Genomic DNA, 288,358 nt, shown 5'->3' with positions numbered 1-288,358 from the left:
CGCCGACTGTTTGCTTGATGACAGGAGTTATTTCGTCTTGTCCTCATTCACCTCCAGACCCATTCGCTTCGCCTCCTTGCCCATGCGGGAAAAAGCAGAACAAACGGCGCGGTTGTTGCTTCCGATGATATCAATATGATCGGCGTACGCCAGGAGCTGTACACTCTTGTAGAAGATTGTACCTTCTCGGTTTAGCTCTGCAGCTCTTATAATTTTTTCCAGCATCAGGTTAAAGAAGTCGCACGATAGTGAGTCACCTTGTCTGAAACCTCGTTTGGTATCGAACGGCTCGGAGAGGTCCTTCCCAATCATGACGGAGCTTTTGGTGTTGCTCAACGTCAATTTACACAGCCGTATTAGTTTTGCGGGGATACCAAATTCAGACATCGCGGCATAAAGGCAGCTCCTTTTCGTGCTGTCGAAAGCAGCTTTAAAATCGACAAAAACGTGGTGTGTGTCGATCCTCTTTTCACGGGTCTTCTCCAAGATTTGGCGCATGGTGAATGTCTGGTCAGTTGTCGATTTTCCAGGTCTAAAGCCACACTGATAAGGTCCAATCAGTTTGTTGACGGTGGGCTTTAGTCTTTCACACAGTACGCTCGATAGAACCTTGTATGCGATATTTAGGAGGCTGATCCCACGGTAATTGGCGCAGATTGTGGGGTCACCCTTTTTATGGATTGGGCAGAGCACACTGAGATTCCAATCGTCAGGCATGCTTTCTTCCGACCATATTCTGCAAAGAAGCTGATGCGTGCACCTTATCAGTTCTTCGCCACCGTATTTGAATAGTTCTGCCGGTAATCTATCGGCCCCCGCTGCTTTGTTGTTCTTCAAGCGGGTAATTGCTATTCGAATTTCTTCATGGTCGGGTAATGGAACATCTGTTACATCGTCATCGATTGGGGGATCGGGTTCGCCATCTCCTGGTGTTGTACTCTCACTGCCATTCAGCAGGTCGGAGAAGTGTTCCCTCCATAATCCCAGTATGCCCTGGACATCGGTTACCAGATTACCACCTTGGTCTCTACATGGGGATGCTCCGGTCTTGAAACCTTCGTTAAGTCGCTTCATTTTTTCATAAAATTTTCGAGCATTCCCTCTGTCTGCCAGCTTCTCAAGCTCTTCGTACTCACGCATTTCGGCCTCTTTCTTTTTTTGTCCGCAGATGCGTCTCGCTTCCCTCTTCAGCTCTCGGTATCTATCCCATCCCGCACGTGTTGTGGTCGTTTACTACGTTGCGAGGTAGGCAGTCTCTTTTCTCTCCTCATCGTACCAGCTTGTTTTTTGTCGATGCCGATAACCAATTGTTTCGGCTGCAGCGGTACACAGTGAGTTTGAGATGCCGTTCCACAGTTCCCTTATACCGAGATGCTGATGAGTGCTCTCAGAGAGCAGGAGTGCAAGTCGAGTAGAGTATTTCGTGGCTGTCTGTTGCGATTGCAGCTTTTCGACGTCGAACCTTCCTTGTGTTTCTTGACGGGCATTCTTTGCTGCACAGAGGCGGGCGCGTATCTTCGCTGCGACCAGATAATGGTCCGAGTCTATATTTGGTCCTCGGAGCGTACGCACGTCTAAAACACAGGAGACATGTCTTCCGTCTATCACAACGTGATTGATTTGGTTCCGCGTGTTTCGATCAGGAGACAGCCAAGTAGCTTGATGTATTTTCTTATGCTGGAATCTGTTACTACAGACGACCATATTTCGGGCCCCAGCGAAGTCAATCAGCATCAGGCCGTTTGGCGATGTTTCGTCATGGAGGCTGAATTTTCCGACTGTTGTGCCAAAGACACCTTCTTTACCCACCCTGGCGTTAAAATCGCCAAGCACGACTTTTACATCGTGGCGGGGGCATCGCTCATAGGTTCGTTCTAGGCGCTCATAGAAAGCATCTTTGGTCACATCGTCCTTCTCTTCCGTTGGGGCGTGGGCGCAAATCAGCGATATGTTGAAGAACCTCGCTTTGATGCGGATTGTGGCAAGACGTTCATCCACCGGGGTGAATGCCAGGAGTCTGCCACGGAATGAAGTAAATGTGGTACTAAATGCCGATTAGGTGTGAAAATATTTTTCAAAGGACTTTTAGTGTTCTTTTTATTTTCACTGTGTATTGTTCTCTCTCCATCTTCCACACCAGAGAACATTACTGTACTGGATAAATAATATTTACTTGCTATTGTCGTTGTGCCGTCTAATAGAAATAACCAATCAAATTTGGGCGATTTCATATTCCACCATAAGACCAAACATTGACTTAATGCTTTAAAATTCTTCAGGCACCAAATTAATTTTTTTTTTATAAATCAATACTAATTGCATATTTTCAGCTCAGCTTTGACTATCACCATAACACTATCTCGTCATCCAGCTTGAACGCTTAATTGCGGAGAGATTTTAAATATGGTGTTTCAGTATTTCTTTTCTTTTCTGCTAATACGAGTAGTACTCGTATAGGAGCAGCGTTGTGCTCTAATTCCATCGTATTCAAATGAAAATTTAATGGTTAGCTTAACCTCAAGTGCTTGTATCCTAGAAACCGATACCATAACGGAACAATACATTCCCACTACTGGAACATAATAAAGCTATAATTGCTATGGTAAAACTTGGCGCTGACAATCTGCTAAGACTCAGTAAATCAGTGTCCTACCCATTTACGGTGTGGCCAGGTTTACCAGCCTGCTCTCTCAATTTCTAATTGCCAATTAGTGGACCTACTCGGTCAATCGGCAATGCCCGCAATACTCGTATCGTAAAAATCAATCGAAGTGGTAAATTATTTTAAGAGTATTTGATAGAACATTTCCTCTTAATGACCGCCAAAGCTGAAAATAAACTTTCATAATAAACTCCATGATTGACAAGCGAAAGCCTTTCAATAGCTTCATAAGTCGAAAGTAGGAAGAGGCAAAGAGGCAATGCGCTACTAAAGCAACCCTCTGTTAGGGCATACCGCAGAGACAACGCAGTGGCATAAACCTCCAGCTGTTCGCCGAGTGCGAGTGTGGGTGTGAGCGCACGTGTGGGCGTTGCATTCCGAATGTGCGGTGAAGTGTGCCAGTTAATGTCGTCAAGAGTAAGGAAGCGAAAAACATAAAATAGAAATAAATAATTATACATGTGTATCGAGGTGGGTTTACATGCTCGCCAAACAGTTAAGCGCCACAATTGAGTGCCTACACTTGCACTCCTCACCGTACCGTTCTCCGTTGGCCCACACCGCTGCTTGCAGTGCTTCGCTCTTAACGCTTCAATGCACGTACTACAGTTGGAAATATTTTATTAGCTTGAGCATGTCGTAAACGTAAAATGCTTTGATGCACTCACACACACACACACCCTCACACACATTAACTAGCCAGCAACACAAACAGCAGCAGAACGACACAGCTGCATTCACTTAAGCACTTAAGTGCGTATGTAGGAGTGTAGTTGAAACAATCGCATGGAGTTAATTACGACCGGTCGAAGCAATTGAATCGGAAAGCACACCAGCACCAGGCAGACATACCGAACTGGCCATCAATGGGCGCATCCGCTCATCCCTACACCCGCTGCCAGGGCTGCGGCGCAGTTGTTAACTGTACTTCGGTTTCTTTTAAATGTTTTTCGCTTGAGTGTGTGGGTGTGTATGTGTGGGTAGCCATTGTATTGCGAACTTGAGCGTCAGCTCGTCGCAACCAAAGTCACAAAGTCGCAACTGTGCTTCAATCTGCTCTTACTTTGCGAGTGTATGTGCATACATGTGCCTGTTGGCAAGTGGTTGGTTGAGTGGTTCTTTTGTGTGGGTCCACGACAATTTTCAGTCTTCAGGTGATAGTGCCATAATTGTTGTTGCTAGTTGTATTGGCATTGCTGTTGTTGTCGTGGGCAACAGCTTATTGCTTGAGCAGTCAACTAAAACCGTAAACTCCTGGCCACAGTTAAATGAAAATGGCTATGGCCGGCGTTGACGTTTCCATTCGCCAAACCACTTAAAATGAAAACATTTCAATTGCGGCAGATCCTATGGTCAAATGCTATGCTTTGTGTCTGTTTCGCTTTATGTATCGTTAACTTGATTGCATCTCAGCTCTTTTTGGCAACGCTTCAGTTGCAGACAAATTGTCTTACTGCTTGAAGGAGCTGCCGCAGCCTTAGCGTCTGCATGTATGTGGTTTCTAACAGCCAACTTGTAATGAAATCTCGAAGTTGGTAGTTGCCATTTTTTTTTTTGAGACTAGAACAAATTCAACAAACATTAAATTACCTAGGAAGTTGTGATTTTAAAATATAATTTTGTTATAGAGGCATTAAACAGACGACCGCGGTTCCTTATATGAACTGCACTTATTTTGTCGTGGCTCATTCACTTCATTAGTTTGTTCAATGGTAAATAATCTATCAACGAAGTATGAATTTATAGGGTTCTACTATGAATTTATTCATAATTACAGATACTTTTAGATTTACTATAAACATACTGATGACATAAGTGCAGCCAATTAGGGTGAGACGCCTAATTAACCCGCTTCTTCAATCCCGCAAGGTGCAGCTTACTTCAGTTCCCTTTCGATCGTTCTGATATTACCGTGCCGAATATTATACATTTTTACTACATTTGTGAAAAAGTTCACTAAAATAACTATAATCATGAAGTGTACCATATGGAAATGGGATATTTCGTGGAGCGAGATCATCAATTTAAACCACCAAACCTCATTATCACCATAAGAATATTGTACATTCGCTTAATGTCAATAAAATATCTTGTATGTAAGAGATATGTGGTAAAATGGTATAATAGTAAGTCATTAAAAGTAAGCTATTAGCAACATTTTTAGAAACATTTCTTAATATCATTAAAATACTTATGACTATAAATGATATCAAGTATCATGGAGCAGTTTTCTGGTGGTACATATTTCGCTGAATTTCATCGCTGACCAATCTAAGATCTGAGATATGAATATGAAGCGATAATTTGAGATATTTTAATGAAACTTGGTACACACCCTGAGGATGTTGGCACTATAAGAAGGTTGGTTTTGTAGATGGACGAAATCGAAACTTTACCACAACTACAAAATGTCGATAACCGAAAGACTATGAACTTCTTTAATAAGCCATAAACAAGCTAGGGAGGGGTTCTAATAACTTGTTTGTTTATATCTCTTAAACTGCCGGAACCATATAAACCAAACTTTCTATAGTACACCAACATACTTTATGAAAATTGGAAAAATTGGATAATAACCACGTCCACCCCCCATACAAAGATACGTTGAAAACTAATAAAAGAGCTTTACATAAGTCATTAACGGAAAACCGAAAAGGAACTAAATTTTGTAAAAGAGATGTTACAGAAGGTGCACTTAGTATGGTTTAAAAGAAATGGGTGTAGCGTCGAGCACTATTGGGCCAAGAACTATATCTTATGAACTACTTGGTCAGTTTCAAAAATATTTTGTTCATAAGAATCTCTTGACACGATCGATTTGCAACCAATCCCACTTCCTATGTAACACAATTTTATTAGCCGTCTGATTTGTTCCCTTTGTAATAAATAAATCAAGCACCATTGAAGATATCGGAATAAAACATTGCTCAAATACGGGGTTGGAGGTCAAAGAGGGAATATTTGTCCTACAATAGTAAGTCTCGGTATCAAAAAATCGGGCTCTATATCGTAGATAACAGTTAATATGTATGATATCTTAAGATATATTAAGTGAATGGATTATCTGGGATACAATTTAACTTGGTGGCGAAAATTATTAACTTCATTGAGCAATTAGCCCAACCCTATTATACTTTATATGATTATTTTTGTTATTTTAGTCGATTTTATGCTAAATATATGAGTCAAATTGTATATTATCTTAATAAAATTAAATAAATAAATTACGAGAGTTTAAAATCTTCGATTAAACCTGAACTGAGCCCTTGCTTACTTGTACATTATTTCACTTGATTGCGCTCTTGCCGCTTACTATCCAATTTGCACATTTAAGGAAAATAATCCGTTTATATTAAATTTTAGCACACAAGTAAAGAAGCGGGCAAAAACTTTTGTATACATACATTTTTATTAATTTACACCAACAAAAATATTAACAAATATGTACTGTTGAAGTAGTTCGCGATGGTGCCAAGCATCCGTTTAAGCCTGCCACTCAGCCATAACTACACACTCACCCGCAATGTTCGTCGTGTTTGCTATTTCGCGTTTTTCGCAGTCACGATTTTTTAATTTTATTACATTTTATATATTTCTTACTCTACTTTATTCCTGTGCCAATTACAAGTCCTGTTTCCTGCATTATTTGCTTCCTTTCAATTGCGCGATTTTGCCCTTCTTAGCGTCACCTACCTCAGCTGAACTGCACTGCCGTCTCAGGCTTCATTGGAGCCACTAGCGGAGTTGTCTGTCTTCATACCCTTCCGCTCTTCCACCACTTTCACTGTTCACCTTTATTCATTTGCTGCCGTCGCCGCCGAGCTGGCTGCTTAATCCCCTGCTCACCACTCACCGCACTTCACTTGGCCCATTCACTTGCACCGCTTAGCGTGCTCACGAACGTCTTACACACTCTTCCTGAGCGAAATTTTAAATGATTTGTGTTTTTTAATTAGCTGCAAAATCCACTTTTGTGTGATGTGCATTTCAACGTGTTACTGCTGCAATCCAATGTTGGTTTTGCCACTACCTCCAACGTTCGCATTGCCCTGGTCGCCAACGCCGTACGAAGTGTGCTGTTACATTTACAACTTAATTCTAGTGCGCTTTTTTTGTTGTTTTATTTGTTTTTTGCCATGACTTTTTTCGATTGCTCTTTCTTTGCACTTTATATTTCATGTTTCACTTTCTCCTTCAGCGACGGCGCTAACTTGCCGCACCACAGTTGCTTCGTCTATTTGCTTATCTTTCAACTTTAGTGCTGTTTGCGCTCACATCCACTTCCACTTCCACCTTTACCGTTACTAGCGCTACTGAGCAGGTGTTTTTTAAGCTCTAAAGTGTAGCTGTTTAACTTCACTCTTGCTGAGATCGTAATTTCTGCATGTTACATTGAGCTTTGCGATTTCAACCGCAATTCTCCACAATCCCCCATTGCGACCCCTGCACACAGGCGCACACACTCGAAGAAAATTGGCGAGAAAAAGTATGTTGCAATAAAATAAAGTGTTACTAATTAGTCGTAATCGCATTACACCATATGTTAAGAAATTTGTTGTGGTTAAGAAGAATTCTTGCTCAACGCTGACGCTGATTTGAGTGCTTCCACATTTCTGTGTGGGATTCTCCGTTTGCTTCCAGAGCAACAGCAGCTGAGCGGATTAAAAGTGATTTTTGCGTAATTAGCTTGGGCAACTCTGCGAAGATGCCAGAGCAATTTGAAGAGGCACAACTTGAAGTAAGAATCACTTACGTAGACTTAGCATTATAGTCCAATTAAATGTTTGGAAACTAGAATAGTCTTTCAAAAAGTGGTCACACTTGATTAGATAAATGTTTGATAGGGATGATAATCGGCTTTATCGCCTAATTAGAAATTGCAAAACTATTAGAACAGGCGAAGTTCCTTATGTTAACACTAATTACACTGGTCTACATCAAAATTGCCTTCTACATGAAATTATACTATATTGATTGTATTTCACTCGTTGAACATAAATATACAAGTTAAAATTCATAATTAGCTCTTGTTGTGCATTTATGCCTTATAAATATAATAGAGGGTAGCGCGACAGATTTATCACATTAATGATGATAACTCAAAATATTTAGTGATTACCCGCGGAAATTTTATTATTTCACATTCGTTTGTTGTGTTTAACGTTGACTGTGTTTTGTTCAACAGTTAAAACGTGAAATTTTTTTTTTGTCATTTTTAGTGAAAAATCTACAGTTTACGTAATGTCGCGTAAATGTGTTAATAGTGCAGGCAATTTATGGTACATTTGTGGTAAGGTGACCCTTACTAACCAAAGATGCTCAATAACACAACATTTAGAAACTGCTTACTTCCATTATTTTGGAATTTAAATTAAAAACCAAGACAAATCGTGAGTACCACAATTTGGTTGCACAACTTGCTCCACAAATCTGATTAAGAATGACTGTTACTTTTGCTTGACTCCACCCATCCAGCACGGTATATCACGAAAAAAGAAACGAAGCGTAGTATACCCTGACGTAGCCTCTGTACGCGACCTGTACTACATGAAATCGATTTACCTGTTCCTCGACCTTCCGAAGAATACCAGCAAGATTCTGAAGAAGGGATTAATTCAATGGAAGTTGACTTCAATGAGCCTACAACCTCACAATCCCCACAATATTTTTTGTGACGAACCTCATAGAATTTCGCAAGATGAACTCAGCGACCTTATACGAGATTTAAATTTGCCAAAAATAAAGTGGAATTACTAGGATCGAGACTTAAGCAATGGAATTTGCTTCAACCGGATGTCAAAATCAGTTTATACAGATATCGTTAGAAGAACTTTATGCTCTATTTCAAATCCGAAAACCAGCTTGCATTCTGTAATAACATAAATAGCTTGATGAACGCTTTGAACATTGAATACCATCCACAGGAATAGCGGCTGTTCATAACCTCCTCAAAATTAAGTTTAAAAGCTGTTCTTCTCCATAATGGTAACACACAACCATCGATTCCGTTATGCCACGCTGTGCATACTAAAGAAACATACGAAAATAGGAATAGAATAATAGAGCACTAATGGCAGATTAGACTAGACTAAGCCTGAATCCTGGAGAAAAGAACGTCGAGCACCTTCCTCTAGTTAATTCCCAAAAAATTCTTCTACCACCTTTACATATCAAATTGGGACTAATGAAAAACTTTGTGAAGGCTCTCAAAAAGGATAGACCAGCATTCAAATACCTGCGAAGTAAATTTCCACGTATAAGCGACGCCAAAATTAATGAGGGAATCTTTATCGGACCTCAAATAAGAGACATTCTAAAGGACCAAAACTTTGATTCAGTTTTACAGGCCTTTGAAAAAGAAGCATGGGAATCTTTTAGAGTAGTCGTTCATGGTTTTTTGGGCAATAAGAGAAATGAAAATTATGTTGAACTTGTGAACAATCTCCTTCAAAAGTATCAACAGTTGGGTTGCAATATGTCCCTAAAAATTCATTTTCTTCACTCTCATCTTGATTTTTTTCCTTCTAACTGCGGTGATGTAAGTGACGAACATGGTGAACGATTCCACCAAGATATCTCGACAATGGAAAAGAGATACCAGGGCCGATGGGATGCGTCAATGTTAGCGGACTACTGCTGGAATTTGAAAAGAGATACCCCCAACAGTGTGACAAACGAAAAAGAAGAGAAAATCTTAATCAAATACGTTATTTCTTTTAAATTGTGATATTTCCAATTTTATATAAATAAAAAGCAAAAATTAATTAGGTATATTTCCAAAATAAGAGCTAATTCAAAAAACATAATATTGTTTTCCCATTCAGTAACCTCAAAGCAATATAAAAACAAGTAAGGAAGGGCTAAGTTCGGGTGTAACCGAACATTTTATACTCTCGCAATTTATTTATTTAACTTTATCTATATTATATAATACACAATTTGACCCACATAGTCGTCATATATATTGTATAAAGTCCATTGAAAGTTGGAAACCCTAATATTAGGTTAGAAGCACCGAGGTCCTCGTGTTCGATATATGGGGCCTTAAAAACCTATGGACCGATTTCGGCGATTTTTAGAATCGGACTGCCACACTATTAACATAGAATTTGTGCAAAGTTCTACACCGATATCTTCACTAGTACTTAGTTTATATATTGTAAAGTAAACGATTCAGATTGTCTTCAAAGTTCTGGTATATAGGAAGTAGGCGTGGCTGTGAAGCGATTTGGTCTACTTTCACAACATATCATTGGGATGTAAGGAAACTATTACAAACCAAATTTCATTGAAATCGGAAGAGTAGTTCCTGAGATATGGTTTTTGACCCATAAGTGGGCGACGCCACGCTTATTTTACATTTTGTGAAAAAATCTGGGTGCAGCTTCCATCTGCCATTTCTTTTGTGAAATTTAGTGTTTCTGACGTTTTTCGTTAGTGAGTTAACTCACTTTTAGTAATATTCAACCTAACTTTTGAATGGGAGGTGGGCGTGGTTATGATCCGATTTCTTTCATTTTTGGACTGTATTGAGAAGTTGCTAAAAAAACGACTGCAGAAAGTTTGGTTTATATAGCTCTATTAGTTTGCGAGATATGTACAAAAAACTTTGTAGGGGGCGGGGCCACGCCCACTTCCCCAAAAAAAATTACATCCAAATATGACCCTTCATAGTGCGATCCTTCATACCAAATTTTATTTCTATGGCTTTATTTATGGTTTAGTTATGGCACTTTATGTGTTTTCGGTTTTCGCTATTTTGTGGGCGTGGCAGTGGTCCGATTACGTCCATCTTCGAACTTAAACTCTTCAGGGTCAATCAGGGTTTCATCAAGATATCTCAATTTTTATTTAAGTTACAGCTTGCACAGACGGACGGACGGACAGACAGACATTCGGATTTGAACTCCACTCTTCACCCTGATCACTTTGGTATATATAACCCTATATCTAACTCGTTTAGTTTTGGGTGTTACAAACAACCGTTATGTGAACAAAACTATAATACTCTCTTTAGCAACATTTGTTGCGAGAGTATAATAAAGTATTCAATTGAAAGGCACACAAAAAGTTACATTTTGTAGACCAGTGTTAGTGCACGCGGTTAGATAGCCAAGTTTGAAGAGTATTATTGCGAATCAAAATCCAACACGCGTGTCTTCTTGAGTGATGCAAATATGTGCAAACTTATTTTGGTATTACTGGCAGATCTTCAATCCAGAAGTGACTCTCCCTAACATAAGTTAGATTTATTTTTTCTGATTAAGCGTTGTAGTTATAACTCAAAAATGGGAATTTGTATATTCCTATCTATTCTTCGGTCCAGATATGACGCATCTACAATTTGAATTATACATAAAAGCAAAAAACACTGACCACTATGTTTAATGTTGACAAATAATAACGGAAAAAACGTGTTTCAAAAATGACCTTGGGTAAGCACTTTTTGTTTAAGACCAGACTTGGAATATTTCAATAATAGGTAAACCTTCTTTGGGATCTTCAATTTATACAACAGAGTTATTTTTTACTCTCGCAACAAAAGTTGCTAAGAGAGTATTATAGTTTTGTTCACATAACGGTTGTTTGGAACACCCAAAACTAGTTAGATATAAGGTTATATATACCAAAGTGATCAGGGCGAAGAGTGCAGTTCAAATCCGGATCTCTGTCTGTCCGTCCGATGATTGAGATATCTTGATGAAACTTGGTACACATATTTCTTGGTACCATAAGGAGCTTATGTTCGAAGATGGACGAAGTCGGACCACAGCCACTCCCACAAAATGGCGATAACCGAAAACCTATACTAAGCCTTAAATTAAGCTATGAAAGTGAAATTTGGTATAAAGTATCGTTCTGGGAAGGGTTATATTTGCATGTAATTTTTATAGGAAAGTGGGCGCGACCAAGTTATATGTACATATGTCGTAAACTACTAAAGCTATATCAACGAAAATCGCAGGAGTCGTTTTTTTCAGGTACAGTAGAATCCGGATATAACGACCATCAAGGGACCGGCGATATTATTTCGTACTAACCGGATGACGTATAAAACGGATATTTACATATGTATGTCATTATGTATTATAAGTGCGAAAGTTTGGTTTTCCTATTTAGGTAAATAAAACATGTTGTAGGAATCAGTTACATATGTTTATTTTAATTATTCTTATATGTACACAAATAAGAGGTACATACCAAATTACAAACATAGGTACGTAATGTACTGTAATACTGTCACTAACGTAGGAAATCTGTTATTTGGGTTTGTTTTTGACAGACTTTTGTTCGGCAGTAAGAACTTCGGACAACATTGTGAATTCGTGACATCACTGTTTTCATATGGTCATCATCAAAGTTAGTCTGAACAAATACATTAAGCGTTTCCGCAGCCATCAGAGCTTCAGATACACTCAAGGTTGTATAAAATTCTGGTTCGTTATCATCACCGTCGCTATCTTTACTATTCACAATGTTTTCATCAGACGGGTCTTCACAAGTGGCGACAGCATCATCGACATGCCCGTATTGTTCAAAGTCCTCGTTTGTTATGGGTAACTGAGGCTTATCAATAGCCTTATCCCAAATGCTCAGCGGCACGTCGTCTTCTTCGTTAAAATTATCTGAAGTTATGGTACATTCTACATTGCTTCGGGAAAAACCAGCATGTTTGTAACAGTTAAAAATTGTTCCTTGCTTGAGTTGAGTCCAGGCATCTTGAATCATTAGAATAGCGTCAAGAACAGTGATCTTCGGACACTCAACACTACTGCACGTAGAGTAGGCCAAACTTTTTCTAACCAATCGTGTACATCACTCTGTTGTACTGACAAAGACTCATTTTATGGCGCTTTATGAACTTGTCATAACAGGTGACAAACACGAACTGTGATTTACGCTCACCAATAAGGAGAATTAAACGGTGACGCGCGTCGTTTTAAACGGACGAATTATCGTAAAAAATGTCGCTATAAACGGTTTGTCGCTCAAACTAGAGTAGCACTAAACGGTTACATTTTCTCAGTATCTAACTATTAAACCGAACTTGAGTAAATAATATCGATGCTAAAAACGGTTAGTCGTTATAAGCGACGTTATAAATGAATTCTACTGTAGCCCAAAAATGGAGGAAATCGGATTATAACACCGCCCACCTCCCATGCAAAGGTTATGTTTAAAACTACTAAAAATGCTTTAATTCGGTAAGCAAAAACACCAGAAACCTTAAATTTCATTATAAAGACGGTACAGAAAGGCTGCACTCAAATTGGTATACACAATTGGCGTGGCTCCGCCCATTTATGGGTCAAAAACTATATCTCCGAAACTACTCGACCACATTCAATGAAATTTGGTTCGTAATATTTTCCTGTCATCCCAATGATATGTTGTGAAAATAGGCTAAATCGGTTCACAACCACGTTTACTTCCCATATAGAAAAACTTTGAAGTCAATCTGAATCGTTTACCTTACCATATATAAAGTAAATACTGCATTTATAGTGTGGCATCGCTCTTCTGAATATCAACACCGGACATCGGATTATAAGTATTCAGGGCCCCATATATCGAACATGAGGACCTCAGAGCTCGAATAAATTTTTACCCGAACTTAGCCCTTTCTTACTTGTTTTTTCATGGAGTGCAACTGCATGTCATATGACAATAACGTCCGCATTTTTTTAGACGCACCTAAATATGTAGCCTAAAAGAGACCATGAAGACAGAGAAAATAATGAATAAACGTTCATGTTAGTTTCTGATTTACGCCATAATCGCATAAGAAGTGCCTACGCCAAATACAGTTGAACTTCCATAGCATGAACTCTTAAATTGGCAATAGAAGTCAAATTTCTCGGAAGTCTCTCTAAGTCGATATTGTTTTGTAGAGTATGGTGATTAGAATTAGGGAAGTCCACTGTATATGTATACGAGGTGTAGGTCAGGTAATTTTTTCAAATTTCGCGAGCTTCGTACATTCGACATCGATTTCGGCAATTTCTTGCTGTCGAAAAAATGTATCAAAAGCATTAAATTTTGGGTGAAAAATGCAATTGAGCGCTCAAAAATAATAGGTGCCTCATGCCATGCAATTTTGGTCATAAAGCATGTGGCAGAGAAGTTCGTTCCAAAATTTCTGAAGAATAGCGGTTTAAAGTTTTCAATTGTTTCTTATTTAGAAAATATAGAAAAACGCCATAAGTTCATTGATTAAATAAAATACTGAGCATAGTGTTCTAAAGCTTTTTCCTGGGCGTAAACGTGACCCTCTTTGAATTATGTCGTTATTTGTGAAAAATATAAATTAATTTCGATATCATAAGTAAAATGTGTAGTTATTCTTGAAAAAAGCAACATCAAAAATTTAATTACCTTTTCACAAATATCGTTTTAACACAAACTATGTCGTTCTTTCTTTAAAAAATACGACTGGCGCAACTGAGTCCTGTCGTTGTGGTGGTTAAAAAATAATGCAACATAACAATTTAAATAACGTCACATTCTTATTTCATGGTTTATTTTTCTACGAAACAGAATGCAATTTTTATACAATATGAACGATGAAATAGCGCACATTTCTGCAAACTCAACCGAATAATCAATCGTGTTTTTTGAGTTATGACAATATTTATGAAAATGAGCGATATGTGCGAGACGAGGGTAACAACATTTTTTGAACAGGCCTCGTAAATATTTTTACTATCAATAATCGTGCTCACCTGAAGAAAAATCTCTCTCTCTCTCAGCTGGTTTCAACTAATCTTCAAACTTCGAAAACGCACTCTACCCAGACGACTATATTTTTTTTTTTTTTAATTTATCGTTATTCACTTTTTTATGCTATTATATAATTTTCAACAAACTTTAAAAATAATTAAGCTTTCGACTGAAGGTTCACATTTTTAATGTAAAATCAAATTAACAAAGCTAATGAAATCAAGAAGAACAACTCATTCATTTTTTTCAAATACTTAATTATGAGGTTATATTCTCAAGATCATAAATCTGTTCCATATGAAGCACCATGTCAAGCACCACACTAAATAATTTAGATTTATAATACCAACACTGTTTTGTATCCAATGAATGAAACAACGCTACCCAAATAATATGAAAATAAGAGAATTAGCATTGAAATTCGAAATGTAGTATTTGCATAAAATACAAATTAGCAAGAAATCGTGTGCAAATAATGACATGTAAATTATAAATTCAATGAACATTGTTAACACAATTAATCATTACCACGTTTCGAATAATATGCTGGTGGTAAGAGTTTAGCCACATATATAATTAGGTATGCAATAGTGAATGTAAAAAATACGGGATCTCATATAATTAATTATATACTACATTGAAGTCATTAAAGAAAATATTATCACGGTTAGAAAGTTTCAGGAATAACCATGGCGTTGTGCCCTATCATTAATTGTTGGATAGGTGAAATAGAAGATCTCATCTTGTTCCTTTCTTGGAGACTGGATTTGTGGGAGAACGAATCATGATAATTACATCGCAATAACGCTTCGACATTTAACAAAACTGATTATAGTAAATTTTTATTTTCGAAAATTGGATCAAGCGAATAGCGCTTTACAATCAGTAAATTTGATCTTATGAATAATTTCCTAAAAACTTCCCGTTCACAGTATCATGCTGTCGGAACAGTATCTTGTTGATCAGGTTATACATGTTTATTGATTTTCGGAGGTATGTAATATCCTATTTCCTAAATTACACTCCTAACGAACAGTTTGCATACATCAACGGATGTAAGGGAATGGCTCTACGCTCCCTTATTTTAAGTAAAAGTTAAAGTCTTCAAATATACCTACATTTCGAGGATTGTATTTTCCAGTTTATTTTTCGAGATCATTATAGAAATATAAAATACAAGCATTAACTAGTCCGCAAAAATATCATATCAAACAATGGAAGTATCACTTTCATAAAGAGGATGAAAATATCTGTTAGTCCATACCATTGCCACTGTCTATCTATGATGCTGAAAATAATAAACTCATAAACAGTGAATTTACACCAGTACAGAGTATACCCATTCAGGACACACATCTCTAGCATGCAGAATTATAGCAAAATTAAATTAATTATAATAAAATAATATGCAAATTTAATGAATTATAGGCAATGAACGGAATTCAACTCGTGATTAGTGAGCAAAATTAATTAGATATACACACACCCACTCTAACCAGTCTAAGTTCATTGGTGGGTTGTTAGCACCACCACAAGTATGCGATGCCTGGGATGCATATGAATAAATATGTGTTTACATGTCGTTATTATTTACGAAATGTTGATTTGTTTACTCATTAAATTACGTAAAATCATTTAATTAAAATGCGAATTTCATATACGTAGCTGTTAATTGGAAACAGAAACACGATGGAGGTGCAAAAGGAAAACGAGTGTGTGTGGGTTGTTTTTCGGCGATTGAATTGTGCTAAATTGAAATGCCAAATTGTGTAATTCAAATGCAAAGCATGAGCAGGATACGTAAATAAAACAAATACACACTCACACATATGCAAACACAAATGGAAATTTCAAAGTCATAACACATACAGTTAGGTATACTCAACCCATAGAATAACACTTCTATATTACATGTAGACATAAATGGTTGATCTTGATATTAGAACTTTAATTTTAATGAAATCAAATTAGATCAGGATCACATTCTGATCTCGTAAGATCAGATGACATCACTCAATACCGAATAAGATCACATTGTTACATCAGAAGTGGTCACATCAGATCATCCAACCAGAACGATCCCGATGAGATCAATTCAGATCCGTTCGCATTGGATCATATCTAGATAAATCGTTATATAAGAAGTAATCATGCCATAACACTACTAAACAAGATCATTTCAGATCAGTTCGCATCGCATCATGGTGCAGAAAACACGTCACATGGCATCACATCAAATAATATCACAGCATATCAAAAGAAGGCCAGGCCGTACCTAAATAGATCGCAACGTTATGTAAGACGTCGACACTCCAGTTTACACTAACAGAACGATCGGTCCACATCGCATTACAACAAATCAAATTCATAGGACCCCTCTGTAGTGATATTCAATGTTAAGGATTAATCTCTAATTCAATTGTTTGTGGCAATTGTGGTTCATACATCTACTTACTGCTATTTATACGCAGGTTTATGTAATTATGTACCTTGTTGTCAAAGGCAAAAACCGCAATGTGGTCCGACAAATGTCAACCGTTGCGGTCGCACTAAGTGCACATATGTATGTAAAGAGTAAGAACACTGCCTTAGTACACACATATCTACCTATGCACTCACATACAGAACTATGTGCATCGAGAAAATATACCCCCAAAATACACATATGTGCGTACACCAGCAAAGTCGTTTCTACGAAATCACGTGTGCAATGTTCAGTTGCATTTGTCACCTGCTCGTACGTGCCTTGTTTGCAAATGCATTACACGCAATCGGATAAGTGTAATTGATCTGATATTGATTAAAATATGTAACGGCTGTGAATAAATTACTTTATTTAAATTACTTATTTTATTTAATTATTTTTTTATTTACTAACCTAACCTTTGTAAGGGAGGTGGGCGTGGTTATTATCCGATGTCAACTATTTTCATGGTGTGTGGTGGGGTACGTAAGGGAACCGACTGCAGAAAGTTTGGTTTATATAGCTTTATTGGTTTGCGAAATATCTTGACGAAGTGACTTTGTACACATGTTCCTTGGGACCGTCAGAGGGTTGCTTTCTAAGGTGGGCAAACTCGGACCACTGCCACGCCCACAAATTGGCGAAAACCGAAAATATATAAAGTGACATAACTAAGGCATAAATAAAGTTATAAAAGTAAAAGTTTGTAAAAGGATCACCCAGTGCCCCTTATATTTTGATGTAATTTTTTTGGGAAAGTGGGCGTGACCCCGCCCCTACTAAGTTTTATATACATATCTCGTAAACTACTTAAACTATATCAACCAAACTTTCAGGAATCATTTTCTTCAGGCATTTCCTCATACAGTCCAAAAACGGAGGAAATCGGATTATAACCATGCCCACCTTCCATACAAAGGTTATGTTGAAAATTATTAAAAGTGCGTTAACTCACTAGCGAAAACATCAGAAACACTAAAGTTTACAGAAGAAATAGCAGAAGGAAGCTGCACCCAGATTTATTTATAAACTTGAAAATGGGCGTGGCATTGTCCACTTATCGGTCAAAAACCATATCTCAGGAACTACTCGACCAATTACAATGAATTCGGTTTATAATATCTTCTTAGCTTCGCATTGATATGTTATGAAAATAGTCCAAATCGGTTCACAACCACGCCTACAATGGGCTTTATACCATATATATGCCGAATATGTGAGTCAAATTGTTTGCTATAAAATAAACTTAAATAAATAAATTGCGAGAGTATAAAATGTTCGGTTACACCCGAACTTAGCCCTTTCTTACTTGTTTATGTAGATTTCAGTCTTTTGGATCTTAAACGTGTTTAAAAAGCTTTACTATGAGCGTGATGTTTTTGTCATTTATTAACTGTAAAATTTCAGCTGGAACCTCATCCAGACTTGTTGCTTTGTAATACTTCATTGATTGTATAGCTATCTCTATTTCGTCTTTCGTAATATAATTGCCAGTAGGTCTATGGCATTCAGTGTTTATCCAATTTGTTGTAGCATGTCTTTTGCTGAATTTGTACTACAATTGCCTCTGTTTAGTCGTTCCTGATACTTTCTGTACTTTCTGATGGGATATCAGATTAAATAAATAAATTGCGAGACTATCGATTGCCCTCGAACTTAGCTTGTTTTAAGTAGTCCATTTATATTCAAAGGAAATTTGAAGATAGGTGGAATCAATTAACTATGCAATACTACTGTAAAATTTAGAAATTTAGAAACCAATCCCGTTTTGGAAATATGATTTAACGAGTAAGTACTCTCACTACGAACCAAGCCAGCCATTTTAATTTGAGAATATTCTAAGGACCACCGTGTATATGTACGACTCTAACAAAATCCACTGGAGATTAAGCACTTTATAACTAGTTGCCCTTCTTTGCAAATATCACCCTACAATTCATGTTTATTTTTAGTAGATCTACGACAAGCAAATACATTACACCCCTGAGAGGTCACTACATGACACACACACAAACTCACTTGTACATAGATGCCATTAAAATTGGACATACATACATACAAATATGTATAAATTACTTCCATCATATAAGAATGTATGGATGTGTGTAATGTGTGTACGCTGTCTCACTTTATAGCCTGCTGACTTTGCCGCATTCCTTAGCAAATAAATTGCCACCTTACAACAACAACAGTCCGCACGGTTGTCAACAATGTTGTCAATGTGCTATTTACCTTGTTGCCATTACAGACATTATAGTTGCTGTTGCCTCGGCTATTGCTTGTTGATTTTGTTGCTATTGTTGGTCCAGCAGCTAGTCGATAATGCTAGTTGTATGCTCCTCAGCGAACAATGGCTACGACTACGGCAGCAGCATTTATTTGTGTTGATATTGTTAATGCATGTGGAATATCACGATTACATATATACACAAGCTTGCGGGTAAATAACGGTTTGTTTATGGATGAGTGTGTGCATGTGTGTTAGTGGTTAGTAACAAGCTTTGCCGCAACTTAATGCTTGAAAATTAGCGCAATAAGTCAACATTATGACGCGCTGAAATAAAATGCATGACTGAAAGGTTGCAATGAAGTTTAAATGAAGACATATGCTTATAAAACGAATACAACGACAAGAACAGTGTTAGCTAAATTCTAGCAATTCTGCTAAATAAATATGAACAAATTCGTTTGCTTTCATTCCTTTTCTTTTCAGTTTTAGTTTTTCTAACAAGCATATCTACAATAAAGGACACACAGCGTTCCCTCGCGTGCAATCACTGAATGTGTGTGCTGTGCAGCGCCTGAAATGCTGCTACAACTGAAACAATTGGTTCTAGCACATCAGCAAGTGCTCTTACTCTTATTTTTTAATAGTACCTTAAAATGTTATATGGATTCACAAATATTTTTTAAAATAATATTTATTTTTAAAAAGACTTTTTCCGAACTTCGAATCTAAATATTTCGGTGGCTAACTTCGAAAATTTTGGAATACAGTTTTTTTTACATATGACTGAATCACAGAAAAAAAGTCAAATTTTCTATATAGTGTAATCATTGAAATTTCATTAACAAATTACTATACTTTTGTCCTGAACTGTAAATATGTTCCATACATTCACCTGTGTTTATCTGCTTGTAGAAATATCTACAAATCTCGCTCGATTTAAATTTTCCTTTCCCATCATCACTCGGTCATTTGCACATTTCCTTCTGCACGAATATCGCTTTATACTTGCAACGTATCTCTCTGCTCAGCGCTTGCTCTAGTTCTTCCGTTTGTTGGCTGGTTGAGTCCGCTGTCTGTTGCTGCAACAACACTTAACCCCTGAAGACACAAATCCCATCAAAGCTTTTTAACACGAAACGTGTAAAACGTCCAAGGCACAAAGGCGTACGGACAACTGCATGTGCAGCACAGTGGTGCCACAAATTTGTATGTGGATTCAGGCCCAAGTGTTTTGGTCACCAGTGTAACAGTGGGGGTAAAGTCGACAATATGTTGACAGAAACAGAAATCTCCGGAAGCAAACTATTCAATTTTGTCCCCTTATACTTTCAATCGTTACACTGATTAGTTGTGTACTGTACTCATTGTCAACAAATACCTTAATATAATCAAACTTACTTTCGATTTTATTAGATCTCCCTAACTTAACAGGTGCATATAATTTAATTATTATACTCTCGCAACAAATGTTGCTAAAGAGAGTATTATAGTTTTGTTCACATAACGGTTGTTTGTAACACCCAAAACTAAACGAGTTAGATATAGGGTTATATATACCAAAGTGATCAGGGTGAAGAGTGGAGTTCAAATCCGAATGTCTGTCTGTCCGTCCGTCCGTCCGTCCGTCTGTGCAAGCTGTAACTTGAGTAAAAATTAAGATATTTTGATGAAACTTGGCACACTTATTTCTTGGCACCATAGGAAGGTTGCTTTCGAAAATGAGCAAAATCGGACCACTGCCACGCCCACAAAATGGCGAAAACCGAAAACACATAAAGTGCCATAACTAAGCCATAAATAAAGCTATGGAAATAAAATTTGGTATGAAGTATCGCACTATGATGGGGTATATTTGGATGTAATTTTTTTGGGGAAGTGGGCGTGGCCCCGCCCCCTACTAAGTTTTTTGTACATATCTCGCAAACCAATAGAGCTATATAAACCAAACTTTCTGCAGTCGTTTTTTTTCCTTATACAGTGCAAAAAACACTAAATTTCACATAAGAAATAGCAGATGAAAGCTGCACTCAGATTTTTTTACAAAATGGAAAATGGGCGTGGCGTCGCCCACTTATGGGTCAAAAACCATATCTCAGGAACTACTCTACCGATTTCAATGAAACTTGGTTTGTATTAGTTTCCTTACCAATTACCCAATAATATGTTGTGAAAATAGGCCAAATCGCTTCATAACCACGCCTACTTCCTATATACCAGAACTTTGAAGACGATCTGAATCGTTATATAAAGTAAGTACTAGTAAAGATATCGGTGCAGAACTTTGCACAAATACTATGTTAATAGTGTGGCAGCCCCATTTTAAAAATTGTCGAAATCGGACCATAGGTTTTTAAGGCCCCATATATCGAACACGAGGACCTCGGTGCCTCTAACCTAATATTATGGTTTCCAACTTTCAATGGATTTTATACAATATATGTATATGACAAATATGTGGGTCAAATTGTGTATTATATAATATAAATAAAGTTAAATAAATAAATTGCGAGAGTATAAAATGTTCGGTTACACCCGAACTTAGCCCTTCCTTACTTGTTATTCTTATTCTCGTCTTGGCTGGCGTAGACACCGCTTACGCGGTTATAGCCGAGTCCACAACAGCGCGCCACGTATCCCTCCTTCTGGCAGTTTGGCGCCAATTGGTTATACCAAGCGAAGCCAGGTCTCTCTCCACCTGGTCCTTCCATCGGAGCGGAGGTCTCCCTCTTCCTCGGCTTCCACCAGTGGTTCTGCATCGAATACGTTCAGAGCTGGTGCACTTTCATCCATTCGAACGGCTCGGAGAAGTCCTTCCCGTTCCTGACGGAGCTTTTGGAGATGCTCAACGTCAGCTAAGGCTGTGTAGTATTAGTTTCGCGGGGATACCAAATTCCGAGATCGCGGCATAAAGGCAGCTCCTTTTCGTGTTGTCGAAAGCAGCTTTAAGGCGACAAAGAGATGGTGTGTGTCGATCCTATTTTCACGGGTCTTCTCCAAAATTTGGCGCATGGTGAATATCTGGTCTGTTGTAGATTTTCCAGGTCTAAAGCCACAGTTTGTTGACGGTAGGCTTTAGTCTTTCACACAGTACGCTCGACAGAACCTTATACGCGATGTAGAGGAGGCTTATCCCACGGTAATTGGCGCAAATTGTGGGGTCTCCCTTTTTGTGTGTTGGGCAGAGTACACTGAGATTCCAATCGTCAGGCATGCTTTCTTCCGACCATATTCTGCAAAGAAGCTGATGCATGTACCTTATCAGCTCTTCGCCGCCGTATTTGAATAGCTCGGCCGGTAATCCATCGGCCCCCGCCGCCTTAGTGTTCTTCAAGCGGGTAATTGCTATTCGAATTTCTTCACGGTCGGGCAATGGAACATCTGCTCCATCGTCGTCGATTGGGGAATCGGGTTCGCAATCTCCTGGTGTTGTACTTTCACTGCCATTCAACAGGCTGGAGAAGTGTTCCCTCCACAAACTCAGTATAGTCTGGTCATCAATAACAAGATCACATTAAAACCCTCTAAGTTAGAGATTACCTTCCAAGTTATCTCTTAATTAGAACTAATACTGTTCAAAACAACATTTATGAAATATTACAATACTTTATAAATACAAATATTCCAGTTGTTCTGTATTCATCTTACATTTTAAATATTTCTTTATTTTTAATATAAATATCCTGAAAAAGATTGTTCGTAGTTTGTGTTAAAACCGCAAATTTAAAATAATCATGATGTAACGTTATAGTCTAAGCATAATATTTATTATTCCCATTGTCGTATTTGGTAAAAGAGATGGATTATGCAAGACAAAGCTAATCAAGATCCCAACTTTAGCACGAAACTCTATTAGTCGTTTTATTTTGCCATAAGGTAATTCATCCAATTCTTTTCCTTCTATATGGCATAAAACTGTTTGAGTGAATCTCAATTTTTTATTCTCGCAACAGAGTCGCTAAGAGAGTATAATAGTTTTTATCAGATAACTATAACATCAGATAAATATAACACCTAAAACTAATCGAGTTAGATAAGGAATTATATACATATAATAAAGTGGTGTGGGTAACCAGTAGATTTGTAGTCCGGAAGTCTGACTGTCCGTCCGTCTGTCCGTCTGTGCGAGCGATAACTTGAGGAAAAATTTATATTTTTATATGATATATTTTGATGAAACTTGGTACACATGTTTGATACCATAAGAAGGTTGGTATTGAAAACGGGCGCCCACAAACTGGCGAAACCGAAAACACGTAAAGTGTCATAACTACGCCATAAATAAAGTTATAAAAATAGCATTTGTTACAGAGATCACACTATGAAGGGGCATATTTGGATGTACTTTTTTTGAAAAGTGGGCGTGACCCCGCCCCCAAATAAACTTTACACAATTACTGTATTTGAGGTGTGACATCACGTGCGTTATCAAAATCGGACTATAACTTTTCAACACCCCGGTGTTGAACATGAAGATCTCAGTAATTTTTTACCGAAAATATCGGTAAATCTCTCCGATATTTTAATTTAATTCAGCGGGAAACTTTTTCTTCTATTAGTGTGTCTCTGTTCCAAAAATAGTTAATATAGGGTCATAACCTCCAAAACCTCCCATATACCTAATTAGAGGTTTTTCAAAACTACGGTGGGCTTTATTCCGCATAAGTTGGTTAATATGTGGCAAATCTTATCTAAATTTCTTAATAAAGGAGAGCGTATAGTCTTGGATATAGTATACCTTGGTGATGGAAATAATTTAAAACATTCATGAATTACCTAATCCACTTATATGATGATTTTCGTTATCCTACTGCCGAATATATGGGTCAAGTTGTGTGTTATCTTAATAAAACTATATCAATAAATTGCGAGAGTATAACATGTTCGGTTGCACCCGAACTTAGCCTTTCCATATTTGTTATAATACTTTTTGATTATTTTACATTATGTGCATTTGAATTATAGCAAACTTATAAGGAATCTTTCTCAATGCTAACTTAATTACAAACATAATTAAACCGCAATGCTTCGTAATAATTGTCTTGAATCTGTTATTTTAATCAGTGCCTACTAATGGTTGACGTAAGAGAGATTATGATTTCTCATTGTCATCACCGTCTTCAAAACTAATATTGTTTAATATTAAAACATAGCTTAATATTTTAAGAAATCAAATATTATATACGACTAGTTCTCACATTCATTTGACTGCTCCTGTTGGCATTATTTCTAATAAAGTTGTATAATAGAGTGCTACTAATTTAAAACGTGCTACTAAAAAACCTTCAAATATTGTTAAATATTTCCATAAAAATCTTCAAAATCTTCATCAAATTATGAGAGATTATTACGTCGCCTCAAAAGCTTTCAAAGTCGATTAAGAATATTTAGAATTTTGTTCAATTGAACTGCAATCCTTTTCTATTCCACAATCTCGGTTTGCCAAATAATACACTTAGTCAAATCAAATATACTTAGTTTCTAAAACAAAATACAAGTTTTAAAGTAAAATCGCTCCTAAAAGTGAAGTCCACCACTTCGGTGTGCCAGTACGTATGAGTGATATTAATTTGACATTTATTTAAAGTTAAGGAACACAAAGAGGAGCAACAAAGGCGTGAACAGAATATTATAAGCGAAAAATTTGATTTCGTGCAGCACTTCTACACACACGTAAGAGCGCATGAAATAAACAATTGGCGTGGTAAAGGAGGAGCGCAATGATGAAGTGCTGCAAAGGGTTAAAACTTTTTAAATTAAGCCAGGCAAAAGCCGGCGTGGAAACGTAAAGTGTGCTCAGGACAATCAAAGCACAAAAAACAAGAAAAAAACGAAGAAAAGCGCCACAAAAAAAAGAAACAGGAAGGAAGAAAAAGCACTACATGTTTATCACTTCCTAAGCTGCTGCTGAACGAAAGGCGGAAGAGTGAGCGCATAAAAAGCGTACGCCGGCTAGTCGGGTTAGTGAGAAAGCCGAGCGTTGTATTGTTGGTGAATGGCGTTGCCGTTGCCATAGCTGTTGTTCGTTTTGTTGTCATATTGTTTCCTTCCGATGTGTTGTTAAATGCCAATAACTCCAGTTGCAAAGCAAAACCAGAACACAGCCACAACAACGGCCGGCGTCGAGCGGTGTAGCGACGACTACCACGACACAAGCGGGCAGGCATATGTACGAGTAAATGTGAGCCAGACGACTGGGCAGGAGCAGCAACGGCGGCAGCAGCAGTAATACGTGTAGTAACAGGATGAAAGCTGCATATGTCGCACCAGCACATGTCTAAGCCGTGCCACAAAAGCGTGCCGTGCCATGCCATGCAAGGCCAAAGTTTTTTGCTAACACCGAGAAAACTTTTGCAAAGCAAATGTGTGGTTGCACGGAAGTTTTTTGTTGCGCGCCAACCAAGCCAACAAAGGCGATCGCAATGAAATGCTCGTATTTTATATAACCGGCTTGGCTGGGGTGAAAGATGCATGCGGCACAATGCACTCACACACCCAGACATTGGCTGCAAGCATGTATGTATGTATATGAGTATTTGTTTGTTGTTGTAAAAGTAAGTGAGGAAAAACTTTCGACAAAAGGCGACACTTTTAAGTTGAAACTTTTCAGTTTAAAATACTACAATATGGCAACACCGGCACAACACCCCGACCAAGCGGAAGTGTACTTTCGATTATAAATAAAATTTGTAACGCCTTTTAATAAAACTCATAAATGCAAATTAGACACGAACCAAAGGCCAAGCAAAGTTGCATGCTACAATAAAAGTAAGCAAAGCTGAAGGGCAGACAAAAAACTAAGCTACTACAAAAACGCCTGCAGCACAAGGCAACAATAAACTACTGTTTTATTACTTTCCCGAGTCGCACTTTGTTGCATGCATAAGGAGAGCGTGTGAATTGGCCAATGCCAGCTAAGCTCGAAAGCAGCCAGCGTACGCTAAACAAAGCGACGAAATGCAAGGCAAGTGTACTCGATGGTACACCAGTGTTGTTGCCATTGTTGAGTGCTTAGTGCATGGCATTTATTGCTGCATATACCATTTGTGAGGAAGAGTTATAAGAACTCATTCGGCGTCAATCTTTTCTCATTCAAATTTCGAGTTGCTTCTAGCATTGAAGCTTATACGACGCTTTCCGTTATGTATACGCTGATTTTGGCGATAACTTCAACTTACTATGCATGGTGGAGTTATTGGAACTGTCATGCAAAAGAACTTGATGGTCAATACATGCGGTGGATTCGTCTTTTGTTTCGTGTATATACAACAATATTTGAAGACAGAAAATAAACATTTTAACATTCTGTCTTATTTAAAAAACAAATTTAAAAAAATACGTTAGTCCTCCCAATATGCAAAGTCATGGTCAATCCTGGAACTCTTGGAACTCTTATCCTTTTAACACTTGGACAAATAAAGCCATTTATGCCGGAATGCTGCTTGTCACGATTGTCTCATGTATCTAATTCTCACAATTGTGAATTAGTGACTCTGTTAGTCAGGATGTATCATTTTTGTATTCAGTCATATGCAGTCTCAAAAATGTTCTACGAATTTATGTATGTGATTGGCGTTGCAACCGTTTAGCCGGTTATAGCCGAATCGATGATAGCGCGCCTCTTTCCTTCGCAGTTCGGCGCCAGTTGGAGATCCTAAGTGCAGCCAGGTCGCTCTCCGCCTGGTCCCTCCAACGGAGTGGAGGCCTTCCCCTTCCTCGGCTTCCTCCGGCGGGTACTGCATCGAACACTTTCAGAGCTGGGGTGTTTTCTTCCAGTCGGACAACATGACCTAGTCAGCATAGCCGCTGTCCTTTTATTCGCTGAACTATGTCAATATCGTCGTATAACTCGCACAGCTCATCGTTCCATCGTCTGCGGTATTCGCCAATGTTCTGAGGATCGTAAATTTTGCGTAAAATTTTCCTCTCGAAGACTCCTAGTGTCGTTTCATCTGATGTTGACATCGTCCAAGCTTCTGCGCCATAAAGCAGGACAGGATTGATAAGCGACTTGTAGAGTTTGATTATGGTTCGTCGAGAGAGGACTTTACTTTTCAATTGCCTCCTCAGTCCAAAGTAGCACCTGTTGGCAAGAGCGATTCTGTGCTGGATTTCGAGGCTGACATTGTTGGTATTGCTGATGCTGGTCCCCAGGTATATGAAATTATCTACGTCTTCGAAGTTATGACTGTCAACAGTGACGTGAGTGCCAAGACGCGAATGCGCTGACTGTTTTTTTGATGCCAGGAGATATTTCGTCTTGTCCTCATTCACCTTCAGACCCATTCTTTTCGCTTCCTTATCCATGCGGGAAAAAGCAGAACAAACGGCGCGGTTGTTGCTTCCGATGATATCAATATCATCGGCGTACGCCAGCAGCTGTACACTCTTGTAGAAGATTGTACCTTCTCTATTTAGCTCTGCAGCTCGTATTATTTTTTCCAACATCAAGTTAAAGAAGTCGCACTATAGTGAGTCACCTTGTCTGAAACCTCGTTTGGTATCGAACTTACACAGCCGTATTAGTTTTGCGCGGATACCAAATTCAGACATGGCAGCATAAAGGCAGCTCCTTTTCGTGCTGTCGAAAGTAGCTTTAAAATCGACAAAAAGGTGGTGTGTGTTGATCCTATTTTCATGGGTCTTCCCCAAGATTTGGCGCATGGTGAACATCTGATCCGTGGTGGACTTTCCAGGTCTAAAGTCCCACTGATAAGGTCCAATCAGTTTGTTGACGGTGGGCTTTAGTCTTTCACACAGTACGCTCGATAGAACTTTATATGCGATATTTAGGAGGCTTATGTGCCAATACTGTTGCGGGATGGGATAGATACCGAGAGCTGAAGAGGGAAGCGAGACGCATTTGCAGACAAAAAAAGAAAGAGGCCGAAATGCGTGAGTACGAAGAGCTTGAGAAGCTGGCAGACAGAGGGAATGCTCGAAAATTTTATGAAAAAATGAAGCGACTTAACGAAGGTTTCAAGACCGGAGCATCCTCATGTAGAGACCAAGGTGGTAATCTGGTAACCGATGTCCAGGGCATACTGGGATTATGGAGGGAACACTTCTCCGACCTGCTGAATGGCAGTGAGAGTACAACACCAGGAGATGGCGAACCCGATCCCCCAATCGATGACGATGGAACAGATGTTCCATTACCCGACCATGAAGAAATTCGAATAGCAATTACCCGCTTGAAGAACAACAAAGCAGCGGGGGCCGATAGATTACCGGCAGAACTATTCAAATACGGCGGCGAAGAACTGATAAGGCGCATGCATCAGCTTCTTTGCAGAATATGGTCGGAAGAAAGCATGCCTGACGATTGGAATCTCAGTGTGCTCTGCCCAATCCATAAAAAGGGAGATCCCACAATCTGCGCCAATTACCGTGGGATCAGCCTCCTAAATATCGCATACAAGGTTCTATCGAGCGTATTGTGTGAAAGACTAAAGCCCACCGTCAACAAACTGATTGGACCTTATCAGTGTGGCTTTAGACCTGGAAAATCGACAACTGACCAGATATTCACCATGCGCCAAATCTTGGAAAAGACCCGAGAAAAGAGGATCGACACACACCACCTTTTTGTCGATTTTAAAGCTGCTTTCGACAGCACGAAAAGGAGTTGCCTTTACGCCGCGATGTCTGAATTTGGTATCCCCGCAAAACTAATACGGCTGTGTAAATTGACGTTGAGCAACACCAAAAGCTCCGTCATGATTGGGAAGGACCTCTCCGAGCCGTTCGATACCAAACGAGGTTTCAGACAAGGTGACTCACTATCGTGCGACTTCTTTAACCTGATGCTGGAAAAATTGTAAGAGTTGCAGAGCTAAACCGAGAAGGTACAATCTTCTACAAGAGTGTACAGCTCCTGGCGTACGCCGATGATATTGATATCATCGGAAGCAACAACCGCGCCGTTTGTTCTGCTTTTTCCCGCATGGATAAGGAGGCGAAGCGAATGGGTCTGGAGGTGAATGAGGACAAGACGAAATATCTCCTGTCATCAAACAAACAGTCGGCGCATTCGCGTCTTGGCTCCCACGTCACTGTTGACAGTCATAACTTCGAGGTCGTAGATAATTTCGTATACCTGGGAACCAGCATCAACAACACGAACAATGTCAGCCTCGAAATCCAGAGCAGAATAACTCTTGCCAACAGGTGCTACTTTGGACTGAGTAGGCAATTGAACAGTAAAGTCCTCTCTCGACGAACCAAAATCAAGCTCTACAAGTCGCTTATCATTCCCGTCCTGCTTTACGGTGCAGAAGCTTGGACGATGTCAACATCAGATGAGACGACACTAGGAGTTTTCGAGAGGAAAATTTTGCGCAAGATTTATGGTCCTCAGAACATTGGCAACGGCGAATACCGCAGACGATGGAACGATGAGCTGTACGAGTTATACGACGACATTGACATAGTTCAGCGAATAAAAAGACAGCGGCTACGCTGGCTAGGTCATGTTGTCCGAATGGACGAAAACACTCCAGCCCTGAAAGTGTTCGATGCAGTACCCGCCGGAGGAAGCCGAGGAAGGGGAAGGCCTCCACTCCGTTGGAGGGACCAGGTGGAGAGCGACCTGGTTACACTTGGGATCTCCAACTGGCGCCGAACTGCGAAGGAGAGAGACAGGTGGCGCACTATCGTCGATTCGGCTATAACCGGCTAAACGGTTGCAACGCCAATCACATACATACATATGTGCCAATTACGTTGCTTTGTTGTTCTTCAAGCGGATAATTGCTATTTGAATTTCTTCATGGTCGGGTTATGGAACATCTGTTCCATCGTCATCGATTGGGGAATCGGGTTCGCCATCTCCTGAGGATGTACTTTCACTGCCATTCAGCAGGTCGGAGAAGTGTTCCCTCCATAATCCCAGTATGCCCTGGACATCGGTTACCAGATTACCACCTTGGTCTCTACATGCAGATGCTCCGGTCTTGAAACCTTCGTTAAGTCGCTTCATTTTTTCATAAAATTTTCAAGCATTACCTCTGTCTGCCAGCTTCTCAAGCTCTTCGTACTCACGCATTTCGGCCTCTTCATTTTTTGTCTGCAAATGCGTCTCGCTTCCCTCTTCAGCTCTAATTTACTTAAAACAAATTTGAAGTGCTCGATCATTCTTCTTCGAAAGCATATTCGTGATGATGATTAAAGTACATCACGTGATCAGGCCTGTTTGATGCGTACTGCGAGTTCTTCGTCTAACTCCAAATTATGGACACATGAATGCATTTAAAGTAAACTAGGAGAAAACTTATAGTACGGCAGTATTAAAAATGACGAACACAGAAGAAAAAACAACCTTTGCCCAATAAAAATGTTGTTTACTCAAAAAGACAACTATAATTCGTAGTTATGAAAAGGGAGTTTACTTCTATTACGCAATAAAAACAAGTATAAGCTAACTATAACTAAGTAAAACAAACCATTGCCGGCATAAAAACTTCCAAAGTGGTCATAAATATTTTCGCCAATGAGAAGAAGTGACAAGCATTTAAGCGCCAAAGCAACCGCAACAAATTTCCTTATACCATACCGTCATTTATTAACTCCACCGAAAGGCAGGCGGACACTGAAAATAAAAAAAAAAACTTCAAGAAAAATGTATCTCTGCGGAAATGTTTAGCTACAGAATGAGCCCGAAAACAATGCAATAATAATAAAATCTCAGCAAATAGCTAACGGAAAAGGAACAACAAGTTTGAGTGATAATAAATTCTGTTTACCTCCCATATGATTGATTAAATATGCAAAAAGTGCCTAATAGCGAATAGCAAAACGGCGAGAACGCAGCGCGCAGCACGCACAACTCAGCACTAAAGTCCGTTAGCGGGGGGAAAAGGCGCAGTTACAAGAACCCTCTAAAAATATGAAAAATATCCGCATACATCGTACACAACAACAACAACAAAAGTAGGCTCGCACCACCACTCGTTCCAGCAGCTGAGCACAACCTGGCGTATGAGTAACATAAAAAATGCCACTTCACTTGCAAAACACACAGGCACACACACCCGCATTATAAACCGAAACTGTTAATGCGTCGGTGGGGACGTGCATGCAAGTGAGCGGAAAGCTTGTTGTCGTGCAGAAGACACGGCAGCGACATAACAAATTGTCAATTTACAAATAACAAAGGCACAACAGAACTTTTCCCAACATACAGTAACCCATTACCCCCACTGCTGCAGCTTCTTTGCTTCCTATTGCCACGCTAGGAGCTGTTTTGAACGCCATAAAATCTGTGAAAGCTATAAGGCGGCAGCGAAATGTACGCTTTGTGCTCTTCTATGAAAATTTACTTTAATAAATAATAAATTAAATAGGTGAATTATGCGCTGTGTTGCGTTGTGTGCTTTTTTACTGAGCGCCACGACGCGAGCGCTTGGCGCAGATTGTGTGCTAAGCACTCAATTGTTTTACTCGCCAGACATCGAGTTGACTCTTTGACAAACTGCCCTCGGGACAGCGGTATGCCCTGAGGCCGGAAAGTAGGCAATTGCGTGACTTTATTTATTCAGTTTATTTATGTGTTTTGCAAAAATAATGTTTGTTGCCATAATTTAGCGGCAAAAAAGTCCGTTCAAGTTTTATACCCTGTAGTATACGCCTTAGTTGAGAAAGGTAAAAGAGTGAATTAATGACAACCACTAGTTCAATAGGTTGGAAAAAGTAAACAAAAAAGGTTGGCAGCCTCTAGTTTTGGGAAAGCCAATAGGGCTTAACGTAGCTACAATTTTGAAGAATAGAAAAAACATAAAATAATGTTTTATATTGATTTTTATGATTTTCTTCACAGTTAATGATTAATTTTGAGTAATTTGTAAAAAATCATAAATAATCATTATTTTTGAGCAAAAAAATAAAAATCATAAATAATCATTATATTTGATTTTTATATTTTTTGCTCAAAATAAAACTCATTTTTGGATTACATGTTTGTTATTAAGTTTTTTGGTACTAATTCTTCATGTCCTTTTAGAACATAGCTGAAATCATAAAAATCTGTATTTAAAAAATCATTGTGGAAATTGATAGATCGTCCAAAAAGGATTACAATGACATTATCCTTTTGTTTGTGTGGCGATTCTAAGTGATTGATTTTTTTACTTAAAAATGTGAACGATAATCATTATTTACGGTCCCTGCTTTCAAGGTTAAGGCAGTCTGCTTTACAGGCTTCAAAAAATCGATTTTTTTGTTTTGTTTTAAATCTCTTCCAAAACTATCCAAGAATATGTCTTTAAAAATCCAGAGGCCAATTCGACATATTTTCGAAAAAAATACTTATAACTTTGAAAAAATTTCAATATTTTTTTATAATAAAAATTGTTTTTTTTTTTAAGCCTTAAATATAGTACACTATCGTCTTAAAATTCCTATTACAGAAATCTTTCCTTCCTTCCCTTCCCTTTCAAAAAAAAATTGCTAAAAAACGTTTTTTTCGGCTTCTAAAGCAGACCTTAATAAAAAAAAAAGTAATGAAAGGCTAAGTTCGGGTGCAACCGAAAATTTTATACTCTCGCAATTTAGTTATATAGTTATATAAGGATAACACACAATTCCACCCATATATTCGGCTGAGGGCTGAAGTAATTCATAAAATGATTTCACTCATTTTCCGCACTAAACTACACTATATCCAAGACTATACGCTTACTTAATTTTGCTGATATATCTCATATATTAACCAATATATGTGGAATAAAGCCGATCTCCGTATTTTTGAAAAATCAATAATTAGGTATATCTATAATTAGGTACTTCCCCTAGAGTTATGACCCGATTTTAATAATTTTTGGAACAGAGACACACTGTTAGAAGAAAAAAATCCCCTGAATTAATTTAAAATATCTGAAAGATTTTCTGATATTTACGGTGAAAAATTACCCTTATGCACTGAATTCTTCATATTCGATATCCGGGGCCTTGAAAAATTATAGTCCGATTTCGACAAATTTTCCATAAGTGAAGCCACAAATCATATATAGTATTTGTGTAAAGTTTTATTTCGCTATCTTCATCGGTTTCTTATGTATACATTATAAAGTGAAGGAATCAGATGTATTATGTACCGAATTTTATTGAAATCGGTCGAGTAGTTCCTGAGATAGGTGTTTTGACCCATAAGTGGGCGACGCCACGCCCATTTTACATTTTGTAAAAAAAATCTGAGTGCAGCTTCTTTCTGCCATTTCTGCTGTAAAATTTAGTGTTTCTCACGTTTTTCGTTAGAGAGTTAACTCACTATCAGGAATATTTAACATAACCATAGTTTCGTCAAGATATCGTATTGTTTACACAAATTATCGGACGTACCACTAGACATCCGGATTTCAACTCGTCTCGTCATCCTTATCATTTTGATATATATAACCCTATATCTAACTCGTTTAGTTTTGGATGATACAAACAACCGTTATGTGAACAAAACTATAATACTCTCCATCCATCCCGAATGCAATCTCATTCTATATCACTTCAGTTAATAGAGCTGACATCCCCAATGGTTTTTGAAGACAAATTGAAAAATTGAATTAGTTCCATACCATCGGCTCATATCACATTCATTACTCTCGTATTCGTACCACGTACTCCAAGCCCGTAGCTATTCTTCTTCTCTACTAGCGTAGATACGGCTTACGCGATTATAGCCGAATGAACAACAGCAACGCTGTTTGGCTCCAACGGGTGATACCAAGTGTTGCCAGGTCCTTCTCCACCTTGTCCTTCCAACGGAGTGGAGGTCTTCCTCTGTTCCTCTTGACAACAAGATCTAGCCAGCGTACAGCGGCTACGCTTTTTATTCGCTGAGCTATGTCAATGCCGTCGTATAACTCGTACAGCTTATCGTTCCACTGTCTGCGGTATTTGCCATTGCAAATGTTTAAAGGGCCATAAATGTTGCACAAGACCTGTCTCTCACCGTCTCATAAGGATGTTGAGATCATCAACGCTTCTGCGCCATACATGAGGACGGGAATAATGTGCGCCTAATAGTCTACTCAGTTCAAAGTAGCATCTTTTGGGATTGCGTTGGATTTCAATGCTGACATGGTTATTGGTGTTAATGCTCGTTCCCAGATAGACGAAATTATCTGTAACTTCAAAGTTATGACTGTCAATAGTGACGTGAAAAGCCCATAGCTAGTATAGTATATTTCGTGGCACCATATGGATGTCAGTGAACACATACATATCTAGTAAAACTCATTGTACCATCTCATATGATATTTGTCGTCATAAAACTATTTTATAAAACTTTTTAATTAATCAGAAGTACCAAAATATCCCTAAAACCTAATTAGTTATTAAATGGCTCCGATAAGTCCTTCCCATTTCTAACTAATCTATACTGGTGTCGATTGATTTTTATAAAGAGACATAGCGATCCCTCAGAAAAGGAAACCAATACTAAAATTTTCGATTCGTAAATCGTTTGTGAATATCAGGTTCCTAGGTCTAAGACAAACTTGGTACATATGTTCGATACAGTCTTATACTACATTACCTATAAAATTAATAGCGGGAATATGGATCAACTCGCAAAGTAGGACTACAATTATTACAACAAAGAACTTAATTTCAAACATGTTTTCAGCTCTTGCTTGAAAGCTCTGGACAGACCTTTTTTATGTATTCAAGAGGGTTCTACTAACACTAGTGGTTCCTATAATAATCATCTGAACTATAAAATTAATAAATTTGGAATGGATATCACATATTTCCTTCTAATTTCACTCCTTTACGCACGTCAAAGTTTCAGCTATAAAATTTCCTCATTCAATGGTTAATATCTTTGGTTTTCAGTTTTTTCACTTTATTCTAAAGAAAATTATATATTTACACAGAGGAGTCATAGCTTAGCCGCTGTTTTTATATGTCAACCGCAACAATAACAAAATTGCGAACACACCAAACGCCAACAACGCACAATTGCATCAACACAGGTAAGTAAATTGAAAGAAGCTGCAATATGTAACCAAAGTAAGCTTAAATGGCCCGTGGCAGCACGGCTGGCGATTGCTGGCAACATTGGCTTTGGCATAACTGTGCAACCACTAAATTGGCTATAAGCAAAATTGCTGTAAAATGGCTTAAACGAATGAGCTGCTGGTAACAAACAAGCGAATGAGCGCAAAGCAGCAAGGGAATTTATCTAGGAAAAAATAAAAGGCAAAAAAATAAATTAACCGAAAAAGTAAATCTGCTGCTACGAGCATCCGCAGGACGTCGAAACTGAAGCAATGAAAATGGCACAAAGCGCAGAAATAAAGGAGCGAAGAAGCAGAGTAGCAGAGAAGACAACGGCGAAGGGACAAGAAAACTGCCAACCGGTAGATGCTTAAGCAGCAGCTATAGCTGCCGGCCATGCTGGGGGCAAATGATGCGCGCAAAGAAAATATGGTGATGCGGCTGCGGCGGTGGCGCTGCTGGTGATGGAACGCCTGTGCTGCTGTTGCTGCTGCTGTACAGGAAGATGAAAACATATTTTATGAGCTTCTTGTTGATGATAAAACTTTGTATTAAAAGGAAAAAATCCCGCTGGGAGAATAATTGAGACTTTTACATTTTATGCGTTTATATATGTACATATGTATGTATGTATGTATGTATGTATATAAGTATGAGCTTCACATGTGTGTGCATGTAGCTATAGCAAATAGAAACAATGAATGAATGAGTGTGTACGTGCGGGTGGCACTATCGCTTGAACAGCATGACTTTTAGAAGCAAACGCGTGCCCCAACGCGGAGGGAGTCGCTAGGCGAGCAGCGACCAAAATGTTGAAAGACTAATGCAAGTAAATATACGAAATATAAAAAAATAGCAACAACATGCAGCGGAAGAAAACTAAATCAACAGAATGGTCTCGCATGCAAGGGAGTGGCAGCAATAAAAGTGGCAGCGCTTTGCTATTTCTTTGGTTTATGCTCAATCTTTTGTCAATGCCTTGTTGTTGTTGTTAGTCTTCTCAATTCCGTTGCTGCTTTTCAGCAACTCATCCACTCAACTGCAATCCTTTCGCAACACTCGCGCCGCTTGCACTCGCATCCGTGCCAAGGGAATCGAATTGTGAGTGCCCGCGCAAAGTGCATTCACGCATTGTGTGTTGCTGTTGTTGCCGCTTCGCACTTCATGCTACATCACACCATTGCATTTGAAGTGAAACCGCTTGAGAAGTTTGCGTATACTCCCGCTGGGATTGCAATGGAAACGCTTGTATACAATATTTACGCTTAGTTAGTTTGCTTAAACAATATTGGCGGCGATAAGTAGCATAATCCGACCCTTTAGTGGGTTTTGGAAAATTTCGTATTTATAAATAGATTTTTGGAAATTTATTATGTTTTTTGGTTTTTGGTTTTGGTTAAGCTGACTGTAAATATATTGTATTATTCGCTTTTCTTTAAAATTTCTCCCATTTCGATTCCTCCGGCGCGCTGCTCTATCAAGAATATATGCATATAAGTAACTCATTTTAATACAATTCCCCAATTCGTCCTGTGCATTAGTAGGAGAATATTCTTCCATCATTTGGCAAATCTTTTTCGATTTTATTAACGCGCTTTGAAAATAGACCACCAAGTAGTTGGACCGGAGCTTATTTTTCAAAACTTTCTGCCAAATATCTTATTTTAAACCTCTGATAATCTTTAAAAAGACGCAATCTCAACAGTTGACTGTGAAAAAAACGTGTGAGAATATATATATATATTTGGCGTAGGAACCGCTTTAAGCGATTATAGCCGAATCCACCAGAGCGCGCCACTCATTCCTCCTTTTTTCTTTTTGGCGCCAACTGGAAACACCAAGTGAAGCCAGGTCACTTTGCACTTGGTCTTTCCACCGGAGTGGAGGTCGTCCTCTTCCGCGGCTTCCTCCAGCGGGTACTGCATCGAATACTTTCAGAGCTGGAGTGTTTTCTTCCATCCGTACAACATGACCTAGCCAGCGTAGCCGCTGTCTTTTTATTCGCTGAACTATGTCAATGTCGTCGTATAAATCGTACAGCTCATCGTTCCATCGTCTGCGGTATTCGCCGTTGCCAATGTTTAGAGGACCATAAATCTTGCGCAAAACCTTTCTCTCGAAATCCCCAAGAGTCGTCTCATCGGATGTTGTCATCGTCCACGCTTCAGCGCCATACATCAGGACGGGAATAATGAGCGACTTATAGAGTTTGATTTTGGTTCGTCGAGAGAGGACTTTACTTTTCAATTGCCTACTCAGTCCAAAGTAGCACCTGTTGGCAAGAGTGATTATGCGTTGGATTTCAAGGCTGACATTGTTGGTGTTGTTAATGCTGGTTCCCAGATAAACGAAATTATCTACAACTTCAAAGTTATGACTGTCAACAGTGACGTGGGAGCCAAGACGCGAGTGCGCTGACTGTTTGTTTGATGACAGGAGATATTTCGTCTTGTCCTCATTCACCACCAAACCCATATGCTTCGCTTCTTTATCTAGTCTGGAAAACGCAGAACAAACGGCGCGGTTGTTGCTTCCGATGATATCAATATCATCGGCATACGCCAGTAGCTCTACACTCTTGTAGAAGATTGTACCCTCTCTATTTAGTTCTGCAGCTCGTATTATCACCCTGTCACCCTGTCTGAAGCCTCGTTTGGTATCGAACGGCTCGGAGAGGTCCTTCCCGATCCTGACGGAGCTTTTGGTGTTGCTCAACGTCAGCTTACATAGCCGTATTAGTTTTGCTGGGATACCAAATTCAGACATCGCGGCATAAAGGCAGCTCCTTTTCGTGCTATCGAAGGCAGCTTTAAAATCGATAAAAAGATGGTGAGTATCGATTCTTCTCTCTCGGGTCTTTTCCAAGATTTGGCGCATGGTGAATATCTGGTCCATTGTGGATTTTCCAGGTCTAAAGCCACACTGATAAGGTCCAATCAGTTCGTTGACGGTGGGCTTTAGTCTTTCACACAATACGCTCGACAAAACCTTATATGAGATATTGAGGAGACTTATACCACGGTAGTTGGCGCAGATTGTAGGGTCTCCCTTCTTATGGATTGGGCAGAGCACACTAAGATTCCAATCGTCAGGCATGCTTTCTTCCGACCATATTCTACAAAGAAGCTGATGCATGCACCTTATCAGTTCTTCGCCGCCGTATTTGAATAGCTCGGCCGGTAATCCATCGGCCCCCGCCGCTTTGTTGTTCTTCAAGCGGGTAATTGCTATTCGAATTTCTTCATGGTCGGGTAATGGAACATCTATTCCATCGTCATCGATTGGGGAATCGGGTTCGCCATCTCCTGGTGTTGTACTTTCACTGCCATTGAGCAGGTCGGAGAAGTGTTCCCTCCATAATCCCAGTGTGCTCTGGACATCCGTTACCAGATTACCTTCTCGGTCCCTACATGATAATGCTCCGGTCTTGAAACCTTCTGTTAATCGCCTCATCTTTTCATAAAATTTTCGAGCATTACCCATGTCGGCCAGCTTTTCAAGCTTTTCATACTCACGCATTTCGGCCTCTTTCTTTTTACGTCTGCAAATGCGTCTCGCTTCCCTCTTCAGTTCTCGATATCTATCCCACCCCGAACGTGTTGTGGTCGATCGCAACGTTGCGAGGTAGGCAGTCTGTTTTCTCTCCACTGCGGAACGACAATTCTCATCGTACTAACTGGTTTTTTGGCGTTGCCGGAGACCAATTGTTTCGGCTGCAGCGGTATGCAATGAGTTTGAGATGCCGTTCCACAGCTCCCTTATATCGAGATGCTGATGAGTGCTCTCAGAGAGCAGAAGTGCAAGTCGAGTAGAAAATCGTTCGGCTGTCGGTTGTGATTGCAGCTTTTCGACGTCGAACCTTCCTTGTGTTTGTTGACGGGCGTTCTTTGCTGCACAGAGGCGAGTGCGTATCTTTGCTGCTACTAGATAATGGTCCGAGTCAATGTTTGGTCCTCGGAGCGTACGCACGTCTAAAACACTGGAGACATGTCTTCCGTCTATCACAACGTGATCGATTTGATTGCGCGTGTTTCGATCAGGGGACAGCCACGTTGCTTGATCAATTTTTTTATGCTGGAATCTGGTACTACAGACAACCATATTTCGGGCCCCAGCGAAGTCGATCAGCCTCAGGCCGTTTGGCGATGTTTCGTCATGGAGGCTGAATTTTCCGACTGTTGCGGAGGCAGCGCTCATAGGTGCGTTCTAGGCGCTCATAGAAAGCATCTTTGGTCACATCGTCCTTCTCTTCCGTTGGGGCGTGGGCGCAAATCAGCGATATGTTGAAGAACCTCGCTTTGATGCGGATTGTGGCAAGACGTTCATCCACCGGGGTGAATGCCAGGACTCGGCGACGTAGTCTCTCTCCCACCACAAATCCAACACCGAATTTGCGCTCCTTTATATGGCCGCTGTAGTAGATGTCACAAGGACCCACCTTCTTCCGTCCTTGTCCCGTCCATCGCACTTCTTGGACGGCGGTGATGTCAGCCTTTAGTTGTATGAGGACATCAACCAGCTGGGCAGAGGCACCTTCCCAATTAAGAGTCCGGACATTCCAGGTGCATGTCCTCAAATCATGATCCTTAGTACGTTTGCAGGGGTCGTCATCAAAAGGGGGGTTTCTCATCCGAGGCTCGGTGTTTGTTTTCATTGGGGAGATTTTTTTATGTGGTGGGTCCCAAGCCCTACGCACAACCGCACAAGCGGGCTTCGCCTTTTCACTTTAGCTCGCCTCCAAACGGATGTCTGTTAGCTACCCAGGGGATACTTGGTCTAAAACCGGAAGTCGTGAGCTGCTTGAGTCATATGCAAAAGAATCGTTCCTGGCCACTCCCAAGTGAATGGCAATCAGAAACTTTCCTCACTTGCGTGAACTTCTACATATGACCCCATCCCCCTAATTCAATTATAGTAATAATTTATTACACTGTACAACACTCAGCAGAGTATAGAACCAAACTAATTTAAGACTGAGTATTAAGTAAAAAATTACATTCTCCGATTTTCGAGTTGGCCTGCAAAATCGAAATATTTGGTTTCGAAGGCTTTTTAGAATATTATTATTAATTACAGGATATACATATTCCATAACTCGAACTCATGAATTGGCAATAGAAGTCAAATTTCATACAAATCCATAAATCCATCCTTCCATAAATCGAACTTTTCGACCAGGTCATAATACAAAATTTATAATTATACTATCGAGGCACAATTTGAAAAGAGTGCCTCTATATCGTATGGAGGAGAACAAAAAATATGATATTACTCTAATGGATTTCATAAATCATGAAAAAAATCATGGGATACAGACGTCGAGAGCCAGACAATAGCAAAGTGCAACAAACAAAATTAAAGAATACATGTTTTAACGTATTTAAATAATACGTTATGCGAAGTAAATAATTAAAACTGTCTATAAATCTATATTTTACAGCTTTTTGAAAAATTTATATTTTAATGAAAATTTCTATAACTCGAATTTTGTTTTTGTGGATTACGGTGATTCGAGTTAGAGAAGTTCCACTGTAGTTACTAAACAATCCAAAAATATGGATATAATCTATATTTTCCTCTTAATTTAATTGTGTCTAAAATTTGAACTCAAGCTTATATAACAGATAATATGAAGGGTCAAAGTTAGATCTTCGAAAAAAAAATAAAAAAATTATATATCGAAAAATACTGTATATCTTATAGCATCTATAATAAAAGCTCGGTAGAAAAGTTGTATACACCACTGAATTGAAAGTCGATTCTGCCGTATAGTGTAATTATAGGTTAGCACAAATGAGCTTAAACTAATAAGAATAAATGATTTTGTTTTGTAATGAAGAACGAAGCATTTGTTTAAACAAAATATTCAAGGAAAGATCACGAAAGAACGCTAGCTTTCTTATTTATACAAAGCACACACATATCAAACAATAAGATTAAACTAATAAGACAGTGTAATAATATACTTTACATTCTTACTGCTATAAAACATCTTCTGGGGAAAGGTAGGGGCAGCCGTAATTACTTAATTTCTATCACACTTATACTATTAACCATATGGTAGCACTTGGTATTCCACACATGAGGACTAAAACACCGTATGTGTTGATTTCTACTATTTTAGATGTAAATTGCACCTTGTCAAAGGCAATGCCTGAATCGTAAGTGTTGTTACGATGTATTTACTACAGTGTTTCTGCTAAACAGCAACTTGAAAACGGAAAAAATATGCTTTTCAAAACTTTCCCCTTGTTCTTAACGTATTTCTACTGTCCGTTTCGTTAATGAAGGCATCAAGTAATGTTTACTACTTCGCCTGCTCTAGACATTGACTTATTGTGTACCATTGATATTGTAGGTAATCATCTCACTCATATCTGCTGGGGACAAATAATACATATATTTTTATAGATCTCCATTTCCTGGATCTAATCTGAGTTCTGGAAAATATCCATTAGATCCTGCGAGCTGTATCTGTTTCAGTGGTTCAATAACGCACATTTCCATTATGAGCTTAAACTAATAAGAATAAATGATTTTGTTTTGTAATGAAGAACGAAGCATTTGTTTAAACAAAATATTCAAGGAAAGATCACGAAAGAACGCTAGCTTTCTTATTTATACAAAGCACACACATATCAAACAATAAGATTAAACTAATAAGACAGTGTAATAATATACTTTACATTCTTACTGCTATAAAACATCTTCTGGGGAAAGGTAGGGGCAGCCGTAATTACTTAATTTCTATCACACTTATACTATTAACCATATGGTAGCACTTGGTATTCCACACATGAGGACTAAAACACCGTATGTGTTGATTTCTACTATTTTAGATGTAAATTGCACCTTGTCAAAGGCAATGCCTGAATCGTAAGTGTTGTTACGATGTATTTACTACAGTGTTTCTGCTAAACAGCAACTTGAAAACGGAAAAAATATGCTTTTCAAAACTTTCCCCTTGTTCTTAACGTATTTCTACTGTCCGTTTCGTTAATGAAGGCATCAAGTAATGTTTACTACTTCGCCTGCTCTAGACATTGACTTATTGTGTACCATTGATATTGTAGGTAATCATCTCACTCATATCTGCTGGGGACAAATAATACATATATTTTTATAGATCTCCATTTCCTGGATCTAATCTGAGTTCTGGAAAATATCCATTAGATCCTGCGAGCTGTATCTGTTTCAGTGGTTCAATAACGCACATTTCCATTAGCTGCAATCCGCTGTAATGTCTACTCTTTTACAGAACTACTAAATTTGAAGTCTTGCATCCCGATATATTAGGTTGGAAAATTTCTCCCTTCCGCCTTTTTGTCTTTTGAATTTCACGGCTATATATAAAGCGCTACTATACTATACTATACATCTTTGAAAGGTATTGACATAACCTACAAAACGACACTATGCATGATTAGTTTGGATATTGCGTTCAACAGTTATAGACGTGTAAACATGGAGTTCACTAACGCCGAAATTCGCGATATTAATGGTGTTTTGGGGGATGGTACTCTATCGCTTCGAACTGAGGAGGAATGGTTTCGATGATTCAGAGCGGGTGAAAACGAAACCATGGCTAAGCCAGTCGGCGGAAGACCTGTGACGACGAATACCGATCAAAGATGGGAGTTAGTCACCAAACCATTTTAAACCATTTGCAGAAGGATGGATACACAAAAAAGCTTGATGTTTGGGTGCCGCATGATTTGACGCAAATAAACCTTCTGGACCGAATCAACGCCTGCGATATGCTGCTGAAACGGAACGAACCCGACCCATTTTTGACGAAAAATGGAACACATACGACAGTATCAAGCGAAAACGGTCGTGATCCAAGGCCGGTGAATCGTCCCAAACAGTGGCCAGGCCGGGATTGGTGGACAGGAAGGTTTTGCTGTGTGTTTGGAGGGATTGGAAGGGAATCATCCACTATGAGCTGCTCCCATATGGTCAGACGCTTAATTCTACCATCTACTGCGAACAACTGGATCAACAGGAAGGGTGTAATGTTCCACCAGAACAACGCCACACCAAACACTTCGTTGATGACTAGTCAGAAACTACGGAAGCTTGGATGGGAGGTTTTATCGCATCCACCATATAGCCCGGACCTAGCGCCAAGTGATTACCACCTGTTCCTTGTGAAAAGTAGCTGCCCGAATTCTTCGCAAATAAGGAGCGGGGTTTCTCGAGGGGCTATTATGAAATTGCCGTCTAGATGGAAACATATTGTCGAACGAAACAGGGCATATTTGATCACTATAACACTTTTTATAAAGCATTAAATAAAAACCAAAAAACGGAAGGGAGATATTTGTCAACCATATATTCTCTCTGCCTTATTTTTTAACTAGAATAAGAAACTAGAAATGTAATAGTTTCTAATATTATAGCAAATCAGGTGATGTAATAAAAGATAAACTTTTTCATCATTGTCTAACTCATATGACTGAGGAGGCCGAGCTTTCAACTCAATTATCTTCATAAGTCTTGGCTGTATAACTCTTTTTGATTCCTTATCCTATATAAGGGATATTTTCTATTCCAAATACAAAATCCTATTTAATGGAAAGGATAATAATCTGTATTAAATTTCAAGTGTTAGTAAAAAATCACTGTGAATTTTATATTTCAAACTAAACACAAAAAATGTCAGTAAATGCGTCAAACTATTTGCTTTCGTTAGCAATCACTGCATTGATGAAACAAAGGAAAAATCAATTTAATAAGACAATAAAGCAAAGAGAAAACACACACATGCATTCACATGGAAACACATCGGCTATGTTAAATTGATAACGCACAAAATAAAACTTAAACAAAAACTGGAACAACAACAATGGCAACACTTTTAGCCCCAGAGCAACAGCAATAACACCACCGGCAGCAGGTGATGGTACAACAGCATATGCTCCTTAGTTGCTTACAAGCTTGCAAATAATATATAGTATGGTACGCAGCAACATCGCTTGCATTGCTCTAGAAGATTAGAAACATTTCAGTGCAGCCACTGAGTGATGGATGCGTTGCTCCTAGAAGGACATTCAATCAAAATCAAGCACAAGCAATAGCAAAGAGGAGAAAAAACTAACGCAGCAAATAAATTTTATGAGAAAACTGAAAAGTTGTAAATTTACCTGAGGATATACACGTACATATGTGCATATGGATGCATACGAACGAAAGGACGAAGGCACCAAGCAAACACCAAGCACAGCACGCAACAAATAAATAAGTGTCGTTGCTATTGTTGTTGTGCATGCATAGGTGAAATACTTGGAGATCTGTCGATTTAAAGAAAAGTACATGGTACATAACATAATATGCAACAACTGTGTGTGAGTGCGTACAATGAACAAACGCTGCAATGTATAGAATTGCAAATGCAATTTCCATTTACTTCAGTTGTCTATAAGCATATTTTCCCCAGAAACTAAAACAATCTCGTATTTTTGTATGTGCCCAGCATGAATGAATTGTTGCATATTATAGTAGAAAGAAATCGATCTTGTAGTCTCTGATCTGTTTGATCGCAAAACTGAACACAATTGCTTCAATTTAAGGAAAGGTTAGGCGAGGGCGAAGTTTTGAACAATATTACGCTCCGAAATTTCCGATATTATTGAAAACGGTCTATTAAATAACCATATCCTATACTCTTCCTGATGATACCATGATTTGATTGTATTTGTATATTTCTTTTACTAAATTACAGTTTCTTACTTCCAAAAACTGGCAAAACATAGGTATGCTCAAAAACGAAAACTCCCGTTATTTTCTTAGCACATCTCGTAGTCATCATTTATACAGACAGATATACATACATAAAACAATTAATTCTTTCATCAAATGTATCAAACAATCAATAAGTACACCCCGAAATATTCCTCCCTTACTTATCTTTGTTATCACATACCTCAGATCTAGTAAATATGTTCATATATACAAACATATATCTACCGCATTAATATTAGCTTGCCCCTGAAAATACTCTCCACACATATGTATATGTATTATATTTATACTTCCCAATTTGTGTAATTTTCTCCTCCTTTTTGAAGTAAAATATCTCATCCTATATCTATTTTTATATTCTCCAGCATCAGGTTAAAGAAGTCACACGATAGTGAGCCACCTTGTCTGAAACCTCGTTTGGTATCAAACAGCTCGGAGGTCCTTCCCAATCCTGACGGAGCTTTTGGTGTTGCTCAACGTCTGCCGTATTAGTTTTGCAGGGATACCCAATTCAGACATAGCGGCATAAGGGCAACTACTTTCCGTACTGTCGAAAGCTGCTTTAAAATCGACAAAGAGATGGTGTGTATCTTTACACGGGTCTTTTCCAAGATTTGGCGCATGGTGAAGATCTTGTTAGTTGTAGTTTTTCCAGGTCTAAAGCCACACTGATAAGGTCCAATCAGTTTGTTAAAGGTGGGCTTTAGTCTTTCACACAGTAAAAGTGTGAAACGCGATGTTGAAGAGGCTTATTCCACGGTACTTGGCGCAGATTGTAGGAACTTCCTTTTTGTGAATTGCAAAGAAGCTGATGCAAGCACCTTATCAGTTCTTCGCCGGTCGGGAATCCATCGGTCTGCGCCACTTTGTTGTTCTTCAAGCGGGTAAATGAGGAATTCGATCCTTTATGATCGGACAATGAAACATCTGTTCATTCTGTTCACTGTGTTACACTTTCACTGCTTTTCAGCATGTGGAGAAGTATTTCCTCCACACACGCAGTATCCTCTGGGCATCAGCCAATAGATCACTTCGGGAGGTCCTACAGGAGTGTGCTCCGGTCTTGAAACCTTCGTTGATTCGCTTCATTTTTTCGTAAAATTTTCGAGCATTACCTCTGTCTGCCAGTTTCTCAAGCTCTTCGTACTCACGCATTTCGGCCTCTTTTTCTTTTGTTGTGAAGATGCGTCTCGCTTCCCTCTTCAGCTCTCGGTATCTATCCCAACCCGCTCGTTTTGGGGTCGATCGCAACATTGCGAGGTAGGCAGTCTGTTTTCTCTACAGTGCGAGACGGCAATCCTCATTAAACTGTACGTAAATAGCTTGATTTTCCGTCCCACAGCTCCTTTATACCGAGTTGCTGATGAGTGCTCTCAGAGAGCAGGAGTGCAAATCGAGTAGAAAATCCTTCGGCTGTCGGTTGTGATTGCAGCTTCCTTGTGTTTGTTGACGTGTACGCTTTGCCGCGCAGAGGCGGGTGCGTATCTTCGCTGCTACCAGATAATGGTCCGAGTCTATATTTGGTCCTTAGAGCGTATGAACGTCTAGAACACTGGAGACATGTCGTCATTCTATCACAACACGATCGATTTGGTTGTGCGTGATTCGATCAGCCAAGTAGCTTGATGTGTTTTCTTATGCTGCAATCTAGTACCACAGACGACCATATTTCGGACCCCAGTGCCAAGGACATATTCTTTACCCACCCTAGCGTTAAAATCGCTAAGCACGATTTTTATATAGTGGCCGTGAAAGCGCTCATAGGTACGTCTTAGGCACATAGAAGGTATCTTTGATCACATCGTCCTTATCTTCCTTCGGGGCGCAAATAAGCGATATATTGAAGAGCCTCGGTTTGATCCGGATTGTGGCTAAACATTCATCCACCGGAGTGAATCACAGGACTCGACGACGGAGTCTCTCTCCCACCACAAATCCCACACTGAATTTGCGCTCCTTTATATGGCTGCTGTAGTAGATGTGGCAAGAACCCACCTTCCCGTCCATCGCATTTCTGGGATGGCGGTGATGCTAGCCTTTACTCTTAGGAGGATATCAACCAGCTGGGCAGAAGCACCTTCCTAATTAAGGGTCCGGACATTCCAGGCGCATGCTCTTAAATCGTAGTCCTTAATACGTTTGCACTGGTCGTAATCAAAATTGGGGTCTTTCCTCCGAGGCTGTTGTTTCATTTTCATTGGGAGGTTTTTTATGTGGTGGGTGACAAATCCTACGCACAACCACGTGGGATTCACCTTCTCAATTTAGCTCGCCTCTAAACGAATGTCTGTTGACTACCCAGAGGATACTTGGTCTAAGACCGGAAGTCGTGACCTGCTTGAACTATATGCAAAGGACGTTCCTGGTCACTCCCAAGTCAATGAAAGCCAGAAAATTTCCTCATTTACGTGAATTTTTACGATGTGGTCATGTGTTCTCCAGTACTAGAGAAAATAATACGAGCCGCAGAGCTAAACAAAGAAGGTACAATCTTCTATAAGAGTGTACAGCTGCTGGCGTACGCCGATGATATCAATATCATTGGAAACAACACCCGCGCCGTTAGTTCTGCTTTCTCCAGACTGGATAAGGAAGCGAGGTGTATGGGTCTAGTGAACTGAGGACAAGACGAAATATCTCCTGTCATCAAACAAACAGTAAGCGCATTCGCGTCTTAGCTCTCACGTCACTGTTGACAGTCATATTGTCAAAAAGTCGGAAATTTGTAAAAAAAAAAATAATTTGTCCACAGATTCGATATTAAAAATGAAGTAAATGTTTTCAAAAATATGAGCTACAGCTACAAAAAAGAAACATTCCGCAGTGGTGAAAGAGTAACTGTCCTTTTATGCAACTATGCACAAAAAGCCTAAGAACAGCAAAGAAGAAAAATATTTTTATGAATAACAATGTAAGCACAAATTGAAGGTAAATCTATTTCTATTGCAGAAAAAAATTTGACTCAAATGTTCCTACAGGGCGTATCTATATAACTATATACATACATACATACTATAGACAGTCTGTCGATTGTGCGTTCACCTGCTTGTTAGCCAGTGGATATCAAAGCGTAATTTGCCCTGTCGCCAGCACACTCAACAACAATAACTGAGTGAGTGAGCAGCAACATGACACATAATATCTGAGAAACTATGTGAGTCGTTATAAAAAGCCCGATTTAATATACATATGTTGATATGCGTTTTGCTCGCATAGTCACTTATTGATACGTACATTTCTTTGGCGAATTTCAGCTACTTCGGTTCATGTTGATGTTCAACTTTTCTCTGCTTTTCTAATAATATCAGTTTCTTTTCCGTTTTGTAAGTAAACTTGGAATTATTTATGATTGCAAATGGGCTGTGCCATCAAAGCTAAACATATACTTACATGAAAGCACTATACTTTTACATTATACATATATGTAAAAAAAATATAAATAAAGAAAATATATTCGCTTCTGATCACAGGTTGTTAGTTGCAGGATAGCCTTGCTCAAACCTATCAAACATTGTTGGATTGTATGTATGTGTGTGCACTACACAGTGACCTTACTTTACCTGTTGATCGCTTGATTTCGTTACATTATTTTTGAAATGTTTTATTCTTAAAATGTTCTTTCAATTTCAAGGATTCAGTTTCTTGTTACTGGCAATTTTCTCTCAAAGGAACTCACGCAAATGGCTTTCATTTGCATATTTTAATTTTTAATATTTGCTTCAAAGAAGAATGCTTGGCCTGCAATTTTCTTCAATCTACTAATATGAAGCAACAAGTTCCGTTAAAGCATTTCACTTTTATTATAGCAGTGCTGATAAGTGAACACCATATGTATGTCTACATAATATGAAACAAAAATTCATGCCAATTTAAAGTTCGTAGCGTTAAAGTACAACACTAAGTAGGATTGTTGCGACTACCTGAGTAATCAAACGGTATTAGTAATATTCCAAAATTGTTAGGAAGGAAGTTAAACATAATGTTACAGATAAATTACAAACCACTTCCATGGATGGAAGACGGTGGAACATATTTTTTCAATTAAATATTGTATTATTTGTACCATTTTTGTAAATTCGTAAAGAACACTTAATGTAATTTATGCCTTACTCCAACAGAATGGCATACCGCAATGAGACGAAGAAGAATTTGCGGAATCGCGCTATGTTGAACAAAGAGAGGGTACTGCAAATGAAAATTTTAAAATATAACTAGATTCGTGGAAAGCTTTCTGTGAAATGGTAGAGTCCTCTAGATTCATAACATTAATTCCCTGGGTTATCTTAAAAATGATACTGGTCAACCGAAAAGTGAGACTTTCTGAATAGCTTCAGCCCCCATCTTCGCAAACTGTGTTAGATTGGGTCACGACTGGATGCTTGAAGGCAGGTAAGAGTGTTGCTTATCCCGAAGACCACTAAAACCTCTGCTATTAATGCAAATGATGGGTCTGAACCATTAGACTATAGTCTTTAAAGTGGAAAACGTTGGGTAGGGTAATGGATCTGTTAGAGGCAGAATTCCCAAGGGTAAGTTGTTGAGAACTCAGCATTCCAACAACAATAGTAGGTGGGTAGACACTACTCTACCTGCGGTAGTATCAAAGTTAAAAGGATAACCTTATGTACATGGAATATGAGTACCTTTCTCGAAATCAATGGCGCCTTTAACAATGTGCGGCCGGAACCGGTCGCTAGAGCTGTCGACGAGTTTGAGTTTGAAGCGAAGCTAATGAACTCGCTCTTATGGTTATTGGACATTTTCTAGATGCCATATATGAATTAACCCCAGGGCCGTTTATGTCAGTCCAGTTGGATACTATAGTAGGGAATCCAGCACTCGCTAAGAAGTTGGAACGAGTGCAAATAGCGCATCTCATTAACAGCAGTGTGACACTACGGACTACACCAACATTGGCAGCCAACGTCATCCTACTTATAGCCCCCATTGATATAGCGGGTAGGTGTATTGCTGCGAAGGTAGTCATCCGACTCAGAGAGGCTGGGTATATGAATGGTTCCAGAGTGGGATTCTTGGCTGCTTCGACTGCATCGTTTCAATCTTCAATCACTTGTGCGCTCAAAGCTAATCAAAAGATGCCTGACATCACTAGCGATAGCATCGGACTACTTTAGTATTAGACTCGTTTGTGTGCCGGGTCACTAGGAACAGCAGAGCTAATGAGCTCACACGTAAGGGCGCTCATAAGAAATCTCATCAGTCAGCACTGGATCAGTGAACTTCTCACATACTCGGCAGGCGATTGTTAAAAACCTCAACCTTGCAAGATCCTGCGATCGGTCTCAGCAAAGTTCAACCAGCCGCAGTGGTAGAGGTCCTTACTGGACACTGTCCAATTCGCTTACTTGCCGTGAGGCTGAACATCCTTTAGGAGGCAATTTTCCGATGTTGCACGGAGAAAGATGAGATTGAAACATCTAGACACTTTCTCCTTCACTGTTTAGCTTTAGCTTATTTATGTTATTAAGGCTGAAACATCTCAGCAGCACCAGCATCAGCGAACCAGATGAACTAGCTCGTTTAGATATAGGCACCAAGTTCACTGTCGAATGCCTGAAGGTCTGTGGTATTAATATTTAGGAGTTCGCGGCATCACAAAGGACTGGTGAATTTAACTGTCTAAGTGGGATCCATTGGATCAGCCCATTAACCTAATCTAAACTAGTTTAAGCCAAAAGCTGCTGTTCAATCCTTCCTGATTTTGCAGATCCCACTTTACAAAGTTTTGAGTGTCAGACCTTATAGGTACGTACCCTGTGATGACCCTATATCAAACAAAATGTATCTCCTTATAAATTTATATGCGTAATAACATTTTTTTCGTACTAACTTGTCATTTGAAAATTTCCCTCGAGCCTCAAATAAGTTATAGCTGTAAAGCATGACCATGATACATAATATAATTTTTTATAGTAAAACTCGTTGTATTGTACTACGTTCAAAGGTAGGAAATCTACATAAAATATTTTTGCAATTATCTTTGTAAACGCCTGGCAATGCGCAATTCAAAGGGACTCGTTGTAAATAGAAGCCAACCCACCTACACTAAGGACTTAACACGCTGCAACTTGGGGTAAAGCACACATAAATCATCGCAGCAAAAAGCCAATTTCAGTTATTAATAAGCATGTGAGCGTGATAATACTTTTAAATAAAATTAATAGATAAAACAATGTACAAGGCGATGATCAAACGAGCACATCGAAAGTGCAACAAATGGAACTTCACTCATAAAATATGTTAAGCACATACAAACATATTTAATTATACGGCACGTACACTTATCCTAGCCCTCCTTCACGATTCCTTCCTTGTATGCGTGAGTGTTTCACTGCATCTATCGAGCATCAGTGGCAGCTATATTCTTCCACATGCTCCTCCTTCTCATACTCCCCAGCACGACTGCTTTACTTTCTCTTTCCTCAAACCTGTAAATAGCGGCTTGATCCTTTCCCCAAACGCTCACATTTTAATTAATCGCATGTAAGTCAGGCGAGCTTTTTCATGTCGGTGATGCAGAGTCACCAAGAACCGTCAAAGTGGCCCAAGAACAAAAGTAATTATATAACGGGAAACAGTGCAAGGGCAGCTAGAAGGCCATAGCTGCAAAGCCTCCATGTGTGTGGGTGTGTTAAAGAAAATTAAGAAATAAAATACAACAAAGTACCTCAAAGGAATAAAAATGAGAGCGTAGTACAATGTCGCCCGAAATTCAATTTAAGACCGCATTTCAGTTTTTTACAAAGCCGCACCGCTTGACGTACAGAAAAGATAAAGCGCCGCTTGAAGACATTCCCAGTTGGTTTTTTTCTCTTTATTTGAACCTCAAACAATTTTCGCCAATTTAAAGTTTGAGGCTACATTTGTAGTGAAGAACAAATTTACGCGCATATAAAGGCATAAAATATATCTTTGCATGGCATTCCGAACATAAAATGGCTCTGAAAAGCAATATATGAAGTTATGTAAATCTTCGGAACAATTTCAGGTTAAAATATACGATGAACAGCAACGCAATCAATGTCCACTCTCTCTCTCTCTCTATCTCTCAATGTCTTTATGTCTCTTCAACACTCGTGTGAATAAAATATTATCCTCTATTAAAATTGTATCTGGGAGTGAAGCATGACAGCCCTATGGGATACTCTACAAAGATCTGTTATACTCAATAAGGAAATGCCTTAAAAAGAAAGGTGTCAGATTTCTCGGGATTGAGCTCAAACTACGAAAAAACACCGCCTACCACTACAAGGAAATATCAACTTAATAATAGTATATATATTTGTTAATCTATCAGCCGTATAGACTTTGTCTCTCTACGTTTTTGAAACCAGGCCCAGAAACGAACTGTCAGCAATATTAAGGTTAAGATCTCCGCATTAGCAGACAGTCTCTTTTAGACAGCTTCGACTGTCCTTTGTGACACCCAAATACTCCTAACGAATCACCAAGACTCTTATAATTATACAAAGCGCTTGGACTCTATTATAAAGTTCTTTAGTCGGCTAATGTCAATTCTAGCCAATTCGCTAGGTTCGACGAAGCTGAGTCTTTCAAAATGTTTCAGCCTCAGTCTGGCGAATGTAGACATTGAAAGAAGAAGTGCTTGGATGATGATTCCTCTTCGCCTTTTTCCAAGCAGCTTTGGCAACTAGCAGCTGGCTTGATCCAGCAGCGGGAACGACCGTTTTCGGTCCTCCGCGGATAAGAAGAGCCTCGGAAATGCATAGATGCTTATTGTTGTCCAGCGTTTGGCGAACTCACGCGATATCAGTGTGTCCAGCACTCTAACGCAACGTACTAACAACCGCTTCCAATCCGACGTCAATGTCAACTGCTGCTCCGCTTTGGAGCTTCCAGCAATTTTGAAATAATAGAAAGAAATACAGAGTAAAATACTAAAGATATTCAAGATTAAATATTTGAAGATTTTAAAGCTATATTACAATTATAAATATACAAAGGGAGTATCAAACTAAGGAGATTTTAGCGATCTAACCGTAAACAATTTGTCGAGGGTTGACACATTATTAAACAATGTTTTGCAAGCGGAGTTTAATTAAAATAATCATTGCAGTGTCATTGTCAAAACGAACTACATAGTTTGAGGTATATGCACACACATCTGCCGAATGTATTTTGGATAAGGGTTGGCATCGCGTATAAATAAAATAACTTCAGTATCATATAATATGGTATTTTACAAATTTTTAATGTACATAGACATATTTTTATTACAATCACTAGGTTCGAAAGACCCATCTCTAGCCATATTTCAGAATACAACGGCATTGATAACTCGTTTGCAATGAACTCATACGTGAATATACAAAGGTTTTAAAATGCCCTCAAACTGCAATTAAGAATATTTTTCAAAAACTCACACACAAAGAAAATTAATTTACGCCTAAAATTCTTACCGCTCAATGCAAACACTTCCATTACTACAATGAAGCGTGCGGCATGAAAATTATGCAAAGTTGAGGTTCTTCAACGCACAAGTTTCCCGACTCGCTCACCACACCTCTACGTCCTGGGTTGTAAAGTTGCACACATGCATTGTCTACTTTTTCGGCAGCGCGCAAAATTCATAAATACTTCAAAGTTTTTTTTCCACCAGCAAACGCGCCAAAAACTTGCAACTTACCTTTTAAGCGTCCTCCAAACTGGCAATCACAGCTCACGCATTGCCACAAGCAAGCACGCACCCCTCGATTCACTCCCTCGTTATGCGGTGCCTTAGGTTTTCAACGCAAACACTAAAAAACTTTGCCGAATTGGCTTGCCAACGGATCTCACCACGTCTTACGCTTTTCATATTATTTCGCATTTTGCATTAATGTACCACGCAGACTTTCCTTACACACACACACATACATATACGAGTAGATGTGGAGTAATTAGTTACCTGCCGCGAATGAATTTCTTGCAACGAAGTGCAAGCAGAAAGACAGAGTGCTGTATGCATTTGTAATTAGCTGTAGGTCAGCGGTGCATATTTTCTTGCAGTTAATTTCATAATCGACTGGGGAAAGCGCCACTAAATTTCGTCTTATTCTTAATGTATGAGAAGGGAGATGTGAAGAAGTGGAGATGTGGTGATGCAGAATTCTTAAATTTGTTTAGCAATAACTTTTCAAAAGTTTAAACATACAAACATGCATGCTTCTTCTTGGTTATCATGATAATATTTGACTTAACTATAAAATTTTCACAAATTGACGTCAATACGAGACTCTATGTAAATATAAGATATTTCCCACACTGTCCTTAAATTTTATAAGATACCCGCGACTTCATCAGAATATTAGTCTCTCATGTCAGTTACCTTCAGGCTGTAATCTGACAAGGTTAAAGAGACGTTGAAAACGATTTAAAATGGGGACATTAAATTCAGACTTTCGTCTAAGAACTTTAGCAATATGTTTTACAGAGTGTAATAGTTTTGTATGCCTAACGGAGGTTATGTGGGTCAAATTGTAAATAATAGATTGAAAAGAACATGCGTTTTCTTAATGAAACGTATTTCATGTATTCTTTTCTAAATATATTTATATACCCTTTGTGGATTCCAGTCGATAGCGTTCCGTGTGATTGTATCTTTATCTCCTCTTAGAACTTAACTGATTCAGCCCCATTTGTGATGATTTCCGAATGCCGAAAGCTTGCTTGGACTTTTTAATCGGTTGGTGATGTCTTCCTTTGGCCCTCCATTTGCACAACTAAAAGATTACATATATTCCTCTCTCTCATCTCAAATAGGTTGGTATTATTGATCCCTTATTTAGCAATTTTCGGTTTAAAAAAAATCGTAAAAAATTGCTGTTGGAAAATAAATTTTTATTCAAACCCAGATTAAACGATTTATTTGCTCGCAATAAAACAACTTATACTTGTAAGAAACTATTTGTATTTTAAAAATTTAAAATTCACACAAGAAAATCTTACTAAAATTAAAAGTGCATATTTTCTTATGAACTTCTAACAAATGTTGGCTTAAAGCTGACTTGATACTTTAATTATGATATGCATGCAACATAACCGCAAACCAAAAATTCGCATGTCTGTGCATATACATAGCTATTTAAATGTGAGTGTATCGGAAAAGTAACTTTTGAAAGTTATAAAAACTGCACATGTGTATAAACACATTCACAGATTCCTACACTTTCTTCATAGAAACTAAGAAATGTTTGAGCTTATGCATATTCGAATATGTACCTATACATTGTATTAGAATATATAAAGTAAATATATAAATGTTTGAACTAATGTTACAACAAGTAAGGAAGGGCTAAGTTCGGGTGTAACCGAACATTTTATATTCTCGCAATTTATTGATGTAATTTTATAAAGATAACATAAAGTTCAATAGAATAACGAAAATCATCATAAATAGTATATGGGGACTGAGGTAATTCCTAAACCGATTTCACTCGTTTTCACCACCAAGATACAATGTATCGAAGACTATACGCTCACTTAATTTAATATTACTTATAATTAGGTATATGGGATCTGGGGGAAGTTATGACCCGATTTTTACCATTTCAGGTACAGAGAGAAACTGTTATGAGAAAAAAATTCAGAGGGAATGAATTACATAAAAATTTCTGAGGGATTTACCTATATTTTCGGTGAAAAATTAACCTTAGACACTGAGTTCTTCATGTTCGATATCAGGGGCCTTGAAAAGTCATGGTTCGATTTTGACAATTTTTCCACAAGTGATGTCACAGCTCAAATACAGTATTTGTGTAATGTTTTATTCCGCTGTCTTCATTTGTTCTTAATGTATATATGTATTATAAAGTGAACGAATAAAAAGAATTCAAAATTGAGTTATATGGGTCGTAGACGTAGTTGTGAACCGACTTCGCCCATATTCCACCCGTGTAATCAGGGTGTCAAGAAAGTGTTATATACCGAATTTCATTGAAATCAGTTGAGTAGTTCTTAAGATATGGTTTTTGACCCATAAGTCAATTTTCCATTTTGTAAAAAATTCTGCCATTTCTTATGTAAAATTTGGTGTTTCTGACGTTTTTCGTTAGTGAGTTAACGCACTTTTAGTAATTTTCAACCTAACCTTTGTATGGGAAGTGGGCGTGGTTATTATCTGATTTCTTTCATTTTTGGACTGTATAAGGAAATGGCTAAAATAAACGACTGCAGAAAGTTTGGTTTATATAGCTTTATTGGTTTGCGAGTTATATACAAATAACCTATTTGGGGGCGGGGTCACGCCCACTTTTCCAAAAAAATTACATTCAAATGTGCCCCTCCCTAACGGGATCCTATGTTCCAAATTTCATAACTTTATTTATGGCTTAGTTATGACACTGTATAGGTTTTCGGTTTCCACCATTTTGTGGGCGTGGCAGTGGACCTATTTTGCCCATTTTCGAAAGCAACCTCCTCAGGGTGCCAAGGAACATATGTTTCAAGTTTCATTAAGATATTTTAATTTTTACTCAAGTTAACGCTTGCACGGACAGACGGACAGACGGACGGACAGACATCCGGATTTCAAATCCACTCGTCATCCTGATCATTTATGTATATATAACCCCATATCTAACTCTTATATTTCTTGGTGACACAAACAAACATTATGTGAACAAAACTATTATACTCTGTGCAACAGGTTGCGAGAGTATAATTAATGAAAACTCAAATATAAATAAAGTATTAAAAGAAGACTTTATACCTAAATTTCTGCAAGCTGTATATAGGTTTTAGATTAAAGCTTACCAATGCCTGCTAAGCTAAATAGATAATAATAATAATTCTCCTGTATCTCTTCGTGCGATTCTTTAACCTGATGCTGGAGAAAATAATACGAGCCGCAGAGCTAAACAGAGAAGGTACAATCTTCTATTAGAGTGTACAGCTTCTGGCGTACGCCGATGATATAGATATCATTGGAAACAACACCCCGACGTTAGCTCTGCCTTTTCCAGACTATTTGCGGTCATCAAACAAACAGTCAGTGGCTCCCACGTCACTGTTGACAGTCATAACTTTGAAGTTGTCTATCTTGGAACCAGTATTAACACCAATAACAATGTCAGCTTAGAAATCCACCGCAGAATCACTCTTGCCAATAAGGTTGGCAACGGCGAATACCCCAGAAGATGGAATGATGACCTGTATGTGTTGTTCGACGACATAGACATAGTCCAGCAATTAAAAGGACAGCGGCTACGCTGGCTGGGTCATGTTGTTCGAATGGACGAATGTGCTCCAATTCTGAAAGTGTTCGGTGCAGTACCCGCTGGTGGAAGCCGAAGAAGAGGGAGACCCCACTCCGATGGAAAGACCAGGTGGAGAAGGACCTTGGTATTGGCGCCAAACTGCCAAAAGAAAGAATGAATGGCGCGCTATTGTGGACTCGGCTATAACCGCGTAATCGTTTTCTACGTCAGTTAATAAGAAGATATGTCGCTCATTATATTACCGCCCTCTCCCCAGCCTTGAAACTTGTTTAAACAAATTATTGGGTGGCATTTCTGTCTTTAGACGCTCTGATTTTTATTTCTTTCAGTTGCAACTCTACTCTTACTCACAACAGTCTTAATGCTATATTCAATTCGGTCGTTGCTGACTTCTTCTAGAGTATAGACCAACTCTATCTGTTCAAGTTCGATGACATTCCTCTTCCTCTTCTTCTTTGCAACTACACCGTGGGTCGGTCGGAGCCGAAAACTTAAAACTTCGCCAGTTTTCTCTACCCGTTGCGAAGTCACGCTAGTTGTACATCTCAAGTGCAGACAAATCCTTATGCTCTTAGTCCTTCTATTGGATGCATTGTCGTCCTTTCTTCCGTTCTCCACCCATGAGTCTGAAAACGAAGGAGCTTTTCACATGAGCAACGTCTTCCATATGTACGACATGGTCCAACCAGCGCATTCGTTCGTTTCTTATGCTTAAATATATCCATGTCGCCATAGACCTCAAACAGTTCATGGTTCCATCTTTTTCGGTACTCCTCGCTCACGCGGACGACTCCGAAGGTCTTACGGAGAACAGTTATCTCGAATGCTCCATATACCTTCTTATATCGGGAATGAAGAGACCAATAGAGCATAATTTTTGTTCGTCGAGAGAGGGAACTGTTTTTCAAATGTCTACCGATCTCAAAGTAGCATTTATTTGTAAGAGCTATTCTGCACTTGATCACCAGGTTTAGATTGTTTGTGATATTTATGCCGGTTCCGAGATAACCGAAGTCTATATTCAATGTCATTATAAAGAAAATATACACGTATAATACAGGTATTAAGAGCCGAACAACTGTCTGTGATAACTCTAAATTGATAAAGAGGAGATCAATTATCCCCTTTCACTTTTATTGCGTATGACCGTACTTACATAATCAGTGCATTTAAATGATAATTATAGCGCATTTGCTTTAAACTACTTTGAACCAGTATAGCAAGCACTCCCCCATCGCGCTAATGCATTTGTGCTGGACTTAGAAAAGAGTCTCTTAATCTGTATATTAAAGCTTTTAAAAGCGTCAAGAGAGTTTAAATGCTCGAGGGTCTAGAGCAAAAATGCATATGTACATATGACTGTTTGGTTATGTAGAGCTGAATTTAAAATAGGCTATGCTATTATTGCTACTTACCAATAGGCACTAAAAGCGGTCGTGCCATGCATCAAAAGTAATCCCGGGCCATCTTCCAACTCACGCTCCCCTGTCTTCGTGCAACAAACTCACTTAATGCACCGAACGCATGCTAATGTGCACAACATATGTACTGGGTTGTGTAGAAACGACTGCATAAAGGCGGGGCGCACTTTCTTCCCACACTTGCAGCCGTATAATTGCTATTTAAGCGCGAACATCAGCTTTTTATACACTCAACTTGACTTTTCATGCCTCTTTTAGTTTTGCATCTTCTGTTAGTCTTTGCATTATATACAAGCGCACTGTTGTTGTTGTTGTTTTTGTTGTTATTTTATAACTTGCGTATGCATATGCGCTCCGTGTTTGCCGCTTGCGTAATTTCGTTATAAACACTAGCATACTTTCATGCGATATGCGTTGCTTTTGTGCATTTGCAATGCGAGCAAAGTTTTTCTTTGTACGCCGCTTAGTTGCTTTGGCTTCGCTATGCTCTGCTCCCTAACTTGATTTAGCACTTATCCATTTCTTCAAACATTTATTACCACTTGCGAATCTTGTTGTCTTTACTTTTGCATAATTTAACATTTTTAGTGGCGTTTTTTACCCACAACCAACCAGGCAGCGCAGCATATCTTTGACGGTGTGCCTCGTGTTTTTTTTCCTTTTGTTTTTGTTTAAAATATACTTGTATATGTTTTTGCACACATTCCATCGAGGCAATTACAGTTGAGACTTTTTGTATATGAATTGCAGGCTTCCACAAGTACTCCATGCAACTTATTCAACTTCCGGTCGCTACACACACCCTGCTCTACACACGGCTCGCACTAACGCCGTACAGTGGGTTAACTTCATGCATTTCATGAAAAAAATATTTAATATGAATTCTGTTCTCTTTAAAAAAGCTTATACCATTTTCAGGTTTAGAATTAAAATAGTTGGGAACTCTGTAGGTAGATCTACACGACTGCAGAGAATCTCACTTAAATAGCTTCGACTGTCCTTTGTGGCACCCATCCATTCCTAATGGATCATCAAGACCCTCATAATTCGACAAAAACCCTGGATTCTATTACAAAGTACTTAAATCGGCTAATTTTGATTCCACCCACTTCGTTGGGTTTGCCGACGGTGTGCCCACCGAGGTGTTTTAACCTTAGTCTGGCGAATGTTGGAGATTTAAGGAAGAAGTGCTTGGATGATGATTCCTATCCGCCTTTCTCCAAGCAATTTTGGCAACTTGCATCTGGATTGGTCCCTAATCTCAGCTCATGTGTACCTATGGGACAATGATCAGTAAGCCACCAATGGTTGTGGCGAGATGAACCTAAAGGCAGCAGCTGGAAGACCGAAGGAAGACCTGGAAATTGCATAGATACTAATTGTTGTCTAGCGTTTGGCAAACTCAAGCGAAATCACCCGCTTCCACTCCGACGTCAATGTTGCTAGGGTAGCCTCTCTGACAAGCTGGTCCACTCTGCGGTTTCCAGCGATTCCACAGTGACCCGGTATCCACACAAGTCGGATTGCAAAGTAGTTTGAAGCTATTGATAAGGATGTTAGACACTCCCTAACTAGCTTAGTGCGTACCGTCGTCGAATCCAAGGCCAGTATTGAGCGCGCTTCTGAGCAGTATGCAGCAGTATCGGAAATCAACTGTGGCATTCATACTTTGTCGAACAATTTTATTTAAAACTATGTCAATCGATCTCTATATTCGATAAGCAAAAACTGTTTTTTTTTTCATCGCTAATTTCCCCCTATTTTTTCGCAGTTCACTTTATTTTCTCAAAGTTTACAGCGCTCGCATACCAAAACGTAGCCCTACATGTTGTATACGTAACTGTTTGCACGTAGACATTTTATGCTTGTAACTAACAGCCTCGTACCAATGCAAATGCATATTTTGCAGTTTGCATGCCTACACACAAGTCGTTGTAGCATTTGGTCGTTTACTCTTGCTTTTTCATTTGTGTTGTTGAGCTGCTTGTAAGCTTCAGATTATCAAGTTACCGTTACTCTTGCACACTCTGAAGTGTTTTCGAAATAATTTCCAAGTGTTTCACATAACACGATTTACAAGAGTAGCTTCTTCCATCGCACGCACACACTCTCCCGCGTACATGAGTCTGCATGTAAATTCAGTTATGAATGCTTACAAGTGCCACTTGACTCGCTGTTAACGATAGTTTGTTATCCACTTTTGCATCGGCATATTCCTTGAGCCCATTCAAATTTATTTTTTCCTTACGCCAGTCTGTTTTCATTTTGTATTCAATTTGAGTTTTATTGCATTCGCACCAGCCGCTTCTTGATTCTTGTTTCCCATTTATTCAAGATTTCTGGATAACAACAAGTTGCTGCATTTTAGAGGGGTTCGTATTTAAATTGATTTTTAAATCCTTTGGTAGATACTTGACCGAGTTTTTAATATCAGGCTCTTCAGGTTGTGCACTTTCGACAAAGTGAATTCATTGCATACTATAGTATATGTTTGAGTTTACTTTACAGGGAATCAGGTCCCATATGAGTCCCATAAAAGCCAACAATTTGGTAAATCTTTTATGCACGAACAGTCACAATCTGGATATATTCAAGTTTCAGATATGTGGACTGTTAATCTATTATTGGAAAACAGTCTAACTGTAAATCAAAGCCTTTCATGCACATTAGTTTGTAAAAGCTTAAAACGTGTGGGCACGCTGTGAACATTGCATAAAACTTTCCGCTCGTTTTGTCTTATTTGTCTTAAAATGTTGAAACGATTCAACACTATAACTAGGGGTTTATCCGAGTAAGTGCTTCTTGGGTGAGTTTGAGTGTGCGAAGTTTTAGGAATGTTTGTGATTCGTCGTTGATCATCAAATAAGGTAAACTGGTGAGCTCCGTAAGGAGTTAGCTGGGTTTCACAATTTCATAACTAAAATAAAATGTCTTATTAAAAAGTACAATTGGTGACTCACTATCGTGCGACTTTTTCAATCTAATGCTGCAAAAAATAATACGAGCTTACCGAGCTAAATAGAGAAGGAACAATCTTCTATAGAAGTGTACAGCTCCTGGCGTACGCCGATGATATTGATATAATCGGAAGCAACAACCACCCCGTTAGTTCTGCTTTTTCCCGCCTGGATAAGGAAGCGAAGCGTATGGTTATGGTGGTGAATGAGGACAAGACGAAATATCTCCTGTCGTCAAACAAACAGTCAACGCATTCGCGTCTTGGCTCCCACGTCACTGTTGACAGTCATAACTTTGAAGTAGTAGATAGTTTCGTCTACTTGGGAACCAGCATTAACAACACCAACAATCTCAGCCTCAAAATCCAACGCATAATCACTCTTGCCAACAGATGCTACTTTGGACTGAGTAGGCAATTGAAAAGAAAAGTCCTCTTTCGTGACATAGTTCAGCGAATAAAAAGACAGCGGCTACGCTGGCTAGGTCAAGTTTTACGAATGGATGAAAACACTCCAGCTCTGAAAGTGTTCTTTAGGAGCATTTATCTCAAAATTCAAATTTTTAAGTCGGTGAACATGATTTCTTGAAAAGTCATGAAGTTAAAATTTGCGCACATCTTTGAAATGACGTTATTAACTAGATAAACGAAAGAGTTTTTATTTTTATATGCTGAAAACTTTGGCGAAAAAACTGAGTTTTATAGTTAAAATTCTAATATTATGCTCACACAGACACTCATCCGCGAGGTTTAGGTTGTTGAGTAGCTCAACTTACTAAACCGCTGGATTTAATAAGATTTCGCAATATTCTACTTCGACCATTCCTTGGTACGATGTGTAGCCGATATTGACAGTTGCCAAATGATGCAGAAGCTCCTTCGAATACTGCTAAACAGCGTCAAACATTGCTGTGCAATGGTCTCAATGTTGCAGCTTTGTTCTGAAAAATTTTTCATGCGGGATTAACTCTAGTGATCTTTTGAGATGTCTAATGTCTCAGCTATCTCGCGCGTCTTCAATCTTCTTCTTCTGATCCGTGAGATCGTGAATTTTTGTCAGGTATCCACAGTGATAGCAGTTTTCGAAGCACTTGGGCATGACTATGTACTACGTGATAGCAAATTTATTATTGAGGCAACGGGCTTTGAAGCCATAAATTTTTTTGGAAGATTGATTGAAGCGTTGTGTTCGGCGGGCAGACTAAAGGCTCTCCTTAAGGCAAGTCTTTCAGCACATTTAAAGTAGACGTCCTGTAGCCTTACTTTTCGGTATCGATTTGTCCAAATTGCAAAGGTTTTTTCAGAGAATATGTATGATTCATATATTAGAATGCGCATCGCCTATAACGTTGTGTTAATTTATCCAATATCCAGTTTCTTGGCTCAAATACAACAGATTTCTTAAATATTTGGAAATCAATCAACAAGGGCTCCCAATTGCTTAAATACTTAGACAAATTTTACAAGAATAATTAAGTGAGAACGCTTTAGCAAAACCTCGTGAAACCATCTGCTTAAAGAACTAAAATGTCAACCGTCGGCATTCTAAATTAGCTTAGACGCATACATATGTACTTATTTTCCTACGTGCATGCAGATTTGAAGCCACACTAAAGACTCTCCTTAAGCCATTTATGCGCTGTCAAGGGGGAGTAGTTATAGGAATCATACATGCAGCCTGGGGTTATTGGTTGTACGCAGTTGTTCTGTTGCACACATACTTGTACACCTGCATGTCATATGTATGCGTATATGTCACAATAAGAAAACACGCTGTCAAATATTAACATGTCCACCGGATGTACGCGTATTTGCTTTCAGCCTTCACTGAAACCGGTTGGTACAAGGATTTCAAGCTGTTGTTGTTGCTCTTCGACTACAGCTAAAACAAATACCAGCAAATATTTATGCAATTCCACAGAAACTGTATTGGAGTGTTTGTAGCAAACTGAAAAAATATGTATACGATACATAAGTATATATGTATAACATGGTACATAAGTATATTACAACAACCTCACTTATTTCTACAGACCGATATGCATATGTGTACGTACAATATGTACATAATCACAGAGCATACTTTTGTTTTGCTACCCAGTTGCTCGACTATTGTCGTTGTAAAGCTTCTGTAATACATTTCTTGGGTATTTATTTATAAGGATATTGCTAAAAGCTATAAGCAGCCGTTGCAACTTACTACTAATATTTTATGACCATCATTTTTTTCCATTTACTCTAATGCTTTTGGTACTTAAATTCATGTATGTATGTATGGACATACGCACGAACACAAAGGAGGTACTTGTACTGCTCCAAATGAGTAACGAGTTACAAGTCTTGTTTTACTCTATCAGACTTGCGGCCATACAAGTTTCGACATTTCACCGATAATTTGTCACTCATTAACTTCAGTTTATTCCACATCTTATGCGCTTCAATTTCTATTCTCTTTTTGCTTTAGCGTCTTACATTTATTTGCACAAATCTTTAACACAGACTAGTAAATTCGTAAACTCATTTCATGTACCAGCTTTTGAAGATTTCAGATACAGACATGTCATCCTCTATTTAGAAGTAGTTTAAACGCTGCGTGTTTTAATGATCAATTATAAAATTGAGCTATGCCATCAACGATTCAGTGAATACAGCTAGCTAATTTTTATACTCTCGCAACAAAGTTGCTTAAGAGAATATTATAGTTTTGTTCACATAACGATTAGTTGTAAGTCCTAAAACTTAACGAGTTAGATATAGGGTTATGTATATCAAAATGATCAGGATGACGGTTAAAGTTCAAATCCGGATGTTTGTCCGTCCGTCCGTCTACCCGTCAGTGCAAGCTGTAACTTAAATAAAAATTGAGATATCTTGATGAAACCCTGATTGACCCTGAAGAGTTTAAGTTCGAAGATGGGCGTAATCGGACCATTGCCACGCCCACAAAATGGCAATAAACGAAAACATATAAAGAGCTATAACTAAGCCATAAATAAAGCAAAATTTGGTATAAAGGATCGCACTATGAAAGGGCTTATGTGGATATAATTTTTTTGGGGAAGTGGGCGTTGTACGTATGTCGTAAACTACTGAAGCTATATCAAGGAAACTTTCTAGAGTAATTTTTAAGGTACTACCTTATACAGCTCAAAAATGGAGGAGATCGAATTATAAACTCGCCCACCTCTCATACAAAGGTTATGTTGAACACTTCTAAAAATGCTTTAATTCAGTGAAGAAAATCACCAAAAACCTTAAATTTCATTATAAAGAAGAGCTGCACTCAAAAAGGTATGTAAAATTTTGAATGGGCGTGGTACCGCCCACTTATGGGTCAAAAACCATAACTATTCGACCAATTTCAATGAAATTCGGTTCATAATATCTTCTTAGCTTCCCAATGCTATGTTGTAAAAATAGTCCAAATCAGTTCACAACCACAAGTCGATCAGAATCGTTTACTTTACAATATATAAAGTAAGCACTAGTGAAGATATGAACAGAACTTTGCAAAAATACTGCATTTAAAGAGTGGCATTGCCCTTCTAAAACTCGCCGACATCGGTCCATAAGTTTTCAAGACCCTATATATCGAATATGAGGACCTCAGTGCTTCTAACAAATTTTTTACCGAAAATATACGTAAGTCCTGAGATATTTTGAAGAAATTCAGAGGCAATATGTTTCTTCTAATAATATGTCTTTGCCCCGTAGCGTCCATAATATAATTAATTCAGATTTCGTGTATGTAGTGGATTCTTACCCCGTACAATCACGTCATATTCGAAGAACAGATGCACCTTAGAAAACCATGGCTAAATGACGAACTGAGAATTCTATGAAATTATCGCATAATCTAAAATAATACTTGACAGTTCAATAATAACCATTGTTATGCTGAGTATTAGGTGCATTTAGACGAGAAAAAGACGAGCTATATTGGTATCAGCTTAGGCGGACTAACTACCATATTCGCCACCAGTGTCAGGCTAAAGTACACTCCAAATAGATGGCATGAGACCAATGTTATTTTAATCTACTTTGAATCAAAATGGTTCAGATCGATCATCCTAACCAACTTTCTTACTAAAAATTCGTGGATATTATAAGAAGTCCGTTAATATTTTCCCACTTAAAGAATACGGGACAATCGAAATATCCTTAATAAAAATAGAGTAATAGTACAGTAGAGAGATACGGAAATGTACAAAATACCCATCAAATGACCTACGACACCCAGTAAATGGTCGATCTGATCAATGAACCAATCCTTTTACCTGACACTAAGGATTGTTGTATGTGATCTTTATTCAGATAAGAACGTCAATCATATCTATACCAGCGACTAGTTCCTGAAATCTTCGTTTCTATTGCTACGATCAAGACGTGAAATCAAAGCAAACTGACACTTAAAATAATACAAGATATATTGGCTTTATATTAAGGTAACCCATCCCATAATAATATAAGGAGCCTTAGTATGATTGAAAGGAAGCTCTAATGGGGAAGTGATACATTTATTCTCTGTAACAAGCACACCACTTCACTCTTCTTCGGTAACTTTTAGTAGATATAACAAGTTGATTCGACCCAGATGAAAGGCATAGAGTATTAGCTATTAGGGATATTAGCTATCAATTTACAGAATTCTACTCAATTATATGTATATTTACTGAACATTGCGAGTATTACAGTTCTTACCCAGTTTCTTATGCATAAAAGCAATAAATATGGCTAGTAAAAAAATAATAAAAATATCACAGATAACAAAATCTAAATATACATATATACAACATGAATGATGGACTGCAACAGTTAGAAAATCTTCAACATCTCCTTGCTTTTCCGTGAAAAGCACCAGTCAAATACTCAAGACAGCTAGGAGGATTGGAAAATAATATCTTTGAAGGGAATAGCTCAATATTTAGTCCGTGAAATAACAAAAGTAAGTGGTTAAGGAAGATATTTATGGCAAAGCTGGTGCTGATCATTGCTGCTGATGAAGTACCAGGTAGTAATATGAAAAGGCGTAAAGAAGGAGGCTAAGACTGTGAGCATTAAGCTGAAGTGCTGCTACGAGTTCCTTGCTGCTTACAATAATTTTATTTTCTTCCAATATGATAAATATGTTGAAGTAATAGACGAGCAACAGCAAATCAGTGCATACTGTCAGTATCGTACCGGCTTTCATTTGATAGTACTTATTCATGAGCAGACTTTCTAAAAGCCAGCATCAACGGAAGTGTTCGAGCCAATAGCTTCACTGGACAAGACATGCAAATATCTTAGCACAACTATTCAACGAGTGCATACATGAATTTACTATAATAAATATTAAAATACTATTAAATTACTTTTGTACTTTCTATGATCAGCTTTTCTGTCTGTACATAGCTTTGGCTTAAGGTTTGCTACACTTGCAATACACTGCTCGAAAATTGCTGCAGTAGCTCGTTTTTATTCTCTTACTTAACGTTAAGAAACAACTCACCTGGTCTTACAGTAGTCGCTACGGAAACCTCTCAACCAGGCGGTTAAAATGAAGGAAGGAAATGAATTCATGTTCGCATATCCTTCGTGCAGTAATATCTGATTCTAACATGCCACACATCTGTCGTAGAATTCATTGCCGCAATCAGTACACAGTTGACTATTATCACAATAATACTTGGAAATTCATCCTGTGCTATGCTGCACTGCACTTATTCTACATGAATTCACATCATCAATCCAAGGGTGTTGCTCAGTTGATAATAGGATCTTTTTAACTTATCTGCTTTGTGTTTCTAAATGTGCTTCGCTGGTAGTAAAATGCAATTAATTGCGAAATTGTATCAGTGGAGTAACATTTCAATTAAATTACCCTACATTTATTACTGTTAAAAATTATTATATATTGAATGTTTAATATAAAAAGAACCTATTTAACTTTCATTTAGAGATGTAATGGGATATTAAAATACCCGCTTTTCGAACTTTCAGGTCAATTATTACGTGTCAACTGATAGTTAATCAATTTTTTTTAATTTTCGATGAAAAATTAGTTTCTTGATGCTGCAAATCACAAACATTTTAAAATTTCGCGTTCGCATTTAATATTTATTGTTTTAAGTTATTACGAGGGCTGCTATATATATTTCTGGCCTAATAATGAAAATAGGAATATTTATCAACGAAAATGGTTTTATTGTTTTTCAAAATATTCTCCATCAAGATTTATACACTTTTGCATGCGCTCAAACCAATTTTCGAAGCACTTTTTTTGAGCCTTTTTTTGAGCGATTGTCAAATTGTGCGGGATCCATCGAGACAAACCTTTTTTACGGCCAGGTGTTCATACAATATCGAATGTATGCTGGTGGGAGAAATGCATAGGCATGCCTCTATCTGAAGGTATGTTACATGACGGTCTTGCATTATCAGTTCACGTACGGCATCGATGTTTTCTGGCACAACGGCTGTTTTTGGACGACCTTCACGGAATTCGTCTTTGACCGAGCGTCGGCCACGATTGAATTCGTTGTACCAGTTTTTCACAGTGCTATAGGATGGTGCTTCATAGCCATACAAAGATTTTAGTTCATCGATGCACTCTTGTCGCGATAATCCACGTCGAAAGTTGTGAAAAATGATCGCACGAAAATGTTCACGAGTAAATTCCATTTTTTGGCCGAGATGAATTTTTTAATTCCCTGTAAATAAAACAATTCACGATTAAATGACAAAACGTTCTGAGTGATGTTATGCTAAAAAATGTCAAACTCCAAACTGTCCAATGGAAATGTCAGATTGCACCTGGCAACACTTAGTGTTGCCTAGGCCAGAAATATATATAGCAGCCCTCATATAAGTGATCTTGCACAGCAGTAATAATAATATAAATATCTGCGTCGCATTTTTTTTTGCAACATTTCAATCTGGCCTTTCCAGTTTCCCAATTTCGAAACGTCAAAACCTCCTCCATCCAGTTCAGTCCATTTCCAGTGAGATGGAAGTTGTACATCTCTTTATCTATGCTGGTAATGCTAATCATGTCAATCTCTAGCTAGCTCTTTTAATATAGCCTCTTTTAATATCTAATCAGGGTTAATTGGGGTTTCTAAATTCACAAAGGACTGTCCTTATAGTTTATGTGTATTAAGCCTCTTGTGGCAAACACCCATAAAACCTAACCTATGGTCAGTGGCGGATCCAAAAAAATTTTTTGGGGGGCATTTTACGAAAAGTTTTATTACTACGTATTTTTAATATAGCAGTTCCCTCGCGAAAATTCAGTTATTATAGGACACGTTCTGTTTTTTTTTTTTGTTAATTTTTCCCAAAGTACGAATTTGACCTTAAAAAAGATCGAGAAATATTTTCTTTTTATGAAAGGGTGATCAACTGTTCAGAACAAAACTTTCTTGCGGAGGTGAAAATGTGGAAACAGCGAACTTCAGGCATGTATTTTCGGAATGCTCTCGAAGCTTTAGAAGCAGTGAATAAAACGTCTTTTGGGAATGTTTCCAAGATTTTACACATATTGGCGATATTGCCTGTTTCAATAGCATCACCGGAAAGAAGTTTTTCAAGTTTAAAGAGAACTAAAACCTAGAGGATGGAGTCATATGTAGAAAGAAGTTCACGTAAGTGAGGAAAGTTTCCGACTGCCATTCACTTGGGAGCGGCCAGGAACTATTCTTTTGCATGTGGTTCAAGCACCTCACGACTTCCGGTCTTAGACCAAGTATCCTCTGGGTAGCCAACAGACATCCGTCTGGAAGCGAGCTAGAGTGAGAAGGCGAATCCAGCTTATGCGGTTGTGCGTAAGGTTTGGGACCCACCACATATAAACGAATAACCAATGAATAAGAAGCAAGAGCCTCGGATGAGCTCCGTCAGGATCGGGAAGGACCTTTCCGAGCCGTTCGATACCAAACGAGGTTTCAGACAAAGTGACTCGCTATTGTTTGACTTCTTTAACCTGACGCTGGAAAAAATAGTTCTAGCCGCAGAGCTAAACCGAGAAGGTACAATTTTTTATAAAAGTGTACACCTACTGATATGATATCGATATCATTGGAAACAACACCCGCGCCGTTAGTTCTGCTTTTTCCCGCCTGAATAAGGAAGCGAAGTGAATGACAACACGAACAATGTCAGCCTCGAAATCCAGCGCAGAATAACTCTTGCCAACAGGTGCCACTTTGGACTGAGTAGGCAATTGAACAGTAAAGTCCTCTCTCGACGAACCAAAATCAAGCTCTACAAGTCGCTTATCATTCCCGTCCTGCTTTACGGTGCAGAAGCGTGGACGGTGTCAACATCCGATGAGACGGCTCTAGGAGTTTTCGAGAGAAAGGTTTTGCATAAGATTTATGGTCACTTAAACATTGGCAACGGCGAATACCGCAGAAGATGAAATGATGAGCTGTATGTGTTGTTCGACGACATAGTCCAGCAAATAAAAGGACAGCGGCTACTCTGGCTAGGTCATGTTGTTCGAATGGATGAAAGTGCCCCAGCTCTGAAAGTTTTCGATGCAGTACCCGCTGGAGGAAGCCGAAGAAGAGGGAGACCTCCACTCTGATGGAAGGACCAGGTGGAGAAGGACCTGTCTTCACTTGGTATTACCAATTGGCGGCAAACTGCCAAACGGAGGTATGCGTGGAGCGCTGTTGTGGACTCGGCTATAACCGCGTAAGCGGTGTCTACGCCAGTCAAAAAGAAGAGAAGATCAACTGTTCAGAACAAAACTTTCTTGCGGAGGTGAAAATGTGGAAACAGCGAACTTCTGGCAATCATTTTCGGAATGCTCTCGAAGCTTTAGAAGCAGTGAACAAAACGTCTTTTGGGAATGTTTCCAAGATTTTACTCATATGGGCGTTATTGCCTGTTTCAATAGCATCACAGGAAAGGAGTTTTTCAAGTTTAAAGAGAATTAAAACCTATTTACGAAATACGACGGGTCAAGATAGGCTTAATGGTCTAGCATCAATGAATATTCATAGGGATATTGATCTGTCAGTTGATGAAATACCAGAAGAATTCTTTCAAAAACCAAGGAAAATATAACATGGAATGTGAGATCCCGTGTAATCCTCAATTAATTACCGAGCTTTAGCGATACTGCTTGTACAAATGTAGAGAAAATTCGAATTAAATGAATAACAACAAAAATCTTGTAACTTATTATAATTGTTTATAATTTGATGTGATTTTTTTTTGATCAATAACCTCATTCCAAACCCATATCAACAACATATATTTTTCTTCGAGTTTAGGGGGTGTTTTAACACCAAAAACCCCCTCACCCCGTGGATCCGCCACTGCCAATAGTCTAATAACAAAACGCAGTTGAAGGTTTTGGTAAAAAATACTGATATCGTCCTTAGTCTTGAGCGCAACTGAATTGCTAAAAGTTGTTAAAAATACCTTTTTCTTGCTTTCCATATGTTCATTTAAAGAAAAAGTTTGTTCAAGGACATAAAGCATATCAAGGGTCTAAAAAAAGAACATAAATTGACGACTGACCACAAACTGTCAAAAAACACCTTTTTCTAACAAACAGCATATTCACTGAAATGTTCAGCTAGTTTCTATAACAACAACAGTGCTATCAATTTATTTGGTTTTCTATCGGGCCATGTGTTTGCTCCTTGCTATATAAAAAAGTCCAATCATGGGAAGCAAAAACAAAGTTATTCAATCTACTGGATTCAGTTTGGCTTTTATGTACTGTTTCAGACTCGTATTACCTAAAAAGGAGTAATTTGATAATGGATGCTGCATTTATTTGGGTTAGAAATCAATTTACAAATTTTTGGACAAAACTTCAACTTGTTACTTTTCAACTTAAAAAGGCTATCTCTGGGAATTGGTAGAACTTAACTTTATTTGAGGACGGTAAAACAAGCGCGTCTGCGAAGTTTCATGCACCGCCTCAATATGAGCTACAAGCAGATTTCTCTTCATCTAAAGATTATGTCGTTATCTGCTTTTCTAAGACGTTATCATATTCTCCTTCCAAGTCTTTTTCATCATCGGACATGGTTGTTGCTTCCGATGATATCGTACGCCAGCCGCTGCACACTCTGATAGAAGATTGTACCTTCTCTAATTAGCTCTGCAGCTCGTATTATTTTTTCCAGCAATAGATTGAAGAAGTCGCACGATAGTGAGTCACCTTGTCTGAAACCTCGTTTGGTATCGAACGGCTCGAGGCCCTTCCCGATCCTTACGGAGCTTTTGGTGTTGCTCAACGTCAGTTTACATAGCCGTATTAGTTTTGAGTGGATACCAAATTCAGACATCGCGGCATAAAGGCAGCTCCTATTAGTGCTGTCGAAGGCTACTTTAAAATCGATGAAAAGGTGGTGAGTGTCGATTCTTCTCTCTCGGGTCTTTTCCAAGATTTGGCGCATGGTGACTATCTGGTCCATGGTGGATTTTCCAGGTCTGAAGCCACACTGATAAGGCCCAATCAGTTCGTTGACGGTGGGCTTTAGTTTTTCACACAATACGCTCGACAGGACCTTGTATGCAATATTGAGGAGGCTTATCCCACGGTAATTGGCGCAGATTGTGGGGTCTCCCTTTTTATGGATTGGGCAGAGCACACTGAGATTCCAATCGTCAGGCATGCTTTCTTCCGAACATATTCCGCAAAGAAGCTGATGCATCCACCTTATCAGCTCTTCGCCGCCACATTTGAATAGCGCGGCCCCGCCGCTTTGTTGTTCTTCAGGCGGGTAATTGCTATGCGAATTTCTTCATGGTCGGGTAATGGAACATCTATTCCATCGTCATCGATTGGGGAATCGGGTTCGCCATCTCCTTGTGTTGTACTTTCACTGCCATTCAGCAGGTCGGAGCAGTATTCCCTCCATAATCCCAGTATGCTCTGACCTCCGTTACCAGATTACCTCCTGGGTCCCTACATGATAATGCTCCGGTCTTGAAATCTTCTGTAAATCGCCTAAACTTTTCGTAAAATTTTCGAGCAGTACCCATTTCGGCCAGCTTTTCATACTCACGCATTTCGGCCTCTTTCTTTTTACGTCTGCAAATGCGCCCCGCTCCCCTTTTCAGTTCTCGATATCTATCCCACCCCGAACGTGTTGTGGTCGATCGCAACGTTGCGAGGTAGGCAGTCTGTTTTCTCTCCACTGCGGAACGACAATTCTATCGTACCAACTGGTTTTTCGTTTGGATGCAGCGGTATGCAATGAGTTTGAGATGCCGTTCCACAGTTCCCTTATATCGAGATGCTGATGAGTGCTCTCAGAGAGCAGGAGTGCAAGTCGAGTAGAAAATCGTTCGACTGTCGGTTGTGATTGCAACTTTTCGACGTCGAACCTTCCTTGTGTTTGTTGACGGGCGTTCTTTGCTGCACAGAGGCGAATGCGTATCTTTGCTGCTACTAGATAATGGTCCGAGTCAATGTTTGGTCCTCGGAGCGTACGCACGTCTAAAACACTGGAGACATGTCTTCCGTCTATCACAACGTGGTCGATTTGATTGCGCGTGTTTCGATCAGGAGACAGCCACGTTGCTTGATGAATTTTCTTGTGCTGGAATCTGGTACTACAGAAAAGCATATTTCGGGCCCCAGCGAAGTCGATCAGCCTCAGGCCGTTTGGCGATGTTTCGTCATGGAGGCTGAATTTTCCTGTTGTGCCAAAAACACCTTCTCCCACCCTAGCGTTAAAATCGCCAAGCAGGGGCTTCGACATCGTGACGGGGGCAGCGCTCATAGGTGCGTTTTAGGCGCTCATAGAAAGTATATTTGGTCACATCGCCCTTCTCTTCCGTTGGGGCGTGGATATGTTGAATCACCTCGCTTTGATGCGGATTGTGGCGACGAGGTCTCTCCCACCACAAATACAACACCAAATTTGCGCTACTTTATATGGCCGCTGTAGTAGATGCCACAAGGACCCTCCTTCTTCCGTCCATGTCCCATCCATCGCACTTCTTGGATGGCGGTGATGTCAGCCTTTAGTTGTATGAGGTCATCAACCAGGGTCCGGACATTCTAGGTGCATGCCCTCAAATCGCGATCCTTAAAACGTTTGCAGGGGTCGTCATCAAAAGTGGGGTTTCTCATCCGAGGCTCTGATCGGTCTTTCAGTGGGGAGGTTTTTTTAAGGTGGTGGGTCCCAAACCCCTATGCACAACTGCAGAAGCGAGCTTCGCCTTCTCACTTTAGCTCGCCTTCAAACGGGTGTCTGTTGGCTTCCCAGATGATACTTAGTCTAAAACCGGAAGTCGAGAGCTGCTTGAGTCATATGCAAAAGAATCGTTCCTGGCCACTCCCAAGTGAATGGCAATCAGAGACTTTCCTCACTTGCGTGAACTTCTACATATGTATTTATGTATATGCCATTATATTATTGTACTAATACATTACAAATATCCAGCGGGCGGGACATTTGAAAAATGTCAGTATAAACTGTATTAGAATAAACTTATTGGCAAAATGTTTGCACTAGTTTGTTAATTATAATATATATAATATATATATATATAACATAACAAAACATACATTCCAAGTTTTTCGGTGCACTGCATGTAAAATTGAAGTATATTTCCACCTGCACTTCACAAACCTGGGTTTTCACTCTGATGACCAAACATATTGCGCTTTATTTCACAGTATTCCCGGAATAAAATAAAATCATCTTCATTTTTAGTACAAATAAAATGTACAGCTGGCTGGTTAAAATGCCAATCATCAGAAAATCAAAACAACAACATGTTGTCACACATTCCGAAATTCGAATTTAACCCTTCTGCTATGTTAGGAAAAAATTACACATATAGTGTTTTGGGTCAATTTGACCCACTTATAAAAACTCCACTAATAACACTATTTTATTGAAAGAGTTCATATTTTTTTATTCGAATCAAGTTAAGTGTATGTTAATTGTAGAAAATAGTTGAGTTGATGTATGTTTTAACGGCAATTTTCACAAACTAATCTACTGTCTTCCTTGCAAACACATTTTTGGCGTAGTACAAACAATTTTTTTTATGATGTCAGAAAAAAATCGCTGTCGTTTTTTGGTGGATTCATTTCTGGCAGAGCATAGAGCTATGCAAAATATACTCCATTTCCGATAACTAGCTTTATTTGTCGGCGTTTTTGATCGAGTGATGTAATAATAAAGGGCAAAATGTTTCAAAATACTAGGTGTGTCAAATTGACCCAACAACGTAATAAGTGTAATGAAATTACATTTGGCATCCTCCAGCAACATAAAAAACAGATATTATTTTAATTTTCATATTTATCTATTCCTTTTACTGCAGTTAACAAATAGAAGAAAAATCAATACAATACGGCTAGACTAACACGCGAATTTCGACGAGTTTTACTGAAAATTGTGTCAAATTGACCCAAACATAGCAGAAGGGTTAAGTTTTCATTCACACAAAATTCATGATACGATTTTTTCTTTCGTGAATATTCCAAAGCATAATAAGTTCCGAGGAGGAGAATCGAAACTTGGCTCAAATTTTCTAGGACTCGAACTTTTGAATAGTCATACAGCAAAGACCCATGAAAATTATAGTTTTAGATAATTGGGTCATATTGAGTTTTTTTTGTTAATCATTCTTCGGTATTTCTGCAATAAATATAGTTTGTATTGATATATGTATGTATGCCTGTAGTATGTGAAAATATGCTGATATCTTAACAAGCTTCGTCGAACACCCAACAGGAATGCAATGCTGTGAAGCCCCAAACTAAAACACCTAACGAAATATTACCGCAGCAAACTCAACATGACCCATAAATATCTTGAAATAGGTAAATTAACTGGTACACAGTTTTCCTAAATCAATACATTTGATAATGATGTTACCATACATCTATAGCTGTACTCTTCTCCTTCTTCGTCTTCATCTTCTTATTATATCACAATGAAATGTATATCACAATGAAACTGTATCAAACTAACTTAACCCAACTCCCTTTTGCTCATTTGCCATTGTATCTTCCATCACACGAAATCGTATTTGCAATCACTTTATGTGCAGAGAAAATACACCTGACTACCGACCTTGCACACGTATTATACATATGTGCACTCGGTTCGAAATGTCTTTTGTTGCCTCCAACCTGCACTCACTCTCTACCCACAAGCATTCAAATCACTACAATTACTGGTTTTTAGAGAATCAGAATCGGCTCAGAACAGTGACATTACTGCTTTCATTTGCTTTAAATGCTTCCGACAGCAATCATTCAAAACTAGGTGCCTTGCTGCCTCTGCAGGCTAAGCAACTTTGCTACTACGCAGTACATCATTGTTGCAGGTTATGTGTTGGCACTTTTGTTTTGGCATACCCAGAGCTCAATGAATTGTCAGCAATATAGTGAGATATATTCACATGTGAATGTATGTATTAATGTGCTTGCAATTGCAGTTATTTGAAAGAGTTGCCATGCCGACTTTAGAACAAAACAAAACGAAGCTTTAATTCAGTCATCATTTTGCAAATGCTTTTTGATAGTAAAAGTTAAAGTTAACTGAGAAAATTTAGAATTTGAAATACACGCCACATATATGAAATTATATTACAATTCAATTTTGAGAAGCCTTTATGACCAGTCTCTGCAACACTCTCTGTGTGTGTTTTTGTGTAAATTAGAGCTAATCATAACGTCCAAATGTCCATTCCCCCGCATACTAATTATTGCCATGGCAACAAACCATGATGGTTATGCAACGGTCTAACTCTACCCTGGACACCCCCAGCCAATTTGCATACAAAGTAAACCTTTCCACCTCCCTCACTGTCTCCCTCACTGTGTACCTAACTGTAAACCTATCTGCACATTGCAATTATTGCCAACGATGTTGCTGCTGTTGCAGCTCCTTTCAAGTGCTGAACAAAGGCGATCGGCAACAGCAGCATAAGTGTTGTAGATGGAAACGAAAATCTTGTAATTGCCGTCAGACATTTCCATGCAAATTGGATTTAATGGGAGACTTGGCGAAATTCGGTTCAGTGTATTGTTAGTAGCCGTTGTAGCGGCAGCAGAGAGCCGATGAGCCGAGCAGTTAGTGCACCAATTGTGTCTGGCAACATTGGAAATCATCGCATTATTACGAGTATGCGGCAGCTTTGTCTCAACCTAGTTGACATTCCGAGCACCACTGGAGATATTTGCGGGAAGCATGGTTTTTTGAGTAGCAAATACATATATAGATTTCAAGCAAAGTAGGTTTCTAATTCTCAATGAAATATCCTTGTAGCATTGTTCTCAGAGGCAGCTTTATCATATTTCATCACAAAGCAACAAACATATTTTCTTATCCCGCTGTTTCACATTCGTAGAATAAAGAATACGTCCACAAACTACCTGTTAATGGTACAATTATGACCTACTTACATTTTGTGAAGTTCAAAATCTCATGTTGAATTAGAGAGCAAATTATTGTTTTGTGACTGTGAATAGTATAAAAGAGCGTTCGACTAGAAAACAACGAATGAAAGAAACTCTCTATTGTTAAGGGTCCATGAATACAGGTTTAAATATGTATGTAATGGTATTTGTTGCTCCAGTCTCAATTGTTCTAGAGTCTACAAAAATTCTTTACCCTGTAGTATATATATCTTAGCTGGGCAAGAAATGAAATCGAACTATTAAATAATAAGAGGTATCAATTACAGTAAAATAGAGAAAGTGATGGTCTGAAATTTCTTACTTATTTAAAATTTTTTCAAAATAAAAATCTCAACTACCAAGGGCTACGTTTCTTAGGTACCAATTATGATAAATTTATTTCAAACAGTGTTCGCAATTGCTTTTTGAAGATTTTCTTGTTCTTCAACAGAGAGGTGAGAGTTATATAAGTAATCGCTGTAAAAAATTCCTAATTGATCAGCAGTTAATTAACGTCGATACGAGTTTCCTCTATATACCGATTCCCTTGGTATCTCATCAGGAAGTGGTTTGATAATAAAACGTTGCACAGATAATGCATTGGAGGTGTGGTCATTTAGAAATGGTCGGAATTGGTCCTAAATTCTCAAAGCCTCAAATACGGAAAATGAATATATGAAAATATCGATAAACCTATAAAACACGTTAAGAAACTCAGAGGATCTCTCTTTCCTACAAATAATGTGCTCTGGTGCTGAAAATTGATCATCAAGTCAATACGGCATTGATCATCAATAATTAAGGGCAGAATATTTCTCCGAGTATTGTTTCATATAGTAAAAACAAATTATGGTTATTTGTATGTACCCTAAGATTACACTAATGTGTGTCTATATCTAAAAGTGCAAGATTATAAGTCCATTCACAGTTCCGTCGAATAACGACTATAGGAACAGAGACTCAGTATTACTCAGAGTGAACCACTTGAATGTACAGACAAATTCAATTTCCATACAATTCCACTACACTTTCTTGATAATTAATTTTGCACCAATCAACTACAAACAACAAGTCAGATTAAAATGCATTCTTTAAACGAAAAAGCGAAATCGAAAAACAACCTTTTTGACCTACGACCCATTTCACATGTTCAATATTGATTTTTATACGCCAACCTTAATAAATATACAACACAGAGTAAGGTTTCGGGAAATATTCCCTATTGAAAGGAACTCACTATCACACTCAATATTCAGAATTATCACGTACAGAAACGGACGTGTCGAACATGTGCAACACCCAGTGAATGCATGCCACAAACATACAAATTAAATAACAACTTGTGTAGCAGTTCGCCATTCAGCTTTTCAGCAACTTTAAAAAATTAAGTATCGAACGAGAAAAATGCAGCGGAGTCATCCGCTTAGAGATGAGTTGAGAAAGTGATAAATCGATTATAATCGGAGATATCGATTGCTCGTTAATCTGGCGATTTATATGGGTACCGAAATAGATTAACCAATGCAAAGAAAATCAAGAATTCGTAACGATGATGGTGAATGCTTTTTATCCAAAGCCTCGACTACACTTCTCATAACTCATATCGCTTCTACTTTCAAAAGTTTTCGATCGTCAACAGGATATGTGAATTGATTATTTTAGGTCAATAAGAATTGTCAGCGATCACTTGGATCCAACACTAAAGACTGAAAAGTATTAAAAGTGTCCTAATATATTTTGTTTCTATCCAGCTTTTCTAAAATTCTATTTTTTACTTTTATTAAGAATTTAATGAAAGAAATACATTAAAATAAAGTATTCACTCTGTAATAACTTTGATATAGTGGTATGCTAGTATAGATATATATATCTATCTATATCTATATAAAGTATCCCACTGTGTTCTCTATACTAGTATACCACTCTATCTAACTAAAGTTAAGGGCCCAGTGATATACAATTATATCTTCTATAAGTAAAATACTGATTTTCCAATGTAAGAAAGTATCCGTCAAAGACGAACGTTACCGCGCCATGATAACCGACTATTTGATACCTGAAATTGAAGCTCGTGATCCCGGCGATAATGGATTTATTGAGATAGCACTTCGGTGAGCAGTTAATTTCACGTTTTGGTCCGCTCCAAGATCGTGTGATATCACACCGAAAAACTTTTTTCTATGAGGATATGTAAAGTCTAAAGTCTGTGCAATTCAATCCAGCTTCGATTCCGGCCTTGGAACAAAACAATACGTGTATCAATCGCCTGATACAAGTCGAAATGCTCGAACGAATCACCGAAAATGGACTCAACGGATGGACCATTTAAGACGTAGCCGTGCCAACATTTGAAAGAGATAATCTTTAAAAACTATATGCCAAAGAATGTTCTTTCGAATGATAATAAACATTACCCATTAAATTGTCTATGTTTTTTTTTAAGTAAGGAACCTTGAAATTGATCATAAAGGCGGAAGCTATAACTAATAGTAATAAGAAGAGTCTCAAAAATAGGCCTCACTCAAAACGATTAGACGATTTCAGGATACAAGGGGCAGTAAAGCAGAAATAGTGGTAAAGCTCGAAAAATAATATTTCATACAAATTTACAAATCATCCAATGGGCTTTTAAAGAATAATTTGACTATGATCTATAGCAAAAGACGGAGTACACATCTCCTGTGAAAGTTGTCCGAAGGGTCCGAAAACATGACAATTCGGTCGCCAAGATTTTAGTACCTTTTGGAATCCTCATGAAATATTTTTCATCGTCTACCTCCAACAAGGTAAAACAGTCAATAAACAATATTACGGTGCGTCATTAGTCCCACGAATTTTCAAACCAATCAAGGTATTATACATACTGTTCCAAGTTTGGCACTAAAGAAAAGGTTAGGGTATAGTTCTGAAACAATGATGATTTTATATTAGAAGCAGTTTACACTATGGTATTTCTTTTGAATGGATCTAAATTGCACTCTATCTCCGACGCTAACTATAACGCTTCTACAATTCTATAATATTTGCGAATCTCGATTAACAGCCTAGATTCATGCCGACAATCGTTGTGCACATCTCTAGCCTGAATGTGTGCTCACTCATATACACATACAGCGAATATTTACATACATATTTGTGTGTTTGACTGCCAGTTAAATGAATTGTTTTTAAAAATGCACAGAGCGCAACAGAGAATGGCGAACTTTATTAATGAAATCCCCGCACGGGGAACAACAACGAACTGAGAGTAAGTACGAGACCGTTACGTGGAGCAAAACAGAATGTGAAAGGTGAAGCAGAAGTGGAACTATAGCGAAGTTTGACCGGTGCATCATTGGAAAGGTGATGAGCGAAACAATTGGCGGCTATACAAGAGGCCATAGCATACACTCATACACACACACACACTCACACTCACAAGCAAGTAAAAACATTGTTGCGCGGAAAGGGAACGTGGATGTCTTTTTCCTGAAATGCATTTTTCCACATTTTCCTTATTGCCATCGCACACAGCTAAGGACTTTAACATTTGTTTGAGAACGAAACGAAAGCAAAAAAAAAATAGCGAAACAGTTTGCAAATTATAAAGCGCCACCAAGTAGTAGTACCCACCAGCAAGCCAAAAACAACAACAACGTCGGTCGCTACTTGCAGAACCAGCAAGTATTTACTTTTAATTAATTAAATTTGTTGGGTGAATGGTGGAGAACACAAACGTTGGTAGATAGGTATGTGTGCATGTTCGCCACAGGCAATACCGTTAGCAGCCAACGGCGCGGAGCAGAGCAACGTGCGCGTATCCTGCAGGATACAACGGCACAATTTCTTGGAATTGTTCGTAAAAATTTCATAATTTCAGCGCCTGCTGGGAGATGTGTGGCGCAAAAACTGCACAGCATCGAGATGTACTATGAAAGCAAAATATTCACAACATACCAGCGTGCATGTGTGTGTGTGTGGCAGGCAAACACTAACCAAATGTTTGTGTGTGCGTGTTGTATGTGTGCATGTATGAAGGAAGTGTTGCGCTGAAAGATGGCCACCGGAGAATTACATTCATTGTTTGCTCATATACGTTTTCCCGCTGATGAATGTAGCGGAATAAGTACAACAAGTTACACACATACACACACACACACACACAAACACATTCGCGCACTTGCTCGCTTGCTTGTGCTTGTATGTAAATATGACAGCTTTTAATATGCGCCTGTATGCCCTTTGTCTTGACGCCTGTACGAGTATATGGTGCCCGCAGTCAGCTTGAGTTCGCAGTCCCGGCGGCGCAGTGCACTGCAGCAATCTGCCGACAGCGTGGCGTTGCGCCGTGCAGTTCGTTCACGTCGACAATAACGGTAAATAAATTCGTACATTCGCTGTTTTGACACGGAGTTGATGTGCGGCGACGCTGCAAAAGGCACAAACACTCACACACACAGACACTTGTCAAGTATGTATGTGTATGTGTGTGCGTGTTTGTGTTTGCTCGCGAATTATTACTTGGTTGGTAAATTAACTTTTTAACGTTGTGTTATTTGCACTTTGATGCGGCTGCTTGCCGTTAATTAAGCACTTTAAATGGTTTTTCTGCGAATCTCATTGCCTTCGTCCGCATTCGCCTTCTCCTCATCTTCGGCAACTGCAAATGATTTTTCATGTGCCTCTAGGCATAATAAAGTGCATACTTTGAGGCGTTCACACCGGTAGCACACTGCGCGCTGTCATTTGAGGAAGTCAAGCAATTGCGAATTATAATGTGGTTTCATGCATAATACATAAAGGAATTACGCTTCCGCATTCCGAACGTTGCACAATGCCAATTATTTATTAGTTTTTATTCGACGGAAGTTTAAATCGAGTAAAGTTACGTGTGTGACTATTTCTCAGCACATTGTTCGTTTTGAGGCACAAAGGTGAAAATCTCAAATCATAATTTTTTTTTACTCCGTTCACCTTGGAAATTATGCCCGATGCGTAATATTTTTTTGCAAATTGATTTAAAAGATTGATTTTCATATATGTAAGTGCGCTGTGCGCAATCTTAAGAAAGATCTCACTTAAGCATATGGACACGTAAGAAATTGTAAACAACTGTATGCTTTAAGCAAATGAAAGAGATGGCAATATAACCTCATTACCTTTCAAAACCTTATACTACATGAGAACCTAAAAAGCCCATAAATAAATAAATATTTGGCAGCGTAAGAAAGGACAATCTCACCCGGATTGAAAATTATATTACTTCACAACTAACCTCCCAAATTGAGTTTAATATTGTTCTGCCTGATGCCCTTATATAACACAACATATTGTGGATTATTGCTTAACCATCGAACAGTATTTTGAATTATAACTATAAGTTTTAATCACTTTCCAAGTTTAAAGCACCTATACATTCAATCCGGCCGAGCTATTCAAATACGACGAATGGTATCTAAATATGATCTGCCCAATCCACAAAAAGATAAGCCTACTCAATGTCACATACAAGGGCCATCGAGCGTATTGTATAAAAGTCTAAAACCCACAATCAACAAGCTAATTGGACCTTAACAGTGTGGCTTTCAACCTGGAAAATCTACAACAGACCTGATATTCACCATGCTCCAATTCTTGAAAAAGACACGAGGGATGCCTCTATGTCCGAAATTGGTATTCCTGCAAAACTACTACGGCTCTGTAAGCTACCGATAAGCATACCAAAAGCACCGTCAGGATCGGGGAGGACTTCTCCAAGCCGTTCGATATCAAACTCTCTGACTCACTATCGTGCGAATATATTGCTGGAAAAAATTATACGAGCTGCATAGCTAAATAGAGAACTACTGGGGTACGCAGATGACATTGATATCATTGGAAGCTTTAGTCCTACTTTCCCCAGATTGGATAATGAAGCTAAGCGAATGGGACTGGAAGATTAAATATCTCCTGTCATCAAACAAACAGTCAGTTTTGGCTCCCACGTTACTGTTGACAGTCATAACTTTGAAGTTGTAGATATTTATATCTAGCAATAACACCAATAACAATGTCTGCCTCGAAATCCAGCGCAGAATCACTCTTGCCAACAGGTGCTACCATGGACTGAGTTGGCAATTGAAAAGTTAAGTCCTCTCTCGATGAAGAACGACCAAATTCTACAAGTCCCTCATCATTCCTGTCTTTCTTTTTGGTGCAGAAGTATGGATTATGTCAACATGCGATGAAACGACTCTTGGAGTTTTCGGGAGAAAGGTTTGAAGTGTTCGCACCCACTGGTGAAAGCAGTGGAAAAAGAAGTCCTCCACTCCATTGGAAAGACCAGTTGAAAATAGACCTGGTTTATCTTGATATCTTGAATTGGTGCCAAAAAACTTTTTAACCAAACCAAATTTAATGGAAATTTAACGAGTAGTTGCAGGCATTTAACCTAAAATAATAAATAATACGTAATATTTACTATAAATTTCGGTGCTTCTGGCGCTTTTCATTAATGAATTAACGCACTTTAAGTACTTCTCAAGATAACCTTTGCAAAGGGGATGTGGATAATCCGATTTATTTTATCTTCGGAGCAATTTCGCTAAACTAGACAACTCGCTTTGCGCAATTATCAGATTTTGACATATTTGTGTGTAGGTTTAGACTAATAATATTGACTAGCTACTTATTTGTTCAACATATTATTGCTATACATAATGCAAAGTTTGATGTGCGTTTGTCAGGCGACTACTAAACTCGCGCTAGTTTCTTTACAAAAAGGGTGTTTTATTTTAATTCTAATAGCTTTCTAAAAGTGTCTCTCTACAACAACGCGATTTAATCTAATAAAAAGTATAGTCATCTAACTTTAAAAATATCTTTAATGAAAACAAAATAAAACTAAACACATTTCCAGAAAATTGACATCACTTACTACAATATTGTCGTATCCTCCACCAATCCAACCGTTTAATTATGCATAACTTGCAATCGAAATGCCACAGACATCGCTGCTTGCGCGTCATCTACACCACTTGCAAAACTTTTGTTGGATTTTCTTAATTAAGTTTGTTATATAAGTATTATTGCATACTTGCTACTTACTCATTCTACCTATTTTGTTCAAATGTCAGCTGCAGTCGTTTCTTGATGTTTTCTTTTGATTTCGCTTAATTGCAATCGCTATGGTTCGAATAAGCATAGCGGTCTGAAAGGAATTCACAATCGACAAACATCTAATAAAAATATTTTTTATTTATATGTACATATGTGTGAAACTTTCTTCTTTAATGTACTGGTGATTTAAAACAAATCAGCTCAACTCCCCTGAAAACTTCATTACAATATAGATATTGGTGACCCCAATATGCTTACCAAGAAGGTCCAATATAAATAAGAGAAGATACTACTGTTTTCCACTTCATATTTCCCTTTTAAAACTGGTATTTTTCGTTGAATGAAAGACTAAAGACTAATAAAGTTGATTTAAGTTTATCTTGATTTACAACTTATACTTATAAATCTCTAGAATATGGTAGAAACATGGTCTATAACTTCTAAGAAGGTTGAAGTAAAAAAATTGGTGAATATTACTCATACGACCTGTATGACCTCCCAAAGTATGTGAGTTTTTGTTGTGCACTGCAATTGACTTCATTGACAAACCCCTCAAAAAAAATAGGAAACTGTCCTATCGGTAAAAAAGTGATGACCACCGTTTTCTGGAATTCATGATTCAAGGTCTGATCAACACATCTCCGCCGCCGCCACGACAAAATTGGTCGAATCAAGCTTCAAATGTGGCCTCGATTTTTTATATAGGTAATGTAATAATTATACTCTCGTATTATAGTTTTGTTCACATAACGGTTGTTTGTAAGTCATAAAACTAAAAGAATTAGATATAGGGTTATGTACATCAAAATGATCAGGATGACGAGTCGAGTCAAAATCCGAATGTCTGTCTGTCCGAAACTTGGTACACATGTTCCTTGGGACACACCATACAAATTGATATAATCGGATAATAACCACGCCCACCTCCCATACAAAGGTTAGGTTGAAAATTACTTAAAGTGGGTTAACTCACTAACGAAAAACGCCAGAAACACTAAATTTTACATAAGAAATGGCAGATGGAAGCTGCACTCAGATTTTTTTACAAAATTGAAAATGGGCTTGGCGTCGCCCACTTATGGGTCAAAAACCATGTCTCAAAACTTGGTTTGTAATAGTTTACTTACATGCCAATGATATGTTGTGAAAATATGCCAAATCGCTTCACAACCACGCCTACTTCCTATATACCAGAACTTTGAAGACAATCTGAATCGTTTTGCACAAATCTTTGCACAAATACTATGTTTATAGTGTGGCAGCCCCATTCTAAAAATCGCCGAAATCGGACCATAGGTTTTTAAGGCTCCATATATCGAACACGAGGACCTCGGTGCTTCTAACCTAATATTAGGGTTTCCAACTTTCAATGGACTTTATACAATATATATGACGACTATGTGGGTCAAATTGTGTATTATATAATATAGATAAAGTTAAATAAATAAATTGCGAGAGTATAAAATGTTCGGTTACACCCGAACTTAGCCCTTCCTTACTTGTTTATATAGGTAATGTAATAATTATACTCTCGTATTATAGTTTTGTTCACATAACGGTTGTTTGTAAGTCATAAAACTAAAAGAATTAGATATAGGGTTATGTACATCAAAATGATCAGGATGACGAGTCGAGTCAAAATCCGAATGTCTGTCTGTCCGTCCGCCCGTCTGTCCATCTGTCCGAAAGTTGGTACACATGTTCCTTGGGACACACCATACAAATTGATATAATCGGATAATAACCTCGCCCACCTCCCATACAAAGTTTAGGTTAAAAATTACTAAAAATGAGTTAATTCACTAACGAAAAAACGTCAGAAACACTAAATTCTACAGAAGAAATGGAAGAGGAGAGTTACACTCAGATTAAAAAAAAAAAATGGGAAGTGGGCGTGGCGTCGGAATAAAACTTTACACAAATGTATATCCTGTGGCTTCACTTATGGAAAAATTATTCAAATCGGACAATAACTTTTCAAAGCCCGGGTATCGAACATGAAGAACTTAGTGCCTAGGGATAATTTTTCACCGAAAATATCGGTAAATCTCTCAGACATTTTAAAGTAATTCAGTGGATTTTTTTTCTTCTAAAAGTATGTCTCTGTTCAAAAAATTATTAAAATCGGGTCATAACTTCCCTAGCTCCCATATACCTAATTATAGGTTTTGCAAAAATACGGTGGTATTTATACCAAATATATAGGTAATTAATAACCACAACCACTTCAACGACATCAATCTTTTCTGGAAACTGTTTTGATAAGAGGTCACTTAAAACTGTTCTTCGCATTTCTGCTCCAAGTGATACAACGCTTGCTCGAACGATAAGTGCTCATCCGATTTGGCAAACCTATTCACAATCAGTGAAATCAATCAATTTGAGAGCAATATAATATACTCGTAATCACTTTTTGTGCTAAACTCCAAAATGATTATGTTTGTGATGGACAGTGGTAGTTAGTCCTTCTCTCCCTTTACGATTCTCCAAGTGGTCAAAAGTTATATTTCATTTGTTTATAAAAAGCATTTAATAATTTCACTTTCACTAAAGTGCTTTAACTTTAATTAGTTTTCTTAAAAGTTTCCAAACTTGGTACCCACTTTATTCTATGAATAACTCAAGGTCTCTTCAGCATGACCTCAAAGGTCACTAACTGTCAATGGCGAAAGTTTAACAGAATATTTTAGTGGTTAAATATCACTTTAATTTGAGTAAACACTTCATCAACCATTCAGATAATTGTAAACAAGTGCCTAACGTTGTAGCTATACACTGTAAACTACTTGCTATATATACATATATAAAACAGTTGATTGTATGTGTGAGCTCGCTGCTGGAAGGTACATCCTTCGTATCAAAATATTGATGAATGCTGAAACTAAGGTGGACAGTAACATAAATATATACATATACATATATAGGTGTATATATAGATGCATATTTGTTTGTGTTGTTATTTTTGATGTTCGGTAGAAGAAAAAACAAACAGAAAATCATGCTCTCTGAAATGAAAATTTATTTTAAAACAGAGTAAACTGCCGTTTTTGACGTTTTTAACGGACGAAAATAATTAAAGTTAAAAAAATTGTTGTTAAAAGTTGCTAACGTTACGCACCCAACACATCGATCGGAAAAAAACACACCCGCTGATATCTCACCATCCCAGCAAGAGAAAATAGAATGGAAAACTGTACGAGCTAATAAAAGTTTGCAATTGAAGTAAAAGCAAATTGGATTTCATGGAAAATGTAGAGGCATGATAACTGAAGATAAAGATATTTAAGTTTAATTAAATTAATTCCGAGTTCATGGCAAAACCAGTTGAACTTTTTGATATTATATACCGTTACCCCCCTACTTTACCTTATTTATTAATTGAAGTTAATATATTCAACACATTAGCGTTGATAGAAGGAATTTTAGAATCAATCAGCCTTAAATGATGTGATCAAGTTCGGTAAATTAGTATCGATAACATTGCCGACTGAAAGATTTATTGATATATCTCTCCCACTGAACTTCACCTACCTATAATGCTAATATCTAAAGCGTGCCGAATAACACGTGAACTATCTTTACTAATGATTTTGGTAATATGCTAATACCTTGGCTCGTATCACTTTAACGGGTCATTGGACTACATATTAGACGGTGTAAAATTGATATATTTATCGATATATCATCCACATGATATATTGTCACAAATCGCAACAGAAACTCGTTCTTATTGCGTTTGAACAGTGCCAAATTTGAACGATTGTCTTATAAATTTTCTGATATTCATATACATATGCCTTTGAGATATAATACTAACAAAAATTATTTCATCTTAAGGTCATCCAACACAAGTTCACTAATGCTTGGGATGTTTTCTGGCGTTACAGTCACTTGTAAGCAGCGTGCAGCGTTTATGGGTATCGTCACTTTGAGACCAATGACTTGAAAAAGTCTGGATGGAATAATATTGCTCCAAAACAAGGATGCAGATTTTTAATTTGTGGTGATTTCTCGGTCAGAACACAGGCTTTTCAGCCCATGTAGCAAAACCTTATTAGGGTATCAGTCCCTAAAATGAAAGCACCTTTTCCTACAGTCACACTTTATATTATATGTTATAGAAATCTATTAAAGGGTATTTTTTTAGACCTGTGGTTTTCAAGAAGAAAATAAAACTAATATAATTTCCGTTATCTGTGTTCAATTCATAACTTATTTCCCATATAACACAATTTTGAATTCCATCTGATTCGATCATTTTATAATATTGATGTATATATAGAAGAAATTAAGTTATCGGACTGAGACTGTTACCAACGCTCTTCTAAAAATTCGAAACAGGGCTATAACTTTTCAAGGCCCTATATAACATTTTTACCGAAAACTATAGAAATTCAAACGGAATCATTTTCTTCATATAATGAGTCCCTGTGCCAAAAATCTTACCAAAATTAAGTGAGCATATAGTCTTGGATATAATGTTGCTTGGTGGTGCAAATAAATGAAATCGGTTCAGAAATTATCTCAGCTCTTATATACTATATCAGTTTCCTTATTGATATGCTTAATAACGAATATGTGGGTCAAATTGTGTGTTCTCATAATAAAATTACATAAATAAATTGCGAGAGTATAAAATGTGTGTACCATACTAATACAGAAATGTAGTGAAGTTATTGAATGGTTAGCAATGGTCAAATAATTTTGTATCCTTAACGTTTAGGGAATTCGGCACAAAATTTAACGTCTAACCATTATTGAATAAGCAAAGTGTCTCTTGGAACAATTCTTATGAAAAAACGGAAAAAAATCTGTTGATATCAAGAGAATCGCATATCAAATATCGGCACCCGGTTCTCTGGAATAAGAAAGGGCTACATCGACTGTTGCTATCTATTACGAATGACCTTAAACTGTCGAACTATTTCAGTCGGCGGGGGCCAGCGAATTACCGTTTTATCACTTGCACGGTAAAAAAAAATAATTCGATCGATAAGAGCGACAATTATATGAACAACAATTACTGAAACATAAGGGATTGGTGTAACAAGTGAGGAAACATTAATAATAGCCGACTACAACAACAATGGCTCCCGTGACAAGGCAACAAGGAGATAAAATAAAATGAAGACGAATAAAGTAAACGTGAACAATGTTGCTACAACCGCTGCTTTGGCTGCTGTTAATGACCACACCGATGTTGCTGTTGACGACGGACGTTAGTCAACAACAACAACAAAAACAATAATAATAATAACAATGTGACGACGCTGATACTGCTGCTGTTAATGATGATAGCGACAATGATGAAAGCGGCTACAAAATGTGTGATAACAACAACCGTGCGCTTGTATGACAATGTCGCTGAATATCGATGCCGGAACTTTTGCGGCTCCCACGCTGCGACCATTTCCGCTACTTATGCGTGTCTTTAAGTCACGAAGGCAGCGGCTGCTCTTGCTGACATTGCAGATAAGGCGAACTTTTTACACTATTGTTACGTTTTTTCCTCATTTTTTTTTGTTTTTTGGTTTTTGCTTATTTCCGTAACTTTTTAATACTGCTTATATACTTGTTATTGTTTTTGTTGTTGTAGCAATTTAAGTTTTCTGATTTGTCGGTTGCAGTGTCCACTGCGGTTGGGGTGTGTCCGCTCCACCCCTCCCTTAAGGCTATTTTTTAGTTTTGTTGCACACTTTTGAATCACAAAAACCAAAAAAAAAAAGAAAAACATATAGCAACAACAACAACATCAATTATTTAACTGCTATCAACAACAAGCACAAACCGTTGTAATAGCGGAGTTTGTTCACCACACAGGGGAGCCGCCATGCAGCAGTGGCCTCGTCTGTTTTGAACTGTGTTTGCATTTAGCCCGCTTTGTTCGTGTTGTTTTTGCTTGGTTGACTTCAGCGGTCGTTGGCTGACCGTTAACTGTGGCGACTACAGCTGCAGAGTTGATGGTTGCGTTGATTAAAAATTTGTCAAGCACTTTATGATCATTTGCATTTACCATATAACGCCCCCCATTTACACCCAACCACCCCTCACTCACCTCATCTACTACCGACTCCTATCAATTTGCCGTTCGCCATTGTTGAATTCGCCGTTTTTCATTCTTTCGCTTCACTTCCAACACTGTGCGGTTTGCCTTCTATTATGCTGAATTATTGTTTTTATGCCGCTGGCATTTGCTGTTTATCGACAGTGTATAAATAATTGCCGTAACACGAATCACAAACAACAACAAACGCACTTGCAACAAACAGAGAATGGCAAGGGAGTATGGCGTCCGCGGCACACTTTTTCCTTACTGTTTTGATTACAACACACACACACGCACACTCTCAGTTGACGATGTTTTATTTCATCTATTTTTTATGAAAACTTTTGCGGTTGCAGGAGACTACATACATACATATGTATATATAATACAAACTATTGTTTTATTTGGACGCAACGTAAACGTCGATATTAAATGCATACAATTTATTCAATTGCCGAGAGGGCGCTTGCAGTTTTTGTGATTACTCGTGAGCGCATCGAAGCACCGGGATGATATAAGTTTTACACCTCGCAAATTCGGTAAATACAACTAGTTATATGCATACATATGTACATCTACACTTATGCAGAATAGCCAACATATATATATATATATATATTTGGCGTAGAAACCGCTTAAGCGATTATTGCCGAATCCACCAGAGCGCGCCACTCGTTCCTCCTTTTTGCTTTTTGGCGCCAACTGAAAACACCAAGTGAAGCCAGGTCACTTTGCACTTGGTCTTTCCACCGGACTGGAGGTCGTCCTCTTCCGCGGCTTCCTTCAGCGGGTACTGCATCGAACACTTTCAGACCTGGAGTGTTTTCTTCCATCCGTACAACATGACCTAGCCAGCGTAGCCGCTGTCTTTTTATTCGCTGAACTATGTCAATGTCGTCGTATAAATCGTTCCATCGTCTGCGGTATTCGCCGTTGCCAATGTTTAGAGGACCATACATCTTGCGCAAAACCTTTCTCTCGAAAACCCCAAGAGTCGTCTCATCGGATGTTGCCATCGTCCACGCTTCGGCGCCATACATCAGGACGGGAATAATGAGCGACTTGTAGAGTTTGATTTTGTTCGTCGAGAGAGGACTTTACTGTTCAATTGCCTACTCAGTCCAAGGTAACACCTGTTGGCAAGAGTGATTCTGCGTTGGATTTCAAGGCTGACATTGATGGTGTTATTAACGCTGGTTCCCAAGTAGACGAAACTATCTACTACTTCAAAGGTATGTCAACAGTGACGTGGAAGCCAAGACACGAGTGCGCTGACTGTTTGTTTGATGACAGGAGATATTTCGTCTTGTCCTCATTCACCACCAGCCCCATACGCTTCGCTTCTTTATCTAGTCTGGAAAAAGCAGAACAAATGGCGCAGTTGTTGCTTCCGATGATATCAATATCATCGGCATACGCCAGCAGCTGTACACTCTTGTAGAAGATTCTACCTTCTCTATTTAGCTCTGCAGCTCGTATTATTTTCTCCAGTACTAGATTGAAGAAGTCGCACGATAGTGAGTCACCCTGTCTGAAGGCTCGTTTGGTATCGAACGGCTAGGAGAGGTCCTTCCCGATTCTGACGGAGTTTTTGGTGTTGCTCAACGTTGAAATATATTAAGAGTAATTATGCAATTCAAATACCTTCAGAGTGTATCAAGCATTTTCGAACAGAAAACACAGAAAGTAACCTCAAAGTAAACGACTACAATTTAGGCTTTCTGGCCAAAACTGTTGGACTAGAAGATGACAAGTGGACTTTTCTTCTAACCAATTGTCTATTAATTTTCGGTCTCGTCTGGGACCCATTTTCTCTTGAGGATATCGACTCACTGGGTTGTTTGGTTTGTGCGTGACCATAAGTCTGTTAGAGACAGTGACGGACCAGATTATTCGCTATATAACGAATCGGTTTGTGAAAAATTTTGAGACTGTGAGAAATTGAAGATTTTTATACTTTCGCAACATGTTGCAAAGAGAGTAATATAGTTTTGTTAACATAACGGTTGTATGTAACACCCAAAACTAAGCGAGTTAGATATAAAGTTATATATACCAAAGTGATCAAGGTAACGAGTGTCAAATCCAGATTTCTGTATGTCCGTCCGTATGTATGACACGCCCATAAAATGGCGAAAACCGAAAACATATTACATAAAGTACCATATCTATGTCATAAATAAAGTTATAAAAATAAAATTTCGAAAAGGATCACACTATCATTAAACATATGTCTTCTGCATAGTCTAGGTCTTTGAACCGTCTATTTAGACACAAACTTATTATTTTCGTTTCGCGTGTAGCTTTTTCTATTACGGTATATTATATTATATATAAGCGATGACGGAACGCAGCCTTGACGCACGCCCACCTCTTCTTTTATACGATTACTAACCTCTTTGTAAAAAATGCGGCAACCCGCATCAGAATATAATGAGTGGGGCCGATCCGACGAACTCGTTCGGGTGAGACGTCATCTAGTCCAGATGCTTTATTGTTTTTTTTTTATAATTCTTTAAGTGCGGCTATAATTTCTTCCTCGCTTGAACAGTCAGTTGAGATTTTCTATGTCTGTTGGTACTGACGAGAGCATGCGGGTGTAATATTCTTCTCAAACCCTTTTTATCAGTAGTTTTTACATATTTCCCCAAACAGCTTTTAAGTGTTCTGTCAGCTGTGTGATTGTTGCTGCTGTTGATTAGTTTGGATTCGGTAAACATATTCTCAATACCGAGGGAATGTAATACAAACAAAGTATGCAACACCGGAAGGCGAAATCTCTTTGATCTTAACAATATCTTACTGAATGGGCTTACACCAAACATTTTTATAGCGTATTTTAATATTTACATGATTTGTTTAAATTCGGCCAAACTGTTCGACATCCGTAGAACCATAGGTCAACGTTGATGTCTCCCTGAACCCCTAAAAAACGGTCGCAATTACATTTTCGGTTTCATCAACATCAACTATCTTGAAAATCGATCAAGATAACGATCACCATGACTTTTTCGACAGTTTCAGTTCTTTTCTCATGCATGTTCGCCTTAAGTCCATTGTTTTGGATGTTCTTTGGTATTCGGCTAAAGTCAACGCAGAAACCCTTTCCCATAAAGTAAACTCCCGGTAGTTAGTACTCACAGTTTTCTCATGCCCAATATTTCATGCAGAATATGACCCACGCGGTCTTTTGTGATGTCTATTGTCTCAGTTATCTTGCACATCATCAATCGTGATAGTCTGGGCATGCCTCACCAACGTTGCAACTCGTTTGACGATCGGTATTGAAGTTTAAGAGACACTGGATTTAACATCCCAGCGTTTTTGGAGATAGTACATCCTCTTCCCTTGCCGTTGGGATAGCCATCATACATGCAATCATCGCAAACTAAATGTTGATCCCTTAAAATTAAGTAGTTATGTATTATAAATCACTCATTGTTGCATAAATCCTAGTTGTTTTTACATGAAAGCTCAGAGCTTTAACTATTCAACTGACGCATTTACACATTTCACAGTCATATTTACAATTGTGTACACGCACTATACTCGTATGATAGTTATTTTTATGCGAGTTACACCATCGCCGCCACGTGGTGTACTCAATGTAAGTATGTTTATTTCCAAGGCTCTTTTAATTTAAGAAAAAGAAAAGAACGTAAAACGCAATGCCAGACAATCTGCATGGAATCACGCATAAAAGAGGAGCGCAGTGCATTAAATGTGGGCGCTGCCACAGAAAAGGAGCTCAACGACAACCGAAAGTAGTGGTGAAGTAGCATAAAAAATAGTCGAGCAAAATGCGCATGCAAATTTGCAAAGTGCCGTGGCGCGAAGATGTGCGCTGTGTTCATAAAGTGAGCTCAGCAAGACGGTAGGTAGCAGCAGCAACAGCACTGTGGCATCTTAGTTGTTGGCAATGAAAATACGGGCATTTTGCACTTAAAAGTGCTTTGCCTGATGCAACACTTTCCCAACTATCTACTACTTATATTCTTACTTTGCGCTTAGCACCCCATCTGCTGCAGAAGTAGCTTCTTACGTTTCAACCTAGTACAAACTGGCAACTAAATGAGCGATTGGCTGCAGACACCGCCGTGTAACGCGCTCGCTCGTTCACCGCACTAAAATGAACTTTGCTTGCCTGGTGGCTGGCTTCACCTGAAACCTGCACTTTACATGGCTTGCACTTCAGCACCTAGCCGCGTTAATTTCCCCACTCTTTACTCCATAGTTGTTGTTGTTGTTCTCTAGCTTGCCAACCAGCGCAGTTCTCTGTGCCAAGTGAGGCATATCGTCTGATTCGTAACTTTGCTGTTGCTTTCCTTTAGGTGGCGACGATATTTGTGGAAAATTCGTGTGCATTTTTAATGAGTTGAAATTTATTTGCGTCGGAATTTTCGAAGCTCATCAGCGAAATTTTGGCTATAATAAAAGACAGCAACAGAGGTAAAGGTGGCTAAAGTATATCAACGAAAATCTATATTGGCATATACACTTCGTGAAAGCTGATTTAAAGCGAATGTTTTAATAACAACTAGAGGGGTGTGTTGGTTGGAATTTAATAACCAGGATAAAGTTCAATGAAATATAAGTTCAAATTTCAAAAAAATACGAATTCTTTAAAAATCGAAGGAAACAAATTGCAGTATTATACATTTGAACCCTATCGGGGGCAAAAATTGCAAACATTGTTCTGTCGAAGACTAATTTCAAGCAGGGCTGACGTGACATTGACATTGACGAATCTTCAGACAATCGAATTGACTAATATATCTTAGCTGAATTCGCCCCTTTGGAAAAAGCCTTCCGAAACATTTAATAACATCATAAGCGCACCAAAGTGAAAGATATAAACTACTAATATATTTTTCTAACAAATTTTCTGCAGAAACGTTAAACTTAACCCCGAAAATTATACGGTAGTTACCCAGATGATGACGTGAGCCCCAGGGTTGGACCATAGGTAAAGAGATTTTAAATGAACCCGACATGAAATGGTTGATATGTCGGGTTCAAAATGGATAAATAGGAGTTTAATCTGCTAGAGTATTATGAACAAAGTTGCGAAAAGTTGGCGCGATATCACTGGAACACATCGTCCAGAATAGGTCAATATGCGAAATATTTTGATAAATGAAAGGGATATTGTTTTCTTACACTTTATATAAATTAATAAATATCGGTTAAAATCGGACAAATAAATGTCTCTCTTGGCTGAATCTTACTACTTATTTCTGGTGCTAGACATATTGTATAGATTGCATTCAGTTAAACCTGAAAAAACGTCATTTACTGATATTCGTACCTTCAGTTAACTTGTTGTAAGTAGTCATCAATCATTACGAAAGCCCGCTTAGAATCTTACTACCACTACTTGCTTATTATAATTATTAATTATTGCAACATAAATACGAATACTTCACTTTTTTTCGTTCGAAACATCGGCAAAGGTTAATAATAAAAACCTACACAAGAGAACTGAAGTTAGACACCAAGAGTGATCATCCAATACCGAAATACCGCAATACGAATAAAAAACGGGTCTTTATGGAGTTCGTAAAAAGGGGGAACATATGCGACAAAGATCTTTTCAGAAAGCTAAGGCATATATAATATTGACATCTCAAAACAAATAGAATTTGGCAGCAATTTCTGCAACGAAAGAGAGAACTCGTAACTTGACTACGACTGAAGCTGGAATGAAGAACATTAATAGAACGAATATATCCTATAAATAACGGATAAGTATCAGAGAAAGTCACAAAGACAAGCATGCTGCACGGAAAGGTCCCCTTCAGTTGTGGCATGGAAAATATTGTAGGAGCAGTCAGTCACGTCCTCTTTAGGGCAGACAAACAACTATTCTCAATATAAAATATCGGTGACGTAAAATAATATCCCAACTGGGTCTCAGGAAAAATTCTATCGAAGTGGCATACGGTGTACACTACAAACAACGCAAACTTGTTTAATATTATTCTAAGTTCAAAAATGTATACCCGTAATTCCAACCGATTGACTGCCACAAATAATATTCGATACACTTACCATTGCTCAGCAGAGAGATTCTGCCGTTCAAAAGAGATTTTAAAATTCATGAAAACATAGATTTGGTTTAACAAAGGCAATAAAAAGTAATAAAAGAGATATTATCAATTTCTTTTTTACGGTCAGAAGAAACGAAAGCACATATAAATAAATGTCAAATCAACAGCAATTTCACAATGTCGTTAAAGTCATAAACACACTTAACTCAAAAAAACACATAACGGCGTGAAAATGACCACACACAGAAGAGAAGCAGGCTACATACATATATACTCTCGAGCGGAGCTGCGAGTTTTCAGTCAGCAAAAAAGTTTAATAAAACATTGGTTTGATGGGCAGAAAACTAAATAGTGCACCAAAGTGTGGGAATAACTTTCGAAAGTACAAACATTGATTTTACCAAGTTTGCAAATAAAAGTCGGCAATCAAATGGCTACACAGAGATTAAGCATTTACCCCCTTCGCATCCATCCGTCCCAGCAGTGGACGAAACGAACAGCACAAGCACCACTAGCTTGAACAGTCATAAATGGTACAAGGGTTTTTTGCGCCATTATTATTTTCCGCCGGCGTTTTTCGACCATTTTTGTTTTATTTTTATTTATTTATTATTATTTTCTCTTTTGCTTCGCTCTTTGTTACTGTTACCCACCACAAATTTCGCCCATTTAAAAATTCCATTTTATTCTATTTCAATATCCTGCAAGTTATCAAAGTCGCAATTTGCTGTTCTCTGCCGCCCAAAAGCCTGGCAGCGTATGCGTCCGTTGCGCACGCCCGCGCCCGCGCCCGCGCCCCGCCCGCGTCTGTGACTGTGTACCACATGTTGTTATAAACGAAATTTGCTTAACCAGCCATAAATATTTCCATTTATTGAGTGCCATAAAGATTGGGATGCACACCAACACCAACGCGCTATGTACACAGCGTCAGTCGTGGGTACACAGTGCGAAGGCACTCAACAACGGCACGTAGTTCGACCTCGCCTTGCTTGTACGCCCCATTCTTGCATTCTCTTATATACAGTGTAATCATTGCTTTTGACCCACATCATATTCCTACTGCATACAACAAACCAAAGATGAGTTTGGTAACCGAAAAAAGAGTATACAAATTTGTTCCAAAAAAACAGAAACCGTAGAAAAAACATGAAAGTGGTGCAGAGATCTCGATTGTTATACCACATGCATGTTGTCCATCGAATCATTTTTTATTTTTAAAAACCTGTGATTAAATCTCTAAGCAAAATTCGATATGCCAATGAATGGATTTATTTTATCATGTTGCGATCCAACAACGAGTCAATTTTTCAAAGTTTACTACTGAAATTCGGAGTCAGTGGCCTCAACCGCTACGTCCAATTATTATTCGCTCATTTCTGACTGAATGCGTTATTGGTCAGGCAGGAATCTGCACGTACATGAGTCACCATTGCATCCCGCAATAAAATACGGTTTCGTGCAGTTTATGGGCCGGCGGCGTAATTGGACCGTACTTCTTCCGTGACGTTACTGTGAATGGGAATCGCTACCGCGGATGATATGGATGGTTGGATGGAATATATGGTTCCAATAGGACACCTCCACAAGCCACACAGCGAATGTCATGATCAATTCATTGAAACCGATATTGAGTGGATGTGTTATCTCACGAAATGGCCCAGTCAATTGGCCACCTCGGTCGTGCGATTTGACGTCGTTACACTATACTATTTCCTGTGAGGCTACGTCAAGTTTATGGTCTATGTCAACAAACCAGTCACGATTGATGAGCTTCGTACGAATATCGAACATAAAATTGCAAGCAGTGTAAGCCGATTTATGTTTGAAATCCGTCGGAAATTGGATTCAGCGTTTGGGCTTCTGCAAGAGTGCCGGTGGTGGCCATGCAAAAAAAATCGCGCCTCATACATAATGGCATCGAATGTACTTTCACAAGAATAATGAATTTTATTGATATCCCAAACCGTTTTTGTTTTATATAAAAACCCTTTAGTTGGTGTAACCAAGCGTAAATATCTTCCAAACTCATAACTCATGACTTAGGCAGTAATGTTTAAGTAATTTTCGAGCATGATTTCAAAAGTTCTTTGTGGATACTAGAGGATATCCAGTCAGCAGTTATCCAGTCTGCAACTAAAAACATACAAAAGGTTCATATGATCTATCAACCGTTCGGAATCTGGTCAAAACTATTAACATCCCTTTATTTGTCTCTGAAATAGCTTGACCAAGCATCTAAGAAAAACCACGAAATAAGCAATCGAAACCTTGAAAAAGTCGTCAAATTACCCTTGCAAATTCAAGCGTTGGGAACAAAAACGTTAAAGGCCATGCGAAGGATGGCACACACCAGCGTTACATGGAAATTGCAAATTGAGCGAATGGATGACAATTTCGTATCGTTGTAAAAATTGCAATGCATATACATTACATATAATACATACATATATATGTATACCCTCACAATGTCAACAATGGTGCATGGATGCGTGTACATTTGGATGTGTTACCATGAATTCGTATATCTTTTATTCACTACGCAAAATAATGGCATCAAAGTGGGCAACCAAGGAAGCGTAGCTATTCGACCAAAAACCATAGCTGAATGTTGAAAATTGGCTAAGATGAAAAAGGGCAATATTTTCGTAAGAGCAAAAATCACAAAATATAAATACCAAAACAAATATAAACAAATGAACAACAAATGAAAATAAACAGTATGAGTGAATGAGTCCTCTGGGGTGTGTGTGAGTGTACGCTTATTTGAACATGAAGGGATGGAACATTTACGATTGTACGACTACATGGGTATAACAAACGGAGTCGTGTATATAAAGAGATTTCTAATATTGTAAAAACTGAAATATGAAACTAAAAGTACGGTTTTGAATACAAACCAACTTAAATTATCATTTAAACATTGTCTGTACATTAGACTGAGGTTTTCTATTTTTGTTTGCTGTTGAGGAACATTTGCTCCTGATTCTGGTTAAACTATTGATCCTAGTGGTCGATTCAGAGTGAATCCCCAAATAAAGTATCGCAGCACAAAAGTCTCGTGAGTAATTAGTAAATTTTAAATGAACGAAGGAACGAATTGTTCTTACTTCGAAAAGCAGAAGAGAACGACGCATCAGGTGTGTTTGTTAACAAATTTGTTACACTAAATTAAAATAAAAAAGACAACTGCAATAAAACAAAAAGAAGTAGAACCAAAATAAATTATTAATATGTTGTTGGAACTCTTCATAATGTAAAGCATTTAAAGAATAATATTTCTGAATTCCGTAATGTTTAATTTGTGCTAGCTGTTAAGTTTAAGTATTGAAATCACATTTGGTGTTAATCAAATCACCAGTCTTCAATATAGGACATATCCGCTAATAAATAAATGTTTGAAGTATTTCCTTGGAATACACTAAGAATAGGTGAAAGTGAATATAACGAGAAACAAGTAAGGAAGGGCTAAGTTCGGGTGAAACCGAACATTTTATACTCTCGCAATTTATATACTTAAATTTATTTATATTATATAATACACAATTTGACCCACATATTCGTCATATATATTGTATAAAGTCCATTGAAAGTTGGAAACCATAATATTAGGTTAGAAGCACCGAGGTCCTCGTGTTCGATATATGGGGCCTTAAAACCTATGGTCCAATTTCGGCGATTTTTAGAATGGGTCTGCCACACTATTAACATAGTATTTGTGCAAAGTTCTGCACCGATATCTTCACTGGTACTTACTTTATATATTGTAAAGTAAACGATTCAGATTATCTTCAAAGTTCTGGTATATAGGAAGTAGGCGTGGTTGTGAAGCGATTTGACCTATTTTCACAACATATCATTGTGGGCGACGCTACGCCGATTTTCCATTTTGTAAAAAAATCTGAGTGCAGCTTCCATCTGCCATTTCTTATGTGAAATTTAGTGTTTTAGACAGACGGACGGACGGACAGACATCCGGATTTCAAATCTACTCGTCACCCTGATCACTTTGGTATACATAACCCTATATCTAACTCGTTTAGTTTTGGGTGTTACAAACAGCCGTTATGTGAACAAAACTATAATACTCTCTTTAGCAACATTTGTTGCGAGAGTATAAAAAGTTTTCTAATTGAAAACAAACGTTGGTTAAAAAATATTTAACTCAGCAGTTCCCACAACCCCAAAAAAGTCAACTCAAAATTTGTGTCTGAACTAATAAACTAAACAATTTAACCATATAATTCTCAATTTTCACTGTTCCAAAAATTCAAAATCGATTGTCGTTTATCAGGTTACAGAATAAAGCTCAAATTATGCACACTTGACTTGGCCACACACGTGAGAACTGTCACATAAAGAATATCTTCATAGCCTTTGCATAAACATACTTGATTACCGAACGCATGATTCAACTTGGAAGACAGCTGAATTTAAAGTTCTAAGTTACTTTGACATTTGAACTGCAATAAACAAACCAAAAGTTATGAAACAGGTACGATATGAGGGTAATTTTTGTTGCAGAAGCATAACTATTGCAAATCTCTGCAAGAATTCGTGGCGATCCGCTCAGAAAAAAACTTATTTATCGAATTTATGTAATATTAAACTGATTCTAAATTCTCAAAAACAATTTGAATAAAAGCTTTATTCACCTATCATTTATGTGCTTGGCTGGCTCCAATTTTTATATCTTCTAACAATTCTAAATTTACAAAAACTGCAGCATCTTAAAGGAGCTAGTCTGGATGTGGGGAAAAAACTTACATGGTTATCAGAGCAAGTATATTTTAGAATTTTGTTAAATAATGCATTCCTTTTGTACTATTCTGAACAAAGTATTCTTTCAAACAAAAAATCTTCAAGTGCTGTCATATTTCTTGATAGTGAAGATTTTAATTATATATGAAATTTTAAGAAACATAATAGTTTTAAAATCTTAAATTTTGGTGATATTTTAATTTCAAAAACATAATTTTGAAGATAAATCTGCACTTCTGACAACTCTACCGACAAACCATAGAGCTGAAGTTAAAGCCTCCTAGGCGTTGTGTGAAGTAAACTGCAGTTTTCCTAGTCAAATTTTTCGAAGCTGTTCTGAGTCAAGTATGCATAATTGAAGCTTTAGAGATATATGTATGTACACTGGCGATATCACACTGTAAATGCATTATTTGTATCAGATGGACTTCAAAATTGTAGTGTAGGGGTTGTAAACCTATTTCACCCATTTTCAAACTGTAGCATTCGGGGACGCAATATTCATGAGACCACTTGGAAATTCTCCCTTTAGTTGTGAAGTATTCGCTGCACTTTGAAAATTAACATGTGCTCACGTCTTTGATTCTATTTAAAGAAAGTCCAGTTAGATTTCCAGATATAGTTTTTATTTTAAAATTTAAAATTTTGGTAATTTTATAGACAATTCGCCTACATTTTGTTAAAATATGATTTTTGTGATTGATTTTGGGCCTAAGGACGTAACCACTTTTTTCCAGATTTTTCTTTTTTCTTTTGTAGGCTAGCAACTTATCTGGCCTCCCTAGTACATTTAAGTGCGGGTTCTATCAAGAGCAGCAAGTCTTCCAAAGCACCTAGCTTGGGTGCCTAATCTTATATGAATTCTTGAATTATTTTTATTTTCAGTTACTAACTACTTTTTTGAAACTATTTTTTTGTTAAAATTTTGAAGAAAGCATAAAAAAATTCCTTCTTAGGTCACATCTTCAACAGATATTGCATACGCACATACTCACATATCTTCGTATGTCCACATATGCTGTAATAACCTTTAATGGTATCCTACAACGTCCTTGTTTGCACAAACTGAGTCCTTCCCTCACAGGCGCTCCAAAGAGCGAATACCAAATATGTATGCATGGGTATGTTTCTCTACTGATAGCATCGACACCAGCTGGCTAGTTGACTGACTGTTTGCTTTTTGTGCGATGGCAAAAGACAATCATAGTACAGTTACTGCGAGTTTGTGTGACCTTTCTTTTGTTCGTCAATTGCTTTGCTCGTTCGTTATCTTGTACGCTCAACTGCGTGGAAATCATTTTTTCTTCAATTCTTTTACATTTACTCATATAGACATTTGTATGTGTACATGAGTAGTAGAAACTTAATTTTATTGGATCTCAACACTTTGTTGGACAATTTTGAAATTTTGAGTGGATGCCTATAAATGCCGAGCATCCATGACATTTTAAGTTGTGGTTGCACGGTTGATACCCACTGATATGTATAAATAAAGAACAACAATTGATTCTGCTCACATGGTCAGTAAAGCAACTTGCATGCTTGAACGCCGCAAAGTCTGCTATAAAATGTCAAGTATCTAAAAAAAGGAAGATACAAGATCTTTTGTGGTTTTGCAAGATTTCGTGAAAATTGTGTGCATAAACACATATTTTGTGGGTATTTGCTTAACCACCAAATGACTAAACGACTTCTGAGATTTCTTGTATTTTATATCAACCCGCTTTGTGTAAATCTTTCATCATTTATTGTTATGATTGTAGTTGTTGTTGGACATTCAGGCAACACAAATTATGTTGACTTTACATTTACATTCCAACCGAAGTCATTAAATTGAAAACGAAGACATCGTGTACTCGTAAGCAGGGAAAAGGGACGACACAATCAATTTGTGTTCAAACAATATAAAAGAAACTATTACCACTGACAGCTACTTGTCTTCCACGGAGAAGAAAATATGTACATAATGCTATACTTTTGGTGAAGATAAATTATTGCAATTTCTCCTTTAAGCGCTTCCTAAGCTAAAAACTTCAAATTACTAGTCGACATACTGCCGTGCAAGACTCTTAGTTGAGATCAAAATCGCCAACACATAATTGCATGAAAGCAAGGTAACCACCGAAGTAATGCTTTCATAGCATAACGGCAGTAGATTGTGAAAGATAAAAGCTTGAAAATAATGCCGTATTTATATCATATTTCCATTTTTTGTGTTTACCGGCTGTTCAACGTAATTGCAATGGCGCATCAGTGAGCAGTCAAGTGAAAAAGCTATTTGACGCAGCAGAATTGAATAAAGCATAAATATTTCATTTTTATTTTATTTTTATATCATTTTCTTCCTTTTACTTCATAATACCAAATAAAGAAGAGTAAGTAGAATTTGCGGATAATATCGTTTACAATTGAAATTGAAAACGCGCTACAAAAGTGTACACATTGGTTAGACAGAATCACAAAAAGAATACAAAATATTAATAAACCGAAAAATAAAGTGAAATAACGCTAAGCGTGAAGGAAACTTTACTGGCGTTTTTTGTTCTCCCTCACCCCCATAATTCATACTGCTCTTGTCGCATCCCCAAGCAAAGCTGGACAGACTTCTCTTCGTTATACGCTGCCATGCTACGCCTGATGATGTATTACATATTTTGGGGATAAGTCATACTGGGATTATATCATTGTTGTTGCTGCCTAATCACGACAAACGCGCTTCGTTGGCGGTTCCGCATCGTTGGGTGCAATCGATTGCAGCAAACTGCATTTTGTGTAGTTTCCGAAGAGCGTTAGTAGCAATGCTACGCCATAGCCAGTGGCACGTTCGCCCTGCAACGAAAAAATAACGGAATGTTAGCATAAAATTAAAAAAATAAGTTTGTATTAGCAAGTATAAAAAGCGGATAATGTTCAAAAACGTAATAAGATGACTTTTATAAGCTACTGTTAAACAATTATTTTATGCCGCCTTTCAATTAACACTTTGAAAATTGAAAACCGACATTGAAATTCAAATTTAAGCTTATTTTTTAATAATATAAATAAATATTTATTACTTAAATCCCCCCACCCCCTCCTGTTTTTTGGTGATTTTTTTTTTAATTTTGCTACGACCAGTAAATTGATAGAACTTTATGTTTATTATAATTTATTAACATATGTATATTTCAACAGTATATGTATACATTTTAAGCCAAAAATATTGTGTAGAACATGAGTTACAGCGTTCTGCACACCCCCGCCTCATAAAATGGGCTCGCACTTCCTCCATAATTCCGGCTGATTGGCTTATCGGAAAAAAAAATTAGCGGCGTTTTAATCTGTAAGATTAAATGCATGGAACACACCACGATCAAGTAAATATATCAAAAATTGGACTTTTGGTAGATATTTGAAAAAAAAATTGCGAAATTTGTCTTTTTTAGTTTTTTATATAAAAACCTCGAAATTTTATGAATTTTTGATTGATAATACATCGTTCCATGATTTGATTCGATCCGATCACTTATGATGACCCCCTTAGTAACCCATGATTCGTAAAAACTTGTTGGTACGAAATGCGATAGCATGAGTTATAATATATTCAAACTGATCAATTAGTATGTTTCACTATAGGAAACTCAAACCAAATCCACTTTTAAAGTAATAGTCGCTGTTCTATATTAATTTGTCATACATACCGTCGAAACTGGAGTAGCCATATCTACATGCATCCAAACACCTGGATAATCGAAACCAAGATGAGCACCAACAAACAGACCAGCACAAGACGGTTGAGCGTTGTTACGATCCTGAAAAAAAATAAAAAAAACAATTAAGTATACTCTCTCAATTTATTTACCTTTATTGAGCTAACAAATAATATGGCTTGTGTAAAAGGGATAATCCCTTAACAGATTTCAACTATTTTATATCAGATAAATGAGGACTAGAGGTAGTATTAATCCTATTTTGACTATTTCGCCCCAATATTATAAGGAAAACAACTATTCGTGCCTTGAAGCCTATTTCGACGATAGACGTGCGATGACACACTATAAATGGAGTATTGGTGAAAAGTTCTGTTACGATTTCTTTACTACTGCTTAATTTATACATTATAAAGTAAACGATTCAGATGTAATTCATAATTTTAGCATGTGGGAATTAAGTATGGTTGTAAGCCGATTTCGCCCATTTTCAAACTAAATTTTCATTTAGTCTAACTGAGTGCACCGCTTCTATACCATCTTTAACATAATATATTTTTGGGCTTCTGCAGTTTTTCATTAGTGAGTTAAAACACCTAGAATGTCCGGACCCTCAATTAGGAAGGTGCCTCTGCCCAGCTGGTTGATGTCCTCATACAAATATGCAGTACCCGCTGGAGGAAGCAGAGGAAGAGGACGACCTCCACTCCGATGGAAAGACCAAGTGGAAAGTGAGCTGGATTCAGTTGGTGTTTCCAGTTGGCGCCAAAAAGCAAACAGGAGGAATGAGTGGCGCTCCTAAGATCTGGACAGAAACAATAATCTTCCATAAACCTATTTAAGACTTGCTTGAAGAAGAAGTATACGATTTAGGTTGAATAAAAAATATAAAAAAAATTGGTCAAACATTCTAACAGTTAAATTATAAATGATTTATTATTGAATTATCCAAGAATCCAAAAATTTAATACTGCAATACATAAAACATGCAAAAATAACAAAACAATTGCAATGGAACACTGCATTTGATATGGGATAATCACATCCAAAAAGGACGACAACGGAAAATATTTGCATGAAGTTTTGTCATAACAAAAAGCAAATGAAAACTATTTGCTCTCAATGCAAGCGTCCTCGATACTCGTGCGTCAGCCACAGACAATGCAAACTAAACACTAAAGCATTTAGTACCAGCGTCGCTTTTGTTAACTTGATTTGACACGAAATGAGCGAAGAATGCAATCACACACACAGGAGTTTGAGTGTGTGTGTGTTGGACGGGTGATGGCTTTGACAGAAATCAAATGTCAAAAGCAAAAGTGGCTATTGTCAATATAATTGACATTCATTTGACATATCGCAATGGCAACCAGGCAATAAAACCGTTATTTAAGTGGGCAGAGTGTACATGAATGTGCGTGGCAAATCAATCAGTGCGCGTAATTGGAGGGGTTGCATGCATTTTCAATTAGTATTTATTTGCTAGATTGTAGACAGATATGTATACAAAACCATAGAGACAAGCACACTTTGGCATTACAAAGATAATGTTACAAAATATCCCTATGCAGCATGTACTTTTACATGCATTTGTACTATGTTTTTGTTGGAATTGTTTTGATGCGGTCACGTCTATTATTATTCAATTGAATTCGGTGAAATTTTAAAATTAAATGCTTAGTTTATTTATGAAGAGTTCAGTTATGTACATATGGCTTTGACATTTGAACTATTTAGTTTTTTGTTAGAGCTGTGTTTAAAGCGTGGGTGCGGCAATTTATTACACTGTATACATCTTATATAGAAATAATCTATAAGCTATCTGGTTACAGTTGTTCTAGAACGTCCCATACGGAGCTAGTTTCAAAACTTCAAAATGAAAAAAATATATTAAATATCGTATTAAATAGTTCAATATGTCTAAAATATTTGCCGAATCAAATCAATTCGAGTAATATTCTAAGAGATATAACCAAATTTTGCACACAATTTGAAAAAACATTATCTAGTTAAAAAACGACGAGTTTTTTTATTAGAATTATTTTTGTTAAGCCAATATATGGTAAAAATGTCAGCAAAAAAGTGAGTTTTTTCGTTAAAACTGTCAAAAATTCAAATTTTAATATATTATTTTTTCCTTTGTTCATTAACTAGATTTATCCATGTACTATAGAAATATTTTTGGTTTATCGTTTTTAGATGAACCAATAATTAGTTATGCTGTCCACGGCAAGAGTTTTTTTTTTGGACACATCATGGGAGATGAGACAGCAACCGCTGAGTTTTCGGAATTTGTAGATAACAATTTCACAAACGACTGTTTGAATATATATCTCTAATGTACTGTTCAGTATGTTCTATTAAAAAGATCATACCTTTAGGCGGCAACATTTTAACTAATCACTTTAAAGACCATGATTGTTGAAGAAAATCCGGTGCGAATGACATATGGTAGGAATGTTCTGGGAATATGAAAAAGCCGTTCCTTCGATTCAGAGAAACATTCTGTTGTAAATTCTAATAACTTTATGTGTAATTTATAAAATATTTGAGATAATAAAAAAATATGAAATATAAAATGCATTAAAGGGAAATTCAAAGTACAACAAATAAAGAAATATACACTCATTTTAAAAATATCATGAGGTAAAACAATGATTCGGTGTGAAAGTCGCTAACTTAGAATGCAATGAGGGGCCCATAAAAGCCACGATAAAGCCACGTTACACATTTCGTATTATAAACACCCGCTGTGGCGTTATGTCAATTACGATTGCATGGTAAATATTAAATTACTCAGATTTGCGATCAAAACCGGAAGAATATTCAAAAATTGTACATGAATGCTTGTTTTGAGCACAAGATTATTCCACTCAGAAAGGATATTTCCAAGCAAATATAGCGCTTAGAGAAGCAGAATAGATATAGAAACAGACAGGTATATATTTGAAAGAGCCATAGGCATTTGGAGAACACATTGAAGTGGAAAAAGAAGACGAATAAAAATCGCTATCATTAATTATTCAATTTAAGACTTAAAATGTAATAGCGTTTTTAGACAGCCAAATTAATTGATACATTATTTGCCTTTTATACCATGTACTCGACAACCGAACAGCTGTGTTACATTTTTGTTTTTGCTTTTCATAAGAAGTTGGTAAGTTTCATCAGCCAATCGCAGACAAATAACGTATGTATATCGTACGCCTTTGTCGCAGGGTTGCATTTGATTTTCCAAGTCGATTAAAATTCAATTAAAAATAAATGTAGATTTTATTTGGTATAGTAAATCGATCTCAATAAGCGTTTTAATTGAGCATAGGCCGGTTAATATACCAATCAGCTTCTGTCTAAAAACGCTATTATAATATTTAATAACATTCATAAAAATTACTTCTTGCAAAACAACACACTGTGCGAAACAGCAGAAAGTCAAACTCTTCAAGTTGTTTAAAAGTTTTATAAGCCACTCATCGATGTAACACGGCATTTGTATCAATGAAACAATATTCAAATCGTATCACAAGCACATCATAACAACCAGATTTCACAGACAACAGCCCAGCTGTTTCCCGCATGCTAAACTGTGTGGAAGGCTTTGCTCGACTGCCAAAAGCAGCAAAACAAAATAAAATTTCGAAAGTCGCATAAGGATACAAAAAAAAAAAAAAGAAAAGTATAGACAAACCGCAAAGCCGAACATTTGCGAGCAACAAACAGTTTCAAGCAGCAAACGCAACTTTGACGTGTTGTCAGCGATTAAACTTTTCAATATTGTTTACACGCCTTGATGTATGCTTGCTTTTTGGGTTCTTTAACTTTTCCGCTTTCGCCAAGCAAGCAAGCAAGGCAGACATGTAGTGAAGGCTTATTTGCCTTTAATATGCGTTCGGTGCTTTTTTCTCTCCTTCGATTCAATTTTCCTACGATAAACTTTTGCATATAAAAAGTTTTCAAGGTTATTATGTAGTTTGTGTGCAATATGCGAGCGCCTTGTTTTCTTACATTTAGTTAGCGCTTTTATGGCGTTGCGCATTTTTAACATTGGCACTATGTAATAAAAATAAAAATAAAACAAATATATTTATATAACGCGTTCTTCGCTCTTGGCAAGCAACTAATAGCACTTTTGCACTAAGTTCAAACAGAAACAAATAAAATCGAAACCACAGACAAAAAATGTTCGTGGATGTGTGAAGTAATCATATCAGATTGTTTGAGATTCGACTGTCGAAGCTGCTGGAGTCTCGCAGCGATACGGCACGCGCAGAGTTTTCAATGGCGGAGCGAACATCGCGGAAATGTAGCATCTACACACCCCTTTAACAAATGCGCCATTTTAGGGTTGTGTAAGTGCATATGAAGAATTGTCTTTTTATGAAGTTATCTCCTTCAGCACCGGAGGATCTATGTAACAACGGTACTTTTTAAAAGAAATATTTAACAAGGCTAATAATAATAGCTTTAGCACATCATTGATGACACCAAATGACAACTCCTTTACCTGAATATGTAGGTAAAGGTAAATTGACCTTACGAAAGGCGAAGAGTTCCCTAGCTTCTAACGTCTGTATTAATTTTGTACGCCACCTTTCGTGAGAGATATCACCTTCACGTCTGAATTAATTTTGTACGCCACCTTTCGTGAGAGATATCACCTTAATCTACAACCCAATCTGTCCCTCGAAAGTTTTAGCGCCCACAAATTGTGGTTAATCGATAAATCGCCGATACTGCTGCAATCACATAGACTTGACCTAGCCACACAAAAAATAGTCTAACGGCGTCAAATCGCACGACCGAGGCGGCCAATTGACTGAGCAATATCGTGAGATAACACGTTTACCAAACTTGGTTTTCAATGAATCGATTATGACATTCGTTGTGTGGCTTGTGTCGCCGTCCTGTTGGACCCTTTTTGTCCACGACCATATCATCCAATTCGGGCAAAAAGCATTCGGTTATCTTTGAGCGGTAGCGCTTCCCATTCACAGTAACGTGACGGTCTTGATCATCACGGAAGAAGTACGGACCAACCGCACCAAATCGTAATTTTTTCGGGATGCAATGATGACTCATGGAGTACGTGTGGATTGCTGTCTGACTAATAACGCATATTTTGCTTATTGACGCAGCCATTGAGCCAGAAATTACCCTCAAAATGTAACAAATCGGAGAATACTATTCCCTCATAAACTTAATATAAAGACTTCTGACTTTCAGATTGATTCTAGTCGGTTCACAAGTCAGTTTAATAACGAATCTCGAATTTATTTACACAATTTTTCTTGTAAAGTTTTTAAAAACAAACTAATAATTATTGCTTTCAAATTTAAAAGACAACAAAAAATTCACAAACACAGCCTTTGGGGAGCATAAAAGCGAGGCTTAATAAAAAATATAAAAACAATATCACAAAAAGTGCAAGGCATGAACAAAAATAACCATATGATGTTCGTGGCTTCCTCCTTTCCACACAAAGTAAAGGTTATGTGTGAGTAGACGAACTAGTTAGTTGTGCAGTAAAAATTGGTTGGTACACCAGAGAGCAATTTCCAATATTTGAACAATAAAAAATAACCGACGTACAAATAAACGGCGGTGTATGTATTTTATGAAAGCGCCCCATGGTTAAGAAGTCTGTGCGAAAAGCACAAATAAATAATTATTGTAAAATATTCGCCCGAATTGCGGTTTGTATTCCGCTGTATTGACGCTTGTTGCTCCACTGATGCCGCTGATATCGCCACCGCTGCAACTAGCTAAACAATTGTTGATTTATGACATTATCCGGTGCGATTTTAAAAATTACAAACCTAACACAAGCGCACCGCATAACGAAAGGAAAATATCAGCAATGCCAAGAGGAAGTGCAAAATGGGGGGAAGTGAAAGAAGAATGCGTTTATTTTAAAAAATGAACTGGAAAACCCAACGTACATAGTGCGTTTAAAAGTATTATACCAGCAAAAAATGCTTAAATAAATGCTAGTGCAGGAGGTGTGTTTGGTGCAGCAAAGCACGCTATATGAAAATGAAATCTAAATAGTGTCGGATTGCAGTCGGAGTCGAACAAACAAAAACTATAAAAGTATTACACAAAGGAATGTGAAGTAATAAATTCAGCCACATCTCGATGGAGTCACTATTGGCACTTTCTGCTTATACTGGACGACTGGGTTGTTTTGGATTGGTTCCTGCACTGCTGACTGAATGGGCGGTTAGTTGAAGAATAGATTTATTGCAATGGCAACAACAACACACTCAATACGGCATTACGTCGGAGGTTGCACTATTCGCTTCGCCGAATTTTACACTCTCTTTATTTACAATAAATGCCCTTAACCGCTTTCCGTAAAACAAAGGGTTCTACATAGCAAATATGCAGCCGAAGTATACAATATATGTAAATAATTTGTATATAGTTTATATTAGTAGACTTTTACAAACTCATTAATATGTAGAGCAGAATTATTTTTATAATCCCATTTATTGGGAGTAATACATCAAAAGTTAATGAAAATCACATTTCGCCCGACATAAACATACTTTATAGCATTCCACAAAATATAAGCAGCTTCGTCCTTTCAGTTATATCGCATATATTCAAATATACACCTGGGTTCGAAATAATAGCAGTGGTTTATGAAATGTTTACACTTAAAAACTTCTAGCCATTTGCATTTATGCAATAACGTAGACCCAAATATTGGGAATCTGCATTTGAATTAATTTTTCATACAGTCATCACATATATGGTAAACCGTTATGTTTTATGCAACCTAGTTGTTTTTTGCTGTGATTTAAAATAGCAGTACAAGCGAAATAGTCATATTGTTTTAAATAAATTGATTGAAATGCGAAAATTTAAATTTTAGTTAATTGATACAATGGTTCTTTAGTAAATACATAACTCATTAAATTTGAAAACATATTTCTTTTGCGAAAATGGGGCGTAGCAAACTAAAAACTAAAGAAGAACGAAGTGTAATTAAAAAAGAGTTGGCGGAAGGAAAATCTTACAAGTGTTCAGTCAAAACGCATGAGAATGCAAAAAAAAGAAACCAAATCCTGAAACAAGGCGACAAAATGGGGCTTCAGCTGAGGACAGTTGTGGGTTTATCCCGAGAAAAGTGAATTTATACCAAAAAAAAAACTCAAGACTAATTAAATCTTAGTATTATTGCGTCCACAATAAGAAAAAGAGTTAAATACTGCTACCATTTTTCGACAGAAGCCCAAGAAAAGTACCGTTACTAGAACTGCGACATGTGCAGGCCAGAGTTCAAAATGCGCACCTTCATTGGCCAGTCGGAAAATGGCGTAAGATATTGTAGTCCGAAACGAAAATTGTTACATTTTGTTCCCGAGGACACCAACTGTATGTTGAAAACTTCATTTCATCACAGATTTGTTTCCCGGACTGTAAAATACCGATGTGCTAAAATCAACGTATTGGGGTACTTCTCTTACTACGGTGCAGGTCCGTTATATTTAAATAATTAAACACCTGGGGTTACTTTAAATGGATTTGAGGTTATGGGCTGGTCGGCTCAATCATCTGTCCTTAATCCAGGTGAGAATCTTTGGGTAGAGATTAAGGAAGCTATAGGGAAAGAGGATCCAAATACGAAGCAGTTATGGAGTGTGGTGAAGAAGGCATGCAAAGCCGTTCCTCTCGAGAAATGCCAGCAATTGGTTGGATCCATATCTTTGTTTTATTATATTAAATAAATTGGTTTTTGAAGTAAAATACTCAATACTGTTATTATTAATCACATACTCCATACTAAGTAATACACCAACATGTTTTGGAAAATTGCTCTCTAATGAAATAACATATTTTATATGGAATAGCTTTGCCTTGGATACATGATAAAAATCTATGCTGCAATCAATCAAATCTAACAAGAAGGATTAAAAACCCAAACTTGGTTAAAAGCGCACAATAAATAAACTGTAATCACGATAAGACTCGAGTCACTTTGACTAAACTACATACGACCTGTTTATATATATGTGTATGTTGTAAATGATTAAAAATTGCTCAAAGACGCGATAACGCTTTATTATTCCCACAAATCAATCATATTCCAACCAATCAATGGAATTGAAAATAACAACCGAAACACTTTTGACAGATCTTCAAGCGCCATATTTGGAGTGCTTATCAGTGTATTATAATGCGAGTACATTTGGCAACATGAGTTTCATTGTATGTATTCCGATTTACTCCACCACAAACTATTCGTAAGCCAAAGGTCACGTAATAGTAACGAGGAGTCATAAATACAGAGGAAAATAAAATCGAAAACGGAAATGACTATTTCAACTTTGACTTTACAGAGTCACTTGCCAAAATGTAAGTAGATTGTCGCTGCCATAGCATCCATATGTGTACATACATAAATACATATGTATGTATGTGTAAGTATGTATATGTGAATAAATAAATGCATTTCTGTATGACAACTTGTTCAACCGGCAACTTGTAATTAACTGTCAAAATTATGATAGATGGGAGTAAAAAGTTGACTTTTACATGCATTTCAAAAACTACTAGAGACTGTGCACTAAAAAAGAGCAACCCAGATTTTATAGTCGAACAACGAAATAACGTTCAATCAAAAGTTAGATTTACTAGATGCCTTGTACAGATATGTTACCCTTCGGGCTATAGGGTGGTTCGAGCAGTGTTGTTTTCAGTTAATTTATTCATTGAGATCAACGGCACTTACACCAAAGTAAGAATTTTCCGCACTTCCAACGGTTATATTTTCAGAAAGTCTTTAAGAATTTTCTCGCTACAATTTAATTTTCGTCTCAGTGACTACGTTACTAGTCTACGTATCCAGCAAAACTACCGCAACGTTAAATAGATCGATTCTCGCATTCTAGTTGTGAAAAAATCAATGTATCCTCAGGGAAAGTCAGATGTCGGAATGGTAGCACCAATTATTATTTTAATAATAGTTTAAGATGTCTTCGATAGAATATCTGGTACGTCGACGAGTTCTTGGTAACTGGTTTAATAATATGAGATGTCACTATGTACATCACCCTGTATGTGCACATGAATGCACGCTCGTCCATGCGAATGGCTTGTAGTGCTTTTTCTTACTTACCGCAACAGAATTCTTCATATCGGCTATAGCTGACGCAAATTCCGAAAAATGGAATTCCGGTAAGTAAATTATTGGCGCTAATAAATCACCAGATCTGCGACCAGCTTCCAAAGCTTTTGTTTCCCATTCTTCGGTGTTGGTGAGTATGGCTCCGTGCAATTTGCCCGTTGCTATGCCCTGCAATGAAAAATATACGTATTTGCATTTAATAAGCGCATAAGAAATTAATGCGAATAATTTATTATAATGAACTAATTAAATTCATGTAAATAGCTAGCATGTATTTGACAACTATAATTACTTTATTTATTTTAGCATTGTCTATACACTATACAACAAAATCGGGTATTAACTAAATTTCTTTTTTTCAGGAGATTGAGTCATAAGTAAAACATTTTTATTCTCCGATTTTTGAAGTTAGCCTCAAAGCCAAACAATAGCAAGGTGCAACAAACAAATTACCAAAAATTTAAATAAAACTTTTTGCGAAGTAAATAACTAAAACTGTGGGTAAATCTATTAGGTCTACAACTTTGCTTCCCCCGTTTTTTTTTTTAATTTAAGTTTTTTTTGTATAAAAATGGTTACAAATGTCGATGAGCCTCACACGCACTTTTCTTGGAATTAAAAAAGAAAAGCAAAATTTACCTCAAATGTCGAGAATTCAGCTCAAAAAGTGACATTTTCAGTTAAGAATAAGTTTGGGATGAAAACAGATCTCTACAAATATGTTGTTGGGTTAATGTTGACACAAATATCCAAGATCGATATAAAAAAAATCGTTTTAATCGACCAATGCTTGACCCTAGAGACATCTATTGGAAAACGGCGGAAGCAAAGTTGTAGACCAATATATTTTACAGCTTTTTGAAACATTTTAAATTTTAAATTTAACTTTAAGTTTTTTTTTGTGGATTATGGTGATTAGAGTTAGAGAAGTTCCACTCTATTTAGATTCGAAGTTCGAAAAAAGGACTTTTCACAATAATTATTATTAATTACTAAAAAAATATAAAATCTAAATTTTTCTCTTAATTCAAAAACTTTTCGGTGAAGCTTACATGGCAGATGCTATGTCACAGATCTTCGAAAAATATAAAATAATTTTAAATCGAAAAATACTGGATACGAAAAAGCTTTATATACCATTGAATTAAGCATCAAATTTTGATTATATATAGATTTTGAAATTTTTAGTAGCTATATCCTGTAGTTCAAAATTGTTTTAAAAAGTGTTTTTTCGAATATCGAATTCAAATAATTCGATTTTGGAGGCAAACTTCGGAATTCGAAGAATACACTGATATGATGATATGGAATCAAGTATCATTATAGCGAGGGCGGATAGTTAAGTTGTGTCATTCAAGCCAACACAACAGTAAAAAGCACTGAACGTGCTGAAAGGACGTGAAAGGACTCAAAAGTCTGCCATACACTTAATTTGGGTACCTTGACACAGATTAATAACAGGAAATGAGCTCATCAAGGCGATAGAACCAGACTTTCGCTTCGTAGTAGATCCTTATATTTATAATAAAGGACGGGTCCCGCAATGATGAAAAGGTGGAAAGAGGGAATAAATAAAGGATAGGTAGTATACGCAAGCCACAGCAATTTGACCAATATGGACTTAATCTCATCTGTATAATGTTGCTTATGCAACATGTAGGCAGAGAGATCGAATACCCCGATATTCCCTTCCACAAATTCGAAACTTAATTATTAGAAATACCACTTTCAGAATAAGTTTTTAAAATAATATATGATCATAAAACAGACCATATCACTATAATATAAAGTCGCATATATAATAAATAGAAGGCGTCATGATGATATATTCAAACAAACCTACAAAATAACTGTATGTCTAGTGTAGATTTAATTCCACACGCAGTGCCACTAAACTGATATGACTCAAACAACTCACTCTCTCTGTTGCGTCGCATATTATTAGCTATGCACTAAAGGATATGTGTGAAAGTGAAGTGAGTTTTTCCTATGGCAACGAACATCAATGTACTTTGTTACGTTTGTTGCATGCAACTCTAACATTCAAATTGAATTAAGACAAATTGAAAGTGCAAAACAAAAAACATAAAAGTGGGCAAATAAAATAAATGTCGGTGAATGCAAAACCAACGAACGTCGAAAGGAAAACATGAATGAAGAGGAAACAGGAATTATACAACCGGTTGGTTCCACTTATCAAAAGGAAGGCAAATGCATTTAGTTGCGAGCAGAGAAAGGAACAATTAATGAAATTGTAAGTGTCTTAACTTTTCAACGAAAATGAAATTAAGTATTTATGTCTAATCAACTAATTCAGAAAATATAATAAATTTTTCGTTTAACTGTTTCAACACAAGGGGAAATATATGGTATATAAGTAATGTATGTAAGTCAATAAATTGGTTAAAATGAATCTCACTCTATTACCATAACTCGAATAATTTTATATTCTGATATGCAAAAGATAAATATTTAAATTTTCAAAACTATCGAAGTACTAAGGAAATGAAATTTTCTAAAAAATAGGCGCGAATTGAAGCCTTACTAGTATACAAGCAACGAGGGATTCCCCGAAATGAACTGATGTTATCCGACTAATACACCATGCCTCGCAAACAGAACCGATCTCATGACAGTCGATCATATGTAACCGGAACGGACCCGGATTCTTATCTGCCCAAGGACTATCATAGAGCAAGGTTTTAAGACGAGTATCCAATAGCGGCGAAAATAATAAAAAGGTTAAATGTGACCAAGGAGAACTTGTGAAAGCTCAAAATGGATTGAGCGCAGACAAATGAGTTAAGTTTTTATTTTTAAAAATATTTACAGACAATCACAGGATGGCTTTTGATGTCTCCTGAAGACTACTTACACTACTACTTACATAATAAGGATGCTTTCACTGGAAGCAGAATCTCCTCCCATGTGCACCAAGAGGTCACTCCTACAGTATGTCGATTAAATCGAACAATATGCCGACTTGACTTCAGACGTGACTTAAACACCCTCAACAGTGGAGCAATTGACTCCCTCCCACTGTCTATTTGAGACGACGAGTTGTCTTGTAAAACAAGATTTATCGTCGCGAAACTTCAGTCTGGGTATTGTAATAGGTTAAACTCCTATTTATCCAAAATAGACCCCGACATATCGAATATATGTCCTGGATACAACTCGCATTATATTAACTTTATCTTTCAATACCCCACAAACCCTACTCAACTAACATTATTTTCCCTATGGACCGACCCGTCGAAACATCTCGTTTCCTGGCCCGTTAGATGACCTCGATGACAACAAAATTTAGGCTTACTATTTCAACCTGGGTCTGGATAATCGCTATAACAACAATAACAGCCATTCATTTTAATACCGATAGAGATAGTTTGCACTGCAAAATAAACGCTACCAAAGGAACGAAATTTAATATTTATGTATGAAGAAAAAGTCAAAAATGGCAAAAGTCGAATGGGTTGAAATTTTCATAAATTGCCAATTCATATTTAAAGCAAAAAATGACACCTAAAATTAATTAATATATATGTAGTACATTGACCTATATAAACGGTATAAAATTAACCAAAAAGTCGAAAGTCACTATATTGCGTATATTTGGACTATTGGAATGTCTGGACTGATAACAATATTAATGTCCATGTCAAACTAAAGTATGCTTGATAAGATATTTCTGTGCAATTTTATTAAAATAATTCACACATGGACCAATATTCGGCATAAAGTCCATTATAATAACGGATATCACTATGTAACCGGGTAATGCCTCTCAACTGGACAGCATGTATACATTACAGTCAACAGCAAGAGTAAAGTTATAGTAGTATTTCGATAATTTCACTCCTTGAAGGCATTATTTTTTAGTATTGTTTCGATGTTTTCATTGATGTTTGCTTTACATATTGCAAAATGAAAGAATCTTAAGGAATCTTATACAAGAAGTATTTGTGGAAAATGGGATAAAACCGCTAACATATGTTAACCAAATAGGACTCTGGAAAATGAAAATTTAGTAGGGATTTATTCACATACATATATATATATATATATATATATATATATATATGTAGGTACAGTAGTGATGTAACAGTGTTAATGATGTAGTGGAAGGAGGGAAAGATTTGAAGATTTTTTTTGCAATTGCTATGAATGTTTAACAATTTGTTACGTTTATCAATATGGTGATTATTTTCATGGCCTTAAGGAGTCTGCGAAATTTATAAAATCGCATTTGATTAATGAAAAATATATGTAATGTATTGTATAATGATATACATACTAGATATATAAAGGGGTTATTAAAAAATTTAACTTCCTGCATGATTTCATCAATATTGAAGTTCATAATACAGTTTTAAGTCAGGAAATACAGTTGCGACATGGCAGCGCTTGTTCTACTCCTGTAATGTATACCCGATAAGTGTGTGAACGGTCGACCTATTATTTCTCTGTAATTCGCCTTTGCAGACACAGGCCATCCATAACTACATCCTTTTAAGCTGTACATTTATAAATCATGATTTACAATGGGGTGTACTCACCTGAGCACCAGTTAAAGTAGCCATATCGAGAATAATATTTGCTTTTAGATCTTTGTGAGCGTAACTAACACCATCAGCCAATACGAGGCGGCCCTCAGCATCAGTGTTGTTAATTTCAACAGTACGGCCAGAATACAAAGTGTGCACATCATCAGGACTGTGCATCATGAAAGAAACATCATTGATAGTCAATATTATTTAAAATAATTATTATATAATTAAATAATTTACCGAGTTGCGTTCGGGCCCACCGCATTCTCCGCCAAACATAAGACTGCATGTAAATTTTCTTTGAAGCCACACTTTATGGCCGCATAAAAGGCACCCAAAATAGCCGCAGCACCGCCACAATCACGCTTCATGCCCGGCATAGCTGTCTTGCCTTTGATGCTTAAGCCGCCAGTATCATAAACAATACCCTTGCCCACCAAAGCAATAGTATCATGAGCGCCTTTTGGCTCATAAGAAAGTACAACCAATGCCGGTGGTACAGCGGCTGCCTTGCCAACACCATAAATTCCACCAAATCCTCGTTCACGCAACTCTTCACCACGTATAACAGTAGGCTTTATACATAATTCTTTCGCAATGATTTCAGCTTCTTTCACAAAATGACTAACGTTCATCTCATTACAGGGCATATCTACGATACGTGCCGCTAAACGTATGGCGCGCGCCGCCTCTTCAATGCATAAAATATCCGTTGACTCCAATGACGCTTCACAAACTTGTCCATCCTTCTCGATGATAATGAATTCGACATTTATAATGGGCCTGACACTGTCATAGCTTTCATCGTTGTCCATAACCTCATCTTGGGAATAATTTTCAGATTTACTTTGCCCACCACAAGTTTTTCGGGAATACAATGGAAAAGCGCGTGCTACAGCGCAGGCACTCGCAAAAAGATCAGCACGATCACATACAATAACAACATTCTCTTCGTTGGCATGCATAATATGAGTTCTAACCAGACGAGTAATGGCGTGCGAACGCGACGGTGTATTATGACGTGAGCATTTGAGCGGCACAGCTGCTACAGTGGCACAATCCAAATACAATGAACACTTATCCGTAGGCGAAGGATGTAAACACGAAATGGCATTCTTGAAAGTATTCTCATCGACGCGCGCATCTAATTTACACGAAACATTTGAAAATTTTAGCAAATTTAAGTGTCGCAATTGACCAATTATGAGAACGGGCTTGTAGTAAGGATCGCAAGGTGTTAACGAATTGTTGAATTTAATGTCAGCAGCCATCTGAAACAAATATGTATATAAGTAGATATTGCAATTAGCATATTTATTCGCAGAAATAACAAAATAAATAATATCAAGCTATCGCGATTGAAAATATTTAAGCAGATTTATTCTAATTGTGACAAACCATTGAACTTCGTAGATCCTGCATTCAGATAATATTATATATACATAGATCATAAGTATATAAATCTTACAATCTTTATTTATAGTCTGGAATGTCAAAGACTTCCAATATATTTATTTGTAATTTTGATCCTTTAAATCTGAAAAATTATATTTTCCAAATGAAATGACATTCCATCACGAGTTATGCAATATGTTCTTTGTTTTCAAATATGATATGTGCATAGAGATATTTACTATAGGCACGTTGATACGTGCTAGATTTGAAAGCAAACAAAGCAAATAGTATGTTTTGTAAGTACTTTGCATTGCTTTTCGCAGATTCAGCGTATTATTTACAAAAACAGTTAACGCCCACATTATATATGTATGTATTTTAATATATTTTTTAAATTGGATATTATTGTAAAAACTAGTACGGATATGCATCAGCCCATATATACATATAATATATTATATATGTACCGTAGATATTGTCAGAACATCGGCGTATATATATGTATGTCGGCCTATGTGAATCAAACTTACATGGGAATCAATTCGCCATTCTCCACTGGCAACTTCCTTTTGTTGCATTTTCTATGTTAAAAATATTTTTTCTTTTTGAAATACTGTTTAATTTAGTTCAATCAAAATTAATTAACATTAATTGCAATACGAAAATCTGCACCTTATTAGTGCAGCTGACGAACGCAACTGCCACAGTTCAATTATAAAATTTTACAAAGAGAGCGTGATCGTATTTGGCATATAAAAAACAATAAAAGGTAATGTAGAAAAATTTATAAACAATAAATTATCGCTTATCAGTAGCATGAACGCAAGTTATGAGAACCATATGAGTATTTGTTTGTTGAATGCAGATAAGACAGTACAGTGAAACTGACCCAATACAATGAAGCAATAGTGAAATTGTTTTAATTACTATTAATGGGATTTAAATATCTAATAAAGCAAGAACTATAGTTCGATTAAAAAAACAATACCATTAATAATGAATCTTTGGCAAAATCAAATAGGTTATAAAACTTTTAAATTCAAATTAAATTGTATTCACAGTAATGCAGTGATCATATGCACGTATTATTATAATTCGTCAGTCTTATCACCCCATGTTAATACTTATCAGCAAATATTGTAGAATTGTATAAACATTAGCACAACGTGACGTATCCCCAAAAGTAGCCGATAAGATGTCAATTCACTTCGAGATTTGGTTTTATTCTACTTTACTATCTGAAATCAATATCTGCCATTTCTTCAGTCTATAAAAACGCTTTTAATCTAGCTACATATCTATAAGTAGATAACTTTTAAGACCATAGGGAATTAACTGTAATTTAAAACATTCGAATGTATATTGTAGTTCCAACAGGTTCTCTGTGTTGGGTACTTTCTTGCATTCAAATCGGTAAATCAAAAGCATATACTGATGTGGTATTCTATTTTTAGATTTTTGCAAATAAATACATATATATGAACTGTATTCACACTACTCTTGGCAGGCATCATAATTTTGCAGATAATTGCAGTATGAATATTTGTTTTATAATATTTATATACATATGCATGTTTTATATTAAAATTACTGGATTAATATATCTCACCATTTTGGCTGCTGCTTTTTTCCGATGACACGCTGGTTGGGTCGGCTTTAGTATAGTATCCCCCGATTTCAGAGTTAAAATGGGTATGGTTGGAAAGAGGACGATCTCCAGATTACGAATATATATAATAGTTGCCGCAGGAGACTTATAGTTTTCGAGATATTCGCATTTAAAGTTGAAAATTTCACAAATTTTATGTGGCGATATTTCGATTATTACATAACTTTTAATTTATATAATGCGCTTATTATACACTAACACTTCACTAAATTGTTTCCACATACTTATTTTATATCAATTGGTTTAATATTTGCTTTAAATAAGCATTTTAATTTTTAAACAATTTTGTTTATATGCACAATAACCATGTTGACAGATATCAAGTGTTGCCAAATCTACATATTTTACAAACGAATAAAAGTTAATAAAAAAATTACATGATTTATAGTACATTTATTCCTGTTTCTTGAAAAACCATGATATTGGGTGGACCAGAGTTATTTTCCAAAAGCGCGGCCGAAGGCCGCAATTACAGAAAAAAGCAATACGCGAAAGATTATTATTTTTATTTTCATTTGTTTGGTTATGGCAACACATGATATCTGTCAACCTGGTTATTGTGCATATAAACAAAATTGTTTAAAAATTAAAATGCTTATTTAAAGCAAATATTAAACCAATTGATATAAAATAAGTATGTGGAAACAATTTAGTGAAGTGTTAGTGTGTAATAAGCGCATTATATAAATTAAAAGTTAACTAATAATCGAAATATCGCCACATAAAATTTGTGAAATTTTCAACTTTGAATGCGAATATCTCGAAAACTATAAGTCTCCTGCGGCAACTATTATATATATTCGTAATCTGGAGATCGTCCTCTTTCCAACCATACCCATTTTAACCCTGAAATCGGGGGATACTATACTAAAGTTTCCCCCGCTGGTTTTGTTACTGTTGTGGCAGTACGCAGCACAGTTATAGTAATTCGTTCCGTGAAATTAAATATAGCACCTTTAGCTATTTTCAATCCTTTCACGAAGATGTGCATAAATTTTGTAGTAAGTAATGCGAAAATGTGCAATTAAAATACCGGCGATTTAGTGCAAAAGTTGTCATTCCAAAATAAATTTGAAGTTATATTTTACGATCTCCCCCACGGTTGTCATTTATAGTTTGCATTTATTTGCCAAAAAATAGTGTTACCAGATTAACAACAAGTGCATTTCAGAATTAACGCCTTTTTAATATGGCAAATTTGATAAGCCAAATTAACGGATAATTAAAAATTATTATCATATATTTTTAATTTACAACGTATTATTATGTTACTTAGCTCAATAGCGTTTGTTTATTACTAAGTATTCAGAAATAGAATGGCCAACAATTAATGGAAGAGCACATATTGTACATTGAACATACCCAACAGAATGCCAACGAATGTAAAATGTCAAATTGAAACAGCCGTTTTGACTGCTCCAAAGTTTTCGTTTCCCGCGTTCGTTTATGCTCCAACACCTTTTGTTATCTATTCCCCAATCTGTCAATAAAACAAAACACACCAAACAAAGGCGAGGCGAGCAATCCGAAGCATTTAAATAATCCGAAAAGAAAAGAAAATTTGGCGACGGAACGTTATTTCGATCAGTTTGTCGCGGGGTCGGTTTGCAAACGGTTGTGCAGGTCTAACTGAATAAACTAGAACTAGTATTTTTGGATTGTTGAGAGTACAACACATAAGAGAATGTATCAATTGAAAAACTTAGCACGTCAGGCCGCTGTCCGTCAGCAGGAAGTTGCTACTTTGGTCAAGGCTTTACCAGCAGCCTTACAGACTCGCGGTTATGCTGAATACCAAATCCCTGAACGCTTGAAGGATGTGCCCACTGCCAAGGACCCACGTTTCTTCGACATGGTGGAGTACTTCTTCCACCGTGGTTGTCAAATTGCCGAAACCCGCCTTATTGATGACATGAAAGGAAAACTTTCGCTGGAGGAAAAGAAAAATAGGGTCAAGGGTATTTTGATGCTTATGCAACCATGTGACCATATCATCGAAATTGCCTTCCCATTACGTCGCGATTCTGGCGAATATGAATTAATTACCGGCTACCGTGCTCAACACAGTACCCATCGTGTACCAACCAAGGGCGGTAAGTGTAAAACACAAATTTTAACATAATCTAGGCGAAACAAATTTAAAAAGAGAAAACGTGGAACATATTCTTTCGTATGGTATTCTGCTGTCAACTGAAATATACTATAAAGAATATAATACAATTAAATAAGTAAGCTCCAGACATTTCAAACATTCTAGCATTTTTATGTAATCACATTTGAAGGCAACAGGCAAAATAAATAATTTACTTACATTTATTATAATAAAGTGTTCAACCAATTTTAACACATTCGTGGTTATAGTATGCTAAAAAACAGAATTTTGCTCGATATTAATAGTAGGTTTTACATAAACATATATAAATATGTACATATGTATATCCACATGAGTGTTCTAAAATATAATTGTGTGTTCATTTATTAGATTGCATACATAAGTATGCTCTACTTTTGTTTACATTGCATGTGGATATGCGTAATTGTGTGCTTCTGGTCGATACTCTAGTGACGTTGCATAATATTGCAGGTCATGCCATCTTAGCGGAAGGTGTTTAAATGCATTTATTTTCAAGCCATTCAAGTGGCTTTTCTATTACATGGGCTTGGCCTTGACTGTTCCTTTTTAGGTGCAATGTAAGCTACATCTGGTTATTTTAAATATTTCGCTCATATACAATGTATGTGAGTACCTTAAAGAATAATTAAATATAAAATAAAGGAAATCATGTTTAGTATGAGCGTATGTACTTGCATACCCTCTTATTTGTCAATAATTTGATTTGTAAAATATTGCTTATCTATAAAGTCATGATTGCAACTATCATGTATAGACCTATGTACTAATTACAAACAATTACAAATTAAATTTTCGTAGAATAAGTTATAACATATAATTATATTTATTTCATCAGTTAGTCTTGTAAAAAAACTTATTTTACTTTTTTCTTAATTAATTATAACATAAAATTATACTCTTTAAACTGGAAATCTTTAAATAATACCGGCAACAAAATAAACCGTTAATCAAAGTTGTTGCATATATAAATAATTATGTATATATATTTTTTAAATAATTGAAAAAATGAAAAACAAATACAGTACTTTCCGAAATAGCGAATACATTTTATGTCAGGCCTATTCGTTACATCGAATTTTTCGTTAATTCGAATACTCACTTAGAGGTATGTTTTTCAATAAAAATGAGTTAAATAACCGTAAATTACAGTTTTATAAATTGTATTATTATATTATTTGTTAAAAAAATAAGAACCATAATGGAACAATTCAAATGTTGTCTTAAAAGAACTGATGTGTTTAAGAAGCAAAATCACGTAATACGAAATCAAAATATTTTTTATTATTAGTAAAACTCGTAAATTTCTATAGCTATTTAAAAACTTGATTAATCGCCGTTCGCTTCAGTTCAGTCAATACAATTTGCTTTGATATTGTTCTTATTTGCGCTCTAGGCCTTTTTCTTGGATATTTTTCTTCCTGGCGTTCTGTAGAGTATACATATATTCCAAAATGGGCCAATTCCGACACTTATACTTCTACTTGGTGTTGATCAATATTTTAAGCTTTTCTATTTAAATCAAAATTTTTGTACTAATTTTTTAATTTTGCACATTAATTCTGTTCTTACACGATTTTATTTTATTTTTAACTCTTTCTACATATGTCTTCTTCATATTGTTCGTTAAACCGAGTACTTACAAATCCCTGATATTCGTTATTTAAGGTACCTTATGTAAAAAATTTACTTGTTCGTTATAAGCGGGTTTCGTTAAAACGAATATTCGTTATTTCGGAAAACTACTGTACTAATATAGTGCTGGTTAGCTGTATTCGACAAATCCCACTGAAATATCTGTAAAAAATTGCATCATTGGACCTCTAGAATTAATCTCTCCAAGCAGTTTTTGGCGGTTTTTAATTATTATTTAATTAGCTACTTGTCGTTGTATCACGTACACTTTATGGCTTCATATCCGTTCTAAAACTACTGAAGAGTAATTAACCTTATCTAACCTTGAAAATAAAAAAATTAAAAACAGTATTGTGATAACTGTTCTATAAATACCTAGAAAATGTTTTTAATAAACCAAACAATTATATATATATTATTTAAAATAAATAACTTTCTTGTTGGGCACTTATACGTGCCAAATGAAAGAAAAAGCTTTCACAAAACACTCAATAAATAGATGAGGTCAGAAGTGTGCTGTATCATAAAAAACATATATGTATGTATATGGAGGGAGATAATTGAAAACATTATCATAAATTCACAATAAGTAAACAAACGATTAGGAAATCGAAAACAACAAGCAGAACTAACGCAATTTAATATACTCACTTTGGTAGGAGGATTCAGTCGCTAAGCGTGATATTGTTCGATTGTTCGTTATCTTAAAAAATATTGTATAAATATGTTTTATGATTTATGTATGTATAGTACACATATACATGTGTATGTGTAAACGTATAGCGTAGTTTGTTTTCGATCATGCGATTTTCGGCATGTTTACCTATTTTTGTAGAATTCCTTCACAGCTGACAACCAAGAAATTGTTGCCAAGCCCCCTTTTCGTTAAATACGAATGTCTTTGATAACAATGAAGACACTTGAAAAAATTTTATTTATTTTCATTTTTTGTACAGTCTATTAAAAAGCACTTATTTCGCCTTTTAACAGCTGCCTAATTGATTTAATAAATCGAAATTTTAGAATTTAAACAAACAACTAAAGCGCACTTTATTATATAATTTTTTAAGACAACAAATTTAATGTGGTACACATTGCTAGGCGAAAAAATTGATACATACTTATTTGTATTTATTCTTATCGTTTAAAAACCTTACTCACATATTCATACATACATACATATGTTTGCAAATGGCACGGATGGTGGCTATATGAATTAGAAAGCTATTGTGATTCTATTTGTTACTACAATAAACAGTTTTCATTATTTGTGTATAAAGTTTTTGAGTCGAAATAACAAGTAAAAATCATATACACATATGTACCTATGTATGTGGATACTAATTTTATAATATAAACGCTTGCATATGAATGATTAGCAGTGAACGCTTACTTTTATACGGTAATAATTCAATTTTCGACTAAATGCTTATAAGACATTATTAACGTAAAATTTGTTAATAAAAAATACATTAGTTTCGCATTATTAAATATAAATTCCTTATGTTTATAAATGCATATATAACTTCTATGCATGCAACTTCATTAGAGTTTCATATATTATTGTTTGTTTTTTATTAGTTTATTGAAATGGAAATAATCTCTGTAATAAGAGTTAGTTACACTCCATTAAATTATAGTAAACAATTATTTATTATTATTCAATTATTATGACTTTTATATTTATTGTTAATTGTTTACCGCCTTTATTGCGTAGAATTAAAAAATAATTAGTACCATATGTATTTAAAGAAATAAATGTATTCATATAACATTATTTATGCATTGAAGCTGATATAACAATTAAATATTTACTAGCACCAGAAAACCGTTGAAATAATAAACAATTTATTTAACATTTTTATTTAAACTAATAAAAAATGTTCATATAATATTTAAATTAGTGTGCGACTTTTAATTGAAGCACTTTTCTAATGACATTACTTTCATTCATTATTAAAATTTATTTTGCTATAATAAAAATTTAAGCCTTGTGCAAAGTATACTGTGTAGTTTGAATACATATTTCTATCGAATTCATACATAGATATGTATTCAAATGAATTTAAATTGCGCCTGTTGCAAATTGCCACTTCGTACTTGCAACAACAAATAGCAGTCAACAAGTAGTGTATAAACATGAGGATTTGGAGTGTCCGATGTCACGTTGTCCTCACAGAACGCTTATGTCATCATCGATTATTTAAGTTTTTCAATTTGATTGGTATGGTATCGTATTCGTATACAATACGACTGAGACTAGAAGAGCTTGCTGGCGACTAGTTACGTTATTAAGTACGTTACGTTTTTTGTTTGTTGTTGTTATAACATAATGCTCCATTTTGTGTACTAATTAATTTTTTCAACCCAAATTAAAAGAACAGCAAAGAAAGTTTGATTACTGAGTTTAATTATATGTATTTTATAAGTTTACATGTATGTAAACATACATTTAAGATTTGTCAGTGATAACACTATCAATTGTTGAATCTACTCAAGTGCCCTTGAGTTCTCATTTCGGTCTACATAAATACACAAATGTTTATAACATTATTTTTTCTAAAGCAAAGCCTTATGTTTTCTGCTGATTTTAAATGGTTTCACTTTCGTTCTCACATTAGTTAAAGAAATTATAACTGCTTCGGTCCCTTAATGAATTTTAATATTATAACTAGGAATAGTAAATATAACAACTGTTTTGTACATACTGTATCTACAGATCTCTTATTTAAATTTTAATTTTAATAGTATTTGTATAGAAACATATGTGATACAAAATCATAATTATTTAAAAACATATGTATTGAGGTTACGTTTGGGTTCCTTGACTTTATAAAACATAAAAAACTAACGAAAAATAAACTTAAATTTTAAATTTAGTGATTTAGTTTAATATTCATTCATACGAGTACATTAAATAGTTAATTTATTACTAAGATGTGGTTATGATGCTCAGTGGTCTACCCCCGTCACAGAACATGTCAATTCTAATTATTCGTAAAATATCCTAATCGGTTGCACGCTGTGACATTGACGTGTTATACATACTTATGCATCCATATACAAATAAAAAAAATAACAAATAAAGAAAATAATAATATTAAAATCAAGTTTGTTATTGAACTGCTTTTTAATTTGTAACCGGTATGACTTAAAACACGCGACTTAAATATGTGTTTTTATTTTCTTATAAGATGCCGCGATGGCAACAGCGCGCATTTAGTATTTAGCATGTATAGCCAGATTTTCTTGTGTGATTGGTTAGCCAATTTCGTGAAAGCGTCATCAGCAATAAGTATACATACATACATATTTATAATAGGTGCTCGCCATAAAAACAGTTCGCATACGCGTCACGTAATTAACCTTAAAATCTAACAATTCTGATTTCGTACACCAACTTCTAATCTACAAGCAAGTAAATAGAATTGTATGTACCCATATGTATGTACCCATAACGTACGTATAGTTTCTTTGTTATTCAGTTCAAAAAAAAAAAAAAAATATTTAAAAATTCTAAATTCGCTCGCCCGCAGTCACCTGACGACCAAACCTGTTGTACGCTACCGAACTAAACAAAACCACTACTTATATATACATATGTACATATATATATGCAACCACAGCAACTAGTTGAGACACACAACTGTACGCCGGTTGACTTGACGACAGCTGTTGACACTCTCCCGGCATTCTTGTCTATTAAACATTAGATACGAATGTTAGCAAAATAATGATCATAAATATATATTATATTATTGCGTTCCACATTCCGTATCCTCACAAAAAGTGAACTAATCTCTTGAAGCTTATGGCACGTACACGCCTCCTAGAATGCTCGCAAAACGAGCCCCTCTTCAACATCCACTTAGGTACATGTATACTTAAAAATTTTATATTATGTATGTGCACTGATAATATTCCTCGTTATGTACATATGTATGTACCTGGCAACAACGATCTTGAAACATGCCAAAAAGTCGTCAGCACAGTGTTGTTTGTGTTAACTATTTTTAAGCTGTTTTGATTTTTGCTAAATGAGATTTACTTAAACAATTTGCTGTTTTGAGAATATTTCATATGTGTTAAAAAGTGTTGTTTTGATCATACGACTTATTTATTTTTTGAATTATATATTAACTTGAATGTGCTTTTGTTATTTTTTCGCATATCTCATGGTAGAAAATAGGTTTAGGCTATTCACATGTGTACATATATATGCGGCATATATACATAATAAATTATCAGAAAACACTAAAGGAGACACACATTATTATTATCTTATTTGTATTTTTTGCCATTTTTAATTATTTTTCTTCAATTCATCTTTTTCGTTTTTCATATTCTACTTTTAATTAGTACGTAGATTCTGTTAGATAATTCTGTTTGTTTTAACGTTTATCTTGAAGTTTGCAAAAATGAAAAGTTACAACAAATAATCAAGGAATATTATGTTTATCACCGGATTGTTGTTATGGGACCTAGATACATATGTATAGGCATACGAAATGTAAATATGTATGTTTAAATGCTATACTATATACTACACTACACTAATACTAAGAAAACAGTTAAAAAAAATTAGATCGCTTCGGTCTAAGGAACAATGCCAGTATATGGACATTGTGAAGCGGTTGTTTTGTAAAGATAGAAAAGTTTCAAAATATAAATTATTTATCGAATTGGGTGGACTTTAAAAAACCCATTAAGCCAATATACATATATTTTATTTTCTTCTTTAACAATATTATTGTTATCACAAGCTTTTATCGTGTTTTATTATTTTATGAGTTTCAAATCAATTGTAGTATTTGTAATAAAAATATTCCCGCCTATATACAAATGCTATGAAAACTTTAACTGTTTTATTATGTATTAGTATTGAAATAAAAACTAAAAATGCAAGAAGTTTCATTATCCTTTTAAAAAATCATCGAAAAGAAAACTGTCAGTTATAGATGAATTCGAGTAAATTCATATTCATCAGGCGTATATAGAAGTAATATTAAAAATATATAATTTACTTCCCTAAAAACTAAAATAATCTTTGGGTTTCTTTTATTTGGCCACAGTTATCGGAAATAACTAATTTAATCATATACACTTATCTACATATGTACTCACATATGCATGTGTGTACACACATACTCTTACACAATAAATTCATTCGAAATCGAATAATTCTGCTGTGCTCCATATTTCTTATCTAGTCGCCAAGAAAGCTGAATTTTTTTTAAGAAAACAGTACTTATACATAATCTACGAAGAATAAAAGCAAACAAACAAAATAGTATTATTGTAAGAAATTAGAGATACCGTTTAACTAACTCTGGCATATATAAAACTAATACAACCTAAATTTGTAGCTTATTTTCAAGTTTAGAATTTAATTTTTTTCTGAAGCGCTGAAATAGAATTGATATTTTTGGTGCTTTCCGCCGTCTCGTGCTTTGGCTGTATGCTAGATCTTGCATCAGGCTTGCAACACCTGCGAAATGCTTTCAATTGATTGAATAGAAACTGAACGTCGTCACGAAAACCTTGAATTCCCTTTCTTGTGGCTGCATGTGCACATTTGACCAAATGACTGTTCTGTGTAAAATACGAATACAACGTTTGGCCACCGTCCAACAAGGCGTATGTGTTACATTTAGCTCACGGTTTTGCGGATTATTTCTGCATGTTGTACTTATTATGTATTTTTAACTGTATGATTAATAATGTGAAAAGTGAAATTGCATAATACGTGAGACAAGTACTTTAACAAAATAGCAGGCAGGCATAACAATGGCAACAAATTTGGTTTTATTATAACCAAGATAAGTAGTGATATACATATAAACATATTGTGTATTATCTTTATTTTTACGATTGCGAGTGAGATTAGTTTCTCGTCCGTAAATAATTTTTTTTTCTTTTTCTAAATGATTGATTTTCAATGCATTCGATTCTTATTGATCGCAAATTAATATTGTCTTGCAGGTATCCGTTTCTCTTTGGATGTTTCACGTGATGAAGTCAAAGCCTTGTCTGCTCTGATGACATTCAAGTGCGCCTGTGTCGATGTACCATTCGGTGGCGCCAAGGCTGGTCTCAAGATCAACCCTAAAGAGTACTCCGAACATGAATTGGAGAAGATCACCCGCCGTTTCACCCTTGAGTTGGCCAAGAAGGGTTTCATTGGACCCGGTGTCGATGTGCCAGCCCCCGATATGGGTACAGGAGAGCGTGAAATGTCCTGGATTGCCGATACATACGCCAAGACCATTGGCCATTTGGATATTAACGCACACGCTTGTGTAACTGGAAAGCCCATCAACCAAGGTGGTATCCATGGACGTGTATCTGCTACAGGTCGTGGTGTTTTCCACGGTCTCGAGAACTTCATCAATGAGGCTAACTACATGAGCATGATTGGTATACAAAAAATACTTTAAAAGCATTTAATTTGCTTTATTTACCTGTGTATATGCTTTTGCTTTGTAGGCACTACACCCGGTTGGGGCGGCAAGACATTCATCGTTCAAGGTTTCGGTAATGTCGGTCTCCACACTTGCCGTTACTTGACACGTGCTGGCGCCACCTGCGTCGGTATCATTGAGCACGATGGCTCCATCTACAACTCAGAAGGTATTGACCCCAAGGAATTGGAAGACTACAAGAACGAACACGGCACGATTGTCGGTTTCCCTGGCGCCAAGCCCTACGAAGGTGAGAACTTGATGTTCGAACCATGCGACATCTTTGTGCCAGCTGCTGTTGAGAAGGTCATCACCAGCGAAAATGCTCACAAAATCCAGGCTAAGGTAAGCACAGAGGCTATTCTTTTGGGATTAATTGATTGTTTTGCTTTTAATGTGTTCTAATAAATTTATCTCCCTTTTATATGTAGATCATTGCCGAGGCTGCCAACGGCCCAACCACACCAGCTGCCGATAAAATTTTGATCGAACGTAACATTTTGGTCATCCCCGATTTGTACATCAACGCTGGTGGTGTCACCGTTTCGTTCTTTGAATGGCTGAAGAACTTGAACCACGTCTCATACGGTCGTCTTACATTCAAATACGAACGTGAATCCAACTATCATCTTTTGGGTAAGTACAAATTTACCGTTTCTCCTGGTTTCTTTTTTAATTGACAAACATTACCACTGATTTATAAGCCATTGCATTACAAAAAAAAAAAAAAATAAATAATATAAAATAAACACTGAGCGCAGCATACATTTATTCTTAATGCTAGCGTACATACGCAAGTGCTCAATATGCTTCTGCAGTAATGATTGGCATTTTGCACTATTTCATTAGTTTCAATTCAAATTGATTGATTTTTAATATTGTTGTTACATACATATTTCTTTCTCTATTATTTACAATCAGAGCGCACTCACCCATGATTGATTGAACTATTCTAATAAGGTGTTAATGTTTTCCAAATTTCAAATTCATTGATTACATTTATATATCTTAAATATTATAGATAAAACTTTCATAATGATGTTGAATCAATACAGTCGAAATTCGATACATTGTGTGTTTATGGTTTGATAATAAAATTTAGAGTAGTTTATTTAAACTCTAAATATCATATGAATATGTTTATTCTTTATATATATATATATACATATATATATATCTTAATTTTATGAAAGAGTAGTTATTTTAATTTTTCTATCATTAAATCCATCCATGTACATTTAATTTATCGAGGTTCGACTGTAATATCTGATCATGAGTTTCCTCGCTTCTATTTAATTTTTTTTGTTTGGCAAATATTTTTAAATTTACTTTCCAAATATTTAATAATTTTTCCCGTTTTACAAAACTTAAATTTCGTTGCTCGTTTTACATAAACTTTGCAATAATATATACCATTCGAAACACACTGTACACATATAAAATAGGACTCATTTAACCAATCAATACTCTTAAACAATTTCCAAATTTTCACCAATAAGTAATTTGTGTTTTTCTTTTTCCGTTTTTCTATTACGAATTTAGCCTCAGTCCAACAATCAATTGAAAGATTTGTTTTAGACGGTACAGTTCTTCTTTTTTACTCTTTGCATCATCTCATATCTCGAACTCATTTTTTGTCTAAACCTTTTCAATTTTTCTTATGTTGTATGTTGTATATGTAAATATTTTATATCCTCCGCGTCATTTGTAGTGCCGAAGAAATTTCGAGTTTAACAATCTCCTTATGTCGATTTAGTAGATAAATTGTCAAAATTGTGTGTGCTTATTTTATTACATGCAATCATGTTTGCTTGATCCACAAGAGACAGCATACTTCTCTTTCCCCTTTTCCCCGAACCTAAACGCTAGACCCTCTCTCTGCATGTATTGCTTTATTAAAAATCAAATTTTAGTTAAACCCGCACTGTTTTTGAAATGTTTGATTCAATTACACGCTTTCAGTTTGCTATGAGAATTAATACAATGTACGTACTATACTTAAAGAAAACTCCTTTTTTTTTGCTTAACTAACGCTAGTCTTTAGTCTGTCAGTTATTCCAATTGCATACCTCATACTTATACTGTTTGCTTTTGTGCTTTAACAGTTATTTGTACTAATGAAATATACAAATTATACTAATTCCCGTATATTTCGCTATTCTTCAATATAGAATCCGTACAGGAATCCTTGGAACGTCGTTTCGGTCGTGTCGGTGGCCGTATCCCCGTAACTCCATCAGAAGCATTCCAGAAGCGCATCTCTGGTGCCTCTGAGAAGGATATCGTGCACTCCGGTTTGGATTACACCATGGAGCGTTCGGCGCGTGCCATCATGAAGACCGCCATGAAATACAACTTGGGTCTGGACTTGAGAACCGCCGCTTATGTGAATTCCATTGAAAAGATCTTCACCACCTATCGCGACGCTGGTTTGGCTTTCTAAGCGCTACGTATTTGAGTCTACGCATTAACACTTAATTAATCTTAAGCATGGAGCAAACAGTAAAGCAAAGACGCATCATTCAGCTATCAAATAAATATTATAAAATAAACATACGTATATTAAACTCACTCACACACACTCCAAAAACCAAAAACCAAAACGTAAACAAAACCATTAGTGTTTGTAATATCAATTTGTTCAATGCGTTTGTAATTGGAGGAAATCGAATATGGAAAATAAATTTCACCAAATTAAATGTTCGTTAAATGTAAACTAATGTCAACATCCTGCCAATCTTCTTAAGTGTAATTCAACATTCATATGTGCGACAAGCGAAAACTCTATAAATACGCATAAAACTGTAAAAAGTGGCTTCCGAACACATCTTGGTTGCCACTTCGGGTGCTACGCGGCGCTAAATTTTCGATGTTATTCATTAACTCTTAAATGTACTAGCTGTAGTTTATTTCCCCATAAAGAACCGACCTAATGGCGCTGTATTAATAATAATTCATGTTATCTTCTGTTTTTAAAGTAGTTTTGTGTTGATATTTAACTTTAAGTTTTAAAAAGTGAAGCAATGCATTTTATTGTAAATTGATTTATGAAAGGAAAGAGAATGGAGTATATAGAATTATGAGCTGTATCACGATAACATTTTAACTCTAAATATATTAAAAACAAAACAATAAATAAAAAACTCAAATATTGTGCTTTTATGATTTGACTTAATGGAAATAGAACCCTGCGAAATCATATACATATGTATGTATGTATGCTGATGTCTGATATATGTATATAAAGTAATAAAGCATTAAAATTTGAAGTGAGTAGAAATAAGCATTGCACTGCAAAGGAGTAGAAAAATGTCCTCAGAAAAGAGAGCCAAAGTCTTCGAAATATCGCAAAAACAAAGGTGTTCATTGTATTTAGTGCATAATTGCCTAAAGGTTAAAAATATAGCTAAAACTCGCGGTAAAAAAAAGACATTAATAACAACAGATGTTGTCACTCTCGCTAAAAAGAACCCCTTCATATCTTCAAAAATTATTTCATTATTGGTAACATAATATCTTCATTGCGAAAAAAATTTCAAGGTGAGTTTAGAATTCGAGAAAAATTGTGGAAATTGATCTTGCTCAGGTGGCGAAGAAAAGTACCGCGATATATTCTGGAGCGACGAAACAAAAATTAATTTGTTTGGGAATGATGCCACATGGAATGTTCCCCCTCCGAAAGTCAAATAGTTGGATTCATGGTTCAAAAAAAATGCCGTTAAACATGGTAGCGGCAACAAAATGGTCTGGGCCAAATTTGAATGGTATGGTGTAGGATCAATACATCATATTATAGACATCATGAATGGGTTCCAGTTGAAAATCGTTTGGGAATAAGGACCAGTTATGAAATTTTGTTGAAAAATCCTGGTATGAGATTCCAATTAATACGTTCCGCAAACTTATCTCCAGAATGCCACAACGAAAAGTAATTGAAAATAATAGTGGATATACTGGATACTGATGAAAGGACTAAGAAAAAATCAAATAGGGCACAGTAAACTGAAACTAGTACATATTTTCATTCACAGATATCTGATGTACTCATTATTTTGTCCAGCCATTTTTACAGTCATTTAAATATCTATTCGAAATGTAAATCCCTTATTTAATATTTATGTTAATATCTTTATTTTTATTTATTTAAAGAATATAGGAAATTAAATGTAATAAATTGGATTTATTAGTAAGTGTATATATGCGTATATACGTCAAAATTGCTGATCAAACATATTTTCACTTGATTTCGTGAGGCTTACTTACTGCTGATAAATTTCGTATAAACTCCTACACATCCAGAATTGACCAGCGACCAAATATTTGTGTTCAACAATCTCCCAATTCCAACCACTTATTTGCAAGTATAATCAAAATTACTTATCCAACACCACTTTTCTTGTGGCCCGACCCATCAAAACATCTCGTTTCTTTGTCCTCCTCAATACTCAACTTGTCACCAAACAGTGGACCGATATTCACTACCACAACAGCATAATTAATCCGATGATAATTCTTAAGAATACCAAATAGCTATTAAGTTTCCATGTTTATTTTATTTTGGCACAAAATATGACAAAGCATTATTGCTTATTGTAAAATATCATCTATATAAAATTGTTTCGATATAGCAATTATGTGATTAGATACGAATACATATATACGTAAAACATTAAAATTCGTTTTAGTCTTCAATTTTAAAATCTTACTTTACAGTAATACTATAAGTACACTTTAGATCATATCGGCGACGTACAATAAATGTGTACATAAAGAACTTAGGGCATACAATGTCTTTAATTGTTACATTAATATCAGTTTTGAATAACTCCCGTTAAAATTTCATAACTTGAGTTCATATGGTTTACAAATATTTTAAGTATTTTAATTGATTTAATTCACATATCTTTTTGAAGTTACTCAATTAAGTACCAAACTGGTAGAGATGAAGTTTAAATCATTAGAGATTTTGGAAATAGTTTTTGTTTTGTGTAGTCTTCAATAATTTCTATTACATGATCACGTGTTAACTTAGGCACCTTCAGCACATATCCTGCAGTCTTCAGTTTTGTATTATCTAAATATAAGTGTTTGTGATACAATTGCTCTTCGTCTAAATATGGCGTTAAAGGTGTATTGTTGAGTTCATTCTTTTGACAAATCTCCGCCCATGGCGTCATGTGTTTATCATTTACATCACTCACCGTATCTGAGAGGCTTAACTGCAGTTGATTAAAAGCAAATTTGTTTTCTTTAAGGAATAAAACACTGTGATAAATGAGAAAATTTACGTACCTTTGTCAAATTCGACATGACCACGCCAAAGTAATCAACATTTATTGAAAACACATCTGATAATATATCACTTATGGTTCCTTGTGTTGAATCAGCATCATCAACAATGTTGTATATTTCACCAGCAGCAGCTGGGTTAAGTGCTAAAAACCACATAGCCGCACAAACGTCATCCACATGTACAGTATTCAGTCGCATAGACTCATTCCACAGCAACTTCATGCACTCATTTAAATACTTGTATATTGCAGCCACAATTATGCGAGGCACTGTAAGCAATACAAAAATACGAATGTATGAAAAAAATTATTTTTAAGCGTATGTGTGGAAATTGTTATCGAAACTTATGAAAGTATACTTACTCAAGTAGCGCTTATCTCCTAACCCATATACGACTGGTAGTCTCACAACCGTATAATCCAACACTTCACTTAGTGTTTCAAGCTCGCGCTCGACTTTTAGCTTTTGTTTAGCCACACAAGTCCACGGCTCTTGCTTACAATCTTCCTTTTGTGCCACCTTTTCCGAACTGTTCACGCAACCGGAACTTAGCTCGATTAATCGCTTCACTTTTACGTTTGCTGCTTCGTTGGCGCAATTCATACTTAATTTGAGTATTCCTTCTTTGTACACAGCTTCTGTTTGATTTGGACGTGTCTCTGCTGCACAGTTGAATACGATATCCCACGTACGTCCTGTTATTGGGTGTGGGGCGAAAGCATTCTTACAAGACGCTAGAGATGATGTACATATAGTTAGTTTCGAAAAATATGCAAGCTTATTAAAGAATGTTACATAGAAGCGCTTACACTAAGTTTATCGCGGCGTGCATACAAATTGTGTGGGTTGTTCGTTCGCACATATGTATGACTCACAGCAATATGCAAATCTGTATATGTATTGTATACTAACCGGCATTTATAAGATTAGCGCTGCAAAATTCCACTTTCTTGTTATCAAAAGCTTGATTATGCCGCTCATTCAGCCAAGCCATTTGTGGAGGCGTTTTATCCACTACACGGATTTCATCAGTCAAATCATTTTCTACCAAATAAGTAACCATATTACGCCCAATGAATCCACACCCTATATTCGTGGGGAAGGTTAAAACAAGAACATATCAATATAAAACAAAAGACATATATCAGATGAGTTCATGGTCAAGAAATGAGTTCTCTGCCGAAATCTAGGCAGGGAACACAACTTTCAGAAAACTGTTTTTATTTTTATATTTATTATGTTTACTTACCTCCCAATATCAGAACCGAAGGTTTCTTTTCCATTGTTAAATTAGTAATCAATTAAGTAAAATAAGTAAAAGCAATGAATATGACCAGTTAGTTAACGCGAAATTATGCAAATCACAGAATAAAAAGTTTTGAAATCAACAGCACCGATGAAGCGAACAAGTGACGAATGGCGTTGCCACATAGGAAACTACAAAATTTACATTAATCAAATGAGAAACTACAGAGTTGTTACATAAATGTTGTTAAATGATGATTCATGAATTATTCAAAGTATGCTTAATAAATAGGAAGTAAGAATTTTTATAATAATTTACTGGAAATATGATATATTTTAAATTATATTTAATATATTACTGGCACTATTAAAATAAAAAGATAATACTAATTGGTGTTTTATTTAATAAATACGCTTAAGGCTTAGTGACTATGTTTTATGCACATTTCCATGCATTTAGAGCTTAACATTACTCAGCTCAAAAATTTGAAGAAGTATATACAGAATTTGCTGGCATTTCAATATGCTATGCGTCAATAATTTTTATTAACCCGGACGTTACTCGGGAAAGAAATTGCTTTCAAGATTCCACACACTCACACTTTGCGAACTTGAAAGCCATCTTGCTTTCAATTTTTACGAGCAAGAAGTGTTTCAAGTTGATGATCAAGAAATGATCAGCTGAGTGCAGAGTTGTCTAATTTTCAAATTACAACTATTCAAATTTTAAAATCGATGCTCAATAAAGTTGAAATAAGTGAATTATTCCCTTTTACGAAATTGTACACAAACAATGCATTTTATGGAATATGAATCTTCCGACATATCTACAGATTAATTTAAAAATAAAGACTTAAGAATCCATCTCTCGACGGCATCTCTGTAACAATAATTGAATATTAAGTTGCCTGCAGCCTACGTCATGGCATTCAATTTATGCCAATTTTGACAATTAATTAACAACTTGAAAGCAAGTTCTTTCACGTGTATCGGTAGCGTTATCCCCTGAATCAATTCATTGTATGAACGATCCGGTAACCTTTTGAATTTTTTTGTTACTTTCAGCATTTTCTCTCTACGATCTGGAAGCACTGATTAATTTGTATCTCATATTTAGTTCTGTTTCAAATCTGTGATTAAATTTTTTAATTTCAAATACGAAAATGCCGCCAACAAAACAATTGAACTTAAATATTGAAGTGGACGTTCTAACTGCAGGCTCAACTGCTGACGTAGTGAACTCAATTCTGGAGTTCCTGCTATTCCAACGAAATCAAATCCCATTTGTTTACAACACTTACAAATATTATGTCGGGTTATGGTCAGATGAAGTAGAAGGTATTGCTAATGGCGGCATCGAAATTTGCCCGAATTCTGCACAGGCTGTAAACACGCTCCACTCTTATCAATTGGAGCGACAAAGGGAACAGGCTCTTCAAACAAAAGAGGCAATAAGTGCAATGCGGGAGGTCTGTAAAAATTCAATAAAATCATAGCTTTATCATTCACTATTTCTAACCTTATAGCTCATTAGAAAATCTTTTGTCAGTAATAACGTTCGCTGTTTAAGATTTCTCTTCGGTCCAACTACGTTTACAGCAAAGGAAGCATACACCATACACATACCAACCGATTCAATATCGCGACTGCATTTCCATAACCAACACCGTATTCCAAATGCTCGTCTAAATCAAACTTTAATGTGCGTAAAAATTAAACATTTAATAGTCACATATAAAATAAATTAATTGATTATTTTACAGTTCACTTTTGACCAGCGAAGATCTCTATAGTATTTTCTCACATAATCTTTGTCCAACAAACTTATATCTTGAACTGGAATTGTTATGTGAACCAGGAATTGTAAAGGACACATGTTCAAAGGCACAATTACTACCCAAAGATACCTATCAATTGCCTCCAAGTTGTAAGGAAATTCATTTTCACTTGCAGCACACGCCATTCCCAAACGACAATGATAAAGTGGCTTTAAATTGTTGTAAGGAAATTGAAGTGTTTGAAGGGGTGATGTGCCTTAATATAAACGACAGTGACAGTGAAAAGAGGAATAGCGATTATACTTGCAGAAGACTAAATCAATTCTTGCCAACATGGTGGGAGGCAGATATTTTAGTGCGAGGATTTAAAGAAAAACAAATAAAAGGTTTGAATATATGGACAAAATGATTATTATCTTAACGCGAAAATTTATTAATGATCGATTTAGCTAATTTGTTTATTGTATGACGTTTATAAATTTACCATTATAATGTAGTAACGTTATTTTATATAAGATCAAAAATAAAAATTCGCTCATAATAAAAAATATTCTTATGTGGTTCACTAAGCATAATTCTTTATAAAAAGTATGTATTGAAAATTTAGTCATGACAAAGTTTTACTTTTAAAATGTGTTCTTCAAATCTGAAATATCTAAATTTACTAATAAAAAAATAAAGAAAAGTATGGAGTGCCACGATTCAGATGCTACTGATACACAGTTTAATTTGATTGCCAAAAAGATAGCAGAAGAATGTCGTGATATTGTGGACGAGAAACCTCCGATACCACCTTGTGAAAGGACTAATTTAAAACCACCAACATTGCACACATTTTGTAACCACAATATTAATATTCAGTACAAATATCAGAATGACGACAAAAGTGGAAAACCAAAGCCGTGTGGAATTTGTATTAAACTAGATGAGAAGGGTAAAAAGCAATCACCATGTCCGATTTGTACAAAAAAGGAGATGTCACGCGAAGAGAAATTGGCTGAAGCCATTAAATGCATCTCTAGCCCTTTGCCCAGGTGGTTTAATGAACCAGAGCGTTGCGACCCAATGAGTGTTTGCTGTCGCATGTTAGGGGGTATTAAAAAATGTCCAAGAAAGGAAGACCTTTGCTCGTGTCCAGAACCAGAACCACCATCCAAGGTTAGTTCGACAAGTTTAAAATACGGTAATATACTGTATTACTACCTCTGAGTTTTAGAAAGACAAATTTGCTGTAAATTATCCTCCAAACAAACTAATTGTGTCTGCGGTACTGCAAAATCCTAAATGTAAGCCAAATTTTCGATGTCAAGGAATTGTGAATAATGCTGATTATCACACATTCAAGCCGGACTACAAAAATTTACCTTTGACTGAAAAGTTCTATTCTAAATACGAGCATTTGGAAAACATCGATACTCCGGAAGTTAGGTACTACATAAATGAATTAGAAAAAATAGAGAATTACTTTCCGAGGAACGAATTTTGCGTACCCCGATATACAAATCAGAATTATGGTTGGTTGCAAAACGAAAAAATAAGAAATCTCGAAAATTGTGATGATAATCGTATAAGTACTCCGAAGGTTTTACAAAATATGAAGTCATTGGAAAATAGACGCTTTGACCCCATACAATTGCAATACTGCTTATGTCATGATATGATAAAGCACATGGATCATTGGAAAATTGTTTGAAATCGAAATTGAGAAACGTGAAACCTTGCAGAAAATATACAACATACATACATACATACATACATAAATATGCATAAAATTTATTAAAATCTTTGGAATTAATTGAGTTTCAACTAAATAAATGGGAAAAAAATTCTAATAGATAAAACCGAATAATAAAAATTGTTTAAATTATTATAATGATTAAGTATAAAACTAATTGAAGCAATTCCAAAATACATACATATGTTCATATGTATCCTAGATGATCGTTTCGGAATTTCCAAATCGCAGTTATGTGGATTTTAGAATATTAGTAATATATGAAATTTAATTTATTTATGTTAAGCACTTCAAGTTATCTAATTATATTATTTTTAAAGCAAGAACAAGTAAGGAAGGGCTAAGTTCGGGTGTAACCGAATATTTTATACTCTTGCAATTTATTTAGGTAATTTTATATATGGTCATTTCCGCCATGTCGAACGGGACAATCGTACACCTTTCAACTAAAAAAAAATATGAACTGAAATGTTTTTTAATTTTGACAGTAGGCTTTTTTAATAGCCCTTCATTAGCTCTACATTTAGTGTTAAGGTTTTTGGAACGGTTTTCATTTTCAAGATAATTGCAAAAAACCAAGGCATTCGCACGGGACAAAAAATGGAAGTCGTTTTTGGGGACAACGATTCAAACTCTCAATACTCAAATGTTTTTGATTGTAAAATGTTGCGCATTGATGGCCTTTAAAGATGGTATGAATTTCATCCAAAAATAATGTATAGTTTTTTTTAATTAATTATTAACCACAATCGCACGGGACATTTTTTTCCATCATAATATTTATGTTGATTTTGTTTTATAATACGGAATTATTTAACAACAAGTCCAATAAAATGGCTTAAAAAAGTAGTAAATGTATTTATTTATTTATTTAAACTAATTTCCAACGAGAAACACAACAAAAATTCTATAGTATGAAATGAAAATAGTATTATGAATGTGAAATACAGCTTTTTTCAGAAAATGCTGTCCTCGGGAATAAACATTTTTGGATTTCGTTATCTGCTCGTTTCGTTTGATAACTGCTCCCACTCCATCGACGGCTCCTTGCAAAAAATTATATTCTAATTAAGACTATTTTAATTATTTTATAAAATTAATCAGGCTTGATAATATAAATTTGATTTTAAACTGAGAGCAGTTACATAAAAAAAAATAAATATTTTAGAAAAGCAACTAAAGGATTTCTTAATTTTAGTTAAGAGATTTATCGTGCGTTAACTTGTCACTTTTAAAGGCAAACGATTTTCTTCTGACAACATTGTTAAAATGAGCACTCTTATTTTGATTTGTAAGCCTATAATTTTCGCCAAAATCTATTTGAATAGCTATTTCAGTGGAATTTAAAGTGCGGTTTTTGCTCATTTGTAAATAATTAATGTAAATGTATATATTTACATATTTAAGTCAATTTTACAAGACAAAAAATAATTTTCAATTCTTAAATTACACACCTACGATGTCGCACGGGACCAATTTTAAGAAGTTACCAAAACCACAAATATTCTGATTTTTAAGCAAGGTTTTTTTTATTTTAATTGTATAAAAATTTACTGTTTACACCCAAAATTGGCGAGTTTGCTGCTTATATTTGCGATACAGTGGGAACAAGTGTTGTTTTTTGATGTCGCACGGGACATTAAAATATAGGATAATAAGGGATCGAAAACTTACAGTTATTTGCAATCGCATGCTTTCTTATGCATTTATTTTGCTCTTTGTACCCTTAGTCCACTTTCACACGGGCAACTTTTGTTGCTAATTCTCGGGCGATTCTCTTTTGCTGTCGCCCCTTGCGTTCACACGAGCAATTCTTGTTCGACAACTCTGTTCGTGTTTTTCTGTCATTCTCTTTCATATAATTTTCTCAACTTCTTGTACGCATCGTTTCCAAGCAAAAAAATATATTTCATTAAGTAATTTGTATCGTTATTCTCAATTTTCTAGCACATTTTCATTATATTATGCATATTTCTATATGTATTTGCAAATTATATACAAAATTAAATGATTAAATTCAAATTTTCAAATATATTTTAAACATTAATTTTAAAATGTGTGTAAATGCAACACTGTTACGTAGCAGCGAACTGTTACGAATAAGAACACAAAGCGTGTTGCCTGAACACAGCAGACTCGGCGCGATTCTCCTCTCCTCGTCGCCCCCTCTCCAATAAAACTAAGAATTGCCGCGACAATAATTGCCCGTGTGAAAGGGGTCTTATAAAGGTTTTACACAAAGCAAAAAATTATACATGATATGTTTCTTTAACAATTTTGACGAAAAAACAAATTCAGTAGAAAAATCGAAATTAGAAAAGTAGCTCCTATTCAACTTGGCTTTGGTATATCTCGCAATTGGTTATGAATTAATTTAAAATTAATTTAATATACATAAATTTAAATATTTTCCTATGAAAATATGCAAACACTTTGTAATTCTAATAATGTTTAATATTTTGTCTGTGGTGGACCTTCTGGCGGAAATGCCCATATATTATTATATATTCGTCATATATATGGTATAAAGTCCATTGAAAGTTGGAAACCCTAATATTATCTATATGGGAGTTAGATGAAGTTATGACCCGATTTCACGTATTTTTGGCACGGAGACATATTATTAAAAAAAAGATATTTCCTCCGAACTTCAAAATATCTGAGACTTACTTATATTTCCGGTAAAAAAAAATTAGAAGCCCTGAGGTCCTCATATTCGATATATGGGGCCTTGAAATGTATATATATATGGTCCCATTTCGACGATTTTTAGAAGGACGATGCCACAATATATATAAATGTAGTATATGTGCAAAGTTCTGTTCCGAAATCTTCACTAGTGATTACTTTATATATTGTAATGGAAACGGTTCAGATCGTCTTCAAAGTTCTGGTATATAGGAAGTAGGCGTGGTTGTGAACCGATTTGGCCTATTTTCGCAACATATCATTGGGATGCAAGGGAAATATTACAAACCGAATTTCATTGAAATTGGTCGAGTAGTTTCGGTGATATGGTTTTTGACCCATAAGTGGGTGGTATACCATTTAAAATTTTGTATACCAATTTGGGTGCAGCTCTTCTGTACCTTCTATATAATGAAATTTAAGGTTTCTGTTGGTTTTCCTTACTAAATTAAAGCATTTTTAGTAGTTTTAAACATAACCTTTGTATGGGAAGTAGGCGTGGTTAAAATCCGATTTCCTCCATTTTGGGACTATATAAGTAAATGCCTGTTGCTTTCACATGTGAAATTTTTAACAGGCGAGCAGCGCCCAAATATATCGAGCAGAGAAGTGACCAATCGATGGCAGCTAATATATAGGTGTGTATCATTCTTAAGAATTCAATTGGTTTCAAGTTTAAAACTCTATTGTGAATTAGTATTTACATAAATGTCTCAATATAAAAATCCATTGATTGTAAAGGGTGATTTTTTAAGAGCTTGATAACTTTTTAAAAAAAAAAAACGCATAAAATTTGCAAAATCTCATCGGTTCTTTATTTGAAACGTTAGATTGGTTCATGACATTTACTTTTTGAAGATAATTTCATTTAAATGTTGACCGCGGCTGCGTCTTAGGTGGTCCATTCGGAAAGTCCAATTTTGGGCAACTTTTTCGAGCATTTCGGCCGGAATAGCCCGAATTTCTTCGGAAATGTTGTCTTCCAAAGCTGGAATAGTTGCTGGCTTATTTCTGTAGACTTTAGACTTGACGTAGCCCCACAAAAAATAGTCTAAAGGCGTTAAATCGCATGATCTTGGTGGCCAACTTACGGGTCCATTTCTTGAGATGAATTGTTCTCCGAAGTTTTCCCTCAAAATGGCCATAGAATCGCGAGCTGTGTGGCATGTAGCGCCATCTTGTTGAAACCACATGTCAACCAAGTTCAGTTCTTCCATTTTTGGCAACAAAAAGTTTGTTAGCATCGAACGATAGCGATCGCCATTCACCGTAACGTTGCGTCCAACAGCATCTTTGAAAAAATACGGTCCAATGATTCCACCAGCGTACAAACCACACCAAACAGTGCATTTTTCGGGATGCATGGGCAGTTCTTGAACGGCTTCTGGTTGCTCTTCACCCCAAATGCGGCAATTTTGCTTATTTACGTAGCCATTCAACCAGAAATGAGCCTCATCGCTGAACAAAATTTGTCGATAAACACATTTCGAACCGAACACTGATTTTGGTAATAAAATTCAATGATTTGCAAGCGTTGCTCGTTAGTAAGTCTATTCATGATGAAATGTCAAAGCATACTGAGCATCTTTCTCTTTGACACCATGTCTGAAATCCCACGTGATCTGTCAAATACTAATGCATGAAAATCCTAACCTCAAAAAAATCACCCGTTATTTTGTATCCTCTTCTCTTTTGGTTGGCTTATTTCCAGAGAATGTCAATTATATATTATACGTTCTCTGTTATTTCTCTTTTGTGCTTGTTCTGTTGTGTCCGATTTATTCGCTGCTGGGTGAAATTTTATGTTTTCAATTAATTTTCAGTTTTATTTCCAATAAGAATTATCGTATCATCGAAATCAACATTAGAAAAGTTTGTTTTTTCAAAGGTAATATAAATTTTGTCAGCGATATAACTTTTTTGCGTTTTTTTTTAAGAAGAAGTTAACACTATTTTAAGGTGTGGTTTTGGGTTGGCGTAAGCTCGACTTAAAAGAGTCCAAGCCGACAGTGTGACTCAGTTTATACGTAAACGCGCAAAAAGACATTTAAATAAATCAAAATAATACATACTTGACTTCATATCTAAAAATAAGAGATTTAAAAGGACAATCGGGTCGGCTTTAGTATAGTATCCCCCGATTTCAGAGTTAAAATGGGTATGGTTGGAAAGAGGACGATCTCCAGATTACGAATATATATAATAGTTGCCGCAGGAGACTTATAGTTTTCGAGATATTCGCATTTAAAGTTGAAAATTTCACAAATTTTATGTGGCGATATTTCGATTATTACTTAACTTTTAATTTGTATAATACGCTTATTATACACTAACACTTCACTAAATTGTTTCCACATACTTATTTTATATCAATTGGTTTAATATTTGCTTTAAATAAGCATTTTAATTTTTAAACAATTTTGTTTATATGCACAATAACCAGTTGACAGATATCAAGTGTTGCCAAATCTACATATTTTACAAACGAATAAAAGTTAATAAAAAAATTACATGATTTATAATACATTTATTCCTGTTTCTTGAAAAACCATGATATTGGGTGGACCAGAGTTATTTTTCAAAAGCGCGGCCGAAGGCCGCAATTGCAGAAAAAAGAAATACGCGAAAGATTATTATTTTTATTTTCATTTGTTTGGTTATGGCAATACTTGATATCTGTCAACCTGGTTATTGTGCATATAAACAAAATTGTTTAAAAATTAAAATGCTTATTTAAAGCAAATATTAAACCAATTGATATAAAATAAGCATGTGGAAACAATTTAGTGAAGTGTTAGTGTATAATAAGCGTATTATATAAATTAAAAGTTAAGTAATAATCGAAATATCGCCACATAAAATTTGTGAAATTTTCAACTTTAAATGCGAATATCTCGAAAACTATAAGTCTCCTGCGGCAACTATTATATATATTCGTAATCTGGAGATCGTCCTCTTTCCAACCATACCTATTTTAACCCTGAAATCGGGGGATACTATACTAAAGTTTCCCCGGACAATCTTAGCGTTCCTTAATGTGAAAACCGGATAGTGCTAAATGAATTTAGTAAATACTTTAATTGAACAGTGCGCTGCTGGCATTCTATCGACGGAGGCAGCGCAGTCAACCATTTTTATTTTTATATGTATGCCTACTTTTTTAAGAAAACTCTAAAGAATATTTACAAATACCAAACATATTGTTTAAAGTCTTGTCTAAATACGTTTATATTAAAATATCTTTCAATGAAAATGTATAAATTGCTTAGCACCTCCAGTTGTTTAAAAGCCACACCTAACTCGACAAATGCACACACACATATATGTACATATATGTAAATATGTAGGTTTATATAAGAACTTTGCTGAGTATTACCGTGTAGACCAAAATAAAGCTTCCAGTAATAATTTATTGAAATTTTTAATTTACTATTAACAGACATTAAATGTGGAAATGAAATATTAACTTTGTATAAATTTTGAATGGGAGGTATTTCATTTTGAAAAATATATCTTTTGAATGAATCCACATTAAAAATATTAAAAACATTAAATTTGAAATTATTTCATGTACACATACATAAGTGGGTTCATCTAAACGCATCTCAATATGTATTTACACTTTAATTTTTACGTTTAATGTTTATGATCACGCCTCTATGTATTCATATATATATTTCACACTTGTTTGAGTATACTCTGGCAGCTAATTCGCACAGTTTACTGAATGAATCTAATGATAACTCCTCAAAAGATGTTTGTTTTCCGATATATTTATGTACATATTTACATTTTAATTCTAATAAGTCGTATTATTTACAGCTCCAAGTGATTCGTTCGAATTTATATCCTGCAATATCTGTCAAAAATGTGCCTTTGAAATACCAGGAACTCAGAATTTACAAGTAATTTGTTAATTTACGCTCTCTTCCTTGATATCAATCAGTGGATATGGCGTATCTTGTTGTTTTCTATGCTGTCCTATTGACCCTATTGAGATATAGCGACGCTGATGCAAATGCTGACGCTCAAGTTTCTAACGAACCACAACCATATCAACCAACATACAACAAAGAATATCAACCCCGCTATAATCCTCTTTATACGAATACTCAGCAAGGGTCCTCCGTTTCACAATACGACAATTCTCTGACACCATCTCAACAGGATCTACAAAACCCGCAGCAGGGTGGTGGCGGCCTACTTGTAGGTTCGCCGAACCAAAACAACTTTTACGACCAGTCATCGAACACATTAGGTAGTGGCATATATGGCACAGGCGGCGGTGGTATAAGTAACTATGATCCGTTCAATCGTGGCATCACATCAACTGGCTTTGAATATTTAGATAATGAAATGCAGAATTACTGCCCAGAACATTGGATATCTTTTCGCCAAACATGCTACAGATTTATACGTTCGCCAAAACGTAACTGGCTAGAGGCTAAGAAAATTTGTAAAGCTTACAACGCCGAGCTTTTGAATGTAGACAATGTCGAAAAGCATTCTTTTATACTGAAACAATTGATAATACAGAATCAAAGGCAAAACCGATTTTGGATATCTGCAAGACAGACTGGACCCAATAGCTGGGCAAACGATGATAATTCACCATTCCTCGTGCTGGACGACTCTTTTGCCTTTGATGAAGATCAATCGTTTGAAAATGAAAATCTACACGACAATCGATTCCTGGTGCAAAACATGTACCAGACCGATTATAATCGTAATAATCCGAATCAGTACTACAACACTGTGCCAGGTTCTATCAATAGTCGTAATCAAAACAATTTGCGTGGATTTATTGGTAATATGCAATATTTTTATTTAGTAATAATATCAAAATTAACAAGTTTCTTTTATTTTTAGGGCCAAACCAGAATGGTGATAATCCCTTTACCAGAGATCGTGTTGTATATGGATTTTCAAAGAAGCGTGATCGCTGGATGTTTATGCCTGCCTACGACATAGAGTTGAACCTATTCATCTGCGAGTCAAAAGTACTTTATAATCCTGAAAATATTAACTTGAAATTAGATGACAAGCGTCCATTTCATTACGGCTTGGACATTAAAGATTTCGAAAAAATTCCACGCGGCCCTTACTTTGTAAAACAGCCTAATGACACAACATTTGATACGAGCAAGAACCGACTTATAAATGATGTTACATTGAGTTGCTTGGCAGGTGGTTTCCCCACACCCACATACCGCTGGTATCGTGAAGTCTACGTAAATGATTCGCTTGAATACATGACAATTGATCCGTTGACTAACGACCGATATACAATTTCCGGAGGCAATCTTATAATTTACGATCCAAAACAGGCACTCGACCAAGGTGCTTATCATTGCGTTGCGGAAAATAAGTTCGGACGCATACGTTCCGAGAGTGCACATTTGAATTTCGGATTTATTATGGAGTTTAATCTTAAGCGCTCAGCTGAAACTGCTGATATGAATTGGGGCAAATCCATATTTTGTGATCCGCCACAACATTATCCAGATGTTAAATACTATTGGGCGCGCGATTATTTTCCGAATTTCGTGCAAGAAGATCAGCGCGTTTTCGTATCGAATGATGGTGCTTTATATTTTTCATCCATCGAGATAGTGGATCGTGCCAATTATTCATGCAGTGTACAGACATCAGTATCCGATACTGGACGTAATGGTCCATTTTTCCCGCTACGAGTGACGCCCAACAGCAACTATCAAACTCTTATTTTTGCAAATACATTCCCAAAGGTAAGCAGTTTTAACATTTCTGATCTGTAAATACATTTTAACGATATATGATTTTTAAGGTGTTCCCTGAAGCGCCCATTGCTGGCGATGAAATACGTCTGGAATGTGTTGGTTTTGGGTATCCTATACCTTCGTATAATTGGACTAGAGTTGGCCAGCCTCTACAGCGCAATGCTTATACCATTAGCAATAGTCGTGTGCTAATTATTGAAAACGCAACAACTAATGATAACGGAGAATATACTTGCACAATTTCTAACCCACGCAAAACTATTCACAAATCGATTTTCATCAATATTCAAATGAAACCGCAGTTCACGATTCCTTTGAAGGATAAAATAATGGATTATAATGGCGACGTCACTTTCATCTGCGAATCCTTTGCAATACCTGATGTGAATTATACTTGGTATAAGAACGCAGAACGATTTGACCCAGAGCGTGTTGATAAAGATCGGTATATAATACAGGACAATGTGCTTACTATTAAATATTTGGATTCGGACAAAGATGATGGCATGTATCAGTGCGGTGCGACGAACCAATTGAAAACAGCTTTCTCCTCAGCGCAATTACGCGTGCTATCCATGAAACCGTCATTTAAGAAAAGACCACTTGAACCCGAGATTTATGCTGTGCAAAATGGCAACACGACCATCGTATGCGATCCAGAAGCAGCACCACGCCCTAAATTCCAATGGAAGAAGGATGGTCAACTTATCGGCGCCGGGGGTCATAGGCGGATTTTACCCAGTGGTACATTGATAATAGCACCGACTTCACGCGACGATGAGGGGCTATACACATGCGTTGCGACTAACAAAGCGGGCACGGATGAGTCACGATCGCGAGTAATTGTGTTACGTAAGTAAATTGTGCTTTCTAGCTTGTGTATCATCATCAACTGCTATTTTTCATTTAAAGAGGAGCTGCGTTTCATACAGACACCGCCACTGCGCATCACCACGCAAGAGCACGATTTAATATTTCTTCAATGCGATGCGAGCTATGATGAGTTGCTGGATGTCGCGTTTGTGTGGAAACGTAACGGCGAAATCTTGCGAAATAACCACGATGGCACTGAACGTATTGTAAGGAGCTTTTCGTAGTATTAACAAGAAATTACACATTTCAACTAATTATGTTTGACTTTATAGATAATTGATCGCAATCGACTAACGGTACATAATGTAACACTGCTGGACGGTGGGGACTATGAGTGTGTGGTGAAATCTTCGGTAAATGAGATAGCATCTAAAACCTCTGTGGTCATAGAAGGTGCCCCTGGTGCACCCGGCGGAGTTCAAGTTATCGAAATTGGTAAAACAAAGGCGATCATTGAGTGGATAGATGGCGCCAATAATGGACGACCCATACGATACTACAATATACTTGGCCGCACCAATTGGAATCGAACTTGGGTGAATGTATCCACAAGCGTACGCGGTCATGAGGTAGATCGATACACTGGCCGACAACAGGCTGAAGTTTCCAATCTCATACCTTGGTGTTCGTACGAATTCAGCGTTGCCGCAGTTAATGACTTGGGTATAGGTATTCCGTCTACACCGTCGCCAATCTACAGCACATACGAAGACAAGCCATATATAGCGCCGCGTAATGTTGGCGGTGGCGGTGGTAAGATTGGAGATTTAACCATTACTTGGGATCCACTGTTACCACAGGAACAACACAGCCATGGCATACATTACAAAGTATTCTGGAAGCTAAAGGGCACGTTAGAATGGGCCTCCGAGGAACTGAAATCTTTGCAAAACGATGGTGTAGCGGTTGTAAATATACCACTCAATAACTATTACACCGAATATGAGGTGAAAGTGCAAGCTATTAATAATATTGGTAAGGGCCCCGAGAGTGAACCAGTAGTTATTTATTCGGCGGAAGATATGCCTCAAGTAGCGCCACAAAAACCGTTTGCTATGCCCTTCAATTCCACGGCTTTCAATGTTACATGGCGACCGATCGAAATGACAAGGGAGAATGTGCGCGGTAAATTGATTGGGCACAGAGTAAGTTTAAGCATACACATTTCATATTAATTTTTAAAGCTTGTACTAAATTCTTTTATCTTTTTACATAGTTGAAATATTGGAAGACTACACATAATGAAGAAGATGCTGTCTACTATTTGTCGCGTACCACAAGAAATTGGGCTTTAATTGTTGGCTTACAGCCAGATACATACTACTTTGTAAAAGTAATGGCGTACAATGCCGCCGGCGAGGGGCCAGAAAGTGAACGTTTCGAAGGTAATATTTCTTTTACTAATTTTTCAAATATATTGACTCTAAACTGTGGTTTAATAATATTTTTTTTTTAATTTTTAGAGCGAACGTACCGCAAGGCGCCTCAAAAACCACCATCATCAGTCCATGTGTATGGCATAAATCCTTCAACTGTGCGCGTGGTATGGCGTTATGTATCACCAGCACAGGATGAAGAACCGATCGAGGGCTATAAGGTAGCTGAAATTAGTTTACGAAAAAAGAACAATTTAATTCAAATTTGATATTTGTGAATTGTAGGTGCGCGTATGGGAGAGCGACCAAAATATGATAACGGCGAATAACACAATTATTCCGGTTGGTGAAAAATTAGAATCATACATAATGAATCTTACGCCAGGCAAAAGCTATAATATGCGTGTACTGGCATTCAGTAATGGCGGCGATGGTCGCATGTCCAGTCCCACATTGCGCTTCCAAATGGGTAAGTATGGGCTTACGCTCATGATATGATTGAATTTATTTAAATATGAATAAAATTCCGTTTTAGGTAAGACAACGCGCAACAACGGAAACCGCCATTACCGCAGTGGCCTTAACACGGTGTTAGTAGTTAGTTTGTTGTACCTTATTTCAATGTACCTAAACAATAACTGATTGACACAACAGAGTTCATTTCGAATGCATTCAATATAAATTCCGTCCATGCTACTCTCATTCATTTAGATGAGTAGTATTATATATACGATATACATACAAATATGTATTTAAAAACATTTAGCTAGAGCATTCCATCCAATGATTGTCCTACACAAAACGAATGCATTTTATTTTAAGATTACAGCTATTTTATAACTGCGCAACGATTCCGTCTTTTTACACTTATGCGTACATTTACATATATATGTATGTGTACAAAAATTCTCACACATTTAAGTATATTTAGCTTTTAATTAAATGTCTATCAACTCGAATTGTAACTATAGTAATACATAATCGATCCATATTTACATACATATTTTATAAAAAGTGACCTTATTATGATAGTTAAGTCAGCAAATTATTAATGTGAACGAAATATTTTTTACTTTCACTTAATTACAGGTATCAAAAAATGTATTTCCATTCACAATTATATTTTAGTATACAAAAGTTAAAAATAAATTTAATAAATAAGTTTTTGTATGTATATTTGTTATTTTTGCTTGGCTATAGTTGACTATTTACTTTCAATTTGGCTTGATATGTATGCAAAATGCATATTTCACTTTGTTCACAAATGTTTCACCGCATATATTGGCATTTGGTGGACACCAACACGCGAGGAATTGTTTTTTGTGATAAGTTTCACATAAATTTATCTTCAATTTGCAATCAGCCTTATTGTAAATTCCATGTGAACGACATTCCCAATGCAAAAACCCACACATTTGGTTTTTTTGTAACACGAATTTTAAATGGGGAAAATCTTACATCTTTGAAAATTTTCCCTTATTGTAAATGTAATTTTGTTCATATGAAACAGTAAAATTTGTTCACAAAATCAATTGTAGGTAACAAGTATCAATATTAACAATTTAATATATGTTAACTACTTTATGAACAAAGGGTTATGTATATTGTTTTCAAGACATTTGCGAACAATTTTTAAGTCGCAAGTTGCAGATCTATTGCTTCGAAGCGTAACATTATTCGTCCTTCAATGAAGTGACGACTCACTCTGGTATTAAGTGCTCACTAACTATGCGCTCGAGACTGGTAAATAAATGACTATCCTCACTTTCAGTCGATACCAGTTAGATCTTCACGATTAGACTAGTTTGGGTGCCTGGACACGGAGTAATTCTAGGTAATCCAAACTTTTAATAAGGAGGAGCATCTACTGCATCCTTGGTATCTACTGGACGATTGGACTTCAGATGAGCTGGTCAGTCACAAGATCCAATCTGACCCAAGGAAAATCGTAAGATGTCAAGAGTGCTTATCCCTTCCTTGTGGAATGACGTCTATGCAAGATCAGATCTTATATACACGGAAATTTCTGAGCATACCTTCGCCACCCTACCCATTCCTGTTAATGTCGTTGGGAACTGCTACGGCTTGCTTTATCACAACCTGAATTCCCTACATAAGAGACCTCAATTTGGAGATTCGAGAAAATCTTTATTCTATTCGAGAAAGAATGACGACCCCTAAAAATCGTGATTCCTAGGATCCTAGAGATGCGCGAGCTATTTATATGTCAGTTTTTATTGCATCCATCTTTGTACAGTATTCGTATGCTTTGTACATCATACATCCTGTAAGTCTCCAAATCTATTGGGCAAGAAGGGATTAATATCTTTACGGTCAAACATGTAATATCGGCGAATGTACTCAAGTTGCCCTTACTACGAATTAGTGAACTTTCTGAAAAGTGGGAAACCGGACAATATAGTCATATTTATAACCTGATATCGATCTTTTCATATTAGTGAAGACTTGAGGCCTTCCTACTTCAGACCACTTGAGCCTGTCAAGCTTGAAAATTCAAAATAAAGAACGGATTAAACAGTAATAAATTTTAATCATCATTTAAAATCCTGATGGTAGTACGAATGTATTCGAAAAATGGAGTAAAAGACATGTTCTCAAAGCTAAACATGCCTCCTTCCGACTTTTTTCGCTTATTATCCTTCAAGACCTTAACTCATAGCTTGCACTCTTTCTTCAAATTAAAATTGATCTATTTTAAAATTCTTAAATCGCAATCCGCTTGAGCAATTATAAAGTAACGTCGGAACGTAAGCGTAAGAATAGCATCAGAGATATTTGTGTACGTTTTCTTGACATTTGTTACGTCAACGATATTGCAAATTTTAAAAATATTTCACTAATCTGGCAGCATTTATTGGCAGTACGGAGATTTTTGATTTTCGAAGCATTCCCAAATTTTTTTAGAAACGCTCTTGAAATCTTGAAAACATCGTCAAAAATTTTAAGTTGTTTTTGGGAAGCGACGCTGGTAAATAGGATTTGCTATATTATTGGCTAAAATTTGGTGCTAAATAGGTAAAAAAAATAAAACTACCTGCATTATAATACTGAAATATTGCCGAGAATAACTTTTCTAATATCGTTCGCATGAAAAACTTGGATGTGTTAGTTATAAAAAGGAACAGAAACAAGAAACAAACGAAGTAACACAAGAGAACGTCGAAACGGTTTATACATTCTCTGCCGACAGAAGGTGAATCTGCTGATCAAAGCAAAAGCCATAAAAGGTGCAAAAATTAAAATTTTTAGAATTTTTCAATATTTTGTTGAACAATTTATCTAGACGCGCTTGTGTAAAATGTTTTTATAAATATAGTGCATAGAGTTTAGTCAATATATTTAGCAGCATATAAATAACAAACGTCCACGCCCATTTGAAGTTGTATATCAGTATGAAAAAGAGTGACCTAAATCAGGGTATAACCGAAGTGACTATTGACACAGCATCCAAGGAAAATAATGCTACAAAGTCCGATATGGTGCATACTTTTGAAACCCAATCAGGCCCATCTCCAGATTTCCCCCAAATAGATCGTAATGTGTCCTCTACGTCTCTTACTAAGTTGACACAAGAGAACCAAACGTCAGAGATGTCATCATTAAATGATGAAGAAAAAGCGTCTACATCATCTGCGGGGAAAATGCTTGCTGTAGATTTAGGCATAGAGCCAATAACGAATGAGACTGTTCATGATGAGAATGGAGAAAGAAGTTGCTGGATTTGTTTTGCAACAGATGAAGATAACCGTCTGGCACCTTGGGTGCAGCCATGCAAATGTCGTGGCACAACAAAATGGGTCCATCAAAGCTGTTTATATCGATGGGTAGACGAGAAACAAAAGGGTAACGGAATGCGTGCAGTTAGTTGTCAACAGTGCCAAACCGAATATATTATTGTTTTTCCACAAATGGGCAAAGTCGCCAATTTATTAGAAGCTTTCGATAATATAATTAAACGATTAAGTCCCTTCCTCGCTGCCGGTATTTTTGTCGGCTCATTGTATTGGACAGCAGTAACTTATGGAGCCGTAACTTTTCTACAGGTATTTATATATATTTATATTTCTTTTGAATACCCAATAACCAAGGTTTCATAATACAGATTGTGGGGCATAAAAAGGGATTAGCTTTAATGGAAAATGGGGATCCACTAATATTATTGCTTGGATTGCCCGCTATTCCAGTTGGTTTAATACTTGGACGAATGATTCGTTGGGAGGACGCAGTGATTCGATTGATTCGCAATCGTCGAAGTGTTGCACGGAAATTCCCACTGATGAACTTCATTATTCCTTATCCGTGAGTAACGAAAAAATTTATATAAGAATTTTGACAATCATTCCTAACTAAAATAATTCCTAAATATATAAAGTCAATATAGATGTTAAAAATTAAATTTAATTTATATGAATTCTTTGTAATGCCTTTTGTTTTTGTTTCCAGTGAAGATGAAGAGGAACAATTGGCGCAAAATCCAGCTACTCCTACGTTGGCAGATCCAGTCTCTGCAACTCGAATATTTTGTGGAGCCCTAATTTTACCAACTATATCTACTATAGTCGGACGTTTGCTGTTCGAATCAATTGAGGATACCCTACATCGTACGCTTCTAGGCGGGTTGACATTTATTGCAGTCAAAGGTATACTAAAGATCTATCTAAAACAACAACAGTACACACGAAAGAAGAAACGTCGTATTGTCGATTACACTGATGAGAATGTGCGTATTTTTGTGAATCGCAGCACATCTCGTCACCATGGTGGCGCTAATGCATCTGGTGGTGTCGCAACTGCAGCTAGCGGTGCAGCAACTGGTGCTGGAGCGGCATCGGGTGCTGCCCCAAGTACACAGTTCCAAAGAGATCCAAACTTAGTACCACTACCTGCAACCGATAGGATCAGCATGGTTTAGACTCTCACTAAACTAAAGGTGATATATTACTTGTACAACAGTTATCTCCACTGTAACATGAACGTTGAAGTCGAAATTAGTGTCATTTCTACACTTTATAAATAACCGTGCTTGTTGCAAAAAATCAGGGCCGCAGTTTATTCTCCACTTTATTTTTACTAACCAAATTTTAGCGTCACCAAATCGATGTATTAAATAAGTTTTAATTCTGCATATATGAGGCGCCAAAATTGAATTAAATTAAATGAAATATTTGTACATAACATCAGAAATCGCAATTTATAAAAAATAACATGAAATTGCAAATTGACTTTCATAGTAAACCTAAAAACTTCGCTCAATGCACAACTATTATATAAATAAACTGGAATCCATTCGGATATGTTGAGTGGATTTCGTCATATGTGTACATACATACATGATGCAAACAATTGTATGGCCATATTATTGTGTATTTATGTACGTGAAAAGCCAATAGTTAAGAAATAAAAACTTCCTCTACAATACAATTTAGAAAATAAAAATAAAAATTAAATTAAATTTAACTTGAACAAATTTCGGAAAATTTGAATAATTTATTGATTAATGTATATATGAGTTTAGTGGGTAATCGTAATCGGATGGTAGTTTGTTAATTTTTTTTTCACGAAAAATGTGCTGCTATAGCATCAATTTCATGTTATTTAATTTCGGTTAGATACATTTGTATGTTAAATATTTAGTACATATAGATTTTTAAATATACACTCATATATTTTTTAACAATGTTATAAGAAAGACAAACAAAAATTACAAAAATGTCAATATTGAATTATGTACATAAATAAGTTGTTGCGGTTTGGACTTGAATTTGTGATTTAGGTTTTCAATATTCGTAAATATATTCGTACAAACATAAAATGAACAATGAAGTTTATGAAAAGTTTTGCATCTTTCTAAGTATAAAATCATTATGTATGAAAATTCCAGTTATCCATGGACAGACTTTATGTACCTTAGATGGAAATATTTACAGCTTAAATGATCTCGATAAATACGGATATCATCAAGGAGGTAATGACTTAGTTAACAGTGAGTAAATATTTTCATACCCTTTTATGTAAGACTATATATAGTTAGTTGAACTTATATTTTGTTGACAAAGGAGTGAAACAGTGCAGGCCATCAAATGTGACTCCCAAATTTAAAAACGTCAACGACTGAGATGGTAACGTTAAATATGTACTCCTTCCTCCACTTAGTGAATATTGTCCCCGTAGATTTAATAGGGAAGAGTATTAGGCTCATTGCAATTAAGAAGCGAGAAAGGTCTCCGCCCTGCGGAACGCTCTGTTTAATTATACTCTCGCAACAAAGTTGCTAAGTTGTAAGTCATGAAACTAAACGCCTCATATCAAGGTTATATATATATATATATATATAGTGGAACTTCTCTAACTCGAATCAGCATAATCCACAAAAAAAACTTCAAATTAGAGAGACTTATTTACTTTGCAAAAAGTTTTATATAAATATTTACGTTAAAATTTGTATTCGGTAATTTTGTTTATTTCAGTTTGCTATTGTTTGGCTCTTGACGTCTGTATTCCATGCCTTTGTTACAAGATTTATGAAATCTATAAGTGTAATATCATATTTTTTGTTCGCCTCCATACGAATATAGGGACTCCTTTAAAGTTGTTCCTTGATAGTAAAATTTTAAATTTTTTCTTATGCCCTGGTCAAAAAGTTCGATTTATGGAAGGAAATTTGTATGAAATTTGACTTCAGTTGCCACTTCAAGAGTTCGAGTTATGGAGAACTTCGAGTTATAGAAGTTTGAGTTATGGAAATCGATTTGTATGAAATTTGATTTCTAAACGCTATTGCCAATTCAAAAGTTCGAGTTATGGAGATCTTCGACTTATGGAAGTTCCACTGTATATTATAGATATATATACATAAATGATCACGATGACGAGACGAGTTAAAATCAGAATGTCTGTCTGTCCGTGCAACTTGAGTATTAATCGAACTATTGCCACGCCCACAAAATGGTGAAAACCGAAATCCTATGTTTTTTTGTAATTTTGTAATTTTTTTTTTACAGTGGGCGTACTCTCGCGTTTAATAAAGCTATACGAAACCAAACTTTCTGCAGTCACTTCCCTTATGTACGTACTCCACTACACACAATAAAAACATTAGGTCTACAACTTTGCTTCCGCCGTTTTTTTTTGTAAATTTAAGTTTATATACGTATCCCACTACACACAATAAAAATATTAGGTCTACAACTTTGCTTCCGCCGTTTTTTTGTAAATTTAAGTTTTTTTTTTTTTGTATAAAAATGGTTACAAATGTCGATGAGCCTCAGCCGCACTTTTCTTGGAATTAAAAAAGAATAGCAAAATTTCCCGCAAATGTCGAGAATTCGGCTCAAAAAGTGACATTTTCAGTTGAGAATAAGTTTGGGATGCAAACAGATCTCTACAAATATTTTGTTGTGTTAATGATGACAAAAATGTCCAAGATCGATATAAATAAAAAAAAATATTTAATCGACCACGCTTTGACCCTAGAGACATCTATTGGAAAACGGCGGAAGCAAAGTTGTAGAATTAAAATCGGAGAATAACCACGACCACCTCCCATACAAAGGTTATGTTGAAAATTACTAAAAGTGCGTTAATCACTAATGGAAAACATCAGAAACACTCACTTTATACATATATTAGGAACCAATGCAGATAGCGGAATAAAACTTTACACAAATACTATATTTGAGCTATGACATCACATCTTGAAAAATTGTCGAAATCGGTCTATAACTTTTCAATGCCCCGGACATCGAACATGACGAACTCAGGGCCTAAGGGAAATTTTTCACCGAAAATATGGGTAAATCTCTTAGATAATTTAATGTAATTCAGAGGAAATTGTTTTCTTCTAATAGTGTGTTTCTGTACCAAAAGTGGTTAAAATCGGGTCATAACTGACCCTAGCTCCCATATCCTAATTAAAGTTTTTTCAAAAATACGGTTGGGCTTTATACCGCATATATCGCTCAATAATGTCACATATCTTATCAAAATTAAGTGAGCGTATACCTTTTGATATAATGTACATTGGTGGAAATCGGTTCAGGAATTACCTCAGCTCCCAAATACTATTTATGATGATTTCCGTTATTCTATTGGACTTTATGCCGAATATATGGGTCAAATTGTGAGAGTATAAAATGTTCGTTTACACCCGAACTTGGCCCTTCCTTGCTTGTTTTTCTTAATTTTTGACAAGCAGCTCAGATAATTCATTCATTCTCTCCAGCCCTGGACTGTTGTAAGTTTTCTAGTAGCGTTGTGCCGGTCTACTTCCCATACTACCTGTATACTTTAGCATAACAAGGAATTACCAAAAAATTAACCAGCATAAGGCAAATTTGGGTGTACGGTTGCCAAGCGGCAACTAGTTATACTCGCGGTAGTCATATATAGAAGAAGAAGAACGAAACACCCGATCATGATTCAACACCATTACCTTATTAGAATATTAAATACTTGCTCTCTAAAAACGTTATGAACAATGATATGCTTATGTCGTGTTTACATTGTCGAAATGGATCCGGATTTATATACACATGAAATATATAGAACTAATGTATTTGTCCGCTCTGTAAGTTAGTGATTGTGGTTGTTAGAGCAAAAGTTCAGAATTTATTATAAAACTTCGTGTGTGATCAAAAAGCTGCGATAATTCAGGATACAATTAAATTAGGATGGTAACTTTTTGGAATGACCGGTTTTCACTGAATAACTATAATATCTATTAATTTTTGATACTAGTGGGATAGTAACCCATATGGTTCCAAAATTGATAAAATATAACGGTAAATACGTGCACTTTAACGGTATTTGTCAAAAACATCAAAAAACTTTAAGGTAACAAATTACAATAAACTGGATACATCACTTTATTTGCTACCAACTTCTCAGTTCGTTTTCGAAAGTTTCTACGCAAAACCCGAAGGTACAATAATTTTCGAATGGCGGCGAAAAAGTAGACGAAGTATTTGTTCCATCGAAAAAAATTTAAATTTAGTTAATGAAATTACTCATACGCCCTGCCTATCAAAAGCTGCACTAAACGTAAGTTTAAAAGATGATTTGGCGGATGAAAACGACAAAAATCCACAGAATGATATAGATAATCGTAAAATGATGTTGATCGATATAACTGACTTTCTAAAGATATCAGAAGAGTTAACTCTTTCAGTCACGCTTTTAGATTAAGAATATGTTAAATGTTTCGATTATTGTTTTGGCATTATCTACAGCTGAAATATCACTGAAAGTATGAAAAAAAATCTTCGTATGAAGGTTTTCGAGGTATGAGGTGGTTAGTGGCACTAACCACCGTGACTATTGATAGAAACAAAACAATTATGAGTTACTTATATTGTTTATTAATATTAAATGATATAATGAAATTCTCCGGAAAGAAATTATGGTAAATTTTTTTTTTTATGAAAATCTGTAAAACAAGCTTTTCCCTTGCGTAGACAAAGAGGCACTTTGCATGTACTCCACTGCCATACAGCCGGTCTGTTTGAGTTTACAGTGTTAGACTTTGTAGATTCAGGATTCCGAAGTACTAAGTTAGACGGAGGGATGTCATCATCGGAATTAAAGTTGTCATAATCAGTCATTTGAACTTCTCCAAACGAATCGCCTAACACCAGCGGATTTGGCTGATCTTCTGTATCCTCATCGCTACAAATACTTTCGCTATCTGAAGGAATATCTTCAAACAAGTATTTTTCGATTTGTCTATTATTTAGCTTGCGCGACCGACATACTGAAATAAATATAAAAATGCATCAATACTTACATGCCTAACTCATATGTTGATTAAACCTATAAACCTGCAACAGTCACGGTGGTTAGTTTACTAACCACTATATTTTCGTCGTCAATTTTCAAATGAAAACAAATGAACTGTCATTCATCGAATATGCCGCTAACCGGTCACACCTTATCAAAAAAGGTACAAACATTCATGATAATTAACGCGATTGTCGATAGATGGCGTGGATTTTAATATAAAAAATCGGAAAGAGGTGGTTATTGACACTAACCACCACGACTGAAAGAGTTAAACATTTAACTTTAATGATTCCGAGTAATGTTTGGACGTATTCAATGGTAGTATACTCAATTTTTTAGTCGATATAAGTGCAATATTGTTACATCTAGTTATTAGAATGCACCAGATAGACCGATACGAGCGAAGCGTAGAAAGACCCATAAGGCTGCTATTAATGTTATGGAGGAAGAGTTAAGAGAAAAATACAACCGAGTCATTTTGAAACGGTATTTGGGGTATGATTACCAAATCAGAGAAAACACCCTATTTGAAGAAGAAGAAGAAAAAAGAAGGGGTTGTTTTATCAATACAACACAAATCAATTACAAAGCTGGTCAATTTGAATACATTGTTATCAGATCTCAAGCAAAAAGCGCTGGAAAGAAATTCAGCTATGCACGATGAATTGTTATTCTTTGCTACATTTGAAAAAAATCTTAAAACATTCATCTTTATTATATACATGTAAATTGCAAAGACGAGCAAGTAATATATTTACCTTAGTCTACAGAACTTAACTTTTTTCTCACGGTAGTTTTGATAATTGTTTTGTGTATGCTTGTGTAAGTCGCTGAGAGACCTCATTGGTGTTATACATTATACATGTATTAGCAACCAACAAAGCTCTATAATAGTATTTCAACTCCAATTACTCTTTTGAAGTTCTTCAAATACTTTACTATTTATTTTGGTCATTAACACTTATTCTTATTGGTTGTTGACTTTATTCATTTACTATGTTTGTTGCCATTAAAGAACCAATACGCACAAAATTGATACTGGGAAAAGCTTTCACAATGTTAATGAGACTACAACGTTGGCAGCAAGAGGAGAGACTGAAATGCAACTATCATGTGACGTGATTTTTCAGAATTGGGATTGCCCCACGTGACATATGTATCTACAGATGTACATACCTAGGAAATGTGGGAAATTAAATTATTTGAAACTTAGTTAATGAACTACTTCATTTTGGATATGTGTTATTTTTGAAACGCTTCCTCTCTGAAACGAACCCTTTTATTTGATATAGTGGTTTTATTTTGTAGTTAAGAAGAGGATATACCCATTATGTAAAGGCACAATAGTTAGAAGATCCGCTGGAAGAAACTTCGTAATTTCAATTTGTATACAACATTTAAAACAAAAAACAAAGTGCTCTGAATTCGAAGAAATTTCATTTGAACATATCTTTAAAGCTATTATTCAAATATCATGGAACATGCTTACTTTTTTAGTGTCAGCAAAGCCGAGATACTATAAAACATAAATTTGTATACATAAATAAAAACACACATAAACCCTTTGTCGACATACTGTGCGGAGCGGTTCCCCAAAGTTGTGATGAAGATTTTCTTTCGATCCTACTCTTATTATACTCTCGCAACAAAAGATGCTAAAGAGAGTATTATAGTTTTGTTCACATAACGGTTGTGTGTAAGTCATAAAACTAAACGATTTAGATATAGGTTTATATATATCAAAATGATCAGGATGACGAGACGAGTTGAAATCCGTCTGTCCGTCCGTCCGTCTGTCTGTCCGTGTAACGGATAACTTGAGTAAAAATTGAGATATCTTAACGAAACTTGGAACACGTATTCTTTGGCACCCTGAGGAGGTTGCTTTCGAAAATGGGCAAAATCGGACCATTGCCACGCCCACAAAATGGCGAAAACCATAAACCTATAAAGTGTCATAACTAAGCCATAAATAAAGTTATAAAAGTAAAATTTGAAATAAAGGATCGCACTGGGGAAGTGGGCGTGGCCCCGCCCCCAAATTGGTTATTCGTATATATCTCGCAAACTAATAAAGCTATATAAACCAAACTTTCTGCAGTCGGTTCTCCAACGTACCCCACCACACTCTATGAAATAGTTGAAATCGGATAATAACCACGCCCACCTCCCATACAAAGGTTAGGCAGAAATTACCAAAAGAGAGTTAAATCACCAACGAAAAACGTCAGAAACACTAAATTTTACATATGAAATGGCATATGGAAGCTACACTCAGATTTTTTTACAAAATGGAAAATGGGCTTGGCATCGCCCACTTATGGGTCAACAACCATATCTCAGGAACTACTCGACCGATTCGAATGAAATTCGGTATATAATATTTTCTTGACACCCTGATGACACGTGTGGAAAATGGACGAAATCGGTTCACAACCACGACAACTTCCCTTATAACTCATTTTTGAATTCCATCCCATTCCTTCACTTTATAATATAAGGAACCAACGAAGATAGCGAAATAAAACTTTACACAAATACTGTATATGATCTGTGGCATCACTTGTGAAAAAATTGTCGAAATCGGAATATAGCTTTTCAATGCCCCGGATATCGAATATGAAGAACTCAGTGCCCAAGGTAACTTTTCACCGAAAATTTCAGTAAATCTCTCAGGAATCTTAATTTAATTTAGAGGAAATATTTTTCTTCTAATAGTGTGTCTCTGTACCAGAAAAGGTTAAAATCGGGTCATAACTTCCCTTATATATCAATAAATGTATGAGAATACCTAATTATAGGATTTTCAAAAATACGATGAGCTTAATAGCTTATAAATCGGTTAATATGTGAAATATATTTTGCCGAATATATAGGTCAAATTGTGTGTTTTTTTAATAAAGATATAGCAATAAATTGCGAGAGTATAAAATGTTCGGTTGCACCCGAACTTAGCCTTTCCTTACTTGTTTTAATTTAAAAAAATATCGGAAGAAAAGTAAAAGTGAATTTACATAAAATCAATTTTCTTTACTGCCGATAAATTTGAAGTAGAATAGAAGACGTATTCTCAACGAACAAAAATAAAACTCTTCAAGTCCCTCATCATTCCCGTCCTGCTTTATGGTGTAGAAGCGTGGACGATGTCGACATCCGATGAGACGACACTAGGAGTTTTCGAGAGAAAGGTTTTGCGAAAGATTTATGGTCCCTTAAACATTGGCAACGGCGAATACCGCAGACTATGGAACGATAATCTGTATGAGTTTTACAACGATATTTACATAGTTCAGCGAATACAATGATAACGGCTGCGCTGTTTAAGTCATGTTGTTCGAAAGCGCACCAGCTTTGAAATTGTTCGAAGGAAGAACGAAGGGCGCGCTGTTGTAAACTCAGCTATAACCGCGTAAAAGGTTAAGAAGAATGGAATAGTATAAATTACGTATGAAACTTGGTTCGAGTCTAGCGATTACCAACTTCCATTCCATCACTGGCTTATGTATGTGCTTACAATTAAAATGTGCGTAAAGGACAACAAAAACATCGGTTTAGTTGTAAACCATTTGAGTAAAAAAAAGAACAAAAACATGTAATAAAGGTGTAATAAACTTGTAATAAAAGCCAGTCATATACATATATATATTCGCGTATATGAGTATGTATATTTCTCAGAAGACAGACACAAATCAAGAAGAAGCTAAATAATCTTATAATTACGCTATAAAAGCTAAATTTGTAAGTATCACGTGGAAGAGTATGTGATTCAAAGACTCTTCGGGTTTCCCTAATCCACAACTTTAATTGCATGAAAATTATGTTGACATTATTTAAAGAGTTTAAAGAGAATTAAAACAATCCAAATGTACAAAACGAAATTATATATATATATATATATATATGTAAAAAGTAGTTTTATTGCAATGGTTTATATTTTATGATCATATATTATAGATCCGTGTGTACACAGCAGTAAGTTCGTAATGCGCTCGTGGGTGCCGCAAGCTGGTTCGAGTATCTGCGAGTATCTGCGTTCAGCAGTGGGAGCTGTAGCAATATATCACCGAAATGCAAATAAATAATCAACTGATTAAAATTTGAATTTATATACAGCCACAGACATTTATATGTATATATATATATATGTGCATGAATTTTCAAGTATACACACACATACATACTACACATCGATGATCATGAGTCGGAGTTTGTTTTATTTGTTGCGCTTTTTATTAAAGCATTATTATATATTCTGATTGTTACTGTTACCGTTGTTTGCTTAAGTGTTTGAGATAATCAAAATGGGAATAATACCTACATACGTATGTAAGTATGTATGTATTTGTATTGTAAAATATCAGTGAGTGAAAATGAAAAAATCAAATAAATATAGATTACACATTCATACATATGTAGGTGTATATGCATGTATGTATACATAGGTATAATAAATAAAAAAGCAAAATAAATAACTGCCGCTAAGTAATATGAAGAACGGCAAATACGTAGACACTCGTTTGAAGATAATCAAACCAACCAGAAATAAAGCACAACAACAAAAACAAAGCAAAATCGTTTGAACAGCGAAAACGCTGCAAAACGTAAAGTGGGAAAATTCGAGTATCATAATTTGAACAAAAAAGCCACACGCTAACACACACACACTCGTACGTATATCTACTAAAAATATATAACAATAGGCAAAAGAAAGAAGGTTAAAAATCGTTAAGAGGAGGAGGCAACAAACAGTTGTGAGTGTACATTACTCTTTAGTATTGTTGTTTTTGTTTTGTATATTTTTTTCTTACCAATATTATTACTTTATGTACCAAGCAATGTGAACACTTTGTGTGCATAGACTTTGCTCCTCCGGGCACCTTGTCCACCCCTCACACCCTCCATCGTTGCGTCTTCTCCTTTCTCTTCTGCCTATCAAAAAGCCAATACCAATCCAACCGGTCTCGATCGAGCCGACAAACAAAGCGGTCGAAACCATTTTTATACAACCATTGTACGCTGACTTATATGTACAGTGTAGCGACATGGGCACGAATGTGTGCAAAATTTTGGAAAAAAGTTCTTAATTATCGAAAAATACATATATCTAAATCTTTTGTGCAAATAAATTGCTTCGATATACCCCAAAGAGACAACGTGAGCGACATTTTCAACTTCATTAGCTTTGCTAATGCTCTTAGCGGAAAACGATAGCTGACTCATAGTGTCTAAAGAGTACTGTTATCATATAACCACAGTTTTTATCGACTACAAAGTAACCTTATTGTAACCGTTAAAGTAAGAAGTGTATCGGTATAAAAGTATAAAATAATCTGACTAACTTTACGAAATATAATTCGTGGAAAAAGCGCTTGATGTTTACGATTCACTAACTGCCTTCCCTAAATAAAAGCGTCAGCGGCAAATAACTGTCAAAAAATTCTCATGCCCATACAATTTGTATGGCGCATACCGCAATAACGCGACGGCGACGCTGAGCGGTTGAAATTTTCTATTTTGACAGAGCGTTCCGAAGTAAAGTTGGCTGCGAAAAACGAAGTTTCTCTGTTCAATAAAATTTCACAACAACAATTCAAGTAAACATTTTGATATTTGACGTAAAGTTGCCGCTTTTATTTAGGGATGGCGCATCGACGTTAACGCTGAGCGGAAAAAAACGCTTTTATTTAGGGAAGGCAGTAAGTTGTACTCTGCTAATTTCTTGCTGTATAAACAAAACTCCACCGCTGTGATTAGGTACAACATACTCAGCACTCAAAATGAAGTTAAGTTGATTGACTTTGTAATCGCATCCACTGAAAGAATATATACAAACGGATGACAAGAATTTTAGTAAAAATTCGATAAAAAATACTTGAAAATATAAAACCATAACCGCAGACTTCAAGAGAGACTTTAGTAAATAATTGCAATTTCTTCATACCAGAGAATGAGTCAACTTTATTACCTTTAAATGAGTTATATAGTCTGGAGTTATCAAAGCTCGTCTCTAATAGATATACAACTATGCGATATATTATATGATGTTAAATGACTATTATTTTAACTATTTTAACATTATAAAATGGTCAATTAGTAGGTGACAACAACACGATCATTTTAAAGTGATTACGTTATTGAAACACTTTGGTCTATGTACGAGTATGTACCATATAAATGATAGACGTATTATCAATAATTAATTAGGCCATTACACTGTACGCGACGACGTCGCTGGATGCACAACACCGGCACACGGTCTGCAGTTCACGGCAAAATTAACAACAACTTAAGCACCAGACGATAGCAGCAACAACGAAAACAACACTTACTCATTTCTAGCAGCGAAGTAAATACATGCATACATATATGTATAACGATGTACGAGTATACTGGCGACACGACATCAAGTTGGGATAGGTGGCGGAGCGGGCGAGTGGTGCGATGTGGTCTGTGACTGTGACGCACGCTGGAGTAAACGTACCTGAGAAAAAGGTGTGAGCGAATATAAAGTATGAAGTGTGAGGTGGGAAAGGTGCGAGGGAAGTGTAGTGGAGGAGTAGTGGTCGTGTTGAGTTGGAGCGTTTCTCATGCAAACTAAATACGCATATACATTTGTTTGTAGACATAAAGTCGAAACCCTACAGGAAAACTTGCTGATAGTTAATATTGCTCTGAAAGATATAGATATTAGAGAGAAGTCTGCAGTTTTGGGATGATACAACTCTTAAAGAGTCTTTAATATTCACCCGTTTGAGTTGAGTTATTATACACTTATTCCAGGTAATATAATTCTGGGAATAATATAATGAGTCTCTTAAAGTATTGTTAAGTAAGTTAAGAGCTTAGGTGGGTTTCAAAATTTGGAAAAGTTTCTTTTGTCTTATTAAATGGTCCAAAATGTTTAAAATATTATACAAAAATATCAAAGTAAAATTCGAAGAGATGTACTCTTTGGAAGTTCCGCCCGTCAGACCACATCTCAAAACTCAATTCTTTAAGTCGGTGGACACGTTATCTCAAAAAGTTATGAAGCGTTTTTGTTTAGATTTTGCACACATCTGAATATCAAAACTAAAATTTTTAATATTTTAACATTAACTAGATTTATCCAAACATATTTTAGGTTTATTAATTTTAAATCAACCAACAATGAGTTATGATGTCCATGGCAGGAGTTTTTTTTTTTGGACACATCATGGGAGATGAGGTACCAACGGCTGAGTCGTATAAATTAAATATATGTATAATTGTATAAATAAAAATATATGTATAATTGTATAATTTTCAGTCTCTGAAACTCACCTAATCTCTTTAATGAAATCCCAAGTGCTTCTTGGTGAACTTACGTGCATACTACATACAATATATTTGGGTTTTGTACATTTATGGTACCTTTTCTTCTATTTCTAAGCTTGGAATGTGTTTATAATCCATTTGATGACTGGACTCGTTAATTATCCTAGTGAGGATTGCATTACGAATATCTAAAAAACCAGAAACTTTTTTCATTACAAATGTCCAAATTTCGACGAAAAAAAACAGCACTTGTTTATGGATGAGATATAGTGAAGTCTTTAAGGAGTAGACTACATAAACATGAGCAATTGTCATAATATTAAAATGTTTTAAAACAAGTACATAGGCACCACTAGCACAATATTAGTAAGCTAATGAAATTCCTACAGGGTTATTAAAACAGTAAGAAGGCCCCGGAAAAGGAAAACAGTCATAACACGACATGGCACAGTGCTTCTTACATACAAGCAAACACACAAATAAACTTGTAGTAGATATATGTATGTATGTACATTCGTATTTGCTCTAACTGGTATCGGCATATTCGACTTGATTTTTTGAACTTCGCGGGGAGAAGCAACTCACTTTGACAAAATTTCAGCACAGCAGCGCACATCGGTGTGGCGCACAGAAGCGCAGCGTACAGTGCACTCGCAGCCATCCATCCGTACAGTTGGATGTCACCGCCAACGGCAGCAACAACGGCAACGGCGATCATTAGCAAGACGTAAACTCCAAAAACACAAAATATAAGTGTAATAACAACAAAAACAAAAAAGAAAACCAAGAAGAAGTTGCGGTAGAAAAAGAAGCAGCCACAACAGAAGTCATCAGAAATACGACGTGTGATCTTGATCTTGATCTTCTTTGAAACATTGAATTCAGCACAGTAAATAATAACACAACAAAAAACAAAAACGAGCACCAACAACAACAACAACGCAAGTCACAACAGTTGCAGCCGACATCGGTGTTGCTTGCTGTTGATAGTTGCTGTTACTGTTGCCATTGTTATTGATATAGTGCCGCGCCGCTGTTGCAACTACAGTTTTTCTTGTGAACATCTCTCAGCCTCATTACGGATATATTTTCTCTTAACAATTACTTATGACTTGCGCATAGACGTGTGTGTGTGTGTGTGACGAAATTTGTATCAAATGAAATTCATGCTAAATTTCGAAATATAGAAGTTAATGTCAGTCAGTGGAGTTGAGAGTTGAGCGTTATTGCGCCAGTGAAATGTTCTTATCTCCAACATTTATGTAAATGTTACGACGATAACTGAACTGCAGCCAAGTGAAATGCACAAATAAACAATATAAACAAAGTGGAGCTTAGCAGAAAGCCTAATTAAAAAGCCTAATAAAACTGCCGTGAATCTAGCCAATAATAGAGAAATAAAATAAATAAACAAAAACACAAATAAATGGTAGAGACTTACAAATATTCAAGTTGAGTCATAAAAAATAGATTAAGAAAGCGAAACAACTTTTTAGTACTTAAACCACTTACACACATCCATACCAAGTGACATTGTGTGTCGCATCTACAAATAAAATAAATCTACATATACATATATACTAACACAATGACGGCGCATGAGCAACCGATTAGCTACTTGGACAGCATCCTGAATGAGGAGGAGTCACGCTGCGAATACAGTCATCAGTGGCGCAATTTCACAATCTCACGTTCGGGCCGTTTCAAGTCGAAAAATCGCAAACGCGATGTTGTCGATGGCAAACTTTTCGATGCGAGTAATGCGCCCAATGCGGCAATGTCGGCGTCGTCCAAGTTGCCGTCTGCAGCCGGTACGGGTCATAGTCGTGTCATGGCATCCGCCACCATGAATCCACACTATAAGCAGGAGCCGGATAAGGTAGGATACCAAAACTATACCATTGCTATATCATATATATATAACTATACAGAATAGACATATACATGCATATACTGGGAAGCATGGGCTTACAGGCCTACTAAAAACATATTTATATATGTATATGATATGTTTATATACTTGAAGTGCTTTAAAAAAAGTCATAACTTGTATGTGTGTTTATGCAGATGCTGCTTTAGGTGATATTTTTTTACATTTACACACATACATACATATGTATGTACAAACATATGGCGCTTGGTAGACAATTGTAGTTTTGTATGGCAACTTCACTCAAATTCACGACATTTATTGTTTACATATTGTTGCTGCTGCTGCGCTTGTACCTATTGCTCTTGTGGTTGTTGCTATTGTTGCGCCCATGCAACAACACTTCAGTTGCTGCAACAATTGTGGCCACATCCGCCGCGAAGTCGGCAAAGTGTGTCGCAAGTCAGCTGTTAGTTGGGTTTTCTGGTTGGCTGACTAACTGCCTAACTGCTTAACGCCATACATATTTACATATGTATGTACAAACATATATTATTGTTTGTATGTACATACATATATATGAACGTACCCACAACTCGATTGTTTAGTCAGTTAGTTTGACTTACATATTTTTTTAAGTTAACGTTTGTCTTTTCTTTGTTGTTCTTTGCTTATCAATATTTCAGTGAGTATTTTTACTTCCATTTTTTGGTTTCTGATGTACATATTCATAAAGGGTTTTTAAATAGGGACGCTACAAGAGTAAACCGCTAGGGAACGACGCCATATTTTTCCCGCTCTTTTGACATTTCTCTTCAGTAAAGTTTGCCATTTCATCAAGGAAAGATATACGATCCAACAACGAGTTGAAATTATTACAATTTGCTACCGAAATTCAGAGTCAGTGGCCTCAACTTTAAGAGCGCTACGTCCTACGCCTAATGAGGCTCATTTCTGGCTGAATGACTTCGTCAATAACCAAAATATGCGATATTGGTCAGGTCAGCAATCCACTGTGAATGGGAATCGCTAAAGCTCAATGATAACCGAATATTTTTGTCTCGAATTGGATGATATGGACTTGGACAATATGTGGTTCCAACAGGACGGCGCCACAAGCTACACAGCGAATGGCACGATTTATTGAAAACCAGGTTTGGTGAACGTGTTATCTCACGAAATGGCCCGTGCGTTTTGACGCCGTTAGACTATTTCAACAAGTCATCGACGATTCATGAAAATCGCTTGAAAACCGTCGGAAATTGGGTTCTGCCTCTGGACTTCTGCAAGCGTGCCCGCGGGGCCATGCATAATAAATCGAGTTCCTTACAACATGACATCGAATGTACTTTCACAGGAATAAAGAATTTCATTAATATCCCATACCGAGTTATTTAAAAAATTTTGTAGCGCTCTTTTTGAAAACCCCTTTAGTTATTGAAACCCTACATATAAATAATATGTACATACACATGTATTTATGTATTTGTGTAACTTTTATATGCCACTTTTAACTTTAATTTGCTCTGCAGAATTTCGCTCATTTGCTAAAAATAAGCATGCGATTGTTGCAAAACGTGCAAATAAACTTGAACCTCGTCAGCATTGCCGTTTACACATTGTATGTATGTATGTAGACAGGCACCTACTGACACCTTATATACACACATGCATATATAGAGGTATGTATGTTATCAGTCAACTCTATACAAAGTATAACGCGTGCATTGCCATAAATTATGGAAACGCACCTACAATATGAACTCATAAAGTCCCACACACCAATACGTATTAATTAATTCGGAAAAGGCAAAAGCTGCCACCCACCAAATATCAAGCGAATGCAGGCTGATTTATATACAATAACTTAAATAAAACATTTTTGCGTCTGAAATTAATTTGTACACTTAACACAAGTGAACGAAAGCGAAATGTGTGTCCAATAAGAATAATTCTTATTGGCATGCTGTATATACATGCAAACCAAAGTGCATATGTATGTGTGTATTTAAGGTACGCTAAACGACAACGAAAACGGAAGTCGCTCGATATTGTTGTGAAACCTTTTAACATTTGCAATAAAAAAAGAACTGACACACACACACACATACATATAAATGTGATAATTCAAACATACATATTCGCATGTATGTAGTTATGTGTACGCGTTTATTTTTATATGGGCAGTTATAAAAAGCCTCTCATTGCTTCTGCAAAAAACTCACTGGAGTTAATTTGTTAAGGGGTTTCGCAAGTGTTTCATTTTATGGCCGCCATATAAGATTGTAAATGAGTGTGTGTATTTCACTTGTAATGTATATGGGTAATTTCCCGGAACGCAATCATATGTCTGAATAATTTTTTACACAATGCGGTATCTCAGCAAACACATCAGAATATCCAGTTGTGGTTTCTGTCATCCCGAAGTAGTAGGTGCGCCGTGCCCACAATCAAATGATCAAACATTACTGCTGGCAAAGTCACCTTTAATGAAATTTCCGGAATATTCCAGAATTAATGATAATTCTTTGATAGTGGAGAAACCATGAAACTCTTGATGTTAGAAGCAAGAAGATATTAAGTAGCTACACATTTTAAAATAATATGGAAACCTTGAACCTTGTTCTTTAGTATGTTCCAAAAATGTTGGTGATAAACTACGACCCTAAAAGTATGCAGAAAACATCGACGTGGTTAAATTTCAAAAACTTGAACTCCTTTGCGACGGATCTTTTTTAATTTTGAAGGAGTTTCCTTGATCGCATCTTTAAATAGAATTCTCGGGAACTCGATTTCAATTTCGACAATTCGTTTCATATTTTTATTCTTCGCGCTCCTCGAAATTTCACATAGTTGGTTGAAAGAAGCTGTCGAAAGACGTAAATGTTCTCTAGGCCCTCTCACAGTAAAACATATGGGTTAAATATCCTGTAAAGAGCCCTCACATAAATCTGTTCTGAGTAATACTTTTACTGACTCAAAATTGTTTTTGGTGGTGTTCCAAGCATCAAAAGCCTTAAACTGTACTTTACTATATTTTACGATGACTCTGTCTTTGGCTACAACTGAGAAAGCGAATTTATCGAGAACTCATTCACTGAGTTCTTCACTAAAAGTTTATTCATAGTACCTTTGTAAATTCATCTACGATCTCATCGCGATCAGTCTGAATATGTAGCTATCAATCTGCTTATAAGAGTCAAATACTCATTCCTCAATCCCTTGTTCACATTTAATCTTTAAACCCCTTAGAGAAGATCGTTACGCATAACATACTGTATAGATTAATGTTTGATATTTTAAAGTTATGAACTTATGTATATTTCTTCGATTCTCAAGTCGTAAGGTTTCTTCAAGTCAACTTATTTTTTAATTAATGTGTCGATGTGTTAAAAGTCTACCAAAATGTAACACTTATTTTCGCAATATCAAATTGAATAATAAAGAGTGCAATAATAAAATGCGCAAAAGCAAAGCTTGCTGGCGTCGGCAAAGTTATTAGGGCATACAATTAAAATCAGATTACCAACGATTTTGCAAGCCCTAATCAGTTGCCGGTTGTATATTGCTACACCAACTTAGGTAGGTGGGTATAAGTGTGAGGACCTCGTCGCTGTTAAAGCAGATAGGGGAGAAGTCGTAGATAAGTATTAAGTGTGCACAGACGTAAGGTTAAAGTTATTATTAAATTTTGAAATAATTTACAATAGAATTGCTCCAAAATGGAGTATATGAAAAGTACATAAACAGACATTAACCCATATAGGCAAATAAGGTAATGCCAACAGTATAGGGATTTTGTCGTTTTACGATTTTTAATGTGTTATTTGCGTAGACCTAGACCAACACAAAGAAGACGATTCTACCCACATTATATATCATGCAGATCACTACGTAGTACCTCACTGCTTTAGATGACTTAATTTACTTTAACAAATAACTTGTTTAACAGTTACGTTTGCATTTATTACATTACACATAACAAGGGTTTAATTGCCATTATCTATTAAGATCGCAAAGAGTTTTCCAATAGTTGCCGTTCTTCGGTAGATGAAAGGCAAAAACCGGAAGGTGTTTTTCATCAATTCGCATAAATTTATGTCTAGTCAATACTATCTATTATACGTACAACACCAATTGCCCAAAGCAATGGTTTTATGAGTAAAATATTGCCCCAACTATTCAACATCCGAATTTCGTCGTAACCGTTCAATACAAAAGCGATAATACCAGAAAACAGTGCAAATGTTGTGGGGTTACCATAAAATAAAATTAGGGGATTTAATTCAGCTTAGACTGCGGCTCGAACAGCTTTCAATACGAGTGATAAATTGAAGTACTTCGATAAAAACTGGCCCACTACAACAAATGCTAGCTTCTCTAGATGGAGAATATGATGACGAATAAAGCCATCTTTTCCTAAAAGAAAGATCTTTCATTATTCAAACGCAAAGGAAATTTAAAATACCGCTTAAAATATTATAGCTGGAAAGCACACAATATCCAACTGCATTAGCGAGATGTGTAAACAAGAGGAACTAAAGTATTTTCGTAGACCACCTATTATTTCCATCATTATTAAATGGGTTGAAAATTATATTCTAAATAAAGCAATTTGTTTAACTTAAACCAAAACTCTTTCAGAATCTGAATTTTGTAGCCTTGAAACGCAATTGCACAAGATTTTATAAGTATTAAACTGTAGACTAATATACAATCGTACATACATATATACATATACATATGTCTGTAATTAAATCGTTGTATTTATTCATTACCTTGCTACATGCAATAGCCATTTCGTTGATAACATCAAACAAAAAGTTTTATAAATAATAAAACAAACAAAGGAATCACTGAATTCGCAAATGTCGATGGCAAACAACGATTTCTTTGTTTATTACTTTCGAAGTTTTTAATTTCTTTCTTTTGCACTATGCTAATAAAAGACTTATCAAAAGCGTTACTGATAACTTTAAATGATAGTGGCAAAAGCACATACATACATATATGTATACTAGTATACACCGTTACTTCTATTTATATATCACATAATTAGGGGTATGCAGTTTTCTAAATAAAATATCTAAAATAATTTAGACCTTACATGTTTAAAAAGCTTTATCAATTTTTTTGTTTACTTTAATAATATTTTTAAAAGTATATACAACACCATAAGTATATAAATAATTTACTATGTTCCCCACTGTAACACGCCCTACCCTTACCAAAAACAGGTGTTCATCCAGAAATTTTAATATTAACCCATTCTTGCGAATTAGAATTATAAACTGCAAAATAATAAAATAAATAATGAATGTAATTAACCGAAAATCAACCTTATTGAGGGTCTAGAGCCTAGATATTTTATTTGTCCCGGTTAAGATGGTACGTTAGCCACCTATTGTTGCTAATTTTAAAAGAATAGTCTAGATTTAATTTGTATAATGTATATATATTTTTAGGTTAGGTACTAACTGCATAGCCTTGGAGGTTGCATATGTATATGTATACGAGTACATACTAACGGGTGATTTTTTTGAGGTTAGGATTTTCATGCATTAGTATTTGACAGATCACGTGGGATTTCAGACATGGTGTCAAAGAGAAAGATGCTCAGTATGCTTTGACATTTCATCATGAATAGACTTACTAACGAGCAACGCTTGCAAATCATTGAATTTTATTACCAAAATCAGTGTTCGGTTCGAAATGTGTTTATCGACAAATTTTGTTCAGCGATGAGGCTCATTTCTGGTTGAATGGCTACGTAAATAAGCAAAATTGCCGCATTTGGGGTGAAGAGCAACCAGAAGCCGTTCAAGAACTGCCCATGCATCCCGAAAAATGCACTGTTTGGTGTGGTTTGTACGCTGGTGGAATCATTGGACCGTATTTTTTCAAAGATGCTGTTGGACGCAACGTTACGGTGAATGGCGATCGCTATCGTTCGATGCTAACAAACTTTTTGTTGCCAAAAATGGAAGAACTGAACTTGGTTGACATGTGGTTTCAACAAGATGGCGCTACATGCCACACAGCTCGCGATTCTATGGCCATTTTGAGGGAAAACTTCGGAGAACAATTCATCTCAAGAAATGGACCCGTAAGTTGGCCACCAAGATCATGCGATTTAACGCCTTTAGACTATTTTTTGTGGGGCTACGTCAAGTCTAAAGTCTACAGAAATAAGCCAGCAACTATTCCAGCTTTGGAAGACAACATTTCCGAAGAAATTCGGGCTATTCCGGCCGAAATGCTCGAAAAAGTTGCCCAAAATTGGACTTTCCGAATGGACCACCTAAGACGCAGCCGCGGTCAACATTTAAATGAAATTATTTTATGCGTTTTTTTTTTTTAAAAAGTTATCAAGCTCTTAAAAAATCACCCTTTACATATACCAGTATACGTACATATGTTTAAAGTAGTCTCATCCATCATTTTGAAGTTTATTTAGCACACTAATAAAAATGAGCTCTGCTGTCACAAATGATTGCAAATTATCTAAAGATAATGTTTAATGCATTTATAGTTCCCATGTGGGCCAAGCGTTATCTGTAACGGTATAAATATGTATAATTTTCGTGGAACTATATGGTATATTGACTATGCATCTTTGAGTTGTTGTTGATAATAATACCCCCTCGTCAGAGCGTTCACTGTATGTGGACAAATGTATGTACATTTGCGTACATATATACATATATATTGAAATAACAATCAAAGATTCATATATACAGATTTCACTACATCGCGTTTCAAAACTTCTATCAGAAACTTACACCCACGTTCTTTGAAGCTTTGTTCTTGTTGTATCATCTTAAAGCAATCCTCTGTTGAAGTAGCAGTTCCTAGCTACAGTATAAACTCGGTAACCGCAACCCTCGATACACGCAACTCCTCGATTCTTGCAACACTATAAAACATAGCATTGTAACCTTTATAAGTGCAACTACTCAAAAATAATGAATGAAGAAGAAAAAAGCTTGTATACTTAAATATGCCACAAATATGGAAGCTGGGCCAGGAAAACGGCAAACCTTAAAATCTTGTGAATACCCAAGAATGGAAAAGGCTCTCTACAAGTGGATTTTGAAACAAAGGAGTGAAAATGTGCCTATATCCGTCGGTATCGTCAAAGCAAAAGCTCTCAAGCTTTTCATGAGAAAATAAAAGAAAAGACAGGATGTTTTCATGCAAGTAATGGTTGGGTATCTAATTTCAAAAAGCGATATGGCCTCCGCCACATAAAAAAGAAGCTTTCCGCTTTTCAATAAGGCAGCGTCCGTCGACCCATTTGTAATACGTTTTAGAATTAAAATCAAGAAGCTTGATATTTCTGCAGAACAAATTTATAATGCCGACGAGTCCGGATTATTTTTCAGGCAGATACCAGATAAAACGTTGGTGAGCTTCAAGGAATCTGCTCCTGGTCGGAAAGTTAGTAAGGAAAGAATAACATTTCTCGCAAGTTAAGCTCATTATCATTGGAAAAGCAAAAAACCCTAGAGCATTCAAAAATTTTCAAAAAATGCCCGTTGTCTACAAGGCTAACAAGAACTCGTGGATGACTTATTTGTTTTTCGAAGACTAGTTTCATCATACGTTTGTTCCTGATGTGAGAAATACGAAATGAATTTTTGTTTAAAATTTATGTGTATTTTTTTGGATTGTTATAGGTTCGCGAATTTCTAGAATCCAAGGGACTTCCCAAAAAAGCCCTATTGGTCTTGGATAACTCCCCGTGTCATCCTAAAGACAATGAGATGAAAAGTGATGATGAAATGATATCCGTTATGTGTCTTCCACCTAACTGTACCGCGATTCTCCAACCAATGGACCAAAATGTTATTAACTTAACAAAAGTATATTACAAAAAAAGTCTTTTGGAGCATTTAATAGGGAATAAAACCCGATATGTTTAAAAAATACAATTTTTAATAAAAAATAAGCTTTCTATATCATAAAACGATTTTCATTTGTCACATTTTTTGTTATATATTTTTCCTCGCTGGGTGCAACAAACTCAATAAGTACAACTACCTAGATTTCTATTAGTTGCTATTACCGAGTTCGTACTGTAGTTACAATACCAGGTCTGTTTCAATTCCATATATCCGATTATCATATATCTCGTTTAGGCTTAGATGTTACAAACAATCGTTACATGAACAAAATATAAATATAATATATGTATGTATATACATACTTACATTTATACATGCATATGCATTTCTGTAGATCAGTAATTGCGGGCAAAGAACTCTTCAAAAATTAAAAAAAAATAGTTGCGTAAGGCATGCAAAACAATAATAAAGCGCATTGCTTACTTTACAAAATGATTATGAAATAAATAATACAAAGAGCAACAAGAAACAAAAAAAAGTAATAAAATAAAAAGTTGCCAATCATTCACTTTATTTCCACATAAATATTGCATGATTGTGTGTATTTGACCATAATTAAAATAAATGCTTGCACACTCGTATTTAATGTACTTTATGGATTAATAGTCTGTTGAGGAGTAATAAAAGAGCAGTAACGATAAATTGATAAAGTGCAGCAAAACGTGAACTTATAATGTACATACCTATACTATATACCAATTATATTTTTACAATCATTCATGCATATAAATGCAATTAATGTTTTAATAAGTCATTGCAATGAAGCGTTTTCCAAAATGTCTACGACTTCAGAGGCCAATGATCTGTCTGTCCTCTCTTTCGTTTAACTCTCCGACAAATGGAAAACAATAGTGAATGATGTTTAGATAGTTTGTATAGTAAGTAAAATATAGTATTATTGGAATTGGAACTGTAATCCGACCCATTGCTATACATTCACAAGTTATTGTAATTTGAACATATATACATATGTATATACATTTTAAAACATTTAACATATATTTTAAATACTTTCTATTTTTGATTGTCTAATTCCAGAATGCCTATCGTCAATCTTCAGCAATGTCAAGCAAACTTTTCTCATCGCAATCCACGGCATCAGTCTCCACCAGCTCAAGTTCAAGAAATGCGACGATGCGTGACAAAGCTGAGAGCTATAAAAGTTACTATGAAACGAATTTATAGATACCACCTGAATATATTGCACAAACTATATATGTATACTAAATTTTTTATTATAATTAAACTTAATTGTGTAAGGCATATGAAAACACAATTTTTGTATACATTTTTAACGTTTAACATTTTATTATATTTTTGTGTGGAAAAATTAAATTCACAAAATTAACTTTTGTTTAGTTTAAAGCGCTTTTAGTTAATGCATAAGTAAAGCTACATATTTAAATACAATATAAAAGTAACATAATATAAATATGAACTAACCCCTTTTTAAAGCATTGTTTACATTTTTTCTCTATTTTTCGAAGTTTTAACTGTGTGCCAACGTTTCTAATAAAGAAAGCTGTCGATATAAGAGTAATGTATAGTTTAAGCTTAATCGACAGCTAAGTAACTGCAAAAGCAGAAATAGTGGAACTAAGTAGTTTAAGTGAAATAAATTCAATTTTGTTATTAAATTCAACACCTAATAGATTTAACAATAGAGCTTACTGCTTGCCCAGACATAGACTTTTTGGAGTAGAAATTTATTGTATACAGCTTTCAATTTACTTAGACATAAGTATTTACCAACAAAAATTTCATTCGCATATTTTTTACTTTTAAATACACATACAGAAGTGTATGTATTTAAATTATATATCATAAAGTATTAAAACGTGATAGTTACAAACTTTTTAGACAGTAAGTAATTTGTCTTTAGAAAAATATCAATTTGATGTAAACATAGAAATGTAAGCAGAATTTATTAAAATAAAAAATAAAAAGAAAATATAAACTATTATAGACCAAATACAAAGTTTACATTACAAAATGAGTATAAGATTCGGAACTTATTCGCTGTAGCACTATACACTGGAAGAATTGACAGATTTTATGTATCAACAATAATTGAAATTAAACACTTCATAAAGTTGTTTCTTGTCATATAAATATATCACGCGTTATCATTGCTAAAGGGTACTTCACCGGTTTCCGCTGCGTCTCGCTTTTCAATGAAGCTGACATCGAGCAGACAGAATTTGGCACGACACATGGGGCAGGTACATTTCTGTTCAAGCCAAATCTCTCTTTCGTGTTCACTCTGACGTGCAGCAAACCAACGCGCTAGACAATCAACACACCACATAGGTCGGCAGTAGCAGTTTGTACAAGTATCATCAGCTGGCAGCGGATGTCCATCAAGATCAATATCTTCACATTGTTTATGAATTTTTATATTTGGTTCGGCAATCATACAAGCGAAGCACTTGTCTGCTATCCTATCGGCTTTGTAAATCGGATTTTTCGCCACTTGTTCTTTGAAAACATCTATGAAACGATCTATCACGTTCCGGTGGAATTGTATATTCGAGGGTATGGCAATAGGTCTACTAATCCGCTCCTCCAGATTGCGAAATTCCAAGGCGTTGATACGTATATGGAAGTCAGCCACTTTTTGTCTATTTGGTTTCACCACGATGCTTACCATTTGTAAGGTATCGTTGGTGTCTTGTGAAACGTTGTAAGTCTCAGTCTACAGAAATTGGTTAAAATTAGTGCTATTTTATAGGTGGCAGTAATAAACGGTATATTTTGTTAATACGCTTTTAAACTACTATTACTAATTACCGTATGGGAAGAATTTGCTTACTTTGGCTACACTTAACGAAGTATCACTTTGGTGCGCGAAATGCACATTATAAAGCGAAGTTTTAATTATCCAGTTTTCTGTTGCTATAACTGTCGATATTGAATTCAGCTTCTTTTTATAAATGTCGAATCTGTTAACCATGTGCTTTTTGTTAAATTCATTTTTATAAAAGAAATCATATTTCTTCCACATACCTTCGAAATTCAGTGCTTATATCGCTCGCAACTGTTTGATAACTATCTGGCACATTGGAGAATTTTAATAATGTCTGGCTGATAGGATGACGGCGCCAGTTTTGTTGCTGCCAATTAAATATTAAAGCTGGCACAGCCAAGACTGCCATTAAGCTAAAACGTTGTGCGATTTTCCATGTAAGCGTCTTAAAAGCCACAGCTTCTTGTGGCATTGGAAAGTCCGGATCCAAATCTATATTTTCAGGTGGTTCGCGTTCCGCGAATACAGAGAACTTTAATTTATGTATGAGAAAATAAAATGCAGGTAGACAACTGTGCACAAATAAGTTCAATGATGTACGCCGTTGATGATAGTGTACGAAATTGGTGCTTTCATCACCCAATAGTTTAATGAAAATCTGTTCAATGGTTAGTCCTAGACGCTGAAACTCCTCTGGTGGATATATTATACACATGCATAATAAGAGGTAGAACAAATTGAAGAGCAGTTCAGACTCGTCCATTTGATGAAAAATTGTGAAAAATGTATGTAAAAGAGCACAGGATATATTTTAACTTCGTAAAAATCGTTCTCGCAAATTTTATTTTAGTTATCGCTTTCTGTACATATGTATATATTGTTTTCCGTGATGTGTCAATTCAATCTTTTTGTTTTGTTTTTATTTCGTTTTCATATTTTTAGAATCTTTCAGGACAGGGTTGCATTTTTGTGTACGAAAATTAAAGTAACAATCTAAAGATGAGTAAATTATAAATATTAATTACTATACTAACAAACCAAACAAACTATTATTATTTTCAATATTTGGTAAAAGAACTAGCTGTTTTATATGGATATGGTTATGGCACCTCTAATTCAATCTTGAACCAGTTAGCCTTTTAAAACCAATGTGCTTTCCGCAATTATTAATAAAAATGTATATTTATATTTAAGGTTATCATTAGTTATCAATATTTATTATTAGTTTAACTCAATTTCAAAAATCGTTAACGTTTCGAGTTACACAAACATTATTCATACTTATATTAGTAGACTTATAATATTTTTAATTTGCCACAATTGAGTAATGTTCAACAACTTAGTGATGACTACATAAGTTGTATTTATATTATATTAAACAATAAAATTGTATTTCTTGGTTTGAAATTAAAAAAAAAGCGTATTTAAAATAAAAGATCGATTATATTTTATATTTTATAAATTAAATATAAGCGACATATTTTACAATTTATACATAAATATGAATTGAGAATTTAAACTGAGTTAAAATTCTGTTTCAACTTATTTTTTACAAACTTTTACATTAAATGCTTTCAAATATGATTTAAAATTGTCTTATAATGTGTTTATCGCATTGGATATATATCTCAATTTCATGTAACAAGTGTTAATATATTTTAAATGTACATATAAGCACTCAATATATTATATTATATATCGATATTGATGCTCACTAATAATGCTGCGTGTATCTTTTGGAATGCAGTTTCATAATATCGTCCAACAAAGGAGTTATATAACGTTTAGTTTCTTTGTTTAGCTTTAACAGTTATGCCAGAAACCCTAACACAACTTTACTTTCTTTGCGTAGTGGGATCTGTTGTTGATGTTGAACTTGACTCGTTCAAGCTTAGTTCGAAGCTGTTGTCTCCACTTGTGCCCGTTACCGTCGTCAAACTGGAGTCATTGTTAGGACTTTGTCGGCCAAAAACACTTAAATTCGGCAGGCTCTGATCACAAGAATTTCCATCCGCGTTCTCAGTATCAACAATGCCAGCATCCAACATGTTCACACCAATATATTCGCCATCGTCGAAACTGTCGTTGCTTAAACTACTACAGTGACTATCATCACTTAAACCATTTGGCGAAGGGGATGTGATTTGATGTGGTAATTGATTTGAATCAGAATTGTCGCCTTGTAAATCATTTAAAACTTCAACATCCACACCATCAAAATTAAGTTCAGTGATCAGTGGTAGACTTCCGATCATTGCAGAACTCACCATCGATGTCGGTGCAGCTTTAGATGTTGAAGCAACTACTGGTATACTTGGTAGAATTGCGGATTTGGAAACTAGAAGGGAAAGATTAGGGATTTCGTGTAAGTCCTCTGATTTTAATGTAGAATCGTGGCTGCTATTGCTTTTAAGCAAATCACTCAATTCTGGTACATTATGTGTAGTCATGGTATTACTCATTGACGAATTGACATTTTGAGGCTGTCTAGATACTTCGAAATTTTCTTGGCGTTCAGTCCGTCCATTTCGATCGTTAGCCTCTACAGTTGCTATTTCGTTATTGGTTGGTACTTTTTGAATTGTTTGTTGTTGTGTTTGCAGTTGATGTTGAAGGCTGTTTTGTATATTTTGATGACGGGCGGATCGTGTCCGGGGTGGTGGTTTTGGTGCTGTAGTGTTTAAGTCCTTATCGATAGGTGCAATCTTTGTGTAATAATCTCGATTGTGGTCGACCAATCCATTCGTACAATTCACATTATCATTGAGTGTTTCAGTGTCCGGATAGCCAACCGAGTCATTTACAAAATCTACAACACTTCCCAAACATTCTGTTGGTATTGATATGTCAACTTTAGCACCTGGTCCTTCCAATGGTCGTTCGGGTGGGGGTTCTGGTAATTGTAAAAAAGTTAAACGTAGTATTTGTTAATTATGAAGGTCTGTAATTAATGAACTAATTACCAAAAGTTATATAGTTGTTGCAGAACATATATGATAATATCGCACTGAGATATTTTAAAAAAGAAAAAAACTAACTTGAATAACTTATGTTTACATACCTATAAAAGTTATATCTCTGAAGTTAAATAAACGAATAATTACAAAAAAGTATATGCTTTCTCTATATTGCACACACAAATCTTACCGTTTAGGAAATGTTCTGCTACAAAATCAGCTGCATTCCAGAGATCGGCTTTTATCAATAATTGCAATAACAAACCCACAGTCGGACGCTCATGTTTGCGACCACTGGTGCTCCATTCCTGTATTAAGATCTCCGCAAAATAACAACCACTTGTTTGTCTGGTTGCTTCTTCTATTAGCCGAATTTGTTCTGGCTTATATTTCAGTTCTATCACACTAGAGCCGTTCCATCTTTGGCTTCCTCTAACGGAATCATCAACATTATAGCCTTCTTGATTTGACCATTGTTTTGGTATATTTTCCATTAACTTTCTTCCTCCATCAAATCCCAACGTCTCCGCCAGCCGGTTCACATCGTTGGATTGCAGTCGTCGCAATTCCGTATCGCGTGTATACATTTTATATTTTCACTGCACTCCCCACCGCTTGGAGTGGTCGTGAAATGTTTCGGTTTGCGACCACTACGTTATTATATGCAGCCTAATTCCTGACACCTATTTGAATAATAACTCTTAAAGTAATCAACAAGTTTTGGTTCCTTTGCTGTTGTGGATTTTTATCCAACCATCATTTGCTACAATGTCCAATCTTTATTTTCTCTCCTTTTCATAATTCCGTTGCTTCCTTGTTTTTCACTTCACTTTCCAATAATGTTCGTAAAACCTTGCCTGATTATTCGATTACAGTGTATTTTAGTGCTACCAGATGCAGGTTGCTAAAATATTTGTTTATGATTTATGTCAAATTATAAATTGAACTGAAAATTTGAAAGAGTTTGACAGTAAATTAGGAGTAATGGTAAAGACCTTGATATTAATATATAAATGTAACTCTTCATAGCCATTATTTTGTAACTCTGAATGGTACGAAGAAATACTGATTACTTTTCGATTATACTATTGAAAACAACCGTGCGGTTAACAAAATGCAACCGTGATCTACGTTCTTCTTCTTTCAACTGGTCCACCATTTTCTGTTCGTGTATAAAACGTAATAAAGTTGATTTTTCTCTTGGTTGAAAAAAATAAAATTTATATAGAAAAGGTAAAGTAGCAGCGACAATTTATTGGTGTACAAAATAATAAACAAGATTCCGTTTGTAAAATTTCCCCACAACGCTAATAACAAATAATCATAATGGAAGATATCAAGCAGTTATTGCAACAGAATGTCTACCGATATGACTCGACGGACTCAAATGCAGCCACCGATAGTGAAGAAAGTACAATTTCTGGAGCAAAAATCGGTTTAAAGGCAATTTGTCAGGGTCGTATGCCAACTAGGCGACCCAATCCAAATATCCAAAATAGAAATGCTTTGTTGGCACGGGAAAATCGTCGAAAGAAGAAGGCACACTTGGAAGCAATGGAGAAAGAGTTGGAGGAAACACGAGCTGCCAATAAGCAACTTAAGAAGGCGCTGAAACAACAAATGAAAGCAGTAGGCCAACTTCAACGAGAGAAAAGGTATTTTCAGAGCGTTATAGCAAATCACAAAGAAATAGAGAATCTTATTAAAGCTCTGAATGTTCGAATGCATGTTCAGCAGACCCCTGCCGTAAGTTCCCCGATGCTGAGCTCTCCCGCACATTCCTATGCTAGTCAGCATTTATGTCAATCACCAAGTATTTTACAGCAATCGAGCAGTGTGGAAAATTCTGAATGGAATGGCGCTTCCACGTCGGAAACTTCGGAAAATGGTAGCGTAGGAATTTCAACAGAGATTTCTTATCAACATGATCCAATAGAAATGTATAACATTTTTGAAAATTTATCCTCAGATTTTTTGCCTTCGTCATCTTTTGATGAAACGTGGGCCGATCTCCTTTGCGAAGACTTTGGAACTAAAGGTTTAACCAAACTAACTACGGTTGGCGGAGAGCATAGTTATGCGGATGTCGATCAAGTGCCAGCACTTGAAAATACAGAAACTGATGCGGGCATCTGCTTACATATAAGGCAAGGAAAGGTGTCTTTAGAGTTTTGCCCAAATTGCAGTTGGAATTCTGATAATTATCCGACTGTAGATATTTTGCAAAACTAATTGTTAATTTATTTGTTCTTTTTATACTTTTAGAAAACTAGTCTATTAATATTATTTATGCTTTAATGAAATGTAAACTTTTGCCATCGGTAATTCGGAGTGCGTAAAGTACTAAGGTGGGTTTATGTCCCAAAGAGAATTGGTTTAAATAATTGAACATATTGTTTGTTGCAATTTTCAGCATACTAACCGGCACAATCTAACAGGGCCCAATCTATTTACAACAAAAATGCAAACTTCAGGTTGCTGAATTTCAAAACGAATTGTGGTAATTCGGTAAATAATTTTTATGAATTTTATTATGACTTGACTCAATTTATTAAGCAAGATATCAGGTATAAGCAAGTACCTTATATTTTATAGCACTCCGAATTATATTCGATGAAATGTTATTTGGTTGTATCATATCTTAAGAAGATATTGTACTTTAATAAAACTGAAATTAATTATATTTCTGTTAACAAAAGTATTTCCTTTTTTGATTTCGCGATAGAATTTTGAATTCTAATAAGATTTATGTTATTGTAGTAAAAAATTTCGTCTGACGATGAGATAAAAAGAATGCAAATTTAACATGCAAAAATTAATAGTATATTTCTTTGAAAAACATGAATATTTAGTCGTATTATCATTCTTATTTGATGTTAATCTAGATTGACAGAATTCGAAGCACCACCAGTACGTAAACGTGCGTTGGAATTAGGTCTAGCTTGTGGCCCCTGTTGGTTATCGTCATCATCATCGTCATCAAATCCTTGGAACAATCGTGTGAATAAATCACCAAACATGCCGCCCATTAAACCGCCTCCTGTCATTGTAGGTGGCGGCGCAACACCAAAGAAATGTATTCCTATTTTAACCAAGTATTTTTCGAACGAAGGATCTCTATTCAACGATGGTTTATATAGATCACATAAAGCACGAAATGTGTCGTGACGTCCAGTGTCGATACAACGAAACAAAAAGTGTACAAAGTTTAAAAGCGGTTGTTTGAAAGGAGCCTCTTTACGTCTAATGCTTGAATGATTTGTGGTGAATGAGATAAAAGTATCTTCAGCGGTCTTCCGATCTTTTAAACATAACTGTTGTAGTACCGCCTGTACTATGAATAAATCCAATTCATTTGCATAGCCTTTATTTTTGTGGATTTTTATTAAAATCCGACCGCATAGATTTCCATCACGACTTAGTAAGAAGTGATGACGTGCTTGTTCGTAATTTCCTTCAGCCCAAAAAACTTGAGCAATAGCTTTGTGCATGTTGGGATGCCCTAGAGTATTGCCCGACATATCACTGCTCCATTTAATTGCGCGACTCTAACAAATAAAATTTAATGTAAGTGACTAATAGCATAGGAAAATGTACACAATTTTACAATTAAGGTTTCTCGCTCCACAGTTGTATGACTTAAAAGTCCAATAAGTGTACCTAATCGTTTAATCCAAATGTCGCCATCATTACTAGCATTATTCTCGGTACTTCCACGCTTATCTAATGTGTCAATAAGGAGGAGGGATAGATCTGCAGCACTAGTTTCTTGCTGTTTTGACACTAGCTTCATTGCACCGCTCCATAGCAAATCCAAGCAATCCTCATATTTTTGCTGACCGGTGTATCGAAAGTACAATGTGCGATACATTTGATGTGCTTCATAATAGTTGCCCGATTCAATTGAATTTTCCAGCTTAACGAGTACGCGGCTAACTCCTCGCTGTGCGCCACGATCTGCAGCAGTTGCGGTCATATTTGTTGTTGAGCCTTGAAAAATCCTTTCTCTTAAATAAATTTTTATTTTTTAAATAACGGCACAACTCTGTGCAAATTAGTCAATATTTTATATTTGGATTCTGCACTTATAAATTCGTGAAGGTGCAGACACAAAACGTCAAACCCTGATTCATTTCTCTTATTTGACATTCTAAGGAGCTGGAAGACGTGTAAACGTCAAATATAAAAAACAACTTGTTTACTATTAGGGAGACCCAAAAAAATGTAATATTAAAGATAATAATAACTTTTTACTGTTAGTTCTTTTGGTAGGGTTTAACAGCTCTAAAAGACGGAGCTTACTTATATACCTATACACATGCAAAATTTTCAGCTTTTACCAACACATACGCAATAGTAACTTTTTGTAGTTAAACGGCTATCTCGGTAGTTAGAGTGGCAACATTCATTAATGTATGTTATTTGTATGTATAAGAGAGAGAAGCACGTACTCCCTGCAAGACGGGTAATTTTCAGCTAACATGTTACAGCTGTGTTACTCTAAACATTGGCAAAAATTAATTTGTATGTTACTTTTGTTCGAAGCGTGGGAAAGAAGTAACACTATGCCCCTACTCGTTCAATGGTCTTCTCACTCTATCCAATTACATTTTGCATAAGTGGTCCCGTTCTACGATAACACTTATACTTGCCTCCTATTGGTCTAACTAACAGTCTGTTAATGGCATCATATATTTTCATATTTGGCATGTTATATATATGTTACCTCTGCTGAAGCATATGTTAGCACCTATGTTACTCCTATGTTACTCAGAACAGATGTATTTGTTACCGTACGGGTCATTATTTTGGTTAGCAGTTTGTTACCTATATTTGTTATATCTTTCCGCTAACAGGTAAAAATAATTCTTTTTTTTTGTTTTTTAATTTATTTTATTACATTTTCAATCATTACAAAATCAAATATGTAGATAGTACAATCTTATAAACTTAAACAGTTAAGCTATTATTAATTTTTTTACATTTGCAAGTTATTAACATTAAAATTATATTTATATATAAATTATTATAATTATGTAATTTATGTTCTAATTTAACAATTCAAATGATATATAATCTTATTTTATTCTTAATCTAAATATATGTATTTTAACATTGTTGGGTGTGGACTGGATACACCTTACGCAAACCTGCTCACGAAATACCAAGAAATTCCATTTCCTCAGACCTACAGGAAAATTTTGAGGCGAAATAAAGCCCTGTCGTCCTGTGCTCCTTGCAGGAATAGCAGGAACAAATATAATATATATATTGTTGCCTGGAAAATAAGAAAAGAATTAGCAGATTTATATATGCAATTAATTATCTCCATCGTATTACCCACATTTCGATACGTTGCGTATAAATATTATAGCCTCCAAAGTAGTATCCATGCATCCAGGCATCTAACATCTAAAATAGAAAAACAACACGAATAATGAATATATGGAAAATAATACATAATAGAACTACACACTAAAAATTGATTCAGTAATAACAAAATGTTAATTTAATAAAATATATAAAAATGAAATTTATTATATGCAAATATATTTGAATATTTAAATTAAAGCTAATATATACAACTTACAACTCATATATTAAAATAAAAGTTGAATTAAAAATAAAATATATACAACTTATAACTAATATATACAACTAAATATTAAAATTAAAACTAAATCTAAGTAATTAATTTAGATCTAAGCTTATGTGTTTTTTGTTTAAATCTATTGTGGCTTAAGGCCACATAACGTCGCAGCTCCCCGTTAATAGTGTTTTTTCCTTTCTCTGGAAATACATCTAGAAAGAAAAATTTAATTAATTAATATTTCTATATTTATATTAAAAAAAAAACTTACCAAAAACCAGCCCTACGCTTTTCAGATCCAGCAAGGATTTTTTTCTCAAGATTATAGTGGTACATTAAGTCATCTGCAAAGAGGCCACGCATTATGCCATCTACAGTGCCTTTAGCACCATTTGACTTTACCATCAGCCGCATCTGTTAGAAATAAATAACAATAAATTAAATTAAAATCATATTATATTTCAAAGTTAAAAATTATTTACTAGAGCATCTGTGCTTTCTTTTGTTTTTAGCTTGTCTTCGACAAAGCTCAGATGCTCCTCCGATGACATGGGCAATTTTGAAGCAAGCTCCAGATATTCTTCGCCCTTCATGTCACCGGTGATGCGGCTGATGGAATGCTGCGTTTTTGCCGCTATAACGCGACATTCGCGCAGCATTTTGCTTTGTGCTTGGATCTCTGCTTTTTCCGGCATCTAGAAAATGTGGTATAAATTGTTTTGTTTAATAAATATAAAATTGTATTCCTTACGTTCTCCTTTAGGACCTTCCGAATGGCAGTGATATTCTCCGATACAAATTTAAAATCGGAAATTTGTCGCGATTCAATTGCTTTCAATTTTTCCAAAAGTTCTGCATGGCCGTCAGATGACACAGTCGGTACCACAGTCGGATTATCTTGAGGGGCGCAAAGATCGTAGTGCCGTTTTTTAAATACTTGTACTGTAAAAAAATTATAATTAAAAATATTACAATTTTAACTTTAATACAACCTTTAACGGGGCTGAACGCTTGCGAGCACTCCACTTCAGATTCGCTTTCTTCTGTTATGAAATCTTCAAAATTCATTCTAATGAAAATCATTAAATAAATGATGTATTATTGGAATTAATAAAAACTTATTTTCTAAAGGTATAGAAAAATATTTATATTTAATATCTACCCTATTTACAACTACCTCAACCTCTGAAATACTACCTATAATTATACCTAAACCAGCAGAGGCAACTGGCTCCTGAAAATAATCCCTTGTTTCCGATAAAATAAGTCCTACAAAACCACCCCCCTCAATTTTCTCACCAATAATTTTTATAGGCCCGTTTTCCTCTGAATAACAAAAACTATCTTTATCTTTTTTAATATCTAACGAAAACAACCCAAATTTAGAAATTTTATTAGAAACCGCAAACGAATTTTTTCTCTCATTATATCTATTTTAATTGCTGCAATACTTTATCCGGCTTTTTTATCATTTTTTTTTTAAGTTTGCATATAATTTTCGAATTTATATGCGGAGAAGCTGTCAATCGCGCCAAATCGTCTTACGCAGTCAGCTAGATGTAATAACCCGTGTACATTAAAGCTAATTAAGTGTTCGCCGTGTAAATTAGAAAACAAATAAACAAATTCATGTACAATTTTTTCAGCTACATTTACTTTATGTTCATCTAACTGCTCATAAGAAAGTATTCTAATTCCGACATGTAGCAAAAGAAAATTATAGTAAAGGTTTTCATTAATGCAGTCTTTCAAAACAAATATACCTGTATACAGCAAAAATTGTCGGAACTCTGTGGATTTCCAATTATTTATTTCATTAAAATCTCGCACTATGCGACCAAATTCAGAAGGTACAAATTTTGCCAAAAAACGCAGCTTCTCGTTCATTATATTTATATTTCCCTTAGAAATAAGCAATTTTAATATTTTTTTCGTTATACCTAAATCTACCAAATGCATTGGTTCCAAAGGAAATTGTGAAACCATATTAAAATTTGCAGATTCCAATAAAATTTCTTTATCCCTATACTCTAATCTGTGGTGTTCCCTATCTCTCCTATTTCTAAAACTATCATCACTACGCGATAATCCCACAGTTGTTGAAAAACTAACTCTACCTTTAATATAACGGCTTGAACATACACATTTCGGACAACAATGTTTTCCTGTATGCGATATAACCCCAGTCACAAAGGCGCGGGCTGGAGAATCACAGGTAAAGGACCTAATATCGAACTGTTTGCTTACCTGATTTCTACCTACTTTTAGTCCGTTAGCTCTTAGAAAACCTACTTCAACACAAAAATCTCTGAGAAAATCGTCTGGGTTATTTGGTTTACTTCTTCCTTGGAAGCAAGCAATTAAAAACGGACTAACATTAGGAAAATTTACAATGGAACCCATTACAGGCCACACACAATTTTTAGACGATTTTGTCAGTTGAAGCCCATCTATACCAACGTCAATATCTATCCTTTCACAATTTTCTAAAAAATCAAATTCTATACTATTTAAGTTTTCTTCTATTCCAAAATATAAAAATTCTCCACCTGGTATAATTTCCACGCTAACTTTCTCTCTAGTTGTACCTAACAAAGTTTTAGCTGATAATGGCAAGCCATTTACACCTACTTTATCTAAAGTTTGAAGTAGGTCAGTAAGAGCATTCTGTGAAATATTTAACTAATTGCCCACGCCTTTAATTCTACCGCTTTATCAAATTGTGATTGGACCTCAATTTCCTCTGCACTGTCAAAATCTTCTTCAAAAAAATATCTATTATCTCTGTCACTATCGCTATCATATATTACATCAAGCCTATTAGCAGCTGCTCTGCTGGTACAAGGAATATCATCATTATTTGCTAAATCACTCCTGTCAAAATCATTTGAAACCTCTTGCTCAGATTCATTTAATTTACGAAATTTCGCAATAGTAGCTTCGAATTTCGATTTTTCTTTGCTCAAGAGGTTTGCAAAAGTCTTTTTATTCATTATAACTTTTGTTTAAACTCAAACTTATCTGTTAAAGAGGAGACGAATATCCACGTCCACAAACTAAAAAAAAATTAAGTGATGTATAGTTGAATTAAAAAAAATATTAAAACAAAATCTGTAAAAAATTTAATTGTTATCAAAAAAATTTAAATTATAAATTGTTACTTTACAAAAGACCTTGTATTTTTAGAAAAAATTAAATTATAGATTAAATAAGAATATATCTAATAGGAAAAGCTTGAAAAAATAGATATGTAGAATATATTTTACTTTATGCCGAAAATAAACTGAAGAGGAATGTTAGTAAAATTTGAAATATAGATTAAATCAGAATATATTTAATAGCGAAAACTTGAAAAAAAGATATGCAGAATATATTTTACTTAATGCCGAAGATAGTGTTGTAAAATTAAGGGCCTAAGTAATATAAAGATTAATGAACTGAAATTGAAATAAAGGAAATAAACTCTACGTTCAAACTACAAATAGCCTTTTAAAAATATAATGTCAACGTTAGTTTAGATTTAATTATTAGATGAGATATGTATGTGCATAATATACTTAATAGATTATGTGCATTATAGTATTATATTGCATAAACGAAAATATTAAAATAAAATGTTTAAAATGTTATTATATATAACTATCAATTGTAGCCATAAATATCAATTATAACAAATATGAAGGCATTTAAATTATTACATGAATGAATATTAGTTAAATAGTTCAATCTATTGAACCGGTTTTAATGCACACGACTGCTTTGGTCCAACTTAAAAGATGGTATAGATTATATTTCAAATTTTAGTCGCAATGTTCATCCGACTGTCCATTCGGTCATGCGATAATTTGAATTGAAATCTTGATGCCCAAATGAAACTTCGTACACGCTACTATTCGCTATATCAGATTCTATTATAGATTGGCAAAACCGCACAAATGCAAAAAAATAAAAAAGAAAGAAAGAAGAAAGTAAAAAATAATACTTGCAACATTTATTCACAGCACGGAAGGACATTTGGATTTATACACTTTCAGAAGAGATTTCAAAATACATATATGTACTTTATCTACAGCGAAGCGAAAATATAGTTAAATCTCTAAATAAATTGCGAGAGTGTAAAATGTTCGGTTGCACCCGAACTTAGCCTTTCCTTACTTGTTCTTCTTATATTTAGCACTTTTCTTTTAATATTAAGATTATTTAATTTAGCACTTGAATTTTTGTATATTATTATTTTATATTTAACCATTGAGGTTAATATGTTCAGCATTCTGCAAACGAGCAGATGCTGACATTCAAACGCACATATTTAAATGAGTTGGGTACCAACCACTTATATATCCAATTCATTCCATATCCAATTTTTACCTACACACTTGCATATAATAATAATTAATTATGATAATATTAAAATAACTTACATTTCCTTTGGTATAAAATGAAGTCCCGGTCGTTGTATTTGCTTTGATTTTGCCTGCAATTTCATTAAAACTTTATTAGTAGAAACACACAAATTATTAGATAAACACAAATCACACTTACCTTTTAAAATTAATTCTTTTATATATCTCCTATATACAAAAACAAATCAATTAATATTAACAATAAAATTTAACCAAAAAATAACCTTACCTTTTCAAGCCCAAATTTTTTTTAAAATGACCAAATTGCCGCTTCAATTTCAGTTTTTCATTTTTTTTTGTAATGTAATATCTGTCTTCTTTTAGCATGTTATTATATCAATATGCTTACAGTGGCAATATTTTTTCTCGTTCTAACTAAAGCTTTCTCCAATTCAATTCCAAATTGTAAACAAATGTAAGTGTTGTAATTGTATGTGTAAACAGCTGAAGAAAGTTTGATTGTGTTTGTGCAGTTTGTTACCTCCGTCTTGCAGGGCACAATGAACCGATCAAAATCTCCGCCATGGCCGCCATTCATATGAAAAGAAAATTTGAAATGAGTGGATGTAAGTGCGTATTAATAATTTGTTACTGATATTATTTTATATTAATAGTAAATTTTCTCTTTACAGAGCGATGCGGGGAATCCTACCAGCAGTTCTACAAGACATACAACGGCAATCGCTCATCATCGTACAATACAAATTCGAATTAGAATTCGACGTATGATGGAAGCAGCACTCATAGCCCTTTTTGTCAGGAAGTAAAACCGTTCAAAAAGTTTTATATAGTAGCAGATTAACCAAGAAGTTTTTATAATTTTAATTAAAAATACGTGAATAGAAAATAGTTCGCTGAAATTAAATGTTTGTGTAAAAACCTTGGAACCGCTTTTTAATTATCTTATTCAGTCATCCTAAATGTAATCAGTCAACATTTTGTATCCATTGACCGAACATTCCTTGCCCTTTAATTGTAGCGAAAGCATAATTTTTAGACCAACTTCTGAAAGACCAATTAGTTTGTAATTGTCTGATAATTTATTATACGAGGGCTGCTATATATATTTCTGACCTAATAATGAAAATAGGAATATTTATCAACGAAAATGGTTTTATTGTTTTTCAAAATATTCTCCATCAAGATTTATGCACTTTTGCATGCGCTCAAATCAATTTTCGAAGCATTTTTTTTTAGCCTTTTTTTGAGCGATTGTCAAATTGTGCGGGATCCAACGAGAACAAACATTTTTTACGGCCAGGTGTTCATGCAATATCGAATGTATGCTGGTGGGAGAAATGCATAGGCATGCCTCTATCTGAAGGTATGTTACATGACGGTCTTGCATTATCAGTTCACGTACGGCATCGATGTTTTCTGGCACAACGGCTGTTTTTGGACGACCTTCACGGAATTCGTCTTTGAGCGAACGTCGGCCACGATTGAATTCGTTGTACCAGTTTTTCACAGTGCTATAGGATGGTGCTTCATAGCCATACAAAGATTTTAGTTCATCGATGCACTCTTGTCGCGATAATCCACGTCGAAAGTTGTGAAAAATGATCGCACGAAAATGTTCACGAGTTAATTCCATTTTTTGGCCGAGATAAATTTTTTAATTCCCTGTAAATAAAACAATTCACGACTAAATGACAAAAAGTTCTGAGTGATGTTATGCTAAACAAGTAAGGAAGGGCAAAGTTCGGGTGTAACCGAACATTTTATACTCTCGCAATTTATTTATTTAACTTTATTTATATTACATATATAATACACAATTTGACCCACATATTCGTCATATATATTGTCCATTGAAAGTTGGAAACCATAATATTAGGTTAGAAGCACCGAGGTCCTCGTGTTCGATATATGGGGCCTTAAAAATCTATGGGATAGAATGGGGCTGCCACACTATTAACATAGTATTTGTGCAAAGTTCTGCACTGATATCTTCACTAGTGCTTACTTTATATATTGTAAAGTAAACTATTCAGACCTACTTCAAAGTTCTGGCATATGGGAAGTAGGCGTGGTTGTGAAGCGATTTGGCCTATTTTCACAACATATTATTGGGATGTAAGGAAACTATTAAAAACCAAGTTTTATTGAAATCAGTCGAGTAGTTCCTGAGATATGGTTTTGGACCCATAAGTGGCGACACCACGCCCATTTTTCATTTTGTAAAAAAATCTGCGTGCAGCTTCCATCTGCCATTTCTTATGTGAAATTTAGTGTTTCTGACGTTTTTCGTTAGTGAGCTAACCGACTTTTAGTAATTTTCAACCTAACTTTTGTATGGGAAGTGGGTGTGGTTATTACCCGATTTCTTTCTTTGGACTGTATTAAGAAGTGGCTAAAAAACGACTGCAGAGAGGTTTGGTTTATATAGCTCTATTGGTTTCCGAGATATGTACAAAAAACCTATTTGGGGGCGGGGCCACGACCACCTCCCCAAAAATATTACATCCACATATGCCCCTACCTAGTGCGATCATTCATACCAAATTTTATTTCCATAGCTTTATTTGTGACACTTTATGTGTTTTCGGTTTTCGCCATTTTGTGGGCGTGGCGGTGGTACGATTTTGCTCATTTTCGAAAGCAACCTTCCTATGGTGCCAAGAAATAAGTGTGCCAAGTTTCATCAAGATATCTTAATTTTTACTCAAGTTACAGTTTGCACAGACGGACAAACGGACGGACGGACAGACTCTTCCCCCTGATCACTTTGGTATATATAACCCTATATCTAACTCGTTTAGTTTTGGGTGTTACAAACAACCGTTATGTGAACAAAACTGTAATACTCTCTTTAGCAACTTTTGTTGCGAGAGTATAATAATTATTAAAAATGTAAAATACCATACTAATTTATAAATGTAAATACCTCATACAAATAAAAAAATAAAAATAAAATAATTTCAATTTTTCATTTTTAAACGGAAATGTAGGTGACCTATGGAATGAAGACCAATGGAGACCAATGAACCAAATTTAAGTAACGAAACGGTGACCCAACAAATGACAAATACCTGTGATTAAAGGGTTACCCTGAAAATGATAAATCGAACAGTCTCCACTGATAGGTTGCTGATAAAAAAAACTACTACAGGGGGCTCTGCTAACCACAGAGTGACATATGCCTTTCCAAAACAAAGAAAAATTAAAACAGAAAGACATATGCAGCATTGGCACCAAAATCAATGAGAGAGAGCGAGCAAGATAATCACACCGACATTCCGTAAAAGAGGAGAAATGGTAACATTTTTTTCTGCTGCTATAACAAGAGAGACCAATAAAATAAAACAAGTTTTTTTTTACTGGTAACCAATACACCAAAACGACGAAACAGCTTCGGATGAGAGATCCCGATTTTAATGACGACCACTGCAAACGTTTAAAGGACTACGATTTAAGGGCATGCACCTGGAATGTCCGGACCCTTAATTGGGAAGGTGCCTCTGCCCAGCTGGTTGATGTCCTCGTAAGAGTAAAGGCTGACATCACCGCAATCCAAGAAATGCGATGGACGGGACAAGGACTGAAGAAGGTGGGTCCTTGTGACATCTACTACAGCGGCCATATAAAGGAGCGCAAATTCGGTGTGGGATTCGTGGTGGGAGAGAGACTCCGCCGTCGAGTCCTGGCATTCACTCCGGTGGATGAACGTCCAGCCACAATCCGCATCAAAGCGAGGTTCTTCAACATATCGTTGATTTGCGCCCACGCCCCGACGGAAGAGAAGGCCGAAGTGATCAAAGATACCTTCTATGAGCGCCTAGAACGTACCTATGAGCGCTGCCCCCTCCACGATGTCAAAATCGTGCTTGGCGATTTCAACGCTAGGGTGGGTAAAGAAGGTGTCTTTGAAATATGGTCATCTGTAGTACTAGATTCCAGCATAAGAAAATCCATCAAGCTACTTGGCTGTCCCCGGATCGAATCACTCGCAACCAGATCGATCATGTTGTGATAGATGGACGACATGTCTCCAGTGTTTCTGATGTGCGTACGCTTCGTGGTCCCAACATCGACTCGGACCACTATCTTGTAGCAGCTAAAATACGCACCCGCTTCTGTGTAGAAAAGCGCACACGCCAGCAAACACAAGGAAGGTTTGACATCGAGAAGCTGCAATCACAACCGACAGCCGAACGATTTTCTACTCGACTTGCACTCCTGCTCTCTGAGAACACTCATCAGCATCTCGGTATAAGGGAGCTGTGGGACGGCATATAAAACTCCTTACGTACAGCTGCAACCGAAACGATTGGTTTTCGGAAAAGCCAAAAAACAGCTGGTATGACGAGGATTGTCGTCTCGCAGTGGAGAGAAAACAGACTGCCTACCTCGCAATGTTGCGATCGATCGCAACACGAGCGGGATGGGAAAGATACCGACAGCTGAAGAGGGAAGCGAGACGCATTTGCAGACAAAAAAAGAAAGAGGCCGAAATGCGTGAGTATGAAAAGCTTGAAAGGCTGGCCGACAGGGGTAATGTTTGAAAATTTTACGAAAAGATCCGGCGACTAACTGAAGGTTTCAAGACCGGAGCACACTCCTGTAGGACCCCCAAAGGTGATCTAGTTATTGATGTCCAGAGTATACTGAGTTTGTGGAGGGAACACTTCTCCAGCCTGCTGAATGGCAGTGAAAGTACAACAACAGGAGATGGCGGACCCGATTCCCCAATCGACGACGATGGAGCAGATGTTCCATTGCCCGACCGTGAAGAAATTCGAATAGCAATTACCCGCTTGAAGAACAATAAGGCGGCGGGGGCCGATGGATTACCGGCCGAGCTATTCAAATACGGCGGCGAAGAGCTGATAAGGTGCTTGCATCAGTTTCTTTGCAGAATATGGTCGGAAGAAAGCATGCCTGACGATTGGAATCTCAGTGTACTCTGCCCAATACACAAAAAGGGAGACCCCACAATTTGCGCCAATTACCGTGGGATAAGCCTCCTCAACATCGCGTATAAGGTTCTGACGAGCGTATTGTGTGAAAGACTAAAGCCCACCGTCAACAAACTGATTGGACCTTATCAGTGTGGCTTTAGACCCGGAAAACCAACAACCGACCAGATATTCACCATGCGCCAAGTCTTGGAAAAGACCCGTGAAAAAATCGACACACATCACCTTTTTATCGATTTTAAAGCTGCTTTCGACAGCACGAAAAGGAGTTGCCTTTATGCCGCGATGTCTGAATTTGGTATCCCCGCGAAACTAATACGGCTGTGTAAGCTGACGTTGAGCAACACCAAAAGCTCCGTCAGGATCGGGAAGGACCTCTCCGAGCCGTTCGATACCAGACGAGGTTTCAGACAAGGTGACTCACTATCGAGCGACTTCTTTAACTTGATGCTGGAAAAAATTATAAGAGCTGCAAAGCTAAATAGAGAAGGTACAATCTTCTACAAGAGTGTACAGCTACTGGCGTATGCCGATGATATTGATATCATCGGAAGCAACAACCGCGCCGTTTGTTCTGCGTTTTCCAGACTAGATAAAGAAGCGAAGCGTATGGGTCTGGTGGTGAATGAGGACAAGACGAAATATCTCCTGTCATCAAACAAACAGACAGCGCATTCGCGTCTTGGCTCCCACGTCACTGTTGACAGTCATAACTTTGAAGTTGTAGATAATTTCGTCTACCTGGGAACCAGCATTAACAGCAATAACAATGTCAGCCCAGAAATCCAACGCAGAATCACTCTTGCCAACAGGTGCTACTATGGACTAAGTAGGCAATTGAAAAGTAAAGTCCTCTCTCGACGAACAAAAACCAAACTCTACAAGTCTCTCATCATTCCCGTCCTACTTTACTGTGCAGAAGCGTGGACGAAGTCAACATCCGATGAGACGGCACTAGGAGTTTTCGAGAGAAAGGTTTTGCGGAAGATTTATGGTCCCTTAAACATTGGCAACGGCGAATACCGCAGACGATGGAACAATGAGCTGTATGTGTTATTCGACGACATAGACATAGTCCAGCGAATAAAAAAACAGCGGCTACGCTGGCTAGGTCATGTTGTTCGAATGGATGAAAGTGCTCCACTCTCAAAGTATTCGATGCAGTACCCGCCGGAGGAAACCGAGGAAGAGGGAGACCTCCACTCCGATAGAAGGACCAGGTGGAGAGGGACCTGGCTTCGCTTGGTATAACCAATTGGCGCCAAACTTCCAGAAGGAGGGATACGTGGCGCGCTGTTTTGGACTCGGCTATAACCGCGTAAGCGGTGTCTACGCCAGTCAAGAAGAAGAACCAATACACCATAAGATATGTAACTCTACTCGTCTTGTAGGGTTTAGACTGCTTCCAACAGATTTTCATAGTTCTTTCTCAGACAGACATTTCCGCTATTAACGCCTAAATCGAATCGAAGAAGCACAATTAGTTAGCTTCGGTTTACCCAGTTTTTTCACTACTTTTGGCTGGCAGGGGTCTTGTAGGGAAACAGTGTGTATGTGTATCACCTTGGATCACAGCTGTCAACGCATTCAAATGCGCATTTAAGCTACATAGCTCGTGTATGCGATTGCGAATTCGAAAGCGTTGAAATGCGCTTGACTGCGTTTATTTCGAGCACCTCCATATCCCGGACGTTACGCGTTCAAGAAATTGCTCTCAAGTTGCCACACACTCACTTTTTTACTACCACATTCTACGCTTTAAATTTTTTCAGGCAAGAAGCGTTTCAAGCTGATGATCAAAAAAAGATCTAGAGTTCTCTAATTTTTATATTACTAGTATCAAAATTTTAAAATTAATGTCGAATAAAGTTGAAATAAGTGAATTATTTCATTTTACAAAGTTGTACACAAACAGTGCATTTTATGGATCATAACTCTTCCGAAGTATCTGTCATGGCTTTAAATTTATGTCAATTTTGACAATTGGTTCTTGTGATCAACTTAAAAGCAAGTTCTTTCCCGTTTAATGGCAGTGTAAATGCGTTTTTGAATGCGCATTGTTCCGCTTTCGCATACGCGAGCTATGGAGCTTCAGCTTAAGTACTAGAGCTCTGAGCTCCTCCTAAACTTGCAAATTGTTCAAGAGCTTATAAGATTTCATATTTTTGCACCAAAGCCATTAACGTCAGCCCCTTACGACAATACGAACCGAATATATCATTATAATTTACGAGTTGACACCTCTTTATAGCCAAATTAGTATCAGAACTCTTAAAATTATAGTTCCTAGTCTCTTAATATTATTATTAAGTATGTTTGTATAGGACTTTCTTAAAAAGCTTTTTATTTTTGATTTATTGCATAAACATTTCTGTATTGAAATATGAGTTAGTTTATTCAACCAGAATATGTACATAAATATGCATGTGTATTTAAGTGTAGTTTTTCATCCATAACATTCCATTTATTTCGCATTCGATACTGCAGACTTGTATTCTTCCAACTCGATGTCATTCCAGTTGTAAGGTCTCGTGAAAATGCTGTTAATAAATTTTTCGTTTATTAATTTATACATACATATTTATTAAAGATCATGAATGCTCTTTTTAAGTTAAACTAACCAAAGACTACAGTGAAAACCATTTTGTACAACGAAAATAAGTTACAGTTATATTTACTGTTCGCAATGCAATAGTATCAGCAATGGTGTTGTGATTGTTTAACTTGAGTAATAAGGTTAATGGCATTGAAACATCGACAAAAAACATCGGAAGTAAAATTATAGACCTGGGGCACTAGCCCCGATAAAAGAAAAATTTGTCCGAACATGTAACATTCTCACTCTCACCCTCGACAGATATGCATATGTACTTAAATAAATATACAGTTGAACTTCCATAACTCCAAAGTTTCTCTAACTCGTGGATTTTTGGGGAATATGGTAATTTGAATTAGGGAAGTTCAACTGTATTATATAATTTACTTACGTTTCACGTAATTGTTGCAATATCTCCATCTCCTTTTGGCTAAGTCCGTTATAATAGGCAGCTAGATTGATATCTAACAGCTTGCAAGTTTCCATACCGACTAAAAATGTGCTCGCACCATCCAATTGCATAAATTGATACATAGCCAATTTGCCAAGCTCAATATCGGCCTCCTTACAAATATTCGCTGCTTTGCGACATATTGTCTTCACATTATCATGTGCGGGATGCCAAGGCTGTGGTCCAGCGTTGGTCAACAAACCTAATGCATGAGCAGATGCGCAAACAATGCCGATATTATGCTCTTGGAAAAATTTCACATAATGCTTTAGTGAATCGTCTAGTAGCGTGTGCCGCGAATACGTGAGGATGGTCTGAATATGAAAGATAAATGTGTAAAGTTAAGAAAAGTTAAAAAAAAATATTGAAAGTATTATTACATCAACGCACGGCGCACGTTCTATGCACTCCTTAAGCAAGTCTATATTGTAACTGGTGATACCGATAAACTTTGCTTTGCCTTCCTTAACAATTTTTTCCAGTTCGGGCAGACATTCGCTGACAATAACGTCGATATCCTTGGCAAAATCGATATCATGAATCTGGAAAGAGTAGGTTTTTACTATATATTAGTTTATAGACTCACTACCGGCTAGTATTTTGTATAATTGGCACATTTTTTTGCACAAATACTGAACAAGAAGTGTAGTATCACTAATCAAAAAATTATCTTGACTATAAATTTTCAAAGTCCTAGATACTGAACATGAGGCGGTCAGTGCATGTGGCTAATTTTTATTTCAGAGTGAATCTTTTGTTTGCAATAATGAGCCTCTGGGCCAAAAATGGCTTAAATCGGGTTACTTTCTCTTTGCCGGCCGTAACACATCTTTAAAATCTGCCCAAGCGGACATATTCAAATAAAGATATTCCCTTTCTTTTGAAAGCAAAAAGGATTCAGACCTTTAAAACTATAATACTGCAGAAAATGTTAAAATACAAATTTACTACTTGTTTCTCTTTGAAAATATATTTTAAATTTAATAAAATTGAAAAACAAAATGGCAATATTATTACCATATATGTAGCATAATTGAGAACTATTTCTTACCTGTATTATGTCCACATATTTGATACCGAGTAGTTTTAAGCTGTTCTCGACACTTTCTCGAGTTCTTTTGGCAGAGAAATCAAATCGGGTAACTAAATCCTTCTCATAGCGTCCAACTTTTGTTGCTATATAGTACGCCGAACGTGGTACATTTTTCAATGCCATACCCAATACTTCCTCGGAACGACCCTGTCCATAATATGGCGCTGTGTCAATGTAATTAATTCCAGCTTTTAAAGCCTTTTGGATCATTGTTATAGCCTCGTCCACATCTAGTTCTCTATATATACATAATTATAAACATATAAACGAAAGTTATTAAAACTAATGTAAAAAAATAATGTTTTTATTAGGCACAATAACAAGACAAAAAATATTGAGAAATATTCTACCAACCCTCATACATTATTATTATTGACAGCGAGTAGAAAATTTTCCAGGTTAACCTCTAACGACATTTATGTGCATCTGTGATTATAGATAAAGATACATATATGCAAGTCAAAGTGCAATAGTACATAGCAACCTTGCTATTGTTGTGCAGAGTAAGTATTAGTTAACTAGAGTATTTCATTTTCACTGATCATCACTTTTATACACTCGCAACAAAAGTTGCTAAGAGAGTACTATAGTTTTGTTCACCTAACGGTTTTTTGTAAGTCATTAAACTCAACGAGTTAGATATGTGGTTATATATTTCAAAATGACCCGGATAATGAGACAAGTTGAAATCCGGATGTCAGGCTGTCTGTCCGTCCGTGCACCGGATAACTTGAGTAAAAATTAAGATATATTGACGAAACTTGGTACACATGTTCCTTGGGACCGTGAGAGGGTTGCTATTGAAAATGAGCAAAATCGGACCACTGCCACGCCCACAAAATGTCGAAAACCGAAAACACTTAAAGTGCCAAATAAAATTTGGCATAAAGGATCACACTAGGCAGGGCATATTTGGATGTTATTTTGTTTGGGAAGTGGGCGTGGCTACCCTCCTAAATAGGTTTTTTGTATATACAGTTGAACTTCCATAACTCGAACTATCGAATTGGCAATTGAAGTCAAAATTCATACAAATTACCTTCTGTAACTCCGAAGTCTATCTAACTCGAAGTTTTTTTGTGGATTGTGGTGAATCGAGTTAGAGAAGTTCTACTGCATCTTGCAAACTAAAAAACAGTCCAAAAATTAAAGATATCTGATAATAGCCACGCCTACCTTCCATACAAAGGTTATGTTGATAATGACTAAAAGTGCGTTAACTCACTAACGAGAAACGTCAAAAAATCTAAATTTTACATAAGAAATGGCAGAAAGAAGCTACACTCAGATTTTATTACAAAATGGAAAATGGGCGTGGCGTCGCCTACTTATGGGTCAAAAACCATATCTCAGGAACTATCTATTTCAATTAAATTCGGTATATAATATATTTTTTGACACCCTGATGAAACGTATGAAAAATGAATGAAATCGGTTCACATCTACGACTACTTCCTATATAATTCAATTTTGAATTCCATAATCACTTCACTTGGCATCAATCCGACTATAACTTTTCAATGCCCCGGATATCGAATATAAAGAACTCAGTGCCTTAGAGTAATTTTTCATTAAAAATATCCGTAAATCTCTCAGATATCTTAATTTAATTCAGAGGGAATCGTTTTCTTCTAATATTAAAAATTGTTAAAATCGGGTCATCATCCCCTAGTCTCATATACCCAATTATAGATTATTTAAAATACGATGGGCTTAATACCTTATAAATCTTTTAATATGTAAATTTCTTAGCCAAATGAAGTGAGAATATAATTTTGGATATAATGTATGTTGGTGGAGAAAATGTGTGAAATCGGTTCAGGAATTACCTCAGCCCTCATATACTATATATAATGATTTTCGTTATTCTATTGGACTTTATGCCGAATATGTGGGTCAAATTGTGTATTATATAATATTAATAAAATTACATCAATAAATTGCGAGAGTATAAAATGTTCGGTTGCACCCCAACTTAGCCTTTCCTTACTTGTTTACTAAATTTGTTTTTTCAATCTATCTTCAATCTTCTATCGAAATAAATCAGAAAAGTCGGAAAGTGGCAAGTGGCAAGTGACAACAGGGTATTCAGAATTGCTATTGAACGATGACCTCTACAATGAAGCATTGGTGTTGATTGAAGATTTGTGTTTGATCATGAGTGGCAAACTATTGACTTAAATTCATATGTCAGCGTCAAATCAAAAATGTACTGAATCGTCAATGTGAGCGTACATACGACAGAATAACTTTGGAACGACAAGTACAAAGATTGGTTCAACGCTACTAAAGTTGGACAAACGGCACATTCGGCACTGAAGCTTCCGTTAAACATGTAAGTCAATGAAACATCTGACAAAACTGATAATATGGGATGAGTGCACAATGGCTCATAAACGGTCTCTAGAAGTACTTGACAGAACAGTGAAAAATCTGCGCAATATTGACTTTAACTGAACGTTTTAAAGTAAAATTCCGGGAGATTTGTGCTCATACAAATCGATCGATCGTGTTGAAAATGAAGACGAAACCGTGAATTATCCAGTGGAATTTCTAATTCTTTGGATTTGCCTGGCATGCCACCGCATCATTTGGGTCTCAAAGTTGGATCTGTCATTATTATGTTTCGCAATCTTCATGCGCCGAAACTGTGTAATGGAACCCGACTGATTGTGACGCAGCTATCGAAAACAAAAAATGTTGTTTATGAAGCTGCGTTACATTAAGACATTTAGAAAAATACCAAATAAATGATTTTCAACACCAAAAAAATTCAACTTTATTTTCTTTTCAAAAACACATAATTTTACGCAGGATACCATAATAACACATAATTTTTCTGCGGGGTCAGCTAGTGAACAATAACAACTTACCCAAATAAATCACTTAAAGTTGCTGTACCTAACGAAACTGTCGACACTTGCAGTCCTGTACGACCTAGAGTACGATACTCCATACGTTTGCAGAGTTCCTCATCATGTAGGCCCCGGATGAAGGTGTTTGGTAACATGGACATTTTTAAATTACTCCTTTTTTCTTTAAACACAGTTCGCACAAAATAATATATAAATTGATTGATAATAGTGGGAGATATTATTTGCGTACGACCCGCTTGAATTGCAACGTTAGACTGCTTCAGGTAAATGTAAAAAATTCTATATATACTTACGTAATATGTGGCTCCCTCCAACAAAGCGTATCAAGTTGTAGTTATCAGTTATAATAATATTTCATCATGTTATGAAAATGTTTACATCCATATACACATCGCTCATTTACAAGAATAGTGTCATAACTCAAAAAAAAAAACGTTTTTTGAGTTGAATATGCAAAATGTCCTCAATTTCATCGTCCATATTCTGTAAAAATTACATTCTGATAAGTAAAAAAATAAACCGTAAAATAAGAATGTGCCGTTATTAAACTTGTTAAGTTGCATTTTTCTTTAACCACAACAACGACACATCTCAGTTGTGCCAGAATGAGGACTGGTTTCTTTACGAAATAACAACATATTTTGTGTTAAAAAGATATTTGTGAAAAGGTAATTAAATATTTCATGTTGCTTTTTTCAGGAAAAACGACACATTTGACTATTGACGGCGAAATTGATTTATATTTTTCACAAATAACGATACAATTCAAAAGGGGTCACGTTTATGCCTACAACAAACCTTCAGTACACTCTTTTGAGTCCACTTACGCTCATCATTTTATTAAATATAGTGGAACTTCCATAACTCGAACTTTTGAATTGGCAATAGAAGTAAATTTTCATACAAATTTCCTTCCATAAATCGAACTTTCCGAGCAAGGCATAATACAAAATTTAAAATTTTGCCACCGAGGCAGAATTTTCAAAGAGTCCGTCTATAGGGTATGGAGGCGAACAAAAAATATGATATTACAGTAATGGATTGCATAAATCACGTAAAAAAGACATAGGATACTGACGGCAAGAGCCAAACAATAGTAAACTGCAACAATCAAAATTACAGAATTTATGTTTTGAGGTTACATACACATGTACAACTTTATGCGAAGTAAAAATTGTGTAAAAATTTATATTTTACAGGTTTCTGAAAATTTTATATTTTAATGAAAATTTCTATAACTTGAAGCCTCTCTAACTCGAAGTGTTTTTGTGGATTATAGTTATTCGAGTTAGAGAAGTTCCACTGTATATTATTAACGAGTGGGACGTCAATACACTTATGGGATTTTTCTATATTTGCTAAATAAGAGACAATTGAAAACTTTAAATCGCTCTCCTGAAAAATCGACTTTTTTGAGTTGTGACAATATTCACGTAAATGAGAGAGAGAGTGCGATAAAGAGCACTCGCACACACACAAAGCGCGCTTCGCTGTAGACTGCATTTGGTGAACGAAAAACCTTATGCTTGCAATATTTTTGATTTTTCAAAAACTTCAACCCGAAAGAAAAAGGATTTGATTTCGGAAAATTAAAAAAATAAGTATGCCACTCGCGAGCCTAGAGCAAATGCTTTATTTAAAAAAAAAATTATAAAAATCGCTTCAGAACTTTAGGAGATTAGCCGTTACAAACATTTTTTATATAAACGATTTTATATAATTAGTATAGAAGTATAGATAAGGGAAGTTATGCCCCGATTTTAACCTTTTCTGGTACAGAGACACATTATTAGAAGAAAAATATTTCCTCTGAATTAAATTAATATACCTGAGAGATTTACAGAAATTTTCGGTGAAAAGTTCCCATGGGGCACTGAGTTCTTCATATTCGATATCCGGGCATTGAAAAGTTATAGTCCGATTTCGACAAATTTTTCACAAGTGATGCCACAGATCATATACAATATTTGTGTAAAGTTTTATTTTGTTATCTTCATTGGTTCCTTAAGTATGTATATATTATAAAGTGAAGGAATAAGATGGAATTCGAAAATATGTTATATATAGTTATATGGGAAGTTGTCGTGGTTGTGAACCGATTTCGTCCATTTTCCACACGTGTCATCAGGGTGTCATGAAAATATTATATACCGAATTTCATTGAAATCTGTCGACTAGATCCTGAGATATTGTTTTTGACCCATATGTGGGCGATGCCACGCCCATTTTCCATTTTGTAAAAAAATCTCAGTGCTGCTTCCTTCTGCTATTATTTCTGTGAAATTTAGTGTTTCTGACGTTTTTCGTTAGTGAGTTAACCCACTTTTAGTAATTTTCAACCTAACCTTTGTATGGGAGGTGGGCGTGGTTACAATCCGATTTCCTCCATTTTTGGACTGTATAAGGTAGTACCTAAAAGAAAAGACTCTAGAAAGTTTCCTTGATATACCTGTAGTAGTTTGCGAGATATGTACAAAAAACTTAGTAGGGAGCGGGGCCACGCCCACTTCCCCAAAAAAAATAAAAATGCCCCTGCATAGTGCGATCCTTCATACCAAATTTTACTTCCATAGCTTTATTTATATGTAGCTTAGTTATGGCATTTTAAGTGTTTTCGGTTTTCGCCATTTTGTGGGCGTGTCAGTGGTCCGATTACGCCCATTTCGAACTAAACCTTCTTATGGTGCCAAGAAATACGTCTTCCAAGTTTCATCAAGATATCTCAATTTTTACTCAAGTTACAGCTTGCACGGACGGACGATGAGACGGACGGACAGACAGACATCCGGATTTGAAATTTTCTCGTCACCCTGATCATTTTGATATATACATATAACCCTATATCTAACTCGTTTAGTTTTAGGACTTACAACCAACCGTTATGTGGACAAAACTATAATACTCTCGTAGCAACTTTGTTGCGAGAGTATAAAAAAGATTAAAAAACAAGTAAGGAAGGGCTAAGTTCGGGTGTAACCGAACATTTTATACTCTCGCATTTTATTTATTTAACTTTATTTATATTATATAATACACAATTTGACCCACATATTCGTCATATATATTGTATAAAGTCCATTGAAAGTTGGAAACCCTAATACTAGGTTAGAAGCACCAAGGTCCTCGTGTTCGATATATGGGGCCTTAAAAACCTATGGTCCGATTTCGGCGATTTTTAGAATGGGGCTGCCACACTATTAACATAGTATTTGTGCAAAGTTCTGCACCGATATCTTCACTAGTACTTACTTTATATATTGTAAAGTAAACAATTTTGATTGTCTTCAAAGTTCTGGTATATAGGAAGTAGGCGTGGTTGTGAACCGATTTGGCCTATTTTCACAACATATTATTGAGATGTAAGGAAACTATTACAAACCAAGTTTCATTGAAATCGGTCGAGTAGTTCCTGAGAAATGGTTTTTGACCCATAAGTGGGCGACGCCACGCCCATTTTCTATTTTGTAAAAAAATCTGAGTGCAGCTTCCATCTGCCATTTCTTATGTGAAATTTAGTATTTCTGACGTTTTTCCTTAGTGAGTTAACCCACTTTTAGTAATTTTCAATCTAACTTTTGTATGGGAGGTGGGCGTGGTTATAATCCGATTTCTTTCATTTTTGGACTGTATTAGGAAGTTGCTAAAAAAAACGACTGCAGAAAGTTTAGTTTATATAGCTCTATTGGTTTGCGAGATATATACAAAAAACTTAGTAGAGGGCGGGGCCACGCCCACTTCCCCAAAAAAATTACATCCAAATATGCCCCTTAATAGTACGATCCTTCATACCAAATTTTATTTCCATAGCTTTATTTATGGTTTAGTTATGGCACTTTATGTGTTTTCGGTTTTCGCCATTTTGTGGGCGTGGCAGTGGTCCGATTCCGCCCATTTTCGAACTTAACCTTCTTGTGGTGCCAAGGAATACGTATTCCTAGTTTCATTAAGAAATCTGAATTTTTACTCAAGTTACAGCTTGCACGGACGGACAGACGGACGGACAGACAGACATCCGGATTTGAACTTTACTCGTCACCCTGATCACTTTGGTATATATAACCCTATATCTAACTCGTTTAGTTTTAGGACTTACAACCAACCATTATGTGGACAAAACTATAATACTCTCGTAGCAACTTTGTTGCGAGAGTATAAAAATAAAATGAAATATATTAAATTTATTGTTTTTTATTATGAAAGTTAATTAAATTTTTACTGTCATTTGTTTAATTGTGTTTAAAATATCTTGAATAACATTTTATTCAATATTATATTGATTAATTTTTACGAATTAATACGACGTAATCGCCAAAAACAGCACTCGGGTGTTTATCTGCTAATTTCTGCTAGTTTTCCGTTTTTTTACTTTCGCTATAAATAAAGTTTATTTACAAGTTACAAACCCTGCAAGACACCTCGATGTGTAGTAAAAGCGAAATAGTCACTTTTTTACAGATGCTAGAAAAAATTAGCCAATGCATTAATTACGGATAACTGATGAACAATAAGATAACCAATTTTTACCCGCCTTGTAGGAAAATAGTGCAGACTTGTCAGAATGTTATTTCCGAACTTTATATTATTATTTTTTTACGTCATCATTGGCATATCGCAATTTTGTCTCAATCATTTTCAATAATATGAAGTTATGCCCTTAAGTTCGGAGGAAGTTAAAATTTATGTGTTTCTCTATCTATCTAAACGTCGCATTTGAATTATAATGCATATTTTAATGGAAAACTATGTAAACCACAAAAAAATTACAAATGCAATTAAATAGTTTTATTACAACTTTCTTTAAATAGCTTATAATTTGTAGAAATCGATTTCCTAACCTTAAATACAGATATATAAGTATATATTTACAAACTTGTTTTGAATAGTCATAAAACGTTGTTATAAATTTCGCAAAGGAATTTTGGTGTGTGCTCATCACTAATGTCTAATTTTCAAAACAATACTCCATTAACAATTTCTATTCATTACCCTTAAATACTTAATAATATGTTCGCCCAGCGTTTCATTAATATAGAATGACCAGTCAGTTTGCTTGCGTCTGCTCACTTGCAGTTCATGCTCATGACTTTGCAGTAAATCACTTAATGAACCAGCTGCTGTTGTTGGAACATTCTTTAGTGAAGTTGAGGAATGTATATAAGTGATAATACGTTGGTTGGTATAGTTCTCCTGCTGAAAATTTAACAAATCATTTAATTGACGTCACAAGAAAAAGACTAAAATTTTTAATTGTTTTACCTCGTCAGTGCCTTCTTTATCTTTCACCAAGTGTATATAGTAAAGCGTTTTATCCAACGCATCACTTGTCATCTCCAGCTTGTCAATGGGGATGACACAGATTAAACTGTAACTTTGCAACTCCATAAGAGCAAAAACACTAGATGTGAGAAGAGCATATCCCTGTCGTAATTGTTCGTGCGTTGCCAATGTCACTTCATGATTAAATAAGATCTGATCTGATTTCAGTGTGCCAGGTAACAATTTCCAAACGCGATACGCTGACGGTTCAGTTATAATATTAACGCAAACATTGGCAACACGCAATTCCGGCATAGTATTGAAACCCACAGTATGCAGTACACCTTGTCCGGTAAGTGCTAACAGTTCCGCGGCGCCACTTAGTGGTTTTGTGACTGCGCCTACCAGACCCTTTCCAACGCCAGTCATCACTTCTACGGGCGAACGTGCTTCCAGAGTGTGACGCGCCAGACCACCAACTGCACCCAAAATACTTATACCCAAACCGGTCACTCCCTGCGCTAATCCCTCCGTAAAACCGTGCGGCCGGCAGCGACGTAGTGCTTCAGTACGCTCAATATGCTCCTGATCCAGCGTAAGACGATCGAGATTTCGCGCAACCGAAGCAGCCAACTTCGACACTGAATTCAATGTACCAGCAGTTACGTTACGCAAAAGCGATGCTGAACCTTGTGTAATGCCTACGATAAAACCCCATGGACCACGAAAGAGTCCTTCGACTGGCATCGAAACGAAATCTCGTAAGCCCGTGGTAAACGAGCGCGCCAAGCCACTAGGGCTGCCAAGTATTTCCAGTGAGCCCACAACCCAACCTGCGCCGAAAATAGCACCCGATAGGTAATGCATACTCAGCGACTGTCCGAAACGCAGCGGCATTGTTAGTATGTGTTGCCGGTTGTAGGTGGAAAATGAAAGCGGTGAATGATCAAGCGCAATATATAGACGTATGGAAGTATGCACAGAGAGCAACACACTAAGTGGCTCAATTTGAAATTCACGTATCTGTAGCGGCTCTGCAATACACATTGCTTGACCAACGATAACTCGCGGCAATAGATATTCACCACTGGACAGAGTGATACGTGAAGCAGACTGTTCCAAGCGATAAGCACAGTTTGAGGGCGTACAGTCCACAATTGCGTCAAGCAAACAATTTAGATATGAGTCCTCGATGTAAATACGCATCGGACTGAATGTACACACAATGGAGTGCAGTTTCATTTCATCCTCAAAGAAACCAATATTGAAATGCGCCATTAGGCCACGATTACGTAGAATCTGATATGTGCGATCTAGGAAGTGCACCGGCGGCACCGTCTGCTTCCGTTCGTATAATTGCTGTGCGCACAGCACCACAGGGAAATCATATTGGCCGCACACGTAGTTTTGATTATCCAATTGTAAATTTGGCAACAACAAATGCAATTCTCTATCATCATCGTCGTCATCGAAAGCGATCAACGTATCATCGGCATACAGACTTACGATTTCAGATTTCGTACAGTCATTTGTCTTCCCGTCAGCGTGCAAACTAACAATCAATTCTTTAATAAAGCAACGAATCTTCAGTTGGGTTTTCGTATTACATTCATTCGAAAAGTGTCGGCACTTAGCGGGTATGCGGCTCATAGTTATTGGCTCATGAATGGCAGTGCTCGGTGAGATCGATAGGAGCGATGAGTTCGGGCTTTCAGCGTCAGTGCTAGCCTTCGACGTCAGCAAGCGAGAACGCAGATCCTTTACAGAAAACTCCAGCTATAGGGAGAGGAGAAATTGTGGAGTATACAATTTTTCAAACATTTTATATGATCGTACCTGCGCTATATAATACACAAAAATACGTGTGACCCGATGTTTATCACAGACTATAACCTTGACGTCGCCATGGTTGGGTATGTACAGGAATTTCTCCCATGTTCTATCCGTGCGTATAGGCTTTGACCATTTTAATGTTTTTTTTGTGGGATTATCTAAATATAAATATGTGTGTGTGAGTTTATAAATACTGAAGATAGTAAAAGTCGAATACCTTTATACAGTGCTAAAGTGATATTGCACGTCGTGGACTCAACATCTGGGAAGTTGGTATAAAGCTCTGGTGGTGTGTAGTAACACTTGCTGTATGCCGGCACAGGCTGATACCATTCAAAGTGGCGCCCATTGTACTCAGCGGTAGTGTTGGAAACTTTGCTGTTTTCCGATGCGCTTGTTTGTGCGATAATAAAGGACACATCAGTTTGGTTTGTGACGAGTAATGCTGGGCTATTGTCTTCAAAAACGTTGAAATAATAAATGCGATCCTTTTCGATGAGTGTAGCAACTAATGGTAGAGACTCCTCGCCATTTTGTAGTGCAAAGCTACGCCTTGTAAACGGTATACTAAGCGGAATGGGTATGGAGAAGTCCTCGCGGTCGGGGAGTTTTAAACTGATGAAACATATGTACGCTGTATCCTTTGTACGTTTGGCCTTCTTATTAGGTCTTAAATCGTGAAAAGAGTTAATTGTTTGACCAACGCTAGATTGAAGAAAAAAGAGTGAAGCTTAAGTAAATCCAATATCTCATTCCATCTACCGATTTATATTTTTAGATGCAATTTTTAAGCGTCTATTAATTAAAGTTGTATGCTGTAATAACTATAGTTGAACTTCCCTTGAGTACTGGAAGTTCAACTGTATGTACAAGTAAGCAATTCTCACCAATTATCCGACCACTGTACTTTGTTCAACCCCAATTTGTTTGAATGGGCCGTAAATTCCACGAGCGTTTGCAGCTGCGCACTCTCTTTATGATCTATTGCGAATGTCAACAGTTCCAGTTTACAATTGGCAAAATTGGCAATCACATATTTTGGACGTAGCCGAAATACTTGTTTTTCATGCTCTATTTTGCTTTCCAAAACAAATTTATAGACCTCTGACTCGTATACAATTGCTATATCTACGCTATCATTGTCGGGCAAAATGTAGCCGCGAGCGCCGCCTGTGCTGATGCCATTTGCAAAAACTGGCATTGAGCAAACCCATGGTGAAGCGGAATTTTCTAAAGGCAAACCTATCGTGAACGACTTGCCGATGAAACCTAACATTTCAAGGCAGTTTGATTTGATAGTCGTTCGTTCATTGGATTCACCAATACAAATGCCTATATCTAAGCCCGTAGCATTAATGAACATTGCCGAGGCAGTTACTTCCAAACATGTGGAGCACGAAAACTCTCTTGCAGGTTTTATGCGATAGACAAGATCTACAGCGTCCGTGCAATGTGATATCCGTTCCACACGCAATTCATCTTCGTCATCGATCGGCCATTTCGTTGGTGGCACTGTGTCTGCTTTCAGTTTGTGTAGCGCGTCATCAATGCCCCAGGCGTTTTCATCATACCAAAAAAATGAGTTCCACTGCATTGATTTCAGCGAAAGAGTCTGCTCTGTGCCACATCCGCAATTTAGAGGATACCTATAATTGAGATATTCGTATATGTATTCATTCATGTTATCTTCATGTACATTATACGCATTACTTGGCATTGAACTCAATTTTGTGCTCAGTCAAATGTGTGGCCGGTACATCTAGAACATTGCGGCCGCCGCGTGGTGCGATTTCAAACAATTTCCCTGTTGTACTCTCATTGGCTGTCAACGGACACGGCAGCCGTGATTGCAACTCAAATATGGGCCAAATTGTAACGAGTATACGTTGCGGTTCGAATAATTCGCTGCAAAGATCAGTCATATCTTCACGTATTACTCGTACCCAGAAGCTAACGAATTCGTTATTTATCGTGGGCACTGTGAAGGTAATAAATAAAATATAATATTTGAAGAAGAAATCCTAAAAGAAGAAATTCTAAATTCCAAAACACACACCTTTCACTAACCAAGGCAATTTTTTGTTCGGCTTTAAGGGTATGTCACCAGTACGACCTTTAATCTTGGGCAGCACCAATTTCAGTCTGAAAAAATAGTGATACATTTTAGCAAAGCAGGTTCATATATGCTTTAAAGGTTCTCTAGCAGCTAAATAGAATTACCTCATAAACACATTTGATGTGCGTTGCACAGCAGCATAAAACGATGAGTAACCCTCGCTTTTCACCAAATACTCCAGCGCTCGTTTTTCTTCTGTGCCTTGAGACTCATCAAAGCGCAGCTCCACGCGCAACTCTTGTGGCACCATAGACACCAATTCAATTTGGCCTTTCAACAGTACAACCACTTGTGTGGCTGACAATTTTTGCAATTCAATTATCAGACATTTATCACCAATGCGTATGCTTTGCAACAGGCGTTCACCATCGAATTTAAAGGGTATCGCCACCGACTGGGAGGCGTCGGTCATACGCGTTTCGTTGTCGGCAACGAAGAAAGTCAGCTCCTGACTGTTGCCATCGTTGCCAAAGCTGTACAAACTACACTCGAGCGGCTGAAGTTGTACGCGTTCGGTTGTGCCAGTTTGGCCGAAAGATACGAGCGCTTGCATGCGATTCACCACAATGCATTTGGGTAATAGCACATGACAGTCACTCGGCGCGCTCGTTTTGAAGAGCTCCTCCCAATGTGCTTTCGATGAGAGCAGCGTGTGCAGTATCGATGGTCCAAAATTGATGCGGAAACGCTCAAGTACGGCATTAATATTTAGTTGACGTTTTAGCTTATTTACAGTTACATAACTTTGCAGTTTGGCATCCTCCAGCACGGACAGCATATTTAGAAAACCATAATCCAAACATTTGACATTCAAGGTCAAACTGCTGTCGATGCTGTAAATGTGTGAACTGTTGAATGCCGCATGAATGCTAAGTTTTTCAAGCAGCACAATTAAAAAGGCCTGACTGATTTGTTTGGCTGGTGCGAGTGTGTATTCGGCAAGTGCTGGTGGCAATTTATACTCATAATTGACCTGATTGAAGAATTTCATTTGTAGCGATGCACAAGAGAGCAGCATTTGGAGTTTGGGTACACACTCGGATTGGAAAGCGGTGTCGATGCGCATGCAGCCCACAAGCACTTTTGGATGCAGTATAAAGTCCTCATCGTTGCTTTCCAGCTTGAAAATATCCTCAATTTTTAAGCTCGGTATCTGCATATACGGTTGAGAATAAAAACAAGTAATAGGTTAAACGAACATCGATAAAGAGTACTAGGCATATATGTATGAGTGTTGCTTGAACACATATACTTACTTTGTCCTCCTCCTCCTCCTCGCTGATTTCAAAGCATTCGCCGTTTACAGCCACCAATGATTGCATAATGACAACACGCCAAATATTAGCGCAAATTTCGCGTTCGGGCAACACTATATCCTTGGATGACGTCTCGGAGAGCCAGAATTCGCTGAAGTGTAGAAAACATTCATGCGACTCGCTGAAATATTCCATTTGACAACGGATATTGATGGGCTTCTGTACCTGTTGCAGAAGTATGTACGCATTACAAAAGTATAAATATGGAGCAAAAGTATAAGGACAAAAGTTTGTACTTGTTGTTGTTGTAGCGGTTACCCAAACCTGCCTGAACCAGTAAGCCTAAATTAATTGTCATGCAAGTCATCTAACGGGAGGGCCAGGAAACGAACTGTTTCGACAGGGTCGGACCAAAGGGAAAGGGGTGTTAGATGAGTGGGGTTTAGGGGGCATGCAAAGAGGTAGTTAGTGTCATGGGGGACTCTTTGCATGCAGGTCATGTATTGAGTATGTTGGGGTTCAGCGTAAGAGGTGACTGAGACTCCCTCTGGTGGTTTAGGGAGTTTCGAGATATAGAAGTTAAATAGTATATGGGATAGGACACTACCCTTTGGTAGTCTTGTTTGATTCTTCTTTGTTTAGATGTTTGATCTCGAAACATTACATTGACGAACGCTTAGATATTTCATGGTCCACCTCTTCAACCCTGGAGGAAGCCAGGATTGTTCAATGTCTTCTAGTGGCGTTGTGTGATTGACTGAGTTAAAAGCTTTTGAGAAGTCCAACGCTATTAGGATCGTCCTCTTACAGGGAGATTTTTGATTTAGGCCATTAGTTTTCTGGCCGTTTATGACGTTGGTTCTGTGCTAGGCTCAGGTAGTTGGTGAAGGTCGAGAGTCAAGGTCTCAAGTGTTTTCACTTCACGGAGAGTTATCGGACGAAAATATTCACCTAGGTTGGCTGGCTTCGCTGGTTTCAGTAGTGAGACCACTCTTCCGATTTTCCACTTGTTGGGCATGTTAAGAGTGGTCATCGACAGATTGTGGATAGTTTACTCTCGCCGAGCCAAGGTGTTTTAGCATCAATATGTTTAAGCTGTCAAAGCCAACGGATTTGGATGATTTTGATGACATCCGCAACCTCCTCGCTGAATTTTAACTCGGTCATCATGCCTTCTCGGGTTAGAGAGGGACTTGAGAGTAGTCTAGAGCTTACCTACACCAGTGGAAATTTTGCAAGACTTCAGCTGCTTCACCGATTTCGATCGCTAATATGAATTACCAAGCGTCGAATCTCCAAATTGAGATCCCTTCTTCGGAGATCATAGGGATCGACATGGTACAAAAAGTCGCATTCGTTGGCTAAAACTGCTGCTTCGTCTGAGAAGTTAGGGCGGATGTCCACAATGCGTCAAGCGGGAATGAAGCGAGCAGTGGCAGCTGCGATCACCTTGCAAATTGAAGTTCGACAACGAATACGACCGTAGGAATGGGTAGGAGGTGATCAGTAAATTCTGTGAAGCTGACCCAGTTAGTTTTTTTTTAAGGTTAACAAAGGTAAGGTTGTCCACAGAAATAAAGACGAGAAGTTTTTCGATCGTGACAATTATGGGAAGATTGTCTGATGGAAGAGTTAGCAAAGATCGCCAGGTTATGCAGTTTATCAGACCACCGCTATTATTAGACACTAACATGCCGACAACAACAACAACACCGCAAATTATCAAACGATATTATAAGAGTTTCTACTCACCGCCATCGGCACTGGAAACACTTGGATTTTGCACATTTTTCTTGGTTGCGGGTAACGCCAGCAAATAATTCCGAAATTTTTTTTAATTATCTGAATTTGATATGGTAACGGCAGAAAAGAATCTGTAGACATTTCTACAAACTGGAAAGCGCCAGCCCTGCGTACAGAAAAGAATAATAATTTCGGTATATAAAGGGTTCTGTAATCGCAACAGTATTACCTTAAGTCGTCTTGGTAAAATTCCTCGCGTGTCAGTCTTTTCATGCTAATATTACGTGATTTTAGGAATTCTTTGAAAGAGGGCGTTTTTAACGGTACCAAGTTGTCAGTTGACACCTCAGACGGTTCACCCATCGGTGGACGATTACGTAAGAAAGTCTTCCACTCTTCATTGAGGCGTACAGATAATCTTGCCAAACCTTGCTGCATACGTTGCAGTTCCTTCAAAACGCTCACATCTACATCTAGATGTATTACGTCGAATTTAATTGTGCCACTCACTAGAGGCAAATAAAACCAAGGTTCGCTGACAAAAGCAACAGACGAACGTATAGCAACCGGATGCAGGAAGATCCTGTCTCCCACTTGCAGATGTAGTGAGCCCACCGAAGCTTTGAGCACCGCCTTTTCGGGCCGCTGCAGGAATGTGGCACTAAAGTGCATATCAGCACACACCAACTTGCCCTCGTAATCACTGGCGTGCTTCATCAGTATCATTACCTTATCCAACTTCACATGCAGTCTATCACAATCGTAAAAATGGTTGCGCATGAGCATAAGCTTAGAAGCACTTTGCACAGTTCTTAACGAGCGCGGATTAAAATAGCCGCTGCGCAATATCGTTTGATACAGGATTAGTGAGTTTTGCAGTAGCACAACCGTTTGTTGCTCCTGCAGTGTTATGATTATTGGCCTCGCTATTTCTACATCTGTTTCTACGAGCCTTTGTTTGGTTATGTGCTTGCGTATAGTGACAAGAGGCGGCGGTATGCCCGTTGGCCCCAACTCACCCGGCCTGGTGTCGATAAATTCAATTGGAAACATGCTGGCCGATTCAGCATCCAGTGAGGCGGTAGGCATAGAATGTATATTCAAATTGAATACTGACATCTGTGTTATATTATCGTATATATTTTGCGTGAACATAAAGCTGGGTTGAGATACGGTCAATGTTAATAGTGGCACTAAACGCGACGCTTTGCTTTTGCATTTATCTAGCGACTCGTCGGTCTTTGTCGTCTCTAAGCCGTATAAATCGATTGTAAATGTACCGGCTATGAAGGACACCGTTTGTGGGAATTTACGCGCGCTTGTATCGGGTAACGTATTGCGTGTTGATTGTTGTTCAACGCGCGATAACTGCGACTGTATGCCAGAATCGGTTTTTACATGTTCCGTATTCTCATCAATGGGCTCAAATGCGGGCGTAGAGTTGCGTACACTTTTATTTTTATGGCCAGGTGCTATGAGTAGTTCGCCGCATTGTAGTGTGCTGGTTGAGTTTGTACTCACCTGTTGGGAACTAGTTCTGCTTTGTTTTCGTAATAGTATGCATGAGTTGCTCGACTTTCGTAGAGAAACACTTTTTTCGGCAGTGCTGTAGTATACGAAAAAAAAAACGGTTAACTTAAATTACAGTTCTAAATACTGGTGCGGTTTAGTACTTACTCCAGCAGTTTAGTTAAGCAATATGCCATAAATCCTAATGCATATAATTGATCCGTATTGAGCTTAGCCACGAAATCAGACGCACAATTGAATTCGAGCGCTTGCCCACAAATTAATACATTATTATAGGAAATGCATGGCGCGAAGATGCCGGTGAAAGTGAAACGACTGAAAATGTCTGTTATATGTGGCGACGCCTCGCGATGCTGGGAGTTCCACTCAACCGCTGGGTTTGTGTGCTGGAAAGTTTTCGCTTGTTGCGCCATGTGACCCAAAATCTCCGCCCATTCACCGCTGGACACGGAGAGATTTTGCAACACCAATTCATATTGCCGATCTTCAACCAACGATCCGGGTGTGTTCAGGAAACCCAGTTGAGCAGCCTTGCTGTACACGTCTGGTCGTATTGGTGTGCGTTGTAGTGGATTCTCCAAAGTTGGTGTTACCTTCAATGACTCAATCTACAAATATTATAAGATGAAAGAGTTTGTGATAAAGTTATGTGTATAATGTCTACCTTCCATATGAGCACTGTGCAACATTCGCGGTTTGTTGACAAAGGTGTATACATCGTAAATCCCTTGCTATCCAAATGAATGAGTGGCAGATCGGCAGCTGTTGGTGGATTTGCTTGTATTGCCGTTGCGCTCGTTTCTTTGGCGCTTGTGTTGCAGCCATTCGTCACGAATAGCATACCCAAAGAGCCTACAAACTCTTTTAAGACATCTACATCGATGATTATTTCCATGGCTTGGATTGTAACTATAATTTCGGCTATAGAGCGATTGGCATCATACTTCGGTTTGACACCAATGCGAGTATAAAAGCTCTTAAGCCCCACAGACGTGTAGACAAAGTTCAGAAATGGCATATTGGTTACATCGCCGAGCATTTTCAAACGCAAACCGGGTTGCGCTATCCAACCATCATCGGCATCTGGTGTATAGTACAGTAGATTACATTGTCCAACTTTGCCCGTAAATTTAGTAAAGTCTTCACGTTTGTCAACGGTTGAAAGCAAATCTTCAAGTTCAAGCACCATTTTGCTCTTGCGTTCTTTGGCGGTCAATTCACAGATTATTTTAGCGATGGACCATTGGCAGAAAAGTGATGTGGTGTACACAGTTGTATTTTCTAGGGTATTATCAAATATATATTTATTATGAACATATGTTTTTTTATTTTTGTTTTTCAAGTTTTTACTTTTTTCCAAGAATACCGAGGACACTGATGAACTAGTTTCCAATTCCAGAAAATGTTTTATTGCTGCATTTTCCTCAGATGCTGTTACGATTCGCATAGGCGGTGGCGGTTTTTGCATTTGTGCACTGGCACTTAATTGCGCCATGGGTCCTATAAGCGTGATGACTCTACCCAAAATACCGACATGAGTATGCAACGCCTTGCACTACAAAGAAACCAAATAATATTAATAATTTTTTAGGATGTCACAAGAAACAGATGTCCTCCATACAGATAGTATGGTGACTTGCTCACCTTAGCCTCTGACACATGAAAATGTATAGGCATGGTATCTATATGCACCGTTATAGCGTCTACTTCGACGTCGTTATTTTGTGCTTGCGTTGTTGGTGTATTAATTTCTGTATTTACAATTTCCGTTGGTGGCGGCAGTGGTGAGGAGCATCCGTCTATATGTGCAACAGTTTCGGCTATAAGTTCATTTGGCTTTTCTTTTGTAGCGCTCAGTGCCGTCACCGGCGCAGGCGCTACATTGGCTTCCATTTGTTTCTTGTGTGTAACAACAATTGTAGCGGTGGTATAAACATCTGGCAGCAGAATATCCACTTCTACAGAGTTGCACCTTTTCAAATTAAAGCCATACAACGCAATTACCCAATTGATAGTGTCTTTTGGTGTCGTGTATATGATGAACTTCTCTTGGAGATTAGTGCGTGATAAGTTTTCGGCGTTCGTAGACCGCATAGAAATTTTGGGCAATTGAATTTGCGTATATTCATTCAATACATCTTCACCATTTGTATGCCATTTCATTTTCTCAGATATATTCAGTGTAATGTGACCTAATTCGAAGCAGATGACAAGTGCTCGGATTTGTTGCCATAACGAAGTAGTTGTTGCCTCAGTCGATGGTGAAACGCTCACAGTTTCCAAGTCAACTTTTTCATCGCGTTCGGAACTGAAGTGTATCGTTTCTTCGGGATGTGAGATTTTACGCGAGGGCAGTGAGTTGCGAGAGGAGCGACGCATGAGTGGGGGCCCAGCGCCTGTGCCACTGTTGGTAGTAATATTTGTATGCACACGTGCCGGTTGGCTACTGCTGACATGCGTCTGTGACGGCGTTTGTGTTTGATATTGTTGTGAGTGCAGCTCCACTTCGCTTGACGGCTCTTGAAGCACAAAAATTTGTAAATTAAGTGATTTCCTAATAAAAGAATCCATTTGCTCTTACCTTTTTCGACTGTGTGATCGTATTCCTCTTGGTACTTGAGAAATTCGAGCAGTGTTGCATCAATAAATACCGAGATTGGTTCCATCCACACTGCCAACGCGATGAGCGCTTCTCTTTTATTTGCCGCTGTTTGTAAACCCTCGGGATTCAATTGTATGCTAGCACTTAACCACTTTTTTATATTATTACCCCTTTCCGAGTCCATTAATAAATGTTTGGTGCGACAGTATTCGGTGTAGGTGACCACATGCGAGAGCAACCTTTGAAGTTCAATATAGCCCGCATTATAGCTCTGAAAGCATTGGAATTCGATGTGAAGCTCTCTGATTTCGGTGTGAAGTGTTGGTTCGGATTCATTTTTTATTATTTGCATCGTTTGGTTTGCTATTTTCCACAACAAATACGGCCGATAGCTAAGTACACAATTCAAAAGACGCTCAGCAATTATTAAATTGCGCTTATTGAAATCAATAAAAATGAGTTCAAAATTCAAATCTACTTTTCTTAGCGGTATCAGTATGTCTTCCTTCCAGTGCTGCTTTTGCAACAGGTCCGAATAGGTCAAATGTATATGCGGTATATGCATCAGTCTAACTGTAGTCTTACGCATTCTATTCATCATCGATAGTGACAATTGTGACATGTGCACAGCATAATTATCATTGCAGGCGTCAAGTAGATTATGCGGTTTTTCGGGCAGTTGGCATGTGGTGTGCACAAGTTTATCGACATGTAGCGGCCTGCAGAAGGTGCCATCCAAATGTTTGATGTGTAACAAGAAATAGGGCATTGCTAGCTTCATTGCGCTGGGCAAGCGATTATGTGTGTGCTTTTGTGTGGCTGATGTTGGTTCCGTGGCTGTGTAAATCTCGAAGTTGATATTTTTCAAATCGAATTTATAGATACAAAGTGGTATGTGCTCCATAAGTTCATCGTAGTCCTCCATTAGCGGTGGTGGCAATTTGCACGTGCTGCTATGAGTAACTGTATCTAATTGGTCTACATGATAGCCTGAATAATCGTAAGAATCAATTAAATCTTGTATTGTTTGTTTAACCTGTCGAAATGACTGATTCCAACGAAATGTGAGACCAGAAGATAGCACACGGTACGCAAGATGTGTGTCCTTGACAGTTTGTGCTGTTGCTTCGTGCTCCGTCTGTCTGTTATCACGCATTTTTGTTGTTTTATATTCGACGGAATCAAAAGCAATAATAGGTGTCCGATTAAGTAAATACTCGTCGGTATAGGTCGACATATACTCGTTGTAACTAGTGCACACTTTGTTGTCCAAAGTTGTAATCTTCTCATCGAATAGACTGTTTTCCATGAAACCGGTTAACTTTTCTAGCTGAAAAATACCAAGAAGTATGAATTTATATATACTGACTAAGTTAATATTTCGTTTTATTTACCGAAGAACTTGTAATCAATGCTGCTTCCGAAATGTCATCAACTTTGTAGGAGCCCAACGGATCGACTATTAAATAGGAGATGCCTGATTTCATGCTTCGCCAATTTTGGTCTTCACACGAAACTTTTTCAAAATATAATCCTCCTAGGGTTAAACGCACGATAGGTGTGTATTTAATGCGTTTTGTATTGCTAACAAAAGTGTCCACTATGAGTTCGGAGTTTTTCAGTGTAACATTTAACTCTTCTAGGTATAAACCGATGTCTCGTAAATGGCCAGCTACCTCATCAACATTGGGTTCTTCGAATACCGGAGGCTCAAAGGATAACGTTGGCAGCTTATTCCAAGCCCACAACAAAAATGAATCCCGACTAGCAGCTTCACTCTCCTGATCTACTATTACATCTTCTTGTTCCGTGGTTAAGTTTTTTGTGTTATTTCGCCCGAAATCTCTCGTTATATCTATAAGACGCATAACCATTGGGAATTGCATAGACGTTATATTGACATCCATTGATTTGGTGAAAATTCCGATTCGCGTGAGACTTGTCGTTGTCATTGTGTTGGTATTATATTTACGTAAAATACGCACCTCAAACGAACATCTTTAAACAAATTAAATATTAAGCAAAAATATTACAGATGAATATTTGTCTTTTACCTGTATAGGATGGGCTCCTGACACACCTCAATGTGTCCAGCAGAATTACGTTTATCTATACATATAGTGAGATCGGATACCTTAACTAATTTGCGCATTAGCACTTTGACAGGATGCACATCGGTCATGGTCATTTTCCAACGTTCGTCAGCTGCACCGAATTGCAAAAGCTGCACATTCATGGATACGACAATATCATCCTCCACGTACTTTAAAATTATATTTTGGCACTCCAAACTAATGTTGTTAATTATTTTATTAACTATACCAGAGCCAGGGGTTTGTTGAGTTGGTTGTTGTTCTTCTGAGCGCCTGCGTTTCTTGGCGTTGTCACCAGTTTTGCGTTGTGGTGAAGAACTTGCTGATGATACATCCTCTGGTTTGTCACGCCTTAATTTGAGCACAAACTCTATTGTATTGATTATAATACGAATTGGTTCAGAAGTGATCTTTGTCCAGGGTACACGTATGGTTAATTCATGTACGTGCCCTGATAAAAATTCACATGGCAATTGCAGTTCCTCTTCTAGAACGTCCAAACGCAAATCCAGATTCTGTAACGTTGCTTCACCCTCCCAGAGAGAGAGTTGCATATCCTCAGAACGTATGTTCTTCACATACTTTGCCACGTATTCCATTATCACGGGCGTTACGTAGGATTCAATGCGAAACATTTTGACCTATGTCAGTTACTGCAGCACTGTATTACTTATTAAAACTCTTGCCTTATTTTGGCCTTTTAAAAACTATTAATTTTTTATTGCATATAAATATGCATTTTTATTGTGCACACACCCATAAATTGCACGACAGTTACGAATTTCGAGCAAATTGCTAATAAATTACGTACGGTAGAATTTTTATTTTGACGTTAGCAATCAGCTGTTTAGATGTCAAACTTCTATGATGTGATTGGTGGACTAAAAGCCGGTTGTTTATTTAGAAAAACAAAGTGAAAACGAAAGACAATAAATAAGTGATGTAAACAAAGGGAAAATTTTGTTATGCGATTGTTGATAATAACCCTTAGTTGAACAAAGGGACTTTATTATTCAGTGTGCTGAGATCTTTAATTGTGTGATATTTTGATAAGTGTTATTTTATCCATGCGAATTGTAGGCATGTTCTGAATGGCGCAATTTGTTATATATTTTCTTAAAGATTTTGTTTAAAAATTTAATATATGGCCAATACAATTATAACATTATTCAAAAAGATTAAAAAATGCCTAAAATTTGTTGAAATTTTCTATTAAAATAGAAGTAATTTCAAAATTGGACAAAATTAATTTAAAGTCTAATTTGCGAGAGGGTTTTATATGGACGAACAGTAGCTAATTGTAATCCACGAAATTTGTATGCTGAGAAATGTTAATGAATTCCTATAACCAGGTTGCCTACTTATGCATACTTAGTTCCATACCATTTATTCAAAATTGATAATTTCCGAATGAAGTTTTTAAGAAGCGGTGTGAGAATATCTAAATAAATTACTCGAATTTCTTGTGGAATTAGCAATCCCACAATATTCCAGTGTTTGAACTCATTCGCTTATCGATCAATTGGCAAATGTGCTTCCGCCGTTTTCCAATAGATGTCTCTATGGTCAAGCACTGGTCGATTAAATCGTTTTATATCGATCTTGGACATTTGTGGCAACATTAACCCAACAAAATATTGGAATCTGTTTGCATCCCAAATTATTCTCAACTGAAAATGGCACTTTTTGAGCCGAATTCTCGACATTTGCGGAAAATGTTGTCTTTCTTTTTTGATTCCAAGAAAAGTGCGGCTCAGGCTCATAGACATTGCTTCCGCCGTATTTTTGTAAATTTAAGGTTTTTTTATATATACATATTTGTAATTGACAACGACAAAGTTATCCACTTGATTTCGTATAAGAGAGCATGCGGATACATCATTAAAAATTCTATCGCCGCTTATTGAGTGCTACCAAATTTTGTTTTAGGAAAAACAAAATTTGATTCAGATTTAAGTATTTCTCCAGGTTAGCAAATGGTTCAACTATTGCGCATGCTTGAGAGGACACTTTAGCGCAGGGGTGTACCATATGTGAGTGCTGCCTGTCTGCTTAGCCATTCGATGACAGCTTTTATCTGTTCACCGAAGTGTTCTTTCATAAAACCATTGATTGAAACCGAGATCACGAGCTTCAATTTCAGGCATAAAAAAAATACCTCTACTAGGGTCATCCTTTATATCGTTATCGTAAAAACTTGTACTGAAATAGTTCATAGAGTTAACAAGTAAGGAAAGGCTAAGTTCAGGTGCAAATGAACATTTTATTCCTTCGCAACTTATTTATACAGTTTTATTAAGATAACATATGTACAATTTGACCCATATATTCGGCATAAAGTCCAGTAGAGTTACACTATATCCAAGACTATATGCTCACTTCATTTTGATAAATCTCACATATTAACCGATATATGCGGTATAAAGCCCACCGGAAGTTTGATAATCCGAATGACTAGATTTTAACCATTTTTGATACAGAGACACACTATTAGAAGAAAATGATTCCCTCTGAATTAAATTAAAATATCCCACAGATTTACCCCTGAGTTCGTCATTTTCGATTTCAGGGGTCTTGAAAAGTTTTAGTGGTATATAAATCGGCCGAATAATTTCTGAGACATGGTTTCTGTCCATAAGTGGGCTACGCCCATTTTCCATTTTTTTTTAACTGAGTGCACATTCTTTCTTTTTGCCAATTCTTCTGTAAAATTTAGTGCATCTGACGTTTTTCGTTAGTGAGTTACCTCACTTTTAGTAATATTTATTCTCTCGCAACATAAGTTGTTAAGAGAGTATTATAGTTTTGTTCACCTAACGGTTGTTTGTAAGTCCTAAAACTAAAGGAGTTCTAACTCGTTTACATATACAGTATACGCACGAAAAGTAAATCGATTGGTATTTTGGGTAATTTACTTTTTCGAATAATTTACTATGAAGAGACAAAATCTTGAATATTCTTTTGCAATATATTTTCTGACCATTTTTGTACGACAATTCAAAAAGTCTGACACCTGATTTGCATCGTTTTCATTTTTAAACCAGTGGATCAAGTAGGAGAGTTTATTTACTAAAAATACGCGATAAACAAGAGAGTAAGTGTTTTTGCAACATCGTAAAAAACGCTGCTTGTCTTGTTTCGAATTTTTTATCACACTCTCTGAAAAGTAAATTAAAAAATTTACTTTTTCGAGGTGCATGTGTAATCTTAAAGGTGATTAATTTTTCCGCGATTATTTACTTTCTGAGAATTTACTTTTCGAGAGTATACTGTACTAAAGTGATCAGGGTGACGAGTAAAGTTCAAATCCGTATGTTTGTCTGTCCGTCCGTGCAAGCTGTAACTTGAGTAAAAATTTAGATATCTTGATGAAACTTGGTACACATGTTTCTTGGTACCATGAGAAAGTTAAGTTCGAAGATGGGCAAAATCGGACCACTGCAACGCCCACAAAATGGCGAAAATCGAAAACACATAAAGTGCCATAACTAAATCATAAATTAAGCTATTGAAGTAAAATTGGTATGAAGTATCGTACTATGAAAATGGGCCAAAGCGGACCATTACCACGCCCACAAAGCATATTTGGATGTAATTATTATGGGGAAGTGGACGAGGCCCCGCACCCTACTAAGTTTTGTGTACATATCTCGTAAACTATTAAAGCTATATCAAGGAAACTTTCTAGAGCAATTTCTTTCAGGTACTACCTTATACAGTCCAAAAATGGAGGAAATCAGATTATAACCACGCCTACCTCCCATACAAAGGTTATGTTGAAAACTACCAAAAATGCTTTAATTCAGTATGGGAGGTGGGTGTGGTTATTATCCGATTCGAGAGAGGCCACGCCCACTTCCTCTAAAAAATTACTTCCAAATATGCTTTGTGGGCGTGGTAATGTCCCGATTTCACCCATTTTCAATATCAACCTTCTCAGGGTGCTAAGTTTCATTAAGATTTCTTAATTTTTACTCAAGTTATCCGTTACACGAACGGACGGACAGATAGACATGCGAATTCAACTAGTCTTTTACCTAAACCTTTTAGAGAGTGGGTAAAAATTTGCAGGAAGGGATTAATTAGCAAAATCTATTTCGACGTAACATTTTTATGTTCCATAAATTACATAAGTGGAATCGAATACTTCATCTGAATGACAGAGCTCACCACTAATCATCATATTGCTGCGACATGTTTTATTTCAATTGGATTGAGAAGATTTACTGCTTTTGTTTATTGTTAAAATAACTGAGAGCTTGTGGAAATAGATGTCTAAATATATCCATATAAAGTAGACCCCGACTCCTCCACCACATTTAGGCTCTTAATAAACTTAATTGGAATATATGTATGTTTAAGTATACTATTTAAAGAGCACAGCACTTAACTAATTTGTACATATACATATGTATATATTTAGTGTACACACATACATATATACATACATCTGTATATGCGCATCCCCCTGCCAGCCAAAGGTGGTGAAAAAGCTGGTTAAACCGAAGTTTTTTAAACCCACAAAAGTGGTAAAAAAAGTGGTGAGTTTGCCATAGGCCAGCATAGCTGCTTGTGAGTTTTTTAACCACTATTTCCCTCACACGTACGAATACAAAAACAAAACAACCGTGCGTTGGTGTTAGTAATTGAAGAAACATGAGGGGGAAGTGGTTAGGCCTGGCTGGCAGGGCCGTACAATTCAATTGCATGAACTTTGTTTTCGCCCACTCTCTCATTCGCTTTCTTACGACTCACCGCCTAGCGTAAAGGCGCCACACGTACAAAACACATTCTTCCTCATCACCGATGTTTCTACACATCCGATGAGGTGAAGCGGAAGTAAAAACGGAAGTCTTAATCAACCACATGCCCACCAAACGCAATGGCACAGCATCTGACATTTGCATGCGGCCAAGCAGTCGTCAGGTGAATGGGCACAAAGCTAGGCGTTCTAACGGTAAGTGTATATCTATTTACATACATACATACATACGAGTATGAGTGTGTGTGTCGTGGGCATTGTTATGCAACAAATAAAGTACGATAAAGCACGTAGATTTTGCTGATTACTGTTGCCTTTACTTCTGCCTGCTGTAGCTTGTAAAGTGCAGACTCACAACCACACAACCACAAACAGCTTCTTGACGCTGTAAAGGCCATGAAATGCTTTGAGTTTTTTTGCACGTTGCAACATTACATTTGCGCTGCACACTTTGCAATCAGAAACATTCGCTTTCGCTGCTCTTAGTTTGCGGTGCAAGCGCTGTATCTTTTAATTGGAATTGCAGCATTGGCAGAATGCGTGAAACGCCAACTACAAGTGTGTAGGTGTCTTTATGTGTGCATGCAGCAGGAACACGTTGCAAATTTCCAGCCATTCCGTTGCCAATTCATTGCGCAAATTGCGTATTAAATTGATATTCAATGTTATAGGCAGGCAAGTCTCTTACCTTAATCACCAAAGGCGTGTGTATAGAGTTTCATAATGGCGTAGACTTTAAAAGTTGGCCAACAGCTGGCAGCGCTCATTATCATATTACGTTAAGTAGATCAGATTATTGAATCAACCTATCACAGTGATGTACATCGATGTACATATATATACTTATTTGTATACTCGTACACCTACAAGAAGGCAGGTGTTGCAGGCAAATACTTAATCCTTACTAAAATTTCAATTTATCAGTTTTTATACGTTGGTTGCTGTAGTGTCTTTATTGCCGTTGGTGGGTTGGTGATTCTACCAAAATACAGATAGGTGAGAAATCTAAAATTATAGGAAAATGTTTAAATAGTAATGGTAACGGTAGCATATTTCGAGGAGTTGGACGAATCATTCTCCGATTTCGACCGTTTTCAGATCAGAGAGTCGTCTAGTTTTTGTACTCTCGCAACATGTTGCAAAGAGAGTAATATAGTTTGTTCACATAAGGGTTATATGTAACACCCAAAACTAATAGAGTTATATATACCAAAGCGATCAAAGAGAAAGTGGTCCCCTATTAAGTTTTTTGTATATATCTCGTAAACTACTAAAGCTATATCAACAAAACTTTGTGAAGTTATCTCCTCACTTTATAACGTCACCTACTCCCATACAAAGGTTATGTTGAAAACTACTAAAAGTGTTTTAATTCATCAAAAACGACAGAAACCTCAAATTTAATGGTAAAGATGGAACAAAACGGGCTGTACTCACAAAATTTGAAATGGGCGTAGCTCTGCCTACTCATGGGTAGAAAACCATATATCAGGAATTACTCGACCAATTCTAACGAAATTCGGTTCATAACATTTTCTTGGCATCCCAAAATAGGGTCAATACTTCCTCTAGCTATATAAAATTAAATGATCGTATAATCTCTGATATGATATAGCAAGGTGGTGAAAATGACTGAGAAAAATCCTGGAATTACTCCAGCATTCATATTCTATACCATATGGACTTTATGCCTAATATATGGGTCAAATTAATAAAATTACATAAATAAATTGCAAGCGTATACAATTTTCGATTACAACCGAACTTAGTCCTTCCTTACTTTCTTTTATTTTAAAATAATAAGCTCAGCTTACGGAATGTAAAGCCTTTATATAAGATTTGGATCGACAGGAGTTTAAAAAATAAAAGGTATCATAATATTTGGCTTAATTTTGCATGTTGTATTTCTGCATGTCGCCTTTGCTACTGTGTTTACAAATATTACTTTAAATATTAAGAGTGCTTTTCACTGCGCGTGACAATTTTTCACATTTAATACTTTTATAAAACTTATAACTGAAAAAATATGTCAAAGTAAAGAGGAAATCCGCCAGTTAAAAAGCAGATTATCTCCTGCCTGCGGTTTCTCTGCTATGTAGCAGCATCTAAAAGGTTTGTAGATGGAGAAAACAAGAACAAGTGGAAGTTAAGTATACAACATGGCATCCGTTCATGGTTGCGACTTATCGAACGGTGGTGTATGCTTAGTAGGAAATGCGGAAATATTAATATTATACTGCAATAAAAGACATAAAACCATAGTAATCATAAGTCCTTTTTTATTGTGCTCAATCATTGTCAGCGGAATAGTAGAGCCTATTATTCCATAGACTTATAAAAGGTGATCAATTTCGAGGTTCCCTACTTTTCTAAAGAAAACACAGAAAATTCAAATTCAATCATTCGAATGAACATTATTTGGCATTTATTTTTTAAAGACTATCTCTTTCAAATGTTGACCGTGGCTATGACTCAGATAGTACATCCATGGAGTCTAATCTTCTATGACTCGTTGGAACAATTTGACTGGTAACTGACTCGCGTGATGCTTTGAACATGAATTTTCGTAAAAAAGTTGAAGAATTTGTAAACATTGTTCGGGCGTAAGTCTTTTCATGATGAAATGCCGACTAATACTGAACAAAAATAACATAACAGACTCGCGTTACCCTAGAAATAGAGGCTATTGAAACATGCACCTCAAATTGGATCACCCGATACAACATCACAGGAAATTGTTTATATTTTCTTCTTTTCCTTCATCAAAATGTCTAAAATCTACTCAACCTATCATACTCTGTGACAAATATATGATTTTCATTTTCTAACTCACATATTGTATTATTTTCGCCATTCCACTTATTCTTTGCCTATAATATTGAATAATATTTCCTATTGGGTCTTCCCGTTCTGCACGATGGTGTTTAGTAAACTAGTAAAGAAATAGCTGAGTGGTTCACTGCTGCCGCTACAGTGGGGAAGTATCTTACTCACTCACACTTACCTATGAATAAGCCACATTCCCGTAGCATTACTGAAGATGCAATTAAAGGTTGGAAGTTTCCTGCATAGATGAAATCATTTCATGCACAGCTAGCGAAAGTGAATTCAAAGAAAAGCAATTGAATAGCAGTGTAAATGTTCGTTCGTGAAAGTGAATGGCAGCGAAGTGAGCTGAGTGTTTCTTTCAAATTGTTAAATGAAAAGCCAAGCAAAGAAAATGAAAAGTAAATGAATTTGAAAAGAAAATGGCTATAATAGAATTCACCTATAAATCTCGTTAAAAAATACCACACAGTGAAAAGGCATATTTGTACATTTCAACGTGCCAAGTGCCAGCTGCCAAGAGCCAAAAGAATTTTCATGCGACAGCTGGGAGTTGAAATATTTACTACGTGCATGTTGATGGACGCGTGTGAAGTATGTCTCGTACGTACGGATTTGTGGCAAGTCAAGGCAACTGAAAGCGCAACAGAAGTGTGGAAAATTGTAGAGATTTATTCACAAATAAACAGGCGAATTTACACCTAAATAGTAGCGTATTTCATATTGCACGCACACTAACAAATTACCATTTGGGCTGCGCCATGAGAAAACATGTCTACGCTAACAAGCGACTATGGATGTGACACTTTTAAAAAGAAAAACGTTTATGAAATCGTTTTATTTGGTCAATTTGTGATTCAGATAAATATTTTTGCTCAGCCATTGCAGTGAAACTGGCGCTGAGCTGCCGTTGCGTACTATTACTACTACTATATGTATAATTATATGGTTTTGATGGTAGATTTTCAATATTTTCAATATTCTAAATCATTGATATTATAAATATTTTGAAAATATTTCTCTTGAATAATAAAAAAATTGAGTTATTTTCTAAAATGGATGTTGTTTATAAATTATAACAGAGTAGGATAGATTGATATAATTGTTTTATATAGATAGATATATGGTTATGGCTATGGTTATTATAGTATATTAAAATTACGGAGTGAAGAAGTTACGAGGTTATATATGTATACATTTAAGCCATCTCTGGTGTTTAAATTCAGGTATATTGCTCAAGCTTGTTAGTAGTGTCCGACCGATTCCAAGTGGTAGTGTCCAAATGGCCAACAGCGGAGGCATTGTGTTCCATCAAGACAACGCCAGTTCACTCATGTCGATAGTGACTCGATCCAGGAGCATATTTTGGATGTTATTTTGCAACTATAGTTCGGGACTGGCACCAAGTCCCTGTTTGTGAAAAATTCGCCGCAAAAGCCTATGCAAGTTTTTGTCAATAGCAATGAGGATTTCTATGCTTTCTCAACAAGTTGTCGAACAAAACAAAATCAGATCATTCTAAATGAATGCTAAATAAATCATTAAATTTAAACCAAAATTAATTTCTTTATACTAGAATTAATATTATTATCGTGCGGAATGATTGGTTCAGTCAAATATGAATCAAACTGTATTTTTTAATGTGAACAGAAGATTCCATATTTTTAGAATTCACAAACATCATATTTTTGGCCAATGCAATCTGAGAAAGCTGTGTATTTATAATTACGACAGCGGAAAATTGCATACCCACCAACCGACACTGTCGAATAACTGCAAATAATACGTTTGCAATATCTCAGTTATCAATTAAATAACAATAACTTTGAGATAGTGATAGGAGAATTGTTTGAGAATCTTTTGATCTGAGGAGTCTCACAAGCTATATGCTTTGTCAAACAAACATGGAATTATAGTTTTCACTTATTATAGTTTATACTTGTGTTCAAAAAAAAAGGACAACTGACATTATGACATTTCTTACCTATAGAACTTAATAGTTCCTCTTCATTATGGTTCCTTTGAAATTTAAAAAAATACGTCAAATAGGATCAGGCCCATTTTGCCATCGAGTATAATTTTGAAACTCATCAGTTTTGTTTATTTTACCATAGATAACTCAAACATTGATGAGTGAATCGTAACATAACTTAACAGAAATGTTGCACTTTATATATTCAAGATGAATCTAAAAATAGTAGCCTCTAAACAGTCATATACCGGGGACCAGCTGACTTCATGCCGTATATATCGGTCAATATAGAAAAATTTGAATAAAATTCATTGAGCAATTTTTATTCGATTCGTAGCATTCTTTTTGTCCATGTACCGCATATATGTGGGATTTAGTTTTCCCACACGTTAATAAATGTTCCGAATGATTAAAAGACGGATTTATCTTTTATTACACTGTGATTTAATATAGTAATTCAGTTGTTTTAGTTTATAAATTGAATATTTAAAGTTTGATGAAAAAGAAACTGTACTTATTATTGTGAAAACTTTAATTTAATAAAATGAAAATATAGTTTAATATCTCCCGGCGTCTACGTCGATACGTGCGTACGGCTACACGTCTTCCAGAAAACTTTTCGTCTTGATACTGCATACTCTTGTTCAAAGTTTCGAAAAACGCTGTTCTTCCGAAAATGGGTTTCGGAGTTGTTTGAACGCGCAGATTTGCTATTTTATGTAAAAGGAGTTTCAGGATTGCTCAATCCCACATCTCGGCCATCCTGCATCGTATTCGACGTCGAATGCGTCGTCATCTTCATTACAGAAGTTAGACCATGGTTTGATAAATTCTGCACAACTCGTCGTTTGATTCGGACCTTCAGCTTCACCGACCTTTTTAACATCATATGTATTATTAGTTTTGACTTTTATAATTTGGTAGGGGCCCAAATACTTTGGCTTCAATTTTAGACCACCACCAAACTGAGTTCTTTTCACAGCGACTAGATCATTTACTGTATATTGGTTAGCCGGTTTGCGTCTAAGGTTATATGTCTTTTTGTTTTCTGTTTGTATCTTAAGTATTTGTTCTTTTGCGTGTTGCCGTATTTCGTCTCTTCCTTCTTGGTATTGTAGTCTTATTTCTTCGTCTATAAGTTGTTTAATATTCAAGTCGTCGGGTGTTCGCATTTTAACGCCTGTTAGTAATTCAAAAGGTGTCATGTCGATACTTCTATTGTATGTAGAATTTATTACTTGCTGGACTCTTTCTGTGAATTTGTACCATTTTGTCGGATCATTCTTGCATAATTTAGTTAAAACGTTAATAATAACCGCGTTTAGTCGCTCGACCTGACCGTTGGCTGGAGGCAGGCCAGTAGTTATTGTAACATGTTTAATGTTCTCATCGTAACAATATTGACGAAAGTCGTCAGACGTGAAAGCTGATCCTCGGTCGGACACTATGTGGACCGGGTTACCAAACGTTGAGCTTTGTATCTTCAAACGGTTGATAGCTTCTTGAGCAGAGGTTGTCTTGGTTGGGAATAGCCATGCAAATTTCGTGAATGAATCGATTACGGCAAATATATGTTTATAAAATTTGTTAGTTGACTCTAGTGGTCCGAGGAAATCTACGTGGTATGTGTAGAGAGGTGTCGCTTCTTTATGAAGCGGATGCAATTCACCCTCTTTTTTACCTATTTTTCTGTTTGATGCATGTATTGTAATGCCACACAATTGTCGATGTGCATTCTTATTTTTTTTTCAAGCTTAGGAATAAAAAAATCTCGACAAATCAATTCTTTCGTCTTTTTAACTGCAAAATGACCCTTCTCATGAGTACGCCTAATTATCTCTCTTTGCATACTTTTTGGTACTACGAACAATTCAATATCGTTTACTAATTTATGAAGAATACCACCCTTTTTAAAATAATCGTTGTAACCATTTTTGTATTGAAGAATTTGCATTATTGTTTTTAATTCTTCGTCGTTCTCTTGTGCGTGTCGTAAGTTAGCTAAAAAGTCATTATCGTTCACCATCAATACTGGATAGCGGCTGAGAGCATCAACGTGTTTCATTCGACTTCCACTTCGATGTTCTACCTGGTAATCGTACTCTTGTAGAAAAAGAATCCATCGCGCTACTCTAGTACTTAAGTACTTTTTCTCCAGCGTTTTTGTTAAAGCATTACAGTCAGTTATTAATTTAAAGTGTAGCCTCAGTAAATACACTCGAAACTTCTTCAGCGCTTCAATTACAGCTAATATTTCCAACTCGTAACTGGAATACTTTCGTTCGGCATCAGAAATCTTTTTGCTCATGTAATATATAGAATGCAGTTGGTTGTCATCGGGGAACAACACGGCACCATAGCCGTCGATGGAAGCGTCGGTATGAACTTCAGTTTCATACTTTTGGTTGAATATATCTAAATGATATTGGAGTTTCGTTATTCAAAACAATATTCATTTGTACATTTGTCGATTTCCTCTTATTCGGTTTATATTCATACACCATTCTACGTATTTTTTGCTTCGCTACCACACTACTTGTTTCACAGATATGAAAGTTATCTATTATTGAGTCTACTTTCATCATAGCAAACACGTCTGCATATTCGTCACTCTCAATTTTTCGAATAGTAAGTCCATCGCGATTTATTGATATGTCTGCTTGTAAACAAAAATCTTCGCCGATGATCACATCAATATCCATCAACTTTGAAGATACCACCAAAAAATTTAAATTAAACACTTGGTTGTCGATGTTTATGTCCAGTTTGATTTGACCCATTGGTTTAATATTATTACAAGGTTTACGTTCACCAAAACCTATCAGGCAAATATTGGAATCACTTAACACTGGTTCATGTACCGACGGTAAAACATTATCAGTAACAATATTGAATTTATTTCCCGTATCAAATAAAGATAAAAACTTGTGTTTGCCAATAAACACTTCTTTGTTCATAATGCTACTTTTTACACACAAACGTCGGGTATTGGTTTTTTCATTCTTATTTTCCGTTTCTGGGCAATCTTTAGAAATGTGACCAAACTTTTTGCACTGGAAACACTTGGTGCCTTTTGCTTTATCTTTACATTCCGCACTTTTGTGTCCTTTGGTACCATAATTGTAACAAACTATAATGTTATTTTCGTATTTAGCTACTTTATTTTCAAATGATTTCACTTCTTTATTTGGTTTGCTATTTTCTCGAATTGTTTCATACACTTTAAGTTTTTCTTTAAATTGCCTTAGATCTGATGCACCGTACAACACCGTTTTATTTATATTTAAATCAGTTATGCCGTCAATGACGTATTGTATTAATGCATTGTTTTCTAATTTACCACGCATTGCCATTTCCTTCATACACAAAAAATATTCTTGAACACTTTCTTCTTTTTTCATTTTTCTAGCATTTAGCTGTTTATGTATTTGCGCACTGTTCACAATTGTTTTAAATTCTTCTTCCAAGGCTAACTTCAGTTTTTGCCACGATGTTATTCCGCGTTCACTTTGAATAAATAGTTTGGCTAAACCTCGTAAAGATTTCTTTGCAAAAATAAATTTCTGGAATTCGTCCCATCCCATTAAAATAGAAGTTTCTTCGAATTCGCGTATCCACACTTAGACATCAATTTTTTCGCTGCCATCAAACAAACGAATAGAGTCTTCGATATCGCGAAAGTTTATTGAGAAACGAGAAGTTTCTGTAAACGTTTTTGTTGTTGCTTCACCTCTTCTGCACATTGTAGAATTATTGTCGCTTTTGTTTGCAACGTTTCTTGCAACTCGTTCATTTGCAACATTTCCCCTTTGTTCTCGTTGTTGTTGATATTCAAATGCGATACTACTTGCGCCGACGTCGTCAAAGCTGCGCATAATATCACCATCATCGTCGTCGTCCAAGAATGATAGAAGACAAGATTACGACAGGCGTTTACAGTTAGTTATTTTGAGTTTTGAGTTCCTGTTGAGTGACAAGTTTCACGACCACGAACACGCGAGCAAAACAAAATTGCACGGTGGTACAAAACAATAAAACCAAAACAAAGAGCTGAAGTCAAGGCTTGTGCTTAATTATTATTTAAAATTTTAAGTGAAAAATGTATTAATTTGAAACAGAAGTCCGCAATGGTGGAATTAAACAACAATAGTACTCACAACCAACAAAAAAGTTGGCAAAATGGCGAACTTTTTGTAACAAAACATATAATTTTAATTATAAATATGCATGATTATATTAGATCATTTTATAAATGAAGATTTAAAGAATTACGTTCATTGTGATATTTTATCTGCACATTATTCAATTTGGTTCACTATGTTTCACATTTCCGTTTTCCATTTGACAATTCTTCTGTTGCCTATTCCCATTCGTTGGTCGTGAACGCTCAGCCTGTCGTAATCTTGTCATCTATCATTCTTGTCGTCGTCATTGTCTTCGGCATCTTCGTCAACACTTTCGTCATCGTCATTATCTGCGGCTGCGCATAGCAACGTTTCGCTTTGCATATTTCGAAATATGTGTAATTTTAAAGTATAAGCATTGCTAGTCAAACCTAATACGTTACAGATTGCTAACAAATCAGTGGCCCTCAAACTGTTTTCAATGTAATCAAATTTTTGTTTACAGCGATCGTCGTTTTCGTCAAATTCGAATCCAGTAAATTCTCGTAAACGTTTTCTGTTCAGTCTATCACCAACTGTTTCGAATATGTATTTGTGTAGAGCCGTTATGCTCTCTTTTTTGCTCTTTCGCAGCTTTTCTCGAACAAATTCGAATTTTTGCAAACTAGCCATGGCGTCTATGGCGTTACTTATGTACATTGTACGATTTTGAGCTTTTATGCTTCTTTTCTTTCACACACTTTTCACTATTTCACAATGATGAGACTTTTTATCTTTTCTTTTTTGTTGAGCCCCCAAAATATGAGGGATTTAGTTTTCCCACACGTTAATAAATTTAAAGTTTGATGAAAAAGAAACTGTACTTATTATTGTGAAAACTTTAATTTAATAAAATGAAAATATAGTTTAATATCTCCCGGCGTCTACGTCGATACGTGCGTACGGCTACACGTCTTCCAGAAAACTCTTCGTCTTGATACTGCATACTCTTGTTCAAAGTTTCGAAAAACGCTGTTCTTCCGAAAATGGGTTTCGGAGTTGTTTGAACGCGCAGATTTGCTATTTTATGTAAAAGGAGTTTCAGGATTGCTCAATCCCACATATATGTATATCTATATCATATATGTATATATATATTTTGTACGAATTCAATTTTATAAATATTGTTTGACTTCGACCAATACATGGCGCATTTTTACCTGTTCCGGTTTCGTTTTGTATATGTATACTATACGTAAGTATGACAATAATTTTCTATTTTAAGTATATGTACACATGTATATCTTCAGAACTGTATGTGTGTGCTTTATTCGTGGCGAGATTTCAGAATAAAAGTTTTTATATTGTTTTATAATCAACGTTGGTTTAATCCACGCGCTGTGAGTAAATAAGCAGCAAACATGTGTGGTACGCATATAAATAGTTAAAACTTGTAATGTATGTCTTGGAGCATGGACAGAATTTGAAAACTTTTTATTTTGTAGACAATACAATTTTTGTTAGAAAGTATTTTTTAGTTATTAAAAGGTGAGCAAAATTTATTGGATTATTGAATTACACCAACGTGTTACAGCTGAGTCTTCACATTTCATATAAATATATATATGAACATTCCAGAACATCTCTAAACAATAACGGTAGGAATGTCAAATTATATTGCGTAAGCTGGTATGCTAATACGTGACCAAGTATTGAATCGAAGCAGCTTATTCAAATCTGCAATAGCGAAACACTGTAGATTTACTAACCCAATTTTCTTTCAACTAAATGGACATATATCCGTTTTTAGTTCCTAATAATAATGTAATAATTTCACATATCTCAATCAACACCTGGAATCGAGAATAATGTGTGTTACGAGGCAAGTATATCGGGAGTTAAAAAGGGACAAAACGTATTTATCAAACGAAAAAGAAGATACCGAAGAAAGTGAGTTCGAAATGATGATAGTATGACAGAGTTGACAAGGCTTATCACTTGGTGCCAGAACTATAAGGTGGATGCAAAAATACCTTTTATCGACTCATCATTTATGTGTGTGGCCTATCGGAACACAACCCTTCTCCTATTGGCTGACCGATTCTGGGCAATCGCTTCCTTCAGACGGTCCCACTGTTGACAGTACAGGTCCGAATTATGTTTGGTCGTAGCTCCAAATAAATTGCTTGACCACCGCCAATCTTGCTTGCGCCGTCTCACTGTGTAGTGGAGATCATTTTCTCTTGTCGTTTTCGTTACTAATCCACTTTTCAGCAACAGTAACCATCCATTTAAGAAATATATCGATGAAGCCATATAAACCTAATGTACAGGACACTTTTCTGTTTGATAATTGGTTATGCAGTATGAAAATCATCAATTATGTCCACTCGTTATACAAAGGTTATGTTGAAAACTACTAAAAGTTACCAATTTCAATCAGATTTGGTATGTTTTATTTCGTTGATATTCTAATGTCATGGTTCAAAAACGCGAAATCGAAATCACAACTACTGCTCATATAATTAATTTTGAATTCCATGTAATTAGTTCATTTGGAATAAAGTTTTGTATAAATGCGGACTATAACTTTTCAAGAACCCAGAACTCGAACATGAGGATTTTATACTCTCGCAATTTATTTATTTAATTTTATTAATATAACACACAATTGTACTTATATATTCGGCACATGTGTCGTATAAGGTCCATTAAAAGTTTGAAAACCCTAATATTAGGTATATGGGTGCTAGGGTAGTGCTAGTTATGACCCGATTTGACTTATTTTTGGCAAGGAGACATATTATTAGAAGAAAAATATTCCATTTGAATTTCATCAAAATATCTGAGAGACTTACTTATATTTTCGGTAAAAATTAATTCGAGGCTCTGAGGTCCACATGTTCGATGGGACCTTGAATACTTATGGTTCGATTTCTGCGATTTTTAGAAGGGCGATGCTACACTATAATTGCAGAATTTGTGCAAAGTTCTAATATCTTCACTAGTGCATACTTTATATGTTGTAAAGTAAACGATTCAGATCGACTTCAAAGTTTTGGTATATGGGAAGTAAGCGTAGTTTGAACTTTGATTTTCATAACATATCATTGGGAAGTCAAGAAGATACTATGAACCTACTTTCAGTGAAATTGGTCGAGTATTTACGGAGACATGGTTTTTGACCCATAAGTGGGCGGAACCACACACATTTAAAATTTTGTATACCATTATGAGTGCAGCTCTTCTTAATAATGAAATTTAAGGTTTCTGGTGGTCTTTCTTACTGAATTGAAGCACTTTTAGTAGTTTTCAACATAACCTTTGTATGGCAGGTGGGCGTGGTCATAAACCGGTTTCTTCCATTTTTGGACTGTATAAGGTAGTACCTAAAAAATGACTCTAGAAAGTTTCTTTGATATAGCTTAGTAGTTTACGAGATATGTACAAAAGACATGATAGGGGGGGCGGGGCTGCGCCCATTGCCCCAAAGAAATTGCATCCAAATATGCCCCTCCATAGGGCGATCCTTCATACCAAATTTTACTTCCATAGCTTATTTTATGGCTTAGTTATAGCTCTTTATATGTTTTCGGTTATCGCTATTTTGTGGGCGTGGCAGTGGACCGATTTCTTCGAACTTAATCTTCTTATGGTGCCAAGAAACACATGTACAAAGTTTCATCAAGATATCTCAATTTTACAGCTTGCACGGACGGACGGACAGACGGACGGAAGAGATCTCTCAAATATTTTATTGACATTCAGTGGAAGACATTTTCTTATATAGTAATTAATTATTGGGGATGGGGTCATATGTAGAAGTTCACGCAAGTGAGGAAAGTTTCTGATTGCCATTCACTTGGGAGTGGCCAGGAACGATTCTTTTGCATATGACTCACGACTTCCGGTTTTAGACCAAGTATCCCCTGGGTAGCTAACAGACATCCGTTTGGAGGCGAGCTAAAGTGAGAAGGCGAAGCCCGCTTCTGCGGTTGTGCGTAGGGTTTGGGACCCACCACATAAAAAAATCTCCCCAATGAAAACAAACACAGAGCCTCGGATGAGACAGCGCCCTTTCGATGACGACCCCTGCAAACGTTTTAAGGATAATGATTTAAGGGCATGCACCTGGAATGTCCGGACCCTTAATTGGGAAGGTGCCTCTGCCCAGCTGATTGATGCCCTCATACAACTAAAGGCTGACATCACCGCCGCCCAAGAAGTGCGATGGACAGGACAAGGACGGAAGAAGGTGGGTCCTTGTGACACAAATATATATACATATATATAATTAATTATTTCATTTTGCTTCCATATACCAAATATATGGATTTGCTAGATTCCGTTTGGTTTTTATCGTATATATCGGTTAATATGTGAGTTAACTTAATATAAATTATGATTATAAATTATCTTGGATATTAAGTAGTTTAGTGGCGAATATGGTTTAAATTGGTTCGGGAATCGCTTCAGTCACAATATATTATGTATCTAATCAGTTCCGTTATTTTAGGGGACTTTATGCCGAATATATGGTCAAATTGTGTGTTATCTTAATAAAATAGTTATGTCAACAAATAATTTTGAATATTTAGTAGCTTGGTGGCGAAAATGGTTGAATTTCAGCCATATATACTATATATCCAATAATTTACTTGAGCATATAACTTTCCCTAGACAATACCTGAGATACCTGGTATTCGGTATTGACGTATTACCCCATGCCTACAGAAGTTTAAAAATACATTAGTTGGACCACCCGTTCAGTAAAATAATCACAGAAAACTGCATCGTTAAGCGTTCGTGTATTTTTTTTAATAAATAAAATGACAGAAGAAATATAAACTAGTTCAGAATAGAATATCTAATTTCAAATTTAAAACAATTACAATTAGTTTATTACAATTATTTAATTTTATTTGAAATGATTTTTCATCCATGTAAATTCGATAGCTTTGATAAGAAAAAAGTTTGTGAAACTATTTTTAAGCGAGTTCCAAGAGTATTTAAGAAAGTAAAACTCAACGCATAACTATGAATACGTAAAACTCGTAAAATGTTTTCAGTGCAACATCAATAATTATCTACAGCTTTAACAATTATTGTTTTTGGTTTTATGTAGAAATATGTAAACATCCATGTAAACATACCTAAAAAATAATTAAATTTCATAACTAATTCTTACATGCCAAATATATCTGTATAACTATGTAAATATTTACTTGTATTTACTTTCCCTGTTTAAAATATCGAGTTTTTTTTCCGACCAATAACAACAATCACAATTCTTTTAATCTTTAGAGATATATGTAGTATATCTAGTCATTTAGCATTAAATATACATATATGTATGTATTTACAAAGTGGCGTGCAGAAGCGTGTAAATACAGTGCGTTCAACAATTAATGGTAACCAATTTACAAATAGCCTTATCTTATATATTTCGGGAAAAGATCCTTTTGAACTTTGTTTGCAATTAAATAGTTATATAGTTTTTCATTTCTCACATTTATTTTGCTTTTCGACACACTTTAGTGCACTAGCACATATACATATACATTCATTTGACTGCACATAATTCCAAATTTTTGGAACAGCTTGTAATTTTAAGAGTGAGAGCGTACAACCTCATATTTCTTACCAAAATTAATAATAATTTCATTTTACTCATCGGTTAATACTCTTATTTTATTTGCTGTGATTAATCAAAAAAAAAATTAAAACATTAAATAAAAAAAAAATGATTAATACTTATTACGAGTATTTGCTATTGAGTTTGTCGCTTACGAGAGATTCAAAAGTTCAATAAATTTTTAGGTATTAAAATTAAAAGAGTCAAAATGTATTACGTTCAAAAACCATTACATATTGCACATTTCGTATAAATATTTAAATATCATTGTGCGATATATCCCTATTGGGATATTTATTTCAATCTGGTATAACCAGTTTTCCCAATAGCTAAAGGTCTTCAGTCTACTATCAAAGTAGAGTAGGTTATTTACTTTCACTATCTTTAATGACATGACAGTTGTACATCTCTTTATCTTTACGCATGAGAGTTATATGGACATTTCCATCTCGGTTATTATCGAGATCTAAAAAAGTCATTAGAACTAAATATATAATCTATGAGCGACATAAGTTGTTAAATTAGGCAGTCTCGTTTCTTTACGTTAATAACACAGCCACACAAAAATTTTGGTTTTGGTCTGGGGTCTAACTATGTTTACCCTATGTTTCTGGGGTCGCTGAATCCGAATCCCGAAACCCAAACAAAAAAAAAACAATAAGGCAGTCAGCATTTATTAAAATTCAGATTCGCTTGAAACTCGTTACTTACTCGTTTTTCGGGGTCACGGATTACGAATTTGACAATACTTTTCAGAAACTCTAAGTGGGGATCAATGTGATTTTATTTTTAAAATTTATCCGCTGTGGATGTGTAATCAACTCATATAATGTATATGTGCTGGAATGATCGTTAAACTTCTTGTAGAATCAAGGGTATAAAAATCTCGCGGTAGCTACACATTTGGCTTCAGAAAATCTTAAAATGAATAAAAATTAATTAACGAAAAATTCAATATGCAACATGCCAGCGTCAGCATCTTTTTCATACTATTATTGATATATGTATTATGAAATGATATATTCATATACACTTGTGTGTATATTATTTAGTTATTGAACTTTCGTGAATCCTCTGCCTTATCTCAAACTTAAAGAGATTTTAAGGTATTAATTCTAATATATCTTATAATATTTTTCAGTTTATTTGGTTTATTTGAGTGCAATTCTTAGTACTAAAACGTTTATCCAAATTAATAAATTTGTTTAACTAAACTTGTTCTTATTCTATTATCTTATTCTACATATACATATATGTACATAGAATTTTTAAAGACAATTCGTCTAACCACTGTGCTGAGATTTCACATTCCATATTTATCCGTTTTTTTTTTTTTAAATGACAACTACATATATACATTTATACGATCTTTATATAACATTAAATACACACGTATCTTTAATAACCTTAAGTTTGATTTCTCTATTTAAATTACAAGCAGTAGTTTAAGATATGTGGTCTAGTATGATATTTCGCAGCACACAAATAATACATTCATATATTACAACTCCATTAGTTCTGTTGGAGTTACTACCTTAGAGACTGGGACTAATCTGTCATTTCTGTCGAGACTAGCCAATTTGATTTAATGAAGAATCAACTGTGGGTCAAATTAGGAAGACGTCCTCAGCGACTTGTTGTTTTAAAATATAAACTGTATTTTCTAAAATTAGAAAATTGTAGCGTCAATCGAAATCACTAGGGCTGCGCAGCTCATCGTCATCTTATCGCCTACCAGGTGGTGCACGCAATACACCAGCCTCCGTCAAGTTAGACTCACACACACCTGCCAGTGTCAAGTTTCATCACGACAACCCACATACGAAACACCGTTGTTTTCATTTATTCTGGTCACCTACTGGGCTGCGTCTGTCAAGTATGTATTTTTCGAAACCTTCTCTACACCGTTAATTTACAGCCATGTCTTATCATCCATTGTAGACGAGACGAAGATGCCACGTGGCGTATTTGTCGACAACAGCGTTGTTGTTGTGGCTTTTGTTGTCGTTGTTGTTGCTGTGCCAATTGTGTTGCCACCGTCTGTGGCATCTATTGTACGATGTTTGTTGTTGTTGTTCTTACTGCTACTGTTGCTAATAGCATAAGCTTTTGTACTACCGTTGACATTTTTATATTCCAAACCTTCGTCTATAGCATTGCAGCATTTGTCACGCTCCTCAACTACTTTGACACTGCCACTGTTGCTATTGTTGCAGTGTGTGCGCTCAAACTGTCAGGATGTGGCACGTACATTTGTCTCATCCACACCGCACACATCACCACCAATGCGACCACCTTCAACACCTCCGTTTTCGCCGGTGCCAAGTGTGGATAGTGGCGGCGGCTGCGGCGGTAACGGTGTTGTTGTTGTGCATGCTTCGGTGTCGGTTGTTTCAACTGTCGCTGGCCATAATGGCAATGACACTTGTTGTGCGCTGCCATTTCGCAGCGCCACTTTGATGGGCTCAGCCTTCATTACGAATCCATATTGTCCCTTCGTACCCGGCGCGCCGCTTAACGACGTCAGCGATGTAAGCTCGTGACTATTGCTACAGTGACTAATGGTGAAGCGTTGATGGTATGCGCTGGTGTTGTTGCTGCCAATTGGCGCTGAGTGTCGCATCGGATCTCGATGGGATACTATTGTGGAATTACGTAACATACCTGAAAATAGAAAATAGCGAGTGGCATACAGTAATTGACGGGCGGGATTGTAGTAAAAGCCAAATGAGTATGTAAATGTGTATCTAACAAGTTTTTATGTGCATAAAAAGGTCCGTGGTACGTGGCGCGACTGTGGAAGCGGTTTAGCCAACTAATTTGAATTTTCAAATTGCCTAAAACTTAGTTTTGCTCAAAGAAGCTGTGCAGACGTTCTGTCAATGGCATGCCATCAAATTTTCACCGTCTTCGTGACACTACGCAACGTGTCAACAAAATAGAGGGCTAGAGTGTGAAAATAAATAGATCTGAGCCTTAAAGCGGAGTTACCTCCAACATCGTCGTAAGTACAGAATTTAAGCTAGTTCTGAAAACTTTTTGATAGTAATAATTCAAATTGGAAGTGATCATTCTTCACAATTCAATAAGTTCCTAAATAAAAATAATAACATAAAATAACTGCATGTCCCATTTTATTTCCCAACTTTTCTTCTCGCTCCTCCTCTCTTGTGATAAGATTTTCTTGTACAACTTAGTTATGTAGTCCCCCCATAAGGAGAGACATATTTGGATGATTTTTTTCGTTTTTGATAGTGCCCGCATCTTTAAGATGTTTGCATATATATCATAAAATGTTAGAGCTACATATGGCATCAAACCTTCTGAACATTAGATACTGCATTATGCAGCATGAAAATGGAGCATATGAAATCGGATAACCACGCTTTACTCCCATACAAAGGTTGTGTTGAAGACTACAAAAATGCTATAATTCAGTAGGGAAAAACACCGGAAACCCGGAATGGTAAAGATAGTATAGCAAATCTGCACTAAAATAGGTAAAAAATATACTACTCGACTAATTTCAACGAAATTCGGTTCATACAACTTATTGGCATCACAATGCTGCATTTTGAAAACGGGTTCACACCCACGTCGATTTTCACCAATAACACAATTTTTAATTTCATCTGATTCGTTCACTTTACAATATATTGGTTGGCAAATATCTCCTTTCTTTTTTGTTCTTTATTCAATGCTTTATAAAAAGTGTTACAGTGATCGGATTTAGTGCAAATATGCGTCGTTTCGTTCGATAATATGTTTCCATCTAGACGGCAACTTCATAATACCCTTCGCGTAGAAGCCCTCCTCCTTATTTGAGAAGTACTCTGACAGCCATTTTACTCAAGCCTCTTTTGAGTTCTACTTTATACCACCAAGGTCGTTCGCCATGGGCAGGAATATGTGGTAGTCACTTGGCTCTATGTCCGGGCTTTATGGTGGATGCGATAAAACCTCCCATCCGAGCTCCCGTAGCTTCTGACGAATGATCTACGAAGTGTGTTATCTGGCGTTGTTCTGACCCTTCAGGTCGATCGCCTGCTTCAAGCGGTCCAGTTGTTCGCTGTAGATGGTGGAATTAAGCGTCTGGCCATATGGGAGCAGCTCATAGTGGATGATTCCCTTCCAATCCCAAGGCCTTCCTGGCCGTCAATCCTGGTTTAGCCACTGTTTGGGACGATTCACTGGCCCTCGACCACTACCGTTTTCGCTTGATATTGTCGTATGTGATCCAATTTTCGTCGCCAGTCACCATCCGCTTCGTTAATTCGGACCAGAACGATTTTTTGCGGGACCCATACATCAAGCTATTTTGTGTATCCAGCCTTCAGCAGATGGTTTAAAATAGTTTGGTGACTAACTCCTATTTCCTGGGCGATGTTACGAGATGCCACATGCCGGTCTAATCCGATGTTTTACATGATTTGATCGGTATTCGTCGTCACAGGGCTTCCACCGGCTGGCTTATCCAAGGTGTCGTTTTCATCCGCTCTGAATCGTCGAAACCATTCCTTCGTGAAGGACAGAGTACCATCCCCCAAAAACATCATTAATCTCATGGAACGTTTCTCTAGCGGATTTGCCTTTAACGAAGGAAAACTTTAAAATAGCGCGAATTTCGAATCGTTAGTGAACCCCATGCTCACACGTCTATAACTGTTGAACGCAATATTCAAACTAATCATGCTTAGAGTCGTTTCGTTGGTTTTGCCAAGACCTTTCAAAGATGTATACTATTGCCTGATACAAGCTTTGTAGCGCTTTATACATATCACTTTATATAAATTAAGCACCCATGAAGATATCGGAACAAAACTTTGCACAGATACTGCATTTTTAACGCAACATCGCCCGTCTTAAAAACGAAATCGAACTATATCGAACATGAGAACTTCAGAGCTTGTGGTATTTTTTTATCGAAAATATCGGTAAATCTCTCAGATATTCAAAAATCGGCAAAATTGGGTCAATCCTTTCTTTAGACCTCATATCCTGTGGAATCCAGAAATCGGTCCAGTAATTACCCCATCCATCATGTATTATATATAATGATTTTCGTTATTCTAGTGGATTTATGTCGAATATACAGGACGAATATTATAATAACTAACGAAATATCTAATAAAAGTTCATATGTAAGATATATCGAGATGTCCTGGTTTTAAGTTTGTTCTTTACGAGCAAGGCTCTAAAGTCTATTAAATGGTATTTTTCAATAACGTGCATTACTGCGGTATAAAGCTGAAGTGTCTGCGAGATTACGTACTATTACACAGACTGGTGGACGTGTGAAATTTTTTAAGGTGAGTTTAAAATATTATTATACCAGAAATAAAGTTGGATATAAGTTCGAAATTCGTTATCAGACGGAATTGTTCAATCGCATATTTGCCAACAATGTCAAGAGTCGAGTGGTTGAACAGGCGCGAAACTTCCCCGAAGCACGATCATCATTTTATTTTTTGACTAACCCACTTTTAAAGCTGCGTTTCAGACGTATTTCTTTGGAGAGCTTGTCAATTTTCGACACTATACCATGGAGTGATGATTATCCATTGTTCAAATGGTTGAATGGACAGCGAGACATCCAAAAATCTATTCGTCTGCCGTAAAAATTGTGCATGCTTATCTATATATCTACCTAGCTTAGTCTTTGTCCATACTTTTCCTGTAGGGATGGTTAATGGAATGGCCTAACACAGCTGCCAACTTTGTAGTCATTTGTTTTTCAACTGACTAGCCAGAGGCTTCCGTCGTAAAACAAAAAAGATTAACCATCGCCCAGTGTTGGCAGTCACTTGAAGCCGCGTGCACATGACAAGAGTGGGCAGTGGCTCAGCATTATACAGACTCGGTTGGTGTTATAAATCCAATGGTGACATGTTGTTGGCTGTCAGCAACAGGCGTATCATCTCTAACACACACGCAGCGTGAAAGTTGTGGAGGAATTACTAGGAAATCAAGCGATGAAACTTTGTCCAAATTTTATTTGGATGCTGAAGTTGATTGGTACATTTTGGCAAGAGATAAGAAAAACCCACAATGCGGGCATGGAAAAGTTGAAGGACAATTAACATAAATGACAGATGATGCTAGGTTTTTAAATTAATGCGAAATAAGTTAAATTTCAGGCATTTGTGTGATTACGGCAATTTATTGCTCTTATGCTTGTTAGGTACTTCATTAAATTATCATGAAATTACCATTATTTAGTACACGATTATTTTGGTAACAATTCTCGATAATGAAACGAAACTGTGCTCCCGCTGCTGCTAAAGAACAAATGAATCATTATCATTAGTCTAAAACAGTCCAGAATCGGGTACAATTGAAATATGATTTGTATGACATTAAGCAATTCGTTCGAAACGACTAAGCATGAAATAAATTTGTATTGCAATTCACTCATCTTTACATTCCTCAGTTCGGAAAAAGGAGAAGCGCAATCGATTTCGCTTAGCGTCAAAGTACACCACAATTCTCAACTCACATTATCATGCTGACGCAGCAGGGCTTCATACACATTATTTACTAAAAATTTTGAAAGTTTAAAACCATAATTCATTTACTTACCATAATGTGAAGCTACGCGACGACTCTTTGGCGAGCTCGGACAGGTGTACAAAAACGAACGCTGAGTATCTGGAAGAGACACACAAAAGGATGAATTGACTGGGAAATGTCCAACTGGGAGGCGAGCTAATGTGAAATGGTGAAACATAGTGACCAGAACGGGGAAAAATTAGATGCAATTGCCGTGAAATGGGAAAGTGATTTTGTGGTGATTGCGATATTTCCATTAACTTCTATATTAACATTCAACTTGCATGGATAGTTAAGTACTGTTACAATTATAAGTAATTATATAAGACTTACCATTTCTTTTGATGCGATTGTGATCCGGCGAACCCGAGCATGAGTAACGCGACGTCATATTGTCGCGCCGATTTAGAGATTCAGCGCCGACTTTAACGAACGGACACCAACGGAAGAACCGCTTGAAGCCATAACGGAATCTGTTGAAGAAAATTCACAATTTATTAATATGGTAATTTGTGTACATGCACCCCATAGTGTGTCAAGTCGTATGTGCCTAGTATACAAATCCCTAACTATGCTCTCATTTATGACGAAGCATCACCACTGGTTGCAACAGCTTGCTACTGCAGGTGAGAGCTCCGCAATTAATTCAAGTTGCTGCTGTGTGCACAATTGAGGAAACTCAGTTTCCGCCTATTGACAATAAGTAAGTCAAATGAGAGTAGGTTCCTTTGAGCAGAGATTCGCTATTAATTCTTCAATGCACTCCACCAGCAGCGCTGCGTAATGCGCTCAAATAAATTGTGCAAATGTGTGGCATTCCATAAATGTGATTGTGTTGAGCTCTGGTGATGGATTGAAGCATAATTTTGTGTCCAATTATTCACTGCGCACGTTGCGACTTTGAAATAAAATTATGTTGTTGTTGCGTAGGGGAACACGCATTACATTCAGTTTGGCTTAAATTCAAAGAGTGTCAACGGATTTGGTTAAATTCGATCGAAATGCATTATATGTGTCTGTCCAAAATTCGTGGTATATTTCCAATAGTGCGGATTTCTATGTTGATTTAACGTCGTCTTCCCGAACTTAGTCAACCTCTATTATTTTTCTAACGCATAGAACTACTCTCTGAAGCTTAAGGTTTTTACCTTTCGTCTAGTATTTGTCATGCAACATAAGGGGCTATACCAGTGTGACATTTTCAAAAAATCGTTTTTTTTATTTTTTGCTTATTCGATAGTTTATACTTTCAAAAACATTTTGTGAAAGCGGTAATATCGTATCTTGAATATTTTGAATGACAGCGTTCTAAAGAGCGACCGCTCGCTGGTATAAGCAACTATAGTCGAAACTTTCAACGCGGTTTCCTCGAAACGACATTTCTCAAAACAGCTGACATCATAACTCAACGATACATTGACCGATCGACTTCAAATTTAAACTGAGTATTCCTGAATCTATTTATTATACAATGACCTTTCTTTTTGATTGGTTGAAAATTGTCAATTTGGCATTAATCTTTCACCATTTTTTACCTAAAAAAACTTTTTTTTTCAAAAATCATTGGTCATAGGAAATATATTTAACTTTAATAACCTTTTTGAATTTTTTTGTTTCAGCCGGCATCATGTCAGCAGTTAGGGAACTTTTTTTTGGCATCTCCGAAGACAGCATATATATAACTCCGTTGTTTTTCAATATTTTTGTTAAGAAAAAATTTTGAAAGGTAGTTGAAAATTTACCTTATTATATTCAAAAAACTTCGAAACAATCGATCAAGTACTTTCTTTTAAAAAAATTCACGAAAATCGCCTAATTTTTCATGGGTTACACTGGTATAGCCCCTTAACTTCAACAATCTCTTATTCTCCCACATTACATCTCTAATAAGTTTTTATCGAAAAACTTACGTTAACGAACATTCGAATTACGCGCTCTAATCGTCTTTGTCTTTGTATTTGGCATTTTCGTCACAATAATACGGGGAAACGGAACAATATTTGGAACTTCTATAATCCAAACTTTGGCACAAAACTTTGATTGCCTGAACTCCGTCCATATTTGCTTGAGTTTACATAAGGCTTAATAGATTTTATTGTAAAAGTTTCGTTCTGCTTGTTTCCTTTAAGGAAGTGAACTTTTCCATTAAGAAGCTATTCAACTTAAAGTTATAAACTGCAGGTACATATGTATATAAATAGACTAGAATTTATGGTTTTGAGCGGATTGTCCTAGAGGACGACTTACTTAAAGCTTAGAGGGATCATAAATAGGATAAATAGGCGTTTTTATGTTGCATATTGTACACTGCCTGCATATCAAACGCAGAAACCTGTTTGAGTCTAGTGCCATTCATGCAGAATTGTTTTTGTGAATGACTTTTATGATGAATTAAAAAGAGATTAAATGACTTATTAGTTTGCACTACTTAGGTTGACTTTAAAAGATCAATTGTGCATAACAAAGACCTCAAAAAATTACTTAAAAAAAGCTTAACACTGTAAGTAGAACAAATCCTGCAGATGATTTACTAAATAATGATTTTTAATGATATACGCTACTAATGGACTGAGCATAGTATTACGGATTTTTAATTATTATATTAGATATATTAGACAACAAGAGCTGGTAATATCAAAACTTACAAAGTACGAATCAATATGAAGGCTTTGCATATATTATATATATACACCGTGCAACTATGTGAACTAGTGTTCAAATATATGTAATAATCCTTCAATCACTTTGATCCTTCCAACGAATTCATCCCCTTTTCGGATACTTTGTATGAATGAATTGAAAAGAGAAAGTAGCAGATAGTCGATTTGAGTACAGAACCCATTATGCCTTAAACCATTTTTTTTGTGAGGTGTTAAAGAAATTACAATCTTTATCGATTTTTCATAATCTCCAGCAGTTCGACTACTAATTAAGCAGAAAGCCAGAAAAATATTCTAATTTCCTTTCTGAATTGATCTAGGGACGAATGATGTTTCACATTTTTCAATATGACATATTTTCGACTGCATAGTATCCATATATTCATTCGATCTGAAAGTTATACAGTCACCTTTCATGTCAGACTTTTGCTTGAGGAACTCTAATGGCTGTAATTTAGTAACCCTGCACAAATATATGAACCATTCCGAGGTGTGTGTGAATATTGTATAAAATTTTATAATGTTGCCCTCGGTTTACTCTACACCATTAGTAATGATTCTAAAAACATTTTTTTTAATCTCCAGTGTTATCATTCAATGAATAACTACGAGTATAGAGTATATGCATCTGCGAGAGTATAAATGTATTTGCTACTATCCTCTTTGAATAACAGGTTGTCAAGTGCATGACTCGTATTTATAAACGTGACTATATGTATGTACATACCTTGAGTTCATCCAGCAGTAAATAATCGGATTATACATGGAGTTACTCATGGCCAGCCAATAGATGCCTAAATAGACTTCCTGAATAAAAGGTGTCTGTGTCAGCGACGGATAACATGATGTCAATATGAAATAGGTGTGAAAGGGCAACCAACAAACGGCAAATATCCCCACGACAACCATCATCATTTTCACCACCTGTCAGTGCGAGAAGTGAGAGAACAAAAAATTATAGTTCTAATTTATGAGTAAATAGTTGATATTATAAATTCAAAATCATTTTATCATTTCGGCTTGCTTATGTGGGACCTGCATTATTTCTCTGAATTCATAGTTATTTTGTAGAGTTAATTTATTTAAGTTTTGTAGTTCAATTTCTAGTATGAGATAATCTATGATGGTAGAATAGATATTACATTACAGATTTGGGAGCGTTCTGTAATGTAATTGAATTCAATAATCTAATAAATTACTGTCGAGCTTAGGGGGTTTTAATGCAGTGCCGGATTAGCCACGTAGCAAATGCTACGGGTCCCGGGGTCCAACATCTGTCCGACCGTAAAAATATCAATTTATCCTAAAAACTGAAGACTACTCCTGAAACGAATCATTGTAGTAATAAAGATCGAGGTCTTGCGTGCCGGGGTAGCAACGAAATCGTTGGTTCGCCCCACAATGGGAATTATTTAGGCTTATTAGAATTAATAGACGAATTTGACGCTTTTATGACTCAACATTTTCAAAGTCATAAAAAATTGAAAAAAATTGTGAGGAATTCATTCATCTAATTGCGTCAAGCGTACTGGATCAAACAAGTAATGTTATTGACAGTAAGAAACAAGTGCCTCTGGAACTGCAATTTTATAAACATTGATTAAATAAATTCCATAGAATTATGTGTTCCCAATTGTAGAAATTGCCTTGCGCATTTATTGTCTCTCATGATCACTAACGGTAGTGGCGAACGTTCATTTCAACTTTAAAACGCATTTAAAAATTAGTTGAGAAACATCATGGGCAAAGAAAATCTTAATAAACTCACTTTGATGAATATAGATGATTTATTTGAAGAAATCGTTATTGAAAGTGTTATCTATAAATTTTGCCCATATTAAATTCAGACAAGTTTATTTGTAACAGTTTTGCTTTATTTAATAATCTTAACTTAAGAACCAATAGCAAGCAAAGGCACTATTTACCCAAGTAAATTGAATAGTTGGTACAGATTTCATGAGAGGGACCGATTAAACAGATTCCAACAAAGGTTATGGACGTAAATCAATTGTAAATAATATAATCGAAATTAACAAAATGTGGTTCCTTTTAAAACGACACGATATCTTCAGCTCGCCTGTTGCAGTAATATTTATGATATCCATTCGTACTTACCCTGCGCTTACTCCGGACATTCTCCACTTGCCGCGGTGTATACTCTCCGATTGTTTTCGAGCCCCAAAGCTCAATGCCGACTCGTGAATAAGTAACTGTCATCGAAATGATGGGTAATATATACGTGAGTATCATAAAAACGATATTATAACTGAAACGAAATATAAAAGGGCAAAAGTAAATGAGCGAAAATTCTTCACATTCTTCTAAAAATTTAAGACGACCCACACATTTGTACTTGGGCAATTTATATCCAAATAAATTTCGTATTTATCATAAGCGTCAGACTTATTGTTTTGGGATTTGGGATTGCGTCTGAATATAAAGTTAAGTAAAGAGTTAGTATAAAATGTAATTGCATGTGTTTTTGAAAAACTGCTTGACTATTTATATTTACACTTCGGAGAGTGTAATTGGGCCTGAATTTAAAGATTCTAAAAATTAAGCCTCAGCTATAAGCCAAAATTTTGAGATATTCAAACAAAACTTGAGCGTGTGGAATTCGCATTTGCTTTAGTGCTAGTTGAGTTTAGCTGAGTTTTAAGGACACATGTTCAAATGTTTACCATTCATACCTATGCATATATTCCACCTCTCTTTTATGACACATCACATATGTACATATATACTTACACATATTCTTGTTGCGAATGATTCGTGGGACCATCAGGCCATTCGGCGTAGCACACAATTCGGGTGCCATCCTTCAATTCAACCTCGCCGGTTGTAAAGAAGAGCAGCATGGGGCATGAAATCGTAATTGAGGCTATCCAAATGAACGCGGCAATGCCCAGATTGCATCGCTTGCTCATACGCGGTTCCAGCGGCTTCATAATGGCAACGTATCTGAAACGAAGTGCCGGGTTAGAGAACGTGAACGGTAGTGATAGTTAGGTTAAAAGTAGGCTGATAGTGGCTAAGTGTTGCTATAGAGTGCCTATATGGCAATGTATATACAGGTTACTTGCGTGTCATGTACCATGGAAGAGGAGCAATATTTAATTTTATTTCCATCGCACTTTACTGTAGCCCTTCGCTGTGGTTTATTAACTCACCTGTCGATGGATATCGCCATTAGTGTAAACACCGAAGCACTTATGCTCAATGTTGCTATAAATTGCGATATTTTGCAATAGAGTTCACCGAAAGGCCAATCGTTGTCCAGCATGTAAATATAATTGAACGTCACGTTCAGACTGGATACCATGGCATCCGCAATGGAGAGATTCACTGCGTAGAAAGTGCGGAAAAAGAATTTTAAGTAATTCATTAGAGAGGATAAACCAATATTTCGGAGTGCACTACTAGGGCATATTTATAAATAATATTACGTAGATTAAAACCCGTATAAAATACAAGTACAACTCAGATTAATAATCTGGTACCAGTTTTGTAAACCTTCAATTTTTATTTTGTTTGCATTCAAGTAACCCTCGCGTGTGTGGAGTCATTTTCGGTTTTTTTCGTTGCTTTAGCTATTAGTATTCCATACAAGCGAGTGTTTATTACCATTTTGTAAGGTGAATAAATTTACATAGCTACACACCTTCAAAGTCAATTTGCGGTGATTTACCTGACACGTAATGGCGAAAAATCATTGAAATTTTGCACAAAAAGCGTTGAAAGAATTGAGAAAGACATGCAATTGCGAAGAAATTGCTGTTAAAGGCTTGATGATGAAATCGAAACCCGTTTGTAATTCTACCTAGGTCTATGCTCTTCTGGCTGGATTAATAAAATATATATCTGTAAATAACTGATAATGAAAGTATGCTGGTATATTTTTTTTACGATAACATAATTTGGGCTAGATTAAAAAAATATGTCATTGGCCCACCTTTTCCCCTAAGCTCTAATAAATAGATCGACCAACATGTAAGTAATTGTGGTAAAATTCAATATGTTGTTCTGTACTATTCTATCAATTTATATTAGTTAGCAATGTCTTCTAAAACTTCGATATGATTAATTAAAAGCGGGTTTTAAATGAATCCTTAATTTATAAAGTATTGGGCCAATTATGATTTTTCGGCAGATTGAGTGATAAGTAAAAAACATGTGCCTCGATTTTCGAAGTTAGCCTCCAAAAGCGATATAATTGCCTCAAAAAGATATTTAGGTTCAACTCCCAGCCGAGTGTTGTACAGTGTAATTAATAATTAGATATAAGGAAATTCATATCACAGAATTGAGCACACACTACAATTAATTGTTTAAAAACTTAATACACTAAAAAAATATTTGGAAAATTAATATTAAATAATACCTTCGTCTACCTCAGTATCTACCTCAATCATCTATTACAGCTCGAATACTTCGTGGGATGGATTCAATTGATTTTTGGGTTTCCTTATATCACTTTTTATGTTATCATTGTTTCTTGGATACATATTCAGTAACTTTGACATGACTTCTGCCCAGAAATTCTCTTTCATATCTGATAACTGTTTAACTTGTCCTCTCCCTAACTACATGGGCAGAGCGCTTCGAATCATTATCTTATTAAAACCAAACTACTGATGGTACGTCGATCTTTCTGACGTTCTTCCTTATTCATCTTCATAGATCCCCATAAAACATTCAGCGAATTATATATAAAGGTAACCAGATTTTCTTTAAAGAAGTTAGTGGCGAACTTAGATTAATTTTTTTTTTGGAAATTTGCTTATTCGATTTTTCCTTGGGACTTTTGTTGGTGTTTATCCAGAATTAGGGATGAATAAATAAATTATTAAATAAATAATAAATAACCAATTATAAAAAAATAATTCTAATAGCGTTTTATTTTCATCTCGATGAAAATGCTTCCTTTTTATACATCAACACTATTCATATGCTGCATTACCTTTTTGAACGATAAAAGAAAAATAAAATGTCTTCCTATTATGCTGGTTAACTTTCACTCACAATTTGAAAACCCGAGTACAGGACAGAGTAAATGTTACATTTTTTTGAGAAAAGAAAACGCTATAAGTATGCCATTATATTTAGTTTTTAAAGAAAATATGGTTACCTTTATATATATTTCACTGGGTGTTAATAGCATAGTTGTAAGTCTTTTTTCTCTTTTAAGTTCTACGCAAAGGTATATTCCGTAATGCCATGGCATGTGTGAAAATTTATTTATAAGCACTTTAGCAACCTTGGGGAAGTTTTATACAATTTCGCATTAAGAACCTCCAGCCAAACATCCTATAAATCACCCCTTTCCATTAATATGTAGTCAAATAGGTTCTTCGACTCGTTTTTTTATACTCTCGCAACAAATGTTTCTAAAGAGAGTATTATAGTTTTGTTCACATAACGGTGTTTTTAACACCCAAAACTAAACGAGTTAGATATAGGGTTATACACTGGTGGCCACATAATTAGGGACAAAATAAAGTTGAGTAAAACACGCGTTTCAGTTCAATGTTTTTAGCACTAAATTTTCGCCTAAATTTAAAATGTAAATTGCAACGGTATATTATAACTGTGCTCAAAAATGTAGCACGTTTTTGAGTGACAAATTTAGACAGTTTTACTAAAATTCGGCGGTTTGATGAATTTATTGTATTTTGAGTGTGCTTGTGCTTGGTCACATAATTAAGGACACCAATTTTTTTATTGGATTTTTTATTATTTTAACACAAAAACTTGCGGTAAGTTGTATAAATCATTTGTATATTAACTAAATATTCAATATCAAATAAAATAACTGTTAGATATGGGTCGAAAAAAGAGTTGTACTCCAGAATTGAGGAAAATGATTATTTACAAGTACGTGAAGGAAAAAATGTCCATTAGAGCCGTAGCGAAGGAACTTTTATGCCCAAAATCAATGGTTCACAATGCTTTGATTCATCACGGAGGACAGGGAGTAAAATAAGAAAAAAAAAACGGCCCAGAAAAACTACTTCAAAGGACGATCGTGTAATTTGTAGAGTTTGCAAGGCGAATCCTTTTTTAACTTCCAGGCAAATTCTTGGCACGATAAAGGATCAACTGACCAACAATGTATCAACACGAACCATCAGATGTCGTCTTCTTGAATCGCAAGAAAAAAACCGCACGTATCAAACAAAAACTTAAAGAGTCGTATTAAATTTGCAAAGGAGTATATCGGAAAACCCTTAGATTTTTGGAAACAAATACTGTTGAGCGATGAATCCAAGTTTAATTTATTTGGTTCAGATGGGAAACAATTTGTTCGTTAAATTTTCAATAAATTTATACCTTAGAAGATAATAAATATGGTAACTGAAGTTTAAAAAAATATGTCGCTTTTAAATTATAAAATAAACCAATATTTTAAAAGAAAACGGAGTGTCCTTAATTATGTGACCACCAGTGTATATACCAAAGTGATCAGGGTGAAGAGTGGAGTTCAAATCCGAATGTCTGTCTGTCCGTCCGTCCGTCCGTCTGTGCAAGCTGTAATTTGAGTAAAAATTAAGATATCTTGATGAAACTTGGCACACTTATTTCTTGGCACCATAGGAAGGTTGCTTTCTGCAGTCGTTTTTTAGCTACTTCCTAATACAATCTAAAAATGAAAGAAATCGGATCATTACCACGCCCACCTCCCATACAAAAGTTAGGTTGAAAATTACTTAAAGTGGGTTAACTCACTAACGAAAAACGTCAGAAACACTAAATTTCACATAAGAAATGGCAGATGAAAGCTGCACTCAGATTTTTTTACAAAATGGAAAATGGGCGTGGCATCGCGCACTTATGGGTCAAAAACCATATCTCAGGAACTACTCGACCGATTTCAATAAAATTTGGTTTGTAATAGTTTCCTTATATCCCAATGATATGTTGTGAAAATAGGCCAAATCGCTTCACAACCACGCCTACTTCCTATATACCAGAACTTTGAAGACAATCTGAATCGTTTACTTTACAATATATAAAGTAAGCACTTCTGAAGATATCGGTGCAGAACTTTGAACAAATACTATGTTAATAGTGTGGCAGCCCCATTCTAAAAATCGCCGAAATCGGACCATATGTTTTCAAGACCCCATATATCGAACATGACATACATAGGACCTCGGTGCTTCTAACCTAATATTAGGGTTTCCAACTTTCAATGGACTTTATATAACATATATAACGAATATGTGGGTCAAATTGTGTATTATATAATATAAATAACAACAATACAATAAAGTGGAGGATAATTTTATGATGGCTATTGACATTGCCTGCGGCTGTTGACGCACCAAGTACTTATGTAGACAGACAAATTCAATTAACGCTCTATCATGTAGATTGTCTACTAAAAATTCCTTTATATACGAGTGAGTAGTATTTATAACGTGTATGTGATATATTTAAATCTAAATATGAAGTTTAAAATCGGATATCGTGTTCACTATATTACTATGTAAACCACTATGAAATTGATTATTTGCATTAATGGTTTATATCCACCTTTACTCACCTATGAAATAATTGGTAACGGTTCGCATTCTTTTTGTCGTCATAACAACCCAAACCACAATTAAATTTCCGCCCGTCGCCACTAAAACCATGCCACCGAATAGTATAGACCACAGGACCTGGCGCCACCATGGCAATATGAATGATATATCATCGTCCCTGCATAGAGAGAGAAAAGAAAAAATGGATTGGTTAGGAAGAAATAACTAAATAACAGGCGTTACAAATGAATCACATTCCATTCATTCTGTAAAATAATATATGTATGTACATATGTATCTATATGGTAAATAGAGGTATGAGTGACAGGGCATTATAATGTTCTGTTTGTTCTTTTCTCTTTCAAGATTTTTGATTGATTTTTTATAAATTTTGTCTTAGAAATATATAAATATATATGTATAATTAATCTGTCAGAAACGGTCATTTCATGCAGTATTGAAATTTCATGTAAAGTACAACAAGGTGTAGAGAAACACCTGTATATTTATTATTTATTTATATTTGTAAATTTAATAATTAATTTAAATTGCGTATTAACAAAGTCAAAATATTGCCTCTATACCTATCAAGAGCGCATGTTTTTATTTATTTATTATTGTAACGTATACGCCGTGGATATTCGTGAGTAATATTACAATATTTCCAAAAATTAGATATACTAAGACATCCATGTAAATTAAATAAGCTTTGTGAAATGACATATTAGCAGCTCCATATTCTAACAAAAACCCCAATTTCGGACTGACGTAAGTGACATCGAATCAAATAAAATCATTTGTTTTTGCTTGAAAGATGAAAGCTCCAACTGTTTACTAAACACATACCATTAAGACAATTAAGTGAAATTAATGTACAACTTGTGAATTGAATATAGAAGTAGAAGTCAATCAATACGTAAGTTTCAGCCACTCCTTCCTTGGAAATTTTCTCCCTGGCGCTCTGAAGAGTATGCATTTATTTCATAAGCTAATTTCTTCCAAAATGGACCAATTCAGGTGGATATTTTTCAATTAATTATTTAAACAAATCCTGCACTTATATTTCAATTTGGTGCTGATCAATAATTTTAAGTTTTTCTATAAAATTCAATATTTTTCTTGTACTCATTTTTTTAATTTGCATATTTCTTAAAAATTTTTTCAACTTATAGTTTTAATTCTACTTTTACCACGATTTGATTTGATGTCTGTTGTTCGTTAAATCGAGTACTTACAAATCCCCGATGTTCGTTATTTAAGGTACTCAATGTAACACATTTGCTTGATCGGTATAAGAGGTTTTCGTGAAAACGAATATTTGTTATTTCGGAAAACTTATAATATAGAAATGCATTAAAAAAAAAAAACAAAATAGAAAAGCCAAGACTAATAGTACAATATTGAATATAATCGTATTCTTAAACGACAAATCATATTCTATTTGATTTTCTTATTTAAATTTTGTCCTTTTTATGAATATTTCCGATTTTTCTTAGAATCACGTTTTTGTGTGGATCAACAATAATAAACTTTTGTTATTTCAGTATATGAAAGACAATGTGAAGACAAATACGAAAACACAATAATGTTCGTAAAATTGTCTAGGCAAACATATGGCGCACCACAAACCAGACAGTGTGGCAGACACGCAAGGTGTAATAACAAATGCACCGCTGTGATTTAATGGCAATTAATATTCCGCCATTGATTGAATGGTATTTGGCGTGCAAAAGTAGGTGTTACGATATTAAAGGATCTCTCAATTACGCAAAAAATAAATTCTTCATTCTAAGATGATTTATTTGTGCTGCTTAATTTGGAAGAAAAAAAAATGGATTTGATTTTGATATGCCATATTAAAAGGTTTCTAATTAGAAGAAGCAACTTTTTGGGATGCTTTCGAAAATGGGCAAAATCGGACCACTGCCACGCCCGCAAAATGGCGAAAACCGAAAACACATAAAGTGTCATAACTAAGCCATAAGTAAAGTTATAAAAGTAAAATTTGGAATAGAGGATCGCACTAGGAAGGGGCATATTTGGATGTAATTTTTTTGGGAAAGTGGGCGTGGCCCCGCCCCCAAATCGGTTATTTATATATAACTCGCAAACCAATAAAGCTATATAAACCAAACTTTCTGCAGTCAGTTCTCTTACGTACCCCACCACACACCATGAAAATAGTTGAAATCGGATAATAACCACGCTCACCTCCCATACAAAGGTTAGGTTGAAATTTACTAAAAGTGAGTTAGCTCAGTGACGAAAAACGCCAGAAACACTAAATTTCACATAAGAAATGGCAGATAGAAGCTGCACTCAGATTTTTTTACAAAATGGAAAATGGGCGAGGCGTCGCCCACTTATGGGTCAAAAATTATATCTCAGGAACTACTCTACCGATTTCAATGAAACTTGGTTTGTAATAGTTTTCTTACATCCCAATGATATGTTGTGAAAATAGGCCAAATCGCTTCACAACCACGCCAACTTTGAATATACCAGAACTTTGAAGACGATCTGAATCGTTAACTTTACAATATATAAAGGAAGCACTAGTGAAGATATCGGTGCAGAACTTTGCACAAATACTAAGTTTATAGTGTGGCAACCCCATTATAAAAATCGGCGAAATCGGACCATAGGTTTTCCAACTTTCAATGGACTTTATACAATATATATGATGAATATGTGGGTCAAATTGTGTATTATATAATATTAATTAAGTTAAATAAATAAATTGCGAGAGTATAAATTGTTCGGTTACACCCGAACTTAGCCTTTCCTTACTTTTTTATATTAATACTCTCGCAACAAACTTGCAAAAGTTTGTGTCACCTAAAAATAAAGGAGTTAGTCATTATATTTATATAAATGATCAGTATGACGAGTGGAGTTGAAATCCGTCTGTCCGTCTGTTCGTGCAAGCGATAACTTGAGTGAAAAATGAGATATCATGATGAAACTTGGTACACTTATTCCTTAGCACCCTGAGCAGGTTGGTATCGAAAATGAGCGAAATCGGACCATTGTCACGCCGAAATTCAAAAACATATAAAGTGTCATAATTAAGTCATTAATAATGTTATAAAAGTAAAATTTGGTACAAAGGATCGTACTAGGAAGGGTCATATTTGGTTGTAATTTTTTGGCAAAAGAGGCGTGGCCCTGCCCACAATTAAGTTTTTTGCACATATCTCATAAACAACTAAAGCTATATCAACCAAACTCTCTACAATCGTTTGTTTTAGCCACTTTCCATTATGGTTCATGGAAGAAATCGGATTATAACCACGCTCACCTCCCCTACATAGGTTACGTTGAAAACTACTAGAAATGCTTTAATTCACTAAGGAAAAATACTAGAAACCTAGACTAGAAGAAAAGCTTCACCCAAATTGGTATACAAAGTTTGAAATGGGCGTGGCTCCGCCCACTTATGTGTCAAAAATCATATATCCGAAACCATTCGACCAATTCCAATGATTTTTTATAAGAATAGTTCAAATCGGTTCACAACCACGCCTACTTCACATGAACCAGAACATTGAAGTCGATCTAAATTGTTTACTTTACAATATATAAAGCAAGCAACATTTAGTGAGCATATAATCTTGGATAGAATGTAGGTAGATGGCAAAAATAGTTGGAATCGGTTCATGAATTATCCAGCCCCCATGTACTATATATATTGATTTTTGTTTCCTAATGGACTTTATGCCGTGTGTGTGGATCAAATTCTGTGTTATATTAATAATTTTAAATAAATAAATTGCGAGAGTTTATAATGTTCGGTTACTTCCGAACTTAGTCCTTCCTTACTTGTTTTTATTTGCTTATATTTTGCCAATATATGGCTAGTATATAAACAAAAATTATGAGGGATCCCGCGATGATATTCTCATCATAATTTCTTTTTGCTCGATGTGCGTGATACATATATGCCCCATACCCCCATCTTAAATTCGACAGGAAATTACTAAAATTCTGAAAATTAAGGTAAATTTTCGACATTATGGTGGAGGGGGCTGCAGTTTTTTTAACTTAATTGAATGACATTATAATGGAGCAGATGTGAGCCATGAAAACTGCGGCCAGCATCTTTCCGGTAAGTATTTTTGCACCATGCCAAAGCAGTCATAAAACCTAGGGTTCACCAGAGCTGGAGGTATCTAAGTACATCCAGTTGCGTTTGATATTACTTCTTCAAGTTATGTTCATTTGCTTATCAGAATATAAAAGTAATTTAAAGTTCCTACTTTCCAGCTATTAAGGTGTAATAAATATTGTTATAAGATCTCGTAGGACCGGCAGCTGCGAAGGAGTTATGCAAATGTTGCAATTAAGTCTAGCAAGGCGTGTTTAATGTGTCGCTACGGGGCCATGACCAGCCACTTTCACATTAAAACACGTCACATACAAGTCTGAGAATGCGAATACAGCGCACTTTTGTTAATTTTAATGTATATGCATAGTATGTGAGGTGAGCATATACTCGTAAAAAGTATGTAAATGTGTGTGCATTACACTACACATCTTCACGCTTTGTTTCCTGCCGCGCTTTAAACTAGTGCCTCCGTGAATATGTGGAAAATTTTAAACCTTTAATAAAGCACTTTCGTGGTATGTTTAATGTTGTCATACCTTAAACTGATTTGCATTCTAATTTTGCAATTTTAGCATTTTCATTGTTCCATCATTGACAATTCGTTACTTGCATTGAAAATTGAATTGACGACAGAAGTTGTAGGAATGGCAAAATAGGTAATAATAGAATATGTTTTTGAATAATTTTGAATTACCGTCAATTTCCGTTCAAGCTGCAGGCAATTTTTTTTATGCAGTTGTCATTTTTATTCTTCTATTGTGTATCAGTAGTTCTCATGCTCCTCTTGGTTTGATTTACTGTGAAGCATTTTGTATTATTGCTATAGCTTCGAAAAGTTATAATGCAATGCGGAATGGGATTTAGAAAATATGATGGAAAATATATTTTATTTCTCAATATTTAGAATACCGAAGAACAAATAGATTATTGCAGTGTAACACGCGGTGAAAAACCGGAAACATCTGTGTTTTTAATGAAGCATTTTTTCAGCAGGTTAATTCTGCTGGAGAATTATGTCTACACCAGAGTCAGAAAGAACAAAATCTTTTCATCCAACGATCGTGGCTCCAAACTTAAATGCCAGTTTTTCAGCATGATAATATCAACGGTAATATATTCAGGATTTCATACGCCAAACGAAAGCGATGATGCTGACGTTCTTATGCTATATAAATAAACTAAAATAAAAAATAAAACTAGACCAGTTGTGAACAATGCTATGAAATTTAGACCTTAATTGAATGAATGCTTACCATTTCTCCATTGCAAAGCAATAATTCAGTTCAGAGCATTTATTGCCAGAGTAGCAATAAACGGAGGTGGCGGCAAATAAACAAGGAGATCTGCTCTGCGCTTGGAAGGCGAAGTGAAGCTGTCCTTGGCTAAAGGTCCCCCTCGACCAAATAATCAATTTGGCTTTAATTGTTCGAGTATTGTTAATGTGGGTATCTTATAGGTGGGGTGTATCCTATGGCTGTAAGGTTCTATGTATTTATGTATTTTTATGAACTTAATTATAGTATGAATGGTGTACTAACACGTTAGTCTAACAAATAAAATACTAAAAACTAAAATAAACCCAATTCGGCTTTGTTTTATCTTGTACTTACGCCATTGTATCGTTATTTTCACCGTTAGTATTCATACTACAGTTATTTAGTCCATAGAGTAACAGTGATTGATTGCACCAATCAATGGCCGATGCGGTGCCGATAAGTTGGGAATAATTATCTTGCAGGCCCTCCGCTAAACCGCCGAAATCAACACGAGTATTTTCATTGGCAATGACGATGCCCGACCCGACTCCACTACTCTCGAACTCAGCAAAAGCGTCGCCATTGTAGGACTGTTTGCTCCCAACGTCACTCACTGCCGTTGTAGGTATGTGTGAGTCGAGCATTTTAATGCCGTAGAAATTTCTGTGTGTATATATGAATCTCAATTTATTTCTTTAACATTTGGCTTTTTGCCTATTATGTGGGTGAGTGTCTTTTGATGAATTTTGTTTCTAGGTTTTGCTTTGTCGCCTCTACTTTGGACATTATTAACGTAAACACACTTTGCTTTTGTTTAGATTCGTTGCTGTTGTCTTTGCAGCTTTCTGATGAATTTATACCTTGTCATCGGTTATTTTTGCCAGCTTCACCTTTTCATGAAACACATTGGTACTCATAAAGGTGTAAAATTGTAAGCGGCTTTCGGAATTATGTAAATTTTTAGTGCCTTTTGGTCGCTTGTTGATTTTGTAATTTCCCATTGAAATTCGCTGAAAGCATAAAATGAAAAGTTTCTAAAGTTTTTGCATGTGTATTGGATTATGTACATACATATATACATATTTCGTGGTTACAAAGTATTAAAAATAGCAAATCTGTAATTTCTAAGCTTCGATTTTCAATCACTTTTCTAGTATTCATTTGTTCATACATATATCAACCAATTCGTCTACTTGTGTTTATAAAATGGAATGTTTTCTCTGAGTCTCCACCTCTTTCTTGCTTTTCTTATATTCTGTTCAAATAAAACTTCACACTTTCACTTTTATCCGAATAAAAGTGAAAATATGTACTTCCTAAGTTAATGTGATCGATTTATGGGCTCTTTTTAGCCTTTAAAATATTGGTTGCACTAGTTTTGGCGAACTGATCATATTTCATTTCATCTTTGCCTTGCTATTATTTAGGATAATAAAAAGAATAAGAAAACAAAATCAGTTTTTGGGAAGCTTGGATTTGCACCTAGGGGTTTCCAATCAACTACTATTGCCACATTGTCATCTTCATAATGATAGCTCTTTTATACTTCTCTGAATTATTAGTAACGTAAGGTTGTTGTAGAAATTATTATTATTGTTCATTAATACTTAATGCCGATAATCCCTTTAGCTTGTCAGCTGGTGAAAAGCCCGGTACATAGTCGCAGTTTGGGTAAATTAAAGGAGTTGAAAGGCAAAAATTAATTTCTTAATTATATAATAAATTGGCTATGAGAAAAGGCTATATAACGCGAAAAGAAATATGTTAGTTCCATCAGCTGATTGTTATATGATCAATTAGCACAACCCAATTTCTAGCGAGGACCCGTAGAGTTGCATTCCAGTTCCAACTCGATTTGTCTATTAATGTAATAAAATAATATGTATCTTTTGTTTGGTAAATCGAACTTAAATAGTTCTTTAATCGAGCAAAGGCTGATTAAATTTACTCTTGTGCGAAAAGGCTTTAAATTTATTAAGATAATTGACAAATCGCTCATTTACATGAATATTATATTATTATTATTGTATTATATTTTATTATGATATGTGAAACAAGTCGTGGTTTTGCGTATCGGGTTGAAACATTATTTCTTGTCTCGTATTCTCGACTTTTAAAAGCGTTCATAACATACCCAAAAAATGTTATTTTGCTCTTTGTTACTACTCATAACCGAGTCTCTTCATATATCGTCCACTAACACTTCTCTACATCCACATATGTACCAACACAGACCATACATATTTTGTAAACATTTGACCGCAAACATTGTATGCAACAAAATTAGAATTAACTTCCAGGTGGCGGCATAATATACGATTGTAAATAAATGTAATTATGGGGAATACTTAAGTGCGGGTATGTACATGTGCACATTCGTATGCTTACTATATTGTAATAGAAATAAAAATATGAATGTGTAAACAAAAAAGTTTAGCTGTTTTGGCTCAAATCTGTGTGAAGATTTTCTAATACAAATGTTAAATAAACATTCTATAAATAAAATAGCGTCATATGTCGTTAATTTTGTTGGCGGGGAAAAGAATTCACGTGACCATACACATATATTTCAGCAGTGATTTATAGATTGAGAAAATATTGGAGCAAATTTAATTTTAATATATTTCGTTAATGAAAGATAATATGTTATGAATTTATTCTGAGTAATTAATGGTTTTAAGTTACTGTAATGATGAATCAAACACACACGCCTTAGAACGAAACAAAAAATATTAATTTTAAGTCTATCATTTAAATTTCTATATCAGGTTTAGCGGCAATTTAATGCTCATAATTTTTTTAGAAATAAGGTAAACTGATTATTTTTGGCTTAAACATGCGATTAGTTTGACTCGAGAAGATAGTGTGTAGGTCATGGCGTATACGTAATAATATCATATATTCGCTTAGGTGGAGGGCCAGCATGGCTAAATGAGTCTCAGTAGCCCTCAAAATAGAACATATGTTAAACAAGTAAGGAAGGGCTAAGTTCGGGTGTAACCGAACATTTTATACTCTCGCAATTTATTTATTTAACTTTATTAATGTTATATAATACACAATTTGACCCACATAGTCGTCATATATGTGATATATTATGTCCATTGAAAGTTGGAAACCCTAATATTAGGTTAGATGTTCGATATATGGGGCCTTAAAAACTTATGGTCCGATTTCGGCGATTTTTAGAATGGAGCTGCCACATTATTAACATAGTATTTGTGCAAAGTTCTGCATCGATATCTTCACTAGTACTTACTTTATATATTGTAAAGTAAACGATTCAGATCGTCTTCAAAGTTCTGGTATATAGGAAGTAGGCGTGGTTGTGAAGCAATTTGGCCTATTTTCACAACATATCATTGGGATGTAAGGAAACTATTACAAACCAAGTTTCATTGAAATCGGTCGGGTAGTTCCTGAGATATGGTTTTAGACCCATAAGTGGGCGACGCCACGCCCATTTTCCATTTTGTAAAAAAATCTGAGTGCAGCTTTCATTTGTCATTTCTTATGTGAAATTTAGTGTTTCTGACGTTTTTCGTTAGTGAGTTAAATCACTTTTAGTAATTTTCAACCTAACCTTTGTATGGGAGGTGGGCGTGGTTATTATCCGATTTCTTTCATTTTTGGACTGCATTCGGAAGTGGCTAAAAAAAAACGACTGCAGAAAGTTTGGTTTATATAGCTCTATTGGTTTGCGAGATATGTACAAAAAACTTAGTAAGGGGCGGGGCCACGCCCACTTCCCCAAGAAAATTACATCCAAATATGCCCCTTCATAGTGCGATCCTTCATACCAAATTTTATTTCCATAGCTTTATTTATGGCTTAGTTATGGCACTTTATGTGTTTTCGGTTTTCGCCATTTTGTGGGCGTGGCAGTGGTCCGATTTTGCTCATTTTCGAAAGCAACCTTCCTATGGTGCCAAGAAATAAGTGTGCCAAGTTTCATCAAGATATCTTAATTTTTACTCAAGTTACAGCTTGCACAGACGGACGGACGGACGGACAGACAGACATTCGGATTTGAACTCCACTCTTCACCTTGATCACTTTGGTATATATAACCCTATATCCAACTCGTTTAGTTTTGGGTGTTACAAACAACCGTTATGTGAACAAAACTATAATACTCTCTTTAGCAACATTTGTTGCGAGAGTATAAAAACAGAACATCAACATATTACTCTGCAACGCACAACACAAGCACACAAAATACACTCAGATGTACAACACTGAAACACTGATTCGCCACATCCACCATACCAGGTACCAACACACACAATTATAACAACCACGAAAACGCAACGTCATCGAAATAATCGATTTTGGTTCAAATAAGAACCAAATAACCTAGAACCTAGAAATAATTTCATAAGAAAATATAAATTTAAATGGCTAAAAACCTTTTTGGACAAAAAAATATATATATACCAACATAATTAATATTCCTTTGCGAGGGGAGATATACCGTGTTGAGTGCCCCTTCATAAATTGTGCGGAATTTATATAATGTTAATTTCAGCTCAGACTCAGACTTGTTTATGCAATGTTAGAATTATTCAAAAAATATCAGACTCTGGCCGTTACATTTGTATGTTTGCTTTCGAATATATGAAACTTTTCGTTAATGTCTACATTTATAAATATAAGACATAACAAAGTTGATTGGGAAATAATTTCTGCTGACTATTCTAATATAGGAAGAAATTATGATCAATATTAAGAAGGCCGTATTATTTCATAATTATGTATAACATTTATTTCGAATGCACTTTATTATTCTTGCAAAGCTGATTATAAATAGGTTAAGGTATATAGAACAGAAAAGAAATCAGAATATTTTATTGAAGGAGAAAATCTAGGATTCTGAAAATTCTATAGGAAATCCTGTATATAACGTTAAATAGAGAGGAACACAGCGGTAGCTATGTACATACATATATTGAATATCAAATTTGAAAGTTTTGTGTTTTATTCACAAATCAAGAGAAATTACAGTACATTTTATATTTGAGGCTTTTGTCAAGGATATGTACAACGAAAAAATGTAATATTTATAATAAAGAAATAAGTTAAATAAGAATATGTAATATATAATATATAAATATATACAGTATACTCTCGAAAAGTAAATCGATTGGTATTTTGGGTAATTTACTTTTTCGAATAATTTACTTTTCCAAATATATACATAAATTATCTGTTTTTATAATATTAAATGCATTTTTAAACTTAAAAAATTCATTCATTTATTTGCTTCAATAAAACATATGGATTTACTTGAAAAACATATTTACATTTACATACATACATATGTATTTACTATGAAGAGAAAAAATCTTGAATATTCTTTTGTTTTTTTTCTTTTGCAATATATTTTCTGACCATTTTTGTACGACAATTCAAAAAGTCTGACACCTGATTTGCACCGTTTTCATTTTTAAACCAGTGGATCAAGTAGGAGAGTTTATTTACTAAAAAAACGCGATAAACAAGAGAGTAAGTGTTTTTGCAACATCGTAAAAAACGCTGCTTGCTTCGTTTCGAATTTTTTATCACACTCTCTGAAAAGTAAATTAAAAAATTTACTTTTTCGAGGTGCATGTGTAATCTTAAAGGTGATTAATTTTTCCGCGATTATTTACTTTCTGAGAATTTAATTTTCGATATTATACTGTATATCGCACATTTACTTGAATAGTGTCACAACTCAAAAAAGTCGATTTTTCAGGAGAGCGATTTAAAGTTTTCAATTCTCTCTTATTTAGCAAATATAGAAAAATGGCATCCGCGATTATTTACTTTCTGAGAATTTACTTTTCGAGATTATACTGTATATCGCACATTTACTTGAATAGTGTCACAACTCAAAAAAGTCGATTTTTCAGGAGAGCGATTTAAAGTTTTCAATTCTCTCTTATTTAGCAAATATAGAAAAATGGCATCAGTTTATTGACAAATCTAGTAGCCTGTAATACATTAAATACAATGTTGAGCCTAACTAGACCAAATATAGTGTATCAATGCTTTTTCTTGAGCATAAATGTAACCCACTTTGAATTAAGTCGTTATTTGTGAAAAATATAAATCAATTTCGCCGTCATAAGTCAAATGTGTCGTTTTTGCCGTAAAAAAGCAATATGAAAAAATTAATTAATTTCTCACCATTATCGTTGTAATACAAAATGAGTCGTTCTTTCCGAAAAGAAACCAAATGCACCTTTTCACAATATGTGTTGTAACACAAAATATGTCGTTATTTCGTAAAAAAATGTGTAACTAATTCTGGCACAACTGAGATGTGTCGATGTTGTGGTTAAAAAATAATCCAACATAAGAAGTTGAATAACGTCACATTCTTATTTCACGGTTTATTTTTCTACGCATCGGAATGAAATTTAAAAAAAAAAGTCGTGTTTTTTGAGTTATGACACTATTCAAGTAAATGAGCGATATGTATATATATATAAACATATTATACGAGCAAAATACATGAAAGAGGTAAAAAATATTTTCCTTCAAAATTTGATTTCAAAAATTGGAAAATATTAATGTCATGTGTCAATGAACACTATGTTTTATGAAAGTACAAACACAAGCAAAATATTGAATGACTCTTTTACTTATTTGAAAATAAGTGCCAATCATGATTCAATTATAAAAGGTTTGGTAAGTAGTGACAGCTTAGATTTGACACTGCGTTACAAAAGGTTGTATTTTTATTATTATTAACCCAAACGATTACCCTCCTCCCGCCCAACCGACGCGTGGGGCGCAGTCCGCATACGAGCGGAATTTGCCGAGTCTAGAAAGGCAAGAGATTTTTAAGCGTCCGGTTCTCAAACTGCTCAGCTACAGAAAGAAACATTTCAACAGCTGAGATTTAAAAATATATAAAAACAAAAAGTTAAAAATTTCTGAATATTATTTATTAAGAGAAGACAAAATAGTTTTTTTGATGCTAAATATTGAGTCAGATGGATCAAATGTGCTGAAATGCGAATTAAAATCATGACATATTCGGCAGAATGGTTCATTTAACTCAAAATTTGTTCTAGAAGATTTTAAAAATAATGGTCTAAACTGCCTGGATGAACGCAATGGGACATTAAACTTAATATCAGACAAAAGGAATGAACTACAAACTAAACCATTCAGAAGTTTTACTAGAAAAATTATACCTAGCATTTCTCTGCGACTAGTGAGTGTGGGAAGATTTATAAGTTTTAAACGACTAGTATACGGGGGAAGATTCAATCTTGAATCCCAATGTAAGTGGCCTAAAGCAAAAAGTAAAAATTGTTTTTGAACGGACTCAAGCTTATCAGAATGGGATTGATAGCTAGGATTCCATACTACAGAACCATACTCCAATATAGGCCTTACCAATGTTGTAAAAAGAATTTTAGTAATATACGGATCACTAAATTCTTTAGACCAACGTTTAACAAAGCTAAGAGCACCTTTAGTTTTTAAGACAATTGAATTTACATGAGAATTAAAATTTAGTTTAGGGTCCATATTAACACCTAAATCAACAAAGCTAAAAACTTGCTCTAAACTGAAGTTATTTATTACATAGGGTGAAAGATCAACAGTTCTACGGGAAAAGCACATCGTTTTACATTTTTTAAGATTCAGTGGCATATCATTTTTGTGACACCAAGTAACTAAATTATTTAAATCCGATTGCAACTCAGTCCTTTCGTTATGAGAAGTATATGATTTAAAAAGTTTTACATCATCCGCATATAATAAAATTTCTGAAAACTTAATTACTGAAGGTATATCATTGATGAACAACAAGAACAGAATCGGGCCGAGATGGCTACCCTGTGGAACCCCTGAAGTGACACTAATTGAATCGGATAATGTATTATTAAATAAAACTTGTTGTTTTCTGTTAGTAAGATATGAGGATACCCATTCAAGAAGTCTTGGTTGAAAACCAAGAAGATTCAGTTTTTGCAAAAGAATTGAGTGGTTTACTCTATCGAATGCTTTACTAAAGTCTGTATATATAACATCAGTATTCTTATTATCCCTAAAACCCATTGACACATGGTTTACAAATTCAAGCAAGTTTGTTACTGTAGATTTCCCTTTACAAAATCCATGCTGAGAGAATGAAATTAAAGGAGAGATTAAGAAAGTTATTTGGTCAGTGACAATAGCTTCAAAAAGTTTGGGTATAGCTGACATTTTGCGAAGGAAAGAAAGACGGGAAAAAAATATTCGCTTTTTTGGTGAACGTAGTTAAAAATATATTTTAAGTAGTGTAAAATATACTACTATTCTAGATCCAAAATTAATAAGTGGCATGAAAATATGTCCGATTTTCTACTAATAATGGTTTGAATTTTTATTTTTTGTATAGGTAAGTCACGTCCAATCCAGAGAGTTAATATCTATTTAATATTAAGTTATAGATAATATAAAATTTAAAATTGTTCTCCATGAAACAAACATTTAATTTTATTTTCGGAAATTAGTATTAGAACTTCATAATAAATCACCAGACACCTACGAACAGATTAGTCTGGCAGAAGTTGACCTACACATTATGATTTCGCTTCAATTGAAGCGCTAGGAAGATTCTTTCATCGAGAGGGTTACAAAAAGTGCCAGAGTTGAGGATATAGTCCCAATTGCCTTCTGTGAAATAAACAATTGTGAAAACAAAGAAGCGCGATTGGAATGTTAATAGTTAAATAGCAAACATTAAGGTTGACTTGGGCCTATTTAACTATATTAGTTATCTCCTACAAACACTATTTTCAAACACGTTCTTGCTATAATATGCCTTTTTTACTTTCTTATAATTGCATTCATCAGTTTTCTGCCTATTTGAAATTTACTCGCTGTCACATTGGTCTTTGTCACAGTCCATCCTGTACCATCGACTTTAATTTCTTTGGACTATAGATTAGTTTTTCTGCAATCGTGCAATCGTACATGTTTTAAATTCATTAAGTCAAATAAATAGATGAGTGTCTCGATATATCTCATTTTATCAAACAATTTTTCCGTTTGCGCAATGTAAAAATCAAATGTCAATAAAAAAAATTCGAAAACAACAGATAAAAATGAAACAGTATTGCCTACCCCTTGTATTGGTAAATATCTGCTACTAAATAAAAGATTTTGAACAATTTTTTGAAGATATTTCGAAAAAAAAACATTATTGTTTTGCTAACGCTGAAGGGTTGTCAAAAAAGAGTGAGAAAGCTGCTTACTTATCAAACCTTTTATAATTGAATCATGAGTGCCAATCATCACATTTGTACACCTACCACCAGGGACTTATTTGTTTTCTACTCGTAATAGTTGCGCTTTATTATTTTGTTATTTAGAAATAATAAAGCGTAATAGGGAATGAACATTACAAGATTGTGTTTAGGACATTAGTTAATCAGTAAATTATTTAACTATGTATACTCGGTTATTGCAAACAATTAGCGAATAGTTTCCTGCTGTGTTTTATGCCTTTCAAACTATACTTATGTGGATATGTAAAAATCGAAATCGAATAACTCGTGGTAAGCGAGATATCCGAAAAACAAACGACCTCTATCGTTGCTTTGCCGCTCAAAATGCTCAGAATGGTAATGGGTAACGTTACATTGGTAGCTCAATTTAAAAATTTATAATTAGGGAAATTAATAAAACAAATGAAAGATAAAAACGTGGGTGAAATTTTAATATGATTTTTAATGTTTATATACCGACTTAAAAGATCCATATATTATATCATGAATATTTCGGAAAAAATAGTTAATATTTATTATCCCCTTCATAAGGGAAATGAAATTACTTCCAGCTTTCTAACTATCCAGCGAAGCTGGATAATTAAATCTACCACAAACTAGGCCTAGTTAGACAAAAATGTATAAAGACCATCCTCCACAGGTTTAGGCGTATGGCATTAGCTAAGGTTTCCATGTACACCAATTGTCATACACTAGTTAGTTATTTTTTGCCTTCCGGTGTATTGTTTACTTCACGGCGCGCTTATTTGGCCATTTTATGTTGGTCCCATTTTATGTTGGTCCCATAAATGAGTTTGTGCGTGGAAATTCCTTTCGACACTTTTTACACGCTCACCATGCAGACAGCTTGTTCCTCTTTTGTACATTTCCATTGCAATTTGCAACATTGCATAAATTCCCTTTTTTTGATTTTTGAAAGTTCTGTTGTGTGTTGTGTTGCCTGTTATGTGTTGCATACGCGTGCATAAACTTAACACATAAGAGAAAAACAGCCAGTTGAAGTTGAAGAAACAAAAATCCCTATTGCCGTAAGCTAAGTTGAGACACTTTTATTAAGCGACACCACATCCCCTATTACTACCCCATTGGAAAAGACTCAGGATTAACATTTTATTATCATTTTGCGCTTAATATGATGGCATACCATATCTGGAGCTATGTGGGACTCTTCCAAGCATCTACTGTTGGTATGTTATTTTTACAAATAACTCGGGAGTATCCATTTTTTCCTCGATAAGTGCTTATCATTTATGATTGCTATAATAATTGGCTGCTGTTCAATAGAATTTTGTCGCGTCATTGTTTAGATATGAGCTTCAAGTTCAAGTTGACAACTCTTTAATTTTCCATGCACTATGCCGTCCACATCCAACTTATCTCACTCTCCACTACACTCCCCACTCTGGTTCAATTCTCTCATCGATTGATATTGGTAAACATTTGTTTTGTTCATTAGCCACTGATTGCTTTCAGAAGTCTTGAGCGACTGCATTGTTTACGCTTTTTACTTAGCAGTGCCAGTCATAGAGAATGTGGGATTCGAGAGCTCATGAGCGGAAATACATACATATATATGCTCATTTCAAACATATTTTCCTTTGTGTATAAATATGTAAGTATGACCATGAAATAATATTTGTTTTCACATTCATTGCATTCTATTGAATACCCGAGGCACTTGCACATTAATGGATTTTAGCTTTGTAATGCTAGCCTGACATAATTACAATTATTTTATACTTATGTACCACCTTTTTGGTAAAGACGTGTAGATTTTAAACTGAGAAGGTTCTTAAAATTGTCGGAGTTCCTTCCGAGAAAACCAAGAATGCCAAACGGAAAAAGACATTGAAGGCAAATTATTAGCGATACTTTGCTCTCATGTTTCAGCTGATTTTTCTTTTACTAATTTGTAGGTGCTTCGAGATAAGGATATCTAATACGACATATAGCTCGACTGGGTTAAGTTTAAATTGAGACAACTTAACTTTCATTTAAGTGCTGTTAATTGTTATCCAGTATTTTTCTTCAACCACCGGAGAATTCTTTATCACATCTGCTGTAATGTGTTGTTGATTTTGTTGTTGTTGACAAGGATGTAAACAGTAATAGACAAGAAAGTTGTAAGACGATGACAACTCAATTTAAACTTTTTGACTAATAATAAGTCGTTAAATTGTAACCGACTTAGCTCCACAAGTTGTAAACCTTAATATAAGTAGTCAACTAATATTACAAAAGTATAACCTACAACGCAACATTTATCGTTTAGTCTCCATTTGCCAAAAATTGATTACATTTTGTTCTCAAAAAAATATCATATGATAATTTGTGTATGTATGGATGACAGGATTAAAGTCGGTATAAGGTTCATATTGCGAAATTTTACAGCGAGCGTTAATACTGTTTATTGATGACTCATTGCGATCATGCTCTTTTGCGGTGTCCGAAGTATGAGTGTCTGATTGTCCACAAGGCATTAAGCATACTCATATGCGATGGAGCAAATATCATTAAGTGCAATAAGGACTGCTGTCAATTATTATTGTGTAACTCACCCTTGACAAAACCAATCCACTAGAAGGTAGTCACAAACTGAGTGGCATTGAAAATGAAATATTTAAGTAGTGTCATCTCTATGTGATCAAAGTGGTTTAGAAGAAATTGGTGTGGATAAAGTGACACATCATTTTACACAAGCAAATATAATGACGGATATGTTTAAGTCATCGCAGTATAGTAGTTAGAAATCGGAAATTATAGGAAGAATTGTCGTTAACATAAAATATAAATATTTTTAAAGTAACAGGAATTATCGCTGTTGTGTTCAAAAACTTTCCTACCAGTTTTAAGGTCAACAGCCCAATGCATTAGGGGGCACATATACAAAACGTTGATGGATATCATGGTAAGCTGACAAACCAAGCATACTCGTGTGTACTTTAATGTCGTAATTATTAGCATTATATGTAATAGCACCGATGGTGGCAGCTAACCTTTTATTAATATGGCAATTAACTTCATTTGCAAGCTCACTTGGATGTCACTCAATGACAATAATGTCTGTATAACATCCGCTATTACGTCATGTAATCCACTATGCGAATACGTTAACAACATAAAGAACAATAATTCAATTTTACTCTAGAAAAATATCAATTTCTCTTAGTTACTAAGGAATATAGAACTGATTGAGATTAATGCATTTTATGGCGCTCTTAGGGTCTTTTCTGTTAAATATAGCATTAAATTTTGTTTAGTATTCCTTATAAAACTTAAATTGATTTGAGTTTAAAAATTATATACTAGAAGGACGGAGAACCCCATCGGTGATTGTAATTTGAAAATATTAAATAATATTTCCGAAATTCTCTTTCAAATCACCATAAATGGCAAAGAACACTGGCACAAAACACTTTTATGTGGTTATCAAACCAATTCTATGCACTTCAGACGTCTGTGAATTACTTCAATAAAATACTCATACTTATTCATATGAACGTACATAATACGAGGTATATAAGCATTACACAAGTGAATGTCGACATGTCTTTAGTAGAGAAGTGAAACATGTAATCAAGCTCAATTGAGTATTGTAGACCATTGTTCCATAATTTATTTCGTTTATATTTGCATACTGAAGTATTTAAGCACGACGCAATATCGTCCGTTTGGTGTTTTTGAAATGTAACAATTCATAGTTTCGAGCTAAAAATTCCGAAATTACATACACAAAATTTGTGTTGATATATTAAATCAATTCGAAACAAAAAATTCTATAAAAAAAAGAAAGCTTCAATGTTAACCCCTGTCAAATTAAAGAGACCTCAAAAAATCCGCCGAACGTGTGCGCAAATAGATTAACTGGAATTCATGAAGCATAAAAAGAAGCAACTAAAAAACGAAAAATACAAAAAAGAAATTTACTCTTCACTCACACATATAAACCACGCAAATGTTACGGGTGTCACTCAGCGATGTCATATAAATATATAAGCGAGTCATTTTGACCCGTGATTAAAATGGAAGAAAATAGAAATGAGAAGACGTTGACTGCGCGGACTCAGCAAAAGCTTGCTAAAAAGCAATCACGAAAATGGCTAACCACGGTGGTATGGTTTGTGGTAGTGGGCAAGCAATCTGTAAACATAAATCGCTGGCAATAAACTTTGAGCAATTACATATCGTGTGATTTGTTGGAAGTGGACATCTACAACCAGAAGCAAATGTCATTAGAGTAAAAAAATGTTTTATTTACGACAGGAAATTAATTGACGTGAGAATGCTGCTGTAAATAATAATAAATTCTTCAAAACATGTTTTCATTCAGTTGCTAGAGTTGCTTTGGGAATGATATTGTGACAAATAAAAAAGATTAGATTTAACTCGTTTGAAATATCTCACATTGTGCAGAGATAAATAAATGTGTCAAAGTTTTTACAATGATTATTACAGCCCCAAATAGAGTGCTATTCACTATTGATACTCGATGATTCGTTAAATGAAAATTATTAACTTTGTTCAATATCATTTATAATAGATAATAATAAAATAGAATAAAACAATAGATACAATAAAATTGTATGAAAAACCAAAAAAAAAATTTGATTTTCCGCTTATATAGTTTAATTACAAAAGATGACAACATTGCTAAAAATCATACTAATTTCTCATATCTCTATGATGGTATTTAAATGACAAAATGTGAATGTGAAATGTGTTTATTCATCCTAAAATATTACCCAGCTTTTAGTGATAAGCCACTTCAGACATATCTTATCTAAACAGCTGTTCTTCAAATCTGAAGACGTATAAATCCCATGGTGTTAACGAAACACGACTATTAAATAATATATAAAATATAACAAATAAATGAAGCTGTTTTCGTGGTGACGTAAATCACAGAATACTTTGGATACAATTAATGTGTGGTATCTATATCCCCATTTACTGTTGATCTGCTTACTATGGAAATACATATATTGGGTTATGAAGTAAATATGTTTTAGTTAGATATTATAAATGTATGAAATATTATTTGGAGTATATTCTTGAAAAACTTCACACTTACTTAGTTTAATTTTAAAGAATATTAAATACATACTTGATGCCCTAAATGTCACCGCCAAATCAAAATATTAAAATATCTCTTTTGATGCGGATAAGCGCATGGATAATATGCAATAAATGCACGAAAAGAAAAAATAAGTTGGTCATTGTTTGAGTTATCAATGTGATATGAAGTGAATTTATGAATTTCTTATTGCCATACAAAAGAACAGTCAACAAATAAACAGCACAAACAACCAAATACATTAACAGACATTCAAGTATTCTTGATAATACTAGTAAGTAGCTGGCTTCCGGTCAAGAGAATAAAGCTCCCACAGAGGTTGATAATTATACACACTAAGACATGCCGAGTTAGTATGCAAACTGCTTGAGATAAGTGGGTAGAAAAATGAAGAACTCAAAATGTATGTAATATTTTCATATATGTAAAATAAAATGTACTAAAGCATTATAATGCTCAGTCTCATCAAACAGATAATCTTTACTTTTAGAAATGAAATTATAATGAATTTAAAAATCGAATATTTTATTACAATTTTCGAAATAATTGCGAAAAATAGTTTCGAAATTTGTTTTATTTATTTTCGGAGCTTGACCCTAATGTACCCAGCAGGGATTACAGTCCACACAAACGCACATATATTTGATACTTATTTACAAAATAAATTTGAAGACGTTTGTGCAAATGTAAACTTTTAGAAAATCTTCTCAAATAATGTAACACAAATATTTCGTTTATTTGGAAAGCGTGCAGCCGTTATGAGTTTGCAAAGTTTTCATTTAAATATTTTCCAAAATCACTAAGATTATCAGCTTTTCAGATTTCCTGTTTATTATGAATTGTTTTTTAATTGAGCTGTTGGAAATAAACACTTCCATTTTCATAAATCTTTGATTATTTATTTTTGTAGTTTTCTTTAAGAATGTTGCTATAATAGCAAAAACGTCTGGCGAAAGTTGTTGTTGGCAATTATTGTGGTTTTACACTTTTTTTTATTCTTAGGCAATATGAAAAATAATGCTCATGGATGTAGACTTTTAGTTAGATACAATGCTTTAAGTCAAGCAGCTTGTGAGGTATGGATGAAAAAAAAATCGGAGGGATACAATCTGTATTCACTTGAATATATTTGTAATACTTCGATCTTTTCATTCAGTGCACAATGGTTGGCGCTAATACGGTATAATGTTTGCCATGAATAGGGGTAGCGTCCCTTTTTCAGGGCAAACGCTGTTTTCTAAATGAGCGAATTTCTACTTCTGAACATACACACATATCTGTGTAGCCACATTCAAGTCTCGGGCGATATCAAAAATAGGTGTTAATATCGAATAATAGGCGTATTAACCCTTTCGACGCCGACGTTGCCTGTGAGCAATTTCACCAGTTTGATGATTTAAAGCAAAAGCTGTGTTCAATGTTTTAAGTTGATGTAAGTGACTACTTATAGGTTAATATATTAAGAATGAAAATCAAAACATTTAACAACATTCTTTAGCGTTATTCTTATAGTTTTTTTTTAACATAATGCATTAACGCCGTTGATAATTTGTCAACGGAAATTTGCAAAGGTTTGTTAGAATCGATACAATTATTATAATAATTTAATTTAATGAAAAAAATGAGTATACATTTTTGTTCGAAATTTATTATAGCATTTTTTCATGAATTCAAAATCTCCGCTTTATGACTTTTGTATACTATCTTGCCCCAATGTTACTCACAAGCAACCTTCTGTAGCGCCCATAATAAAAGGCGTGGCAACGCTAAATTTTGTTTGTAATTTCTTTTTGGCATTCTTTTATGGACCCAATGGAGAAAAAAAATTTAAACCCACAGGAAAAAAGTCGGGGACGATATGTTATAAATCGCCTTTAATTTCAAGAAACTTATTTTTTTATATTTATTCACTTAATTATTTTTAAAAATTTTTTCAATAAGATTAATAAGTAAGTCTTTATTTAAATATTCGGTGTATAATATTAGGTTGTTCAAAGATTTTGAAGATTTTGAAAACATTTTGTTTTTTTCATTTACCACATTCGATTTGCTCAGTTTATTTGGAATTTTAAAGCTTAGGTACAAACACATATTTTGCCATTTTGTAGATTTTAATAACAATGTTTGATTTGAAATTTACTTAGCTCTGTCAAAATTACTTATTTTAGACTCATTATCGGATCTCATTCGAAATAAGAAAATAAATGCGTCACACATTTTTTAATGTCTTAATATTTTGCACAATAGAATTTAATGTATGTTTATCCAAATTTCACACCACAAATGATGAGTAATCATTACTTCCTCTTTTTGGTTTCATTTTTCTTTTTTTAATTGCTCCATTTTCTTAAATTCCACGTTGAAAGACACAGCTTACGTTATACCTTTTGTTATGTTATATAGGCATTCTTTTCACCAATCCTATAGATCATATACCACTCAGCTCCAATCATTTTACAATTAGGTACAAGTAGAATTTCCTGATAAATAATTATTTGTCCACACAATTTATAAATTTAAAATATTTCTTAATCAAAAACAATTCGCTGAATTTAGTATTTGTAATTATTGTACAACTTAGCAAATAAATATTTAAATTTAAAAAATCAAATTTTTTAATTCACAATCTTTAATGTAGTAAAGAATTCTCTAAAGGTTGACTTGATTGGTTTGCTTCGACTTTTGCTGCTAAATGTCAGCTGTGTTTTAGAAAACCTTTAACGTTACTGATTTATATATGTACGAGTATTTGGAACTCACTTGTCAAATTTCGATTTCACCGACAATTTAAATACAAAAAAAAAAAACAATATTCTTGACACATATAAACTGTTTTATATAAAATTTGCACTTTAATAATTAGGACATTTATTTTAAATAAATTTAAATATTTATTTTATTTAAGAATTTATAAATTTTTATTTCAAAACTTTTTACTATATCAGCTTTTCACTTATTGTTTCGAATTCACTCACTTTCAAATTACCGTTACACAAATACGAGCCTGTGTGAAAAACAACAAACACTTCAAAAGGCAAAACTTTTACAAGGGGAAATTGATGTGGTGATAAAAAGCATTCTGCAGACATTATGCAAATGGTATAAGAAAGGGGTACAAGAATCAGATTTGTTCACTTTATTACACTGACTAATTGCAGATTGTTACTTTACGTCAATAAAAAGCTGAACTTTTCTCATTCATTGTTGTTGTGCATAAATTATGAATTCACTAACAGTAAATAAAAACGCCTTTCGCATGCAAGCTAATTAACACCTCGAAGAGCGCGGCGAATTTCTTAAGACCGTTCCTTCGTTTATAAAAAAAATATTTTTTATTGCAGAAAATAATACAACAACACTGTATAACATTTATATAGCAAGTAACAGTAACCTACCGAAACTGCAGAATATTTTCCTTAATCCAGTAAAGCTGTTGACAGCAACACTTCACAGCACTTAACCTTGGCAATCGTACGATGACATGAAGAAGCAACTTTTCACTTTTCTAAAAATGTATTTGTATATTTATTTCATTATTTTGGTCCTCTCACTGTAATGAACGAAATGTAGTTTTATTTTTAATAAATTTAGGGATTTGAGTTTTTTTAGAACTGTTCACAGGTGAACTGTTTAGTGGGTTGCACGCCAATTTTTCAATAATTGTTTTTTATTGTTTAAAATTATTTGATTTTTTATTTTGTTTGCTCTTTAAATATTTAAACATTATTTTTTTAAATGTTACATTTTTCTTCACATTTATTTATTTATTCCTCAAATTATTATTTTTGTTTAAAATTTCTTTAATTTGTTTGTGTTTTTCCATGCTAGATATTCATTAAAATGTAAACACCAAGTGCTTATAAACAACAATTCACTTCTTCAACATTGCTAATTTCATTTCCCAACGTAGATAAACAAATTTATTTTCCACTAAAAATACAAACACTTATTTTTCTCACATTAAGCACAGTTAAATTATTTTAACTTTTTTAAATCATTGCTGTTTAACGGTGATTTTGTTACACTTTATAGCTCTTGTATATGTAATTTTTTATATTCATCAGGTGTGAAAAAAATATTTTTTTTTTAATTTTCAACACAAGAGTTGAATATTAATTTTTTACTGAACACAAACTCTTGCTTTGCCTTAATATAATGCTTCAATATACAGCATTTGAGAATTCCTTTAACTAACGGAAGGGTTTTCCACCGACTACTACCTTCTTCACAACCGCAGCGCTAAAGGTATCCCGACGTACTGAATCGTCGCCATCGAAGCGCCTCTGACTTTGGCACACCATGGCGAATGTGGAAATATTGCTTCTGCCGACGTAGGAGTCAACGCACTGATTCTACTACTAAGTAGTGGAAAAAGGCACTTCTGTAAAAGTAGCAAAATTCATGAAAATGTGTTGGTGTTAGTGATAGAAATTGAAAGTGATTTGCTGTGTTGTGAGTACGTTTTATTGCTCTCCTCTTGAGATATTTAATTAATACAAGAATTATTTCTTGAGCGTTCTCTCACTGCACAGAGCTGAAACATATTGAGCATTCTTAATACTCAAACATATTAACTATTTGATACCTATTTGTACCATAGTCGACGTAATTTTTCATGGTAAAGAATGACCTGATACTGTCTTGAAATTCTTATAATAATTTATTATTATTATTATGATTGGGAATTAACTAATTTACGCAACAGTTTTTGCAGAAATGTGCATATGACCGACTATAACGGGCAATTTAATGCGATAAGCTTTAAAACATAAAAATGTTCTTTCGATTAAATGACTGGTTTGGAAATGAGATTCTGCAGTAAACTCTTGTTTCTTACTTGGATAATTGTCTTCCTATTGAAGCGACGTACTACTACATGTTTGGTAAGTTCAGTTCTGGCAACTTAATTTGATTTGCCTTTCGTTTTAATTTAAATAGTTGTCCATTCCTTTTAATTATTTAATAAAATCTTTGTTTCTAGTAATTGTTTCTTCTTTGAAGGTGGTTCAATAGTATTAAATTTTAAATAACACAAATTGTAAGTTACTTCGAGTATATTTTAGTTACTATAGGTCTCTTTAACTTTATATTAAATAAGTCTACAAATTGTACTCAATACAAACGTTGCTTTCTATCGGGATTCTCTTTCAGTGGCACTCTCTTTATCATTATTTTTACTTGTTCTCATTAGAATTTTTGAGCGAAAGCAACCACTGTTTGTGAGTAGATGTGGAAGTCATATAAAATCTCACTCAGTGTGGCTACTCTGAATATAACACTCAATTTTAGCATCCATTGCTTTAAATAGTTCTCTTAACTCTGTACTTTCTCTTTGCACTCTAGAGCAATATTACAAGTATACTCCTTGTCTACTTAATGCCCACCGTTTCATAAATAAAAACTCTGCAACAGCTGGTTTTATGTAGTTTCTTAATGATAATCCTCATTACATCCCATAAGTACCATATATGGAATATTCTCGAATTGCCTATATATGACGGAGTACTTTCGGCGGTATAAGGATTTTACATATGCATATTATGTATTTAATTCAGCAACAAATCACAGCAAAGGTGTATAAATTTTCATTCTTCTTTATTTCTATACCACTTTGAGTGAGGCAGGTAAATATAATGTCACCAGAAAACGAAACGTAACAGTGAGCAATTTATATTTTTTTAATTTTTCATAGAATAATGTAATCTTTCTTGTTTAAGGTAATAGTATTAATAAATATTAACCACAAATGACAAATTATATTTATAATTATATCAAAGTACTTAATTTTTTATACCGATAACACTGTTTATTATTAAACACAAAATTATCACTTTCACTTTTTTTGTTTGTGGTCTTGTATCAATTACATAGTATCAATTTAAAATCCCACAAGTCTGCATATTTTAGATTCATTATCTCGTCAGATAAAAATCCAAGTCCTTAAGGTAATGAGTTATGGCGTGAGTTGGGAACTCTAAATTCATATGCACGGACTTCCACAACGTAACTTGATTTGATTAACACTCTGGGGAAGACTTCTCAGTTAGCGCCCTTCTTTGATGGCTGTAATATTGGTGCTCTTCGTGAGATTAAACTGTCTTATTTAGGTAAGATCTCAAACAGTACGGCACAACGACAATCACTTTTTAATTAACCATTTCAATAATTTTAAATAAATCGTAACTCAGTATGAGCACGAGACTGACTCTTAAATCTAAGCTGTATGGTTGTTTGGAACGGATATTAATATTTAAATAATATATATACACACAAGCATATTTTAGGTATTTGATACGGCTTATTAAAAATACTAATATTTTACAAGTAACAACAAATAAAGCCAACCAACAAAGAAGTTGTAAATCTAGAAGCAAATTTACCAAAGAAACTGGTGCCTTTTCCTAAAATATGATTAGGTGCCGTAAGCAAATTTATGCGCGCACATGTTTTGGGTATCAAATAGTATCAAAGTAACTTGTGTGTCGACATATAAAAAAAGGTTAGAAAGTGTAATAAAATCTGTTACTCTTTGCATTTTTTATGATAATTTTTCTTGAATTGCTATATATGGTGCTATGTACCCTAAGTTGTATTTTAAATAAATAATAATGTAGTTTAATTATGTAGTTTAGTGGCAAAAATAGTTGAAATTGGTCCAAGAATTACGTCAGACTCCATATACTATACAAATGTGTGGGTCAAATTGTGTGTTATCTTATAAAAATAATATAAATAAATTGCGAGAGTATATAATGTTCGGTTAGCCTTTCCCTACATGTTTAATATGAGTTTTACTAAATCTATATAGATAAGGCTTACAAATGATAATTATCGCAGAGTTTTGGGTTAAATTGCGAGGTGACATAATGCAATGGAATATATTAAATTTCATTTTAATTATAAAAAGTAAAAGCAATTTTAAAGTCTCAAATAAACGCTTGATTAACCTCAGCGTTAATGACATCATGCCAACGCTTAGGACGGCTTAGTGGTAAAAGAGGATCGTGTGACAACAGTGATATGCTCATGTTGGTGTATCTATAAAGTTTAAACATTATTTGAGTAGGGCACATTGACACGAATATCCATTAAGTTGCTAATGGGAATAATGAAATTAAAACGGTATATAATTTCACTTTCTGCACCCCAACACTTCTTACTTAAGTATTAATACGCTTAGCGTCCGTTCCTTTAAAAAAATGCCATAATAATTTTTATTTGTTGTGCATTAATTGGATTCAAGGAAAAATAAATTAGCCAATTTAACTTCTCTTATAAAATTTTTAAATACGAAAATCTAAAATCAATATTATTTAAGGTTCCTCTCGTGCTCATACCAGTATATAACCTAGTTATTTTCTTACATCTATTTCTTTCATTGCGCTCATTTTTATTTTATGTAAATAGATGTATCTTATATTTTTTTTTGACAATAAATGTTCTCTCTCTCTGAAAAATTGGTTTAGTTTAATGTTTAGAAAAGTTAATAAAACTAAATAAATAAGTATAGAAACATATCCTCGAATATTGAC

At 35.8% G+C, this 288,358-nt stretch overlaps 16 protein-coding genes and 2 long non-coding RNA genes across 35 annotated transcripts; 8 read left to right on the top strand and 10 right to left on the bottom strand.

Moving 5' to 3' along the window:
• Window positions 1–103,032: 103,032 nt before the first annotated feature.
• On the bottom strand, window positions 103,033–122,294 carry Npepl1_0 (probable aminopeptidase NPEPL1). Of its 3 annotated transcripts, XM_011193520.3 has the most exons (7): window positions 122,065–122,294; window positions 121,117–121,154; window positions 118,353–119,383; window positions 118,122–118,278; window positions 113,554–113,730; window positions 104,421–104,531; window positions 103,033–103,569 (listed from the first exon to the last, which is right to left on the bottom strand). In XM_011193520.3, the coding sequence occupies exons 1-7, from the start codon at window positions 122,165–122,167 to the stop codon at window positions 103,438–103,440; spliced, it is 1,749 nt and encodes a 582-aa protein (XP_011191822.1). In that variant the 5' UTR covers window positions 122,168–122,294; the 3' UTR covers window positions 103,033–103,437. The 3 variants fall into 3 exon arrangements, with proteins under 3 accessions (XP_011191822.1, XP_011191823.1, XP_054082053.1); XM_011193521.3 differs by lacking the exons at window positions 121,117–121,154; window positions 122,065–122,294 and adding an exon at window positions 120,038–120,215; XM_054226078.1 differs by lacking the exons at window positions 121,117–121,154; window positions 122,065–122,294 and adding an exon at window positions 119,511–119,549.
• Window positions 122,295–122,706: 412 nt separating this feature from the next.
• Gdh_2 (glutamate dehydrogenase, mitochondrial) lies at window positions 122,707–134,552 on the top strand. Of its 2 annotated transcripts, XM_011193517.3 has the most exons (6): window positions 122,707–123,269; window positions 130,925–131,359; window positions 131,429–131,748; window positions 131,835–132,039; window positions 132,946–132,984; window positions 133,575–134,552. In XM_011193517.3, exons 1-6 carry the CDS (start codon window positions 122,861–122,863, stop codon window positions 133,844–133,846), a joined length of 1,680 nt encoding a protein of 559 aa, XP_011191819.1. In that variant the 5' UTR covers window positions 122,707–122,860; the 3' UTR covers window positions 133,847–134,552. The 2 variants fall into 2 exon arrangements, with proteins under 2 accessions (XP_011191819.1, XP_011191820.1); XM_011193518.3 differs by lacking the exon at window positions 132,946–132,984 and having other exon boundaries at window positions 122,715–123,269.
• Window positions 134,553–135,936: 1,384 nt separating this feature from the next.
• Window positions 135,937–138,122, bottom strand: LOC105218135 (uncharacterized). Its single transcript, XM_011193516.3, has 5 exons — window positions 137,945–138,122; window positions 137,608–137,781; window positions 137,058–137,429; window positions 136,696–136,964; window positions 135,937–136,622 (listed from the first exon to the last, which is right to left on the bottom strand). The coding sequence occupies exons 1-5, from the start codon at window positions 137,976–137,978 to the stop codon at window positions 136,353–136,355; spliced, it is 1,119 nt and encodes a 372-aa protein (XP_011191818.1). The 5' UTR covers window positions 137,979–138,122; the 3' UTR covers window positions 135,937–136,352.
• An 875-nt stretch (window positions 138,123–138,997) lies between these two features.
• Window positions 138,998–140,268, top strand: LOC105218133 (uncharacterized). Its single transcript, XM_011193515.3, has 3 exons — window positions 138,998–139,409; window positions 139,467–139,642; window positions 139,704–140,268. The coding sequence occupies exons 1-3, from the start codon at window positions 139,104–139,106 to the stop codon at window positions 140,125–140,127; spliced, it is 906 nt and encodes a 301-aa protein (XP_011191817.2). The 5' UTR covers window positions 138,998–139,103; the 3' UTR covers window positions 140,128–140,268.
• A 21-nt stretch (window positions 140,269–140,289) lies between these two features.
• On the top strand, window positions 140,290–141,585 carry LOC105218132 (uncharacterized). Its single transcript, XM_011193514.3, has 2 exons — window positions 140,290–140,876; window positions 140,935–141,585. The coding sequence occupies exons 1-2, from the start codon at window positions 140,406–140,408 to the stop codon at window positions 141,409–141,411; spliced, it is 948 nt and encodes a 315-aa protein (XP_011191816.2). The 5' UTR covers window positions 140,290–140,405; the 3' UTR covers window positions 141,412–141,585.
• A 4,304-nt stretch (window positions 141,586–145,889) lies between these two features.
• On the top strand, window positions 145,890–153,070 carry Cont (contactin). 2 transcript variants are annotated; one of them, XM_011193512.3, is made up of 10 exons: window positions 145,890–146,029; window positions 147,964–148,948; window positions 149,011–149,888; window positions 149,948–150,752; window positions 150,813–150,979; window positions 151,046–151,918; window positions 151,990–152,158; window positions 152,237–152,370; window positions 152,435–152,618; window positions 152,685–153,070. In XM_011193512.3, exons 2-10 carry the CDS (start codon window positions 148,093–148,095, stop codon window positions 152,789–152,791), a joined length of 4,173 nt encoding a protein of 1,390 aa, XP_011191814.2. In that variant the 5' UTR covers window positions 145,890–146,029; window positions 147,964–148,092; the 3' UTR covers window positions 152,792–153,070. The 2 variants fall into 2 exon arrangements, with proteins under 2 accessions (XP_011191814.2, XP_011191815.2); XM_011193513.3 differs by lacking the exon at window positions 145,890–146,029 and adding an exon at window positions 147,156–147,287.
• A 1,948-nt stretch (window positions 153,071–155,018) lies between these two features.
• Window positions 155,019–159,402, top strand: LOC105218130 (E3 ubiquitin-protein ligase MARCHF5). 2 transcript variants are annotated; one of them, XM_054226079.1, is made up of 4 exons: window positions 155,019–155,397; window positions 155,487–156,213; window positions 156,273–156,469; window positions 156,614–159,402. In XM_054226079.1, the coding sequence occupies exons 2-4, from the start codon at window positions 155,563–155,565 to the stop codon at window positions 157,080–157,082; spliced, it is 1,317 nt and encodes a 438-aa protein (XP_054082054.1). In that variant the 5' UTR covers window positions 155,019–155,397; window positions 155,487–155,562; the 3' UTR covers window positions 157,083–159,402. The 2 variants fall into 2 exon arrangements, with proteins under 2 accessions (XP_054082054.1, XP_054082055.1); XM_054226080.1 differs by having other exon boundaries at window positions 155,454–156,213.
• A 5,552-nt stretch (window positions 159,403–164,954) lies between these two features.
• LOC128919995 (uncharacterized) lies at window positions 164,955–166,053 on the top strand. The gene is made up of 2 exons (XR_008470112.1): window positions 164,955–165,685; window positions 165,902–166,053. It is a non-coding gene; the product is annotated as an uncharacterized LOC128919995 (long non-coding RNA).
• Window positions 165,864–169,939, bottom strand: LOC128919992 (uncharacterized). Its single transcript, XR_008470109.1, has 3 exons — window positions 169,829–169,939; window positions 166,756–169,431; window positions 165,864–165,994 (listed from the first exon to the last, which is right to left on the bottom strand). It is a non-coding gene; the product is annotated as an uncharacterized LOC128919992 (long non-coding RNA).
• LOC105218128 (uncharacterized) lies at window positions 169,840–180,368 on the top strand. Of its 2 annotated transcripts, none has more exons than XM_029044007.2 (3): window positions 169,840–169,970; window positions 170,431–171,122; window positions 180,059–180,368. In XM_029044007.2, exons 2-3 carry the CDS (start codon window positions 170,832–170,834, stop codon window positions 180,203–180,205), a joined length of 438 nt encoding a protein of 145 aa, XP_028899840.1. In that variant the 5' UTR covers window positions 169,840–169,970; window positions 170,431–170,831; the 3' UTR covers window positions 180,206–180,368. The 2 variants fall into 2 exon arrangements, with proteins under 2 accessions (XP_028899840.1, XP_054082059.1); XM_054226084.1 differs by having other exon boundaries at window positions 169,889–170,132.
• A 181-nt stretch (window positions 180,369–180,549) lies between these two features.
• Window positions 180,550–182,534, bottom strand: LOC105218129 (E3 ubiquitin-protein ligase TM129). The gene is made up of 3 exons (XM_011193509.3): window positions 182,027–182,534; window positions 181,833–181,962; window positions 180,550–181,715 (listed from the first exon to the last, which is right to left on the bottom strand). Exons 1-3 carry the CDS (start codon window positions 182,527–182,529, stop codon window positions 181,137–181,139), a joined length of 1,212 nt encoding a protein of 403 aa, XP_011191811.1. The 5' UTR covers window positions 182,530–182,534; the 3' UTR covers window positions 180,550–181,136.
• LOC105218127 (protein Tube) lies at window positions 182,453–185,575 on the bottom strand. The gene is made up of 2 exons (XM_011193506.3): window positions 184,914–185,575; window positions 182,453–184,659 (listed from the first exon to the last, which is right to left on the bottom strand). The coding sequence occupies exons 1-2, from the start codon at window positions 185,308–185,310 to the stop codon at window positions 183,602–183,604; spliced, it is 1,455 nt and encodes a 484-aa protein (XP_011191808.2). The 5' UTR covers window positions 185,311–185,575; the 3' UTR covers window positions 182,453–183,601.
• A 226-nt stretch (window positions 185,576–185,801) lies between these two features.
• LOC105218124 (uncharacterized) lies at window positions 185,802–187,406 on the top strand. Of its 6 annotated transcripts, XR_003752822.2 has the most exons (4): window positions 185,875–186,611; window positions 186,693–186,870; window positions 186,989–187,071; window positions 187,137–187,406. XR_003752822.2 is itself a non-coding variant. In XM_029044005.2 (3 exons), exons 2-3 carry the CDS (start codon window positions 186,185–186,187, stop codon window positions 186,953–186,955), a joined length of 690 nt encoding a protein of 229 aa, XP_028899838.2. In that variant the 5' UTR covers window positions 185,802–185,956; window positions 186,057–186,184; the 3' UTR covers window positions 186,956–187,406. The 6 variants fall into 6 exon arrangements, 4 of the variants coding, with proteins under 4 accessions (XP_028899838.2, XP_028899839.2, XP_028899837.2 ...); XM_029044005.2 differs by having other exon boundaries at window positions 185,802–185,956; window positions 186,057–186,611; window positions 186,693–187,406; XM_029044006.2 differs by having other exon boundaries at window positions 185,817–185,956; window positions 186,068–186,611; window positions 186,693–187,406.
• A 117-nt stretch (window positions 187,407–187,523) lies between these two features.
• On the bottom strand, window positions 187,524–188,863 carry LOC105218126 (Golgi to ER traffic protein 4 homolog). Its single transcript, XM_011193505.3, has 2 exons — window positions 188,331–188,863; window positions 187,524–188,271 (listed from the first exon to the last, which is right to left on the bottom strand). The coding sequence occupies exons 1-2, from the start codon at window positions 188,697–188,699 to the stop codon at window positions 187,600–187,602; spliced, it is 1,041 nt and encodes a 346-aa protein (XP_011191807.1). The 5' UTR covers window positions 188,700–188,863; the 3' UTR covers window positions 187,524–187,599.
• Window positions 188,864–189,611: 748 nt separating this feature from the next.
• LOC128919990 (uncharacterized) lies at window positions 189,612–195,355 on the bottom strand. 2 transcript variants are annotated; one of them, XM_054226082.1, is made up of 8 exons: window positions 194,946–195,355; window positions 194,856–194,884; window positions 194,735–194,787; window positions 191,306–191,382; window positions 191,065–191,255; window positions 190,796–191,008; window positions 190,585–190,727; window positions 189,612–190,525 (listed from the first exon to the last, which is right to left on the bottom strand). In XM_054226082.1, coding segments are annotated over exons 4-8 (624 nt in total). In that variant the 5' UTR covers window position 191,382; window positions 194,735–194,787; window positions 194,856–194,884; window positions 194,946–195,355; the 3' UTR covers window positions 189,612–190,524. The 2 variants fall into 2 exon arrangements, with proteins under 2 accessions (XP_054082057.1, XP_054082056.1); XM_054226081.1 differs by lacking the exons at window positions 189,612–190,525; window positions 190,585–190,727; window positions 190,796–191,008; window positions 191,065–191,255; window positions 191,306–191,382 and adding an exon at window positions 191,391–193,369 and having other exon boundaries at window positions 194,946–195,186.
• A 6,607-nt stretch (window positions 195,356–201,962) lies between these two features.
• Window positions 201,963–206,924, bottom strand: LOC105218123 (uncharacterized). The gene is made up of 5 exons (XM_011193501.3): window positions 206,649–206,924; window positions 203,734–204,013; window positions 203,063–203,224; window positions 202,623–202,996; window positions 201,963–202,175 (listed from the first exon to the last, which is right to left on the bottom strand). The coding sequence occupies exons 1-5, from the start codon at window positions 206,789–206,791 to the stop codon at window positions 202,100–202,102; spliced, it is 1,035 nt and encodes a 344-aa protein (XP_011191803.1). The 5' UTR covers window positions 206,792–206,924; the 3' UTR covers window positions 201,963–202,099.
• A 4,494-nt stretch (window positions 206,925–211,418) lies between these two features.
• On the bottom strand, window positions 211,419–226,016 carry LOC105218121 (intermembrane lipid transfer protein VPS13B). 3 transcript variants are annotated; one of them, XM_029043996.2, is made up of 18 exons: window positions 225,042–226,016; window positions 224,382–224,985; window positions 222,967–224,317; window positions 222,030–222,904; window positions 221,736–221,940; window positions 221,050–221,666; window positions 220,533–220,993; window positions 219,085–220,461; window positions 218,865–219,021; window positions 217,113–217,337; window positions 215,961–217,009; window positions 215,797–215,882; window positions 215,451–215,718; window positions 214,628–215,386; window positions 213,958–214,445; window positions 213,744–213,898; window positions 211,908–213,683; window positions 211,419–211,838 (listed from the first exon to the last, which is right to left on the bottom strand). In XM_029043996.2, the coding sequence occupies exons 1-18, from the start codon at window positions 225,713–225,715 to the stop codon at window positions 211,617–211,619; spliced, it is 11,349 nt and encodes a 3,782-aa protein (XP_028899829.2). In that variant the 5' UTR covers window positions 225,716–226,016; the 3' UTR covers window positions 211,419–211,616. The 3 variants fall into 3 exon arrangements, with proteins under 3 accessions (XP_028899829.2, XP_011191802.2, XP_028899831.2); XM_011193500.3 differs by having other exon boundaries at window positions 211,419–211,841; window positions 225,042–226,014; XM_029043998.2 differs by lacking the exons at window positions 224,382–224,985; window positions 225,042–226,016 and having other exon boundaries at window positions 211,419–211,841; window positions 222,967–223,965; window positions 224,024–224,159.
• Window positions 226,017–243,155: 17,139 nt separating this feature from the next.
• On the bottom strand, window positions 243,156–285,095 carry LOC105218138 (tachykinin-like peptides receptor 99D). Of its 4 annotated transcripts, none has more exons than XM_054226077.1 (11): window positions 266,832–266,973; window positions 266,475–266,695; window positions 265,916–266,399; window positions 261,134–261,291; window positions 256,758–256,932; window positions 256,336–256,548; window positions 255,703–255,853; window positions 254,315–254,511; window positions 251,261–251,400; window positions 250,958–251,083; window positions 243,156–247,042 (listed from the first exon to the last, which is right to left on the bottom strand). In XM_054226077.1, the coding sequence occupies exons 4-11, from the start codon at window positions 261,222–261,224 to the stop codon at window positions 246,612–246,614; spliced, it is 1,524 nt and encodes a 507-aa protein (XP_054082052.1). In that variant the 5' UTR covers window positions 261,225–261,291; window positions 265,916–266,399; window positions 266,475–266,695; window positions 266,832–266,973; the 3' UTR covers window positions 243,156–246,611. The 4 variants fall into 4 exon arrangements, with proteins under 4 accessions (XP_054082052.1, XP_028899834.2, XP_054082051.1 ...); XM_029044001.2 differs by lacking the exons at window positions 265,916–266,399; window positions 266,475–266,695 and adding exons at window positions 284,222–284,376; window positions 285,047–285,095 and having other exon boundaries at window positions 243,163–247,042; window positions 266,832–267,487; XM_029044002.2 differs by lacking the exons at window positions 265,916–266,399; window positions 266,475–266,695 and adding an exon at window positions 284,222–285,093 and having other exon boundaries at window positions 243,166–247,042; window positions 250,958–251,026; window positions 266,832–267,487.
• Window positions 285,096–288,358: the final 3,263 nt, after the last annotated feature.

This window comes from Zeugodacus cucurbitae, chromosome 2 (assembly GCF_028554725.1).
Source record: "Zeugodacus cucurbitae isolate PBARC_wt_2022May chromosome 2, idZeuCucr1.2, whole genome shotgun sequence".
In the NCBI taxonomy this organism is placed as follows: Eukaryota; Metazoa; Arthropoda; class Insecta; order Diptera; family Tephritidae; genus Zeugodacus; species Zeugodacus cucurbitae.
This window is presented reverse-complemented; position numbering and strand designations above follow the sequence as displayed.

Bases quoted from the DNA above. Each gene is read 5' to 3' on its own strand.
- Gdh_2 (XM_011193517.3), top strand. From the start codon at position 122,861: ATGTATCAATTGAAAAACTTAGCACGTCAGGCCGCTGTCCGTCAGCAG. The intron at 131,360-131,428 runs GTATACAAAAAA...TTTGCTTTGTAG, and splicing joins TAACTACATGAGCATGATTG to GCACTACACCCGGTTGGGGC. The intron at 131,749-131,834 runs GTAAGCACAGAG...TTTTATATGTAG, and splicing joins CTCACAAAATCCAGGCTAAG to ATCATTGCCGAGGCTGCCAA.
- LOC105218123 (XM_011193501.3), bottom strand. From the start codon at position 206,791: ATGTCCATGTTACCAAACACCTTCATCCGGGGCCTACATGATGAGGAA. The intron at 204,014-206,648 runs GTAAGTTGTTAT...ATGTATATATAG, and splicing joins ACTTTAAGTGATTTATTTGG to AGAACTAGATGTGGACGAGG. The intron at 202,997-203,062 runs GTAATAATACTT...TTTCATATTCAG, and splicing joins AACGTGCGCCGTGCGTTGAT to ACCATCCTCACGTATTCGCG.
- LOC105218129 (XM_011193509.3), bottom strand. From the start codon at position 182,529: ATGGACGAGTCTGAACTGCTCTTCAATTTGTTCTACCTCTTATTATGC. The intron at 181,963-182,026 runs GTATGTGGAAGA...CATGGTTAACAG, and splicing joins ATAAGCACTGAATTTCGAAG to ATTCGACATTTATAAAAAGA. The intron at 181,716-181,832 runs GTAAGCAAATTC...CAATTTCTGTAG, and splicing joins CTTCGTTAAGTGTAGCCAAA to ACTGAGACTTACAACGTTTC.
- LOC105218124 (XM_011193502.3), top strand. From the start codon at position 186,050: ATGGAAGATATCAAGCAGTTATTGCAACAGAATGTCTACCGATATGAC. The intron at 186,612-186,692 runs GTAGCGTAGGAA...ATTTATCCTCAG, and splicing joins GTCGGAAACTTCGGAAAATG to ATTTTTTGCCTTCGTCATCT.
- Cont (XM_011193512.3), top strand. From the start codon at position 148,093: ATGGCGTATCTTGTTGTTTTCTATGCTGTCCTATTGACCCTATTGAGA. The intron at 148,949-149,010 runs GTAATATGCAAT...TTTTATTTTTAG, and splicing joins CAATTTGCGTGGATTTATTG to GGCCAAACCAGAATGGTGAT. The intron at 152,159-152,236 runs GTAATATTTCTT...TTTAATTTTTAG, and splicing joins AGAAAGTGAACGTTTCGAAG to AGCGAACGTACCGCAAGGCG.
- LOC105218128 (XM_029044007.2), top strand. From the start codon at position 170,832: ATGACGGCGCATGAGCAACCGATTAGCTACTTGGACAGCATCCTGAAT. The intron at 171,123-180,058 runs GTAGGATACCAA...GTCTAATTCCAG, and splicing joins ATAAGCAGGAGCCGGATAAG to AATGCCTATCGTCAATCTTC.
- LOC105218127 (XM_011193506.3), bottom strand. From the start codon at position 185,310: ATGTATACACGCGATACGGAATTGCGACGACTGCAATCCAACGATGTG. The intron at 184,660-184,913 runs GTAAGATTTGTG...TACAATTACCAG, and splicing joins AGCAGAACATTTCCTAAACG to AACCCCCACCCGAACGACCA.
- LOC105218126 (XM_011193505.3), bottom strand. From the start codon at position 188,699: ATGACCGCAACTGCTGCAGATCGTGGCGCACAGCGAGGAGTTAGCCGC. The intron at 188,272-188,330 runs GTAAAATTGTGT...TTTATTTGTTAG, and splicing joins TGGAGCGAGAAACCTTAATT to AGTCGCGCAATTAAATGGAG.
- LOC128919990 (XM_054226081.1), bottom strand. From the start codon at position 192,716: ATGGGTTCCATTGTAAATTTTCCTAATGTTAGTCCGTTTTTAATTGCT.
- LOC105218132 (XM_011193514.3), top strand. From the start codon at position 140,406: ATGGAGTGCCACGATTCAGATGCTACTGATACACAGTTTAATTTGATT. The intron at 140,877-140,934 runs GTTAGTTCGACA...TCTGAGTTTTAG, and splicing joins AACCAGAACCACCATCCAAG to AAAGACAAATTTGCTGTAAA.
- LOC105218130 (XM_054226079.1), top strand. From the start codon at position 155,563: ATGAAAAAGAGTGACCTAAATCAGGGTATAACCGAAGTGACTATTGAC. The intron at 156,214-156,272 runs GTATTTATATAT...TTCATAATACAG, and splicing joins GAGCCGTAACTTTTCTACAG to ATTGTGGGGCATAAAAAGGG. The intron at 156,470-156,613 runs GTGAGTAACGAA...TTTTGTTTCCAG, and splicing joins AACTTCATTATTCCTTATCC to TGAAGATGAAGAGGAACAAT.
- Npepl1_0 (XM_011193520.3), bottom strand. From the start codon at position 122,167: ATGCACATCTTCGTGAAAGGATTGAAAATAGCTAAAGGTGCTATATTT. The intron at 118,279-118,352 runs GTAAATTATTTA...CATGATGCACAG, and splicing joins GTGGGCCCGAACGCAACTCG to TCCTGATGATGTGCACACTT. The intron at 104,532-113,553 runs GTAAGTAAGAAA...ATTTTTTTTCAG, and splicing joins ATATGAAGAATTCTGTTGCG to GATCGTAACAACGCTCAACC.
- LOC105218135 (XM_011193516.3), bottom strand. From the start codon at position 137,978: ATGGAAAAGAAACCTTCGGTTCTGATATTGGGAG. The intron at 137,782-137,944 runs GTAAGTAAACAT...CCACGAATATAG, and splicing joins TTCGGTTCTGATATTGGGAG to GGTGTGGATTCATTGGGCGT. The intron at 137,430-137,607 runs GTTAGTATACAA...CATCATCTCTAG, and splicing joins CGCTAATCTTATAAATGCCG to CGTCTTGTAAGAATGCTTTC.
- LOC105218138 (XM_029044001.2), bottom strand. From the start codon at position 267,121: ATGCTCGACTCACACATACCTACAACGGCAGTGAGTGACGTTGGGAGC. The intron at 256,549-256,757 runs GTGAGTTAATAA...ACTTCGTTTCAG, and splicing joins ATGGCGATATCCATCGACAG to ATACGTTGCCATTATGAAGC. The intron at 254,512-255,702 runs GTAAGTACGAAT...TCGCACTGACAG, and splicing joins ATGTCCGGAGTAAGCGCAGG to GTGGTGAAAATGATGATGGT.
- LOC105218121 (XM_011193500.3), bottom strand. From the start codon at position 225,715: ATGTTTCGCATTGAATCCTACGTAACGCCCGTGATAATGGAATACGTG. The intron at 221,941-222,029 runs GTGAGCAAGTCA...GTTTCTTTGTAG, and splicing joins TTCATGTGTCAGAGGCTAAG to TGCAAGGCGTTGCATACTCA. The intron at 215,883-215,960 runs GTAATTCTATTT...CTATTTTTTCAG, and splicing joins ACATCAAATGTGTTTATGAG to ACTGAAATTGGTGCTGCCCA.
- LOC105218133 (XM_011193515.3), top strand. From the start codon at position 139,104: ATGCCGCCAACAAAACAATTGAACTTAAATATTGAAGTGGACGTTCTA. The intron at 139,410-139,466 runs GTCTGTAAAAAT...CTAACCTTATAG, and splicing joins CAATAAGTGCAATGCGGGAG to CTCATTAGAAAATCTTTTGT. The intron at 139,643-139,703 runs GTGCGTAAAAAT...ATTATTTTACAG, and splicing joins CGTCTAAATCAAACTTTAAT to TTCACTTTTGACCAGCGAAG.